Below are 288,358 nucleotides of genomic sequence, written 5' to 3' on the forward strand. Positions count from 1 at the left end.
GTTCACAGAGGTGTTGATGTGGTCTTTGTTGTCCTGTCTTGCAGAGCAGGGTATCTGCACATGTATAGGTAATATTAAAACACAGAATGGATGAAGGATGGTTGAATAAATAAAGTCTTGGGGGTTTGGGGAGGCTGAAATAAAGGTCCCCAGGAGCCCAGGGCAGTTAGCCATTATTAGTTAAGCCAACATTTATCTCGGGTGCCCTTTATTCCTGGCATTTGTGAAACCCCTGGATATAAAGCGAAAAAGCACAATCTCTTCACCTAAAATTCTTTTTGGAACAAATTGTGTCTCTTTTGCTCAGGTTATCAACTCAGGGTAAAATCTAGTGCCTGGTACTTTGAAGCACTTAATTGTTTTTGTTGACTAAAGGAATGGCTAAAAGGAAAAAGTCCCTGCTCTCAACAGGTTCAGTTTAGAGAATGTGTTCCTTTTTCCGGATGTGTATTTAGAATGTAGTCCGGTGGAGATGAGTACTGTATCCAGAATAAGTTCAGTGCAAGATGGAAATACACGAAGAGCATTTACGGAGTAGTGTGTCAAGATTGCTTCTGGGTAATTTTCACTTTTGCTTCCCAATAGAGACATGTTTTTTTGTTTGTTTGTTTGTTGTTTTTTAACCCAATTACTTTTAAATTTCAAGATGTAGTAATGTAAAAAAACCAAATAAAGGAAAATAATGTACCTGTTATTCCCCTATCTCCAAAAGATTAGAAATCTGTGTTTTTTTTGTTTTTGTTTTTTAAAGACTTTATTTATTTATTTGACAGACAGTGATCACAAGCAGACAGAGAGAGAGAGAAAGTGAAGCAGGCTCCCTGCTGAGCAGAGAGCCCGATGCGGGACTCGATCCCAGGACCCGGAGATCATGACCTGAGCCGAAGGCAGTGGCTTAACCCACCGAGCCACCCAGGCTCCCAAAATCTGTGTTTTTAAAAAAGTATAATCAGTAAAAATGAGGGAATGTCCTACAGAGAGAGAAGACAAAGAAATATGGAAGAGGAATTTTGAAACTAAGTGAGAGAAATGAAAACTCTCTAGTGGCTTCGGATGTAGACCAGAAGTGTGGTTTGGTTTGGTTTGGTTTGTTTTTTTGTTTTTTTCAATGGGATGAGGCTCTATAGGGAAGATGATAATAGAGAAGTGGACTTTCCTCCTACCTCTCCCTTCTTGGAGAATGTTAAGCAGAAAACTCAAATCCCTTGGGTCTTGCTTCTATCTGCTCTTGCCTCCTTGAACCCCTTGCTAAATGGTCCTCCCACATGAGTATTTCTGGGAGGATTCACAAGTGTCTTTCACGTGACACAAATCAATCTAGGAGCCCAGTTGTTGACCTTAGCCTCTCTGAAGCAGATCTTTCTATCCAGCATGTTCTTTGCCTTCATAGCTCAGCAGAGAGCTGGCAGTGTTTTTCAGTGGCTCCGTCCTCACCGTGTGATGTGCAGTTAAGGCCTACAGGACCCTTACCTATGACAGGGTTTAGTGAGATGGGTCATCTAGTTTTCACACGCCTTTGTCTCGTTAGCTTGTATACGCGCTGCCAGTGGGCTGAGTCCGTTAGTGTTCAAATATCTGCTACCATTTTGTCCTTAGAATCCGCTTGCTATATAACCTACCCTGTGACCAATATCATCATATACTTTTCCTGGGCACTTAACTAGTTATTTTCTTGAGCTATATTCTTAGAAGTAGAATTGCAGGGTTGGACATTATAAACAGTTTTTCAGCTGTTACCAACTGCTGCCAAATTACCCTTCAGAGCAGATCCACATCTCTCTCCTTGTCTATGGTCTTTGAAAGTTTCCCTTTGCCCTTGTTAACAGCATATTATACTTTTTAATCTGCACCAATGTATTACGTGAGGTAAGTTTTTGGTAATTACATGCATTTATCTTATTATTAATGAAGCTAAATACTTATGTTAATTGACCACTGGCATTTTTTAAACTTAATTTAATTTTTTCATCATGATAAGTGTACTCTTTAACCCCCAACCATCAGTTCTTTTCATAAGCATTGCATGTTTTAACATTTGCATCACTTTTTTTTTCTTATTAATCTCAGAAAGTCTTTCTGTATTAATAACCTAAACTATTTTTCAGGGGAGCTACACTCCCTCCAGTTTGCTGCTTGTTTTTTTTAACTCAGTTCACAAAATATTCTGTTGTTGATTCACAGTTGTTTTAAATTTGTAGGAAGTCAAATTTAGCGATCATTTTCTGGGTACTTTTAAACTTTCAGTGTAAAGCATGGAAATTTCCTGCATTTTCTTTTAGCATATTCATATTTTCCATTTTGCCTTCAAATATTTTTATCATATAGATTTCTGTTTTGATTGATTTTCTTGTTTCTTTTTTTTTAAGATTTTATTTATGAGAGAGAGAGAACACTAAGCAGGGGCAGAGGGCGACTCCCTGCTGAGCTGTGGGGCCAACTCTCAGGGTCTGGGGATCATGACCTGAGCTGAAGCCAGGTGCTTAACCAAATGAGCCACCCAGGTGCTGGCTGCACTGACTGATTTTCTCTTGGCTATGGGTCATGTTTTTTCTCCATCTTTTAATAATATTTGCTAGTATACAAATGCGATGGATACTACATAATTGAGCATCTGGATTTGTTTTCTTCCTTAATAGTGAGTTTTGCTCAGCAGGCAATTAATGTACTTTTGACTCAGTGTGAGTCTTTCCAGTTCTGTGTTTCAGCTTTGTCAGGCCAGGTCTGGAGTAGTCTTTACCCTAGGGCTACATGGGCCACACCTTGAGCATAGCTGTCCTGGGAGTCTCCACCAAATTCCCGGGGTGTTCAGTAAGGTCTTTTTACTCGACTGCTTGAAACTCAAATGTCTCCCAGGCTCATGCAGGCCTTGGTGGTGGTTCTTGTCCTGGACAGTTCTTTCCGGCCCAGACTCATGAAGTCTCATTTTGTACACACACAGTTTAGTACTTACCCAAAGATTCTAGGGGACTCGTATGTAGCGTTTTGGAGCTCCTTGTCTGCACATCTCCCTTTTTTTCTGGTACCTTCTACATATTCCAGCCACCTTAATAGCTACGAGCGTCCGTCTAGTTCCTCGACTCAGTAAGACCACCGTACTTTGTGTGGGCTCCCCAACTGGCTGGGGCTGTGGTCTGAGAGTTTCTCCAGAGCTGGAATGGTCATATGGTTTACTTTGTTTCTCTTTCTCAGTGAGGCCCGTCCTGTTTATTCTGTTGTCCAACATCTGAAAACAGTCATTATACATATTTTTTCTAGTTTGATACTCGTGTATTGGGGGAGGGCTAGACCAGTGGCATTTATTCTCGTGATGGCCAGAAGCAGGTATTTGATATGCATTATGTAGAGTCTGGTTGGTTACCCAATAACCATTTCCAGCCCCCTTTTCCCTTGCCCACCTCCCAGCTGCAGACTAAGAAAGTTAGACACTGGCTTCACGAGCATCCTCTGCAGCAAGGAATGATTCTGGGCCTACTTTAGCCAATGAGACAGAGGAGAAATTCTGGGAGGTTTCTAGAAAGACAGCTTAACTCCATAATAAAAGGAGAGAGACACTAAAGGAGGGCCTGGCCTACTTTTACTTTGGTATGTGACCACTTGATGTCTTGAGTGATGACAGCCATCTTGGATAATGAGGCAACAACAAGCCCAAGGACAAAAGTCAGCTCCCTGAGGTTGTTGAAGAGGAAATATAAAAACAGTCTGAGGACTTAAAAATATCTTTAAGTAGTGAGCCAATCCTGAGACTGCCTCCTTTTGGACTTCACGCTGTATGAACCTCAGCATCCTTATAGGTGAAGTCTCTATTAGTTTTTGTTATTTTGTTATTTGCAGCCAGAGCATTCTGAACTGATGTAGGATTCAAATATTTTGTTTTCCACCAAAGAAGACATCCAGGTGGCTAACAGACACATGAAAGGATGCTCAACATCACTCATCTCAGAGAATTGCAAATCCAAACCACAGTGAGGTATCACCTCACACCTGTCAGAACGACTAAAACAAAAACAAAAGAAACAATTGTTGGTGAGGATGTGGAGGAAAATGAGCTGTTGTGCTGTTGGTAGGAGAGTGGAAAACAGTGTGGAGGTTCCTCAACAAATTAAAAATGGAACTACCTGGTGAACCAGGAATCATACTACTGGGTATTTACCCAAAGAATACAAAAACACTAATTCAAAGGGATACGTGCAATCCTATGTTTAGGGCAGCATTAATTACAAAAGCCAAGATATGGAAGCAGCCCAAGTGTCCATCAATAGATGAATGGATAAAGAAAGGTGGTATGTATGTACAACAGAATATTACTCAGCCACTAGAAAAAGAATGAAATTTTGCCATTTGCAACAACATGGATGGATCTAGAAAGCATAAAGCTACATGAAATAAGATAGTCAGAATAAGACAAATACCATATGATTTCACTCATATGTGGAATTTAAGAAATAAAACAAATGAACAAATGAAAAAACAAACAAAAAAACCCCAAACACTTAACTATAGAGAATAAACTGATGGTTATCAGAGGAAAGGTGGGTGGGGGAATGGGTGAAATAGATGAAGGAGATTAAAATACACTTACCATGATGAGCACTGAGTAATGTATAGAATTGTTGAATCACTATATTGTATACCTAAAACTAATATGACAGTGTATGTTAGCTATATCGGAATTAAAACAAAAAATTAAAAATTAAAAAGTATTTAATGAAAAAAAAAAAGAAGTATTTTGTTTTCCAAATGATTGGGTAATCATAAAACATTCTATTAAAGATGTATTGGGGCTCCTGGGTGGCTCAGTAGCTTGGGCCTCTGCCTTCGGCTCAGGTCATGATCTTGGTGTCCTGGGGTCAAGCCCCGCATCGCATCGGGCTCTCTGCTCAGCAGGGAGCCTGCTCCCCGCCACCTCTGCCTGCCTCTCTGCCTAATGTGATCTCTCTCTCTCTGTCAAATAAATAAATAAAATCTTTAAAAAAAAAGATGTATTGAAATGGCTACTTTCTTATGTACTAAATTCTTATATATGTTTTGGTATCTATATGGACTTTCCTATTTTATTCTATTGGTTTATCTGTATAGTATGGTGACTAAATTTTTAATATCTGGTAGGGTAGAAGTTATTACTGCCCTTAGCTTATGAATTATGATATTTCTTTTCAACTTTATGATACTCTTGGTCCAATTTTTTTGTAATTTAAAAAGTGATTTGGCAGAACAACTTATATCTTTTATGTCTTTAAGTTATAAGACTGGTTAAGAGTTGGGAAAACATGTTGACGTTACCTAAGGTTTTATGGAAAGAAGACGAAGACTCTAGGTAGTTTGGAAGTTTCTTTACAACATAACAGTGTTGCATAGAGATAATAACATCAAGGGCAACGTGATTTTAGAAAAACAAAGCAAAGGAAACATTTACGTCAAAGTTGAACAGCTACTTTCAGTATGGGTTGAGGAAAAAAATGCTTTTGATTTAAAAGTTGAGACCCACAGCTCCAAAAACATTAGCACATGGGGGAATAGAGTTGTACAGCAATAAGAAAAAATAATGCCCTTGTTCCCATTCTGTATGGGTGATAAGCAGTTTTGCTTATTCAGTTTGCTTTATGAGACTGATGGTGTGACAGGAACCTGAGAGAAGCAGGGCCTATGGTTTGCTAAGAGAAAATGTCAGTCAGAAAGGATGTTTTGCTTGACAGTTGATTAAGGGTTAAATGAACTGAAAATATTGGTAATTTTTGTTGCTTTTCCATTTATTGTAGCAGCAATTATCTGCATTTTTTTTTCTTCTGCCAGTTCTAAAGGCTAGATTTAAATAATTATCCATGAAAGAGAAAATGATTTTGAATGGCAAAAGGGCAATGAGGGTTTGAAACCACTAGCTCTTTGAAGTGTATAATTCTTACTTGGAAATTGGTTAACATGGTTGATAAGTCTCGAAAGACGCCTTTAAAAATCTGCTAGAACTACTGCAGTTCTGAAAAAATAATATTGAATACCTGGTTATCTAGCTTTTTCTTAATTATTCAGCCTAACATTACTAATTTTTTCTGAGTCAATTAGTTATATATTTATTGTCCAGTATTTACTGAGTGTCTACTGTCAGGTACTGTTTTAGATGCTAGAGATACAGAAATTAACAAAGCAGATGAAATGTTTAGTCCTTATAGATGTATTTCTTTGAGAAGAAACACCCAGTAAACATAAACCAGGAAGTATTTAGAACTAGATGGTATTTTTTATGGAGAAAAATAAAGCAGTATAGGGGGAGAGAGGATGATGGCATGGGGATGGTGAAAGTTGATATTTAGGTAAGGACCTAAGGATAATGAAAGAATAAGACATAGGCTCCCTGGAGAATGACTGTCAAAGTAGAGTGAAAGAATAACAGGTACAGCAGGTGCAAAGGCCCTGAAGTAGGAGCATATTTTTTTGGCATGTCTGAGGATCAGCAAGGAGACAAGTAGGAATGAATGGCATAAGTCAAAGAGAGAGTGGTGGGTGACAGGGTCAAAGTGGTGGCTGGAGGCCAGACCAAGGAGAGCCTTGTAGAACATGGTAAGTCTTCAGCTTTTCTTTTGAGTGAGATGGAGAACTACTGGAGAATTTTAAGGTGACAAATGACATGATTTACATATTTTAATGTGATCACATTGGCTGCTCTATTAAAAATAAACCAAAAGGGGAGAAGGATCAAAGCATAAAGACCAGATATGAAACTGTTGAATTATCTATGGTAATGACAATAGTGGTGGACCAGGTTGAGGAGCTGTTGAGAGTAATTAGATACTGGATGTATTTCAAAGGTAGAGCTAACTGATACATTGGACTAACTGATGTGTGTGTGTGTGTGTTAGAAATTGTTGACCAGGAAACAACCAGCATGTGGATCAGGAAACAAAAAGAGTAATCAAGGATACATTTGAAGCTTTAGTCTTACTGAGATGGGAGAAAACTGTAGGGACAGCAGGTTGGATGAAGAACGGGATTGGTGCTGAGGAAGAGCAAGGGTTCAGTTTGAGACACACTACACTAGAGATGCCTATTAGACATGCACATGGAAACCCTGGGTAAGTGGTTGGATATATGAGACTAGAGTTCAAGGGTAAGGTCTGGGCTAGAGATAAAATGTTGGAGTCATCAGACCATAAATAGCATTAAAGTCATTAGACAGGATGAGATCACCCAGGATGAGTGTAGAAAGAGAGGAGCCCTGAGGCACTTCAAAATTCTTAGCATCATTATTGAGGTGATTTATACCTTTTGACAAATCCCTTGATCTTTGTATTTCTCTATTTCTAATAAAGTATTGTCCCGCAAGAATGTAATGTGAGCCACAAATGAGAGCCACATATGTAACTAAAAATATTGTAGTAGCCCCTGTAAGAAAAGCTTTAAAAAGTGAAATTAATGATTTTACTATTTATATGGTACAGTGTGATAGGCAGAATAATGGCCCAAAAGAAGTTTGAGATCCCTAAAATGTGAATGTTCCTTACATAGAGAAAGGAGTTTGCAGAAATGATTTAGGTTCAGGATCTTGATCCGAGGAGAGTATGCTGAATTATCCAGGTGTGCCCAATTTAATCATGAGTTCTTGAACCTGGAGTTTTCCTGACTGTGGTCAGAGATGGCTCAGAAGGAGGAAGGGTAAGACAGGCTTTGAAGGTAGAGCTAGAGGGCCACCAGCCAATGAATGTAGGCACCCTCTAATATGCTGGAAGAGGCAAGGATGTGGACTCTCACCTGGGGTCTCCAGAAGAAACAGCCCTACCAAAACATTGTTATAGCCTAATGAGACCCGCGTTGGCCTTCTGAACTACAGAAAAGTAAGATAATAAATTTGTGTTGTTTTAAGCCAATAAGTTGGAATTAATTTGTATGGCAATCATAGGAAAGGAATGTACTCAATATAGCCCCTAAATGATCATCTGCATATGAAATCAATATAAAAAATTACTAATGAGATATTTACATTCTTTTTGTTATACTTAGTCTTGAACTTGGTGTGTATTTTATATGCACAGCGCATCTCAACCTTTACCAGACCCATTTTAAATGCTCAGTATCCGCATGTGGCTAGTACCTATTATTTTGGACATTGTACTCATTGTCCTCACCACTATGGTGAGGACAGGGTAAAGCAGCTTAGTACAAGGAAGACATCTGTGATGGTTAATTTTATGTGTCAGTTTTCTGGGTCAGAGAGCTCAGATATTTGGTCAAACATTACTCTGGGTGTTTCTTTGGAGATGTTTTTTTAGATGAGATTAACCATTAAATGGACTTTGAGTGAAGCCGATTACCCTCCCTAACGTGGATGGGCCTCATCCAATCAGTTGAAGGCCTCAAAAGAACAGAGACTGACCTCTCCCAAGCAAGAAGGAATTCTGCCAGCTGACTGTCTTTGAACTTGGAACTGCAACTCTTTCCTGAGTCTCCACAATCATGTGAGCCATTTCCTTAAAACAAATCTCTCTATATACACACACATCCTCTTAGTTCTGTTTTTCTGGAGAACCCTGACTGAGAGAGCGTGTGTTGGAGACAAAGGACAAAGGAGACAAAAACCCTGTGTAAACCTCCTCCCCTCTCTGTCTCCAGAATCCAGAGTTTTACACAATAGTGATTAGGCTGAGAGTGGGTAAATGAGGTGCTATAGGGCCCTGGTGGTTGAGGGTGGGGAAAGGTGGGGAGGACTGGAAGGGCAGGATCTTTTGGGACAGGCTTTGGAAAGAGCATATTCTGTTCCAAGTAAGAGAGAGGGCTGGGGGTGGTCTGATCTCTGGCCCCGGAAAGGCTGGTTTCACTTGGGTTGAAACATTTTGAGTTCTGTCAAGGGCCAAAGGGATGGGCCCTATATTAGTCGGCCAGGGCTCCCATAACACAATACCACAGAACAGGTGGCTTAAACAACAAAGATTTATTTTCTCCTGTTCTAGGGACTAAAGTCCACAGTCAAAGTGCCAGCAGCGTTGGTCTCCTCTGAAGGCTCTCTCTCCTTGGCTTACAGATGGTTACCTACTTGCTGTCCGCACACTGTCTTCCCTCTGTGTGCACACACATCTGGTGTGCCTTTGTGCAGCCTAATCTTTTTTAAACAAGGACAGCAGTCAGATTGGATTGGGGCCCACCCTCAGGGGCTCATTTTAACTTAACCACCTCTTTCAAGGCCCTATCTCCAAATATAATCACATTTTGAAGTGCTGGGAGCTATGGCTTTAACATGGGAACTTGGGGGAAGCCCATTTTCAGTTCATAAAGTGATCCCAGTTCAGTTTCCCTCGCCGACTCCCAACCAAAGAATTAGCACTTAGTTCAGAGTTAATATTGAATAAATATTTGAAGATGGTGTACATGGGCCAAAGGACCTCTTGGTGAAGTAGGAGGATTTTTTCAAGATAAAAATGCAGGTCTGGGTGCATCTAGGGTCACAGTGGGTTCCAGGAGCCGGGAGGCAAGAGACAGATGGATGGCTTCACCCTGGCGGTGGGGACGCAAGCAGGGAGCGGACTGGCTGGAGGCAATGTGGAAGTCAAGTCCCTCAGCCCAGGAATTACCCTCCCAGGCCTGTCTCATTTGAGTCACTGGGTCTGGGTCCTAGCTGTGAGAAGTCCAGCCGCACATATTTTAGGGCAATGTGAGAAAATGGGGCAATCGTGGTACTGACAAGAAATTAGGCACCTACCTTCCAACTCCTTCTGATAATTTATAAATCATCTGACTATTTCGCCTTTGCTGGAGGAGGAATTGCTTTAATATTCTGAAATGCATTCATTTTCCCCTGAATTTAAAAAAAAATTCTACTTTCTCTCAAGTAAATAAAATTTTTCTTTTTAAGAGTTTATTTATTTTACGGAGATACAGCAAGGGAGGGAACACAAGTAGGGGGAGTGGGAGAGGGAGAAACAGGCTTCCCACAGAATAGGGAGCCCGGTGCAGGACTGAGTCCCAAGATCCTGGGATCAGGACCCGAGCCAAGGGCAGATGCTTAACAACTGAGCCACCCAGCCGCACTCAAATAAATAAAATCTTAAAAAAAAAAAAGAAGAAAAGAAATAGGAAAAAAATTCACCCTACACATCCACTCCTTGCTGTTTCTTCATTTTGGTCCATATACACCCACCTTTTAAACAGTTTTACTCATAGTGTACATACAATTTCAAGGAAAGTGGTGAATCTTTCAAACATTGTTACTTTAAAGAGCACTGTTGTTTGCCTCAGGGTCAGAGAGACGTTTGGGGGTAGAAGGAACCGTGTGTGGGCTAGAAGGACCCAGCAGCAGAGAACTGAGCCTGACACCTTAGGTTGTGCTTCACAGAGAGAGTGACTGTGCTGTGCGTTTGGAAATACATATCACATCCCTCCTTCCCAGACTGCCTGAATCTCTCCACACCCTTCCTTTCCACCTCACTCTCCCAGCTGTAGGACTTTGTCAGGGAATTTCAGGTGGAGGGGACAGCCTAAGTGAAGGCACGGAGACGGGAGAACCCGTGGATGGGGTCAGAGAATTGTGTAGCTAGCATAGGGGGCAGAGCTTGAAGGACGGGGCGGGGGAGGGGGAGTTGGCTCATATGGAGGAGGGGGTCGTTGCATGGGACACAGAAGAATTTAAAGGTTGATCTGTAAAGAAGAGGGAACATGAGAGGCTTTTAAGAGTGATGTAACTTGAATCTAGTCAGCAAATTATATACAGTTGCTTGTTTTTGTATGGCCCATGAGCTACAAAGAGTTTTTACATTTTTGAAGGGTTGGAAAGAAAGGAAGAATGGACAAAGAAGAGAGATTACCCACAAAATCCTGACGATTTACAGTCTGTCTCTTTACACGTAAAGTTTGCCAAATCCAGGCTAGATTGAAAAAAATAATAACTCCCATTTATTAAATGCTTATTTAATGCCAGATTTTAATATCCATTATTTTGAATTTGCAAAATTAAGGGAATTGTCCTGGGTTATTCAGCTAAGTAGGTGAACCAGGACTGGAGCCCAGGCTGCCAGCTGTCCAGCTGGGGCTCTTGCCAGTGAGAGCCGGAGCAGGTGAGGGTGGGCGCAGGGAGGGTTGTGGTGAGGCTCTTCGACCTTGAAGGTGAGAAGGGCTGCAAGTCTGCATGAGGCACACGGTGGGGGAAATAGAGAGCAGGGCCCAAGCGAGGAGGCTCCACGGGGCAGACTTCAGGCTTTGACGTGAAGGTGAGGGGGAGGAAGGAGTCACTTCTGAACACTCGTTGTCCTGGTCCATTCTCTTCTGTAAGGTTCTCTCCTGACACCCTCGCTCCTCAGGCTCTCCACCAAAGGTTTTCTCATGCCACAGATTTTTTAACAAACCAAGCTGCCTGGATTAGTGACAAGGACAGCGATCCCCGAATGGAGAGACTCCTATTCCAGCTCTGGGCCTGTCATTACCTAGACACATGACCCTCCACAACTGCCAGGCATTAAAAGCACGATGCCCACACTTAGGGACACTGTGGGAAAACCCGAAAACATAACACGAATGGCAGTGTCTTTTGATAGAACCTTCCAAGAAACCAAATTGGAAAATTCTGGAGACTTATCTGAAGAAAATATAGAGAAAATCTATTTAATAACAAATATTGATAGAGTAATAGAAAAACAAGATTTCACTAAAGTATTCATGTTATTTATGTAGAAATTCCTTAGTAACAACTCAAATGCCTGGTATTAGGGAAATGGTTGATTAAGGTTTTGTTTATCTGCCTGAAGAAAAGTCAGATGGCCATTAAAAATAGAAGTTGTAGGGGAGCCTGGGTGGCCCAGTCTGTTGAACATCCGACTCTTGGTTTTGGCTTGGGAGGTGATCTTGGGGTCCTGGGATAGAGCCGAGCATGTGCTCAATGCTCAGCGGGGTATCTGCTTGGGACTCTCTCTCCCTCTTCTTCTGCCCTTTCCCCTCCCCTCAAATAAATAAATAAATAAATCTTTAAACAAATAAGAATTGTAAAGACTATGTGACAACATGAAAAAAGGCTTGTTTTTCACATTAAGTGAAAGAAACTGATACTTAATTGTATGTACGCTATGAGTAAAACTATTTATAAAGGTGGGTGTATATGGACCAATATGCAAAAACAACAAGGATATGTAGGGTGATTTTTTTCCTATTTCTTTCTTTTTTTTTTAAGATTTTATTTATTTGAGACAGGAAGAGTGCATGAGCAGGGGGGCGGGGCAGAGGGAGAGGGAGAAGCAGACTCCCCCATGAGCTGGAACCCTGAAGCGGGACTTGATCCCAGGACCCTGACAACATGATCTGAATGGAAGTCAGGTGTTTGAGCCACCCAGGTGCCTGATTTTTTCCTATTTCCCTTTCTTCCTACCCAATTTCTATAATATTATTTGATGAATTCAAGAATCTAAAATCATGTTAATGTCTCAGTGCTTTCAAAAAAAGGCTGCTTGGGGTGCCTGGGTGGCTCAGTCATTAAGTGTCATGATCCGTCCATGATCCCTGATCAGCGGGAGGCTGCTTCTCCCTCTCCCTCTGCCCCTGCTCGTGTTCCCTCTCTCTAAATGTCTCTGTCAAATAAATAAAAAAAAAATCTTAAAATAAAATACTGCTTAAAATATATAGCAGTTGATTGGTTTTCCTGACAATAAATAGCAAGGTGAATAGATGTTTTCAGATAACTGAAAAGTGCTGCATACTTTTAAAATTTTCTTTCCAATAGGTGTGTTATTGTTGTTGTTGTGTTTTAAGTAGGTTCCATGCCCAGCATGGAGCCCAACATGGACCCCAACTCAGGTCAAGACCTGAGCTGAGATAAAGTGAGACGCCTAACTGACTGAGCCACCCAGGCATCTCTCCAATGATGTTTTTGGTCAAAGAGAAGAATGATTAGGCTTTTGCTGTGGCCTGAGTTTATGCCTTCAGTGTCCCTACTCTTAGGGTGGGAGCATATGGGGAGCCAAAGAGTAGATGCCTATTGTTTTTGTCTGTGCAGTATTCACTTTTGTTTCTTGGTAGTAGCATTATGATTACCCTTGGAGGAACTGTCATGCCATGTGGCTCTACGGCTGGGGACAAAACCTAGGTTTGGCTAAAGTGAACACGGCATGATCATTTTAAGGAGGGCATGTGACCCAAGCATGTAAGTTAGGTCTGGGAATTTCGATGATATAATTGTGCAAGCAGCACTCTCTGCAAGCAGGCTAAGCTGGAAGAACAGAAGCTTGGAGCTACTTGGGGCCATCTGCACTGCCACATGGTGACACTGGAGCTTGAAAATGAAATTGATGCAGAGGATAGTAGACTTGGGAGAGGGAGAGAGAGAATGAGAGAGAGGGAGAGGGAGAATGAATGGGGATGATACCATTGTTGGAGGCCCTTGATCGAGCTGTTCCTGAATGTAGTCATACTTTCCTGGTTAGGTGATCCAATAGTTGTTCTCTCTGTCTCTGTTTCTCTCTGTCTTTCTCTCTTTCTCTCCCCATTTCTTCTTTCCCTCTCTCTTTTCTTTAATCTGATTTAAATTGGGTTCCTTCCACAGACAACTCAAACAATCTTGCCTATAAAGGATGTCAACACTTTGCTACACTCCCCTTTGGGAGGCAATAAGAAGACAGAGGGGATGTGGACAGCTGAGAAGGAAGTGACTTGTTTGCTACAAAATGCTTTTTAACCTTTGTGCACCGGGACGGCAGCAAAGACATTTTGCACAGCAGAAAAAGCCTTGCTGGCAGGATGGTTACTGTCAAAGAAAAGGGATGAGTGTGGGAACTTCAGCGATGTGTATTGGTGGGGGAGGGTAAAAAAATCAATATGTCTGAAATGCAGATTTTAAAAATGCAAGTAACTTGGAGCCAGCCTTGGAACTTCGATCACACAAATCATCATCAGGTTTGCATCATGTTTCTATTACTGCTCCCTCTTGATCGTTCCTCCTACATAATTATTACTCTGTATGTTTTGGAAAATTTCTTTATACATTTACTATCAGGCTATTTCTCATTTTTATTTTCTTGATCTTTTACCTTCTTATTCCAAAGTCACTGTCTGACTATTTTGCTGTAAAAATTTGTGTGCAGCTTAAATCAATTGTCAAACATCAAAGAGTCCTGTGCATTGGGAATAAAGATGTTTTGCAGGCTGGGGATAATGGCAATCATGGTTGGAATTTTCAAATCTGTAATAGTAAACTCTCCACATAAATCAAATAAGAATGTGATTCTGATACATCTGTTTCATCAGGGGTGGGATGACTTGTGTGGCTCAGATAGGAACCCCTGAATCCTCTAAAGAAGAAACGAGAGCATTTAGAAAGTGAGTGCAGCTCCTAAAAGGTTTCCTAATGTTATGGACTGAGTGCTTCTGTTTCCCCCATCCCCCACCCCAAATTCTTATGTGGAAATCCTAACCACCATTGCCCCTGTATTAGGAAGTGGGCTCCTTGAGAGGTAAGATTAGGTCATGAGGGTGGACACCTCATGAATGAGATTAGTGCCCTGATTAAAAGAGACCTCAGAGAGCAACCTCGTGGTGACACATGGCAAAGAGCCAGACTCCCAACAGACACTGGATCTGCTGGTGCTTTGGTCTTGGATTTCCCATCCTCCAGAACTGTGAGAAATAAACACATGTTGCTTAAACCATTGTCTATGGTACTGTTGGTATAGCAGCATGAAGGGACTAAGACATTTAGCGTGCGGGTTCGTTTCCTGCTTGTTCTCTGCCCTTGCTCCCACCTTTCTGCGCTCTGCTATGTACTTGGGGGCAGGCTCTAAGACCCAGAAGACTCCTCCCTAAACTTCCTCACCAGCCGACTGGGATTAGGTTTTCCCAGTGAGAAGCCCCAGTTGAACTGGAAGGTAGGGAGAGAAGAGAAAAAATCTTCTTCCTGATTCTAGCTTCTGTTGGCTTTCCTCTAGCCATAGTGGGGCTGCTGCTGGATCAGGATCTTGTGGCACTCCCAGGTTGGCCGGTGTGCGGCCTCTTTTTTGATCCCAGCACCAGCACCTGAAAACCTTTTGTGGTACCTCCCCCAGATTCTAGCCCCTCCTTTAGAGTTCCGAGCTATGGTAACACTGTCTTCTCCATTCTGTTTTGTTTTCCTTTTTTTTTTTTTTTTTAAGATTTTATTTATTTTTCTGAGAGAACACAAGCAGGGGGACAGGCGGGGCAGACGGGGACAAGCAGACTCTCTGCTGAGCAGGGAACCTGACTCGGGGCTCGATCTCAGAACCCTGAGATCATGCCTTGAGCTGAAGTCAGACACTTAACCAACTGAGCCACCCAGGCACCCCTCTATTTTGTTTACCTAGCCTTACCCTGGTGTTTATGGGGAATTGTGCCCCACCCCTCCAAATTCATATGTTGAAGTCCTAACACCCAGTACCTCAGAATATAACTTTTATTTGGAGATAGGGTTCTTAAAGAGGTAGTTAAGTTAAAAAGAGGTCATTAGGGTGGACCCCAATTCAATATGACTCCTGTTCTTATACGAAGGGGAGGTTGGGACCCAGATACACATGGAAGACCATGTGAAGACAATGGGACCAGATGACCATCTTATAAGCCAGAGAGAGGGGCTTCAGAAGAAACCCACCCTGCCGACACCTCGATCTAGGACTTCTGACTTCCAGAACTGTAAGAAAAGAAATTGTTGTTGCTTCGGTCACCAGGTCTGTGGGATTTTGTGAGGGCAGGGCTAGCATACAACTTCAACTACATCGATTCATCTCTGGGTTAACCCACAGTCCGTACTTGGCTTTCTCAGCCCTCTCTATATGGCCAATTTCTTAAATTTCCCCTTTGAAATACCTGGAATAGTTTTGTTGTCATAAAACACCTAATACATATCCTAAGTGTATATATCTCAAACCTAAAAGCCTTTTGGGAAAACAGACATTGACAGAAGTTTGGGGTGATTTTCCTTTTTTTTTTTTTTTTTTGGTAATTAAGAAATATTCTTTAAGTAGTTTTGTACCTAATTTTGAGAGCTCTTTAAGAAAAACAAAATGCTCACTTTTGAAATCAAACTCATATATTTAATGCTTCTTTCTTTTTTGTCTTATTTTGTTTTGTTTTTGCATCTAACCTTAGTGGGCCTTAAATTTCCTTTTCTCACTTTACATTTAGAGCCCTGCCAACTGCTTCCTCAGAGTGTACATAATTAAATGGCCTTTCCCTACCTATCTTAGCAGTTTGGGCTCAGTCCCTATCCTTGTTTTGCTTTGCCTAATAAAAGTTGGCTGAAGGGAGTATGGTGTGGCCAGCCTTGATAATGAGATAAATTTTGCCACAGTCCTGCCCACTCTCTGACTTGGATAACTCCTACCAGTTCCTTTAGTACTTAGCCTCTAAAACTTTTCATGATATCTCCTCTCCTGAACAATGTGTTGTAGGCTAGGATCCTCAGGATACCGATGCTGAGATGAAGGGGTTTTATGGGGAAATGCTCTCGGCAACAACCGCTGTAAAGGAGCGAGGAGAATGGACTGGGGAGAGGGAGAAGGTGAAGGACATTGCAATAGCCTTCCCAACTAACCCTTGGGGCTGGAAACTGAGATATGGCTTCAGAGAGATCCTGCCTGGGCCATGGAATGTGGCCGGGGAGGATGCCTGACCTTAGTGAGGCAGCTTCCTCAGTAGAGGGCAGAGGGATCCAGGTGTGAGCTGCCATCAAGCAAGGCTTCTAGTAGCTGCAGGCTGAGTGCCTGAGAAGGTTCTCAGGAACTCAGGGTGCCATTATTACGTATTGTGATAGTATGTTCAGGTGTCTGTCTGAGCCTATGGGCTCCTTGGGGCCAGGGGTACCTTATTACCTCATTTGTTGTCTCTCCGGCATCCAGTAAACACACGGTATACAAGAGGCATTAATCAGTGTCGAATTTAGTGGAGGAGACATGTTCACTTGTTTTACCCAGTCATGGCAGTGGGCGGGGAATTTAAGGTGGCAAGCTACCCTCCGAGAACGAGAACGGAGTTAAACAAATCTTTTCAGTCCCATTTTGGAGAGGCTTTGTGACTCAAGCTGTAGAATAAGAACCCTGGAGGACACCTTTCGGGCAGAGTGGAAAACCTGAAGGTGTGCGGAGTGAATCGCTGATAAACTGGAAGAGATAAACACGCAGAGAATGCGGAGCGCAGGGCAGCGGCAGCTGCGCTCTGGGCATTGTATTCGCGTCAGCTGCTCTGTATTCACAGGCACGACTTGGGGCGCCGGGCAGTGCAGGCTTTTGTTCCGCCACGCTGCTTCCAGTGGCCCCCCAAGTCCTCTGGCCTCTGACTCAGCAGCAGAGTCAAGGAAGAGAAAGAGTTGAAAGGCGGCAACATCAACAGGAAATAAAACATTTTTATTGAATATCCATGTAATATGTTAAGTCATTTTTAACAACAATCAGAAAACTATTGTGGGGTCACTACACAAAGTGAAACAAAATTTAAACCACTTCATCAAAAACGAAGGTAAATACAGCTAAAGTAGTTGGCTCGCGGGCCACGAGCCATATGGCAGAAGAGAACACCCCAACATTTCTACAAGATACAGAGAAAACCCACACATAGAAACACTCAAGCAGGCAGTAAATATACACAAAGGCAACTAGGATCTTTCTAGAGCATCAGCTTCTAATAGTTTACACAGCTTTGTCAGAAAGGTACATGTGGCGTGTCTGAGGATGAATCTTGGTCTTAAAGCAGGTTCAGTCACTGACTGGTGAAACATGGCATAGTCCCAACTGATTCTATGGTGACAATCCCATGTCTGGCAGTGTTGCAAGAGAATGCATTAGTAGTACTTTAATGTGAGAAATAATGTGTGTTCGGCAGCTTGAACCTGCTTGCCTGAAAGTGTTGTTTCAGTGTGAACAACTTAAAGCTGAATACAGTGAAATTAAATGTCTGTTTCTGATGTTGAAAGAATTTTTAAAAGACAGTCGACTCCCTCTCTTTGGTAGAGTTTGGTCTTTTAAATTGGAAAGATTATCTTTTGACTCTTCTGTTCAAACTGATATGAAATCTCACATCATGACTTGTGCATCTTCTACTATGTTTTTTTTTTGTTTGTTTGTTTTGTTTTGTTTTTTAAAGTATGGACCATCCACAGAAGAGAGAGAGAGAGGTTATACTCCCTTGTCCTTTGTGTCTGGCCCAGTCCTGACGAGTTTGCCTGCGGTGACTGGGCTGAAAGGCCAAGGGCTTGCCTCTTCTTTGATGAGAAAAGAAGAATGACAGGAGTTCTAGTTTTATCAGGAAACAGCCAGGCTGGTGCGTGAAGCCTCCCATCAGCCCTTTTTGAATTCTCTGTAGTTTTTGAAAAACGCGGCATGGTATCCTAAAGTCTGAACACGAGGCTAGTGCTCGGTTTTCCTCCGTCGTGTTTTGGTATTCCTGACGACAAACTTTCACCTCAGCGCGTCACTGCTGTCTGTGGCCTAGGAGCTGCGATGGGCCACGGAAGTGCGTGGATGCAGCGTGAGCTAATCGGCTGCCCTTCCACAAAGCGGTCCTCTACCAGAGTGGGGATAAACATGGAAGATTGCACAGTGCTTGACAAAATGCTGTGTGTTCCACCCCAGTCTATGTATCTTTCTTGTCCTATGCATAGCTTTTCAGTTCTGAATTGGTCCTTTGTAATGAGAACTGTTTGTGCTACACACACCTTGGGCAGTGCAGTAGAAGGGAATGGCAGTATTGTTACAACATCACTACGGAATAAATTGAGTGCTATCCACTGAGGAAACTACGTGTCTAAGCACACACGGCAGTCACAGTGTTACACAGAGCAGTCCTTGAAGACTCTTATGGAATGACTAGTAGCTTCATAATAGTGCCATTTACTACATAATGACATTGAGAACATTAAAAACTCCTCCTAAATCAAGCATCTAGTATACATAAGAGGTTGCTCCAGTTTGCTAGAACTTGTTCTTGGTATTGTTTCACCTTTTTTTTTTTTTTTAAAGGACAAATTAAAACTTATTTAAGTAAAAAGAGCATATAAAAAGATCACTAGCTGTTTTGGCTTAATTGAAGTGCATTCAGAACTATGGCTAATTGTTTATTTTTTCATCTTTTGATGGGATTACAATACTGTCTGTTTACCACAAAGTAATTTTGTGTAATAAGCACAGATTGCTGTGTTAAAAATATTCTGCATTCCTTCTAATATGGTTTCATATAATAAAATATTTTGTTACAAAGTCTAATGTGCAAACCTTTTGGAATTATTATAGGTATGAAATCTGGAACAGAATTCACAGGATGCACATTTGTATAAAGGTGATAACGGAGAGCTACTTTTTTTCTTTTTAAATAGTCAGGCAATATTTCAGAAATGCTGAATTCTCAGCTTCTTCCCACCCACCCCGTCCCCAAACAAATGCACCCATACACCCACACACCCACACCCACACCCCCCACACATACACACACATGGAACACCGTCACGTTGTTACTCTATATGCAGTAATATGAAATCACTGACTCCTGTTCAGTTGCTTCCTTGAATGTAGGAGTGAAGCCCTGGTTTTAGCTTTGTAGATGTGTACAGACAGACGCTGTTCTGCTTTGTGGCTATGCTTCCTGGAGGTCAGTCTGGATGCTGTTCAGATCATGCTAATTTGCCTGTGAAGAAATTCTACAAAATTGGATTCACCCACCAAATATGTGGTGTCAGTGTATCTTGGTTCTCAAATGATCGGTAGAAAGCTCAGGTTTAAGTTGTCCTTTAAGATGTCAGTTTGACTGTACTAGTGCCTTACATGTTGATATTTTTGCTGGAATGCAGACAATACTATATTTACCATATAATATATTATCAGCTCTCCTATATCTCAGTCAATTTACATAATTTAAAATAGAACATCTTATTAAAAACATCTAGATATACACAGATTAGGAAACGCTAACAACATACAAATACACAAACTAGAAATAAATCTTCAGCATACTGGTATATACAACAGTGTGATACAATAAATAATTTCAATCATGCTCTATCTACACATCATATTGCTTAAAAGAAGAGTAGATTTGGAGGGCAGTGGCATGATGAAGGGCTTGGGGGCTCTCTACGTTTAAATTTGTGCAAATTAAAACAGGATTTGAAGTACCACAGAATTGTGTTAGGAATGCATGGCTGAATAGATGAAAGGACCCATATTACTGAGGTATTTACAGATACTGGCTAAAGAGCACTATGTGGGCAAACGCAGAAAGGCTTCTTTCCTTTACTTCTTGACCGCCAGCATGGCGTCAACTTCCTCCTCTACCTGTAGGGTGTGCCACTGGGCAATGGGTCGCCTGGGGTTGGCCAGCATGTCTGACCAGTGTCGCAGCTCTGCCCCGGTGCTATTGTAACCCACAAAGACTTTGCCGATGGCATCGTTCTTGCCAATCTTGTCATAGTCCAAAACAGTTACCACCACTTGCACTTTCTGCAAGAGGACACAAAAGAAACATTAATCACCCCGCCCTCTTACAAAGCTGTCTTGAGATCGAAGCCACTGGAAATAAGACCCAGTCTCAAAATACCAGGCCGAGACTGAAAATGACTCAAATGTGAAAACCTGAGTGCAATCCCTATTTCGACATTACGACATCACTGTCATCACTGTCTTCAGCTTCTCCAAAATACTGAATAAATGTTAAATTTTGTCAGGTAGTTGGCACAATCCTAAGTCTTTTATGTGAACTACTCATTTACTTCTCATAATAGATCCTATTAATATTGCCATTAAACAAAGAAGATGCCGTGAAGTTCCCAGCCTGGGGTCATGCAAGGAACGAGTGGGCTGGTTTTCAGTCTATACCGTAATCCACCATCCCTTCTGTCTTTGTCAACTGTGTCCACCTCTAAGTCCATTTGTTTCAACTGTCTCATCAGCAAGATTTCTGGCATTGGTATTTGGTACAATAATCACATGATTATTGTGAGTATTAAATGTGACAATAGAGTGAAACATCTTTAAAAAGTAATAACTAAAGATAATTTCCCCATTTATACATTTTCTCAATAAACATTTGCTGAATAACTGTTGCGTATCCAGCGCTGATCTCAAATGGAAATAACCTTTTAGCCACACAAGATTTACTTCAGTTGTTCCATTACACTGTGAGAGTTTATTTAATAACTTACTTTTTAGAACTGCCTGAATTGACGAAAGCAAACCCATGCCATTATGATATGAAAGACACACTTTTTGAAAGCACATTTTAGTGCTGCTTCCGAAGTAATGGGTTAGTCAAAATATGTGAAGGCTCTAATCTAGAAACTGAGTGCAGGGATAAAGGAAGAGCTTAGAATAAAGTAGAATGCATAACCTTTTGGTGGCCAGAGTTAAAAGGAACAGAAAATGGAATGATGGAAGCCAGGGCCAAATGAAGGTCCTGCTGAGTTCTGGCCCTTTCATGGACTTTGTACTCTGAGGACTGCATTATTGCCCAGTGTCCTGAGAGATGGCACCCATGGACAGCTTCACAGCAGAGAAAATAACCACTCTTGAAAGTGGAATTTAGAATGTAAAATGTAACACATTGGCAATAAAGGAAACAAACCTTCTTCCCTTATGCAGCCTTGGATTGATTCCATTATCAAGGGCATCATCTATCCACTGGATGGTTTTGGAAAAGAGAACAAAATCACTTTGGTTCTCAGGAAAATTCTCAGAGCTTCTCCCAAGCAAATTCATCAGGAAGAAAGCATATTGCAGGGAATGGGGAGTAGCTTTTGTTCTCAGGAAAATTCTCAGAGCTTCTCCTAAGCAAATTCATTAGGAAGAAAGCATATTGCAGGGAATGGGGAGTAGGAGCTAATTACAGACATTATGCACAAAGGTGAAATGGGCTTTTTGGAGGCTGGAGTGAATGGTTGGAGTGGGTTTTGATTATTTCACCCAGGAATGTACTGATTAAGCATACTCAGGACAGAATATCCTTCTGAAGGTAGTTGGATTAGTTTTTGCAGCTGCATATGTAGTTTATTTATACATTTGGGGGGTATAACATTTACATGTACTTTTGGAAATCAGCATATTTTGCTCATAATGTATTTCATAGGGACAGAGAGAGAAAACAGATAATCTTATAACCTCAGAATAAAGGAAACCCAGACCCCTATTTTAGTACATAAAATGTTAAATTGTTTCTCTAGGGAAAACTAGGAAAGCAAGTCTCCTGGGGAAAACTAAAAAAGAGAAGAGAGGAAGAAGAAAGAAAAGAACAAACTGACAAGAAACAGAGAAAGAGGAGGGATGTAGTTGGAGATGGGCTCATCACTGCCATGCCTAAAAGTACTCTACAATGGGTCCAGGTTCTCTCTGTCCTGACAGAATACTAGCTCCTCTAAAATGCTGCCCCCAGAAACCCAGCATATGGTCTTGTTAATGTGCTTCACTTATTTTTAAGATTTTATTTATTTGAGAGAGAGAGGGTGCTCGTGGGCCACGACCTTCTGGTGTGGGGGTGGGGGGAGGGTGGTGTGCTGGGCAGAGGGAGAAGCCAGCTGGCTCTCTACTGAGCAGGGAGTCTGATGCATGACCTAGTCCAAGTCAGAGGCTTAAGCAACTGAGCCACCCAGGCACCCCCTTCAGTTTTAATATATTTACATTTGCACAATTTATTGTTGCAAAAGGACATTTACTTTTTTTTTTCTTTAACAGGTGTAGAATTGTAACTCAAAGAAAGTTTACAATAAGATTTTTCATCACAATACCCTGTCTTAAATTGTTTTGCAGTATTAAAAAACAAAGCTCAGGGTGCCTGAATGGCTCAGTTGGTTAAGTGTCTGCCTTCAGCTCAGGTCACGATCCCAGAGTCCTGAGATCAAGCCCCACATTGGGTTTCCTGCTTGCCTGGGAACCTTCTCCCTCTCCCTCTGCCTGTCACTCCCCCTGCTTGTGCTCTCTCTCTCTCTGTCAAATAAATAAATAAACTTAAAAAAAAAAAAAAAAAACAAAACTCCAGGAGGTATTAGTTTCCATAGGAGTAAGTTCTTAGAACTCAAAAGAGTTCACTGAACAAATACTGCAAAATAAATTGGAGAAAATTGGGTGTCTTTGGGGGTTGCCAGTTGGTCTAAAGCAGTGCCCTCACTAGTTCTGGCTAGTAAACAGGTGACTGGGGACAGGGAATCAGTGTCCTCTGCAATGTCATTTACTTATATAACAACTGTTGAAGGTAAACATATGTAAATTGCTACCATGTGAAAATGTACACAAGAAAGGTTAAATAAAGACCATTAAGTGATGGTGGATTGCCGGTGATTTTTAAAGAACTGCCCCATACAATACAATAAGTACTCCTGGCAACATGTAGCTATTTAAATTGAAGTAAATTAAAATTAATAAAATTTCTTGATCACATTAGTGGCTGAGGTGCTCATTACCTACTTGCTGTTGACTACTGTATTGGACCACACAGATGATAAAACATTTCCATTGTCACAGAGAGTTCTAGTAGACAGCATTGGTTCATATATTGTTTTAATTTTATTGTTAGATCTATTTTCTAATAAAGTGTTAATTTGAAAAAGACAAAATTAATACTGTGAATAATAATGGTGATGGGAACCATTTACCAAGCATTCACCATTCCAAATGATTTTATATGCATAATCTCTTTGATGTGGATTCTATTATTCCTATTTTATATGTGAGGAGATTCTAAGCCTTGGTTTCCTTATATATAAAATTGGGATAATAACCTCTCTCATAAGGTTATTGTAAAAGACTTAATGAGATTATGTATATAAAGTGCTTAAATTGGGCCCAGACACATAAAAATATACAATAAATGTAGCTATTATGTTAGCTTTCTTCATGGAATAAAGGTGTGATTTGATCATAAGATACTATATTCTAAATTAGATTCTAGATTAAAGTAAAAATATGCAACTAAAGAATATTTGCTGATGTTTTATATTCTGGACCTTTAGAAATTTCCATGGTATAGTTTTAGTGCCTACACTTCATTTCTCCTTCATGTTGTGGGGAAACTTTTATAGGACTGAAAAGATAGACCCATATCAATTATTTAATAAAATGTAAAAATACTGTTGCTTTAAGGCATTTGACTTTCTAATATGCAATATCCATTAAAGATTAGCAAGAAATAGCCAATAGTTATTGGATGTGAACTTTGAGTTCCAATAGTCTCACTATGGATGGAAGTTAAGAGAACCTAAAATTATTTAAAAATTGCTAAGTAATAAAATCATATACTATTATTGTGGCTACATGTAGCATCCTGTTCTGAACATGTTACCCACAGAATCCTTTAATAGAATATTCCCTATTATAACGATTATTATCTAGCAAATTAAGGTTTCATCTTTACAAAAATATCCATCCTTTCCAACTCAGAAACAGGAAGTTAAATTTAAGCTATTAAAATATGATTTAGTCTGATTTTTCTATTGTTAATCAGCATTTAATAATGAAAGAGTAAAGATGATGCATATTTAGCATCAACTAAAATATTTCTTTTATCTCTTTCTCCCTCTCTCTCTCTCTTTTTTTTTTTGCTATAAGGCTGTGATAACTCCATATTGCTATAAGGCTGTGAGAACTCCATATTGTGGCCTGGGAATGAATAGTAAAAGTTCATTTTCTTTTGGCCTTTTAACATTTATGGTACTTTTTGAGTTAGCAGAGTCATTGTGTTGATTTTCTTTTTCCTACTTTATTTCTGCTCAACCGAATGCCAGCTGTTTTTGGCTGACGAGTCAGCACATCTTGTGCTGTATATTTCATCATTTCCTTCTTGATGTAGCTTGATTATCAAGTGTGCATGGGAATAAGAATGGCAAATCTAATGAAGGCATGTGCACTGATAATTTACAAGGTTTGTGTATTTCATTTATGCGGTCTGAAGAAATAAAACTGAATAGGAAGACAAAATTATGTTTGACATTACCTGGATTTGCTCAAAGGGTACTTCAAAGCTGAATGACTCATTGTAGTAGGGGTTAAGTGTGTTCTTTTTAATTGTTGTCTTTTTCTTCTTCAGCCTCTTGCCATTCTGCATCAGATGGATCTTCACATAAGGATCTGAAAAACAGAAACAAAAACTTCAGGAGATCAAAAATACATAGTATAGACTATAATTTAGCTTATTAAAAAAACTCGAGTATTCCCAACAGGAAAATCACTTTATAGCATATATTTAATTTTTTTTTAAATGTAAGCATTCTTTATTGAAATATTTTAAGTAACCTCTGGGCCAGGTTTTTTGCCATGATGTCTCAGTATTTATAGCTGGATTTAGGGGATAAGAGCCATAGTGTACTAACAAACCAGCAATTTGAGGGGTGGGGGGAACAGTCTTGACATGTAACATTTGCCAGTGTCCATGGTAGAAATACTCTCAGCATGGCTAATTTCAAGCTATTAAATAACAACTAGTTTACCAAATCCCTGAAAATACTAATAATTGGCTCTTCTGAGCTGGCAAAGTAGTAGTTGCAGCACCACTGCATGGGAGTAAAACTGCTGACAAAAGGACAAAGGAGCCATTTCATGCATTCATTTATTCATTTACTCAGTCAGTATTAGTTAGGCCTTAGGGATACAGCAGCAAATAAAACTGATCATTGCTGTTTTCATGAGGAAACTTCAGACTCGTGGGGGGAGGGAAACAGTAGGCTTGTAAAGAAATGAAATGCATATGAAATTACAAGTTGAAAAGAGTGCTCTAGAAGAATAGAGCAAGAGTAGAGTTAGGATGGAGAATAGCAAGGATAGTATGATGAGCCTAAGGTAGCAATGGAATTCTTAGATTGCTCAAGTAAGGGCTCTCTGTGGAGGTAACATTTAAACTGAGATTTGAAGGTTAAAAGGAGAGAAGAGGCTGTGTGTGTGTGTGTGTGTGTGTGTGTGTGTGTGGTGTGTGCAGCGATAGGTGGGGTGTAGGTGGCAAGGGCAGAGAGAGAGAAAGAGAGAGAGAGAGATCTATTGATCCAGGACCTGTGCCCGAAAATCCCTAGGTAGAGAGTAAGTCAGTGCACATAGAGGTAATGAGAAAAGGAGCAGGATTCCCTCAGCAGTTTCCCCAAAGCCTCATTAAGTAAAGGTAAAGTAATAAGCAAATCAATGGAGGGGTGTAAGACAATTCTCATTTACAGTTCTCATTACTAATGGATGAACAACGTACCTTCAGGTTACTAAGAACCAACACCCAGCTCTGACAGTAACATCTTTCTACTGTTTTCTTAAGTATTTGTCCAGTTTACATGTGATGCATATTCATTATAGAAAAACATCAGAAAACAATGATAAACAAAGAGAAAAAAAATATCATCCATGATTTTACTCCCTCAAAATAAGCAGTGCTAAGCTTTCTAAAATTGCCTTCCTCTCCTTAGTATGTATTAAGCTTGGAGGAACTTTACAGATAACCTAGTTTAATAGCCACGTATTTTTAGATAACAACATTTTCTGGTCTGTAATTTTTTCAGCACAATAAAATCCTGGTTTATTATTGGAAAACATTGTTTACACATACATCAAACAGGCCAAAACCGGCAGCAACTTCATAGACAAACAAACAAAATTTTAAAAAAAAAGGAAAGAAACCTTTCTTCTTTGGCCTCTTTAATCATCTCATACAAACCAGCTGTTTATAGTACAGCTTAGTGCGTACACAAAAAATGTTACTGGAATTCTCGGAGTAAGACTGTTTTGTTTGTGTGTGTATGCATGTGTGTGTTCAAACACGTTTTCTTTTCTTTTCCCCCTCCTTTGGGATTGTAATGAACGTGGTCACATTACAAGTAGAGTCAGAAGTAGGACGGACAATGCTCCGAAGCCTTGCTAGTTAATTGAAAATTAAAAATGGCTGAAGCCAACAATATGTACAAAACATACAACAAAAATGAAATCACACACACATTTTCCTTTCTAAGTATTCTTTAAAAAATATTTTATTTATTTATTTGACAGCGATCACAAGTAGGCAGAGAGGCAGGCAGAGGCAGGGCGAGCTCCCCCTGGAGCAGAGAGCCTGATGCGAGGCTCCATCCCAGGACCCTGGAGGACCCTGGGATCATGACCTGAGCCGAAGCAGACGCTTTAACCCACTGAGCCACCCAGGCGCCCCTCTTTCTAAGTATTTTTAAGAGAAAAGCAGGGCCTAGGAGATGTTGGTTCTCTTCTTCCCTGCTGCACATTCACGTGGTGGTTTGGGCTGTGTGGGAGCGAGCACGTGTCACTGCGGGGGCGCTGCCAGCCGGCGGGACTCTGCTTGGTGACCCAGTGTAGATTCGGAGACTGTAAGTAGAGGTTAAATTGGTCATGGCGGCCTTTCTGTTCGTTGTTTTAAAGTTTAACTTTTCCTTTTTGGCTGTCTGGTCATCCTCATCCTTCTTCTTCTTGGCGTCCCCATCACCCCTCTCCTCATCTTCAGCAGCCTGTTTGCCTGTAGCCGCCTCGGCCTCAGCTTTCTTTTTTTTTTTTTTTTCTTTTTCTTCCAATTTTTAATTTATTTTCAGGGTAACAGTATTCATAGTTTTTTCACCACATCCAGTGCTCCATGCAATCTGTGCCCTCCCTAATACCCACCACCTGGTTCCCCCACCCTCCCACCCCGCCCCTTCAAAACCCTCAGGTTGTTTTTCAGAGTCCATAGTCTCTCATGGTTCACCTCCCCCTCCAATTTCCCTCAACTCCCTTCTCCTCTCCATCTACCCTTGTCCTCTATATTATTTGTTATGCTCCACCAATAAGTGAAACCATATGATACTTGACTTTCTCTGTTTGACTTATTTCACTCAGCATAATCTCTTCCAGTCCTGTCCATGTTGCTACAAAAGTTGGGTATTCGTCCTTTCTGATGGAGGCATAATACTCCATAGTGTATATGGACCACATCTTCCTTATCCATTCATCCGTTGAAGGGCATCTTGGTTCTTTCCACAGTTTGGCGACCGTGGCCATTGCTGCTATAAACATTGGGGTACAGATGGCCCTTCTTTTCACTACATCTGTATCTTTGGGGTAAATACCCAGCAGTGCAATTGCAGGGTCATAGGGAAGATCTATTTTTAATTTCCTGAGGAATCTCCACACTGTTCTCCAAAGTGGCTGCACCAGTTTGCATTCCCACCAACAGTGTAAGAGGGTTCCCCTTTCTCCACATCCTCTCCAACACACGTTGTTTCCTGTCTTGCTAATTTTGGCCATTCTAACTGGTGTAAGGTGGTATCTCAATGTGGTTTTGATTTGAATCTCCCTGATGGCTAGTGATGATGAACATTTTTTCATGTGTCTGGTAGCCATTTGTATGTCTTCATTGGAGAAGTGTCTGTCCATATCTTCTGCCCATTTTTTAATATGATTATCTGTTTTGTGTGTGTTGAGTTTGAGGAGCCACAGCAACTTCTTTCAAGATATGTCTCCAAAGGCGAAGGAAATAAAGGCAAAGATGAACTTCTGGGACGTCATCAAGATAAAAAGCTTCTGCACAGCAAAAGAAACAGTCATCAAAACAAAGAGGCAACCCACGGAATGGGAGAAGATATTTGCAAATGATAGTACAGATAAAAGGTTGATATCCAGGATCTATAAAGAACTCCTCAGCTTTCTATCTCTACCCTCTTCACCATCGTCTTCCTCTTCTCCATGTACCTCATTGCTGGCTCCCCATTTCCCTCATTCTTCGCTTCGCCGTTAGCAGCGGCGTCTTTCTCATTCCCCGCCTCCTCCGCTACTCCTTCTGTATGCGGAGGTGGTGATCCCGCAGCAGGTGTCTGGCTGAGGGGCGGCTGAGCCCACGCAGCGCCTTACAAACAACGCGAGACTTGGGCACGCTGGTGAGGACGTTGCCGGAGCCCGTGGCTGCCACGGTGGCCATGAGAGGCCGCAGTCAGACGCCAGAACAACGCGAAGGCGACTTTTCTAGAGCAGCCAGTGCGGCCGGAACAGGTTGTTCTTACCTTTCTCTTCCTATCCGCCAGTAGAACGTAACTCCTGTGGGACAGTTACTCTGCCTGCGGTGTTCACTAGTTGAATTTACTAAACAGTGCCTGGCGCCTTTCAGTTTTTGTTGAGTGAGTAAGTGGAGTTTACTTAGGGTCTGGTAATCGGGATCTCCTTACTCTTTGTGCAGTCATCTTCCATTGTCCCAAAGCCCACATCACTTGGGTATGTGTAGCTTGGGGTTTTGGTTTTGGTTTTTAATGCTGCATCCACTCGAGGGGTTTGTAATGAAGATTTTCAACATAAGATTTTCAACCAGACCTAGATGTGAGGAACCAGCTCCCTTAACTAAATAGTAGATCAGTTAAACAATCCACTGTAAATAATTGCAAATGATGGGGGGGGGATGGATTTTTTTTCACCCATAAGCCATTTTGCTTTAAGCAACTAATACTGATTTTTGGTTCAGAGATCTTGTTTGCTTAAGAAGTTCCGTGGCTCCTCTGTCCAAACCCCTTGTATATTTACAAAGATGGGCAAGTCTCCAGCTGCTTTTTGGCACTGACTGAATACCTAAATACTAAATACCCATAAATCAATGTTTATGCCTCCTACGTTCATGTGTTGAAACTTTATCAGCCTAACTGAGGTATAACTTTTCTCAAGAGATGCATGATGACTACATATTTATTCATTGAACACAGTAAATGACAAGAAAATTCCTGTGCACCTGCCATTTGAGTAAGCAAATTAAAAACCCAACAAGATAATTTCAGATTCAGATATAAGTTCTGATGTGATGTGATTAATGCCTTGGGGAGAACAAGATAATTTAGAAAGGGAGCTCAGCAAAGTCTTCATTGAGGAGGTCAGGTTTGAGCTAAGAACAAAATGACAAGAAGGAGCCAGTCACTTGAAGATGTGGTGGAAGCGTGTATCAACCAGAAGGAACAGGACACGCAGAGGCCCTAAAGAGCACATCCTTTTGCATGTTTGTGGAACAAAAGGAAAGCAAGGGGGAGAGAGGTAGCTGGAGAAGTCAGAGAGGTCACTGCTAACCTGTCACTTTCGTAAGCAGAATCTGCCAATTCTGACAGTGATTCAGAAATATTCTATAATGTCATGATACTTACAAGAACGGACAGAGGGCTGGAGGAGGAGCAGGTTTGGGGTTTCCATAAATGGGCAGAGTTAGTTTTTGTCTTTGCAGATTCATCCTAATACAAGTATCAAAGCACTTACTTTGCAGGCAGAATTTCCATCTTAATCACAATCAAGGCTGACAGTAACTCAGAGGTCTTATCCTTCCCGGACCCCCACCAAATTTATTGAGATACAGTTGGCACATAATGCTGTGTAAGTTTAAGGTGTGCAGTGTGATGATTTCTTATACATATGTATTGTGTACTGATCACCACAGTATGTTTCGTTAACACATCCATCTTACATAATTGCAATATTTATAACACACATCTCACATAATTACTATATTTCCTTTGTGGTGAGAACATTTAAGATATACTCTCTTCAGCAGCTTTCAGTTAAACAGTATAGTTTTGCCAGCTATAGTTACCATATTATATATTAGATCTCCCGAACTTATTCATCTTTTAAGTTTGTACCCTTTGATCAACATGTCCTCTTTTCCCTTATCCCCTAGCTTGGCAACCACCATCTTATTCTCTGTTTTCTGTGACTTTGGAATTTATTTTTTATTTTTATTTTTTTTTAAATTTATTTATTTTATTTACTTGAGAGAGAGTAGGAGAGAGCACAGAGGGAGAGGGAGAAAGCACAGAGAGAGGAAGAAGCAGATTTCTTTCTGAGCAGAGAGCCTGATGTGGGGGGTCCATCCCCGGACCCCTAGATCATGACCTCAACCAAAGGCAGACGCTTAACCAACTGAGCAACCCAGGGAGTGCCCCTAAGTGTTTTGAATTAAAAAAAAAAAAAAAAAGATTCCATATATAACTGAGGTAATGCCGAATTTACTTCACTTTGCATAATGCCCTTAAGGTCCATCCATATTGCTGCAAACAATAGGATTTCCTTCTTTTTTATGGCTGAATAATATTTTTAATTTATATATATGTTATATTTTTATTCTAGAATACTATGAATAATAATAATAATTAGTAATATTTAGAATATTTTATTTTTATATGTTTATTGTGTGTATATATATATATATATATATACACTCATACCACATCTTCTTTATCCATTCATCTATCAGACAGGTAGATTATGTCCACATCTTGGCTATTGTGAATAATGTTGCAATGGATATAGGGATACAGATCTCTTTTCAAGATAGTGATTTCATTTCCCTTAGGTTTATGCCCAGAAATGGGATTACTAGATCATAGGGTAGTTCTCTTTTTAATTTTTAAGGAACATCCATGCTGTTTTCCAAAGTGGCTGTACCAGCTTGCATTCCCACCAGTGGTGCAGGAGGGTTCTCTTTTCTTCATATCCTAGCAGGTGCTTGTTATCTCTTGTCTTTTTGATAATAGCCATTCTAAAACATGTGAGGTGATATCTCATTGTGGCTTTGACTTGCATCTCCCTGATGGTTAGTAAAGTTGAGCATCTTTTCAGGCACCTGTTGGCCATTTGTATGTCTTCTCTTGAAAAATGTTTATTTAGATCCTCTGTCCATTTTTAATCATATAATTATTATTTTGTTATTAAGATGTATGAGTTCCTTAAATATTTTGGATATTAGTCCTTATCTAATATAGTTTGCACTATTTTCTCACATTCCATAGGTTGTTAGAGGTCTTATTCTTTAGCACCTTTTGCGCCTGGATAAGTTTTGGCTCTCTAAGCCTGATATGTATTCAAAGTGGACATATTTGAGGGTCTTGGCTCAGCCATCTGAAGTCTTAGATTGCTCTCCAACTTCTCCAGTCTTCTCCATTGTCATTCAACCTTGATTGGCTTAATTGTGTTCTCTGGTTCTTTCATTGTGCAAAGTCTTTTCCTGAATTCTGGTCCTCTTGGAGATGGCCCTAATCTCTTGATTAGCTCATTAGTTTAACTTCTTATGGAATCTAGACCTTGCTCCTGTCTAACTATGGCTGAGTGAGTCTCTTAAATGGAAGACTTTGAGTCATCTAACTATGAGTCACACCCATGCTTTAAGGATGCATGTATTTTTTTTACAGCAAGGATCACCTCTCCTGCAAAGTAAGACTCTTTATAATTAAATTTGTTCTGTTTTAGGGGCTGTTCCACAAAGCAAATCCTTGTCTTTTCACAGTTTCTTGGTGGCTTAGAAGTTCTGGTCATTACACAATGGGACATAATTTTGTGGAAATGATAAAATAGGCTGTAATGAGATTCACTAATATTGCTATTGCTTTTCCTGAGTATAACTGCTCAGGATGCCATGTGTGGCATCCAAACACCCATTAGGTTTTTGTCAACATGTAAATGGCATGGGAAAATATGCCAGCTACAAAGCTGGGCTGCTGTCCTCAGGGACTTCATATTTCTATGGTTGCATCACTTCATTCTGTCTCCCAAACAAGCACTCATGGAAATGCTCATCATCTACATACTGAAAACCTTCCATCAGCACCATTTAGATCATCCCTGTTGCCATGAACACGTGGGCAGGACTTGGGACACTTTGCTTCTTTAATTTATCTTCAAAACAGAGTAGGGCCTTTTTACTTTTCTAACTTTGGTAGAAAGGAAGGTCTCTTTTCTGATGTCTGCTTAGTCTCTAATAGCCTGTGGCTGTAAGCTTGCAGTTCTCGAAAAGGATGTAGTGGGATCAGAAAGAAGGTTCTTCATACCCGTTAATAAACTTCAGGTACAATGAGTGCGATTCATCACCTTGTTTTGGATGATTTTGAGGCTTATCATTTGGTTTTATTATCTATGTGGCATTGTTACCCTTCATTCACTGCTTGTCAGGTTTCCTTTTCATTGGAAATCAGCCTAACTGAACTTTATCTCTTTTTTGTCATAATAGCTGTTATGAGTTAGAGGTTTTTCAGGACACTGTAATGAAATCACTTGCAAACTTTTGTATGTTGACCAGCCTTTTTAATATACAGAACTGTTTTTTTTAAATTCCTAAAGTTCATCATTATGCTAAGCAGTATAATAGTTCCCTCAAAAGATGTCTACACCCTGATCCTCTGAACCAGTGAACATTTACCTTATAGGGCACAAGGGACTTTACAAATGTGATTAAGGTTCAGGATCTTGAGATGAGAAGATTATCCTAGCTGATCCAAGAGGGCCCAGTCTAATCACATGAGTCCTTAGAAACAACTGTTCCTGGCTGCGGTCAGGGAGAGACAATAGAAGAAGGGTCAGAGGTGCACTGCCTTGCTGGCTTTCCAGACGGAGGAGTGGGCACAAGCCATGGGATGCAGCTGGTCTCTAGAAGATGGAAAAGGCAAGGAAATGGATTCTTACCTGGAGCCTCCAGAAAGGAATGCAACCCTATAGGCACCTTGGTCTTAGCCCAGTGAGACCCATGTCAGACCTATAACTTATAGAATTCTAAGATAATAACCACATTTTTTTAAAATGAAGTTTGTTGTAGTTTATCATGGCAGCAATAGAAAACTAATACAACAACCAGAGTTGAAGAGAGGATTCTGTTGTTAATCTAGGGAGGTTTGAGGATGAGACTCAAATTTAAATAAGTCTGGGAAGTGATCAAATTCAAGTAGGTCTGGGAAGTGGAGAAAATTCGTGTTTTTCTCCAAACTTCTAAAAATGATTACTTTGTTCTTCAAAGCAAAAACCTTCAAAAAGTTTAAGTTTTTTAATTAAAAAAAAAATTAACCTAGAGCATACAATCAGCAGATAATAGTTAGGTACAGATGTTTTAGGATCCATGATAAAATTAGTGAAAATGGATGAAATGTTAGCTTTGAATAATTTTTAAAGTAAGATACCTTGCACAGTTTAATATAATAATGTATCATATTTGTAAAGCACTTTAAGATTATATATATCTTTAAAAATCATATCATCTCCTTTAATCCTTATAACCAGCCCAGTGAAGAAACAGGGGCTCCTGAAGGCTGATTTTTTTTTTCCCCCAAGAACTCAAACCAGGGTCTTTCAACTCAGAACCTCTTGCTCTCTGTGATGTATCAATAAACAATTTAGTGTAGTGTTACAGGTACAATCTCTGGAGCCAGACTAACTTGAATCTTGGCTCTGTTACTAGCTGTGTGGTCTTGGACAAGTTATTGAAACTCTTTGTGCCATACTGCCTTCCACGTAAAGTGATGAGAAATGAAACCTAGTTCATAGAGTTCTGGAGATTTAATTGAGTTACTATGTGAAAAATGCTTTGAATATGTGCCTGATGCCTATTATTATTAATTCTTAATCATTATTATACTTTTATGAAAGGGCTGACATCTAAGTCAGCATCTAGGTATTAGACTCTTGCCCAGCTTTGCTTACATGGTGCCCACCATTGCACTACTTGCTGCAAAAGTAAGCCAGGGTGCCCCAAGTCCCAGATTCATTTCTGAAAGCAAGCATACCTACCCTAAGAAGCTGGTTTGTTCATGAAGAATTTAATCATGTATGAGATGAAAAAGACAGGGGGAGTTTCTTTCATTATCACCCAATGAGTTGGTCTTGAGGTGTGAGATGTTTACAGTTTACTCCTACTCCTGAAGTCAGTGGATGAAATTAGTCAGAGCTAAAAAGTTAAATTTGAGAGCTGTACGTGAAGACTTTTTACTAAGGCTTTAGGATGGTGTGAATCAAAACTGATTTATTGAACTTTCATTCCAGTTACTGAGGCCAACTAATGTTGATATACTTGGGCGTATGAAGTATCTATTCTCCTTATGCTGCTTAAAATGAGAAACTAGGCAAAAGGAAGCCCTCAGCCTTGAGATTTGTTGCTGTTGTTGGGCCTGGGGTAATACCTATATGTTGTTGGAGAGAGGTGAAAGCTACAGCTCCTCCCTTTGTTTTTCAGTTCAGCTTCTCTCTACCATGAGAAAATTTTACAAATGCAGCCTATATGGGGTATTTGGGTGGCTCAGTTGTTAAGTGTCTGCCTTTGGCTTAGGTCATGATCCCGGGGTCCTGGCATCGAGCCCTGCATCAGGCTCCTTGCTCAGCAGGAAGCCTGTTTCTCCCTCTCCCTCTGTCCCTGCTTATGTTCCTGCTCTCGTTCTATCTCTCTGTCAAATAAATAAATAAAATATTTTAAAAATGCAGCCTATATACTGTATTACAAGGTCAAAGCTCTTCTCTTATCTTACAGACAGACACCTAACCTACTGAGTTCATTACCTCCTCTAAGCTTGTGCTTGTGCTAGGATTCCAGCCTCCTGTACCAAAAAGTTACCAAATTTGGGGCTGTCTCTGATTCCTTCCTCTCTACTCCCTATGACTAGTTAGCCATCACATCCTGCCAGTTTACCCTCACATTGTCTCTCTGGCTTGTTCCCTCTTTCTGACTTGTCACATCTCAAGATCAGAAATCCAGCCTTTCTTGTGATCTTGTCCTTACTTCCATACTATTCATATAATTGTTAAAACTATATTTGATCACACCATTCCCCTGTTAAAAGTCTTTAGTGGCTTGCCAAATAGAAAAATCCAAACTCTATCATGCCCTTCATAGTCCCATCCTAACTTAGCATTTCCACAAACTCTGTGCTCTACTCATGGTCAACACTCACTATTTCTCACAGAGAATTTAAAATGCCATGTCTTTGAACTGGCTGTCCTTTAGCCCGAAATGCCCTTTCTTTCTTTTCCTATCTTAGGTTTGGTTTAAAAGTCACCTCTTCCCTGAAGATTTTACTGATGATTTTCTCAGTCAGAACCTTCAGACAGACCTTTCTGTGCCCTGCAGCGTTTTCTTTTGTAGTTTTGCAAAGTACATATTTCTTTCTTTTCTGGTAGTGGAGAACTTTTGTGGTCAGCAAATGACACAAAAACAGTATTCCGATGGGAAAAGGTGTCTTGAATTCAGAGCTGTTGGCTTCAAGATGAACTTTGGGGAGACCTGTGACACGGGGGCTGCTTCTGTTGCTATTCCATACTCCACTTTAACACCCTGGCACATTGTCACCCCTGTTTCCCTTAGGCCCTCCTAATGTCAAATTATGCCAACTTGATGCAAATATAATTGCAAAACAGCTGGCTGTGAGCAATGATCCTTTTGTGTGAGATATCAAAGAGCCACTGAAGGCTTTTTGTATTTACAATGGGAACGAGAGAGCCGCAGTTCAAAGCTGGATAATGCAAGATGCCTGCAGTTTTCATTTGGACAATTTTGTGTAATTATACTGTCTTCTTTCCTAACTACCACAGTGCTCGTGGGCCCTGTGACCATGGCCTTTCCATTTCAGCCAAAAACTTCTCTTGATAAGAAATAGCCTCATTTCAGCTGTTTTGTTCAGTCCCTCTGAGCCAGTACCCAGCTTCTGAATAACTATGGGCATTATTCCTTTTATCCTTTTTTCTTTGGGGATAATGTTCACTAAATTTCAACTTCTGGTGTTGGAAGAGGAAAGTAACACTTGTGTCAGTTAGGGTTCTGAATTTCAAGCAACTTAAAACCCATTTCAGAATGGTGTAAATTGTTAAGGTAACTTACTGACTTACATGATGGAAAAGTCCAGAAATAGGGCTGGGTGGCAAAGATTGTTAATTGTCCTCTGAAATCTATTTTCCCCTACTTTTTTAGCAACGGAACTCCTGAAGTTTTATGTGGGCACCAGCTCATCCAGCTGGAAATATTTCTCCCAGACTGTCTTGCAGCTAGTATGGCCAAATGACTAACCTCTGGTCATTGGAAGTAAATGGAAGTGGGGAGTGGGAACTCCACAGCATAACCTTAACCAGCCGTTCTTAACAGGGGGCTGTTTTATCCTCAGCCATTTGGTCATGTCTGGAGACATATTTGATTGTCATAATTTGGAGGGGAGGTGATATGGGCATTGAAAGGGCAGAGGCCAGAGGTTTTATTAAACACCTGCAATGCATAGGACAGCCCTCACCAGTAAAGAGTTATCAGGCCCAAAATGTCAATAGAGCTAACATTGATTAACAGTGCCTTAATATAAGCTTCTTGCCCTCCATTCTTTCTTTTTCTTGCAACTGAGACATGGATAGGATAGGAGGGCAGTGGATCAGCTTTTACCTTGTAATGTGAAAACCATCTTCAAGGGGGCCAGCACAAGATAGGAAGATCCTGGGTTCCTGAAGGAGCCACAGCCCCAAACCACCTACCAGTATTGTCCACTCACCCACATGTGCACATATGGAGGATAAAGAATTTCAAACAAAAATTCTGTTTTTCTGAACCACTGTATATTGGCAGCTTTTTGTTACAGCACTTCAGCCTGTTCCCTGTGTAGCACAGATTCATGAAGACCTGCTCGGTCCCGTTGTTGTATCACTACTCTGTTTTCTGTGGAGTTATCCTCAGATTCCACATGGTGGCCTCCCCAAGACATCCTGGACTCTTCTTTTAAGGATGTATATGACCTTACTAGCTATAAGTCTTGTATCACAGTATACCGTCCAAGGGAAAAGAGAGTCTACATCAGAATTCCCAGGAAAAGTCCCACCTCACTCTGATTGGACTAACAATGAAGAAATGTCTGCTTTATTAATCCCTGGAGTGAAGAGAATGTGATGGGCTATGTTGGCTTAGTCCTGGGTCATGTATCTATCCCTAAACCAACCAGGAGGGCCAGGAGTCCTATCTTGGGAGCTGGGGATAGGCTCAACTCTATACTAAGCACAATGCTAAGAATAGAAGAATCTGGTGGTTCCTCAAACAGGAATTTGAAGGCTCTTACCAAGAGAGTGGGAAGTACAAGTTGGGACGCAACCAACCAATGTTTGTAGAGTTTTTCAACCTAGTGTCTCTTCTCTAGGATCCCATCTCTGTCTAAACTTGGAAAAGTGTATACATTTCTTTGCAGAGAGACATTTTCTTCCCACTTGAGATCAAATTCCTAGGAATGAGCCATTGGGCACTTGTACACATGGTAAAGCAATGGCAGAGACAGCAGAGTTAAACCATGCAGAATTATGAGTCAGTTTCTTTGCGTACTGCAGCTTTTTCTTGTGTGCTTATTGAGTAACCCTATTTTATCAGTAAACCATTTTTTTAAAAAGATTTTATTTATTTATTTGACAGAGAGAGAGAGATCACAAGTAGGCAGAGAGGCAGGCAGAGAGAGAGGGGGAACCAGGCACCCCATTGAGCAGAGAGCCCAGTGTGGGGCTTGATCCCAGGACCCTGAAATCATGACATGAACCAAAGGCAGAGGCTTAACCCACTGAGCCAGCCAGGCACCCCAGTAAGCCAATCATTTAATAGTATACAAATAATTACATAGTAATAGGGTTCATAGAGCAATTTTCGTCAGTGGCAATAACTTGAGGGTGTTTTTATTAATAATTTTCAAGTACTTAGAGAAGACTACACTGAGAAGCTTATGTGTCTTCTAGTTTAAAATGCTCCCTGTAATGTTATGTAAGGATGTAGCATTAAAAGTATATTCTGGGAAAATTTTCTGTGTGAGCACACAATTTAAAAATGAATTTACATTCGTTAAGTGCAGTGTTTGCTAGAAAAAAACAACATTAGATAAGTGACTGCCACAGAGGAAATCAACTTCATTTTAATGAGACAGACCATAAAATAGCAAGGGCTTATTTAGTTCATTAATGGTGGCAAAGTGCTTTGAGGAGACAAAAACATAAATGCAAAATGTTATTATTGTGAATTAAATGGAAAACATTTTTGGTCGTGCTGGAGGAAGCCATTGAATTCCAACAATCATTTCTAACATTGCCAAATAGATTGTACAGGACTGCCAGCCTCTTGATTAAAAATGTAGGGATGCACGTTCCAGAACTGGGAGTGAGGACACATCAAGGAATACTCTCACTGAGGCGTCGCCTTTCCAGGCACGTGCAAGAGCTACGTGAGGGTCTGAGCACCACGCTTGGTAGAAGGAATCAGTCATCCTGGCAAAACCCACGTCTTTTCTCTTTGGTTTCTAAGGTGAAATTCTTTATCTATAATTCACCCTTCTTTTCCCTGTACTTTGGAAAATCTTTCAGGAAGGACAAACATATGAGAGCAGGAGCGGTAGTAACTATGATTGCTTCTTTCTGGATGACTACAGAGTTCGACGGAATGACCAAGTGTAAACTGTTGGTATGAACTGATTAACAAAAAACAGTCAAAGAATTCAGTAAAACAAACTAAACTGCAAATGGTAGATTTGACTTGACTTTTTTGTCTTTTCTGGAGATTTGGGCTTGGCCTCCTATTTATGCCAGATGAAGGGTTATTGGGGAGGTATTTCTTCCTTTTTTCTTTATTTTTTTTCCTTTCTCTCTCTCTCTCTCTCTTTTTTACAGTAGTATTAGACTTTTGTGCTCGATGAGACAGCATTGGTAACATTGTCACTTGGTAACAGTTTTAGGACTTTTAAGCACATGGAATATGACAAATGGATTCAGATTCAACTCCTTCTCCACATAGAGGTTGTTTCCCAGCAATTCACCATGAGGCGAAAATGCAAACAGTGTGAGAACAGGGGTGCTCGTACGCATAATATGACTAAATAGAGTTAGTGCTCTGCAGTGGCGTGTCCTCAGTCTCACTTAGCTCTCAGGTTGGCTTAGCCAGAATCCATTTTACTCTCATTAACTCCCTATCTCTTGCACATACTTGCTTTAAAACGTCTATGTGTCTTCTAAACGTTTTGCTATCTAAGCATTGTAAAGTTTATGGATTGAGACTGCCTTACAATAATTGCGGGAGTGATTTGGAAATGTTTCCAGATGGAGTGAAGGAATCTCTCTCTGTGTCTTCATTTTGACTGTTTGTGTCTTCATTTTGACTGTTTCTAGAACTTGTCAAGTGTCGGGATGTGTTTCCCAAGGAGTGAGGGAACGACCCCTACGTGAAAATGTCTCAGTGCTCTTTCTCTGTTTGAAAAAGAAAGTATGTTAATATTTTCATGAGAGTTTCTTTCCTCTTGCTGTCCTCCTTCCTGTGTTTAAGTGACATTGTTGAGCCTATGATCCTAGAGAGGATTAATGATGCAGCTTTCATTTCCCCTTTAGAAAAAGAGGTAATTATTTTAAGGATCATAATATTGTTGATAACTCCTACTTCCCATCTTTGGTTTGAAATTTTATGGTATGAATAATGCATATCCTTTCAAAAAAAAAAAAAACAAACTTTGAGCACCCGGGTTGGCTTGTTATTAAATTTCTTTATTTGAATGTTGATTTCCCTTAACCTTCAAGAGAGATATTTCATTTTGGCTTATTGATGACCAAATATGGGTCTCTTTCATAAAGCTGTGACACTGTTTCAGATCAGTTGGTGCTCTGTAGGTCAGGAAGATAAGGAGATTTGCAGAAGAGATCCACTTCTGCCTTGGTAATCTGGTTTTCTTACAATATTGTAAAGAGAAAATGAAAATAAGCTATGACTTCAATATTATACTGCATATAGGAAAACAACATGGAGTAATAGAATTCTGTGGTGATTTTACTGCTTTTTTATGAAGCAAATTTGTTTTTAAAGTCAATCACCACATGTCACTATTTCAGATTTCAGTAAAAACTCACAGTAATGTTATTGTGTACACCGATTTCTTTGCTATTGACATTACCTAAGATACTTCCTCCCTAAATCTAGGAAGAGTGGAAGTTGGGGTGTTAGAGTGGGCCAGATTCTTTATATAGAGGATCTGTTGTTGTGAAATGGATTAAGTCTTTCAAGATTTCAGAGGCACACACAACATGGTCACAGAGATAGCCCAGCTGTACAAAGAGGAGGGCTGGTCTTGGGTGCCTGGGTGGCTCAGTGGGTTAAAGCCTCTGCCTTCGGCTCCGGTCATGATCCCAGGGTCCTGGGATCGAGCCCCGTACTTCCTCCTCTCTCTCTCTGCCTGCCTCTCTGCCTACTTGTGATCTCTCTCTCTGTCAAATAAAATAAAATCTTAAAAAAAAAAAATTATTCCAAAGAGGAGGGCTGGTCTTGTTTTTCCCAATTTCTCATTTACTTGAATCACAGATATTCTGTAGGCTGACATCTCCCACCTTGAATACTTTTGTCCTAAGGTAACTTAAGTGGTTATTTCTTGATATTATTCTTTAGCTCTGGGGCACAGAATCCGTTCACTCACTCACTCACTGACTCACGCACTCAGTTACTCACTCACAGAGGCCTGTTATGTGCCGGGTATTTACCTTTCAACCAGCGTCCTGTTCGACGCTGTCCTCTTACTTGACACAGAGCCTGACCCATGATAGGGATGCAGTAAATATTTGCTAAATGTCTGAATGAATCAGCAAAGTACACATATCTGTTGAGCAACTCTTAGGGAAGAGAGTGAGGGGATACAGAAAACTGTAGAAGCCAATTTGTTCTTCAAAGAGCTAATAGTTGAGTTGGGAAGTTGGGAAGAGAAGACATACATTCTGAATATATACATTCAAATGAACCCAGGTAGCTGTGGTAGGAAAGACAACATAAGACAGTGCATGTTTTCTCGCTCAATGATTCGCACAGCAGTGATCGTAAGAGGACTTCACAGCAGACGAATACCCTTCACTCAGTTGGAAATGTTTAGTTTGAATTCAAGGCTGTACCTTTAAGAAGCCCAAAAAATGTCACAAAGAGAGAACTGACCTTTTATTAATACCAAAAAATCATCAGTTCTCATACCTTCTTTTCCCTTCACCTCCACATACAGATGTGTAATTTCATAAAACATCAGTACAGTGATATTTGGATAGTGTTAATGTTTATGTAGGGAGAGAAGGAGGTCACTAGATGGATTGTCTTTCTTTGAACTTGTTTTTTCCTTGGGCCTTTCCCAGTCTTTCTGCGCATAATGGAATTTCATGGTTAACTTAATGTGATTCTCATAAATAGGCAATCCATACATTTTAAGATGGTTTAAATGAAATGGAATTTTGTGTGATATGCAGAATTTTACAAATTAGAGGATTAGGCCTGCCTGTAACATTTTGCAGGGCCCAGGTTAAGACTACAAATGCAAGTCCATGTACTGTATGTCTGAATTGTTAGGAGTTATAGATTAAAATACAAACTTAAAAATATGCATTTTCTGTTCTTATATTTTAACACATACACATTCATAGTGACCAGGAAACCCAGCTTTAAATTGAGAACTCTCAGGCTCCTGGGGATTCTGCTGCAGAAACTGGCAGTGTGGAAGTGTGCTCCCGGGCCTGCCCTGCCCCCCTCCTCATCGGCTCTGAGGTACATTTCACATATGCATATGGGGATGCCCCAGCCTACATGGTCAACCTTTATTCCCCAAAACCTACTTCTTAACCATCCTTCAGCTATGGGGTATGAGCCAGCCTTCAGGTGCTCAGACTTGGGGGACAAGTCTTAAATGAATCAACTTGGGGTCATTTGACAGTGAACGTTGGGTCTCAGGTACTCAGAGCCTGGTCTAGATTGGAGGGTTAGGTGCAACCTCTAGATGAGTAAGTTCTATTGCTCGTGTGGACTCCTCATCCCTTGGAGGTGTAACTAGGGGAGGACCAGAGTGGGGCCCTCTAAACTCTGGGCTCTAGTGCAGGGTCCCATCGAAGGGCTGTACTGTGCGTTCTTTTTTTTTAATTGAAGTATAGTTGATACACCATGTTATATTAGTTTCAGGTGTACAATATAAAGATTTGACAGTGGTATATATTATGTAATGTTCACCACAGTAAGTGTAGTTATCATTTGTCACCACACAATATTATTACAGTATTATTGACTACATTCCCTGCACATTACTTTTCATCCCTGTGAAATATTTATTTTATAACTGGAAGCTTGTACCTTTTTTTTTTTTTAAGTAAACTCTATACCCAATGTCACATTTGAACTCATGATCCCAAGATCAAGAGTCATATGTTCAACTAACTGAGACAGCCAGGTGCCCCAAATCTTGTACGTCTTAATCCCCTTCAGCTATTTCACTCATCCCCCAACCCTCTCTGCTCTGGCAACCATCAGTTTTGTTTTTATGATTCTGTTTCTGTTTCTGTTGTTGTTTGTTTGTTTGTTCCATACTGAATATGCTTTCCATTTTTTAACTCAGTAGGCACTGTACTATTTACTCTCTTTAGTTTATCTCATTTATCCTTCATGGTCTCCCTGAGAGGTAAGCATATTACCTCCACTTTACAGCTGAGGAACCTGAGTCTAATTGGTTCGTGATCACACAATTAATATTAGTTGTCACAGAAGTCCTATGACTTTGAACATTCATCTTAGTTCCACATTCATAAACTTTATCAGTGTTAGACTATATACATTTTTCAAGGAGGGATGATTAAAATATGATATACATCCTTAGATTATTTCTAATCCAGTAATTATACTGTAATTTAAACATTCCCATTTCTTAACCAGAGTACTAGACTCTGAATAATGTGTCTGCTACGTACCTCTCCAGTTTCATCTCTCAGAACACCCCCCCAAGCTGCCCCTGCTCCAGCCACCTCGCCCTTTCAGCTCACTGGGTATGCTGTGTGCCCTTCGCTCTTGGGGCTGCGTGCCTGGAAGGCCTCCTCCTCTTCATACCCCCACCCCACACCTCTTTAATGAAGCTCAGCTCTAATACCACTTCCTAACGGAAACACTTTTACTCTGCATTTTAAAGCAGCTTCTTTTATAATCCTCATGTAGGATCTCTATAACACACTAAAAGGATGATAAACAGGACTCAGTGAAAACAGCTAACTTAAGCCAACGCTTTCCCCGAGTTTCTCATCAGAAACCCTCTAAAATGTACTGCTCTAGACTGAACAGACCTTGACAGAAATTACCAGCTGTAATAATTAAAGTTAGTTAATAAAATGATTTGCTTTGGATTGCTAGGATTGCTAGGACATGAGTTTTCGTAGAGCAGAAGGAGTAAAGCCATGGAAAGTTTTTGGAGAAAAGCTATTCCACATCAGTCTTCAGAAGATTGTGCCCTATTTGTAAAGCAAGTTTATCTAGCAAAAGGCTGTGAAATATGTTTTTTTCCTTGAATAACCGCCTGTGGTATGGATGAGGTTAGAACATTCTGTTCTCATTCTTCCCAGTTTAGCTTCAGGGTGGGAAGGGTTTGCTAGTACTAAATTCTAAACACTGTCATCTCTAGGAGTGAAGATTAGACACAGAGGAATATTCTAAAGCAAGCTCATGATTTGCCTTGAAAAATCCAAGAGAATGCAGAGTGAATTAATTTAGTGGAATTGTGCAGAGTCAGAGGTCTGACATTGAATGTTTTTGGAAATATTCTGGATGATTTAGATTCTAAGTCTAGTTCCAAAAGAGTTAATTCTTACCAAGCAGTGCTAGATGTGAATATACTTCAAACAACTCATAACTTGTTACTTGAGGGCTATTTGAAAGGGACAGTTAAATCTCTTCTTGAATGCATGAATAAGAGGGCAGATGTTATGTTCTAGGAGAAGCTACCATTTATGGACCCTTAATTAAATGGGATAGAAAGCCCTCTGTTTTCAGTGCCTCTTTCAGGAAATGGTATATATACATGAGTCCAAGGCCATATGCCAGTAAGCAATATTAATGCTTTTTTAAGGTAAAACCTTTTCTGTACCCCTATGTTAAATGGAAAGAAGTCAACATTTTGCAAGATCAATTTGGATGTGTTGTGCTGGATTCTTTGAAGTTGAGATTGGGCTAGAAATTAATTAAAAGATCAGTGTGTTTCCCTTTCAAAAATGTTGAAAGAGAAATACATATCATCCATCGTAAATATAACATATTTAGTCAAATGAAAGAAAATTTTCTTACAATGGCATTTTCCAGTATGGCAGTCAGACCAGTGTAAAGAATTCAGTGAGGTAACTCATAGGAATTTGATATTTGTCCTCAGTTCAGAGCAATGTGATTTTCAGGCATAAGGACAGGACTATGGTACTGAAATTGAAAATAGAACCCAAATGAGTTAACTGACAGTGATTCAAGATGCTGTATGGAAAACAGACGTACTGTATATGGTTTTAAGGAAAGAGATTCCTACATAATTTTGCTGCAAGGCCATTGTGAACAGGAACAGATGAACATTGAGTGAAGAAGTTTTGAAAGTCCTTGGAGGGCAAATTACATGAAGAGTCAAGTGTGTTTAATTTTCATTGTATGTCCAGCACTTTGCTGGATGATATGAGAACATGGTGGAAAATATGGACACTTTGCTATTACCTTGAAGGAAGATATAATGAGTGAAAGATGCGAATAGCTAAAGGAGTTCACTTAAAAACCTGAGGACAAACATGAAAATGACATAAAACATAATGTTGTCGAATTAGAAGGAGGAAATTAGGTCTCTTTGTCCTATTTCAGGTAATGCTTGGTAAGGTTGTACCAAAAATTTCTCTAAAAAAGCAAAATGACAAGAAGACAACTGTTGAAGCATCAATGGACAGCGCAATGATTAATGAGAAACATTTAAACATAAAAACTTTAAAACCCAGATCTGCATACAATCACAAGCACAAGTTTCTCAGAAAAATGGGAGATGGGAGACCAACTAGAGGTCATGGTATAGACTTTGTGGCATAATTCTGAGGAAATCAAAATTGCTATCAAATAGTTGCAGTTTTTGTAGGAAAAATTAATGGCCAGTCAATTAGTTTGTAAAAATCCATCTGCACCAATCACCTGCTAGCCAAACTCCAGGACCCCTAAACAAGCTTCAAAAAACAGAGGCTGGGCAAGAAAAAGAAACTGTGCAAACAGAAACCCTGTTAACACTGCTGGAAATCAGTACAAGTATGGCCATGCATGTCAGACTATAGGAAGAAGAAAGCGATCTGGATGCTTATACCTGCTGTGGTTTGTGCTACCATTTTTACTCTTGGAGTGCTTAAGGACAACCATCATTTCACAAAAACCTTTGCAAAAGCTAATTATGAACAAATCTACACCACACACACACACACACACGAGCATGTGTACACACATGCACACACACTACACTATGGTATTCGTCTGTAAAGGCACTTTCAGGGAAAGAGCATCATTCATCTGTCAGGTATTTTCAATGGTTATTTGTTTTCTGGCACTGCAGAAATTCCTCTAAATAGGTCATCATAATACTGATAATCATCTCCACGGTAACCAGCTTTCAAGGCAATTGGCTAAGGATTACAATTCTGGATGGGGGAAATTTCATTGGAATCATGGTTGTAACACAAGAAGATGGAATCTAGCACCATTAATATTTCCCTTATAAGTACAGTATTTATCAAATATCCTTGTAATCTAAATTAAGTATGATCCGTTTGGGAGGCATTTGTGGGTAATGCTGAGTCTTTGTACATGATAAAAGACACAGTGTTTGGTTATTTCTTTCACTCTACGTTAGGCAGATAAATCTAGGAGCTTGGCATTTCTAATGCTGACCCAGAAGCCAATATCTTGGAAGAAGTCTGGGAATCTGCATTGATTCTCATATCTTGTCTCTACCTGCCACTATCTGAATAGGTGTTTGATATATTTGAGGGAGTGTGGATTGTTGTGGGACTGTGCAGAAATAGTCCTGAGCATAAGGTATCATGAAATTGAGGAACTCTTCAGAAGAATTTCTTTCCTAGATATGAGGGAACCCATTTTTCAGTGTCCAGGGATAAGATAAACTGACTTCTTAGAAGTAGTCTGGAGTTTAAGTCCTTGAAATATTTTTTAGTCAAGAGAAGTTGGCATACAACCCAAGCAAACCACTTCAGGTTTATGCTTTTTTGTTTGTATGTTAAAGTATTTGACTAATTCCTAAGGAAAAACTCATGGCAAGCTCATATTTGCAGACCATAGGTAGGACGTTCAATTAGAGTTAAAAGAACTGGTTGAGGTCTTTAGCTGAAGGTGATAGAATGAAAACAGGTTCATAGAATCTTTATCTCTCTATTACAGCTAAAAAAGTGAATGCCAACAACAAGAAACACTTAGCTTCCTCCTCTCCAATAAGAAATCAGCCACCAAATAAGGCAAGATGTGCAACTTAATATTATGGGCACTCAAACAAAACATGAGCACGTACACACACACATACAAATGCTGGCCAAGGAAAGAAGATTCTGGAGTGACAGAGTGCAACTCCTAACCCTGCCTTTCCTTCCTGACCCTCTGAAACTTTACTGCTGAATTGATGAATCTTAAGACTTGACTATTGCCCTCAAATCTAGACCAAACTGAAGTGAATGACTATCTTTATCCATCCCTCCCCGCTTTTGACTGAGGAGTGCTTTGAATGTTTATTAGGCAGAATTTGGCTCCTTCTTTCTGATACTACATTGTGCCAGTAAAGATAGCACAACAAATATAAACTCATAAGAAATTTTCTTGGTCTCATTTGTTCATACAGCTGTATTTCCAGTGCCTTGATTAGAATAGTACCCAGCAGAGAATAGGTACTCAATCAAAATTTGTTGAATGATTGGAACCCCCCACCCTCCTCCAAAATCCCTTTCATTGTAGGTATGAGTCCTGTTTAGAGGGAGGGGTTAACACCTACAAATCCCAGAGGAGAGAGCAGTGCCCAGGAGTTCTATGTCAGACAGATGTCACGTAGCTTCTATAGAGCTTTCCCCTTCTCTTCTTTCCCCCCCTCCATCAATCTACAGTAAAGGAGGTGGTATTCTGTACCAAATTCTCAAACCATAGGCCAGGGGGGAAATATGTTAGAGTCCATGAAAATGGAGTCATGGAGAAGTCCTCTACTCCCAGGTCAGAACAAAGAGAAGATCTGGATAGAGCTATTCAGGTATGAACAAGATGGTGGGGGGAGGGGAGGCGAGGCACTGGCAAATATCTAAATATGCTAAGGGAACACTCCCAAATAAAAGCAAACGAAACCAATCAACCCTTAAAGAGAGGAACACAGCATGCCAAAAGACGATACAACCCCCACTCTTAAAGAAAACATAATCCAAAAAAACAAAACAAAATTCCTCAGAAGTGCTTTGTACTATGAATCAAGTTAATGAGAACATGAACTCAGAAAAATATGAGCTTAAAAATGATAGAACAACAAGAAGGTTTCAGAATTAAGGAAGTTGAGAACAAAAAACAATATTATAGAGCAAATAAATAAGGTAACACAGCAAGGAACAAAATAAAGATGGCTGCAAATAAAATTTTTGAGCTAGAAGAAAGGCTTATAGACATGAGGGGACTGAAAGAATTGGAAGGTAACGGATTTGAGTTCCAAAGCACTTAATGTCAGTAAAATTGATGTCCCTGAAGAAGAGGGTCCAATACATTAAACAGGAAACATATTCACAAATATCATTCAAAGAAATTTCACTAGAGACAAAGAGTAGACATATCTATAGACTGAAAGGGTATACCATGTTCTGGGAAGTATTAATAACAGAATGCTCAATGCTACACACATATTCCCAGTTGAATAATTGAAATTCAAGAAGACAGACATTCCTGAGTCATTGAGGCAGAAAAAAAGTCACAGACAAGGGGAGCAAATATTAGGCTGGCTTAAATATGTCCACAGTAACAGCCCAGGAGCAATGTGTATACCAACCAACATGTCCAGACAGGCATTCTATCATGAAAGAACTGTAGTCAAGGATGCCAAATACATGGGTCTTGTGAATTTGGGGGCTTAATGACTAGGGTGTAGCCAACCTTAGAATATCTCTCTTAGCAGTCTCCAGTGTGACTTTTGAACTCTAATCCTGTCAGGTGTTCCATGAAAAAGGGAACTATGCTTAAATCACTTAGAAACACAGAATCTGTAAAAGTCTTGCCTTAGAGATTTATAGTACACATCAGCATAGAAATGACTCTAAGACATTTTGTGTTAGAGAAACCTGATTTAATTTTCTTTTTTTTTTTAGGAGACAGAGTGCATGCATGCATGTGTGCACGCATGAGCAGGGGGTAGACAGGTGGGGAGGGAAAGAGAATCTTAAGCAGGCTCCACCCCTTAAGCTCAAGGCAGGACTCGATCTCATGATCCTGAGATCCTAACCCGAGCTGAAATCAAGAGTCCGATGCTTAACTGATTGAGCCACCCAGGCGCCTCTGAAATCTGATTTTCTTTTAAAAAAATATGCTTCAACCTAGCATTTCCTCTGAAATGTATTTTCATTTGCCTGACTGGCTTGGTCAGTAGAGCAGGAGTCTCTTGATCTTGGGATCGTGAGTTCAAGCCCCATGTTGGACATAGACTTACTTAAAAAAATAAATAAAAAGGTCTTGCTGAAAGGGTATTTGACAGATTCCATTTGGAGAAAGTTTGACCTATGATATTGGAAGGGGAAAAGATTTAATAACTCAAAATAAGTAACCAATCCAAAAGCAAATCATATGTATTTGTCTACTTTCTGCCTCAAGGACAGTAATAAAATTGTATCCTTCGTTCCTTTGTTCCTTGCTTCCTTCATTTTAAAATCTTAAAACCAGGCTTCAGGAAGGAGGTAGTACTCTAGCAGAGTGGTGGTTGTAGGGCTACTTTGAAAGTCCTAACAGTAAATTCCTTCCTAAAGCAGCCATTTTAAATCCTTAAGCAAAGCTCAGTTTCACCTCTGCTTTGTTGAAAGGAATGCATCTTTGAAGGCTGCCTTCCCACCTGGAACTCTGGATGGGGCAGGACTTCAACACAGTAAAAAAAGAGAGAAATTCGAGGAGGTGTTGAGAAACTGAATACTGTTTTTCTTCCTTAGGGAGCCAGGAGCAGTGTAACTAAGAAGGCAAAGGGGTAAATATCTTCTATTCCAGAAGAAAAACAAAGTGTCGGCTGCTTTGCACTACTTTCCCCTATGTCTCGGTATTTCTCCAATTTACATAAGCACTTTCGGACAGTGTCCAGTATCTCCTAGTTAGGTTACATACCACGGCTTCAGAGTGGTGGAAGACTTTGCTGTCTACTCACGTCTTCTCTTAAGCTACTTTGAACTGGAAAAAGTATTTTTTAAAAAACATTTATTTATTTATTTGAGGGGGCGGGAGAGAATATGCACAAGCAGGGGGAGGGACAGAGGGAGAGAAATAGACTCCCCACTGAGCCTGTCAAAGGGTTCTGTCACAGGAACCTGAGATCATGACCCCGGGATCATGACCTGTGCTGAAATAAGGTTTGGATGTTCAACCAACTGAGCCACCTCAGGCACCTTATTTTAAATCAAGACTAACTTGTCTCTCTTCCCTCTCAACCTGTCAGAAGACAGAAATGTGCCAGCAATGTGGAATCAGAAGCCGGAGGGAGCTTTCAGCTTTCAAATAGTGTTACATTTGTCTGTCCTTGTGAGATACTGCCAGGGAATTGACTGAGGTAAGCGTGGGTCAAGGCGTAGGGCAGGGGATTTCAAGGAGTAAAGAAAGAAGGGACCCAGGAACTGGAACGCGTCCTAAGAAGTAATGCCGGGATATGCTGCCCTCTGCAGGATTTCTAGGGAAAAACACACCCGTTAAAACTGGCTAAACAGCCATGTTGACAAGGATGTGAGCAATAGGAACACTCACATTCTCCTGGGGTGTTTATTAAGGAATGCCCAGAGAAGCTGGAGATGTGCATTCCTTATATCTCAGCAATCTCACACTCATGTGAGTCTCCTGGAGATACTCTTCCATGTTTGCATAGGGAGATTTGTATAGGAGCATTCCTTGTTGCATTGTTTATGACAGCAAGAAATTGGAAACAACCCAAATATCCATCAACAGAAAGCTGTAAACATTGGTTGGGGTATATCCCTACCATGGAATGCCGTACAGCAATTGAAAAGTAACAAGTTTACATTAATCAACATGCATACATCTCAAGAATATAATACGGAGAGACTAGTTGCCTAAAGATACAGAATACGTTATTTATGTAAAGTTTGTAAACACATGAACTACACAGAGTGTAATACCATATACATAACTGAAATGAAACTAAAACTGTATGTACTAAAAGCAAACATAGGAATAATGAACATAAAACATGAAAATAGGCTTGGGAATAGCGTAACATGATAGGGAAGTTCATACAAGATTTTGACTATATATATTGTGTTTGATTCTTTTGTGTATTCATTATATTATACTTATTCACTATGAATATTCATTATACCATATTTATTATAAGGTCTGAAATATTTCATTAAATAAAACTGAGGAGCTCTGATTCAGTTTCAACTAGAATTTATAAAGTTCCTTCCAGGGTGCCTGAGTGGCTCGGTGGGTTAAGCCTCTGCCTTCTGCTCAGGTCATGGTCTCAGGGTCCGGGGATTGAGTCCCGCATCAGGCTCTCTGCTTGGCGGGCAGCCTGCTTCCTCCTCTTTCTCTGCCTGCCTCTTTGCCTACTTGTAATCTCTCTCTGTCAAATAAATAAGTATAAAACCTTTAAAAAATATTAAAAAAAATAAAGTTCCTTCCATGCATCTAGTACAGTGCCTTTCCACATTTGGCAGCATAATAGCTAATTCTAGAGGAGTCTGTGCTCCTAAATGCAATAGAATCCTCTTTTCTTGAAACTTCTGCATTGTAGCTTCAGATCCAGTGAATGTGACCCTACCTGACCTCCTGCCCTATGCTGTGAGCTCGCCACTCTGACCTGTAAACTTGCAGAAGATGGTGTAGGGAGAAGGAGAAGCAAGGCAAGGTAGATTATTAAGACTTATTAAGAAAGGGTACCAGGGGGACACCTGGGTGGCTCAGTGGGTTAAAGCCTCTGCTTTCAGCTCAGGTCATGATCCCAGGGTCCTGGGATTGAGCCGCACATCGCACATCACATCGGGCTCTCTGCTCAGCGGGGAGCCTGCTTCCCTTCCTCTCTCTCTGCCTGCCTCTCTGCCTACTTGTAATCTCTATCTGTCAAATAAATAAATAAATAAAATCTTTAAAAAAAGAAAAAAGAAAGTGTTTCAGGTGGATTTGAAATTTCCTCTTCCAAATGAATTCAACTTCCTTCTTTTTGTGGGTCACATTCTCTCTCAACATACTGATTTCTCAATAGAAGCTGTGTAATGAGAGATGTGGGAACAAATAAATCCTCTGTTATAGAATCATCAGTGCATGCTGCATGAGGAAAAAGGCAAAACATGCCAGGTTGGTCTTATGTGACCTGTAATGGATAAGACTTGGAGGCCAGTTGTTGGGCCCTGAAAGTGAGACTAGATATTCACTTTTGAGGCAAGCTTTAGGGGATTCCAAGCATCCAGTGTGGCGATACCCTATTAGTAGTTGTCAACTCTGGCCTCCCATTATAATCACTGCAGAGTCTTAAAAACTATTGCCTTGCTCCCAGAGATTCTGAATTAGTTGATGTAGGGTAGGGGGGGGCAGGTGTTTACATTTTGTCAGTATCACTTCCTAGGTGATTGTAATGTACATTCAGCACAGAGAATCAATGTGCTGCCATTGTTATCTTCATAACCATTGGTTTACTGTAGTTGGAATGGTTACTTCTGGCCCATCCCATTCTGTTTGTGATAGGATATGATGGAAGAAACACTGGGTAGTTGTTTGTTTCTACTAACTCTCTCTACTCTGACCTGCAAATGTCTTTGATGTGCCATTCTTTCCCCGAGGCTCTGCTGGCAATTACTCATCATGCCTTGACTTTCCTTCATTCTTTTGTGCAAGGCCAAGTGTTTGGAAACAGGCAGGGCTGTGCTGTGCAGCGGAGGTAGAGGAGTCAGGGAGCTAGGAAGTGGGTGGAGACCTCACTGACAAGGCTGCAAAGATCATCACTTTTTTCTACTGTCTAATGGGTCTGGAATCTTCAATGTCTCAGTCAGCCTCTAGATTTACATGCTGGCTAAAAGAATAGAAATCAAGTAGTCCCAGGCCTTCCCTTCTCCATCCCACCTCAAATCCCATTGGAGACAATGGTAGTAACATTAAAAAAAAAAAAAATGCATGAATTTGAGAGCTAAGAATTTAGTTTAACCTTCCAATCCAGCAAAGGCATCTTTGACCATACCTTGTCAGGGAGCCACGCAGACACTGCTTTAAGAGTCTTTGCTAGTTCCTGTTCAAAATACTTCTATAAAATGCCTATACATTTGGCTCTGATGTTAATGTTGGGAATATGACGAAGTATCAGTCACCATTCCAGCCCTTAGATGACCCACAGGAGGTTAGAAGGGCAGACATGTGACCAAGGAATTACAGTAGAGTGTAATGTAGAAGGCAATCTATGCACCCTATACCCAAGCTATACAATTAGGGAAGAGGAAGTTTTGTGCCCATCAGCTCTATAGGGGAGGGGTTTTGCACAAGGCGTGCTGGCACAGTTACGTTTCTGAGGCTCGTCAACGTGCGTTTTGAGCAGCCTCAGCATTCCTGGAAACTTGTTAGAGGTGCAGAACAGAAACTCAGGCCCCATCCTAGACCTGTGGACAGATGGAAGCAGAATCTCCACTTTAGCAAGACCTCTGAGGGAGTCATATGGACATGAAGGCCTGAGAAGCATTTTAGAGGAAGAATTAGGGGTTCTCCAGATTGGATGCTGAGGGACGACACTCGCGAAAGCTTCCATGTGCGAAGTGGTCTGGTGCCATTACAGCTCAAGCACAGGGTAAATAAGGGACAAGCAACGGCTTTGGGAGATGCAGGCCTGGGCCGTGTCAGGAAGGGGCTTGTAGAGTGTCCTCAGGAATTTGGATTTCATCACAAAGGCAGTGAGCAGCTAATTAAAGCCAATTAAAGGTTTAAACAGGAGTATTTTGCGTTAGGAGGATGCCATTGGCAGTAGTGGGTAGGATGGGAGGAAGAAAGTCAAAGCAAGAGCCCAGGGAACCCAGCTTTAGGAGTCTATTGCCATCACTGGGGAAGTGGTAAGGACCTCAACCTGGGTGGGGCCCAGGAAAGGAGGCAGAGGTGGAGACAGGGAACTGTGCAGGAGAGCTGAGCAATAGAACTTACCAGTACCTGACAATTCTCACTTTCTGGAAAATCCTTTTTGAAATAATTGTAGGTGATTGGGAGAAGAAAGACCAACATGCAAGCAAGCAAAAAACCCTAAGCGCTCAGATACCTAATCCTAGATAAAAGTACAGTGTAAAAACAACATGGTTTGGAGGAGAACAGGTATCCAATGACAAACTGTAGAAGTGGGAAAGACTAAATGAAAATGTTTGTCATTCTGTTGTTTCGGTGTGGTCTCAAATCATACCCAGCGGAGACTTGGGATGACTGACAACTGATACAGGCTTTACGATTTAGATAAAGTTAAAAGATACTGCTGTAGTATAATCTCAGAGCACCTGTGAAGAACAGGAAGAATACACACCCACATAAATGCACATATTAGGATTTTTGTTGTATTTGTGCCCTTCATGGCTACAGGGGTTTTCTTACTGATTAACAGAGGAGCTATGTTTTGTATGTCACTGAAAGTGTAATTATATTCTAGAGTATACTGTACCTTTTATTCCCCATTTCTTCATCAATAGTACATGTATAATGAAATTTATTAGTCCCAAACTTTTCTTTAAGAGCAGAAATAAATTTCTAGGACTTTGCTGTTTGAAATATTAACATGGCTGATAATATTTTACTCATTCTCTTAGCAAAAAAAAAAAAAAATTGGACTTTTTCATTCCACCTTAAGATTTGAACCAATAGGGCGCCTGGGTGGCTCAGTGGGTTAAGCCGCTGCCTTCGGCTCAGGTCATGATCTCAGGGTCCTGGGATCGAGTCCCGCATCAGGCTCTCTGCTCGGCAGGGAGCCTGCTTCCCTCTCTCTCCGCCTGCCTCTCTGTCTACTTGTGATCTCTGTCTGTCAAATAAATAAATAAAATCTTTAAAAAAAAAAAAAAAAGATTTGAACCAATAACATAAATTATGTATGAGAAGGCTTAGTGTATTAACTGCATTTTTGAAAGGTATTTGACAAAACCTGAAATCAAAGTACCAGTGCTGTCATTTTTTACGTTGTATTATATATATATATATATATATATATATATACACACATATATATCTATTTTTTTAAAGATTTTGTTTATTTATTTGACAGACAGAGATCACAAGTAGGCAGGGAGGCAGGCAGAGAGAGAGGAGGAAGCAGACTCTCCGTGGAGCAGAGAGCCCCATGCGGGGCTCAATCCCAGGACCCTGGGATCATGACCTGAGCTGAAAGCAGAGGCTTTAACCCACTGAGCCACCCAGGCGCCCCTATTTTTTATATTTTTGAAAATACAATAATCATCTGTTATTTTACCACAGGTGAATATTAGCATGAATACTAACCCAAACTCTGTTTAGAAGAGGACATACACACACACACAAACATCAAAATGGTAACGGAGATGAAATCATGTTTCAGTGAAGCATTTGAACATGAAGTGAAAACAGCAGAAGAGCTCAACTTTTTGTTATAGCCATTCAGCCTTGCTGTGGTCCCCCACTGTTGAGGGGGGTGTGGTTCAGGCAATTATCTAAGGCGCTCCCCCCAGCTCAAAATGGTCCCCTGACGGTCACACAGTTCTTACTCAATTTCCTGAACTCGCCTCTCTGCCTTGTTTCTTTTGGTCTGCTTTCCTGACAGCAGCGGCTCACATTTGGCCTTCACAGCTCCCTCTCTCTGATCAGTTTGCCTTCTCTATAACGTTTCCCCTAGGTTTGCAATGGAGACCCTCTCATAGCTATTTACACTCCAGAAAGCTAAAACAAAAATGCTTCTTAATGTAGATGAGAAGTGCTGTGCCACAGCTTAGCTGCACTACTAACACAAACTATACCGGGGACATCAAAAGCTCAGAGAGAGCTGAACTTGCATGCATGATTGGGATCCTAGATCCAAACAGGTAATTTGGTCTTGAGTCTTAAGCTTGCAGAGCTAGTTCTGTGGCAGCGTAGCTCAGCAGTTTCTACAAGGAAATCCTAGATTATATAGATCGTCTCTCCCATTGACTGTAAATTGGAACAACGTCTTGGGAGAAGGGTTTGGCAACATTTTATCACTCCTTTCCACTCTGGGATTCTACTTGGAGGCATTTTTGCTCAGGTTCTCTTGCCTAAGTATCCAAAGGGGTTCAAAGTAGTGTTGTTTATGAAGACCAAAGCTTACGCACAATCTGTGTATCTACTACTGGGGGAGTAATTAAAAAGTGATGACCCATTCCCACAGTGGAATGGTAGGCACCTGTTTTTGTGCTCTTATGCAAAGATTCCTAAAGGCAAGGAATTGTTTGGTGGGGCTTTAGTGTTTCCTACTTTTCAGCACCCCCCTTTCTTTGGTAAAGACAGTAGATACTCTGCTTTATATTAAGTGTATTACACTAGAGCTTTAAGACACTTTTCTAAAGATTGCCCCCATCAAGTCCCTCCTATATCAACACTCTAGAGCTGTCATTATAGCATAGGTACATAAGATAGTAAAATAGTATAGTATTTATGCACAGTATAGTATCTAGGCATATATAGGCATGAAACATTTCTGGAAGGGTGCACTTGAAACAGTGGATATCTCTGGATGGAAGGGTTGGGCATGGGAGTGGAGAAAAAGACTGGACACTTCTGGTCTTTGCCATGGACACATATTTTATAATTTCAAAAATAAATTTTAAACAATTCTACATAAATAAGTGAAAAAAAAATGAAGATATGGGCCATTGAAAAGGGACAGTTACCTGAGTTTTTTGGGTGCAACTACCGTAACAAGGCCTGCAAAAAGAACAGAGGCCCTTATGTTTTCTGTGGTGGTCCATGAGACAAGATACTTGTCTGTTTTGCCCTTCATTATATCCCCAGGGAAGAGAAGGTTCTCTGGAGTCCTCCTGCCACTTGATCCTTCAGGACCCTGAACATTATGGCTCAAGTCTGGCTACGATAGCAACATCACCTCCACCGAGAAGCCTTCTGTGGTTCTTGTGGCCTTCCTAGGTCTCTGCCTTCTTTCCACTCATATTAGAAGAAATTCACTGCTTTAGAGTCGATGCCTATCTGCCCTTTATTCATACTGATTGTATTCCTTTTATCTCCAGGCAGTGGATGGCACAAGAGGTCTTCTGCTTAATTACAGCTGCTCTCATCACAATGTTCCCTTTGTTAGCCTGCAGCTCTGCTGATTAGGAATCAGGGTTTTACTTCTCTACTAAGATTGCAGGTATAGGGCTTCTTTGTGTGGTAGAAGGGAGGAGGTCACACAGAGTGTGCCAAATTGCATAAAATGGGACATTCCTGGATAGTAGATGAGTAGCTGCAATTCCTCTGGGAGATTCCTACTTTAGGACAAAGTCTCAACTTCTGTGTACAAAGAATGAAGTTTTACATGTGGCCTCACCCTACTAACACACACACACACACAAACACACACACACACACTCAGAATCCTGGGCTGGGGCCATTTCTTGGTACACACCCATATTCCTTGTTTACCAAATCATTTGTCCTCCTGGAATACACAATGCATTTTTATACCACAATAATACTTTATACCCACTATGGCTCAATGGCATGTAAAGTGGAATTAACCCATAATTCATTTCTCCTTCCTTTGTGTTTTGATTTAATGATGCTTGACTCTAACTAAATAGTTTCTCCTACAGAGGGGAAAAAAAGAGACTCTGGCAAGGCGTGGAGGCGGGGCAAACCCCAGTGGTGTCTTAGAAACCTACGGGTTTGTAGTGTTCCATGTTATTGCCCATTGAAGTTTCACTGGAGTGTGCTCCGTGTGCACAAGGCCAGCCTAAATTATAAACAAAAATGCATATTTGGTCTTCCTTACATATAGGGAAAACAATTGTTAGGTTTATAGAGAAAAAGAGATCATTGTGTTCAATGTTTCATTTTTGGTGTTGCTGGTATAGGATGAAATTTATTTTATTCCTCCTGTTTGAGTTGTACCTTAGTATTTAGGCACACGCTTATCTGAAGTTTGTCCTTATGGGCTAAGTGGGATTTATCCTACAGTGTTCAAACTTCTCTTATATTAACTCTTACTTTACTAATTGGCTTTTGGGTCCAAGGAAAGGATTAAAAAGTGCCAGAGGCAAACTACTCCAGAGTGACTTCTGTGAGCCCACTCACAGAGAGCACGTGCCCAAGACATTGGAAGTTCTCTACTCAGCAACATCAGGAAATGAAACAAATAGCTGTTTGCCTGGCATGTTGTGATCTACTTATTGTACATCACCCTGGCTGCAGGTGTGTAATATGTGACACAGCATCAGATCCTTAAAGGCACAGAGTTGTTTTTAGCTCAGTTGCAAAGTTAGACTGGAGCTATCCATCTTGGTATGAAAGCAGTGGAGCAGACAGATCTTGTGGTTCACTGACAACCTGAATTAAAATTGAGCCCCTCTGAATATTTCTGCTTGCCACTCTGCTGTGACACGAGCTTGACAGTCAACTCAAAGGAATAACTGGGATGGGAGAAAACTGGTAAGTGACATAGGAAGCATTGTCCTTCAAACTCAACATAAGTTAAACAAAGATCACGGTGACTTCTTTCTTTTTTTTTTTAATATATATTTTGAAGATTTTTATTTATTCATTTGACAGAGAGAGATCAGAAGTAGGCAGAGAGGCAGAGAGAGAGAGAGAGGAGGAAGCAGGCTCCCTGCCGAGCAGAGAGCCCGATGGGGGACTCGATCCCAGGTCCCTGAGATCATGACCTGAGCCAAAGACAGAGGCTTAACCCACTGACCCACCCAGGCACCCACGGTGACTTCTTTCTTAAATGATGGAAGAACGAATTGGGGCACCTTACTTGAAGTGGTCAGGTTGCATCTTTATTGAGTGCCAAGTGAAATGGAAGAATAACCTGTTCTTCTATGTTGCTGCTCACGAGTTAGCATACATGACTTATCTAACAACCAGGGACTTGTTTCTTTCAGTCTGAAGTTAGTAGTTACAAATTTGAGCCCTTGGAACCTCTTTCTCTCCTGCCATATATTTTAATGATAATAGAGAAGGCTAAATCTAAGGCAGGGGTAAATATTTCAACTTTAATAGTAATCAGAGAAATACAGGGCGCCTGGGTGGCTCCGTGGGTTGAGCCTCTGCCCTTGGCTCAGGTCATGGTCTCAGGGTCCTGGGATTGGGCCCTGGATTGGGCCACGCATCAGGCTCTGCTCAGCGGGGAGCCTGCTTCCCCCTCTCTCTCTGCCTGCCTCTCTGTCTACTTGTGATCTCTGTCAAATAAATAAATAAATAAAATCTTAAAAAAAAAAAAAGAAATACAAAGAAAAACAGGACTCCATGTTTTGGCCTATCAAATTGGGCAAAGACTTAAAATTATATATATATATGACATTGTTGGTCAAAGGATTGTCATATACTTAGATGGGGGAGTAACAATGTAAAATGATAACAATTTTTCTGGAAGGGAGTTTGGCATATCAAAGCTTTAAGATGTGTATATTCCTTCATCAGAAAGTCTACCTTCTAAGAAAGGTAGAGCAAAGATTTAGCAACAAAGATGTTAACCACAGTGTGTTTTATAATACAGTTAAACTTGAATGACTGAAGTGTTCAGCAGTTGTACATTGTTTAATTAATTATGGTATGATCATATAATGCAGTAATCTATAGCCTTTTAAAGTAATGCTGGAAAATTTGATGCAGAAAGATGGTCACAATATTGGGTTGTTACAAAAGCAGGTTAAAGATTAGTGTCTTTTGTACGTTGCAACTTTGTTATGGAAAGTGTATAGATACACTTATGTGCATAAAGATAGGCATTATGATTTAATAAACGATATACCAAAAAATTAAGTTATTTCTGGGTAGCAAATTTTAAGATTGTTTACATTTTTTTCTATTTGCATTTTAAAATTTTCTTTAATTTATACATAATTACATCAGTGAAACAAAACACTAGTTCTAACTTAAATAAGTAAATATGAATAAGCCAAGTCATCCTCTGACCCTGACAATAATAGCAAGTTAAGGAACCTGTGAACCTGACTATGATGGAGAATGTGTGTTTCCTAATATCCAATGTGTTTTTCTAATATCCACTTCTTTGGTTTTAGCACCACAGTTTGTCACTGGACCCATTGCCACCCAGAATAAAAGACTACATTTACCAGCTTCCCTTCCAAGTAAGGTGGTCAAGACTAGATTCTGGCCATTGAGATGCAAGTGGAAATTCTGTGTGGGACTTAAAGAACTTTGACTAAAGAGCACCGGTTTATGCTTATTTTCTTTATTCCTTCTCACTAAACACATTGTGTTTATGGTTGTTGCTAAATGTATCTGTACTGGCAAGTTGAATTTTTTGGATTTCAAGATGAGTCTTTCTTTAGTGAATTTTTTTTTTTTTTTTTTTTAGATGTAGCTGATAAGCCTATATAGACACAACCTCAAATGTTGATATAGCCAATTTGGAGGCAATAGCTTCCAAATGTAATTCTTAATTACATAAAAGTTAAACATAAAATGGATGTTAATGATGATGGAAATAATGGCATTTTAACACAATTGCAAATGTGGCTTATTAAAGTACAGAGCCCTTTAATAAATAAATATATTTAGAGAAAATGAGCTCATTATTGAAGGAGAATTCATCATCTGAGCTGTATTGCTTAAAGAATTTTTACCAAATGAGTATTTCTGTGAACTTAGGACTTTGAGAGAAAAACTATATTAAATTCTGAGACCAATATATGGATTCTTTAGCATTAGTTCATATTGCTACAAAAATTAAGAGGAATAATATAATTCATACCCTGAATAGACAACATTATCTCTTACCCTTTTTGGGGACATGAAGCTCACTTTCTCAGATTTCGTCATTATATGGCTAATTTACAAGGTAGTGTGATTGGGTGCTTCAAGGATTTAAACTTTGATGATGATGAAAAGCTGATTTTGTTCGTGTTGCTTCTATAATAACCCTCAGACATTTTTTAAATGACTTGAAATGGTAAAAAAAAAAAAACAAAAAAAACAAGCAATTAAAAAACACATTAACTCCCCTAATCTCCCAACTGTAAGACATTATTAGAAAGTGGCCAGAGTTTAAAAACAACAACAACAACAACAACAACAACAAAATAAATTTCTTTAGAGAAACATCCCCTTTTTCCTTTCGTTATTTTATTTTTGTCTTTATCAATGCAAATGTTCATGTTTTCATCTCTGTAGGATTCTTTCCTCACTGCATTCCACAAGCCCAGAGAAACTAGCTGGAACTCATACAAAACCCTCTCCTGCTACCATATTAGGAATCAAAATGTGTAGCAGAAACCCACTGCCAAGTAGAGATAATCAACAGGGAATGTCTGTGCCTTCAAGCCAAATGAGTGCAGAAAAATGATCAAGGCAGCAAAATAAATAATAAAACTGAGGACTGGCTTTAGAGTATGGTCTTGTTGTATCTCACTTGCTAATAAAGCTGTGCTGGAAATTTGTATACCTCTTGGCCATTCAGGTACCAGGGCCCAGTTAGGTCTAATTTTACTGTGGATATAATTCACTTAGGGTCACAAGTAGAGCAAAATGAAATAATATATCTCTGTCTTATTAACTACATGAAAAATTTCGTGTGGTTCCATGCTTCATAAATCTTCTATAATACCTAACTGAGACTGTAAAACTTTAAATTTTAGGTGTTTTTTTTTTTTTCCAACTTTTGCAAAGTCTGTAAATGTATGGAAGTTACTAGAAAACTTTCTGGTCATACTGTTTTCACTCCAAGTAAAACTGGTTAACATTAGGTATATTTTTCTTCTACGCTGTACTCGATTCATCATATACTTGACTAGAAATAAATTTTTAATTAATATATGTGACAAACACATCAATGTTTAAAACCACAGCACAGTGGTTCTGGAATCCTAGCAAGGGATAGGCTGGAGATTATATAGTGAAGGCTGAGCAATTATCTAGTGGATTAAACAGACTATTGTGGAACTAACTGCCTGCTTTATTAAGACAGTAATGATGATACCTGAGGATGTAATGCTGTAATGATGAGAAATTTGACCTTGCAGCCACATTTTGTAAGTTTTAAAGGAGGCAGAAGTAAATGAGGAGATCAGAGAACAGAAGCTTTAATAAATCAAGACAACAGATGACAGGAGCCTGGGTGAAAGCATCATTGTAGACCCAGGATGAAACGAAGAATTTAGAGCTGTTACAAAGTAATTTCTGTGCCATAACTCTCTGGGGATTTATAAATACCAGAGAAATAGTAGATCTCATGGTCAAACTGCTTCTAGACATATTACTTGGACCAAAAAAACCCCCAAAAAACAAAACCCAAACCCAAACCCAATCCTGCCCCCGTCCCCCCAAAACCAAATCAAACCACACCAAACCAGAACAAAAAAACCCACAGGGACAAACCAACAAAAATCCTTCCTTGTATGTTTATTGCATGTCATAGTTTACAAAGTTTTCATGGGCATTACTTATCTGGCCCTTTATGAAATTTGTGAGGGAGACTTCCTTACCCTTTTAATCCACATATGGGCATGAGCTGAGTCACTTCTGTTAAATAACTTGCTCAAAGTCTCAGTAAGAACAGTGCACTGGATCTCAAATCCTTGCTTTTTCCAACTATCTCACTAGTGTCAACCTGAGTAGGAGTGTCTGTGCTTTCTGGAGGACTCTTCCTTTCCTTTGAAGTGAGACTTAACAGTAACTTCCCACCTTGTTCATTTGGTTATTTAGTCTTCAATTTGAGCAATTTTTGGTTCTCTGATAGTTGTGGGACTCCACAAGGTCTGGAACTTTGGACGCATTATTTAGCCACCATGGCTTCGGTGAGACTAAACTATGCCCAGAAATGACAGCAGACAGGAAATGCCCTTTTTCGAAGGACTGGGACCAGAGTGACCAAATGCCTTGGCTGCTACTGCCATCTCCTGTTCAGAGTGGCTAATCCCGGAACTACCCTTACATACATCTTAAAATTCAAGTGTAATACCCAGGCCAGATTGCCTCCAGGTGAGTCAGGAATATTGCCCATGCATGTGAGGTTCAATCTGTCTGGAAGCAACGTCTTTTGGCAGTGCCCAGTGTTGGAAGGTGGTACGAACAGGATTGATGGAGGGAAGATTATTGTTTGCAGGAGGAGGTAGCTGGGAAAAACAAGTCTCCATGAAGTGGAGATGTGGCCAGAGGTGGAGGGAAAGAAGCAGTAATGTATGCCTACTCTGAGTATACTGGGTGAAAGACAAACACGTCTACTCTAAGACTAAAATCTCTGCGTGGGCCTCGTACAAGGGAAGTGAAGGAACATAGGCAATCTGATCTTCTGATACCAGGAGGGGGCATCGAAGGAGTTTTGATGGACCTCAGAAGCACAGACTGTGCTATTGATACACCCCATCTACAAGCCGAGGCCAAGAGCTGAGATGGCAGTGGTCCACAGAGATGATTCTGGATCTTCTCAGAACTTAGGATTTGCATTTCTGAGAATGTGAGAATCAGAACTATTCCAGTGGAACAGCAAATGGGCCTAACCATTCCAGGATTCAATCTTTTCTTTCTCGCATGGCTTCCCAACTAATGGAAGGCAGCTAGGTAACTGGGCTGTGGGAAGGGAAGTGGGACAGAAATGGTTATACTACCACCTGGTGCTAAATTGTCATTACTGGTGACATTCTACTACCTCTCCCATAGTCAAGGTCCTTGCCGTATTTGTGGGATGGCCTCCTCTCAAAACCATAGAGGCTACTCTCATGAACCTATTTTCCTTTCAAGATAATTCTTGATGCTAAATTTAAGTTAACTTCACTTATTAATGGGAGAGACCCACACAGTATGATTAGTCACAGGTAATGAACCTCCCCAGGGAGAGCTCTAGTGATAAACCCAGAGAAGAGTGAGTCATAGAGGAGTCAAAAAAGAGTACAGATCACAGTACCTGACTATTGATCTAGAACACTAGCTTCCAGCAATAAGACTGCCCTTATTCTGGTGGCACCAGACCAACATCAACTTCTCAATCAATGACCTGCAGATTGAGTTGCTCAGTGTGAAAATGTTCTCTGTTCTATCTGGACACAGTTAAATACTGCAACTCACAATTAGTCCTTAAGCTTGTTCATATAGGTCTTACCCAAATACATTCAGCTCATAGTTATCATTCTGTGACAGAATGTGACAAAGAGGGTATATGTAGATCTTGGTCCAATCAAAAGGGCCACTTGACAATCTTTTTCTTGATAGCCAATATAAAAATTGAGGCTCCACAAATAATTTTTTCCCCAAGACCTGGGAAATTCTTGTCACCTAAATTACATAAAGACTGATGAGTATCGGGACACCTGCCTGGCTCCATCAGTAGAGCATGAGTCTCTTTATCTCGGGTCATGAGCTCAAGCCCCATGTTGGGGTGTGGAGCCTGCTTAAAAGAAAAAAAAAAAAGTATTATGAGTGTTGGGTCTAGTTGTATTGTGCAGTGTGATTCAGCACCTTATGTTCTGAGAACTATGCTAGACAGGCAGGAAGACTTACTGGACATAGGCTTTACCTTTAGCGGCATGGACCTGACCACTGGATAGCATGTATGTCTCAGATGAAGCCGACTTCTCCGGATAAATGGCATGCATGTCCTTTCTTGTAGATCTGACCAGCCACTGAGGCTTGACAATAACTCACAGGTGAATACAATCTTTCTGTTCCTAACACTGTAGATTCCCAAAGGGCATGGTGACAAACATGGCCAAAGGTTTATTGGCCACTGCATTGGCAGAGGCTGAGTTGTGAGTGTTGAGAATGTGTTTTAGGGCCAGGTGTAGCATAGTGTAAATTTGAACCTTGCTCAAACATGACCATGACCACGTAAGAATTCTATTTCTGGGTTGTTGTTGTTGTTGTTGTTGTTTTTCCAATTTTTAAAGAGAGTAGAATTAATCTTACTAAGTCCAACCATTGTAATTTAATCTGCCATTTATGGGACTTGCATAAAATAATTGAGGTGTCCAACCAGACAGACAGCAATTAGACTGCTCTGGTATTTGATAAATAAGCTCTATTGGGTACCCACAGTTTTGCTTTTACCCTGCGAAATCTGTATTCAGAGGCCAAGTTCCTATGCAGTGTTGTTATCATGCTTATCCTTAGAGCTCTGGCTCCAGTTCCAATTTATAAGAGTAAAATGGATTCCAAGGCTGATTTATAAAATATGACTCAGCCTAATATATTTAAAGAAACCACACAGATCAAATAATATATACTCCCATGTTTGTTGGAAAATTTCTTAGGTGAGATTGTTCTTGTAATCAGGCAACTTCTAAGATAGTTGTTTTCAAACTATGGCCATCATTGGAATTGCTGAAGGGCTTATTAAAAACAAGTTGCTGTGCAAAAGCTTTTTTTTTTTTTTTTTAAATTTTGGTATATTCCCAATAGTTTATATTTGCTTCTGTTTTCCTTGCCTCAGGAGACATATTGGGACCTATGCCAAAATAAATAGCCTTTGCACAGAAAAGGAAACTGTCAACAAAATGGAAAAGTAACCTACTGAATGGGAGAACATATTTGCAAATGATATGTCTAAATCAGGGCTTAATATCAAAAGTATATAAAGAACTTATAAATCTCAGCAGTGAGAAAGCAAATAATCTGATTAAAAAAATGAGTAGAGGACCTGAGTAGACATTTTTCCAAAGAAGACATACAAATGGCCTACAGATATACCTGAGAAGATATTCAACATCACTAATCATCAGGGAAATGCAAATCAAAACCACAGTGGGATAGTCCGAATGGCTAGTGTCAAAATGACAAGAAAAAACAAGTGTTGGTGAGGATGTGGAGAAAAGGGACCCTCACACACTGTTGATAGGAATGTAAATTGGTGCAGCCACTGTGCAAGAGAGTATAGAGGTTCCTCAGAAAACAAAAATAGAAATACCATGTAATTCTACTGGGTATTTATCCGATGAAAACCAAAGCACTAATTTGAAAAGATATATGCACCCCTGTATTTATTATAACATTATTTACAATAGCCCAGATAGGGAAGCCACCCAAGTGTCCGCTGATAGATGAATAGAATGTGGTATGTATATACACAAAGGAATATTCAGCTAGAAAAAGGAATGAAATCTTGTCATTAGTGACATGGGTGGACCTCTAGGTATTATTAGGGCATTATGCTAAGTGAAATAAATCTGACAGAAAAAGACAAATACCATGTGATTTCACTTATATGTGGAATCTAGAAAACAAAACAAACAAGACATGAAACAGATTCATCAGTATGGAGAACAAACGGATGGGTGGTTGTCAGAAGAGAGGGGAAGATGGGTGAAATAGGTGATGGGGATTAGGACATAGAAAGTTCCATTTGTAAAATAAATAGGTAATGGGGATGAAAATAAAGCATAAGGAACATAAATAACATTATAACGTCTTTTATGGTGACAGGTGGTACTATGTTTGTCATTTTGAGCTTTGAGTACTGTACAGAATTACCTAATCATCATGTTTTAGACTGAAACTAATATAACATTGTATATGAACTGTACTTACGTAATGAAAATTTAAAAAGAAATTGCTGTGCCCCGCCCACAGGTGCAGCCGATCTTGGGTGGGGTCTAAGAATTTGCATTTCTAACAGTTTCCTAGGTATTGCTGGGTCTGGAAGCACACTTTGAGAATCACTGCTCCAAGAAGCCCAAGTTTTTACCAGCCTCTCCTTATCTGTCTCTTTTTCTGTTTTGATCTCTAGATTGTTCTAATGCCCGTTCATGTCTGTAGTGGGCTGGACCCTGTCTCCCCAAATTCATATGTTGAAATCCTAAGGCCCAGTACCCCCAGAATGCAGCTATATTTGGAGACAGGGTCTTAAGTAGGTAATTTAAGTTAAAACGAGGAGGGCTGAGTCCAACCAAAGGCCTACTATGAAAAGCCTGACCACTGCTCGGGAAGGGGAAACGCTGCCCCCAGACTGCCTCTGGCCGTGAGTGACAACATCAGTATTTCCTGGGCCTCCAGCCTCTCTGCCTACCCTGCCAGCCTCTACAATTTCGTGAGTCATTGGTTTAAAATCTTTTTTTTTTTTTTTAAACTCACATGTCCATCGCACTGTTTCTGTTTCTCTGGAGGACCCTAATACAAGGTCTCATTCCATTCAGTTTCTGGTTGAAGCCTGAGGATAAACCTTTTCTTATGACTGGTTTCCAATGAGCAGAAAGTACTGGGACAAAGAAACTTACTGGCTTTTCTCATATGCAGCCATCATTTAACGTCTTTTATTATGATTTATTCTGATGGGTTGGATATTCGGGGTATATGGCAAATGCTTTTTGCTCATGAAGAGGACCTAACTGGCGTTCCATTGTGGGACCTTCCTGCTTGGAGTTGCTTTTTAACTAGTTTTGTTTGTGGTCCATGTTCTAACAAAGGCAACTGCCTCCCGGGTATGTAACAGTTCATCTGGACTGGGGTCTACTGAGGAGAGCTAATGTAGGCCTTTGATATGCTGGGGAGTCACGGGAAATTTCTTTGGCATAGTCTGAATGCTTTACAAGTATGTCAGGATGGGTGGACGTGGTGTCTTACTACCTTCATTTTGACTTTTCCCTAAGTCCTGCCTCACACACACGGAGGACTTAATGAGCTTTCACAGAGATTTCTACATTAAAACAGCTCTGGGGGAGCCATGAGCTTTCCTGCGCTTGCTCTCCTTTCATCCTTTGTTGCAGGGTTTCTTCTGCCTCTGGCATTGACGTGATCGAAGGTAGGGGGCTATTTAGGTTTGCAGTGCAAACACCTGTGGAAGTCTGCTTCCCAGGCTGCCCGTCTAAGAGGTATTTCTCAGGCTGCCCTGCTTTAAGTTAACTGGAAGAACAGAAATTAGAGCCTTCAGAATTGATCAATCCTAGATAAGTGTAAAAAAGACTTTATCAACCTCGCAACCCAGGTTTTATCTGCGAGAGCTTGAAATCTGGAACCTGTCCGCAGGCTAGAGTCACACGTGTCGAGATGGCAGCACCTACTGGCCAAGTGTGGTACGGCAGCTCTGGAAAGGCACCTTCATTTCCAGGCAAGAGGGGGGCTAGCCCCACAGGGTTTGTGTGTGGCGTTTCGGTGACTTTTCTCGGGAGAAATTCTTGTTGGAGCTTTTGAGGGTTGGAGTGTAGATTGACTCAAGCTGGAGGGTCCGCTCTAGTGTCAGAAGGTTCTGTGAAGGGCTCTACACTTCTGAAAATGCCGAGGCACTTACTGGGCAAACAGTGTTGTGAGGATACAGCAGGACTAGGAGCATAAACCCCCGGGGACCTTCTGACTTCTTAATCCTTTTTCCTAAAAGGTCTGAGACTTAATTGTTAGTACTTTTTCCAAGTGGTTATCTCCTACTGACAAGTGAAACAAACTGAAAGGAAATTCTTTTCACAGAAATCTGCTAGCCAAGAAAAGCACTCAGAAAAGACATTTATTCCAAAGTGGAAAAACTGGCAATGGAGTTTTGACAAACGCTGCATCATGAGGGGGGGTTTATATTACTAGCTTCATGCGTGCTAAGTGAAAACGTTATGGGTATATTCTGGCACATTCTTGATAAAATGGTATATATGTGAAAGTTGATGATTGACTTGATTCTAGTTAATGTAGTTATTTCAACTTAACCACCAGTATTAAATTTGCCCTTGTTGGACATTTGTACTTCTTGAAGCATTTTGATAGATTCTGTATGCTAATGTGAAGTGGATTAGCCAGCTGACATCTTGTCTTACAGATGAGGTTAGAGACACAAGACTCTGAAGGGGTTTATTCAAGGTCACATTGTTTATTAAAACTGGCACCCAAATGCCCAGTCCCTAACTGCTACCATACCCCTTCTCCTGGGCTGACTACTTGAATCCATCGATCATTGTTCTGTTGTCTAAAAGGGTGAATGAAAGCACAAGACTGATATTTGTTCCACTTTTGGACTAGAGTTTTGGTTCTGCATGGCCTTTAACCAAAGGACTAGCATGTCCTGTGGATATGGCAACACAGGAACAACAGTGAGTTAGAAACGGTGAAAAAGCTAATGCTTGCCTTTCAGCAAGACACCATTAGTCCAGAGCTTACCACCAAGCATTGTGTGGTTGCATCTGTTGAATTTTGTCAGATGGCCTGCTGACCTATAACTAAAACTGTTGAGCCAGAGGTGATTAAAAGGGCCAGAAAACTCTATAGCTCTGATTGCTGGTACTTTGCTTTCTCATAGGCAACCACCTACCTGTCCTCTGGTTTTTCTCTGCCTTCTGGAAAACTGACAACTCTGCCATGTATCTTCTTTCTCCTACTTTCTGCCTGGTACACTCTAGGATATTCAGGGGACGGGGGAGTGTTGCAAAGTGCAGCTGGCAGGGAGAGTAATAAAACGACATGGGGAGGCTGGAAATTCTAGAAGGATGGAAAGGAAATGGGTTCTGCAATCAGGAGAGCTGGCCTCCCATATGCTGGGCATTATGCTTGATTCTATACACCTAGCCTCTCCTTTATTCATCAACAGTAGCCGAGAGAAGGAGGTATTATCTTTGTTTTGACTGGAAAAAACTGTGGCTCTCGCCTCAATCAGCCGTCTGTCCTTGTGCCCGCTTGTTTCTATGTAGTCACACCATGTAAACATACAGGCTAAGTTCAGCATAGAGGTGCGAGAGTGGGGAGCTTGGACTCCACACGGAGGGTGCAGATAAGGTATCTGGAGAAAAAGTAGAGATCCAAGAATAGGAGAAAAGGTGAAACTAGGTGTGTTCTAGTCCTTTTGGCTCTAGAGAGAAGGATGCTCAGATAAACACTCTGCTTTTATTTAAGTCCATTTGGTTTGTCCAGCAGAGCTGCAAGTGAGAGATCTATAATCTTTGTGGTTAAAGATCTATGGGAGCTTTGCTTCAAAGATGCTGTTCTTGTGGATATAAAGGGTTGTCTTAAATTCTTTTCCTCAGGAAAAGTAGGAGATGGAAAACCATCCTGAATTACAGTGGTTCTCAGTACTTCAACACCAACATCCCCTGGGCACTCATGAGAAATACAGATTCTTGAATACCACCCCAGACCTCCCTGAGTGGGCCAGCAGTCTGCCTTGACCTGGACCTCCAAATGATTCTGAAGCATGCCCAAGTTTGAGAGCTGATTCTTTACTCTGTAATATTTACCACATGAGGATTTAATCTCTTTCCCCATTTAAGTATGGGAAAAAAAAAAGCCTTAAAAACCCATCAACAGTCATCATGATAAGACTTAATTTGCTTTCTCCCCTGATATGTTCTGGAAGATGAGATAAATGGAACAATGTCGACTTGTCGACTGTTCCTAATATAAAGAAAGCCAGTACAGGTTTTTTCCTTCTTGGCAATGTACTTGAACAGTTTAATTGATTTCTAGAGAAAATTAAATATAATTTCTAAATAACAGGAACATCACATCTGATTTTTTACTTTATCACAATATTTTCTTCGACATCTGCTGATGACAATGATTGAAATTTTAAGAGGGAAAAATTATTCAAATGACCACAGACGGCTTGTTACAAGGTCCTATAATCATCTGCACTTATAAATAACAATATCAGTAATCTTTTTAAAACTTGGAAAGACCAAGGAGAAGATCAATATTCCTTCTCCTTCCTCCTTTATCCCGATCTCCTAAGAAAAGAAATAGCTTTGAAATAATAGGATTCTAAGATTGCAGAATTTCAAAGGAGACCGGGCTCAACAGTACTGAACTGTGTATTAATGTTGCCTACACTGACAAGGCAGAAGTTGAAATTACATGATTTATTTTCATGGTACTGGTGATTTGTATCATCTTGAGCTGGAGAGTGATGGCAAATAGAAGTTTGGGGAGGGAGCAGCTAGAAAAGCTGTGAAAAAATATTGTTAAATCACCGTTGAAGAGAAAAGAATTGTTTCTGGTTCCTAATATCAAGTTCTCCCTTCTAAAAGTCCCTCATTTCTAAAATCTGCCATTCCATACACCACATCTTTTCTTTTCTTAAATAGTAATGAGTTCTCCCAGAAAACTTTCTTCCTTAATAAGTCCTGTCTGCAAATGTTTGATATGTATCTCTTGTTGACAACATTTTATATATGTTGATTTATGTAAGTAAACATTAATCATATCTTAAAATCTTTTTTTTTTTTTTTGCTTCTGGAGTACTGAGATCATATGCTATAAATGTTTGTTTTGATCAGCAGACCTTTACTGATTTGCTATTGCATATTTTCCACCATAATGGGCATTAAGACACAGGTGCCAAAAGTAAACCCAGGAAAATACAGTTGGCTGATCATGCAAAGCCAGGATAAGTTAAGAATTCAACATAATAATTCAAATATTTTTTTAAAGGTATTGCTTAGAAGCCAAATAAATTTCAGGTGATGGGGGGAGGGAGGTAACTTGGTGATGGGTATTAGGAACGGCACCTGTTGTGATGAGCACTGGGTGTTATACGCCACTAATGATTCATTGAACATTACATCAGAAACTAATGATGTACTATATGTTGGCTAATTGAACATAATAATAAGTGAAATGTGGGTAAAAGCCAAATAAATTATTAAAAACAAGTTAGCAACTGAATAGGAATTTAGCATAGACCCTCATATTCTATCGACCTAAGTGTGAAATTCCCTCAATGGTGTTTGAACAGATTTCCCTGGGAGTTCAGAGGAGCTCAGCTGTGTTGTAGCAGGGGCCCTCCTGCCCCAGTGTTCTCTTGTTCTGTGGATCAGACTGACCTTGCATACTGATCACTCTGTCTGAATTGTAATGAAGGACAAATGGACTATAACTGGTACTAACAAAAAATATATTTTGCCTTTAGAAATTAATTAAGTTAGAAGGCCAACTTTTAGCTTGAAACAACAATTCAGAATCTAATGTTGGTAACAGGAACATAATATAACCTCATCCAGTTACAAGACTAAATTCAAAATGTTCTAAGAAACACGAAACCAGAGATTTCAACTCTACATAGTAATACAGAGTTTAAAGTTGATTATAGAATACATAATGTAAACTTTTCCTAGAATCAGAGCTGTTGGGATTAGAACATCACCTAGACTTAGGAAAAATCTATCAGGATTGTTCCCTTTATGAATCCCATATCTTCCCCTGCCCCCCCCACCCCAAATTTTTAAGTATGGAGTCTTTAACCTAAAATAATGATAATGATGAGAACTTGCTATTTCTGACACTTAGAGGAGCAGTTAGAATCTTCCCTGTACTAAGCCACCATCAACTTTTTACCTCCATTTTGAAACCCTCCCCCCGCCATCTTCTACACAGCAACATTCCAAAGTGCTGCCAGATCTCCTTATTGTCATCTTATTTAAAAACATTTTACCAAAGTGCTGCCGATGCCTTGACGCCCCTACAAGCTGGCTCCTGCCTTACTCTCTGTCCTAATGCCCTGTCCTTGCCCAGTACTGCACTGAGATCTGGACAGCCAGCCTTCTAGGTCTTCCTCAAACTACAAAGTTTTGTCCCATCTCGGGACCTGAAACTCATTTTTCTTGTTCTTGGAACCCTTTCTTCCAGGCTTTCCAGCATCTTCGTTCTCCAGAGTTAAGTCCATCCCCTCGCTCACCCTCTGTGATTCTGCGTGTCTTTTTCAGAGACTTTTCTCCACGTAGCCTTCAATTGTGCCCCTTAGCCTGGGTGTCTAATAAAACTTTCATTCTTTGAGCTCTACTTCTTTATTCTTTTTTTTTTTTTTTTTTAAAGATTTTTATTTATTTATTTGACAGAGATCACAAGTATGCAGGGAGGCAGACAGAGAGAGAGGAAGGGAAGCAGGCTCCCCACTGAGCAGGGAGCCTGATGTGGGGCTCCATCCCAGGACCCTGAGATCATGACCTGAGCCGAAGGCAGAGGCTTTAACCCACTGAGCCACCCAGGCGCCTCTATTTCTTTATTCTTAATCAGAAAAAGAATGATTTCATTTAACCTAGTTTTGTGCTAGATTAGCATTACCTGGGAAACATTAAAAAAAAAAAAATTGTTTCCTGTAATCTTCAACTCTCTCTCTTGAGATAGAGCCTGGGCATCTGTATTTTAAAAATCTGCTAGGGTGACTCTGATGTACTAAGAAGATTCAGAAAGTCTGGACTAATATCCCATTTAATATTTCAATATTTTAATATTAAAACATGCTACAAAATTATCAAATATATTCTCCTAGCATGTATTAAAGTGAAATACAAAGTATCAATTTAGGCAGGAACCACCTCAGGCAATCATCCTGTGGTGGGGCAATCTCAGATGATAATAAGCCTTTCCTTACTGTTGCCTGGAAATCTGTTCATGTACTCTTTGAAGGCTATAAAATGGTTTACATAATAAATACCTCAGTTTCTAAAGTATTAAAACATTTGATTTAGAGATCGATATAGATAATTTCATGTCTGAGCATTAACCAATTAAAAATTATGTGTCTAGGTATAGTAACTGCTGGGCAAAGTATTACTGAGTATTTTGCAGCCATACTAAGACAAAGTCATGATTGTCTCATGGATTATAAGAATGTATTCTTAACTTTATTACAATGATTAACTTAGGAAAATCTGGGTATCTTTTTTTTTCCCCCCTGAGTGTGGTCTGAAGACCTTGTTTACTAGAAATTTACTTTTGATATGCTACACATCAACTTGTTTTTCTTCCCCTTGATATTCCTGTACATTCTCTCCTTTTGTTATATTATCTGAGTAAAATATATACCTTACATAGAATAGGAGAAGAAATATCTTCATTAATCAAAGATTAATAGTAAAGTCTATAAATGCTGAGCTCTCTATTTCACTAATTAATCTACAATGAAATCATTGAGAAGAATTTTTATAGTGCAGACATGATTGATTGATGTCTCTTCTATAACCAATCTTCTTCTCTACCTTTTGTCAAATGAGAGTAAAGAAAATGTGCTTAATGCCTGCTATGTATCAGGTCTTTTAAAAATCACTTGGCATTAAAAAATGGTATAAAATTATATGTATGGTGTATAAAAATTTTTCGAACATTGGGATTCTAATGAGATTCATCTATTTAACCTTAATTTTATTGATAATTATGGAAGTAATTTTATGTAGACAGGCTAATCCATTTAATGACTAAATACTAATGATTAGCAAAACAACTAGAGTGTAGATATGCCATTGGTAAGATTAAATTTATGGTCCAGTTGTTTTAGCATTTCAGTGGTAAGAGGGAAAACCCATCATCTGTTTTTTGAAATGATGCTGTGGAAATCTTTTTTGATGAATTCTAGCTAGGTATTTCAGGTTGTTGATGTGGACTGAAATAAGTTTTCTTTAACATAAAATAAGCCAAATAGATGCGTTCCTATCTCAATAGTCAGGCATCCTTAAGTGTATGAATTTTGAAATGTGTCATCCTCTAAGATGAGATGTGAGAATAAAGGGTAGGACATGTGTCGTCAACTTCTGATTGGTATTGATCTTTATGAGTTTAAATGGGTTCATATTTGGATACTGAATCATCCTGCAGACTGTGTCATATAATGTATAGCAATCTATCTTTATCAGTGTTTATCAATTGCCTACACAGGTTAAACCTGACACACTGTTTGAGCTTCTTCCTGTAATTTTTTTCTAGCTACATTTTCACTGTTTTCAGTTTTTCCTTTCCAGCAAAAGCAATATTATTTCCATTTTGACAACTGCTTCAGTGATATCCTAAATTATATTCATATCTGCTGGTCTATTGCAATTCAAGTTAATACCTGGCTATATACCTCTAGCATTTACCAGGTACTTATCACCCAGCTATCTGGGCTACGTGAACAGTTTATGTATTTGTCTGATTTTAAATAATACATGGGACCAGATGCTAAAGCATTAGAACAGATTGCAGCCAAGTAATGTATTCTCTCTTCCATGCAGTCCCTGCTGTAGCTCTCAAGTTAGTAAGCAACAAGGTATACATTGAAATGGCTGTGGTTGCTGGTCCTCACTTTCCCAAATGGAACAGCAGGGAGATGTTAGGGTTTGGTGGAGGGGTAAATATTGGTAGTGTTTGCTCTTTTTCAAAGAGCCGGGGGAATCAGAGCAGAATGAAGTGGGGGAAGATGGAGGGAGGCTGACAGAAGTCTAAAGAAATATTTTCAGGATTGTCTACCCAGCCATGGTTAGACTACATCTCAGATTTCTTTAACTGAACCAGATCATTGTTAATTAAGCTGAATCATCTCTATATATCTCTCTCTATAAATTATATATATAAACATATAAAAATTTGTCTTCTTAAACTTTGCATTGTCTTAAATTGGTTTACCTCTCAATTCTCTTTCTGTACTTTCTTTGTCCTTTATACTCTAAGTAAGTTTTATGTTACAAGTAGGGAGTAAAGAAGTATCTAACATCTTCCTGTTATCATTTGCTGTATCAAATCATTTTCTATTGTAATTTATGTGTCCGTAATCTGTATTTGCTAGGTTCTTATATACTCTTTGAACTGCTGATGTTACAATCTATAGTAAAACTGTCTACATCATTACTTCTCATATTACATGTAGTTTTTCACAATGGCAAAAAAGTTGATGTGGTTTTGTAGGTACATTAGAAAATAAACATTTCTTAGAAAATGGTTGGTGATTATTAGTATGTTTTAAAATTGTTGTCCAAAGTATATTTCCATAGAAACTTGCCTAGTTAGATATTTCAGACATACATTTTAAAGATTGAAAATATGGCCGTGGAGATACACTCTTAAAACAATATCTAAATTCTTCTTCCTTTGGAGAAACAATGATTAGGATTAGGTTGTTCTATCTCCTGTATTTGTTACCCACTCATCCTTCAAAGAAGATTATTTTTGTAGTGGCACATGCTGTTCATTTGAGTAGATATAGCATATTTGGAGTATGAGTTTAAACTGTGTAGGGATTGGAGAGCTATCAACAGATTGATGTTTTCCATGTAGTTTACAAAATTACTCTATACTGATGACCTCATCATTGTCAGTCATGACCTCTAGTATTCTGTCTACTGTCTTTCAAATCTCAAATGCAGGTTTACACTCCTTGTATTTTAAAATTCCTTGGTTTCTGATCACAACAAATCAGCTATCCTGAATAAAAATCTTATTTTCCTTTCAGTTTCCTGAGGGCTGTAATCATGTGCAATTCTGTCTATCATAACTGTTGAGGGACCAACTAAAGATTCTATTACAGAGATTACAAAGGATAGTGTCATCTTGCCTTTGCTCTTGGCAGCATCTTTGCCACATTCAGAAAACAATGAAAATAGGCCACTTTAGCTCTTGGCCATCTTCTTAATACATACTTTGGAGTTAATGACCTATGGACTATGTCATTCTTCATTAAATTAGTTTTTTTCATTCTTGGGGGCAGGGGGTGGGGTGCATTTCAAAAATCTTAAGCAGTAGGATTCTGGCCTCCCCAGATATGTACATTTCAGAGCCAGAAAGGAATTTTAAAAGCTGCTTTATGGTTTGTTTAAAAAAAAAAAACACAAAAAACCCAAAAAACAAAAACCTTGTTAGCTTTTGTGTTTTGTTGTATATCTTTGAGCTAGTATTTCCCAAAGGGTGATTCTTCAGAACTTTGCATTGAATAACATGGAGTTAGTAATCTGCAGATACCTGGGTCCCTGTCCAAGAGATAATCATGATCACTGTTGAGGGGGTGGTGTCTGAGCACCTGCATTTCAGCCAAGTCATCCAGGAAATTCAGATGCATTCTGTTGATAGGGAACAACCGTATAAGCACTGGGCCCAGTGTCCATGACTACTCTTGAGCATTAGGACTGTTGCTTGCTCCTAGAACATAATTTGCACTGGGTTGCTGGAATGAAGTGCATGAAAGACTTTGAATTCAACGAAAGAGCTTGGACGTGGAATGAAGTATTCTAGGATACTTGCAGTGTTCCTGCGATGGGGTGGAGCATTCTGTGGTGAGCTAGGAGAGGAAGCCTGAATGTCAGTAGGCTGCTAGAGCGTGGTACAGATCAGTGATTCAGAAGCCAGACAAACTTGAGTCCCAGCTCCGCTTCCGAAGTCCTGGACAGTTACGTAAGCTCTTTAAGTTTCAGTTTCCTCCTCTGCAAAATGATAATGACAGTACCTGCCTCCAGGGTTACTCTGAGTATTAGGTGGAATCTTCTCTGTGAGGCACGTAGCACAGTGCCTGATTCATATCAAGCACTTAGCAAATGCAGGATCTTAAGTTATTCCAGTTAATTAAAAATGCTCTTAGTTGTCATTGGCTGTCTTGTAATTTAGGGCTTACAAAGCCTATCAAAGACATGGTACAGGAAAAGTATAGACAGCTCCTACTGGAATTTTTACAGTGCGCTATAGGTTCACTGTCTTTCTGTAAAAACTATGGTTGACATTTGTGTTGCTAAAAGATAAGATTAGTAAGATAGTCCCTAGTCTATTGAGAGTGTGCCTTGAGTCAGAGAACTGATATTTCCAAATTTTTATTTCTTGTCAGCATTTGTTAACCTGAATGAGAATAATGTGATTACATACAATTCCGTAAGCAAGTAGATAGAGTCCTGGAGTGTAATGGCAAGTGGGATCAATCTCCTTCCTAAGCATGTTTTTCTGAATGTTATGGCATAGGCAGGTTTCCGGCACTGTGAATATACATCCTTAATGACATTCAAGGGTGAGTTCCATTGGAGTTCGTTAAATGGCAGGATTTAGGTGTGTCACGGGCTTAGCAAAGGAGGGCTGAAATCATGTATATGTATATCATGTCCTTGAATGATATTTTTAACAACATATTTAGCCCTGGAAACTGGGATTTAAAGTACTGGCTTCTTCCATAAATTTTTCTTGTGAATAGAACATGGAAACTCTTTTTAAAATTTCTACCACTACAAAATTTGTGCTATTTCAAGCCTATAGTTGTTTCCCTGGAACAAGTAGTGTTGTTTTTTGTTTTTGTTTTTGAAAGAAGTAAGACTGTGTGTGTGTGTGTGTGTGTGTATGTGTGTGTGTGTGTGTGTGTGTATAAGAGAAAAAGGATATAGGTAAAGGCAGCAGTGATAAAAGATGGGGTCCGAGGAACTGGAGAATTATTACAAGTGCTCTGTAGATATTTTCTGACCCAACTCAATCTATGACCCCCTATAGCTATATGCATACATTTTCAGATATTTGTACAAGGGATAGAAGAAAATATGCACAGGACATGGAGGCCCTTTTATTTTAATGTAACAATGTGACTTTGTTTATGAGAACTTAATGTCCTTCATAAGATGTCAAAGATTTTGGATTGAATAGATCACTAATTGATATGTTGATAATATGATTATAAGATCTTATAATAAAAACCTACTTTGTAAGAAAAGATCTAAAATGTGTGCACTTAATCTCATGTATTGGTCAAACCATTCTAAAGATTTATTTATTTATTTATTTGACTGAGAGATCACAAGTAGGCAGAGAGGCAGGCAGAGAGAGGGGGGAAGTAGGCTCCTCCCAGGACCTTGAGATCATGACTGAGCCGAAGGCAGAGGCTTTAACTCACTGAGCCACCCAGAAGTCCCTGGTCAAACCATTCTAATTCCCAACAGTTATTTGTATGCCCAGCATGAATAGTCTGTATCTATACATAATTAGATATTAGAGAAATTTCTAAGACCATTTAATAGATACTGTAGCCTCTTTCTTAACAACTATTACTTGGGCATTTCTTAAGCATGTACTGACATTATAAATAACTTTCAAAATAAGCTAAATCTTAATTGGCATCCCCAACAGAATGCATATGAAGAGAATTTTGTGTATCATCCTTAATCAAATGCACATAGAAAGAATAATAGAATAAGAAAATTGTGATCATAACTGGCTAGAAATATTTAAAAAATGTCTGTATAGCAGACATTTAAATAGCTTCATATGTGAGCTTATATGTATATGAAGCTATTTGACTATAATTTTTCTTCTCTACAGTGACTTCGACAGGCCGGCTTATTAAATAAAAAAGTAATAGAATCATTGATTTAAAGATGAAAAGACCTCAGATGTCAAATAGCTTAATTTTTTTCTTTTGAGAGATTGATGTCTGGACAAGCTATGTGACTTGCCCATGGTTATGGTTCTCATTATGGCGTGATTGTGGTGATCTCTTCAAGTAAAAGTGTACGGTATGTCAAATATTTCTCTTATGAAGGATACCGGTGACATAAAATATTCAAAGATGATAAGGTGGGTAAGAGGGTGAAGATCACAGAAATGCTGAAAATGAAGACAAATTGAGATGAGATAGACAGGTTAAGATATTAATGGTGTTGGTGATTTGGAGTGTCTCTGATCTCAAGCTCATTTCCTTGATCCCCTACAGGCAGGTGGCTGGGCAGACTTCATTGTGTCAAATTTGTTCAGAATGACTTTGCAAAATGCCGCGATAGTTACTGTTCCAATAGATCGTCTTTGACGTGTGTAAAGTCCGAGTCATGAGAACAAGCAGGAAGGGCGAGAAGGGCACAGAACTGCGGAAACATAGGCCACGTACAGGATGGCAGGGGAAGCTCGGCCACTGTGGGGCAGGGTGCCCACAGACCCAGCCGGGCAGGGGACTCTGGGCGGGGATGCGTGGAAATGACGAACTTCAGGAAACAGCCCTGAGAATTTTTGTAGATCATTATGAGGTTAGAGATGATGGTTGTGAAGGATACTTAAAAACCTAAACACTAGGGAATTCCAGGCATGCAGTGTAGTTATTAACATTTTATATAAAAGTTTAATGGTCCTGGAAGATAGTCTATGCAGTAGAAAACAAATGGAGAAAATGGGGGAAAAATTCCAAAGACTCGTTTGGGGAAAAGTGTATCTATTTTCAAAAGAATCTTATATTTATGAACTTTTTTGGGTTAGAAATATATCCTTTCTAACTAGATTCTCTATAATAATATATTTTAAATGTTAAGAATCAAATTTCTGCAGAGGGATGTTGTACCTTTCTTTGGGAGTGTTTAAAGCAATCTTATCTAAGAGTAGGGCCAGGGACTGGACAACTCCCGCAGGTTAATTCAGGGCCCAGGATATACAGTGTTGATTTAGAGTAGTTCTAACAGCACAAAGACAAGGTCGGAGACCATGGTAATGACCTTCACATGTACCATCTTCATCTTGAGCTAGCCTGAGTTACCATAACAAATTTTGTTTTCCTTTTAGCTGCAGACTCTAGCTTGTTCACTGACAGGCCAGCTAAGCGACAAATGCTGGAAAAGAAGCAATCTTTGGAGAGCTATGAATCACCATGTACTTTCTCACCTGAGACACCAGAGGCAATTTTATTCATGCCTTTCTTTCTTTCTTTCTTTCTTTCTTTTTTCTTTTCTTTTTTTTTTTTTTTTTTTTAAGATTTCACTTATTTGACAGAGGGAGAGAGATCACAAGTAAGCAGAGAGGCAGGCAGAGAGAGGAGGGGAAGCAGGCTCCCCACTGAGCAGAGAGCCTGGTGCGGGGCTGGATCCCAGGACCCTGGGATCATGACCTGAGCCGAAGGCAGAGGCTTAACCCACTGAGCCACCCAGGTGCCCCCATGCCTTTATTTCTTTCAGGTACTATGCTTATATAAGACATATTTTCCTGAATTAAGAAACAGGTAATGAAATTTATACCTACGGTTGATTGTGCCCCTCAAATTGGTAACTTTGGCCCAATATACCAATTTATTCTAAAGCACATAATATCCTGAATATATGGTCTGGCTTGTAATTTTTCCCTGACACCATTTTGAATTGTAAATCTTGGCACTCTGACATTGGTAATTTGGGTAGCACGACTTTAATTGCGTGGATGACGTTTTGGGGGGATGAGCATGAAGATTCTGGTTATATTTTTAAAGTTAATCAGACTTGAAAAATCAATGAATATACATAAACCTTGATTGAGCACCCACAAATAGAAAAAAATACACAATCCCGAGAATTCATTTCCAATAACTGATTATATAGTCCTTGTCTCTATAGAGTTTAGGGGAAAAATTCTTGATACCTGCTTGTTCCACAGTGTAACCCAATACTCCTCCCATCCCTATTAGCTATTATTACAAATTGCTTGGTGGGAATAACCATTACCGGAAAAGAGTAAATAATCAAACAATAACTCAAAAGATCAGGGAATTAAACACCTATGTATAAACAGATTAGGAACATAATGTCTGTAATTCAGGAGAAAGCCAATTAAACCTATCCTATAATAAGTCATGTTTTCTCACATCTGCCAATGATACTGAGTCAACGTTCATTCTTGTTTGCTGATACACTTCTATTCAAAACCTGAAATGTGGGAACTATTAAATCATCATGGCTCTGAGTATATGGTGCCCCAGATATCCCAGGAGAGACTGTGAGAAATGTTTGTCAAAAGTCCATCTCTGTGCCATAGCATTTTTGTCTCTAACCCATGTGGTCAGGCAATGTAAAGCTACTTAAACATTTTGTCAGTGAATGCAGATTTTACATGTTGATGCTTAAGTGGATGTTAAACACTTTTATATCTCTTTCAGATATGACCACTCTGGTTACAGATCCCTGTTAGATGATACATTTCTGTTTAATACAAAACTGTTCAGTTGGTTTTATCTTTAATACCCATGAGTTAAGAAGACCTGGAAAAGGCTGTCTAGTGATTTTTGGCATACAAATCTGATCATGGAAAATTTGGTTTATACTGTTTATGAAATATGTACTATAAAGACTTTTACACAAACTTGCATATTAGCAATTGCAATGAGCCTATGTATAAGAGGTGGTTAGGGTAAATACTTAAAATCTGCTGGGTATTTTCAAAGCTGGGAACTTTTCACTTGCTCTGTTGCTGGTATAATTCAGCCCTCTGTGAAATATGAGAACATGATGTATATAGAGAATTTGTTTCTACTAAGACTCAATTTTCTTTATTTCTGGAAAAATTGTCTAGATTAAAATGATCACCTCTCAGCATACCCTCAATATTAAGTTCTTCAGAAGAGGGTAAGTACTCTGGTTGAATAACTAGAGCACAAATATGTTCTGTATGATGCTAGTTTTCCTAGAGAATTTCCAGATAAAAGGCATGATCCAGGAAAGGTTATATTTGGGGAGCCAGTTATCACAGTGTCATTTTTAGAGTGTTCTAGAGGTGAATTTATCTTATTAACTCATAAAGAGGAATTTGTGCCTTTTAGAAGGGCACTGCTTTACATGATTAAGAACTGAGAAGTACAAAGTAAAAATTCCTCTCTGTGTTTAGGCTTTATTTTCGTGTGTCTGTAATCTAGGGATTCACTCTTTCATAAGAAGAAAGAATTTAAAAGCTATTGCAACAACAAGTAAACCTAATTAAATTCTGATCATTCCACTGTTTTGTCTAACTGTCACTTCTGCAAGGGACAACAGCAAAATGTTCATAAAGGGTAGTTAGAAAAGCAGAAGGATTTTGTTTTGTTTTGCTTTTTAAGGAAGAACACTTAAAAAATTAGCTTGAACAGCCATCTGTACCATGTGAATTTATTTTGCTATTGTACTCTATTACTTGGGATAAAAATAGTTAGAAAATGGCAATGTCTGTTCTATAAAGCATATTAAGGCCTCTATCAGGCTAACAATATATATTTCAACAGTTGTGTTAAATGTGGATAAATTTCCCTTAGAGCATTCGTAGAAGAGGGCAAGTGACCCTATATTATATGTAGTACCAAATACCACAGACTACCTGAGAGAAAATCTTATATTTTATGAGTAGTCTAGAAAGGCTTGCATTTCTGCAATATCTGAATTTGTTTAGTAATTCAAAAAGGGGACTGTGCTGTGACATTGACATTTCATCAAATCCCATGAATCTCTATTTGGTGTTTGGAGTACAAATCATTGCCGTAGTTTCAAATCTGCTTTTTTCCTCTGAAACCCTATACTCATATTAGTGCTAAGAGGAAAAAATGCTGAAACCATATCATTTTACTAGGCGGGATCATTTCCAGAGGAGTAGCACATGCCTGCATCCTCCATTTTGGAGGAAAGCTTTATTTAGAATTCTTCTACCTCCTCTGATTTCTCTTTCTGTCTTTTTTTTTTTTTTCCCCTTTCCTTTTATAGATTCTTAGTTATTTGAGTAAATAATAAGGGGACAGAATCACTCACCCTTTTTCTCCCTGGCTAAGTCCATTAGGGTGTCAGAAAAGGAGTTTCTCTGGAGAATGTGAAAGGGAGCAAAGCATGTATTTCTGTACTTCTCTAGAGTCCCTGAGGTTAGTGAGCCAGAATTCTGAACATTGTCCAGAATTGTACAGAAATGTGAGTCAGTTAGCAGGGGGTGGGGGAGTGTGGGGGGAGGGGGCGGAGAAGAATGTTTCAGGGAACGTAAGTGTCATAAGGAGTTTAGCGTTCTTGTACTAGGAATAAACTTCAGAGCACTATGGGCACATGTATCTTATTTTCATGAAATGCCTTCCACTTCAACCTGGAACCATCTATTACCATTCAGTCATTTCCCTGAAGTAAACTATTCCCATGACTGAGAGCCCCGGGTCATTTCCCTATAAAACATTTCCTTAGTGAGGGGAGGCAGGGCTGAGGTGGGGGGGGGGTACCTTGACAACCCACTAATGAAAATGGTCTTATGAGCCTGCCTCCTTGTGAGACACCCCCCCCCCCACACACACACACACAACCTTAGTTTCATCAGCAAGCAATGAAATAGGTTTTTACATGAGAATCGAGGACCAGGAGCCTATCTGTCAGAGGTAATTACCTAGTCAGATATCTGTACTTCTGAGGTGAAGCCAGAGATCATTATAATACTCTGTAATTAGTGGCTATTATTTTATCTGTTCATGCCAGAAGTGTGAATAAAGGGCACCTCTCAGCTGGACAGTCCTATCCTAACAAGACATGGAAAACACTAATTGTCGGCGTTTTCTTTGCCATGGCAACTTAAAATCAGCTTGCTTCCAAGTACTTTGTAGCTCAGCTAGGCTCCTAACCTGCACATAGCTAACGTGGCATTTCATCCGGGAGTATCCAAAGCTTTAGCCCGACAACAGGTGTAGGTATTATCTTGACAAAGACCTGCATGAGAAGCTGCTGGTTTTTCTCTATGGGGATAAGAAGTGCATTCTGGACTTGTTTTTGGCAGATGTTATTCTGACAGAAATTCAGAGTTCAAATCCTTCAAGCCCCTTACCCTGCCATGTGTTAAGATGGGAAGAAGTACATAGAGCTGATCCTGCATTTCAAGGCCGAGCTGCTACCTGGACCTTGGCTTTGGCTACTCTGCCCTTTGCAACCATGGTGGTCCACTTACGTTCTTCGAGGAGATCTTTTGGAATTACCTGATTCGATGGGAACTTGAGACGGCCTCAACTACAGGGTTTTGCAAAGTTTAGATATACAGTTTAACGTTTGAACAAAGGGATAGTTTCCTTTGGAGACAGCAAAAGATGCATCTCTAATGCTGTATTAAAAAAAAAAACAACTGTTTTAAAGTAGAAATCAGGGAATTCAGAATCACAGTATTACAGCTTAATATAGGCCATTGATCGTCAATTTTTCAAGAACTAAAAAGTATGGTGCAGTAGCTAGGGTCCTGGACTTCAGATTCCTTAGTTCTTTAAGCCATAGTTATCTTGGCTGCAAAATGTTGATAATGATAGCATATATTTCCTAGAATTATCCCAGGAATAAAATGAGACAAAGATTGTCAAATATTTAGCACCGTGCCAGTGCATGGTAAGGTCTGAATAAGGTAGCTGTTACTTCTGCTCTATCAGACAACGTGGTATGATTACACATTGGTGAAGTCTTTTGTGGGGCTGGCATTCTGGGACACATAGTACATTTCTCTGCCTGACTTGGGGATCCTGCATGGGAGAATGCTTAAGCAGGACCAAGAAATTTGGGGTTTCAAGAAGGCAGAAGGTGCAAGTAGGTATTTCTAGGAGATGGTAAGGTTGAGGGGAGAACCTCTTTTGCAAAGCTGCATTGGGGGTTTGCAAGGACAGCTTCTTCCATTCCTGTGAAACAAGCTGTCTTCACTTTGAGGAAAGCACTTGATTGACCCCCTGCACAGATAGGAGTGATAGATATTTGCTGACTGGCTGACTGAATAAGGTGTAAGTGTGAATGAATATGCTCTGGGAACACATTTCAGATTTTATCTTTGCCAAAGCGTCTCTCTGAACTCCTATCTGTCTTCAGGGTATGCTAATTAGTTCCTGCTGTTAATATTTTCTCAAAAGATCTAAATGACAGGTGCTGTTTTACCTCCTTTTTTAGGGGGAGTTGAAATAGTGTTGAAAGACAGGCCAAGATGAGCGTTAAAATTGTCATCTTAATAGCAAAGGGAATCTTTTTTGGTAAGATGGGTCAATTCTGAAAGTTTTCCAAAGATGTCAAATTGTTTCTGGAAAGGGGGTTTAGGCTCACAAATCAGAAAACCTGCTCTGAGTTAGAAGGTCTGGTGTAGGTTACTGGTTCACTCGTTTACACTCTGAGAACTCGGCAAGACCTTTAACTTCCTCGGTTTTTCCCCCTAGCTTTTCGAGCGGGTAGACACCAGCTGTCTCAGCTCTTCTGTGACTGGAAAATAACATACCCCACGTAAACTAGTAAGCACAGTGAATGGCTGAGAGTAAGCCCTCGATAACGGTTACTGTTGTTTGTGTTCTTGGGTAATCTTCATATTAGTAAACCTGTTTGTCAAGGTTCTGGTTCTATCAGTTGATGTTTTGGTACACAAACAGCTGCGATTACTGTATTGAGAGGCGAAACACACAACAGAGAGGTTTGTTTGAAACCCCAGATGTCCTGGGGTTTGCTACCACACTCGGAAATAAAGATTTCAACCAATCCAAACGCTTGGGCTAAGACTTTCCATAAAACACCAGGAAGCTTTATGTGGATTTAGTGTATTGTTGTGTAGTTTAGACTTCTCTTTGAGGTTTTAAGATGATTAACAAAACCGTTATGTATTTTCAGGGTCCCTAGAGGACTCCTTGGAATGGCATCACAGCTGGCACGTTTTGGTAGCCTTAGAAGGCTAATTTTCTTTATTCCTTGAAAATGTACATGTCATTAACCAGACATTTTTAACTGAGGTTTTAAAAAACAACAGGGTTTCATTTCCTGGTAGTCTTCTTAACCTAATTAAATAATTGACTCATTATTTCAAGCACATCCCATTCTCTTGCCTGCATTTTGGTTAATTTGCTAAAGACTTCTCTGCTGATATGTTTATTGGGTCTGTGGTCCATTTACTAAACTGTAATCTCAGAACTGAAAATGATGATGAAAGTTGTCAGAACCATTATAGGAACACAAGAATTAAATGCATTTCTTTTCTCTAGAGGAAATTAGCCTGTAGGGAGGTGGAAGGTAACAGACCCCTGATCTCCCATTTTGAAAAACATCTTGACACAAGCCCTGTTTTCAAACATACTCTTTCTTTGTTGTTGTTGCTATGCTTTAATTAATACATCTTTTGCACTAACTTTGGGATTTGAGTTTGAAGAAGTTACATGTAAAAATTGGATAGTAATAGTATTTCATGCCTAACAATGTAAATTCAGAAACAGAAAGGCAAGTTTTATAATATCTTCTATAGGCGTTTTCGTTTGTGCTTCCTGGCAAAGTCACAGTGGTACACCCTTAAGTCTCTAAGTTATTATTTTTTTTAATCCTCCGTCTACTTTTTTCCATTTTATTTTTTATCATGGTAAGGGTACTCTTTAATCCACATTCCCTATTTTCCCATATTCCCCACTCACCTCCCCTCTGGTAACCATCCGTTTGTTCTCTATAATTAAGAGTCTATTTCTTTGTTTCTCTCTTTCCCTTTGCTAGTTTGTTTTGTTTCTTAAATTCCAAGTATGATTGAGATTATATGGTATTTGTCTTACCCTGACTAACTTATTTCACTTAGCATTATACTCTCTAGCTATATCCATGTTATTGCAAATGGTAAGTCTCATTCTTTTTATGGCTGAATAATATTCCATTGTATGCTCTTCTTTATCCAGTCATCTATTGATAGACACTTGGGCTGTTTCCATAGTTTGGCTATTGTAAATAATGCTGCAATAAACACAGCAGTGAATGTATCCCTTTGGATTAGTTTTTTTTTTTTTTTTTTTAGTAAATACCCAGTAGTGTGATTGTTGGGTCATAGGATAATTCTGTTTTTAATTTTTTGAGGAAACGTCATACAGCTTTCCACAGTGGCTGCACCAGTTTGCATTCCCACCAACAGTGTGCTAGGATTCCATTTTCTCCATATCTTTGCCAATACCTATTTCTTGGGTTGTTGATTTTAGCTATTCTGCCAGGTGTGAGGGGATATCTTATTATGGTTTCGATTTGCATTTTCTCGATAAGTGATGTTGAGTACCTTTCTTGTGTCTGCTGGCCACCTGTAGGTCTTCTCTGGGGAAATGTCCATTCATATCTTCTGCACATTTTTTAATTGGATGGTTTGTTTTGGGGTATTGAGTTGTATCAGTTCTTTATATGTTTTGGATACTAACCCTTTATCAGGTAGGTTACTTGCAAATACCTTCTCCCATTCCTTGGGTTGTCTTTTAGTTTTGTGGATTGTCTCCTTCACTATGGAGAGGTTTTTTTAATTTTGATGTAGTCCCAATAGTTTATTTTTGCTCTTTTCTCCTTTGCCTCAGGAGAGGTATCTAGAAAAGTATTGCTATGGCCAATGTCCAGGAGATTACTGCCTGTGCTCTCTTCAAGGATTTTTATGGTTTCAGGTCTCACATTTAGGTGTTTAATACATTTTGAGTTTATTTTTGTATATGGTGAAGGAAAGTGGTCCAGTGTCCTCCTTTTGCCCATTGCTGTTCAGTTGTCCCAGCACGATATGTTGAAGAGACGGTCTTTTCCCCATTGTATATTCTTTCCTCCTTTGTGTAAGATTCATTCAACATATAATTGTGGGTTTTTTCCTGGGTTTTCTATTCCATTGATCTATGTATCCATTTTTATGCCAGTACCATATTGTCTTAATTAGTATGGGTTTATAATATACTTAATCTGGAATTCGTATTACTCCTGTTTACTTTTTCAAGATTGCTTTGGTTATTTGAGGCCTTTTGTGGTTCCATACAAATTTTAGGATTGTTTGTTCTAGTTCTGTGAAGAATGCTGGTGGTATTTTATTAGGGATTACATTAAATCTGTAGATTGCTTTGCATAGTATAGATATTTTAACAGTATTTGTTCTTTCAATCCATGAGCATAGAACGTGTTTTCCATTTCTTTATGTCACCTTGAATTTTTCATCAGTGTTTCATAGTTTTCAGAGTACAGGTCTTTCACTTCCTTAGTTCAGTTTATTCCTAAATATTTTATTGTTTTTGGTGCAATTTAAATGGGGTTGTTTTCTTAATTTCACTCTCTGCTGCCTCATTATTGGTGTAGAGAAATATCTGTATCTTGATTTTTGTATTTGATTTTTGACTTTACTTTTTTCCAGTAAAGCCAAACATGTGACTTTACTGAACTTATTAGATCTAGTAATCTTTGGTGTCTTCTTTAGGATTTTATATATATATATATATATATATATATATATATATATATATAATATATGTTTATATATAATATAATATATAAAAACATATATATGTTATATATATATAGTACATATATATTCAGATATATGTATCTATTCAGATATATATATCTATTCATGTCATCTGTATATAGTGAGAGTTTCCTTCTTCCTTGCCAATTTGGGTGCCTTTTATTTCTCTGTTGTCTGTTGTGACTAGGACTTCCAGTACTATGTTGACTAAGAGTGGTAAGAATGGACATCTTTGTCTTGTTCTTGACCTTCAGGGAAAAGCTCTCAATTTCCCACCATTGAGTATGGCAAACATACTCATTTTACTATTGAGTTAAGGAGTCATTGTCCTGATTTTCACAAATCTCTTAAGATCTTTATGCAAGTAATTGATGTATGAGCTTTCCCAGTTTGGGCAATAAATTCATCTACTAGCCATTTTTAGGTATATTTAGTAATTCCCTAAATGAGGAATTTAGTTTGGATCAGTGTGTGGGCAGGCCAGCATGTTCTTCAGGTTAATCACTGCTGATCTGGATTCCAGTATTTAAACTTTGGTTCTTGGAATGAGTTCATGATTTAATGCTAGCATCTCATTAAAGGCATTTGCCCAACTGTGAGTCATGTTTTGTTTTTATAGCCCTTGGGGTCAGTAAATTGTGCTTTTGACCTTCACAAGTGATTCTTACATTAGAATGGTGTGAAAATCACTGACAAATTAGGACTGAGACTTACCTTCCCCCAAACACCCAGTTTTCTTGAGAAGTAAGTGACCTAACACTGTATAAGTTTAAGGCTTGCAGCATGATGGTTTGACTTACATATATTGTGAAATGATGACTACAATAGATTCGGCTGACATTGATTTCTTCCTACAGATAAAAAAGGAAGAAAATGTGCTTGTCTTGAGAATTATTAGAATTGACTACCAACTTCCCTAAATATGCTATAGCAGTATTTGTTACAGTCATCATATTGTGTATAACATCACTAATACTTACTTTATAACTGGAAGTTTGTACCATTTAACCACCCTCCTCCAATTCTCTAACTCCTGGTAACCACAAGTCCGATTTTTTTTTTCTATGATTTTTGTTGTTATTGTCATGGTTGTTGTTGTTTTAAGATTCCATGTAGAAGTGAGATAATCTGTCTATCTGACTTATTTCACTTAGCATAATGCCTTCAGGACCCATGTATGTTGTTGCAAATGGTAAGATTTCCTTGCTTTCTATGGCTGTATAATATTCTGGTGTGTGTGCATGCGTGCACATGTGTGTGTATGCTTGTGTGTGTGTATCTAACAACTTTAACCATTCATCCATACATGGACCCTTAGAACGTTTCCATGTCTTGCTTATTATAAATAATGATGCTATGAATATAGGGGTGCAAATACCTTTTTGAGTTAGTGTTGTATTTCCAGAAGTAGAATTGTTAGATCATATGGTGGTTCTTTTTCTAAGGTTTTGAGGATTCTCCATACTGTTTTCTATAGCGTCTGTGATAATTTACAATTCCACCAATAGCACACAAGGGTTCCCTTTTTTCTACATCTGTATCCGCACATGTTATCTCTTTTTGATGATGGCCATTCAAAAGGCATGGGTTGATACCTCATTGTGCCTTTAGTTCCCATTTCCATAATGACTAGTGTTGTCAACCATCTTTTCATGTACCTGTTGGCCTTGTGTATGTCGTCTTTGGAGAAATATCTATTCAGATCCTTTCCTTACGTCTTAAAAATTTGGGTGGTTTTTTTGATAGAGTTGTAGGAGTTCTTCATGTGTTTTAGATAGTAACACCTTATTAGATATATGGTTGGCAAATATTTATTTTTTCATTCTGTAGATTGTCTTTTTACTTCATTGATGGTTTCTTTTGCTGTATAGAAGCTTTTTAGTTTGATGTAGATCGCTTGTTTTTGATTTTTGTTCGTTGTGCTTTAGGTGTCGTATCAAAAAAAAAATCATTATCAAGATCCATGACAGGGAGCTTTATCCCTATGTTTTGTTCTAGGAGTTTCATGATTTCAGGTCTTATGCCTAAGACTTTAATCTATTTTGAGTTAATTTTTGCAAGTGGTGTAAGCCATGGTGTAAGCCATTCTTTTACATGTGAATATCCAATTATCTCAGCACCATTTTCTCCATAGAGTATTTTGGTTCTCTTGTCAAATATTGGCCATATATACTTTGGTTTATTTCCAGGCTCTTGATTCTGTTCCATTGGTCTATTTTTCTGTTTTTGTGCCATACTGTTTGATGATTACAGCTTTATCACATTGCTTAAAATCAGGTGATGCCTTCTCCTTTTTTTATTTTATTATTATTTTTTTTAAGTTTTTTTTTTTTTTTTTTTTTAGCTATTTGGGGTCTTTTGTGGTTTCATATACATTTTGAGTGTTTTTTTTTTCCTACTTCATTAAAAAATGCCATTCGAGTTTTTATTGAGATTTCATCAAATCTATGGATGGCTTTTGGTAGTTTTGAAATTTTAACAATATTCTTCCCATCCATGAGCATGGTATGACTTTCCATTTGTTTGTCTTCTTTGGTTTCCTTCATCAGTGTCTTGTAGTTTTCAGAGTAGAGATCTTTCACTTCCTTAGGTTTATCCTCTCTCTCTCTCTCCCTCCCTTCCTTCATTTCTTTCTTTCAAGATTTTATTTGTCAGAGAGTGCGCATGAGATTGAGACTGAAGAAGCAGGGAGAGAGGCAGACAGAGGGAGAAATAGGCTCCCAGCTGAGCAGGGAAGTCCAATGCAGGGTTTGATCTCAGGACCTTGGGATCATTACCTGACCTGAAGGCAGATGTTTAATCAACTGAGCCACCCAGGTGTCCCAGTTAGGTTTATTCTTAGGAACTTTGTTTTTGATGGTATTGTAAGTAGAATTGACTTTTTGTCAAAAAATTGGTTAGTATATAGAAATGTTATTAATTTTTGTATGTTAATTTTGTATTCTGTAACTTGATTGAATTCATTAATTTGATTTAGCAGTTTTTTGGTTGAATCTTTAGGATTTTCTATATATGAAATCATGTCTTCTACAAATGCGATTTTATTTCCTTTCCAATTCTGGTAACTTATTTTTTCTTGCTTGATCATCCTAGCTAGGACTTCGAATACTACGTTGAGTAAGAATGGTAAGAGTGGGCACACTTGTCTTGTTTCTGATCTTAGAGGAAAGGCTTTTATCCTTTTACTATTGAATATGATGTTAGCCATGGCCTTGAGTTATGGCTTTTGTTATGCTGAGACCTGTTCCTTCTATGTCTAATGTGATTTTATCATGAATGGATGTTGAAAAATGCTTTTTCTGTGTCTGTTGAGATGATCATATGATTTTCTATTAATGTGGTGTATCAAACTGATTTTGTACATATTGAACCACCTTTGAATCCCGGGGATAAATCCCAATTGATCATGGTGAATGAGCTTTAATGTGTTGTTGAATTTGGTTTGCTGGTATTTTATTGAGAACTTTTAGATCTATATTCATCAGGGATATTAATCTTTTTCTCTTTTCTACTAGTGTCCTCTCAAGTTTTGGTGGTAGGGTGATGCTGGCTTTTTAAATGAGTTTGGGAGTTTTCCCTTCTCTTTGTTTTGGTTTAATTTTGTTTTGGGGAAGATTTGAGAATGATTGCTATTAATGAGACTAACTTTTAATGTAGAAGTCTATGAGGCCACTAAACTAACCTAACCTAAACTAACCTCATTTTTTTTTTTTTTAAAGATTTGTTTATTTGAGAGAGAGTGAGAGAGAAAGAGCAAGTAGAGGGAGGGGCAAAGGGAGAAGTGGAGAGAGAATCCCAAGCAGACTTCCTGCTAATTGTGGAGCCCAAAGGGGGCCTAATCCTACAACCTTGAGATCATGACCTGACCTGAAATCAAGAGTTGGATGTTTAAGCAGCTGAGCCACCCACACCCCCTGATCACCTGATTAAAAAAAAAAATTCTTTACAAATTCATTTCTGTAAGTTGTTCTGTAAATACACTATGTAATCCAGCTTGAGTAAGAAAAACCAAAGCATTGTTTTCCAATAGACAATTTTTCTTGGGAGTATTAAGAGTTTGTATTTATGTGTCAGATTCTATAGCAGAAGATTCTCCAAACTATGTCATTCTTGTGATATTTCTGAAGGTTTCTAGACCTGTCCTAGAGAAAGGCAGGTATCAGTAAATTGGGTTGGGTTGAAAGGATTTCATAAAGGAATTAAGCCTTGAGCATCTTCTAGTTAGGGAAAGATTTGTAAGAGGAAATTTGAGTTTGATAATCTGAGGAGACAAGTATTTTTTGGTTCGATGTGTAGCATAAAGAAGGCATATAAATTTAAGGAGAGGATTAAAAGTGAGGATGAGGGTAAATTCCATGGTTTATATTCTGTGTTTTATATAGTTAAGAATTAGATAACATGAAGAATAAGTGAGGGGAGAAAAAATATAAGCGTGAAAGATACCTTAGCCAATAGCCTTCAAATGTACTTCATAAACACATAAGTCATCATGGTTTAGCTGAAGAAAAAAAAAGTAATTTTCCATGTTAGGTTAAAAAGTTAAACTTTTGGGCGCCTGGATAGCTCATTTGATTGAGCATCCAGCTTCTGGTCTTGGCTCAAGTCATGATCTTAAGGGTGTGACATCAAGCCCTGGATTGGCTCAGTGTAGAGTCTGCTTGAGATTCTCTCTGCCTCCCCGCGACCCTTCCCATTCTCTGCCCCAAGTTTGCTCGCGCTCTCTCTCTCTCAAATAAATCAATCTTAAAAAAAGTTTTTTAATTTTGGTTAACTACATACTGGGTATTTCCATTTGTTTTTCTAATTGGTGTCATAAATAAAACATGTTGCAAAGATAGCTGATACTGTTCATTCTCCCCAAACCTGGCATATTGCAGATTTCCCCGTTTAGCAACTCTGTTCTTGCCATTGTTCAGGCCAAAACTGGTGCACCCACCTTTGGCTCCCCTGCTCTCTTTCATTGTCAGAAGTAAATCCTATTGGTTCTTCAAAATCTGTCCAGAATCTGACCACTTTTCCTAAATGTTCTCTGCTTAATTTTTCTCCTAAACACTTACTATCTAGCACACACTGTATTTTACTCACTTATCTGATTTAGTGTTCTTCTCACTCTCCAGAATATCAGCCTCATGAAGGAGGATTGCTTATTTTATTCACTGCTGTATCCTGAGCCTCCAGAACTGCCTAGTAGATGTGCTATCCCTCTTGAGTTGATGAGCAAATAAAGATATAAAGGAAGGGGAAAGGGCAACAAACATAAATTAAAATTATTCTTAATCGACTCAGCAGCTATTTTTTGTGTACTTACAATGTGCCTTCTTGAATGTTAAGTCTCTAAATTTTGTATATACTGTATATATTTCACCAAAATGCTAATCTGTCCTTAGGATCTTGTATAAAATAACTTTAGAATACATATCCTAGAATACATATATCGTAAACATACTTGAATACTTATACAATACACATATATTCATATACTACATATTTGTCATAAAAAATGAACATGTCCCCTCTTATCTGGGTGAACAAATTAGTAATTTCAAATTAAAATTTAAAAAATCCCGGGGGATCTCATCACATTTGGACAGAGTTTGCTTGGAAAGAACTTTCTTAGAAATATAAGGAAACCATTTTCTTATGCACAATATCTCCTATTTAATTTTGAGACTGGAGTGATGACAAAATATGTGTTGGAATATAATTATAAGCACTCCTTAGAAAATGACAGGGCTTTTCTAAATAACAGATTTGGTATGTTGAGTGAATTGTGTATCATTTTGGCATCCTGGGTATTCTCAATTTATAATCAGTCTTAAAGGATTGTAGGACTCAAAGGGAGAACAGGAACTAAGTTGTTTATAAAACAATGGCAAGATGGCTAACATCTGAATTTTCAAAAGCAATTCTGTCATATGTAAATGTGGTTAGATTTCAAGCTGCAGGTATGATTTCTTGGAAATGAGAAGAATGACAGAAACTGAAGATAGTACCTGAAATTCTTATTTAAATAGTCCTATGAATTTTGCTTCTTAAAATTCATATGATTTAAATAGTCCTATAAAATTTTTCTATTTTATTCCTTCCTTAGAATTGATAGACTTTCTTTACGTAGGACAATATTACCCCTACACACAATATGGAAAATGGGTAAGAGTTAAACTTAGAACATAAAAAACATGTTACATGAATTTCTCTGAAAGGAAAGATTTAAGAGTACATCACAACATAGGTGCTCTTTAAGAATTTATTGAAATGATTTAATGAACTCGAACAGTAAGCAATTCTCTTGCCTCTTGGTTTGCCCTGGAAGAGGAGTCCTAGAAACCTTGTGATTAGACAGTCCATGTATGTACAGTATATAATGCGATATGATATTGGATAGTAATATATGAAGGTCTTTTGGCAATTTACACAGGAAAGAATAGTCATTTGTGGATCATTCATGAAATGGGCTACTTGTCATCCTATGTCTGAGTTTAAGTTATAAAGTTAGCCTGATGAATTTTGCATTAGAAAGATTTTGTTTAACTTCAAGTTTAGTGTCAGATAAACCAGAAATTGCCTATTTAGAGAAATAAAATTTCTTGAGGTGGAAATGCATCACTGGAAGAAAGGGGTGAAATAAACCATGTACCAAAATGTAAAGTGATTATAACTCTTTCAGGAAAATAAACTTATTATGGATAAGATAATTTTATAGAGATAATTTTTCTCTCAATGCTTTTTTTAAAAAAAAAAAAGATCTTATCTATTTATTTGACACAGAGAGAGAGATCACAAGTAGAGAGGTAGGCAGTGGGTGAGGGGGAAGCAGGCTCCCTGCTGAGCAGAGAGCCCGATGAGAGGCTCGATCCCAGGACCTTGAGATCACGACTGGAGCTAAAGGCAGAGGCTCAACCCACTGAGCCACCCAGGCACCCCTCAATGCTTTTGATACAAGTTTTAAGTAAGTGCTACAACATATTTATCTTTGCAAAATGAGAAGCAAGTATGGACGCTGATAGAATGATAAGGCAGGGGAATGTTGGGTTTATCTTTTTCATTTCTTCCTTAACTACCTATGAGTACTGCTCCATCAGACAGCATACGAGGCACTTGATGCTCATTGGGGATGCTTGGGTCCCCCAAATGTGTTTACATTACTGGTGTGATGCTGTGTGTGATAAGGGAAGCGGAGTGTAGTAAGAGGGGATAACAAACGCTAAGGTAAGGATTGTCTTCGGCTTTCAGATGAGGGGACTGAAATCTACAGAGGAAAAGAAACTGGTTTGAGGTCTCATGCCTGAGGAGTGGCAGAATTGGGACCCTAACCCAGGTGGGACTGACTTCACAGGCAGGGCTGGAACTGTGGTTCTGGAGCCCCCTGTGGCTGACCATTCCAGTGAGAGTTTACTGCTTAAAGCTCTCGGTGGCTACTTAGCACATCCAGAGCATAAAGTTCAAGTCCCTTGAGCTGGCCCTGCCCATCTCTGTGACATCCTTGCTTGTCAGTTGTTGCCGTAACGGCATTGCCTGTGGTTCATCTGTATTCCCCGGTCTGTTTCACACAGCTGTGCCTTTGCTTATAGTGTTTGGTCCTGCGGGTCCGTTTTCTTGCATAATCCTTCACCCGGTTCTTTCTCTAGGAAGCATCCATGATAACCCCAGTTGAGGTTACCTACCTTTCCTCTGAGCTCCCGTAAATTCCTATTAATCTTTATCAGGGCTCAGCAGATGACTGTCCACAGAGAGAATCTGGCTGCTGCATGTTTATGTGGGTGTGAGATAAGGTTTTCTGATTTTTAAAGGTCAGGGGAAAAAACAAAAGAATAATCCATGAGATGTGAAACTATATGAAATGCAAATGTCAGAGTCCACAAATAAAGTTTTATTAGAACACAGCCATATTTATTCTTTACATATTGTCTACAGCTGTCTTCATGTTACAAGGGCAGAATTCAGTGGTTGCACGATGTCCTGCTCAGTGAGGAGTCTGCTTGTCCCTCTTCCCTATCCCCACTCTCTGTATCTCTGTCAAATAAATAAAAACTTAAAATATTGAAACAACATGATAGGATTTTCTGTCTGAGGTATGATGAAGATAAATGTAGGATGACCAGCAGATTTTTTATTTTTATTTTTATTATTATTATTATTATTTTTAAGATTTTATTTATTTATCTGACAGAGACACAGTGAGAGAGGGAACATAAGCAGGGGGAGTGGAGAGGGAGAAGCAGGCTTCCCGCCCAGCAGAGAGCCTGATGTGGGGCTCGATCCCAGGACCCTGGGATCATGACCTGAGCCTAAGGCAGATGCTCAATGACTGAGCCACCCAGGCGCCCCAGATTTTTTATTTTTAAACTAGAAATCTTTAGTCTTTTGTGGTCTCCAGTATGGAGTTGGATGCTCCCCATGGGGAAGAAAATAGTAGAATTTCTACTTATTTTCAGAGGAAAAAAAATGAAGACTTAGAGATTAACTAAGATTTGAGGTAGAGAGCCCCATTGCTGCCCTTGTTTGAGCATGACTCATACACTGTATCCAAGGGTTGCTGAAGGAGACATGGGAGCATCACAGTGGAAGTTGGGGTATGTGAGAGACTTAAACTGGTTTATTTGCTTTAAGTGTATGTATTTGCTATACTGATATGTGAACCAAATTATATTGATTTGCAGATTATATTCTTTAATTGTAATCAAACTAATTCCTCATGAAATGAGCATGTTGCTTAAAGTGATTCCTGGAAAACAACTGTGGCTTGAAAACCTGATAATGTAAATTCATTTCACACAAAGTGAAAAATAAGACTATGACAGAGCTGGCATCTGCCCGACTTCGAGAGTGAGCTCTGCGTCAGTCATGACTTGAGGTAAAGTTGATCTATTTTAGGGTAGATCTATTTTAGGCTTCATTATATTTTAATTTTATGTTTTTACTTTTTAAAGATTTTATTTTTAAGTAAACTCTACACCCAACATGGGGCTCTAATTCATATCCCCAAGATCAAAAGTCGCGTGTTCCACTGACTGAGGCAGCCAGGCACCCCTAGGCTTCATTTTAAAGAACTAACCACACTATTACGCCCAAAGATTACCGCTCTTTCTGTGGAAACCTAGTAGATAATCCTAGCATGATGAGTCATTAGAATCACACAACAACGTAGCGAGGTTGTACTAATCAATTTGTCTATAAATATAATCTGGATTACTGTACTGTAACATACTGTTTTAGTGTTCGGTTCAATTTAATTTGTTCTAATTCAGTTCACTTCAGTTCATATGGTAAGTCCAACATAGGGAATAAACTGAAAAGTTTGCATTTTCATTCAATTTCAACCTTACTGGGGCGTACTGTGTGTTAGGCAACGCTGGATGATGGTCCTGCAAAAATGAAGGATCAGATCTCTAGAAACAGGATTTCACAGAGAAAGAGCCCAGATACCTACAGGGTGTGATAAATCACGGCAAGGGATAATGTTAGCGGGCCATGGGAACATAGAGAAAGGAAGAAGTAGGGTGCCCGGCAACCTTGATGATGGAATCCAGTCTCGTGAATGAGAAAAGGCATTTCTAGGATACAATCAAAGAAAGACAAGTCAGTGATCAAGTGGAGTATGTGGGCAGTGCCAAGAGAGCCCAGCCTCATCTTTGTTACTCTTATTCCGGGGAAGTTTCCTAGAGAAGCAAATACTTAAATTGGTTCTACACAGGTTGGTTGGTTTGTTGGTGCTTTTTGCCCAACAGGAAAAGGAAGGGCAAAGAAAAAAAAAATAAGATGCTGTGATGCTTTTTAGTGCATACCTTTGAGGCACAACTTCAGAAATGATTAAAAGTAAATTAAAACTGCCCAGGAACTCACTGGCTGCATATGATTGTCTTCCCACTGGGAGGCCACAGCTCACTGTTTCCTGGCCAGTCTTTTTTGTATTATGTAAACGTGTCAACAGTAACACCGCCCCCCCCCTTAAAAAAAAAATTGGAAAGAAGAGCGATTCCTTTGGGGCATTATTTTTCAGCAGAAATAAGAAACGCAGGAAAAAATATAGAGCAGTTGTGGATTTTTTTTCTTTTTGGTGGTGTTTTGTTTTGTTTTGTTTTGTTTTTTGCTCATTAGGGCATTTGCTGTTGATCCGTGAAGTCAGAGCCGTTTCTTGTGTTGGCATTTGCAGGCACAGTTGGATATTGTTACTTAGTCAAAATAATCTATAGAAGGTATTAATTGTGAGTCAACTGATGATAATTTTGCAGCTTAAAAGCACTTATTATCTTCTACAGTTGAGGTTTCTCTGGTTTGGTGATTATGGCCAATTGAAATTACAGCGTATGCAGTCTAGACAGTGGAATGTATCGGGTAAGCAGACAGGCTTAGGTAACAGACACAGCTGGAGTGGGGAGCTGTGACCTGCCATCTATTCACTCTGTGACCTTGAGCGAGTCACCTAACTCGTCCAAGCCTAATTTTCTCATTTGCATATAGAGATAATATTGGCCTCATGGGATTGTGATTAGGTTTAAACAAGACAAAAGCGTTGACTAGATTATAGTTATTTACCATCATCATTCATCCTTATTTTTTTTTTAAAGGAATAAAAATAAAATAATGGCTCTTAGGGGATGAATTTGTCTTTGTGCTCTCCCCTGGACTCACAGTAGCTTCAAGCTGCACAAGATCTTCTAGAGCTTCATGTGTCACCTAGAATGAGACGGTCTTGGGAGATTGCAGAAATTTATCAGGTTAACCATCCAGCCTGTGGAGCCAAGGAGGGCACCATCCCAACTCCGTAGGTCTGCTGATCTTGCCTCTTGCCTTTGCTTAGCTACTGAAATGGAAAGAACCCAGTATGGACCTCCATTCCTTATTCCCACTGATCCCAGTTCAGATCTTTGTAGTTAACAAGAGTAAATTCAGTTCTTCTCTGACATGTCTACAGGCAGTTATTGTGTCCTCTAAGTTTTTACTTGCTGCCTTAACAGCTCGAATTCCTTGAATGGCTGAGACCGTATCTGCCCTCTGCATGACCCCGATTTCTCTCTGGATTTGCTTCAGAAGGCCAATGTCTATCCTCCAAAGTGTGTTTCCAGAAATGAATGTAATATTCCAGACTTCTCAGGGTTGGATGGAGAAGCTCTGTTGCTGGAGTCTCATCTTTTGAAATTAATAGTCTCAGTTGGTAATAAGATTTCACTGCTCTTCCACATTTCAGATTAAATCATTTTGAAATTTAAGTGGCAATTTAAGCAATGACAAGAACCACCATACCACAGTAGTAGAAATAAAGACACGTCTTTTTGCTAATCATTAACCCACTCAAGATAAAAAAAAAAAATCCTATTTCTGTAGCTTGCTTACAAGCAAATACCACATTCTAGTAGCTTTAATGACTAGTTCCTCTTACAACATGAAAGATGTCTGAACTAATTTAGATTTAAAAAAAATCAAGTAGCAGTTATAGGGATCAAACTCTATACTATAGTTGTCTGCGGGCCAATTGATTTTAAAAGATACATATATGTATTTGATATAAGAATTGATAGAATTTGGCTTGAGGATGGTATTTTTCTCTTTAGCTTTGAGCTACATTTACATAATACTTTTGTTTTGTTGAATCCTATTGCAGGATAACTAAAGATACCTTTATTTAAAAAAAAAGAAAGAAAAGGTAGCCCTGATTGCAATATGTTTGTGAAGTTTCTTTAAGTTGAGGATCAGGCTGGCATGTATTTCCTTGTTGTATCTGACTTAGCATCCTGTGAAGCTCTGACACTTTTATCCCTGGAATTTGGATTATTGATAATCTTCAGGTTCATAACTTCACAGATGTTTCCTAAGCAGTTGGTTTAACTAACCTTGGGTCAGGCTGGCTGGTTGTTGGAGAGAGGCATGGTTCAAAATTCCTGATGTGGGCAAAAGTAGCAATCATTTAAATAACAAGCCAGAGCAACTGTAGAGGAATCTTCTCTGCTGTGGGACTAAAACACCATAGGTTTGTTTGTTTGTTTGTTTTCATTCCTCACCTGGTTCTTTGTAAGTATTTTAAAAGAGTTGCTTTTTGTATTAGCAGTTGGAGCAATTCCTTTGGTTTAAGGTGAAGACTGTGGAGTAGATATATAATCCAGCCCAAGTTTTTTCCATTTTTTAAAATGTCAGGCTGGGCTCAGTTTTGGGGTATGTTTGATACAGAAAAGGAAATTTCAGCTGGAGGAAAACAAGCTGAAAAAGGAGTCAAGCCGAAAACAAGTGTCAAAGGAGTGCAAAGATATGGGAGTTCATGTGGTCATTTCTCTTGTTTTTGGTGTTGATATTATTTGTGAAGATTTGAGAATATGTAGGGCAAGAGGTGGAATTCTTGACCATTCAATTAAAGAACAACAGTGGGCAAGGAACACGGAATCCTGTTGTATCCAAGTAGGTATTCATTAACTGGGGCACCATTATTTGGAAAGAACAGCCGGGGTTGCTTTGGGAACAAGACCCTGCCATTTCTAGTCAAATTAACATAGCAACCATGGGTTATGTCTTACGGTGTTTCATTTTGGAAAGAGGGAGAGTTTGTCAAGCATCCAGGCATTAACTTGATAATTCGGGTGACTAAGGAAGGCTCTTTTGGTCATCTTTATTCCTATTTGTTGACTTGATTAGATGTGTTTGTCTTGGGCCTTTATAAAGAACCATATGGAAGACAACTCTGGTATCTTTGAAAATTTGAAGAAACAACCTAAGGATTTGAAGTTGGTAAAAATATACTATTGGTCTTATTTCTTTTAAAACAAGCCTGGTCTCGTGGCCAAATAACAGGAAGGAGAAGCAGAGTTTGCTGGTTAGCCTTATGATGTTCTCCAGGGATAAGTTAGTCTAAGTAGATGACGGCATCCAAATGAGGGAGATGCAGCCTTAAAAACAAGAAATGTTTATAGTAGCCATACAGGAACATATTTTCTAGGAGCCAGGATATGGTGAGAAACTAGATAAGCCAGAACTGCCTTTTGCTTAGAAATAATCAACACTGCCAACTTAGTTTCCACCTGACATTACTTCATTTGCTAGGCAACAGCATTGCTGTCCTGGATACCCCAACTGCATAGATGAACAGACAGGATCAGAAAGGTGGAGGGCTTGGGATCCAACTTTCCGATGCTGGTTGCTGTTCCCTGTCTGCTGCGTCCTGCTGTCTCACAGGAGAGGGTCTGTTTATGGCTGACTTGCAACTCCACTGGAGGCCAAGCAGGCAAGGACAGATGCTGGCATTTTCAGATAGGTATTTATTATTAGGCTTTGCCCTGTAATAATGGGTAAATCATGCCTTAGGCATGCCTTTTGGCAAGGTCAGGGCACATATAAAGCATTTTTATAAAGTTAAATTCCTTTTGGGAGGCTTTTAAGGTTTTTATATTTTAATGAAGTTATTAAAATGAAAGTTCAGACTTGCATAATTCATAAGCATTCACTGCCTCTTTTAAAATCTCTGCCACTAAACTATTTTTTAAACATTTTAGTGAAATTCTCATATAAAACACGAACACAACTTTCAGTTAAGACCAAAATAGATTTCTAATTATAGTAAATGAAAACTTTGCTGTAATATAATAAGTTCTTTAGGCTAGTTTCATTTATAATGTTTTCACTGCATGCAAAAAAGGTACTATAAAATTAAAGAGTATTTTTTAGAGTATTTTCTAAATATATGCTTTAAATTACAACTTTTAATAGACGTAGCTTTCAAATGTTTAAATAGTTTTTATACAGTGTAGAAATTGAGAAACTCTCTTAAATGTTGTTTTTGACTTTTGTAAAGGTATACATTTTTACTTTCACTTTTAGTGACTCAGGTACTTTCAAGTTGGTATCAAAATAATGCCACTGAATTGAGTGTTTTAATGGATTCAAACTCTTGCAAAGATAGCTGATGAAAATCTGAAAATCTACAAGCTAATGACCTGACTTATTTTTTGTACTCTTTGCAATCAATTGAGGTTGTCTTTTTAAGCAACACATTTTTAGGTTTTGAACTGAGGGTAATTACATCTTACTTTAAAATCCTTTCTTATTTAGAGGCATGATGAGACTGTATAAAAACGTAATGCTGTAGCTTTTGGCAAAGGAGCCAGTAGTAGTAGAAGCAGCAGCAAGAAAATTTCAGGAAAGTTTTTTAAAAAATGGGAAATTTCTCCCATTTTCTCCCCCGTAGGACCTCTTTGCATTACAGTGATATTGATGCCTTATCGCTTTCTTCCAAAAAAGTTACTTGTCCTACCTTCATTTATGGTGTTTGATATTAACTTGGGAGGAACTGACGTCATATTCCTATCCAGGAGCATATTATTCTTCTATTTAAAGTTCTTCACGTCCTTTGAAGTTAAGTTATTTTCCTCATATTATAAGGGAATACTAAGTATACCCTGATCTAGCCAAGCAAAGGGATGCAAAGCAATTAAGAGAAGTAGTGGTACATTTTTACATACTGATCTCAAAGGATCTCTATTCTATACTGTTAGGTGAAAAAATATTACAGAATGTTTGATATAATCCCATTTTTGTAAGATGCACATGTGTTTATGTGAGTTTAATTTATATAAAGCAGAAAAGGAAATCTGGATAAGAAATTTCAAATTGTTTCCTTGAGGAAATTAACTATCTTTGAATGGGAAGGGATTAGAAAGACTAGTTGGTCCTTTAACTCACATATTAAAGTGGTAGGATTATGGGTTATTTTAACTTCTTAAGCTTTTCTTATTTATTTGAGAGAGCTAGAGAGCGAGCATGAGCAGGAGGAAGGGCAGAGAGAGGGAGAAGCAGACTCCCCACTGGGAACAGGGAGCCCAGCTTGATCCCAGGACGCTAGGATCAGGACCTGAGCTAAAGGCAGACGCTTAAGGGATTGAGCCACCCATGTGCTCTTTTCTTCTATAACTTTAAAACTAAAAATCGAGGGAAATACTGTAACAGTACTCTCTGTGAAAGGGTTTGTTTCTTTAATTAGGTTGTGAAAGTTGTTATGAACAAATGGCAGCTATAATATTGGTAGATAACTACGAAATCTCAGTTCCCTATGTATATGTATTCTGCAAGTATGTTGTCACTTAATACGCATTCAGAGCTTTTTGGTTCATGGGGGACAATTACCCTGTCATGTTGTTGGCTGGAGTCAGTTTGAAATCTATGCATTTGTCAGTCAACTGGGTTGCTTTAGTTGTGGGTAAAAGCAGTTACTGAGGATATTAAATACTATTTCATATTTTCAAGTTAAAAACTTAATTCCCTAAATAAACACTTATAATCATTTATTTGTAGAAGAAAAAATTGTAAGAAGCTTCCTGGTTTTCCAGGGAGCACTAAAAATGATGAATAACAAAAGTTAGGTCATTAGCAATGCAAAAAGGCAACCAGTGGCTATGGTTTCTTGACTCCTTTCATAAGGAGTTAGTCTGTGAAGCAATGAACAAGTAAGATGATGAATCATTGTTTTATCTGTTCATGCTGGGCAAAAGATGTGACTAGTGGACCATTTTTGTCTTCACTGGAAAACGCCTTTATGAGTGTCAGTGAGGAATAACTATAGTAATGTGTACATTTTTGGGTCACTCTTCCTTTATTCCCTGGAGATTGTTTGTTTGTTTGTTTCTTTCTTTTTTGGTTAACTAAAGAGGATGAAGGAATGAAGGAGGAAAATGTGAAAATGACAGTTGAGGTAATTTCAAAAATTACATTTTGTTTATTCTGATTTTATTAGCTATTTCTGTTATATGACTCATATGTAAAGCCAAGAGAGTTTCATTAAGTAAAAACAATTAAGCCAGATCAGTTACAAGACGAGGACAAAATAACCTGTTAGATTGGCAGAACTGGCAAGTTCCTAACTGGTTGTGGAGGTGGAGAATACTGAGGTCTGTTCCCCTGACATGAGTGTTAGGGCCTCTGAGAAGGCAAACATTAAGTAGAAGCCATCTCTGCTCTCCCCAAGTAGCTCATCGTACAGCAGGTGGCAAGACTATGGAGGAAAATAGAGTGATAAATTTTTAGTGGAGAGCAGGAACATGGGATTAAGGAATGATGTACGAATAGTATATTATAGTCCCTTCCAGTTCCAAGAGAATCAAGGACAGTATTTTTTAACGGTTGTTCTTGAGGTTTATTTCTTTGAACGTTGTTGCCATTGTTTAAGACTTGATAGTATTTTCCATTTTTGTCACTCGTTGTAGGCCTAAAAAGAATCTTGTAGCCTCATAAAAGAGAAAAATGGCATAGATGTTTGCTATATATTTTTAATAGCCTTATTTGAAAAGCTATATCAGATATAGATAATCAAATCTCTTGAGGGTCACCAAATGTAGCTTTAAAAACAGGAATATTTGGGGGTTTTAATCCTGGTAACACAATTACCTGTTCAAAATCTAACCTTCCCTATTTCTTTCTTTGTATAGTGACTGGAGAGCAGAGGATAGAATGGCCAAATCAAGGATGCAAACGTAGTCATTCTGGGTTGGATTACTGAGATATGCAGCTTTGGGGATCTTTTTCTGATGGTTACCCATGGAAAAGACACCAGAAAATAAAGATTTAGAGATGTCCCCTTTTAAGTCTGTATCTCAAAACATGTATAAAAATGTATAAACATACATTTATCTCAGCCTATTCCATCTCCTAGAGTAACAAGTTTTTACTACCCAACTGCAAAGAAAATTTGACAAAGAATTTTTGAGTAGAAAGGTGCCTTTTAGGTCATTCTGAATGGCCCTCCTTTTATGTATTCTCTTTCAAACATCAAGGTCACTTGCTAATTCTAGTATTGCAGGCTGTGATAACAGGTAGGTATTACCCTAGCTCTACCTGTCATGATTTTCAGACTTTAATCACATGTCTGCTCAGCTTTCCTTTCCCAGACTACAAAGACCCAATCTTCTAAGCCTGTCCTCACACACAGCCCCTTCATCCCTCTGTTTTAGCCACTTCCTCTGGCAGTTGGTCATCTAACACCATCCATATTTTTCCTGAGGTGGGTGTCCATAACTAGGTGTATTCCACACATGGGTGAATTTTAGTCTGGGACAAAGGGCACTTTCCCCCCTCTTGTATTTATAATAATTCCATGACAATGCCACGCCTGTTTGATTGTAGCCATGTACTTGGTGAATGTCTTCAGTAGATGGTTCTATGTGACTTTTTTCTTGTTTTATTATTGACCCTATTATTTTCTACTAATTTGATTCTTTTTGTTCTTTTTCTTTAATGATCTTATTTCTAAGCTTACCCATACTGAAGCTCATCTACCATATTTTGGCTTACTCAGCCTAGCAAGATCTTCTCATTTATCCTCTGAGCTTGGCTTTCAATGACTAGAAAGCTTTCTGTTACCTTCAAAATTGAGAGTTTCAAGGTAACTGGTAAAAATGTCTTGGTACAAACCTCTTTGGAACTTACTATTTCCACTTCTCCATCTGCAGGTTTTTCTTGGTAACATTTTTCATCTGAGCTCTATTTTCCTGGTAAGTTGTCAATTGCAATTCTAATTTCTTTGGGGTTATTTAAAAGTGATTTTTGACTTCCAGACTCCATGGCACTTGACAAGGTGTAGTAAGATTTATATCATAAAATCATATTGCCCCAGTCTCCCAGTAATATTGCACACTGTCTTCCAGAATCAACCCTTGATAAAATCTAAAAAAAACTTGCCTATTTTTCAGTTTTTTCTCCCACCTATGCATTCAACTCCCTTAGACCTTCTTCCATAAAGTCTTAGTAACATCCCTACACTTCTACCAGTGAAATAGTTGAAGCTACCCTGTTTTTTATTTCATCTTCAGTGTGCAAAGACTCAATCACTAAAATAACAGATCTGTACATAAGAAAGAAATGGAGATTGTCCTTTCAACCCAGAAAGCTGTCAATATTTGTTGGCCGATCTTAGGGACTCATCGACCCTGTCTTTGGTGTCCAAGTAACCAAAAACTAATTAGTCAACCAACTCATTTTATATTAGTGGTTTCCATGATGAAATTTTAGTTTGGGTTTCAAGGAACTATTGGAATTGGGTAGAATTCTTGGCCATCCCTCAAAGTGCAGCATGTAGTCAGCCATCTGTTGCCCAGGTTGAATCTGGTGAAAAAGGATAAGAACTTACAAGTCATGTTTTATTCATGGAGTCTGAAGACTGCTTGGGTTGACATCCTAAGTCTGCCAAAAATTAATTCTGTGACCTTGGGAAAATTATTTACCTCTCCAGTTCCATCAACAGAATAACATTAAAAATAGTATCTACCTTTTAGTGTTGTAATGGGGATTTAATCAGTTAAGACATATAAAGTGTTTAGAACAGTGTCCAGCTCACATTGTTCTATGCAAGTGTCCCTGTTATTTTTACTTGTGTAAACAAGGATAAGCATACTGCTTGGCACAGAATGGGTATTGAAATGGTGTTTGTTGAATGATTGGAGATGTACCTGAGGCTAATGGACTTATTTAGGCATTTTTGTGTTAATTGTTCTGAACTAATACATTTCAGCCTATCACTCATTTTTTGATTTCAAATCTAGCCCACACTCCTTATCTGCTCTTATCATTTCATCAAAACCACTGTTAATCCTTCAGACATAGCATCTCTGTCCATTCTGTGGTAACTGTGCCTGCATCTCAACTGGCATCAAGCTTTGATATAACCCTTTTTAATAACTCAATTTCTAAGATGATCCAGTTTAAAGATATGCCATTCTTTTTTCTTTTTAGATCAATTTGTTCACATATAGGGATTCAGATTATTTTATCAATATAACTAAGCATCTTGAAGTGTCATGGAATTTTATAATGTAACAATCAAGCCTAGAATTACGATGAAGACTTCTGACATCACAGCCAACTTATTATGCATATTCCTGTCCTGTTAGCTCAAGATGCTAGTTTATTTGCATATTATTGCTTGACCCTGATATCATGGCCAATTAATTTGTATATGCTTATCTAATCGGCTCAAATAAGTTTTTGCTACTTTATTTCTTGGCTCAGCTCCCAGCCTAATGGCTTTTAGCTCAAATCACTTGAGCTCAGAGTGGTTTCCTTTGTCATGCTTTCAGTACTGATGGAAAGACAGATAAGGATCTTGGTCATGAATGTATAAAGGAACAACCTACTGTTTTTGTCTTTCAGTAGGAGGGACTGAGGAAGACATAATTTAGACATGTGGACAAGGTATTTCTCAAGAAAGAGTATACTGGGTTGACAAAATAAATAGAACTTCTTATTTAAGGAAATTCCATTATATAAGGCAAAGGATGTATTCTACATCACTGACCAAAGAAAAATTCTGACTTGGAATTAAGCTGACCTGGACCTCAGCTAATATTATGATGTAACTTTTAAGCTTCTAAGTAGAGCTCTTTTTAATTTTTTTTCTTGTGATATAGTTGAGATATAACATTGTTAAAGGTATACAATATATTGATTTAATGCACTGGTATACTACAATATGGTTTCCTCCCTGACTTCAGCTAACACTCTATATACCTTCTATAAAGTATTGTTTTCAAATTTAAGATGCGTAAGAATAACATGGGGGACTTTAAAAATATAATTTCTAGGTTCCCACCCCCTTTATATTCAGTTATAGCTTGGTCTGAGGTAGTCCCTGACATCTTAAATTTTACAATGTACAGTGGGGTGATTCTTATGTAGGTAGGATACCCTATCTTTATATGATGTGATATTGTATCTATCTACTACCTGTGCCTGAAATAATAAGCTGCCTCTGCTCATTCATAGTTTTAGGTGGAGTCTAGTGGTTCCCTGAGGTTGAGGAGTTGCTTTTTCCTAGGTGACTTCAAATATTTAAATTGGCTCTGTTTTCCAAATTCTATTTCTAGAACATGATAAATGAGAAGACATAGTTATGAGCAACTTAAAAATCATATCTTAACATTGTGTGTGTGTGTGTGTGTGTATGTATATATATATATGTATTATGTATGGAGGGTTGTGTAGGGTAGGCAGGGTAAATCTTACTAGCTTAGGTCTCAGATGGCTCACCACATCCTGGCAGTCTGCTACATGGGGATGGTAACTTTACCACCATCTCTACCACCACGAGTCTGCTTTTTTCCTTATCTCCCTTAAGTATTGCTGCCATTTGTGAATTTCGTTGTCCCACTCATTTTTTTTTTTTTTTTTTTGGAGGGACATAGATGCTTTTGGATGGCGAGTGCTCCTACAGCCCTACTCTTTGCTTTGGACAGTGTAAATTCTGTAGTGATAGACAGGACTGGGGGTGACCGGGAAGAAGACTAGGGGTGGGGCCTGGGGTAGAAAGTGAAAAGAAGAAAGATGATGAGGTAGAACACTTTCAACTACATTTCAACTACATTTGTTCCAGACATCCCTCAGGACATCTGACCTGATCCCACCTCATGGCTGCCTCTTAGCCCCTTGACTTTCAGGAGACTGCTGGATTAGGTGCTTATGACTTCAGTCCTGCGTATGTATTTTCCCAGCACCTTCTTGTTGGCATGCTTGATGGGCTTTTGTGATTCTCTTCACAACTTAGGTGACTACAACCCAAGTCAAAGAGGCAGGATAGACAAACTTTTTACTCTTGTATATTTGCTATGGTTCCTGGCTGTACAAACCACTTGCAAAAATTTCAAAAGGACTATGTGCCAGCAGCAGGGAAAAAGGGAAATGGAATGGTCTTTGAGACATTCTGCATTCAGAATCTGAATCTGGGCTTTAGTCCCAGCTATACCATCTATAAGCTACTGACTTTGAATATCAGTAATGTCAACAGTAATTGCCAGTATTGAACACCTTCTATGCATCAGGCGTGAAGCAAAATGATTTATACACATTATCTGATGCCTTTAAGCTTCAATTTTCTGAGAATATTATGTTCGGAAATTACCTCACAGGTCTATCATGAGAACTACATGAAAAAACCAAGTTAAAGGATTTCTAAACTAGAAAATGTTCTATAGCCAGATTATAATGACTTAAGAGTTAAAATTTTTCTTTTGAGATTTAGGTTGAAAAGCTTCAACCTAAGTGAAATTTAAAAGCTCTATTCCTGTCCATTTTGCTCAATAAGAAGTTTGGTCGTTTTTTCTTCAAACAGCTCTATCCTTAGGTTAGAAGACCTAAAAAAATTTAATTTGTGATATAAAGCCCAAATGAACTTAGTCTTGAACTTTCTCATTAAAGCTGTACCTAGAAGTCTTAAATTTCTGGTATGACAGACCCCCTCCAAACACACACACACACACACACACACACACACACACACACGCATCCACAGAAAACAAACAAAAACCCGACCAACCAACCAAACAAAAAAGTGAGGAAAGCAGTTGTAACATAAACAGGGACAAGGGATTTAGTTAGAAGCAAGGTATTTACTCTTTGAGAGTAACTTAAAAGTCTGCACAGGTATATATTTGAATGTTATAAAATAAACAGCTCAAAAATACAAGACCAACAACCTCACACCTTTGAGAATCTTCAACTTTTTTAATGTCATCAGTTTCTTAGACTTCTATGCTATAGACTGAATGTTAGCATTCCCCTAAAATTCCCATGTTGAAACCAATCCCTGATATGATGGTATTTGGAGGTGGGACCCTTGGGAGGTGATTAGGTTGTAAGGGTGGAGCCTTTATGAATGGGATTAGTGTCCTTATAAAAAGGGATCCCAGAAAGCTCCCTTGCTTCCTCTGCCTTATAAAGACTCAAAAGTAAGACAGCAGCTATAAACCAAGAAGCAGTTTCTCACTAGACATGGAACCTGCTGGTGCCTTGATCTTAGACTATGAGAAATAAATTTCCATTTAAGACACCCAGTTTATGATAGTGTTATAGTAGCCTAACTGGAGTAAGACATTGTTCTTATTCTTCCCCTGTTTTCACAAAAAGATAATTATTTGAAGAGAAGCTTACTCCAAGCACACAGATGTATAAAAGGCTGTGAAGATACTGAGAAGTGGTTACTAGGCAGACGGCTTGATTTTCTATCCCTCTCTTTCCAAGTATAGGACAAAAAGAAACCCAACTCATTTTCTACTCTACCAACTTATTCCTGAAGGACAGCCTTGAAGCCTGTAAGTTTCAATACAAATAGCTAGATTCAGAAACTCTAGCTGTTGCTCGCAAATACTTGAGAATTGAAATAGTAAGCTTGTAAGTACAAAGGTCTGCTGTAGACATGTGAATGGTCCAGTCAAGTTTGTCCCTATGAGAAGGGTTGGAATTTGTGTGACTTGCTATATGGATAGGTAAGAGAGTCAAATGTTGATGCAATGTATTTTGAATTTACACAGTAGAAAAGAAACCTTGCAATAGAGTAGTAAGAAAAATTAAAGTTTTTTCTTCCATTTTTTCCCCTAATATTTCCTGTTTAATTGAATACTTTGTCTTAATTCACTGTTTGGTCTATGTAAAACATAGGTCTACTGATCTCATTTTTGCCTTAACTGACCAGCCAGTCCTATAAAATGAACCTTTCTTTTTTTCCCATTCAATCAAGAATTGGTTAAACTGTTCATTGGTTGCTTTCACATTTTCCATTTTTAGCCCAAAATTTCATAAAATAACAGAAATGATTACAAGAATATTTAGTGAGCACTTAGGTGTGCCAGACCCTGTGCTTTATTTCTCATAACACATTTATAAAAAAATCCTCTTATTACTTCCACTTCATAGATAATGCAACTAAGACTCAGGAAACTAAATAATTTGTCCAGTGTCAAATTGCTGGTAGTGGTAGAGTGGGATTCCAACCCTAGTAAAACAACCCACTTTGGTTCCAACTAATCCAATTAACTAGCCATTTCCAGCAAATGTAGTTAAACATTTGAATTACCTGGGATGATCTCATTATATAATTTTGGTCTCAGACATAGGTCAAATTACTTTGAGATAGACCATCCAAGTTCTTAAGGTTATTTTAATGGTAAGTAGGTTAAACAAATTTGAAATGCAAGACTTGTTTTTCCAGGCCATAGCTCTTCTGTAAATAATTCATTATTCATTCAGCAGCTATGTTCAGTGCTACCAGTCAGGGCATTGTGGGAGATAGAAATACAGAGCACAGTCTAGTGAGAGAAGCGTGATGTTTGAAGGGTGTAAACAAACTGCTGTTGGCATTTGAAAAGGGAAAAGATGCGTCCTATTGGGATGAATCAGAAAAGACTTCATGAAATCCCTCCACCCAAATGTCCTTTTCTCTAGACAGCCCGAGGCTTGTTGCCTCACCTCTTCCAGGTTGTGGCTCAGATGTTACCTAACCTGGCTTTCTCTGACCACCACACTTAAAACTACTCCCCAGTATTTCTTCTCCTACTTCCCTGCTTTGATTTTTCCATAACACTAGTCATGTATTGGCGCACTGCATGCTTATTTATTGGTTCTGTCTCCCCAAATTAAAATGTAAAGTGTACAAGGTCAGGGCCTTTTGGCTCTTTTGTCCACTGATATAAATCTAGTCTAAGAACAATGCCTAACACAAAGGAGGAAAACACTATATTTTGTTCAACAGATGGAAAAAAATAAGACTTAAGCTTGGCCTGAAGAATGGATAGCATTTAGCTGGGCATTGTTGGAAGGAAGAATTCAAGGTGAAGGAAATGATTTAAACAACAAATGGAAGCAGCAAATTACATAGTCTGTTTGAAGAGCTGTGTGCTGGTTAAATTTGGTTAAAATACGGAATACAATTTGGTTAAAATACAGAAATGTAGTGGGACATAGTCTGGAGGGATCTGTGTTATGTGGACCTGAATGATTGACTTACTTTCACAGGGAGATGGAGCCCTTGAGATTAGGAGTCTTGAAATATCCTTATTTAATATTTAATAATTAAACAAAATCATCCCAGGTAATTCCAATGTAGGGGTAGACCCAGGGTTTGTGGATCCTGAAGCTAATATAACTTTAGACCCTGGTGAAACAGTCCACTTTGGTTCAATTATCTAGCCATTTTAGCAAATGGAGTTTAACATTTGAAAAAAAGCGCATAAGAAAAAAAAACTAGAAAACAATGAGTACTAGAGCATATATGACTTCTGGCCTTGCCCCTTTTATGTCACGGTGCTGAGATAGTGCAGTGGGTGGTAGGAGTCCTCCCAGCAGCCCTTTCCTCCCCTGGTAGCCACCAATAACCCAATTACACATGGAAGTGATTACAAGCTACATAAATTTATTCTGCCAGACCCAGCTTCCTTTAACTAAATCTCAAAAATGCCTGTAGCCACTCAGATGCTGCTGAACAAGAAGAGATGGATGATGGTGGCAAAGTCAGAGACTCAGACTGTGACTGACAAATTGAGGCTGAAATATCAGTGATCATGGGAACCCATTTTTAGGACCTTGGAAGAAGATAGAACAAATGAGGGACCCTGGAGTTTTATTGGCTTCATGGTTAAGCTGCCTCTGGAACTCTGTTAAAGGGAAGACAATGAATTGGAAGGAAGATTAGGGGAGTACTAGATAGAGGTAATGAGGTGATAGTTGGCATGGGAGTTGGGAGAGGAGTATGAGCACCAGAATACAAAGACATTATGACCATTGAACCAAAGGAAAGAAAGGTCAAAGGTGCCTGAAATCCTACCTCAGGATACTAAGTAGTATCTGGGAGTGAACTGTCCTTAAAGCTGAGAATTTATCTGTACATTAAATTATCTTTTGTTTTAGGTTTGAATACTCTGCATTTATTAGATTACCAATGCTCAAGTAATCACATCTTTGGCCAGTGGCTTTCAAGTCTTTTGACAAGACCCTTGTATTCTTTGGTAGCTTCCTTGCTTTCTGGTTAGATGAGATGTTCTAGGCTTGTATACTTCCTGTGCCACACCTGGAACCTACCGTTTCTCTAGTAAGTACCAGGTTCTTTCAGTGAGAAACTGTTTTCAAGCCATATCTAGTGTTAGGGATGCTCAGTGCCACTGTACATGTATATATGTATATATTGTACGGCATATACATATATATACACATATATTTTGCCTCTTATACACATTAGATTTTTTTAATATTTCTGGAGGAAACTGCTCGTTGTTTTAAATTTGCTCTGTCATTCTTTAAGCAATGAAAGCAGTAAGCTTTTAAGTGTGGTCTTTGTGACATGAATTAGTGCAGCTTCCCCAGGCAACTTATTTATAAAGAGAAATAAACTTAAATACCAAGAGAATTTGGTTGACAAATTAGTAGTTTAGCAAGTGGAAACTCACCTTTAGCATTTTTGAGCTGTTATGCTTTAGAATATAAAATGACCAGGTTGCATTAGGGTGACTTTTTGAAGTTTGCAATAGAAAGCACTGAATAACCAGTAATGTGGGTTCTAATTCCACAACCACAAACAATGATAACTGTAGTGTATTCATGATGAACTTGTGGCACATAAAGAAAATTTCTCATGCTTTAATATTTTACTAAAAAATTGAAAATATAAAAACACAGAACAGAAAATTTAAAAATCCTATTCAATTGTGGAAATCCTTCAGTTGACTTTGCTTTTGAGCAAGAGTATACCTTTTTTTTTAAAACTAAGTTTGTGTTACAGAGAACTTAAAATCCAAAAGTCTCCTCCACCCCCAACATAGACTGTAGAAATAAATGCATTGCCTTGAGGAGTCACCCTCAAATAGATTTTGTTTACTTATATTTGAAATGCTGCACCTTTAATAAAACAGTATTACTAAAAACTGTTAGATTATCAAGTACCTAATAAAGAAGTCTTAGTTAAAACTCTGGTTTCATGTCATGGGGGAATTTTGGTTTAAAAAAAAAAACACACACACACACACCCAGAAAAAAGATTCAAAATGGTCATAGGCATTGCCTTTTGCAAGAGAAGCAAAAGAAAAAAAAAATCAGCTTTCAGTGCAGTAGAACTAATGATTGATACTCTGGGTATGAAACAGGAAAATAGATTTCATCTTTTATGCCAGTTCCAATAAATTGAGAGCAGCTTCTGGAGCACTGTGTTGGGATGGATTCGGAGACTGTTTCCAGTCTCCGTGGGAAGGAAGTTGTGATCAATAAGGAATGGGGAGTCACAGCATGTGTGCGATGCATTTGGTATCCACGATGAAAGAGCATTAAAAAAAAAAAACAACCCAGTAAACATCACAGTCTTACCAGATAAGCCACCCACGTCCATCTTCTTCAGGTTCTTTGCCTCCAGAATGACAACAGTCAGCTTGCCGGCAGTCGGTACATAGCGAAGGGAGAAGCAAATATCACCCAATTTCTCTTGCTGTGAAACCAATAAAAGACTATAAGTAACTTTTCGAATAAAAGTGAATATAGTTGGTACACACACATTGCAAATTCTTCACAAGGAGGATTAGGATAATTAGAATGTGAAAGCTCTTAGGTTCATTGGCGTTTACCCAGTGGTCTTTCATTCACTGAGGTATGAAGAGTGATTGTAACCCATTTTGGTTTTAAATAGCTCATCTATACTTTAATCATTCATCAAAATATATCCATAATTCAATAGTTCAGGAAATGAGACCGAGATGACTTTTTTAGAAACTCTACTCTGAATAGCACTGCAATGATCTTGGCAAAATTTCATAACTTTATTAAATAGCTTTGAAAAGAGTCTAACACTCCTTTAGTAGAATCAACCTACCTCAATTTTTGTCTTTTTACATTTCGAATAGGATTACGTCTAATGCTTAGATTTTTTGGGAGAAGGACTTGTATTTGCATTTGACTCAATTTAAAAAAAATTTAAATTTTTAAAATTAAATTTAGCTCTTTTATTTTTATTTTTAAGTAAGCTCTACACCCAGTGTAGGGCTTGAACCCACAACCCTGAGATCAAGAGTCATATGCCCTACCAACTGAGCCCGGTGGGTGCCCCTGGACTGAATTGTTAATGAGAAATTCTGAATTCCTAGTAGCTGAAAGCCAACATAGAGAAGTTTTTGCCATTTCAGTTTTACTCCTTTCAAGTGAGATTCAACTTTTTACCCTTATTCTAATAGTTGTACAAATCAAAGCAGCAGATTGGAAAATTGAAATATACAGGAATATAGCACATGTCCTAGCCCTTCCCATTGTTTTAGGGGTATCCTATCTCAGGTCCTAGGAACATTCACCAACCCTGTATCTCTGGCATTTCTGGACATTTCAGTCAGAGTTTAAAGTGATGGTATAGAGAACTTTGATTTTCTTTTTTTTCCCCAGAAAGAACTATAGGTTATGATACCTTTAAGTGTCTTACTTTTTAGGATGATGAATTAAGAACCATGGTATTCAACATGAGGAGAATTTGAGTTCACATAAGCATGAGAGTAGGCTGGAGGCTGGTGGTATCTACATGGAATTCTGATACAGGGAATTAGGTATATGGCAAATTGGGGTTTATTTCTTAGGACGTGCTCTCCCCCCCCCCGCCCCCGCCGCCCCACCCTGCCCCACAAAGTAAATTCTGATTCCAAAGGTGATGTTTGTATCAGACTTCTGCAGATAGGCTCAATGTAAGAATAAGGTACAGAAGACCTTTTCCTGTTATGCTCTTATTAAAACTGTATTTGGTCTTATCTACAACTTCATGTATGTGTTAAATCAGCCTGAGTCTCCAGTATGGAGGTAATTGCCTAAGATGTAATTTAACAGCTTAAGGAAATACAGTTCCTTTTACTGGGTATTCATTCTATCCATCAAAGAAAAGTGTGTGGGGGACCTGGGTGTTGCGGTGGGTTAAGTGTTTGACTCTGGTTTTGGCTCAGGTTGTGATCTCAGGGTCATGGGGTCCAGACTGGTTCAGGGCTCAGAGCTCAGTGGGGAGTCTCCTTGGCATTCTGTTCCCCTCTCCTTCTGCCCGTCCACTGGCCCATACTTGCACCCATTACCTCTCAAATCTTAAAAAAAGATCTACTTTTTCTGATTTATCCATAGGTGAGAAGTAATCATTCCGTGTGTGTGTTCAGTGGAGAGAGAGGGATAGATTTTCTGCTTAAGTAATGCTTTATTGAAAACATCACCACATGTGTTTTTAACCCCCCAGTTCTTTGATTCCTTGATTCCTTCTAGCATCTTACCCATATATCTCTTATGTCACTCAAGACTGTTTTTGTGTTATTGTGCACATGTCTCCATTTTCCCCCATGACTCCTTGAAGACTGGTCCTTGGCTGATTTATCACTTTTCATGCATTCTCAAAAAATAAGTAAGTGAAAAATTTGGAAAATATCCCTGTTTTGAATTATCTAGGTCCTCTTTCCCTTCCATTAGTTTAGATAATAGTTAAATGTGCTAAATTCACCCAAAGTGTCTACTTACTCCCTAGGACTTTATATGTGAGGAGAATCTAGTAGAATATATTCCTTTTCTTAGTCCTTGTGAAAATTCAGAATGGGAATCAAGATGATAGAAATTAATACAAAGTGTGGACAAATTCATCTGAACCTTATAAATGTAAATGAACAAAATTGTAGTCCAAAAATATTCATTAGGAAGAGGATTCTTTCTGCAGGGTTCTGTCTTTTTGCCACAGTACCTTCCCTGGGGAACGCCGTCTGTTTCAGAACGAGGTTACTCTAACTGTTCTAGTTAGGCATTTTAGATACGACTGTTTTTTTGAATGGCCCCTCTCTATATAGGAGTCTACAATTTAGGACATCTCCTATTTTGAAGAAACAACACGACTTAACTTTTCTTCCAGTGCTTTATCATTCAATCCTGTGATATATAGGGAATTTTTGAGATTTTGCATAATCTCTATCCCTTCTCTAGGAGGGAGGAGTTAGAGTTTGAACCTACCATGTCTCAGGTAGGAGAAATAGGTGAAGTTACTTGTAATTATAAAGCTATGGGATGAGGAAGAATGAGTGTGTGTGTGTGGCAGGAGGGAAGATAGATCAAAATTGGTATTTTAGGAGAAAGAAAAATTTGGAAGACTGCTTATTTTCAGATTTACTTTTAACTCCTTAACTTAGGAACTTGAATATATAAAATTTCATATGCTTATAAAATTATAACTGACAAGCCAAATTAAGCATGTCTTTTTATTCTTATCAACTGAAGTTACTTTACAGTGTTTGAAACACTTCCATTTGAAAGATAGTCACTATTCTGGAATTTGTGTTCTTTACAGCATCAAGCAGATAGAAACTCATTCTCAAGAAAAGGCAATGTCTAATTCATATGAACTATCTCAATAATATATAAATATATGCTTTTTCTAATTCTTTAAAAAACAGCTTTAATAATTTTCTAAAACAAAATTTCAGAATTGGGACTTCTGCTACATGCTGGCTTGAACTCTAGATTAATTGATGTAGAATATTTCCAAATAGGATTGCAATGTGTTTTTCATATGTTGGGGATGAGCTGGGAACCTAAGGTCATGTGAAGCGATATGCATCATGGGGAGGCTGTACTTCAGACATACATGCCTGGCAGAACTCTGCTTCTGCTGACCCGTCCTGAAGATGGGTTCTATTTGGCCACAGCTGAAATAAGACTTAGGTCTGAGGTTTATGTTGTAAGTAAGTGTTGTTACTTTAGAATCTTAGACTGGGGACTCCTATCACTATGAGTTGTAGGAAAGCACGTAGTTTCTTATCCTCTATGAAATCTTGCACTGAACTTCTGTGATTAGATGGAGATGTACTCTTGTTCCTGGAGTCTTGTTCTAGCATATGAAGGTTTTACTCTATCTCTTGTCACTTACACAGAAGAACTGGAATGGTTTGAGTTTTGTGGACAGTTTAACATCAACCTCTTATTTCACAATTTTCACATACCAAGAGTTTTTATGTATTGCTTTAAAGTTCAAGAAACCAAGATTTTCTCCATTTAAAAAAAGATTTCTTTAGTGGAGTTATGGTGATGGGGAAGAGAAGTGGTTCTTGGAAAACTGACATAGAAAGATGACCTTCCAATCTACCTCTCAGCTCCTTACTTCTCCTTGACAATTCACTCTCGTTTTCTCTACAACAGCCCTTGAAGTAGGTACTGTTTTGCCCCTTTTAGACATGAAGAGTTTAAGACTCAGAGGTTACATATAGTTTAAGACTCAGAGGTTACATATGGTTACATAGCCATCTCAGTGTGGACCTCAGCAAGGTCCTTTGACTCAGAATAGTGAGTTTTCTTTACTATCAGACTGCCATCTGGAAAGGCAAAGTGATACTGCAAGTGACAACCCACTTAGATATTCCACTCTCACTTTACAGTCATGCTGTCTAACTAAATGGATGTTCATCACCAGATTTCCCCCTGACCTGTTCTTTCTAACATCCCTTTTGGTTAGTGTCACTAAGTAATCAGTTTCCAGTGACCAGTGTTTCTTCTGTTTTTCTTTAGTCCTTCAGCCCACAAATCTTGACATTTCTTTCTTTGTCAATGTCTCTCAAATGGATTTTAAATTTTACTTAATTTTTCCCTATCCTTATCAACATGACCTCTACCCTCCTCTCTTCTACCTTCAATATGACCTCTATCTCTGCTGTGATATTTGCCACTGTCACCATCTAGTGATGGTCATGATCATCACTGCCGTCCCTTCTGACATCATTCTGTTTGAGATCCAGCTCTGAACATTTCTGTCATCTTTTTCTTGCAGCAGTCTGATGGAAGATCTCATTAGTCATAGTCTCTCCAAAGTCCGGTATAGACTATATACTAATGCCAGGCTAATCTTTCAAAGTCCAAACCCATTTTCCTGACTTTGAAGAAGCTCTGTACTTTGTCTCTGCCCTAACTATTTAAACCTTCTTCTTTTACTTTACTATCTGCTCAACCTTCAGAATATATTTTGAATCTGACCTCAACTCTCTACTTAAAGGCTTTCCCTCTGGTACAGATAGGGAGACCAACCCTCTTGATTTGCAGAAGACTATTGGTTTTAGCCCTAAATGTCCTGTACATACCCTGAGAAACTCCAGCCCCAGGCAAACTGTTATGATTCATGACCTTGAGCCCAAGTTCTTATTGCTGGCTTAGAACTCTACAGTAGCCTCCTAATAACCTGTCTGCTTCCAGTCTTGCTCCTTTCTAGATTCCTTCTCCCCTTCCAGGCAGAAGGATCTTTTAAAATGGAAATCTGATCATGAGGCAGTCCTAGTTACAGCCCTTCCATGTCTTCCCATTGACTTAGAATGATCTGAATTCCTTACACAAAAAGGCCTATTGTCTGATTCCCTACCTCCTACTGTGCTCCTGATTTTCCTCTCCTCAAGACTTGCCAGGCACGCTTCTACCTCAGGACATTTGCCTTGGCTCTTCCTTTTGTCTACAGTATTCTTCCCCCAGATACTACCATGGATTGTCCCATTAGTTTATTTAGCTTTCTTTCTTTTTTTTTTTTTTTTTTTTTTTAAGATTTTATTTATTTGACAGAGATCACAAGTAGGCAGAGAGGCAGGCAAAGAGAAAGGGGGAAGCAGGCTCCCTGCTGAGCAGAGAGCCCAATGTGGGGCTGGATCCCAGGACCCTGGGATCATGACCTGAGCCGAAGGCAGAGGCTTTAACCCACTGAGCCACCCAGGTGCCCCAGTTTATTTAGCTTTCTGCTCATATGTCACTTCTTTAGAGTTTTTATATGGCCATCCTGTCTAAAGCCCCAGCTGCTCCTAAGCATACACACTACCTGTCCCTTTGCTCTGCTTCTTTCTCATTCTAGCACATATCACTTAAAATTCCATTATGTTTGTTTAGGTTTCCCCCACCAGAATATCAGGTCTACAAGAGAAGAGAAATATTTTTCTCATTCTCTATGTTCTAAGCCCTAGAATAGTGGCTGGCACAGAGTCAAAGTCCATATATGCCCCTTGAATGAATACATGTAGATTGTCTTCTATCAAATACAGTCAGATTGGTCCCCACGTTATACTCTATTGCTACAGATCAAGTTCTCCAGGGAAACAGACTCAGATTTGCAAGCAGGAGTGGAGTGTTCTTTGGATCAGCACCTGTGGGAGAGTGCAGGGAGCAGAACTGTATAGGTGGAAAAGTTGGGCTGTGATGTAGTCTTACCAGAGGCCTCAGCCAATCTTATGGGGAGCTCTAGAGCTGGGATAGCTCTTCAGACAGGTTCTGAATTCTTAAAAGAGGTGAAATTTTTATGCTCCTGAATCTACCAGTCATTGGGTGTGGGCTGTCCTCACATCTTAGACCAGCAGTCTCTTCTGCTGAGGGTGGTGCTGAGAAGGACCCCAGTTATGAGCCATCAGCCATCAATGCTCTAGGCAGTCAGATGGTGCAAGATTGGTGTGTGTAGGAGGTAGTTCATCAAAGCATTTATTACTACATTTCCATGAGTTCTATTCCTTTTCACCACCAAATTTTTTCATAATCAGGAAATCCATCTGCAATGTCTTTAGTCCTTTCTGCCTAATAAAATTACTCTGACCTTTAAGCCTTAGTCCAAGTTTATATTGTTAACAAAGTACCCCCTCAGCCAACAGATGAGTACTTTTCTGGTGTGATTATCTCATGAAGGGGCCTTATTACTATTAGGAATTTCAGGTTTATGTATAATTTATTTTAGTCAATTGCCTTGATCACTAGGTGGAAACTGCCAGTTAGTGAAGAAAGTTCCAGCTGTGAGATTCAGAGAAATTAACCCGTGCTTTTAGAATATGGAGCTGACAATCAGAAAGAACCTTTGTTCTGAGCAGTTTGATAATTCTGTTATTTTTTAAAGCAGCCACTGAATAGAGTAGACAAAAATTAATGATTTAATAGACAACTACAGCAATGCTTTTCCTTTTTGAGAAGTATTACATATATATTTTAGAACAGAGGTCATCTCCAATGGATAAATAGAAAGCTTGACTTAAAATGAATATTTATTTGATGGCTTCTATAGCACCATCCATCATTTTATGTGTGAAAAGAGGGGTTCATCTTTTGTGACCTTGCAAATGGAGCTAAGTTCACAAGCTTGTTGGAAATGCTGTACTCTTGAATGAGTTTTAAAAAGGTACCTGAGTTGACTTAATGCTGTGACATTTTACAAGGACATATTCTATTTATGTTAATCCTAAGATTTTTCCATGTGTCAAATTGGTGATAGTTTCTCTGGGTAAAGGGTTTTTCTCTGAGGTTGGGAGTCTATTTAAAGGTTGACAAATTAAAAAATGGCAGCCCCAAAATCTCAAAATGAAAATTCAGATGATTTGCATATTCTTCATTTATAAAAATACTAGGACATTTCCAGTTATAAAAAGGATAATGTCAGGGGCGCCTGGGTGGCTCAGTGGGTTAAAGCCGCTGCCTTCGGCTCAGGTCATGATCCCAGCATCCTGGGATCGAGCCCCGCATCAGGCTCTCTGCTTGGCGGGGAGCCTGCTTCCTCCCTTCTCTCTCTGCCTGCCTCTCTGCCTACTTGTGATCTGTCTGTCAAATAAATAAATAAAATCTTTAAAAAAAAAAAAAAAAAAAAAAAAAAAAAAAAAGGATAATGTCAAGTTTCTCATCTTAATAAGAGTAGCTTTAAATACATCCTTTGGGTGGTAGTAGCTTTCAAATTCATTTTATTCCCACAACTATACTCATACCACTGAATTATCTGCCAAATCAATACTTACATCTAATGGTCCAGATGGTCACAGTATGAAATGGTGGTGTGGATGTATTGAGGCTAAAAAGACTGAACCTGGCCTAGTGTACAAATACACAGTAAATTGTTCAGGTGAATGAGACAGTATGTTATATCTTTGAATATTTACTTTATGAGGATACTATATAACCTATTAACTCTGGATTCATTTAATTATTCATTTCTTATTTACAAAAAAATGGGTTCTACCATAAGACTACTAGTCCAGACTCCAGATACTTAGGTGAATAAGAGGACCTTAAAAGTTCTGAAAGAAGTGGAGTGACAGATTTAGATGGAGAAAAATCGTGCAATCATACCATAGAGATGCCACCAATGCTATGGGAGTAAAGAGAAGGTTGGAATTTCCTAGACCCTAGGAACTAAGGAGGGGAATACTTTAATTGGAGATTTTTATCCCTGATAATCATCATCAATTTCTCTGGCCAGCCAAATGCACATTTTTTGTAAAACTAATGGGCTTGCCATGCAAATCTAGCTTTAAAACAAGTCATCTAGCTCTCCCCTTTCAATCAGAGCCAGTATGTATGTATGGTGTGTGATAAGTAAATGTCCTGGGGTAGCAAGTACCTCAGCTGAGATATGAAGGTCAACAGGAAAAATCTGTGTGAACCATGTGAAGAAGAGGGCAAAAAGGTTCTAGACACAAGGATGTACCTGCAAAGTCCTGTAACCGCTTAAACCAAGTTACAAATGTTACAAACCGCTTAAAACAAGTTACCAGGTTTCTACAAATGTAAAATTCATGCAATTAAATATATCTGCTTTATGATTTAGATCTTCAGAATTTCCTCTTAATATATTTATTGTCAGTTGGAGATGTACTTTACACTTGTACTCCTATTAGATATAACAGAAACAGGTATTTTGACCAGATCAAAATAAGAATGATGAAAGTAGAAAATCAAAATGCCTATTAAAAATAAGTAACAGCAAAGTACATTACAGAAGAGGGAACAGGGCAGTAGACTGAGATGTGGGCCTTTATCTACAGGTACTGTTCATTCAACAGATACTTACGGGACATCTCCTACACAGGTACCAGGACATAGTAAAGCATACAGAAATCAATGGGCAAAATAAACATAGTAAAGTTATGAGTCTCTGGCTCATAAAACAGCAAATACTACTATATTTTAACAACAATCCTATTTCAACCACCTTCTTCTCTAGATAATGCCACATTCCTCTGTTCCTTTTCTGAGCCACATTTCTTGAGTGGATTAGTGACAATCACTGTCCCTATTTATTCATGTTCCACTGGTTTTGCTCTCCATTTTCTTGAAATGGCTGCTGCTAGGGTTTCAGATGACATTCATCATAGCTGTAAATATTTTTTTACCTTGAAGTCTCAGCAGAATTTGACACCCCTCTCCTCCTTGGATTCTGCGATACAATGCTTTCTTGATTTACCTGCCTCTCTGGCCACTCAGTCTTTCTTGAGCCTTAATCCTAACCCATTTTTTTTTTTTTCCCATGAACTAGTAGAGGTATACCTGGAGAGTTTCCGAGTTTGGTTGCAGACTGCCACAATAATGCAAATATCACAATCATGTGAGTCAAATGAATTTTTTGGTTTCCAGTGCATATGGAAGTTTATACTATACTGCAGTCTGTTAAGTGTGCGATAGCATTGTGTCTAAAAAATGTACATACCTTAATTCTTCCCCCCAAAATGCTATCCATCAGCTGAGTGTTTACAACTTGTAATCACTCATCATAGATCACTCATCACAAATATAATGAAAAAGTTTGAAATATTTCAAGAATTATCAAAATGTGACAGAGGCAGAGATTTGTAAGCAAATACTGTTGGAAAAATGGCAGTGATAGACTTGCTTCACAAACCTTCTAGTCGTAAAAAGCTCAGTAAAGTGCAATAAAAGGAATATGCATGTACTCTCCCTGTCTACAGCTTTAATAACAATGTAAAAGTGATTGCCATGTGCCAAGTATGTGTCTTCACTTTACTTTGAGCTCCAGACTCTCTCCAACTGCCTTCTTGTCATTTCCACATTAGAATATTTCACACACATCTTTGACTCAAATTCCAAAAACTGAATTCATGATCTAGTTTCGCAAACCTGGTTCATTCTATTTCAGTAATCGCTATCAGCCTCCAACTAGTTGCTCAAGCCAGAAAACTGGGCATTACCATTGACCACAACTACTTTAGAGTTCAGATTTTATCTGTTAGAAATTTCAGAAGTGGGCTCACTTGTTTTCATCCTTACCCAATAAATCTCACATTCTGTATTAGAATATTCACCACTCTAATTGAGTCGTTGGTCATCTAGGTTATTCCAGAAGTCTTAGTTGGTCCTCTTAAATTTACTCCTGAACTATAGTGGACAGAATTACTTTTTAAATAACAAATCTCGAAATCCTGAGGTAGGTATCCTGTCTCTCTAGGGATAAAGACCGCCATCTTTACCATCAGTTATAACATGGGGTCTGGCTCCTGCTTACTCCTCAGCCTCTTCTCCTGGCACTTGCCCCCTCTGTGCTCCAGCCACATCAGTCGTCTTCATAGGATCAAATATGTCACATTAACAACATACTCAGAACCATCACATAAACTGTTCTTTTGTTTAACTCATTCTGTCCTTTTGTTCTCCCTTATGTTTAGTTAACTTTTTCTCATTTGTCAGACCTTACCTCAATATTTAGAGAGGTGTTTCCTGACTTGCCAGACTAAATAAGGCTCTTCTTATATATTCCTTAGTCGTCCTCCAATACTCTTCCTTGAAATATTGATTATAATAGTCCTATATTATAATCACTTACGGTAACTGTAATCATGGACAGCAATCATGTATTTGTATGGTTATTGCATTGTACCTCACTCCCATGAATTTGATCATCTTTGCATAGTGTCCTTTTATCTATATGCATAGTGATTGGCCCATAGAAGATGGTTAGTACATATTTATTGAGTCAAAGAATGAATATGTTTACCGAATGCTTTACTCTGTCAGAGATTACTAGCTGTTTGTCAGAATCCACTCAGAAGTGGGATTAGTAATCCATTCCACTTTCTGTGATTTGCCTAAAATGAACAACACTTAGTCTTGTACTTGATTCAGTTTACCGAACACCTAATTTATATTTTCAGTATGTCAGTCATGGTGCAAGGTACTGGGAAAAAAAGGCTGACTGAAACTTGTTCTTGTCCTTAAGAGACTTATTCTTGGCCAGGGAGAATAGGCCTAAAACAGAAGTACAACATAAAATGGCAAGTGCCATTATAGAAACATGTTTTAGGAAGAACCACTATAGAGAAGGTAGAGGAATTTGTTGTGGTTAATTTTATATGTGAATTTTGAGTGGAGGGCAGGGGATGTCAACAGAATACAGAATGGAAAGTGAGTCCCAGAAATGTTCTTGTCAAAAGATTTCTCATGCCGTAGTGTGCTGTGATGCCTGAAATACTACCATTCAAACCCTTTTATTAAAGCTTTCGATCTCTAGGAGTCTTTTAAAATGATAAATACCGTTTTGCCCCCTAGTGGATGATATGACAATCCATCATGGTATTAAATTTTAGTGGACAGTTTCTTGGGGGTATGGAAAATTTATCTGAGTGGGAATGGGCAAAAATGGGGAAGATCCTGAGTATGTCTATAATTTGGGATGCTGCTTTACTTAGAAGAGGACATAAGTGGGAATCCAGGTAAATCAATTGTATGAGGACATGTGAAGAAAGGAGATAATGGAAAACAGTTTGGAAGATATCCAAAGATAAACTTTACCAAGTTGCCTTGTCCCATTAATGTTCTCCCTATGTTAACTACATATCCTTGATTTTCTGGGTCAGGCCCGATTTTTAATATTCTATTTTCTTGTACAAATGTGACTGAGGCTCTGGGGTCGAGTGGACTCTTAATACTGGTTTCCATAATTCAAATAGGCATTTTAATCTTCTGTAGTGAAAAGTGAAATGTAGATAGCAAGTACTTTTGAAATAAGGGCAACTTATTTCTAAATAAAAATGTAAAATGACCTCTGCACTTAAAAGGAAGCATTATAAAGAAATATGTGGCAGGTGAGCCATTGATCCTCAGACATTCATTAAACAAACAAACAAACAACAACAAAAAAACAAACTACAAAAAATGCCAGGTAATCACTGGAAGGCATTGTTGGGCACTTTTCACCTTGAGAAGAGTGTTATCTCTTGTGGTGGAGGTAGGCATTTGGATGATTTCTACCTAGGCTTATACTGATAAAGCAGCATTAAATTTTTACTTATCATACTCAACAACTGCAAAGACTTTGCATCCTGACCTTTTGTCACTTGTAGTTATATTTACTGGTGCAGGCTAACTAACTTGAAAGGATACTGTGGGGTAATAAGGTCTTGGCAGAGAAAGCTCAGTAGCCAGGGTGCTGTTTTTATCCAGAGACTACTTTTCTCTTTTTAGTTCCACGATGATGATGACCAAGAGGAAGTCTGGAGGGAATGGTAGTGGCACACAGTTGGGAAACGTCATTGGCTCAGGAAGGTTTTCCTTTTCCTCCTGGTAGAGAGCTGGGTAAAAGATTCGAGATGGCGAATGCTGAGCAGACCCAAGCTGTGCCACTAAACAGCTCTAGGGGGCGCTCTAAGCAAATTCTTCTCTTGCTGTTGAACTAGATAAGGAGCACTTGCTGTATCTTTGAGGCTTACATAAGATTTACATGTGAGCCTGGGGGAACACAAAAATCAAGGAGAGGACCAAAAGGAAGGTGATAAAAAGAACTGTGGTATAGACGGGTGAGTCACAGAGAAGCTGGTGGCAGGGAAAAAAGGTACTTAAAGGCAAGATTAGGGAGGTCAGAGGGGCCAACCCAGCTTCTCCACTCTGGCTTCAGCCAGTAGTGAGTCTGTCCACAGCAAATGGGAGCCTTAAAGACAAGACAAGACAGGGAAGGAAAGCTAATGAGTTGTGGTTGGGGCGCCAAGGCAGCAGGAAAAAATAGAGAAAGGAATAAAAAGGAAAGAAAAAATTTGAAGGAGAGAGCAAAAATGTTTATCTATTTCATCTTCTATTAGAAAGAGGGCAGAAGGAAGAGATGATAAGGAAAATCAAACAACTTGGGAATGGTGAAAAAAGCAGTGGGAGGATTTTGAAAGTTTTTTTTGTGTGGACTCACTTCATAAGAGATGAGACCTGCTGCCTGGCGAGGGACTACGGGGGTGGGACCTTAATTATTAGTTCAACTGGCAAGAACCCAGGAGACGTATTTGCAGCAATTCAAATCCACAGAAATAAAGAATTTGATTTGAACTTTAGATGACAGAGAAGATGGATATAGTCTGTAGACTGTGTCAGAAAGAAATGCACAAAGCACTGAGGTGATTTCCCTGAGCAACGTAAAGCTAAGACTGTTAGTTCTCTTCAGAATTGAAACAAGAGATATAGGTTACAGCAATCTCATTGGTGCAAAAAAAAAATTTCTATGATATTTTGAAGTTCCATTAACAGCAGCAGGGAGATTTGGCATTAGGATAGGGACATAGGAAAGTGTGAAACAGAATGCCATTGAGAAGAACACGGGCACCTAGCTTCTAATTTGCTTTTAATCCAGAACAGAGATGCATTCTGGTGGTGGTTGGAAGAGCAAGAGAAGTTCTTTACATTCGTGTCAACAACTCCTATGAGAAAAAAATAATCTGAAGATAAAAAGTTGTAGATAAGAATAAGGTAGCATGAGGAGTTTAGCAAGAAGGGCATGTGTTCCTGGGTAGGTGGCCCCTAAAAGTTGCTATTGGGTACTTTTCGGGGAGATGTAGAAAACTATTATTGACTGAAAGGAATATATTAATTTTGCAATAAAGCAAGAGGGAAGTTAACACTCCAGAAGGGATTGGTTATGGGGTTGGGAGGGAGGTTGATTCTCCTTAATGGGGGGAAGAACAGCACCTAGAGCAGAGGAATGGATTCTTGGAAAGGGAACGCATGGGTTAGACTTGGGTGTGAATGTGTAATAGGAAAGACAAAAGCTGGAAAAGACGAGCTTTAAGGATGTGCCTGGCTCTCAGAGTCTTTAAGAGGAAGGAGAATGAAGATGGCAGAAATGCAAGAATCCAAGTGAAACACAACTGCCCTTTAGAAAGACTTGTGGAAATGATGGTCTCATTTGAGAACGTGTTTGAAAATAAAAAGGGCATCTATGCAGATAATGCAAAAGTAGAAAATAAAGTCCATGGCCATAAAAAGGAAAAATTATGAAAGTATTGTACAAAGCAGTATTAAAGGAGATACACACTATACAGCAGAGACATTATTACCTGAAATTAATTTCATTGGGATTTGCAAGAAATAGAACAAGAACTATACTTGAATGTTCTTCATCGCCCCAGGTTCTACTGTGCACGCTGTCTTTGAACATGCTGCTTCCTTTGCCTTGTATAAAGTCTCTCCCTTTGTTTTTCTACTGGATTCCTACTTATTTCTCAACTGTTAGTCTTTATGAGTCCTTCCCTGAGTAAGAGTTTGGTCTTTCTCCCATCTTTGTGCTTCCATGACAATTTCCAGACTCTCAGTATAGCACTTGTAATATCACACTCTACATGTCTGTTTACTTATCTGCCTCTTTCGTTAAATAAGTCCGGTGTTTTAGTCAGTTTTGTCTGCCATATGGCTAAAGGTCAGTATAAAAGCTCAGATCAAGAGAGTTTATCTTACTGTAGGAAGGGCATAGGACAGAGAAAAATAGCAATTCTTAGTTTTTGTGCTATGGTAGGAAAAGTTTGAAATTAGTTGGTCAAGACTGAGAGGGGGAAAAATAAAAAGGCTGTTATATACCCTAGTGATTGGGGGTAGGGTAGGGAGGAGGAGGTTATGTCTAGCACCGGGCTGATAAATTTTCTTGAGTTAAGAATCATTTGGATTTCTTATTAGAAGCAAAAAATGGATGTACGATTTTGGGGGGTCAAGCTTTCTAGGAGAGTAGGTATGCCGAAGACAATGGATAAAGATCCTTGGGAAAATAACTTGGCAGGCAAAAATATAGAAAAGGCAAAGAGAAAACAATTGTAATTTGGGAGGACTGCGTAGGCTTTAAAAAATGGTACATGAGTAACATCAGGAATTTCTCTAGTTTGATGTTTGAAGAGAAATTGTAACTAGATTTATATATAATAACATAATTACCTTTGAATGGTGAGAATAAAATGAGATTAAAGATATAAAAGAGCTTCATGAAATGAAGGTATTAACGTTATTTTTCTTGCTAGTTTAATAACAGTAAAATAACATTTTGAAAGTTTCCCCTACTTCTTTGCTTCATTATTGACTTTTTTTAGACATCGAGGAGCTGGATCTCGTAAAGATACAGAAGAATCCTCTGTTTCTCGAAGACGTAATAGCTGAGGTGGAATATTTGAGTTTCTAAGTAGGTATAAAAGTCAATTATGACTATGGCCATTTTGGTCCTCTCCAGGGGAGTGATAACCCTCTATAGATGGAATGCCATGGGAATTGTAAGAAACCCTTTACTCAAGATGAAGTTTTTGTGCTTACAAACATGTTGTACCTACTGGGTAGTTTCTTTCTTTTTCCTTTTCTTTTTTGTTTTGTTTTGTTTTGTTTTTTTTTTTTTAAAGATTTTATTTATTTATTTGACAGAGAGAGAGACAGAGAGCACAAACAGGCAGAGAGGCAGGCAGAGAGAGAGGAGGAAGCAGGCTCCCCGCTGAGCAGAGAGCCCAATGCGGGGCTGGATCCCAGGACCCTGAGATCATGACCTGAGCCGAAGGCAGCGGCTTAACCCACTGAGCCACCCAGGTGCCCCTATCTTTTTTTTTTTTTTTAAGATTTTATTTAATTATTTGACAGAGAGATAGAGAGTACAAGTATGCAGAGCAGCAAGCAGAAGGAGAGGGAGAAGCAGACTCCCCGCTGAGCAGGGAGCCTGATGCGGGGCTCGATTCCAGGACCCTGGGATCATGACCTGGGCCGAAGGCAGTCGCTTAACCAACTGTGCCACCCAGGTGCCCCTACTTGGTAGTTTCTTAAGGTCACTGTGAAAACTGTCATTAGATTGTGGGTAATAGAAAAAATCTTTCTCATGCATAGTCCCTTCAGTTTTTGGATACAGATGAGATTCTGTGGAACAGTGTATATAGACAAATAGACTACGAATTTGAACTTCTTCATCTTGACTATATCTAACTGACTTGAAGCAATGTGAAGTGTACTTAACTTCAGTGACTTCCTTCAGAAAACAGATTAACGTGAACAACTCAGAGGCAATAAATGAACACCCCTGATGACATCTTTCTTAATGTTGTAGTTTCTTAGTGAAGCTGTCTCATCTGCATATTACTCCCCTCCCCCCCTCCAGAGTTTTTGACTTCTATCTCTTCAATGGTGATCTTCTGTTCTCATTCACCTCTGCTTAAAGGTTGCACAGCTAATTAGTGTATTTCTCATGTAGGCCTTAAATGCATTGCATGTTGTTACAGAGGAAGTCAAGATCATCTCTAAGTATATTTGGAATTCAATTTGCAAAGATTTCACAAATTGTTCATTTTGCAGAAACAATTTCGTTTCCATCTGGTTTGTCTAGGGGAAAGTTCATTGGTGTTCATTGTTAAGAAAATCAGAACATCATTAGAGAATTCAGTGGTCTCTTGGATGTCACTAAATCACACAGTGCAAAATATACTTTATCTACAAGAGAGTATGATATGAATTTGAATGGCAGCTACTCTCGTCAGACAAACACATAAGTACATCTTACTTGCTTCATTTTGCATGTATTCAGACTGAAGGTTGGAGCAACCCTGCTGAGATGTCAGATTTTTTTAGTTATGAAAAGTACATCGCAGAATTTTGTGAGCAATGATTACTAAAGGAATTTAAGACCTATGTTATGCAATTGTTAACTCCAGGCATTTTAAACTATGATGATTTTCCTCCTTATTTGCAATGGCATTCTGGCTTTCATCTTTTGAACATATTTTTGTGAAAGAGATCTTCATACGTTTCTAGGAAACATAAACAAAAGACTTGACCCACATATTTCTGATCAATTTCACCAGATGGCTTTTATCATTTTATTAAGATTTTGTTTTATCTGTGTTTTTATCTATTATTATATGATAGCTTATTAAGGGAAATCAATGCTAATTTTTTAAAAAGTACTTTTTCAAATGTGAAATCATGTAAAATCATGTCTACCAACACTGTACCTTTAAATACTTTGTAGATTTCCATGAAATCTACCTCAGAAAAATAATAACCATTGTTCAATAAATTCTGCAAAGGGACAAATTAAGAGCCTGAGGTAATCCTTATTTCCATTGCTTTGAAATGAAAATTAATTCTTGGCAAAAAAAAAATAAAAAAAAAAAAAAGAAAGAAATCACGCAAGTATCACAAGACTCCCCCAAATCTTTCAATTAGGAGAAAGAATATGTGAAATACAAGGGATAGCATTTTGAACTTGAAACTGAAAGGAACAGTATAAAACTGTTACCTGAATAACAAGTGTTGATTAAGATGTGGAGAAAAAGACATTTTTGTACGCAAATGCAAATTGGTGGAGATGCAAATTGGTGCAGCTACTGTGGAAAACGATAAATAACAACAAAAAAATAGAATTACAATATGATCTAGTAATTCCACTGCTGGGTATTTACCCCAAGAAAATGAAAACACTAATTCGAAAAGATATATGCATCCCTATGTAATTGCAGCGGTATTTACAATAGACAAGACACAGAGGCAAGCCAAATGCCCATCCATAGATGAACGGATAAAGATGTGGGGTGTGTCTCTGTGATTTACTATTACTCAGCCATAAAAAAAGAATGGCATCTTGCCATTTGCAATATGGATGGACATAGAGAGGATAATGCTAAGTGAGATAAGTCAATCAGAGACAAATACCATGATGTGATATTTGTGTCTCTTGTGTCACATGATGTGTCACTCAGATGTGGAATTTTAGAAACAAATGAATAAAGAAAAAGACAAAGATACTGAAACACAGTGAACAAATTACTGGTTGCCAGAGGAAAAATGGGTTGGGGGATGGGTAAAATAGATCAGGGGATTAAGAGTATATTTATTGTGATGAGCACTGAAATGTATAGAATTGTTGAATCATTATATTGTACACCTGAAGTTAACATAACACTGTTAATTATATTTAAAGGCCCTTTGCAGATAATGCATTTTTTTTTTTTTTTTAGGTAGTCTGAGTCCTTGAATATTGGAAAGCATTTGGCTGGAGATGGTGAACCATAGAGACATATGACTACTTTTGTGAGAAGTTACAATAGAAGAATCTTGTAGTTTTAAGCTTATGGAGAAAAACAAACAAGTAGAGAATGTATAGTAATACAAAACAGTTAATTTGAAATTTATCCAGAATGAATTAAAGGTAGAGAAATGAACCATTGATGTTGCTTGTAGGTGAGAATGGTACAGAGTTAGGTGGCAAAACTTTCTGAAGGAAGGTGTTTCTATTATAAATTAAGAATACTTCTCCAAGTGTCCATCGATTGATCAATGGATAAAGATGTGTGATATATATATATACAATGGAATATTATTCAGTCATTAAAAAATAAAATCTGGCTATTTGCAACAACATGCATTGGAGCTAGAGAATATAATGTTAAGCAAAATAAGTCAGTCAGAAAAAGACAAATACCATATGATTTCACTCATATGTGGAATTTAAGGAACAAAACAAAAGAGCAAAGGGGGAAAAGGAGAGAGGGAGATAAACCAATAAACAGAGGGTGTGTGTGGGGGTGTGGGGGATGAGTGAAATAGGTGATGGGGAGTAAGGAGGGCACTTGTCATGATGAGCGCTGGGTGATGTACAGAAGTGTTGAATCCCTATATTGTACACTGGAAACTAATGTAACCTTGTATGTTAATTAATCTGAATTAAAATTAGAAACTTAAAAAAAAACTTCAATTGTGTGGGGGTAAAACTTAAAATTGGACAGGTTACAGAAATAAATTGGGGCAGTTTTTCCTGGGGTCTTTGAGAAAGTTTCCTATTCTTAAAATTAAGGTATATCAAGAAAGGAGAATGGACTGGAACCTAAGTCTGTATTCCTATAAGGTGTTAGGGTCACAAAACTTTTGGAGAGAGTTACTGCTGTGGTTATGACTGCAATTAGACTGCTGAGTTCAAATCTTGGCTTCTCACTTACTAGCTGTATGATCGGGGAATATTCTTAACTTCTGTGGAACTTTGTATCCTCACCAGTAAAATATAAATGATAATTAAAAAAAAAAACAAACTCTAATTCAAAGGACTATTGTGAGAATTAAGGACTTACTATATGTGCAGTGCCTACAATAGAACCTGACAGTAAGTGCTCAATATATGTTATTTTTAATTACAAGTCCTCATTTATGGATTTCAGATCTTCCCATGCCACGAAATACAGGGTAGCATTCTCTCTGGTGAGTGAACCAATTGCAGTTCAACCATGTGAAGTAACTAACTTTCCTAAGGGAACATGGCTTTTAGAACTCAGAACACAGGTCTCTTAAGCACCAAAGTCCATGTTCGTCCTTCTGTGTGATGAAACTTCTGAAATTTCGGTTTTCCTTTTATAGTGGATCATTATTCAGTGGTATTCAACTCTATGCCAGTTAGAAACCCTTAGCATAAGGTGTTATACAGGAAAAAAAAAATCACATGCAGGATTTCCCTGGTGTAAGTGTTCACAGCCAGATTCTTCATCTCCAATATTATGCATCATCTGTTAAGCAATTTGTAACTGCTTTCATATCTTCCAGAACGCACAGGAATCAGCAGACTATAGTCTCAAGGTCTTGCACAGCTATCTGCAGACTATTGAGATGAAAATGTTCCTCAGAGGAGCAGAAGCATGTCCAAACACAAGCTCCCCTATTTCCCTTCACATTACTGAGGCTGCCAGAGCTAAATACACTGACTAAAAGGAGATGTATTACACGGCCTTGAGTCAGAAGGGGTAATAAAATGTATTGCCCCTCCTCATCAGGATTTAGTGAGGTCAAAGAAGAAAAAAAGGAAAGGATAGGCTTGCTGCAAAAGAGGGGTAAATGCAAGAAAGGGATTATTTTCAGTAGCGAATTAGAAAAACACAAAAGCAAGGCCCTTTCTCTAAACAAATGATAAGGACAATCTTGGTTCTCCTGTGGCCAAAGGTCAATGGATTGTGTGATTGAAGCACCTACTGGGCTGCATGTAGTGGAGGTTAGAGTTGAAGTCTTGAATCACATAGACCTAGATTTGAAACCCTAGATGAGGGGCGCCTGGGTGCCTCAGTGGGTTAAAGCCTCTGCCTTCGGCTCAGGTCATGATCCCAGGGTCCTGGGATCGAGCCCCGCATCGGGCTCTCTGCTCAGTGGGGAGCCTGCTTCCTCCTCTCTCTCTGCCTGCCTCTCTGCCTACTTGTTATCTGTCTGTCAAATAAATAAATATTTTTTTTTAAAAAAGTTAAAAAAAGAAAGAAACCCTAGATTGCCACAAATGAGCTAGTGACCTAGGCAGATGGTTCCTTCTCCGTGAGCTTCTGTTTCTGACTGTATAAAATGGGGGAAATGATGGTGCTGATCTCAGCTAGTTGTTGAGAGGATTCAATGAGATGAGATAGGTTAAGTGTATAGAGCAGTGTCTAGAACATGGTAAATGCATAATCCCCGCTAGTTATTTTATTCTCCTCAGTAGCATTTCTATCCATAAATAATTAAGGATTTTTAAAAGTGATATTTGATCCATCTTTTTGGGATGACTACTTGGCTAGTGCCTGGTGTAGTGCCTGGCACATAACAGATACTCTTATTTTTGTTGCATTAATAGATGGAAGGACGATGCCATGTGAATGTTTATATAGACACACCACTCTCATCAGGTCTCTTATTAGATTGTTCTTGGATACATAGAAGAGCACATGGACAGTCAGGAAGGGGGCCTGAAAAGAAGTCTATGCAGAGATTTGTATGGTACCACACTTGGATCCTTCCCTAGGTTCTCCTTCTGCAGGAAGACACAGGATCTTCTCACACAGTGGGTCTTTCAAAGTCAAAGTCCACTGAATCCTACTATTGGGTCAAATGTGGGTTGGATTTTGCCTCCCACCTGACTTTTCAGCGGTCCTGAGCTTGGATCAGCACAGAAAGGAGCAGGGGGTTGCAGTGGTTTATTACCCCTGGCTGCTTAGCTGAGAAGAGTTGAAATGGCAATCAAGAAACTCCTGAGGAAGCCTGTAAATATACCAGCTTAGACCACAAGAATGAAGGCCATTTCCTGTTCTTCAGGACATTTTTTCCTATGGAGATTTTTTTTTTTTTTAAATATATGGCTTTTGACTTTAGTATTCTTCTGAATTGCTCACAAATAGACTGGTAAGGAACAGTAGAAAATAAAATGAAGCATGTTAGTTGATTATGGGTATGGTACTGTTTTGGAGATCTTACATACTATCCATAAAGCATTTAAATTAAGCAAGTTATTGGGGGCAGGGAAAGTGTACATATCTTAAATTGAAATCAGCAGTTTTAATCAATGTGTCCAAAATAGAACTTACTGTTTTTCCTTAAAATACTTCATTTATTGCTCTGTTTCTTCACTTCTTAGTCAACCAAGCTAGATTTAGAATCATTTTCAATGGTTCTCTGCCCCTACCTGTCTGATAACAAAGCTCTGTAAGAACATTTTAAAAATATTTTATTTATCTATTTATTTGAGAGGGAGCATGAGCAGCGGTAGGAGCAGAGGGAGAGAGACAAGCTGACTCTGGGCTGAGCATAGGGCCTGATGCAGAGCTTGATCCTATGACCTTGAGATCATGACCTGAGTCAAAATCAAAAGTCGGCCGCTTAACTGACTGAGCCACCCAGGTGTGCTTGTAAATACATTTCTTAAAACATTTTCAGATTAGAGTTTTCTTCACTGCCATATAGTGTTATATACTCTGCAACAATTTCCTAAATGGAGGCCAGAGACCTCAGTTAATCTTTGTATTGCTGAAGAATTAGCTTTCTGAACCACACAACTGATCCAGCGCCTGGCAGCTTTAATATCCTCCTGACTCCCAACTGTGAAACTAAAATGTTACCTCCCACATTCAAGGCCCTAAAATATTACCCTTACTTATTTTTTTGGCTCATCCCTATCCCCCCCATTATTTTCCTGCTCGCACGTACTAGATCCTAGCCAGATCGAGGCATCTTGTTCTTGAAATATTCCAAAAGCTCAGCCAGCATCCTCTGCTTGAAAGACCTTATTCTCAACTTGAATTCCTAGTCATCCTTTATAAACCACTTCCAATTTACTTTCACAGTGTCCCTCTGAACTTTCTCTTCCAGACAGCAATGTCCCTTTCTCATTACCTATGAACTCCTTGAGGGGAGAAACAAGGTCTAATTCATCTCTATAACACCTTGCTTCAACATGGAATGATCTTTAGATGTGTGTTTGCTGAATTACATCATCAGGTTAATGAAAAAAAGTCCTCCACAAAGGAGGCATTTCCTTTGCTGATGTGATTCCATTTGAGATTAAAGGTAGAAGGTATAAAACCTGTAGTTACTTATTTAGGCAATTAGTACACATAATGGACTGATGGCTGGGAAGAAACAAGGCAAGGGTCTTTGTGGAATGTGCCACCTGGAGCCTCGGCTTTGGAGTCAGACTGACCTGAGCTAACATACAAACTCAGTAACTTAATAGTCCTGTGACTTTTGGGGAGTCCCTTCACTATCCCTTTGTAAAGTGGTGGTAGCGATACTTCCCTATTATGTGGGATGGCTGTGGATATCAAACAATATGGACAGCCCAGAATAGAGTGCTCTTAATTTTAGTAGAGAAACTTAGAGAGGCGCCTGGGTGGCTTAGTTGGTTAAGTGTCTGATCTTGATTTTGACTCACGTCATGATTTCAGATCAAGCCCAGCATGGGGCTCTGACCTGGGCATGAAGCCTGCTTAAGATTCTCTCTTTCCCTCTCTACCTCACCCCACACACTCTCTCTTAAAAAAAAAAAAAAAAAAAAGGAACTTTTTTTTTAAACTTAAATAAAAGTTTAAAAATTGGGTGGTATATCAATCGTACTTCTGAACAGACAGAAAAAAACAAGTGCTGGCAGATACATGAAAGAAATGTAGAGGTTTATTATAATAGGATATAGCCTAAATTGTCAAGCTTGGAGTTGTGTCCATAGAACATTCTAGGTAACATATAATAGCTCTGTGTAATGTACAAATGATTATAAAACACCTACCTATAATAACCATTTTATAGGGAAATCTTCATTTTCCTCATAATTGGATTTGTGGTTGCAACACTTGAAATACTACAGCTCAAATGGAAAAGACAAGCTATTATACCAGCCACTTCGGTCATCCGATCCCTGAGTCATTGTAACATATTTTCTTTCTAGGTTCAGCAGCATCTCCTGACTGTGTACAGATGGCATATTTATTGGTGCCATTGGCAGGGTTTTGGGAGGGGGGGGATCTGAAGAAGTCTCTGAAATAAACACAACCATTAGGATTTGAAAAAGCCACTTGACGGTCATCCATTTAAAAGCTATTACCAATCAGCTGCCTCTTGCAGGCAAAGAAAAAAAATCTGTGTTGAAGATACTTGAAATCAGAGATTAGCCAAGAGATGCTCTTTCATTTCTAAATAGAGCCAGGATGTCAAACATCTCTCTAGTTTCTCTAAAGACAAAATCTCTCTTCAGGATTTTTTTTTTTTTTTTAAAGGGACGAAATGAACTAAAGCAACCACCCCTCCCCGCCATAGTTTGCTATAATAATATTGTGCACCTCTCTTCCCGGGTCCCCAGATGCATGCAGCCAGCTGCCCTGCTCTGGTGAGCATGTCTCATTCTGCTTTGCCACTTGGCTCTTCCTCAGTTCCTGCCTGATCATATTTCAAAATGTCATTCATGTTTATGCAGGCCCGTGCACAAAACAAAATTAATTTAACTCACAACGACGTGTTAATATTATTACTTTTGACACCATGGAAAACTTATTAACTATAGCTTGTCACAGGCCTCTCAGACTGAATAGCCCAACGTAGGGCGTGCAGAGGAAATGTAATGTGATCAACCTTGTAAAAAGCCCAAGTAGTTGAGTTTTTTAATAATTATGCTAAAATTAACTCTCCGTGAATGGCAAGAAGAACTCTGTCCCATTTTGTTGGACTGCACTCTCAGGAAATGTTTCATGACACATGATTAAAGCTTTACGTATTTTTTTCCCCTTTATCAGTAAGTAGCATCTTTGTATTTTAAAGAGGTAGTAGGCAATTTAACACAAATAGTTATTGTGTAAATTATAATTGCCCAAGACTGTAAATGAAGGAAAAGAAGAAAAGGGAGCTAGTATTCATTTCATGCTTACTAGTTGTGGGTGTTCTCATGTTCCTGCATCTTATTACCATGGCCTGTGATGAGGTTTTTTTTTTTTTTTAAATTGAGGTATAATTGACATTGTGATAAGGTTTTGTATTCTCCATCTGATGCATAATAAAATTAAAAGCTTAAGAGGCTAGCTGACTTCTGTTGGCACAGTTCACAAATGGGAGAGGCACTTGGAACCCAGGTCTACCTGAGTACAAAGACCCTTCTTCCTATAGGAGCCTTCTGCAGCCACACTAAGTCATAAAGAAAAATGGAAACCATAAGCCTTACATGAAATGGACCATATTTTCTCTGCTTTTCATAAACTCTAGGTTTCTTGGAAATGACTTTATAGACATTTTTCAATTACTCAAAGCTGGCATTTACAAAGAGACCTGAAGTTGGTATGGAAAAGGTAATAACAAGCTCAAAGATCAGTTCTGTTTTTTGGTATGAAATTAGGTGCATAACAGTATTTTTCCTGTTCAGTATCTGATGGTCTGTTTTACTACATCCACCCAGAATGGGATGACAGTTTTTCTTTTTAGCCACCACACAGCTTTTCCCCACCAAGAAGGTGTTCCGTGTTACACTTTGAAACTGTGTTTTACAAAGTGACGCAGTAAATCCTGGGATGCCTCCCTCTGTGAGCTTCTGGTAGGACAGCCCAGAAGCCCAATGTCCTTAGCTACCAGAAATAGGCTAAAATCTTCCAGAAATGCATGAATAATTTGGGTTCACCCAATCCTTGGCTCCCCCTAATACTTAAGGGAGGTTCAGATGTTCTAGGGAAAAACCAAACTGTTGTGGCCAGGAGAAGGGAGGACAGATTTGATGGCTACTTATCCTAGAACTTAGCCGGCATTTTAAATGCAGGTTTTTTAAAATCCACACTTCAGGGAAGTCTTTTAGGTCAATAGGATTTTGTGATGGTATCTCAAAGGCCTTGAAAGCCTTTTAACAATATATTTGCTGCTGCTGTGACCCAAGGTATAAGCCTTCATCTTGTTATTTTGCCCCATTCCTTTGTGGGGCATAGCAAAAATCACCATAGAAACTTCTCTTTGCTGGCCAAGATTTTATTTCAGCCATACAGCTTTTCTTAGCCCTTTCCAGATTTCCTACTTTATGTGTGTGTGTAGGGCATAAGTGATGCTTCCGTGGGGTTTGGGCTCTGCAGTACTACGGGGGTCCTCTGGGTCATATTTTTAAATGTTGGTCTGTTTTTGATCTTCCTGTTTGCTAATGATTTCATAGGGGCAAATACTGAATGCTTTCTTGGAATAATTTATAGGAAAATATCTGGGACAAGCTAATTTGGGACAAGGGAAAGGAAATCATTAGCTGAACATAAGCTAACATGGAAGCCCATTCATGTGTTTATATTGCAGCTGGTATCAAGGTATTTGGAGGTATTTGGAGCAGAAAAGGGAATGGAGGAGGGCTTAGGTGAGTTGATCCCCATTTTCTTACAACTCATGGTAGAGCACTTGAAAACTGTTCTGAAATCAGAATGTACTAGATTGAATTATGAAATGTAATCATTTATTATGTCAAGTGTGTTGCATGTGTGTATTTATACTTATATATGTATGTTAAAAAGGAGAACAAAAATACCTTTGGCATCCTAAGACCATACTCTCACTTACAGAGACCCCCAAATTACCTCTGTCCATATGCAAATATTAAAAAGACCCACAACTAAGGCATATATATAAATTTGATCTTTTGCTTTTTCTGCCTAACATACAAAAGCATTTTTTCCATGTAATTATGTCTAATGGCTATCTACTATTCCACTAAGTGGTAGTTTATACGTAGCCATTTTCTTACTGTTGAAGGCTGAGGGCGTTTTGCCATGTTGAAATAAGTTAGCATAGGACGGCATCCACGAATATGAATATCTACCTAGTTTAGATACGATGGCCAGAGGCTCAGCTTGTTAGTGCTTCTGTCTGCAAGAACTCTTTACTATGTGAAATCTCCCATCTCTGGACAGATTTTTTTTTTTTCCTGCAAGTAACCCTCATTAAACATAAAGAAAAAAAAATATTTTTACCTGGTACCTTTCCTCACAAGGTACCTGGTAGGAAAGTCAACACGACATGACTCCTGTTTTTATTGCATTTGTCTAACCTTCTGTGGAGACTGTGCTGTCCATGGGCATGGGCCCAAGAAAGCAAGCCAGGGGCTGATGTATGGAAACCCAGTTTGCTAAATCAGCTCCCCAAATCTATCACTGTGGTCCAGAGCTTTGGAATCAGTATCTGGCCATTTTTCATTGTCAGAAATTGATAACTTTGAAAGAGACTAAAAACCCAAGTACCAAAACCGTTGTTTGTCAAAGTGATCGTAGAGAGTATGTCCTACTGGGATAGGGCTTACGAAAACGCAGGGAGAGATAGGAAATTAAAAAAAAAAAAAAAAAAAGTCCATGTAAGCCATGATTTAGATTGATGCCATAGCTCTGTTTCTCTCATGCCTTTGCTTTTTAAACACCCTCTTTGATGAATCACCAGACTGCTAGATCCCACGAGAGATCACCTTGTCTGTTCCCTTACTGCGAGCAGAACTACAAACCCATGTCCCAATTCTTATTTTTAAAAACCCTCCAGAGATCTAGGCTCTTTCAGATATCTGTTTCAACACTGAACACTGTAGATAGGGTCCTTCTGGGTTTCCATGTGTCATCTGAATGCCCTTCTTTCACTGGTTTCAGAAGGTCATTCTAAGCTGGCTCAAGTGGATATTTGAAATGGATACGAATTACTCAGTTCCCTCACTCTGAGAAAGAGATTCTGGTCCTTTTATGAGAGCCCAAATCCGATCAGTGACTACCATCGAGGCCAAAGTCCCAAGACGTGAAGGAGGGCAGAATTTGGTTCAGAAGCACAGGGCTGAGTTCCCACAGGCCCTAGCACATATGAAAAAATCATGCAAATGTGAGTTAACATTCATAATAGTCACCATGACACTCAGAAAGAAAGAGATCAATTATCTTAAACTCCTTACTGGCTTAATGATCTACATTTCAGGGGACAAATGTAAATTAAGACAAGTCAAAATATATGGGACATGAAAGATCATCCAAACGGATGCAGCCTTTTAAGTAAGAAAGGAATCTCAGAGCTTCTTAATCGGAAGGATGAGGCATAGAAGATGTCAGTAGCAGTTTCTGTTTGGGGATAGATTAGTCCTTCCCTGTCACAGTCTCAGAATGTGTTTGAATAACTTAGGTCTTAAACTCTTTGAGAGAGTGGAGCTTAACATTTACACAGTCTTGGTTTAGGTTTGCCAGAGCTTGCACTGAGGATATGATTTCCGTGCTCAGTTCTGAAGTCAGGTGCATATGATTTTATCCAGAAAGGCTGCAGCCTGAAGCCTTTTCTTAGAGAATGTTGGCAGGGCTGGACAGGATGGTGCGAGACAGCCGGTCAGCACCTGGGCTGCAGACAGACAGTACTCTGCACTCTTCCCCCATCTGCTCCCGCCTCTGCTTTCCACTTGGCTCCGTGGCAGTATAACTAACGGCTGGGCAAGTGGCTCTGTGCTCCACTCGGAGATCACTCTGTGTCCCAAGCATTGTCTTCCTGTAGAAATTACAGTGACAGGCTGCTTTTTGCTTCCAGTTACTTAAGTTCTAGCCCAAGGCACTGAATTCATTAGATGTGGAACATGAGGATCTGAAAGGAGGCTTGTTTCTTGAGACTGTGTACTGGGTCTTGCCATGAACTCATCCTTGGTGACTTGTAGAACACATCCTGGTGTGAGTACTTCTCTCAGGCTCAAGCCAAATGCCCCAAATAGCAGCTCTGCCCTAGATCAGCCTTGTTAAAAAATTTAGCTACGTATCAGCTCTTTTCTATTTTCAGGTTTATTCCTGTTGTATTTGGACTAACAGTGACTGAGATAAAGAATTTCCTTTTACTTTACCACACCTGGAGTGGACGAACAGGAACTCAGACTTGCATGTAGTTTAAAGAGGCACCATTCTGATACTGATTGCTTCTTTTTAATCCACTTTTTAAAAGATATTTATTTATTTTAGAGAGAGCTTGCATGAGTGGGAGCAAGAACAAGTAGTGGGAGGAACAAAGGGAGAATCTCCAGCAGACTCCAAGCTGAGCATGAGCTCCACGTGGGACTCGATCTCATGATCTGAGCCAAAATCAAGGGTTGGGTGCTTAGCTGACTGAGCCACCCAGGCGCCCCTCATTCCATTTTTTTAAAACAGAAAAGGCCACCAGAGGCATGTGTTGCTGCCTGTGAGTTCATTACCAGCGTCCCTTATACATTCCTCTAATCATCCCTAACTCCCAGTGCTAGGAATTTGATGTGAACTTCTTGCTCTTAAAGAAATTAAAAGTAGAAGAAATAAGAATTAATGTGGACTTTTTGGAGCAAATCAAACCATTGATTTTAATGTCTGGTCACTGCTTCTTTGTTATGTGATTTTTGGACAAGTGTTTTAGCCCCTGTGAGCCTCAGTTTCTTCATTTGCAAATGTGGCTAACTATCACATAGTGTGTGGGATTTCACTGAGCTAATGTACTTACTTGCTTCGCATTTAAATTGAATTTGTAAGTTATTTTTCCTCCCAAGCAAAGTGATGAGCAATTGGAATGCTCATTAGCAAATTAGAGAATTTCTGAAGAGGGAGTACAAGCTAGCAGGGGGAAGTGGCTGGGTTTGGGGGCTTGGGGCTGTGGTGGTGGTAGTGAGAATCAAGGTGTCCAGAAATCACCTGATACAGATGGTGCTAGATCTGGTTTCCTGCACAGGCAGCAACTGATACGGAGCTTTGGAAGTCGTGATTGAAAATGGCACCAGCGACTGCTCATTTCATACAGGCTAGTTACCCCACTAAAATTCAGACCTGACATAAAAAGTGTTTAAAACTTTGGCTAAGTTGTATGTGAAACTCTTTAAAGTAACTCCTATAAAGATGGCATGAAAATCTCCAGGTGGGAATGCTACAATGTCATCTTCAAAATAGGAAATATTTGGATTTGAGGAAAGAAAAAATTGGGTATGGGATGGCATACATTTACTAATCATCTGGTTTTGTAAGATGTAGCTCATGCTTTTTCTGTCCTCCTTTCCCTTTTTCTCATAAGAGTTAGAGTTTTGAAATGGAAATCTAGGAGGGTAGTCAGTCCCACATTTCAAATTGTATTATTTTATAGGGGAAATCATCCATCTTTGGCAGCTTGCTCTTTGAAAATGATTTTAGCAATGACCAAAAATTGTATAATTCTGCAGATCTTGGTATCTGATTTTCCCCATAGGGTGTTAGTAAGGAGCTTCTCCTATTGCTTTATGAATCACAGGGGCTTAGAGAACTTCAAGCATATTAAGTATCTTGTTTTGGAAAAAAAAGTTTCTTACATTCAATTGAATCTAATTAAACATTGTTTGGAGAACATTAAAATGTTTCCTTAATCTTTAGTGTTTTATGCATGATTACAATGTAGGCCATCTAGCTCCCTGTTCATTCTCATACTTGCTATAAGGAAAGGCAGTGAAAGACAGGGAAGCAATGATTTCCTATTTCCAGGAACTTGCAGCATAACAGAATGGAACAAACCAGAGGATGGGATGGGGAGACTTGGGAGCAGAAACCTGGGGATTTTCTGTTGGGTCTTTCCCAGGTCTCTCTGCCACAGACAGACTGACCCAGAAAGTTTGGGAGCATCTCAGAATAAGGAGAGGTGTCGAACTGAGGCAGGCATCGTAGCCTCCCTCACAGAGCATGGTAGTGGCCTGGGAGCTGGAAGGGAGACAAACTGTAGGGCATATGCAGTGTGTTTGTGTGTTCATAGATTAAAATATCCCTATCACAGGCCCTATAACCTCTTTCTCAGAGGCTATCTAGCATAAAGGATGTTTTTGCAGTCAGACAAAAGTCTGGTTTCAGTTATCCCATTAGCTATAGGACCTGGTGTGATTTTTAACTTCTCTGTTTTGGCTTCTTTGTCTATAAATTTGGGATAATAAAAATACCTACTCATAGTGTTGTGGTGAGGAGTAAATGAGCTACCATATTTAGCACAGTGCCTGGCTCATATAAACACTGGAGATGGGAATTTAAATATGGTAAGTGTTGTCCTACCTGATTTTTCTGGGTAATAGAGCTTTGCAAATAGTGTACCAAAGAGAAACATGAATGACTTTTTGCCCCTTAAAATTAGGCAAGTCTACCGTGACACGCAGGTTCTAGAGCCTTCGTGTAATTTTCAAACATGGCCTCAATATAAACAAAATAGCAGTATGATAGTGCTTGGAAAGTCAGTGACCTCAAACAGAGCGTACATCTCTCCTCAGAATCTAAGTTAAACATTGATGTTGATTTTATATTAGGCAAGTATTTCAAAGACTGTCTGCATTCCCTCTTTATGACTTAAGCTGTTGAAAAATGTGTTCTAAAATCAAAACATAGAACTCCAGACTTGACCTATTTTAAATTCTAATCTCAACTTTATTTTTATTTTTTGACCCTGAGATACAATTAAGAACAGACTATTCCTGACATGCTGGTTCCAGAAAGACATTGCCTCCCTCTTCTCTCCTTGAACACTAGCAGAAAGTGAAACTTCAGGGGAGTACATTGTCAGAATATTGATTTATTTATGTAGAAATAACATCTTGAACTGAAGAGTAGTTCATTAACTTTTGGTAAACACAACCTCTCACCACATGCCAAAGTGTCTGAAACTTATAGCCAAGTCTTCTCATTCTCTAAGTATTTAAAAAAAAAAAAAAAAAAATTGTCTGAGGGGCCTTGTGCTTTACTCTGAAATGCTCATCCCTATGCTCTGGTGTTCCCTGAAGTCCAGAAAATTGTCCTTGAGCATAAACTATGTTCCACATGAAAAAAAAATACTGATTTTTGAAGTTACTTTCAGAAAGGATGTTGAAAGCAAGGCTCATTCTAGGATGAAAGGCATCACTTCTAAGAACACCGCCCTCTAAGCATTTTAAAATGCATATGCGGATGGTTTGCTCACGGCTGGATTTGCTGGGGTTTGGGTTCACCTGGTAGCCCAGGCTCTCCTGTTTTCCACGCCAGAATTTGCCTGCTCCTGGAGCCCAGCAGAAAGACACTCCAGTGAGCACTCTGCCGTACATTCCTGGCCATCTCAGGAGACAATAATCGCACATTATTAGTGACTTGAGGGACATTAAAAGTGGAACAAAAAAGTAAACTAAATGGTTTCTTTGTCCCCGGAGTTCCTCTTGTGAAGAGATAAAGAACAGGGAAGAGAGGAGATAAGGGAGCAGGAGACAACAAGTGCCAGGATTGTTCTGTTTGAAGTGGACCCACCGAGAATTCTTCCATCAGCTTTCCCAAAAACTTAGGTGCCATTCCACTTTGCCTGAAGGCACTTGAAATCTGGAAAGGGGGGGGGACAGGAATGGCCCAGCGATACTGAGACTGTCACTGGCCCCACAGTAAGAGGGAAAAAAGTCCCGTAATTGTTAAACAGAACTGCAAAGGATAGATTTTGCCCCATAAAACAAAGTGATTCATTACTCAGTGTATCCATTTACTTTAGGAATTTATTTGGCATTAAACTTTTCTTTTTCTTTCCTTTTTTTTTTTTTTTTTTTGAGAGCGAGAGAAAGAGCACAAGGCAAGTGTGGGCAGGGGATTTGGGGCAGGGAGGAATAGAGGGGGAGGGAAAGAGAGAATCTTAAGGCGACTCCATGCCCAGCACATAGCCTCAGGTGGGGCTTGATCCCACAACCCTGAGATCATGACCTGAGCCAAAATCAGATGCTTATCTGACTAAGCCACCCAGGCGTCCCAACATTAGACTTTTTAAGGCCACATATTACAGGATTACATTGATAGGCAAAGTCTAGAATAGGCAAATGCATAGAGACAGGGAATAGATTAACAGCGGCCTCTGGATGAGGGGTAGGAATGGGAGTGATTGCAAATGGGCATGAAGTTTCTTTTTGGGGCGATGGAAATATCCCAAAATTAGGTTGTTTTAGTGGTTGCATAACTATTTAGTACACACTATTAAAAAAAAACAGTTTTCAAATGTAAAATTACATACTCTATTTTACATTTTTCATAGAAAGAAATGAAGCTTAGAAAGTTGATGGGATTTGGAAGCAGAATTACATCCTCACTTGACACATTCCATGCTTTTTCTTGGGCGCTCACTCTTACGATGTGCCAAAGTATGAAATACTTCCCTTGGAAGGAGCTCATACTCCACCTGCATAGTTAACAAAACAGGCAAACCAGGCATCTTTCCATGTATGAGCGTTATGTGGCTAAGCAGTTACACTTGCAGAACAGGGTTGCATGTAATGAGGTGCCAAGTGCGTGGCATAGCATAGATAATACACTGTCAAGGTCAAGGATGAAAGTGAGCTGAGCATCATCAAGGAGGCTCCTTAAAGTGAGAAGATACTATTGAATCCCAGATAGTAAATATCCCAGTACATTCCTACATGGACTGTTACCCGGCGTGCTGGTCACTTTAGCTTAAGAAAGCACAATACATACTCCTCTGTATGAACTAGCAGTGCTGGGTGAAATGAAAGCATGTGTCCACAGAAAGGTGGGCAAGTACATTGACAGCAGCTCTGTTCATCATAATTCAAAACTGGAAACAACCCCAAAGTCCATCAACACAAAAATGGGTAAATTGTGGTCTCTTCATGCACTAGAACACTAAGTTATAAGGAGAGAACTGTAGCATGCAGCTGTATGAAGGATCCCAGAAACATCTGGACCAAAAGAATGTGGACCCAGAACCGTAGGATTCCATTTATATGTAGTTCAAAACAGGCAAACTAAGCCATGGTGAGAAAAAGCAGAACGAATTACCTCTAGGCGCTGGGGACGTGGGACTTTTTCGGGGGTAAGAAACATTCTGCAGCTTGCCTGCAGTGGTGATTATACTGGTGGACAAAACTGTGAAGACACGCTGAAATGTACATTTCATAGGAGTGTGTTTATTATGTATCATGTATTATGTATCAGTTTCTACCTCAAAAAATGCATAATGTTGCGAGAAAGGGCCCAGAAAAGAGTGACTAAATGACTGCGGGGAATCTGAGAAGCTCTGGTGTACAGACAGACTGTAAAAGGATTAGTCTTCATATTTCAAACAATGTTTATATGTCAGGAGAATTAAGACTAACACTTCCTACCCCGTGGGGTATAGACCAGCAGACAATGGCTTTGGAATCAAACACTGGTGTCTGTATCCTGGGTTCTCCCTGGCTAACCACGTGGCCTGCGCATAGGTCTGCATTCTTTCCAACCCAAGGATGTTAGTGTTGACCTTATATCAAGAGCCATGTGGTGAGGAGCATGATCTTGGAGACAAATGTTATGGTTCAAAGGGAAACCAGAATATTTTGAGGAAACCTCTCTAAACTTTTCAAACCATATCAGGAAAGAACCAACAGTGTATCCGAGTGCTATTTCAAATGGGGCTGTGGATCAACCTCAAACATCAGGCTTCCTTATTTAGGGTTTCAGTGCTTGAAACACTTCTGAAAAAACTGCTTTCCTGAGATAAAATTCACCTAACATAAAGTTCACCCTCTTAAATTGTCTAATTCAGTGGATGTTGGTATCTGCAGAATTGTGTAACCATCACCACTCTCTAATTTCATTACCCCACAAAGAAACCCATACCCATTAGCGGTCATTCTTCATTCCTCCCCTCCCACCCTCCAACTCCCAGCCTTCGGCCCCTGTCAGTCTGCTTTCTGTCTGTGGATTTGGCTCTTCTGTTTCATCTGTATTGTAGCCTGTATCAGTGCTGCATTGCTCTTTGTGTGTGTGGCTGAATAATATTCTGTTATATGCATATAGCATGTTGAATTATTTACCAGCTGAAAGAAGTTTGAGCTCCTTCTGATTTTTGGCTGTTAAAAAACACTGCTGTGAACATTCTCATACAATTTTTTGTTTTTGTTTGTTTTGGTGGTGTGTGTGTGTGTGTGTGTGTGTGTACATGTGCCTCCATTTTTCTTGGGTATACACTTAGGAGGTGAATTACCTCCCCCCCGCCCCATTGTCATTTAGGACCTCTTTTCATACTTCACAGTCTCTCAGACATGGGGTCTAAGCTCAGACCCCATGAGCTTGTTTGTTTGTTTGTTTGCTGACAAGGAAAGAAGGGGACTGGTCTGTGTTTCCAACAATAAGAATAACATTTACTCAGAGTTTATTAGGTGCCAAGAATTGTTCTAAGTACTTCATGTGAATGATCTCATTTAGAGTGTATCAGCTTATGCAGGTGGGTAATAACCCATTTTAAGGAAGGGTTAAGCAACACTGATACTTAAGTGGAGTCATGGTTGGGTCCACATAGGCTGAGTCCAAGGCCAGAGCTTCAATCTCCTCTACAGTGCCATGTCACCATAAAAGTATAACTGTCTAAGCTTAGTGGGTCTTCTTTACCGTTGTATTTCTGAAAACTGGCATCGTCTCTGGCTAATAAAAGGGACTTAATACATACATGCTGAATAAATAAAAATAAATGAATTAAAGTAACTCAAAGCAATTTGGAGACTCTTGTTCATAAAATTCATAAAAAACTTTTAGCCTTGTTTAAAACAAGCAAGTGTGGGTGTGGATGCTCCTTCTTTTTGATCTTTTAGTTATTTAAGCTGGTGTTTCTCAGCGAGTTCTCGTTCTCCTTTTTTCTGTAGTACTCACAGTACAACTCAACTGCTGACATTTCATCTACTTACAGAGTAACAGATTGTAATGGATTACGGATTTCACAACACAAACATTTGGCCTGCTCAGAGTGAGGTAGGAGTGAGACAGAAGGTAAAAACATTTAATTTGAAGAATTCACAAACAAGATAATAAAAAAAAGTTGCAAAACATATGATGAACTCCCCAGAAAGGATTACATTGTAAAGGATCCAAATGTGGGGAAGATGGAGGACACGACAGAGTAAGACATTCTCCTGTATTGATCATGTTGCTTCCCACTCAAGAACCTCTTCACTATTTCAATAATAAACCTGATACAGGCAAGACTGTTCTTACCTATGTCATTTTCCCCATTCTTTTGTTTTCTGTTTGTTCCCCTTTCAACTCCCACTCTTCACTGGTGCTCTACCAATCTATATTCAAAAATCTGTGCTTCTAAACTACTCTACTCTTCTTTACTCAAAATTCAACTGAAAACCCTTATATTGTTTGAGTTAAAAGAAAACCTAACCCTTACATCAGTTGCTATTAAAACAATTGGATTCCTTCATATTATATGTGTCAGAACCTGTATCTCCTAATAATTTTTCCCATAGTGACGCATGTGAGAGACCCCCCAATGATGCTAATACTCGCAACATTTTGGCCAGAGTCAGAATACAAAGCTTACAAGAACATCCATCCTCTTCTTTTACCACAGTAACTAAAATTGCTTTTCTCCATTTGATTATCCATTCCTACAGAACACTAAAGAGTTTACGGCCATTTCAATAAAACGTACCTTGGGAAGACAAAAAGAAGCCACTATTGAGAAAAGAATATACTGTACACTGAGAGAGACTCCTGGAGGGAGAAGATAGAATTCAAAAGATTTTGGGGTACCATATAAGCAGTATGGGACAACTGGGCATCTTTCAAAGATGACTTCCCTGAAGGTGGTATAACTCAGGATGTATGTTTGATAAAATTCTCATCTCATTCTAATTTGTTCAGTTCACTTGGAAATATTTAAGCACTGTGGGTGTTCCAGGTGCAGTGATAGGCTCTGGAGATAAGGTGTGTGAGACCGCATCCATGTACTCCCTGAGCTTTCGTCGGCTGAGTGGCTATATGGCAGAGTAGAGAGAAAGTGGGCTTGTGATTCAGGCAGACCTGCGTCTAAACCTGTGCTCTGTTGTTTGTTTTCTGGGTGGCACTGGGCAAATTATGTTTTCTTTTTTTTAAAAGATTTTATTTATTTATTTGACACAGAGAGAGAAAGATGATCACAAGTAGGCAGAGAGGCAGGCAGAGAGAGTGGGGGAAGCAGGCTCCCTGCTGAGCAGAGAGCCCGATGCGGGACTCGATCCCAGGACCCTGAGACCATGACCCGAGCTGAAGGCAGAGGCTTAATCCTCTGAGCCACCCAGGCACCCAAATTATATTTTCAAATATGTGGAACAGGGAGAAGAAGAGTTACCCCACAGGACTGCCCCAAGAATTACATGAAATAATGTGAGAGAAGCAGTTAGTAGAGTGTTTGGCACAGATGTGGGTCTGGCTTTCCTAGTCCAAGTCTTGTCCTTGGGAAGAACAAGGTTCACTTAATGACCTGAGTCTAGATTCGTCTGTCTGACGTTTAAGAAACACGCTGTCAGCACACTGCATCGTTCACTCTCGTTTATCCAGTTGCAGGGTATCTGTTCAAGCGCGCACTTCACTCTTTGCTGGGCCTGGTGTTGGCAGTCTCAGCTCTGTAAATCTGCTCTTGCTGACCTTTTTTCACTTCTGGAGGGCATTCTCCATTTCTTTCTGCCTATTCCAATTCTCCATTTTAACGGCTGGTTCACTTTTTTTCAGTCTTCAGTGGCGCCTCCCTGTCCATGCCTTTTCTTGTTGCTTAAAACATATGGTACATTTGAATTTATACTTCTTACTCTGCTGTTCCCGAAGCTTTTATTATTTTACCTTATAAAGTTTTGTTACTATTATTGTCACTTCCCATATGTGAGTGGGAATTTTTTGTTTTATATACTTTTGTTTTATAAAAAAACAAAATTTTTTGTTTTATATACTTCATATACTTTATAATATATTTTTATACTAATTGCATAGATACTGTATTTTAGATGAATGGATAGGAATTTATATTCTATTTTTTTTTAAATGCAAAGAGAAATCTCTCTGCCTTCATTAAGTTCATCAGCACTCATGAGTAAATAATAACATGTTTGTATTAATGAGTACTTTGGCATTTGCAGGCTTTGTATCTTGGGCAGGAGTTCATGCTGAGTATTTGAAATATTAAGAAGAAACAAAATGCCAGAGCTGGTTTTTTTTTGTTGTTGCTATGTTACATATATTTGCAATATATTATAATATTGGAGAGGGAAAAATATATATATATGTAAGTTTTAACAATGTGTAAGTTGTCAAAGCAGACCAAATGTTAAAATTCTGAAAAAAATAAGTCAAAGCTGAGAAAAACTAGTTCCCATCCGTTGGTTTTTTGTTATTGTATTTAAATTGAGTTTACAGCTATATTTTGGGGGCTGAAAAGACTGGGAAAGACTGCCTAATGAAGATGATATGGTTAAATAGAAAAAGTGTGGGCTTTAGACCTGTGTTTGAATTTTAGCTCTGCCATCAGTTCTATGAACTTGGACAAATTACTCAGACTTTCCTGGGCTTCAGGTCTTATCCCTTCATTTTGTAAATAGATACAATAATGCCAGTTTTGAAGAGTGTTGTGAGAACTATTTTTGTTGGCGTATAGTAGACTCAGTGAAAGGTAGCTTTTATTATTTGTGTTTATAGCTTAGGTGGAGAAGTTAAAGTAAGTTTTAATAAAGGTGAGTTTTGGAAATGAGAGCAGAGCTGGGAATACAGGCCTCTGGGTGGTGAGAGTTGTGAAGGGGAGGGCAGTGCAGCAGGTTAAAGTATGACAATGCAAGGTCATCAAAGGTATTTTGAAAATACCCAGAGTCGCTCTCCCCCAATTTAATTCTTTAAAGTCTAAATTTAGATTACTTTTCTAGAGAATTCACAATGAAAAATAAAACGATATTAAATTTTCATTTAGAAACTCAGTGAAGTGAGGATTGGTCTCGTCCATTTGTGCATGAAAAGTCTTCTTAACTAGAAAGGCAATCAAGTGCTACTACACACTAGAGGGATATTTCAAGTTATTTTCTTTTTCCTATGATGTTCTTAGAAACCACATCATGGAGCAGACAATGCTTGTTATGCATAGCAATACAGTTATAATTGGAGATTGTAATTCTAACTGAAGACTCAAAATCAAGTAAACCATAGCTATGGCCAAAAACATGCTAAAAAATCAAAGGCAACTCTACTTCTGTAATAGTTGAAATGGAATTATTGTATTCCAAATCCCATAAAATGAACATATATATACTAAATGCACTAAATTATATCATGGTCTTATTATAAGACAACTCAGTACCACTATATCATATCTATTATGTTATAAATCTGAGTAGCGATTAATACTCTATGATAAACTTAGATATTTGTTCGTATTCTTTGAAGTCTCCTTGGAGTTGATTCTTCTCCACTTCTTCCTGGGTAAATTTCCATGTTGCAAGCAGAGACTGACATCATAGCTTTCACTAAGTCTTAACTTTTCAGATAAAGTTAAACTAAGCTAAACCACAAGTCTTTCTGTGCATCATGAAGACAGGGTGACAAGAATGCGGCAGAGAACAACATACTGAATAAGCCTTAACAACCATCATCATCTTAATGACCATCAACAAAAGCAGTAACAACAGTGATTTTGCTAAGCATCTACACTGCCTCTCTTTTAAAAGAAACAGAATGGGGTGCCTGGGTGGCTCAGTCAGTTGAGCATCTGACTCTTGGTTTTGGCTCAGGTCATGATCTCATGGATCATGAGGTAGAGCCCCACTTGGACAAAGTCCACTGAGATTCTGTGTCTCTGCCCCTCTCCCTGCTCATATGTGCTCTCTCTTTCTTTCTCTCAAATAAATAAATAAAATCCTGAAAAAAAGAAAGACCAAAATACCCCAAAAGCTAGTAAACCCTTTTCATTGTTTAATGCTAGTGTATTTTGTTGATGGGCTTTCAGAAGATCCTGGACTTCATTTATAAAATAAGAACAGAATTACTGTTACTGATAGGGACTTTAAAATCGGAGTTCTGAAATATCTCACAGTATAATAAACACCTTCCCCCATTCCGTCAATCAAAAATATTTTTGCACACCTACTATGTGCTTGCCTCTGATATCAAACTTGGTTTCGTAGCAGAGAACAATAGGTATGGCCACAGCTGGGATGGAGCGTATAGTCTTGGGGCTGGGCGGGGGGGAAGAAAGACAATGAACAAGTAAAAAAAATACAAATCAATATAATTTTCTGTAATGTTATGGATCAAAATAGGTGTCTTTGGTGGATTTCTTTAATGTGATGGATTGTAAATGACAAGGAAGGTTCTTATTGGCATCCATGTTTAAATTTCACCAATTAACCTTTGGGAGGATTTCCATTCATGGCATTGATTTGCTGTGCAGAGATTCTCAGAGGGTATGAGTTACCATCTGACTACTAAGTACACTTAGAAATAACATCAGTTCTTTTATGATCTTTGGCCATAAGAGATGTCATAAGGAATAATGACTTTAACTCATTCCAAAGAAACATCAAGTAATTGACCATTGGAGGCAGAACAGTTTTTGCCATTTGACTGAATATGTATTTTCCAAATGCTTTTCTGTGAAGTAAATGTTTTTCTAATTAGGCTTAAAAATGTGAAATTTTGTTGCAAAATTGATTTTCTATTAAGGCAATAAAGTAGTTTCTCTTCCCTTCTGCTTGGGTACTAATTAAATTATGTTCCAACTAGCTTTAATTCAGCAATCAATTTTTTTTCCATTTGCACTGGATTACAGAATCTCATTTAAAAACCACTCTTTAATGAATTCTACACAAAGCAGAGGTGATAGACTTATTCTCTAATGGAGGAAAAAAATTACTTGTTTGAAAGTAAAAAGAAAAAAAGTCTCAGTTTTCTGGCAGTATCTATTTCTTATGTTGTCTTTAGAGATAAGAGGTAGTAGTGGAGGTTAAAATATATAAATTAGGGACAAAATACTAAAAATACATAAAAATTAGGGATAAAATGCAAAAAAACCCCCCCAAAACCCTAAGTGCTTTAAAGATACCTGATGGTGGGGTGCAGAACTGAGACAATTTCTAAAATCATAAATAAAATTTAAGAAGAAAAGAAAAATGGATTATAGCCATTGATTGTAACATTTGAAGTAATTAAGCAGATGTATCACTTTAATGGACTATTGTAAAAGTATGAGGGCTGGGTTCAGGTTTGACCTGTGGGCGGCATCAATATTTTTTGAATGATTAAAAAGAAAATCTCAAAAACGTAGCCTTAGGTTATAATAGTAGAAACCTTTTGCAAATGGGTGATTAAAAAGCCTTTTGTAAAAGGATGATTTTTGAGGCCCTATACTAAAAAAAGGGAAAAAAGAAAAGCCTTATGTTATTGTCTCTCCACTCAGAGGATGTACATTTCTGTTTTAAAGAAACAAAAGTAAGAAAAAGGTCTAGTGGTCTGTAAAGTCAAATTCCATCTTCATCTGTTAGAAGGTGGAAGGGGAGAACTTAAACCAGTAAGGAGGCTTTGACTGTGTCAGAGAAACTTACCAAGTCAGAATGGAAACCTGACCAGAGATGCTTTCCCTAGTGGCTAGAATCTAACAGTGGGAGCCCTGTGCTTGTTAGGACTCTTCCTGGCATAGCATATCTCTTTCACACACCTTTACATTTTCAACATGTGCTTGGTAACTTCCAGATAAGGCTACTTCCCCTTTTTCTCCCCTAAACTGCTTGCACATTTAGCTGATCACTAAAATAACAAATTTTAACTTACATAATTGCTTCACTATCTTATGACTTTTATGATTTTTAACTTTCTGGCAATAAAGCCAAAATCACAGGGTTGGATCTCAGCGGGTTGAATTTAACTTGTTTAAATCCAGGTGCCAACCTGAACCAGACTACTGTGATGAGTGGCTCAGTTTCTAGATTCCAAAGCTGTTTCTTGAATTCCCTTTCCCCTCACTTTCATAAATACCTTTCACTTTTGATATTAAAAACAACACTTAACACTGTTAGATAAAAGGAAAATGAAAATCATGAACAGAATTGTTCATGTAAAACAGACAAACAATATCTTTAAAATTGTGAGAACCAAAGTAAATCTGGACTACAATTTAGTCATACAACTATAATTTTCTGCAGTTAATGGACAGTAGCATGAAATAAATAGAGCACATATCAGTGAGAATAAGTAATTATTCAGGTACAAAAATGTGATTGGAATCTTACTTCATTTATTATGAGAAAGTTTACACCTGGTTGTAGTCATCTGGAGATATTTCATAAGCTAGACATCTGTTTTATGAGGCTTTCTATATCATGATAAAAGGAAATAGTCAAACTAAAAATTGCTATTCCCAAGTAGATATCAAAGAGGAAAGGCTCAAGCGTTTAAAAATGCAGTTGTAGAATTATTTCCCATTAAAAACTTGCAGAGACATTCAGTAAGTAGAATGGTGGTGAGAAAGAGAAGAGAGAAGTAGATTTGGATAGAGGGGAAAGGCCAGAATGAATAGGGAGGTAAAAACAAAGTAAAAGAACACAGAAAAGATTGGCCAAGAAGAAAGAATGGGAGATCTCTTGCTAGTTGCCCACTTACTGCATACCAGGCTCTCTGCTAGGCACTTAATACTCTGTCCTACTTAATCTGTAAGACAAGGGGTAGATAAGGGTAAAACACTTTCTAGATCAACAGACAGAATTTTAGAGAGCTTAAGTGGTGTGTCCAAGTTCTCTGATCTGGTAAATGGACTTGTCAGAATTGAAACCCGAGTGTTTGATTTTCAGACAGGACTTTTTCCTAAAACCAGGGTCCCTGACAATGAGTAATACAAAGATTGGCATGAGGAAGGAAAAGGAGACGACACTATATACCATGAAAGCGGGAGCAGGGGCTACCCATTTCACTTTGTTTAGTACTTACACAGTTCTAGAGATGTAGTACTATATAGTAAATATCCACATAATATTTTTGAATGAGTTGGACTACAAAAGTCATAGATAGGGAGAGAAGACATGGAAGAAGAAAGAAGGAAATAGAAGAGAGAGAAAGAAGAGAGCAAGTAAGGGGGTGAAAAGAAAAATGTGATTCTTTTTGGTTAGTCTATCTACTCTGCTAGAGTCTAGAGCCAAGCCTGTTGGCCTATTGCCAAGTCTAAAACTCTGTTCATATTCAAAGAATTTTCGAAAGAGGAGAACTGCTAGATGGTTTACATTTTCTTTAATTTTTTTCTTAAACATTTTCTTAACTCAGGCAAAAATATTTGTCACCTTTTCAGAAACCCAGGTAAGTATGATCTTGGAATACCATACCACTTGATAGTTATCCGGTGAAGGTGAGCAGTATGAACTCTGGACAGGTAACTATTGTGAAGGATGAGTGGGTCATATTCTGATACCCAACAGGCTAACCACTAACCAGTCAGCTAATAAAAAACCTTTCCGTTAATAAGTATTTGTTATAGTCCCACTGTGCACCCCAACTGCAAGGAATTTATAAAGTAAAACATTTCAACAAAGTATAAAAATTCAATGAAACAGCTCATTACTTTGCTCAATAATTAGAAACATTATGATCAAGTGATTGTTTTCAAACATGTTGGATTTAATATTGATACTAGTGCACTCAAAGAGAAGAACTACTTATAAAAATAACAAAATTTAAAAACTCAATATTATCCTTGCATGGTTTTTGAATAATATCCACAGTGGGGCTAAATTGATTTCAATATCCACGAATCTAATTCTGACTAACATACTTGGTTAAGTTATATATCTTTCTTTCCAAAAGGAAAGCAGAGCTCAGCTCAAATACCTTTTATTCCTTTTTTACAACCACATAATAATTTTAGAGCACTAATAAGATTCGATTGCAGTACAGCAATCAACAAACCTGCTCTAAAACCTCACTGAGTCACATCGGTCATAGAAAATCTCAGGTTGAGAGGACTCCCAGGTAATGGGCTTGGCTGAATTTCTCTGAGGGCTTGGGCCTCTCTTTCATCTCCCTGGTGGCCCCAAAGTGATCACACTTGACACAATCCTAGAAATCCTGAATGAAGGAGGCTGTTGACATTCCCTTGGGCTTATAGTCACCCAAGGGATGGTCAGGACCCCAGAAATGGCTGGAAAAGGAGTTGCTTTAGGAATTCAGAGAAGTTAGAGTTGTTTGCCTTTCTGATATTGGCCTGTTGAAACATTTGCACAGAAAAACGCTAGGCAGGCATAGCATAATCAAATAGAATTGATTATTATGTAGTTTAAATGCACTAAGGATATTGAACTTCCCTTTTTAAATCACAGAAAAACTCTGGGCTGAACTGTTAAAACTGGGGAAAAAACAATGTGAAGAGTACTATAAAAATGTGAGTCACTTAAAAAATGGATTTAATATCAGCCTTTGTGAATTATATTTGATGTTCCACCCATCATACTCCGATATCTGTGGAGAAACAATGAACGGTCTGTGATACGCAGACATAATCGGGGGAAAGTGCTATTTGATTTCTGTTTAATAGCTACATAACCTATGTAGAAAACACAAAACGATTGTGGAAAAATACAAAGAATAAGATGATTTTTCACTGTCCTTTTAAAGAAGAAGATGTGTGCGTGTCTGGCATTTTGGAAGCTTTTTGGAAGCAGATAGTGGGCGTGTGTGTGTGTCCAGGGAATTATCTATAGACACAGCACGCAAATCTTTCTCTTTTCTTTCAAATAAGACCCAGAAGACCTGTGTACTTTTTAATGAGGTTATGCAATCAATCCCTTAACCCTATTTTGCCAGCTGTCAGCAGCTGGAGGCCCACATCATCGTGTGCAAGGGGTTCTTTCAATAGGTTATTATGTGGGGAGCAACTGGCGAGTACAGCTTGTCGTATTAGAAATGCTAATGTTTTCCTTACCTCTTCCTTCTCGGCACTCTGCAGATCACGCCATTCCTCAGTTACGTGACCGAAATCCACTGTGTTCATAGGGACTTTAAATTCCCCAATGATGTCATGCTTAGAGAAACGGTCAAAGTCATACACGGCCATCACCAGGGTCTTGCCACCCAATTCTGAGTAGGGCACCTAAATAAAAAGAGAGGAGGATAAAAATCTGGTCACAAAAATGCTGAAAATGGGTGACTTGTTCATAGTGTTTAATTTGAATACCTAGTTGGATAAATAAAAGTGGGATAATTGTACTTTTTAAAAAATTAATTTGTTTGAATAACTACTTCCAGCTAAATTGGGAGACAATTGGGACTCAACCATAGTCATCACTTTATCCTAAAGTTCTAGAAGCTATTGTAGTATTGATAACGAGTCTTCCTATTAGTCATACTATAACCACCTTAAGATTTAATAGTGTTGGCACACAGTAGGCACTTAAATATTCATCTTTTGAATGATTAGAATGATCAGGTGGGAATTTGATGAAAGAATAAACCAAGCTAATTGCACTTGACTGTGTAAGTTTTACTTGTAGAACATTTTGTTATTGTTATCAGTTATCTTGTCAGGGTATACTTACTTGAGGTGGAAAACTTGTTTCAAAAAATCTATTAACTCTTTCAAGCCATTTGGATGGCACAATTGAATGGAGCAGTGATTTATGAAAAGATCTGCTAGAAGTCAGAAAGGATTGAAATGAAATTCACAAGTTGCCTTACCTACTCCCTAAAATAATTTACTGATTGACGGGAACTGACTAGAAAATGGATGTTTTGAATATCAGAGATGCATTATAATATAGATCTTGAAGTTCATTCTTAGGTATGACACTTTTTAGGATGAGTCGTGGCAAAAGGCCAAGAACTGATGAATTCTCCAGCTGCTCAGATGAATCTGGGACAGATGCTATGGGTTGGGATTTTATTAGTGACATTTTTAATATTCAGGGAGAGTAGTGCCATCTAAGTAAGCTACACTTCAGTAACTGGGTAGAAATGCTTAATTAAGAAATTGTTTAGACTTGTATTGAAGTTTTGATCAATTTTCATTTATTAGTGTAAATGATTGTCTTTGCTCCATCAAACATTTCTCCATGAATTCTGTATATTAAGGGAAGGGAAAGGAAGCATATTTGACCACATATGTTTAAGAATTTACAGTTTTTCAGGAGTTTTTTTTTTTTGTCACTTGTCATCTATTTGGAATCTGATTAAAATACTTTGATTAAAAAAGAGGAACAATACATTTTTCATTTTGGGAGAAAAAAATAAACCCTTTCCAATAGCTGAATTTCAAAGGAAGAGATGAATTTTAGAATAGGGATAACCTCCAGAAATTTCATCTTATTTCAAAAATCACTCTGGACTTTTGTGTGTGTGTGTGTGTGTGTGTGTGTGATTCTTTTGAAATAACATTAGTTGAAAAAACCTGGACTTGGGGTTAGGCAGGCCAGCGCCTAGGTTTTCCCATTTTCCAGCTGAAGGGCCTGGGGCAAGTGAACCAACTTCACACTTTTCATTTACCAAATAGTGATGATAATAGGGCCCACTTCACAGGGCTGTTTGAGGCTGAGTGAATGAATACATGTGAGGCATTTAGCACAGTGCTGACATAGTAGGCCTTCTGTATTTGTTACTTGCATGATTAGTAGTTCCTTTAGCTGGGAGTTTGGAGGAAAAGAAGCAGCATTTAGGTTGGGGATGTCAAGTTCATGTCAAGCGGATTTGAACTCAGTTTTAAAGCCTATCCTCTTAAAACTGTTGTGCTTCTATTCGAACAACTTGTCCATTGGCGTTTTAGGATGCATAATCTATAACATCTACTGGCGAAATTAACCATTCTTGAAACAGCATCATGGTTCTTAAGTGTATCAAAATATATTACACTTTGGATCAATTTTATGGTTTGATTAACATTCCTGAAATAAAATGGAACCTGACAAAATTTTATAGACAATTTAAAATTTTTAATAATTAAACATGCCTCATCAAATTTTAGGAACACATTTTTAAAATTAACATACGGGTAACTCAAAACAGCCCCCCTGGTATTTCAAATAATTTAAGAATCTGCTTCCTAAATCGTTGTTAGAAACTCCTGACCTAAATTAAGATTAAAATATAGTCAAATAGTATGACTGTGATTACCATTTGCAGTATTTTATTTTATTTTCATTTTGTTTTGTGGTGGATTGGCCATAGCGATTAGTTCTTCATAAGCTGAGAAGTTTCAGAATGTTTTTATTGTGACTCTAAACAAACTCTCTGGGCATAGAAAAGTTTAGTTTTTTAAGAGAAGGTTACTGACAAGACATTGGAGACTCTTTTTTTGTCTTAAAACTTCAAATTTCAGAGTGAAGAGAAAGACACTGCTCTTTTGCGAAATTGGAAACAGGGCTTGAGAAAATGACTCATGCCCTCGGTTTCATCCATTTATTTCCTACGCAGTATTTGCCAACATGAGGCACATGCTGTCGCGAAGGCTGGCTGATGGATGGGGGGTTCTGAATCCGCCTGCTGGCATATTCACAGACCTTTCATTTTTCAGAAATGTATTATTTTAAGTAATGCATTTAAATTTTTTCCCCCACATATTAAAGAGAGCCATGAAAGCGCTGTTTTTGTGCATGACTTTGAGGCAAGAGCTATGGGACTGTGTATATGCAGAGATGCCCGAGGCTCACCGAGCACGTTTCCCTGTCCAGTCATTATCATTCGGCCAGAATCTCCCTTGGTTATTGTTTGTCAACTGAGGTGTCTCAACAAGATGAAGACCATTAGGGAAGAGATGACCGTTGAGGGGAAAAAAGGCTAGAAATGCTGAAAAACAAGGGATTCCTATTCTTTTTATTGATAGTTAAGAATGGTTTTGGTGTGCTCAGATTGGCTGTGTATACGTAGAATTTCACGATGAGAGTAAAGCCAATTGCTACCATTTAAACAGTGGAACACAGTTTACTCGGTTCTGTGATAGTGATTTATTTTCAGGAGCTTTGAGACTTAGAGAAAGAATGATTTCATTCTTGCTTGGGCTCTATTTTAGAGAGGGGGATGTGTGCAAGTCTATTGGCTTACCCATAGTCGACCTCCCTTTTAAGACGTGAATGACAGCCTCGTTATCTCCCAGGCTACATTCTGTTCTGAAATGGCTGAGCCAAATCCTACTCTGACCATATCTAAATGCAATATAGAATCCTCACCGGACTGAAGTTAAGAATTTTAAATATTCTGAATAGACTCATCTGTGAGCCTCTGAACAAGGGGCCATGTGCACGTCTATGTATGTGTCAGGATGTGATTGGTCTTGAAAACCACAGAGAAGAAGTCATTAGTAGGTACAAAAAAGAAAGAAAGAAAGAAAGAAATACCTTGAAAGTGAATTGCTCATTGAAGACAGGATTAAGGGTCTTTCGGTGGACTTTTGTCTCAAATTTCTTCTTTTTATCGGGCAGCAGAAACACTTTGACATAGGGATCAGATGTGCCCCCCATGTCTAAGGCAGGCAGCTCAGCAGCTTGGATAATCCCTACCAGCAGCTGAAATGAGAGACCGAATAGAGCAAACACAAGCATTGGTGGACATTTTGGACAAGATTGACTTGTTTGCGATGTTGCATATTATGATCTCTCGCTTTCTCTTCCTCTTTGCTTTTAATAAACTATTTCTCTTATCAATCTAAACACAGAAGGCAAATGAAACAAGCCGTATAGACTTCAGAAACCCAATTATGACAGATACAGGCTCTGGGAAGCCTGGTTTTAAGCCCAAAAGAGGCTTTTAAAAGGTTGCTGATTACAGTTAAATATGGAATTTATATTTGCAAAAGGGCTGCAATCAAATAACTTTTCAGTTGCTAAAAGCCCTCGTGCATTATTTTCCTTTCCAGGGCATGATTTGTAAGTGGAAATAAATTGTTAAACAATAACAAGTCTGTGATTATAAAGTAGGAAATTTTTATTCTGCGCTCAAAGCTTCAGACCAGCAAAATAGGAATTTCTTAGAAATTGGGTAGCATTTTGAGATAAAAATAAGATGAGCAAGTTTCTGTCACATTTGACCTTTATTTATATGCTGCCTATTTCTTATTTTAACTTACAGTAAAATTATTATTTATTCTGAAATTAAATCTGGGACATGGAGTCAAAGAAGTATAATTTCCGCTTCACATAAATGAATGTAAAATTACAGGTACGGTTTGTAATGCTAAGTGACTACGTTTCTGATTTTGTTTTTGTTTTTTTTTTTTCAAATACTGAGATTTTTCCATGTCTGTTTTCTCAGTGATACATTCCTGTTTTAAGACTGTGAGTGTAGGCTGGCATTGTTACTGTTTTGGGGAAGAAAATAAAACGTGTGAGTGGACTCTTCCAGATGTTCTGTCATCAGACGTTTTGTATCAACAGACTGGTTTAGATTCACATGGGAAACGAAAGTAGACGCTTAATCAAGGTTATACAAGATATATACATGTCAGTAAATGTGGTTACATTACAGCTTTTCACATCAGGCTGAAACATTTGAGTCTGTGCCTTTTTAGCCAGATAGAGTAGAAATGCTATTCACTTCCTTTAAAAAAAAAAAAAAGTCACATTCATTTTCTATAAAACTGACCCATCATGTTTGTAAAAAGAGCACTTTGGCTAGTTCAGTTTTTAACCAGGACCAATGCTCTGAATGACTGATGTTTCCATTTTAATGCTCAGTATATTAGTGAGTGTCAGTAAGAGCTCTGGATTGCAGGTATACAAAATACAGATGGTCCAAGAATAGCTAAAATAGATATCAGATTATAAAGACCTGATTAGTAAAGTAAACAGTTTGTTGATTTGCCAAGTTGGTATTTGGCATTTGCCTTTAGATAGCAATGTGAATAAGCAAGATTCTATTTTCTCCTTCTCACTTTTTGAAATGAATGTGCTTTTGGGCAGAGAATGCACTAGTGCTATGACGTAAACTCCTTAAACCTAGATAACTTATATTTTAAAGATTTTTGGATATTTTGTTGATAAGGTGTGTCATTGCTTCTAACCCTCTCCCCCCTCTTCTGCTTGAGCTTTCCCTATGCCATGACAGCTTCTTATTTAGAGCACTTTAGGGTTGACATTCAGTTTCTGTAAGCAAAACATGTATATTTGATTACAGCTTAATGTATAAAATTCCTCAGGCTTTATCTTTTCATGATTCAGAAGAATCAGTTCATAAATTAGATTAGCCGAGAACACTTGGAAAGATCAATGCATACGAACTAAAAAATATTTCATCAGCTAGAATCTTCTAGATCTTCAGAATGAAATACCTTCTTAAAAATTTGGTGTTTGCTAGAAGGGGAACAGCAAAAGCACTTAGTATATTTGAGTAAAAAAAAATCAGTGCTATTTTCTTAAAGATGCTTTATAAAATGATACTAAAAGTACTCCAGCTAACTTAGAAGTTTCAAAATTATGACTAACCACTAGATTTCTACTGGATAATATGAAAGTAGAATAAAATAGTAAAAAAAAAAAAAAAAACTGGATACATATATAAAGTCATGTTAAGTTTCTGGAAAAAATGTTACATGTTAATAATGTTAACCCTCATCTGCATCAGGATATGTAACTATTAGGAAGTTTTGCTCTTGACCAACTCCTGATTGTCAAATTTTGGTAGCTGGGATAGAAGTGATCTCAAATGCCGTATTTAATTAACTATAAATGGTATATTTATAAATGTGTATAAATCCATACCTATAAACTTGTATCTGTAACCCAAACGCAGCTTCCTAGAATGTATTATAAAATAACTAGCCAGGGCTGAAATGAAGCTGATCAAATAATTTTTTTTTTTAGTATGATAGAGCTTATCAGTACATTCTTCATGAGGAACCCTCTGGAAATTCAAAAAGTGAAGACATTATTTAAATTGTTGATTTCTAAATAACACCCAGAATTCTTGCAACTACATAGAACTCTCACAGTGTTACTGACTTTGGACTTTGGTTGTCAGAGCTGAGTATCGGTGTTTTAGGTATTCTTCATTTCTCATCAACATCGTTATTTCAACATCAATGAAATAATTAACACAAGCTGTATTAAAAGTAAATGTATTAACATGTATCACTTTTTCCTCATCCAAAAAGGTGAAACAAAATAGTTAAATTCACTTTGTCAGACAAGGACATTGTCCTAAAGACTCTTAAGAGCCCCATCTCTTATTCAGCTGATTCCACTAATTCTTTTTTTTTTTTTAATTTATTTAAAGATTTTATCTATTGGAGAGAGTGTGCACAAGCGTGCGCAAGTGTACGCACAAACCCGTGTCATGAATGTGGGTGGGGGAAGGGCCCAAGAGGCAGAAGAGAGAGAATCCTCAAGCAGACTCCCACCTTGGAGCACTGAACCTAATGTTGGCAGATCCCAGGACTCTGAGATCATGATCTGAGCCAAAATCGAGAGTCAGACACTCAAATGAATGAGCTACTCAGGTGCCCCTCCACTAATTCTTACCTAGCTTTTTCATTTGACAAATCAGAAGGTAAAGGGACATGGTCAATTTCACGTGTCCTAGAAGGTGTTTTTTTTTTTTAATTATGATTATAATTTTTTTAAATGTAGAGATTTTAAACATTTTCCTTTGAGCTACCTGTATAATGCAGTTAATAAAAGGTAGTAATATTATCATCCATCCAGGTGGCACATCAAAGCTTTTTGAGAAATTGAATGCAGGAGTGTTTTGTTACTGCCTTGAGTTCCTTAACAGTTTTTGGGCAGCCGTCACAGGCACTAGAAATCAAGTTGCTGGTCTTTCTCCTCCCCTCGGTGCTAGGAATTTTACCTAGTATCATGATAAGGCATTCCTGCCTTTAAAATTCATGGGAGGCAGCTAGTTTTTCATCTTTGATTCCTTATCAAACAGGTTTTGTTTTAAAGCTTTCGTTGAATGGTGGTTCACCTCAACAAGATCGAGTTCGGTGAATTCCAAGGGAGATTGCCGTAGCTCAGGCTGATGGGCTGGTGGGAGCTGTCAGAATCGGACTGCTCCTTGCAAGTTCATTTGTATTCTGCCTGCCTGCTGTAAGTGCCATAAGTAGATGTAATCGGTTGAATACCGTGAATTCTAATTATCAGAAGTTAAATTAGCAAGTAGGGGACTGCCTGCACTCCGAAATGATTTCATCAATAGCTTTGATAATTGCATTTTCCCCTCTGAGCAAACGGAATGTTTTAAGAAGTATCTTGCTTCAATTTCTACTTGGTAATTTCAGAAAACGTCATGGAATTAGAAGTCATTTCCCACCCCCGTCAGACCTGGTTATTCTGGAAATCATAATCCAGTGAATATTGAAGTTTTCCCAGTTTCTCCTCTTCTTTGGGTTCTTCTTTTTCTTCCCCATCAGTCAATCCAGTTTCGGCATCATCGTCCTTTAGAGCCTAGGAGCAGGGAAATGAATTATATGTGAATTCAGGTGAATTCATTGAAACCCGTATCAACCTGGGCCTGTGGTTATACTTCCAAGCTGTTAGAAGCAAGCACTAAGATGCTGGAAATCCATTTGTCTGACACACATTCACATTTGCTGCTTATACATTTTTAAAATTCCACTTGTGCACGGAATTTTCTTCCCCAGTCAGCAAGCAATATGGAAGCGATGGAAAAGCCCCTCAGAATGTGGCAAGCGAAAAATGTCAAGTTGGTGCAGAGAAAATGTCAACTTGGATTCATGTTTGGCTTTGGTAAGACTGCTTCTTTCAGAAGTATGATAAACATGCTATTAACCAGGCCAGGTTTCACATTCATGTAGTTTAAAGAGATCTAAGCTCAGCATCGTGTAAAACATCATCGTTACATGCAGTGGAGAACTTAGATGAAATGCGTGGCCTTTTCTTGCTTTGTTTCCTATGAGAAAGATAGCTGAGTAAGTGATTCTCAAAGAATTTTAACTTCCTGTGTTTCACATAGACATTTATAATGGTTATGGAAAAAGTGGAAAAAACATGCCACCAGCAAATGCATGTTCAGAGGAAAATCTACCCCACTTCCAGTTGAAGTTTACCATTTTATTTTTATAGCAGCTCCACAGAAAGCTAGGCTGAATTAAATTGATTTATGGGTCTATTTGAGATCAAAAAAATAAAAGCAGTTACGTTTGCAATTTTGTCAAACTGAAATCAGCATTAAGATTTATTTTGTATCAATGAACAAAAATCTTGGTTCTGAACTCTCAACTCAGTTTGGGCCAACTGAATGTTCTTTATGATCTAAAACTTAAGTGTAATATGAAATGAAATACTAGAAAGCTCATTATTTCATAAAATATATTCAGTGCTCCTCTTTTTTGAAAATGAAAATAGATAATGTATTTTCCCATGAAGTACAAAAACTTGGCTGAAAAAAAATTAGTTATAAAGATTATAAATATTAGGTAAGGTTTGTTTCTAGGGATATACATTCTTAATGCTCTAGAGAATTAGGAAAAATAATTTTAAAAACTGTGTGTAGCTATTCAGAATTAAAAATGATAAGATTACATTTCCCTGACTGCTAGTGAGGTGGAAAAATTTGAAAATCTTTATAATAACCAATTTTATTTATTTGTCTGGGAACTGCTGGTATATATCCTTTGTTAAGTTTTCTTTCACTGTGTTTGGATCTTATTGATTTCTAGAGACTCTTTGTATTTTAGTGGTCTCAACTTTCCTGTTATATATTACAAATTGTCTTCCGTGGTTTTTGGTTATGGCATTTTTATTGCTTTTTGCGCATGCGTGCACACACACACACATGTGTGTGTGTGTGTGTGTGTGTGACTATAGAATCCCACAGAAGTAAAGATAAGGCAGTGTGGTAGACTGCCTTATATCTGTGATAAAAGAATTTTAACTCTTGTCAGAAAGTTAAATCTGAAAATTCTTATAGAACTCAAATGCTGAAGTATAACCAGATTTCAGAGAGGCAAGAGTTGTCAGATTACAGCACCCTCATCCAGCCTCTTCTCATCTTCCAGATTATGTGGTCTTTCTTGTTTGGTTAGAGAAAGCTTTACTGTTCACTCGTTCATTTATACATAGACTCTCTCCGTTGCTTCAAAATGGTACTGAAATTGACAAGATTTCCCAGTTAGGCTCTACTCCGCTAACTCCAGTTTGATCCCCCCAAAAAACTGAGACTTGGTGGCATTATATCAATAGAACTCATTTGGGTAGGAAGAGCATATAAACAGAGTTGAGCTGTAGTTGGAGGTGCCTCCCTTTCTGTGCTTCTTGAAAATAATCAGGAGCCTACAGTGAGTTCGGAAAATCAAAAATTACCATCATTACATCTATGTAGGAAAATTTATACTGAAATGTTTTCCTGAAGAGTAAAATGTTGGTTTCTTGATAACCAAAGGCAGGAAACAATTTAATTACTTAAAAATTTAATCTTTTAACTTGCGTGGAGGGATAGGTCATTACAGGGAACATGCTAGTAAAGTGACCAGAAAAGACGACTGAGTTTAATTAGAGGAGCTGAGGCAGTGAAATCACCTTGCCCTTTCAAAACCTTAGCTGTCTGTTAGTCTTTAACACTCTCATAGATGTGCTTAGAAAATTACAGCCTAGGTAAATTGCCTCCCTGTAAGATTTTAAGTTTTTAAAAATAATAGCAAGCTATTTAGTACATAATTCTGTCTGAAAACTCTGTATGTTACTCTGTCATAATTACAAAAAAATTCATGGATTAAAACACTTTTTCAAAAGTCTCTTTCAGAACTGACAATTTATGTATCATGTTTCAGCCCAGTGCAATTTGAAATAGCTGAGATATTAAATCTCCTTCTTCCTAAGCGGTTTTTGTCCTAATAAAAGGTGCAGGACCATCTCTGTAATTATTCTGTATGAAATAGGGCTAAATTTTTGATAATTTCTCAGTGCCACTGTTCATCACCGAAGTGATTAAGTCTATTCTTGTCCTGAAGGCTGAGCTTAAGCAGGATGTCTTCTGTGCCATCACATTAAATTTAGACCTATTAAATCAGTAGCTATTATAACATCTCAAGAGCAGTATCCCTCTACCTACCCCACACCCCTCAACAAAAAACAGAGGAAAAAGCTTGTAAGCCCAGCAGTTTTGATGGTTTGCTAAACTGTGGGAGTGAAAGCTATGTGCTGGGAACATCAGATCTTGTTTTAAATTTCAAAGATGTAGTATCCATACTTCTGGCTTCCTTCAAAACTCAAAAGGTGATAATTTATAACCATCTGAAGGGGAAGTTCTAAGTGAAATTGTTCAGATTTGGATTGGATAAGGCACACTTACTAAAGGTAGCACAGGGGCTGAATTTTCTTTCTGTGTCCATCAACTAAAAACTTGAGCTTTCTAATACTGTTCTATTTAATCAGTTAGTAATGTTTAAAATGAGAACCCTTTATCTTTAAAAAAAAAAAATCAATTTAGTTCAGCCTCTTGATGTGTGTCAGAATGGTACACCCTGAGCTGTGGAGCCCCAGCTGCCAGGCCACTAAATGTATCCGAGCGTTGACGAGGGTTTCTAAAGAGCAGAGGAAACCTACCGCAAGGGGCGGTCCAGAACAGTCATGAGACATAACACAGATAAGGAGGACATAGAAGGAAGAAATGAAAATTAAAATATCCACACATATTAGTGAAAACCATGGAGAAATGACCTTTCCAGACCTAGGGCTTTGCAAATTGATACTGTCCCTCTGTGTTTTCAGCGTTCTCAAGCTTTCAGGAATTAAAAACGAAAACAAAAACCTTTTTATATAGATCTTACCTTGTATGAATACACTGTTACTAGTTAGTTTGTTGTCATTATGGAATTTTAAAACTCTTTGTTATAAAATTTTAATATAGAGACAGGTAGCCATGATCATTGGAATTTGAATTTCTGTCCATTCTTAAATAGACTGAAATGGTGGAAACCTACTGGCTGCCCTAGAGCCTATGTATCTTAAGAAATCATGTCTAAAATGCCTCTCACATCTGTTTTTTTTTTTTTAATTGAACATTTTTTTTTGTTGTGTTTGTAAATGAGAGGCATAGACTGTGTTTGTTTTCCTCATGCTCACATCAATATACTGTTAAAATATTCTGAAAATGTAATCATTTAGGAATGTTACTGAATTTCAAAACTTATGCTGTTTTAAGGTTGGATGATTGAATGGTCCCCATGAGATGCACATCTTAAAACTGTACAAGCTATTTTGTTTCTTCATCCTTCCTCTTCATGAAACAATAGAACCCATCTTTAGCTACTACTACATGCCTTAAAAGTAGTGTAAGCTACTATGTAACTGTTTACTGATGAGGCTTATTTTTGCTTGTCCAAATTATATTTTATTTTTTATACTTAATTGTTCATAAACTAAGATCTATAAAATCCTACATAGACAAGTAATCTTAAAATGATGAGATCTTTGTGAGTGGTTGAGATCCTAAATAGTTTGTTGTAATAGATCACTCACTATAAACTATCACTGAGTTCCTACTAGTATTTCCTTATTTGACTCATTTTTCTCTTCTCCTCACATCCAAAGGAATAGATGATCACTGAAAAATTAACCACAATCAGTTCTCTGTATGTAGTATTTTGAGATCTTGGTCATTTATCCAGGTTATTATGGGGGGTAATAAATACCACTACTATACTATAAATCACAGTCTTACATCATACGAACAAATTCCACAAGAAAACAAATATCTTATGCTAGAAAAAAAAATGCTGTAGTTATAATTTAACATTATTTAGTGCTTTTAACTGTTAATTCTTAGATATGGGAAAATCACATTCACATTATATTATGGGCACAAAAATGATAAGGCTGTATTTTCAAATGGTTGCACAGATGTATCTGAAATTCACATGCAAATTATTCAGTCCCTGTCCATCTAGCACATTGTTCCTACACCTAATCTCCCAATGAACTGTTGAAAGAAATCTGTCAAGTTCTGCTTGTTATTGAAAATGTTGAAGTAAAGCAAGACATTTTTTCTACTACTATTTATAGTTTTTAATGTAACAAATTAACTGAAGAGAAAAGGCCTTATTAGTCATCCGTGATGGAATGTGGGCACACACCCTTCTGTGGCTGTGATTAGAGACTCAGAAGAATGTAAACCTTGTTGTTCTGAGCTCAGGACAAGTCTCTGAGCATGAGTGCAGGCACGCCCTACATCCTATGTCTCTGAAACCAAATGAAAGTTGAGTGAGGGCAGAAGAGCCTTTGTAAAATCTTTGTCATTAGACATTACAGTATCTTAGAGAAAAAGTGTTTAAATATCAAGCCAGGGAGTGGGGTCGGTGCCCTGAGTGGGTAGTTAACTAGGAAACTACGTAAATGTGCTAAAAATGCCCTCCTTGACTAAACTGTTCTCACGGAGATTTACCTATTTAAGAGTTCCAGTAATAGTGATTAATACTATTAGAAGAATTTACCAAAAAATTGTTAATATGTGTTGCTATTTGAGAATAAATAACACTTGAATTACTTGAAATAAATAGAAACAAATTGAAAGTGTTCTTTCTATGAAAAAGCTCTACATTTACATTATTAAATGTAACATTTAACATTTTCCACTATGAAAATGATTCAAAAAATAATGGAGGCATTTAATAATAACTATTAATAATAAACTTTATTCTGAACCAAATCATCCAGTTAATTTAATTAAAATAAACAATGATGTAAAGAACAACCAAATTGCTTCCTGAGGCTCTGGAACATAACCCAGCTGGATGGGTTCCATAACCTGTGTTGTGGTTTCACTGTCCCTAACTACCAAAACAAGAATTTTGCCTTAAAATTATGCACTGTTCTTGAGGACTAACCTGTAATTCTCTCTTCTAACTCACTGTTTAAGTCACTCTTCCTGAGTGCTCGTTATTGAGGAGGCTAGATCTATAGAAATGGTAATTTTCATCTACTGTCACAAAGGGCCACAAGTATGGGTGATTTAACAGTGATTATGAATAGTGGTAATGTGAGAAAGGTACCATGCCCAAAAGGGAAAGCTTTCAGATACTCTACATTTTGTTTCTCTAACTCTAAATGCGGTTAAGAGTGCCTGAGCAGATGTAATCCAAATACTCAGGCATCATTCCAGTCTGTTGGGCATGTCAAGATGGCCCTACCAGTTATGGATGCCCTTTTCTGGGTCAGATGCTTAGGAGTCTGGAAAACCCTACCAAATGTTTTCATTGCACTTTGGGATGTTGACTAATGACGGAAAGGATCGCAAAGCATTTTTGACAACAGTGACATCTGTCACATAAGTTGTTTACTTCTATACTTATCTGGTATAAAATAAAAAGCCATTTATTAATATTTAATAAAATCATCAAAGAAGTAATATGGAATGAAGACATTACCTGATCTTTCATGGTCTTCCCTAAGTCTTTCACATCTTTCATGTTAATGGCATTCTTCCCTCCCTTCTCTTTTCCCTTCTTCTTGTTTTTCTTTTTGAACAAACATTTCTTACAGATACAAAAGCAGCAGGTCAGGACTAAAAGGACAGCAACTATGGCTATGGCGATTAAGGCCCATGGTGGCACTGAAAGAGAAAAAAATAGAAGGCATTAGTAACAAACATTGCGTGTGCAGAGTCTTTTAACCTAAGGGCTACAAAGGCACTCACTGGTTAATTCATATTTATTGAGCATTCCAGGCACCCTGTTCTGTGTCATAGCACCCATGTCTCCTCTGCCCGGATGGTGGTTTCTGTTTCCACTTCACCCCTGCACATAAGTCAAATATGCTTTTCTCCAAGCTATATGTCCATTCATCCATTCCTTCCTTCATCCAGAGCACAACTCTGGAGTTTGGCCTTGGAGTTGAAATCCTGACTCTACCATTTATTAGCTCTATGACCCTGGGCAAGTCCTCTAACCTCCCTCCACCTCAGTATCCTTATCTCCAAAGTTGGAGGTAAACTGATTGGTATCATAGATTTCTTGAAGATTAAAATAAGATGCATTTCCTGGCACATGGTAAAAGCTTAATAAATACTAGCTGCTATTACTCATCTATTAAATACTAGAGGCTCTATTAATATGTTCTGGGTATAATGGGAGGGACAGGCATCAACTGAATAAGGCAGGCATCAATTGAATAACCAGAGAAAACAAATATCATAATGGTAATAAAGGTGAGGAAGAAGTACTTGGTGCTCTGAAAGTCACCAGCTCTAAAAGTAGGACATTTACTGTCCACAATAGTCAAACTATGGAAAGAGCCTAGATGTCCATCAAGAGGTGAATACATATATATATGTATGTGGTACATACATATATATACTGGAATGTTATGCAGCCATCAAAAAATTGAAATTGTACCATTTGCAATGATATGGATGGAACTAGAGGGTATTATGCTAAGGGAAATAAGTCCATCAGAGAAAGATAATTATTATATGATTTCACTGCTATGAGGAATTTGAGAAACAAGACAGAGGATCATAGGGGAAGGGAGGGAAAAATGAAACAAGATGAAACCAGAGAGGGAGACAAACCATAAGAGACTCTTAATCTCAGGAAACAAACAGAGTTGCTGGAGGGGAGGATGGTGGGAGGGATGAGGTGGCTGGATGATGGACATTGGGGAAGACTGATGAATCACAGACCTGTACCCCTGAAACAAATAATACATCATATGTTAATTAAAAAAATAATAATCCCCCCTGCCCCCAAAAGTAGGACATTTATCTGCTCAAGGTCTGCAGGGGCAGGGCAGGGGTTATGTTCAGTGGCCCTGAAACGAGGCTTTGGTTTGGGCTTGGCCACTTTCAGGCTGTGTGACTCTAGCTAGATTGCTTAACTGTTCTGAATTAGTTTCCTCCTCTATAAGGTGAAGATAATAGTGGTACCTCTTTCATTTCCTTTAAATTAAGGGAGTTAATATACTAAAAAGCTTAGAATGGCATCCAGCACATAGCGGAAACTTGATGTTAGCTATTTATTTCCAAGGAATACCGCTAAGTATTATGGGTAACGTGGAACACTTAAAGTATCTGGGAGGACATAAAACAGGCACAATAATACATACATATTAAAAAAAAAAACAGAAGTTCAGTTGATATGCTAGGGGCAATTGTGAGGTAGGGTGATTTTTTTTTGATGAGAGGCTTCAGATTTATAGTCTCTGTTTAAAACAATAAAGAATATATAAATAAATAAAAACATTTTTTCTGCTACAGTTGTCCATCTACTAAAAGTTATTATCTTATTTGGTATATCCTATTCCATGTGCATATATTATAAAAAAGCTCTAATGGAAATATTTAAGATTTCACTTTGGCCAGAAAGCAATTGTTCAACTGTTAAGACTGATCAGAAATAATTAGATTTGCCTGCTGTAATTAAGAAGAGACACTGGACACTGAAATGGTAAGAAAAAGTACTATTTTCTTCTACCTGCGTAAACATTAGTACCAAGGATTGCTGAACACAAGGCAGGAATATTTTGATAAAGTAGAAGCATTAAACGTCTCCTCAAAACGAGAAAACCCACTCTTTGCTGTCCCTCTGTGTTTAGCTTTATAGTGTCGAACACTTATTATGCCTATTCTAACTTACGATTGGCTAATAAGTGTAAGCCTTAAGATCTATAAAAGCACAACTTCTGAAATTGTGTTTTTAGCCAAAGAAATACCAGAAAGTAATAAATAAGCCCACACCAAACACCGTGTTTTCTTAGGTTTCCTAATCTTATTAAACGATCATATTTTAAAAATGTAGATTAAATTTATGTAACCAATGATATCATTCATAACACCTCATTTAAAACTTTCTACCTCTTGTGATCTAGCTGAAACCCTGCCATGCATGAACGAGAGAGTCTATGTATTCATTGCAGGTCAGACGATATTAATAATGACCCTTCATTTTGAACCTCGTAAATTACTCTTCCAGTCGGACTTGTGTGACAGTCTCTCAGAGAGCTACATAAAAGTCTCCTAAATTACACAGGACAAGACAGAGGTCATTTGACAACTTCACAAAAAGGAAATAGACAGCGAAAGCACAGGAACATTAATCACAAGGAGTTAAAGACATAGGGGCATAGGATTACAGGAGGAAATCTTAAACAGTGCAACTTGAAGGTAAATTATAGCCACTGAGAAAATGTGGTGATTTTTATTTCTTAAAGTGCTACCATATTCTAGGTTTGATCTCCTGAGTAGCTTAATTTCTAACTTCAACTATTCTCTATTGAATATACGAAACTCAAAGAATTTTCCTCACAATCTACTGGCATCTTCAGATAGAATTAAAAAATCTTAAGATTATCCTTTTGTGTACCTCTACCGTCGAAGTCTAACTGAATAGATATTTGGAATACAAACTACCATTTTTAATTGAGTTATTTGAATTGAATTCTCATCTTACATTCTGTGGAGATCAAATACTTAGAATTTGATAAGTTTGGAAAGAAACACCACCTATAGAACTACTCATTCTTATTTATAGAAGTGTTTCAATATGAGTGAAAAAATCTCATATATTTTCTATTAGGCTAAAAATTGGTGGAAGACCTACTTAATATGGGCTAGCACCTGCTACAGTTGTACATACATTATCTCATTTAATACTTATAGCAGTTTTGTTCATTATCCCTTCAATTTTACACAGGAAAAACTTTATACGGAGGAAAAACTATAGATCCAATAGTTTGAGAAATTCAAATATGGCTTTATATTATTAGTTTAAAAATATACATATTTTAAGTGTATATAAAGGAAAAAATCTTTTGCTTTGAAGGCTTTTTAATAAAACATTTTATATTTTAAAAAAACAGTAAAAATAAATAACAGCAGAAGATGCTGCTAAGTGATTTCCGTAATATAAAGTATGGCTTCAATAAAAAATGGGCTCATCAAAATATTGCTATTGGCAGAAAACTATTAGCTTATTGTTATTGCCACCCAACTATCACTAAATGGAAATTTTAATAACAAGAATTTTAACATTTAACTTAAAGACCTTTCAGCAGAAAATAATAGATTAGTGTAAAAGCTTTCCATTAAAAATGTTATTTTCATTTTCCAGTTAATAAATTAATCTCACATTGTTTAACCCAAAGGTAAACTGATGCATAAAAATTAATCAAAGTCAATTCTAACTAGCTTCTAATGTTTTAACTTAAGACTTTGTGGTAGGCAGAATTTGGATTCCTCTGAATGTTCACATGCTGTCCCCTGGGACCCATGAATATGTTACCTTACATGGCAAAAAGGACTTGGCAAATGTGATTTAGGATCTTGAGAATGGGGAGGTTGTCCTGGGTTACATCCAGATAGAACTATGCAATTACTAGAGTCCTTAAAAGTGAAAAACACAGGCAGGAGTTTCAGAATTAGAGATTTGAAGATTCTGTGCTGCTGATTTTGAACATGGAGGAAAGAACCATGAGCCAAGGAATGTAACTGTGTTTAGAAGCTGGAAAAGGCAAGGAAATGGATTCTCCCCTACAGTTTTGTGAAGGCATCAGTTTGTATAGCCATTATGGAAAAGAGTATGGAGGGTCTTCAAAAAGTTAAAAATAGAACTACCATATAATCCAGCAATCTCATTCTGGGTATATACCCCAGGGAAACAACAACAAAAAAAATTACTATTTGCAGTGGTATATTCACCCCTATGTTCACTGCAGTATTATTCATAAAAGTCAAGATAAAGAAACAACCTAAGTGTCTATGAATGGTTCAAGGGATAAAGAAAATGTAGTATATACACACAATTGGAATATTATTCAGCCACAAAAAAGAAGGAAATCCTGCCATTTGTGACAACAAGGATGAATCTTGTGGGCATTATGTTAAGTGAAAAAAGTCTAAAAAAGTCATACACACAAGTCCTATATGATCACATTTAAATGCGAAACCTATAAAAGTGGAGAACTCATGGAAATGAGAAATAAAATGGTGGTTACCGGAGGCTGGGGAGTAGGATCAATGGAAAGAGGTTGGTTAAAGGTAACAGTTCTGGGGATCTAATGTACAGCATGGTGACTAGAGTTAACAATACTGTATTGTATAGTTGAAACTTGCTAGGAAAGTAGACCTTGAAAGTTCTTACTGTACACACCATCATGTGAGTGAAGGCTGTGTTAACTAGCCCAATTGTGGTAATTATTTCATAATTAATGCATGTATCAAATCATTACACTGTACATCTTAAATTTAGACAAGTTATTAATTATATCTCAAAGTTGGGGATTAAAAAAAGGAATCAGCTCTTCTGACAATTTGAATTTAGCTTAGTGAAACCTCTTTTGGACTTCTGACCTCCAGAATGAGAAAATAAGAAATTTGTGTAGTTCTACATTTGTGGTAATTCATCATGGCAGCGATAGAAAACTCAAGAGCTAGAAAGCAGACATCTGGAGGTTTGTGATATGCTGCATATAGATGATTCTACAATTGGAATATTAGTGTGGGCTATTTCCTTATGTTTTATGATCTTGTTCACTGCCTTGACCTATCTCTTCTGCAACTGTTCTCATGACACTAGCATTGTACCCAAGACTTCCTCAAAAATAACCAATGATTTTCCTGTCTGTAGTATGAGAACATCTTGATCATATATTCCTTTTTGAAATTTCCTTCTGTTGCTGTTTCTACTACCCTTACCAGCATCGTCTTCAGTGGGTCTGACATTTTCCCTCTTTCCTTTCCCATTCCCAAATCTTTTTTTTTTTTTAAAGATTTTGTTTATTTATTTGACAGAGAGAGAGAGATCACAAGTAGACAGAGAGGCAGGCAGAGAGAGAGGAGGAATCAGGCTCCCCGCCCAGCAGAGAGCCCGATGTGGGGCTCGATCCCAGGACCCTGAGATCATGACCAGAGCCGAAGGCAGAGGCTTAACCCACTGAGCCACCCAGGCGCCCCCCCCGCAATTCCCAAATCTTTAAATGAAGTTTTTATTCAAAGTTCTCAGTCACTTGTTCGTTTTCACATTCACTCACTGTTGAACGGCTTCTTTCCTCTGCCTTAAACTTTGACATCAGTTATCCATTCTGTCCCCTCTTCTACACGCTGGGACTGTATCTCCCCCTACCTACAGAATGTTTTCTATGAATCCGTCATCTCAAACCTGTTCACCAAACCAGCTCTGTGGTTCCTCTTAGTGCTTCAGTGATTGCCTGCTTGTTGTACCTTGGAACCACATGGAAAATTTTCTCCCAAGCCTGACTGAGGATCGAGTCATGCCATTTCTTGTTCCATATGTTTTATGCTTCCTTTATATCTATTTCTGCTTGTAAGGTGTGGGCTTCAGGTTTCCTCCCATGTCACTGAATCACTCGTTGCTCTTTGCTCAGGTCTATCCCCAGGTCTGGTCTTCCTCAAACATATTCTTTCTTTCTCGAAATGCTATTCTTCTTCTTCAGTCCGTTTAAACATTATTTCTCAAGGCTCAGCAAAAGTGTCTGCATTAACAGGTTTTTAAATAAAAATACTACATACATTTGCTAAAATTTCCCCTCCCACCCAGTGAGAAATATGGACTATGTGGTAGACTACATTGGGTCATTGAGGCTAGTATAAAAAGATGTATTATTTGAAAAATCCAAATCTGTATAAATATATCAAAAGCACTTTAATATAACTCCTTTCTACACATGAAATTCACTTCTTAAAACTCAGCTCTTTGTAGATGATTCATGAAATGAAGTACTGGTATTTGATGAAAACACAAAAAGATATTTTAGAACCATTTAGAAGTAAATTCGCATTAGCAGGTCTTATGTTGGGGGGAGGGGAAACCAACCAACTGTTTCCCCTTATCAGGAGGGGCCATTCCTTCATGAGGAGTGGGGATAAGTTAAGCAGTTTAAAAAATTAAGTATTTAATTAAACACATATTTATTGAACATCTATTTGCCTGGCATTTTTTACAGAGCTGTAATAGAGGGCCAAGCTTAGTTTGTATAATCATGAAGCTTACTATTTATTTCCTATATGTTAAAAACCAGGTCTTATTTACTCTTTCAGAAGTAAATTTCTTAAATTTGCCAAACTCCGTACTTAGAGGATAATAGGGTGTTTTCAGATAGAATCTCCATGGCTTCATGTGCTCTTGTGTACAGATTTGGTGCTCAAAGGGGGACATTTATTGATGAAAGTGATTAGTAAATATTCTTTTTACAATAAAAATGTTATTCTCAGATTGAAAAACATCATTTCTTTTTCTTCAAGGGGGCTTTGGCACTAAGCAAATTTGTAAAAGTTATTCATTTAAGAGGCCCTCATAAACTTTCTTTTTTGAAAAAGCAGACACTCCAAATGTCCTTTTCTTTAATGGAGCCAGTTGTCTCTGAGAACAAGGGTATTGAGGACAGTACTTTTATGAAAGGGAAAATCTTACTATTATTGAGGAGCAGCCCAGGGTGTCCCATTTATGCCCCCCAATCCGAAGTCTGCTCATCACACAGATGAGTCCTACAGAATGAACTGGTCGGGACAGAAGCTTTATAAAATTTACACAAAGTGCCCGATAGCCAAGAGGAGCCCCGTCTATTTTCCTGATTCTAAGTTCTCACTTCCAAATAGACTTTTTTTGTTTGCTTGTTTGTTTTTTCATCTCTAAAATGCCTGACTCAGTCCCCCGCCGGCTTAGTGCTCAGTAAATGTTAGGTGCCTTGAAAGGCCCACACCGCCATGATCTTGGGCCCAAGTACAAGTAGAGAGGGATGGTCTCTGAGGTACAGCACTGTCTCAGGTATGTCTCCTTCAGTCTGCTACTCGGTAGCATTTCCTCAGCTCTGACTCTCCTGCTACATCCCCATTTAGCCAGCTCTAGTGTTTACCTAAGCTGGCAACCTTCTGGTGGATTTACTCATTGGGTTTTAGATAGAATCTAGGGCAAAACTCACTGCTCGATTTCACTTTCAAGGGCAGCTCTGCATTATCTAGAAGGTTCCATTCCCATTCATCATATTAAGAAACAACCTAAAAATCCGTATCTCTTTCACTAGATGGGCTGCACTTTCCTCTCTGAGAAATAGAAGCTCATGCATTTACTTCAGTCTTAGGTATTTCAGCCAAGGGCCTCAGGATGATCTAGGTAATACCGTTGCTATGGCCACTATGAAACTTCGGCAGTGACTCCCAGCCTTTTCTACCTTTGCTGTATCTCTGTTTTGTCCTGAGTGCCTCATCGCTGCACTAACGTCTGTATCATTCATCTTATGAAGAACTTACAGATTTCTTCAATCTTAGGTTCACTGCAGCTTTTTGCCAACTTCCAGGTTTACCCCAAACAATCGGTCTCCCTAGATCATCAGGCATTGATGCAAGAGCGCAGAATAGAGTGTGAAAATAATTTTACTGTTAAATGCTAAGAAAAAAGAATCTATCTCAAAGCTTTACTTTTAGACTGTTGATGGCTAATTTTAAACACACAAGGAAAATTTTTCAAGGATTGGCAAAAAGCCAAATAAGCCTTGCATTTTAAGGCGTTTTCTAAATTGCAGAATGCAAACAGGAATAAATCACTGGAAATATGTGGATTAATATTCTCATGAACCACCTCTGGAGACAGCACATTAAATGTGAGATTTGAAACACTGTATGAAGTCCTACAGAATATGGTTTAAGAATAAACCAGCCAGCCAAAGGTCAGAATGAAGAGTTTCTCATTATAGATGGAAACCGCTTCAAAGACCATGCATTCTTTGCTCCTCAGTATTAAACAAACTTTTTCCTGAGTCTTGATGATAGAGTTCGAAGCCTCTGTTGAATTATATGCCTAGTTTAAAATGTAACGAAATCTATAGTGTCTTCATGGGAAAATAAATATGTGTTCGAGCACAGGGTGAGTGCTGTATATTTAAATTTCTGTACAACCGGGAGTGTGTGGTACCCTGATAGAGATTACAGTTCCTACTCTCAAAGACCGTTGGATTACAAATTAAAAACCCTTTTCCAGAAGCATCAGGGTAAAATTGACCAAGATGAGGGAATTTAAAACAAAAAAACCCCTAATCCTTCATTGGATCATTGGCATTTATTTGTTTCTTTGGCATTCTGCGATGTGCTCATACTGTGCTGGAGATGGTGGGGGGACAAAAAAGGCAGGAGCTTGCAAAGATTACCTTCTAGGAAAAAACTAGAGGGAGATAGTGCAGAGTTAAACATAAAATTCAGCAGAGTAGGTGGGCTCTGAGTAGGTGGCAGGTTAGGGATGGGTAAGGTCGTGGGTCCTAGAGTTCAATGAAAGCTCCAAATAGGAGGTGAGTCTTGAGGAAAGCTCCAAGACTTTGCGTGCTGCACAGTGAAAATAGCCTTTTGGGGACTCCAGTTCTTTTTTTCCCTTCCTTCCTTTCTGACTCCTTCCCCTCTTGTCTATCTTGTCTCTCTCCTTCCTTTTCTTCCTTAATCCTTCCTTCTCCTCTTTCCTTTGGTTTTTAGATTCCTTTTACTCTAACTTCTTAGACTTCAGTGACTACCTTTCTTAAACAAAGCTCTCAGCAAGACACTTAGGAAAGAGACTACATGAGACTTTTTTTTTTTTTTTTGTCACAGTAAGTGAGAAGACAATTCCTTACAGTAAACACATGTAGCCTTCCCTAAATAGCCTTCAGAATTACCCTCTTAACACATCCTTCTCTTATATAGTTCTGTTTAGCTTTTTCAATATGTGCTCCTGACAGAAAGCAAACTGGAAGATATGTCTGTGTAAATAGGTTGTAAAAGTGATCCAAGCCATTGAGTAGAGTTAGCTACTCATTAAGGCAGATGGATTGTGTAAACAGTAATGTAAGAGAGAGGCTCATTCGTTCATTCATTCATTCACTCATCTGAGTGTCTATTGAACACATTAATGCTCAAGACCTTGAAGGAATAACGAACAAGTCTACAGTAATTAAATAGCTTATAGTCCAGCTGGGCAGGTATGATTAATATACATGAAGCAAATTGTGAACAATAAATGCCAAATTAAATAGGGTCTTTGGCTTGACTCTGATTCCATTATGTGGTCACAGCAGTCTTACTTATCAAATGAACACTTATTTAGAATTATTTTTAAAAACCTTAAAACTTAATAACATGGGAAATCTGCCTGTCTTTAAAAAAAAAACTATTAATACATTAAAAAACTGTTAATACATTTTAAAACTTCTGTAAAATATACTGCTTTAAAAAGCACAAAATCACTTAAAAAACTGGTAGTACATTTAAAAAACCTTCAGTAAAATATGTTGCTTTGAAAAGCATGAAATCAAAACCTATACATTGAGAAATTTTTTCTAGAGCCTCTATCTGTTTATGTGATTTTTGGTAGGTACGGGGACAGAACACCGTCGCTGCTGAATAACTTAGTAAGGTTATTGATGTTATTGATGTTTCTTATTGAATGTAATGATGAGTCTTGATAACGAAAGTTTGTTGACTGAAAGCCATTTTATCTGCACAGGTATTAATCAAATAATTAATTTTATAAAATGTCTCTAATAATAGTCTGCTTTCAGTGATAAGGCAAAGTCATCCATATCTTCACAATATTGGAATGTCTGAAATTTGACATGGGAAAATGATGTTGGGTCTTCAGGCAGAGAGATAAGCCCCAGCATGACTTCCAGGGGATTTAGATAAAGTCCCAGTCAGCCCTGGGAGCTTGCTGTCTGCAGGCTCCAGGGAGAAGTGCATTGGTAAACAGGAAGGGATGCCAGGTAGGTTGGCAGAGGCGAAGACGATTCATGGGCTAATCAGTTCGGAAGCCTTTGGAAGTTTGTAACAGTTTTCAATCATGCTGTGGACAACACAATTTCGTGGTTAAAGGGAAATCCATTTATCCTATCACATTTGTAGCATGTCTCTCTTGAGTTCCGATTTCCAAGTTCAAAACCAAAAAGGAGTATGTCTCAGGTATTTTCTTCCCCTAGTGGAAGCTAACTATCTTCTTTTGTACTAAAAGTTTTCAAAATCTTTTGGATTCTGTTTTAGTTGGTATTTGGTTTTCTTTGGACACTTTGAATCTAGTTAACATTGTCTTTAATCTGTTTTCTGTCTTTGGCAGAGAGGCCCAAGAAAAAAAAATCGATTCCAAGGCTTGAATAGGGTACCTGTTGGCAACTTTTGGATATTTCAATATTTGAGTCTCTACTTGCTTCTTTTTTAAGCAATTTCATATTATGATTAAATCCAATTATGGTAAAAGAACATCAGCTGAACGGGCAGATAGATTCCCTGCTTCTTGGGGCTAGTGTACAACTTTAGTCCAGCAGTTAGAAGAAATAAAGAAAGAACAATGCCACCTAACCTTATTGCCTCCTATTTTGGAAGGATTTTTCCACCTGTACTTCCTATTTATTATTCTAGGGGCAAGTGACAAGATTTTTAGAGTTCCCTGTAACTTGGAGCAATTTGACTGTACTGACAGGAACTGTGTGGTTGCTATGCGTGAGCGAAGAAGAGCGGGATGTTTGAGTCTTTCCAGTCATGAAAAGGAAGAGTCAGGCTCATTAATTTCATTACTATACAAAGTGACAGGTAGACAACAGTGAAAACAAAGCCCCTTGCTTGTCTAGCTATTCACAGGACATTTTTCCTTGATTATCCAATGGATTCCTGCTGCTACAGATTGAACTTTTTAATTTGCCTCTCCAATCGCTGTTTTCTCTCTTTCTCTCAGTGTATTTTTCTCCCTGGCAATTTGTAGCATCATTTCTTCTTTTTGTTTTGTGGTTCTTGGATTTGAACTTTCATCTTTATTTTTCTACAGTTCCCATGGTTCTTGATTTATTTTTCTTTCTTGCTTTTGAAGATATATATATATATATATATATATATATATATATATATATATATATAATCTTTTAAATCTTACCCCTTTTTAAATCTTATCTCCCTTTGTTTAGAGTTTGTACTTCAAGCAGTGCAACCGTGAGCATATGACCTCAGGACCCTGTGTGAATCATGCTTATTTTTGTAAATTCGCCCAGATCTCCACTGAGAAAGTACAATTTTCTTGATTCTCTTTTCCTTGTCAAACTTAGTGATTTCCTCCCTTAAAAGACTCCTGGTAGACTTCCTCCACATGTCTGCCTGAGTAATACCACACATGAGCTCTTATATTGTCTCTCACCCACATTTATTTATGCTTTTTCACTGGTATGATCATATATTGATCCTTGTTTTCTAGTAGCTTTGTAATTTGCCTCTTCAACATGGAGGCATTACCTGAGGAGGGATACTGTGACCTTCCTCTCCTTGGATCTTCCATGAATTATAGTTGGGTTGGGAATGTGGGAAGTCATAAACAAATGCTTACTCAAGAAAAAAAGCATAATTAGAGACCAAGAAAGCCTTCTTCCAATATTGTTTAAACATGGAGGGAATGTGGCTCTATTGGACTCCTTTTAAAACTAAAGGGTATACGTTTTAAAAAATACTACAGATCAAATCCTGATAAATTTTCTGGATCATTTAGAAAATATGTGGAACTATTCCTTATTTTTTTCTTCTAGAAGATTATGGAAAAAGCAATAAAATTCATTTTATTCCTGTTACTTTTCCTTATTTTTATGTTGTCTATACCCGAGAAAGATGCTCTTAAAGAATTGTATTAATAATGCTGATATGGCTTTTCCTTTTTTATGGGCAGCACTTGCTGTATTCCCTAATCTAATTTCTCGTTTATATAGTTCTTTCACTTCATGAGCCCCTTTCACATTACCTCAGCCCATTTGACTCTAAAAGACCCAACTGCAGAGAAGCTAAGGTGGTGGTTACCGGAATCTCCATTCTATAGATGAGAACACTGAGGATGTGAAATGTAGCTTCCGTAACGTGATTCTCATTAGAGTAGGGATCAGGCTTAGGTCTTAAGTTTTCATGCTCTTTCCATATATTTTGGCACTCTTTTGTGTCCACACTGAATATTGAGCAAATATTCACTAATTATATTACTGCTCAGAAGAGTTTGGTTTGGCAAATATATTTGTATAGGACTATCAGGCTTCTTCAAACTGCAATAATATTTTATTGTTTATGGCAAATCAGCGAAAATCATTTGTCAAAAAATCTGATGATATTCGTAACATCAGTGGGCCACATCAGGGGGATCAGGAATCTTGACTCCCAAGTTCTGCCACTCAAATTGCCAAATAAATTTGAACCAAGTTATTTAAACTTTTCTGAACCTCAGATTCAACATCTATAATATGAGAGGTGGGTGGAGAGAGGGAAATCTGATATAAACTCTAAGTAATTTGTGACACGTAGATTTGTAACAGGCAAAGTACTCTGTGTGATGGGTAACATGTTTTACATGTTTTACATGTCGGTTATTTTTATTTGCCAGCAAGTCTTAATAAATTTCGTGTTCTGAAAGTGCTTAAAACCTGACTAAGAAAACTCTAAAAATTACATAGATAAAAGATGAAATACAAATTATATGTATACTGAAACTCCCAGCATACTCGACATGCTCTGTGCTAATAAAACAGCAGAATGTTAGGGTAACATACTAAAATAAAGATGGCTGTCAAAAAACTGAGAGACAAAGCATTTTGGCAGTGTTCAAGCTATTCATGGGTAAATAATAGAATAAGTAAATCAAACTTTGGGGGAGAATAAATCACAGTTCTTTAAAATCACAGTGCCTGAACAACTGATTTTTATTCAAATAATGTGAGCTGCATTGGAATAATATTAAATTTTGTACTAATGGAAATAAACATAATATGCACTGCTTTGTATTTTAAATAATTAGCCCAGCTAACGCTACCTGAGGTAAATGTTTTAACACAGCAGTAATAAATATATTGGTGGCAAGAATTTTACTCTTTCTGATGGCAAAATGGTAGGTTTTGCTTGATTACACTCAATTCTGTGGGGCTTAAGCATTAACAACAATATGCTCTTGGATGCTGCTTTTTTTTTTTCCTTCAAAATTGGCCAACTATTTTAAGTGACATAAAAAGCTACCTTAAATTCAGTGTTTTTTATTCAATAATTATTTACATTTTAAAACTATAATGTTTTATTAAGAACCAACTTTGTAATATGTTCCACTGAATAATTTACAACATTGAATTCATTATTTCACTTAAGTACTCTGATCTTCCTTCATAAATGGAAAATTTAAGGTACCGGAAATAACGTGACTGTCCAGAGATCTTCAGAAAAAATCATGGTCCAATCTCAAACTCAACCCTTTGTACCATCAAGCTCTTTCTATTAATCCAAACTCTGATTCTTCCTGTTTCAAATCAGTCAGTGATGATAAGATTTAGATTTACCCAGGATCACAATTTTGGTCCTTTTCTATTTAAACCCTTCCAATGCTGTGTTCATTTAATATGTCTTACTTATTAATTTTGAGTTGTTTCTGCCCATAATTTTCAAGAAAATGGGTTAGGAGCCTATAGCTATACATTACATAATAGTGTGATTTAGTAAAGTAGTGAGATAGAGAATTTCCTTTAAAGATTAGAAACTATGAAACTTACTGGAAGCAATAGCTGTGGGTTTTTGTTTTTCTTCAGTATTTTACTTACATGTAACCATCAAAGTCAAGAATCAGGTCCCTGTGCAAATATTACAGTGTTTATATCCACAGAGAATGACTAGATCCAGATACTGCCTGGAAGAAATATAATAATCTTACTATGCTAGTGGCCTCTTAAGATTCTTGGAAAAACGATAGTGGATACGTTACATAACATATTCAGGCAAATGCCTTTCAGGCAATGTAAAATTTTATGTTTGAAGTTCATCGTAATGCTTTTAAGTTAAAGAATTAAAAAAGAGAATTTAGTGGGCTGATGTAATCTGAGGGTCACACTCTTCTTTCTGAAAAGAATATTTACTTTAAATTATTGATGGACAGAAAGGAAAAAAAATAGCAGAACACTTAACATAAAATAGATCATCAGAAGAAGGATGTTCAGGAAAAAAAACAACGAAGAAAATGGAGAACGTTATCTCCTATTGAAAAGCTTACAGCAGACATCGGAAGTATAGGATGTTGACTTTTAAGTGGCAGCTGATTGCTCTAAATCATTTTTTTTTTTTTAAATCAGGGATTTTTGAACTCTGCCATACATTTGAGACCAATGGCATGAAGCTTCAGGATGCGGTCTATGGGCATTGTGGAAGGGGCAGTAAGTAAGTGTGTGTTCGTGCTAACCTGGCTCAGCTCCCTCCCTGAATACTGTGTTCCAGCCTTCACTCCTGGTCCTTCTCGAAGCACAAGGTGCTGCCTCATGCCTTGGTTTTCTCTTTTCCATTTACCTCCTCTGTGGGCTGCTCTGTGCGTATTTGACATGTGGGGGCGTAAAGAGAGGGAGACTAGAGAGCACAGAGTCTGGGGAAGCTCTTTGGAGCTATTTTGTTCCTTGGCATTTTTTCTGATTGTCCCTGAGCAGCCCTCTAAACGGTGACATGGGGAGGAGAGGCGGTAAATAGGATGAGAAATGCAGTACATTTCCAGAAGAGCTCGAGCCCAGTCTCGGCTGCAGTTTTCAAAAGGTGGCAGAGGAGGAAGCGGCTGACGTCTCCATGTGCCTACATTATGAGAAGGGTGTCATCTGCCTTATTTGAGGGTTGTGTGCATGAGAATTTCAGGTACGGTCTCAGAAATACAAATGCGAAAATGATGAAGATGAACTTGAAGATGTACATTCTTTCAGAAAGTATCAGTAATCTGTGGAGTTGGACATGTGCTATGATTATATAATAGTCAATGTAAAATGTGATCTTGGCTCCAGTCCTCACCCCAGTCCCTACCAATCAAAACCAGATTCTCCAACAGCAGATGCTAACACCTACGGCTGGAAAAATATCAGAGAAGAGTCATGAGGTTGGAGTTAGGTAGGAGAAGTTTCTTCTTCTTCAGAAAGATGAGATAAATTTTGTTTAAGTGATTTTGTAATTTTCTAGGCAAAAGTCCAACTATGCGGGATGCCTGGGTGGCTCAATTGGTTAGACGACTGCCTTCGGCTCAGGTCATGATCCCGGAGTCCCGGGCTCGAGTTCCACATCGGGCTCCCAGCTCCACGGAGAGTCTGCTTCTCCCTCTGACCTTCTCCTCGCTCATGCTCTCTCTCACTGCCTCTCTCTCAATAAATAAATAAAAATCTTAAAAAAAAAAAAAGTCCAACTACGCTATTAAAAAAAAAAATAGGTCCCTTGGGGGGAAAAAAAGCAAGGTATAAAGAGAGAAAGTCTTTTTAACACAACTGATGAGAATCATAATCAATATACAGTAATGGAAAAGAAGTTTCTCGGATGGTTTAAACATGATTATTCTGTTACAAAGCAACACACAAAGGTTTCACTTTTGTAGATCAGAATAGATTTGGACTAATTGACCTCATGGAGTCTTTAAGTTAAAAATGTTTGGGTGAATTTTAATAAATGTGGAATTAAATAACAAAAAGTAAAATCCTAGAAAATCAGTTATAATGTTACCTATTCAACTCATCGTGGTATACTAGAAGGTACTAGAGGTTAGGCGTCAACTGAGTTTATTTTATTTTATTTTTTAAAGATCTTATTTATTTGAAAGAGTGCAAGAGAGCGCACCAGGTGGGAGTGGGGGGCAGAGGGAGAGGGAGAAGCAGACACTCTGCTGAGTAGGGAGCTGGATGCAGGGCTCCATCCCGGGACCCTGGGATCATGCCCCGAGGGGAAGGCAGATGTTTAACTGACTGCACCATCCACGTGCCCCTCAACTCTGAGTTTAAAATTCAGTTAAGTCTTTGTCTTCTTCTTCTACATGAAAAGTGGGGATAATACCACAATACTAATCGTGAGAATTATATGAGATGATACATTTGAATACTTGGCACATAGATGGGGTTTAAAAAATGCCAATTCTTTTTCCCATTTTAAATAGTAAGTAATATATATAAAATTACATTCTAAAATCTAACATTTTTTATTCTAAAAGTATTTTTATTAAAATTTAATTGACATACAATATCCTATTAGTTCCAGGTATATGTCACAGATTTCAATATTTTTGTCTCTTACAAAACTACCCCATGATAAGTCTAGTTACCATCTGTCATAGAAAGATGTTACAGTACTATTTATCGTATTTCCTGTGCTGTACATTATGTCCTCATGATTTACCTGGAAGTTTGTACTTCTTAATCCCCTTCCCCACCCAACCTAGCTGCCTTCTGGTAACTGGCAATTGGTTTCCCTTATCTATGAGTCTGTTTGTTTGGTTTGTCCCTTTGTTTTTCGGGTTCTGCATTTAAGTGAAATCATTTGGTATTTGTTTTCTGTCTCACTTACTTTGCCTACCATAATCCCTCTAGATCCATCCATGTTGTCCCAAATGGCAAGATGAAAGGATTTTTTGGAAACATATTTAAAATGATGAGACCCAGAGAATAAAGCTATAAAACCTGCTGAGTTCCCTCTAAAGACCTTGTTCTATTTGCCTCTCTAAAAATTAAAAGAAAATTGATCCAGTGTAACTTCTATAGCTTGAAAGGAATAGAGACAATTTGGAGTTAATTCTGTATAAAATAAAGAAGGTACTCAAATCTTAGGCTTACATGAGAATTGAGAACAGGTTCTCTATTTTCTGAGAAGGAAAAGTGAGAGGAAATAGAGTATAGCAGAGAGATTGAAAATATTGGAGGCAGAGAAGTAGAAGTCTCTTGACTTAAAGAACTAATGTATATTGAAAGAATTTTAAAAATAGCAGCAAATTTTTAAAAGAGCATAGATGGTTAAGTCTATGAGGCAATGAAGGTTAGCAGGCAGTATTTTTTTTTTTTTTTTTTGTGCCTGGCTATCACTTATAGTGTCTTTACTGGGTTTTAAGTCAGTGGTTTTAAAGTGTACTCATACTGTTGGAGGACCCTGCATAGCAATGTGAGAATATTGAGCACCCTGGCCTTTATAACCCCAGAGAACAATGACAAGTGGGGTCAGGTTGGACTGGAGGGACTGCCAGAGATGTCTCAGGTCCCAATAGTGAGGTGACTTCTGAGCCATGCCTAGCAGTTTGCAATGGGGTTCCAGATAACTCTTTATCTTTGGTCTCATAGTATGGTCATATATTTTTTTTTTTTTTTTTTGTTTAATGGTCAGATATCTTAATGTAATAAAATTATCCCTCTTTGTCTTTAACAGAATGGCTTGAGAGGTCTATGGGAATACAATGATACTTTTTTGTACAAACAGATTATTAATTTTTTTCTTAGGGAAGTATTCTAACATGCAGATAGAAATGGAAGTGTTCTGAATTTCAACTTCTGAAGAGATTTGATCATTGAAGGAGGACTGTGGGTGCAGAGAAACAAAATGAGATTTAGGAGCGGCAAGAACTCAGTCATGTGAGAAGGTTCAGGTCTGGGAAAGCTAAGATCCTCACTGCTTGGCATCATCCTAGGCACAAGATAGAGTTTTAGTTCAGAAAGATGGGATTACCAGAACAGAACAGAATGTTATTTTACAGTTCATTTTAACTGGCCCAGAGTTAATGAAGCATGGGAAGTTGCTGTCACTTGGTGGGTATTAGGATAGATTTGAAAATTCTGGTTATTCCAGTAACTTTGATTTCATAAATCTGAATTCCTTATTAAAGTAGCATTACAGAAAAATGGAACTTTTATGGTATTTGTGGTTCTCTGAGGAAACATCTTGTATCAGTTTCTGAAGGCATTTTGGGGGGGGGGGTGTATGTGAAGTATGCCAGCGATGAAAGTGTCTTCTCAGACAGAATATTTCTGTAACTTGACTGCCTGCAGTATTAGAGCCAAAGCACAACAGCAAACTCTTTAAAGTCCACTTTGAAGTTTAAGGAAATAGCCTTTTTCTCTGATTATTTACTTCAACAAATCACGAGAAGAACGCTGAGTACTTTGCAATTTCGAAGCAACCAAGAAAGCTTGGCTGAAACGGATCAAAATGAAGTAAATGCACCTGAACAACAGTAAATAAATTAGAGGTTCTACTCTGAGTTTTAACAAAACAGTCCTGTATTTGAATTTATCTAAGGCCATGGGAAATAAGGAGCAGTGAAATTAAAACAAAGGAAAATCTTGCAAATGAGATTCAGCAAATTTTTGTTCTCTCTGGCTATGAACGTCTGTAGGAAAAAAAGGTATTTGTGAATCTTCCTCAGCTGTATTTGCCCTTTGCCTTGTATGTCTCTACCTAATCAAGTACCTTTAGAAACAGCTGAGGTTTTTAATGGCATAGTGACTAGGGAAGTGAGAAATGTCTTTAATCATTGTTTTATTTTACATGCCTAATTTAAGCTCTAAGCCTACAGGTGTTAGGCTGTATCAAATTCCCAATAAACAATAAATGGGAAATTCAATATAATATCTGTTATTATTTGTCATATTTAAAAACCATGAATGTGCTTTCACCTTGTTTTAAATTTAGAGCTCTGAATTACATTTTCTTATAGTACGATGAATATTAAGTCTAAATGTGCATACCAAATGAAACGTTTTTCTTTAATTGGAAAAATGGAAAATGATTTGGTGAGTACAGAGAAGAGGAAGAGAAAGCTCAGGTTCAGACTGGTTATAGGGTTGACCCATGAATGGCACTGGTTTGAACCGTGTGGGTCCATTTACATGTGGATTTTTTTTTTTATACTACTGCAAATGTGTTTTCCTTCTGATTTCCTTACCATTTTCTTTTCCTTAGCTTACTTGATTGTAAGAATATAGTAAATAAGACATGTACAAAATATGTTAATTGACTGTTGATGTTACCGGTAAGGCTTAACAGAAAGCTGTTGGTGGTTAGATTTCTGGCGAGTCAAAAGCTATAGATTTCCATCTGTGTGGGAGTAGGGGTTGCCCTTAAGCCCTATGTTGTTTAAGGGTCAGCGGTATACTGAATATTTAAATTGGTTTATACTGAATATTTCCTTCTTTTTATGTGAGAGAAGTTTCAGTTCTTCTCAGGTTATATTTTCCTTTTCTCCATTACCAAACCTTCAAATCACCTCTGATGAACTTCTGTCCAAATGTCCCATACTTTTATCACTATGAACAATTAGTCACTTCTTTACATTTTCCCTTCTTGTCCTCATCTGTTACACGTATGTTTAGAATTGCCTTCACGGCACATGCAATTTCGTATTCAGCTTTTTTATTATTAATTTTCACATTTCGCTACATGGACTTGATGAAGTCTTTCAAAGATTGTTATTAAAACTAAGCAAAAAGGAAAAAAAAGCACGATGTCCATTTACTCCCACACTAAGCTGAAGAACTAAAAGATGATAGGTACTGCTGAGCCACCTCTCACCACCTCTGATTGCATTCTGTTCTCTCTTCCCAAGAGGTAATCTCTGCATGAAATCAAATGTTATTTTATTCCTGCTTATTTCTTCATGCTTTTACATAAGTAGTCTTCTTAGGAACTTTTTCGATTTAACTTTTTTTTTTCTTAGACTTTTCATTCCTAAGAGAACTGCAGCACACATCATAGCAAAAGTCTCAGTAGTTCTTTGCATTTCATGGGTTAGAGTCAAAATAGCCTAACTTCAAAACCACAGCAGTGTAGTAAGTGCACAGGACAGGATTTGTCTTCCAGGTTGCCCAGAGACCTCCCACGTGCCCTGAAGTCCGCGCTAGGCATCTTCTATGTAGTGCCGCAGTCACACTCTGTATCCTTAGGAAGGACCATTACGGTTTATGCCAGTGACACTTTCAGGCAGTCTTCTGCCTCTGTGCCTTGTGTGGTTGGTATTCTCATTTCCTTGGGACTGTTTGAAATGAGGGGTGCTAAGTCAGAAAAACAAACCTAAAACTCTGCCTTCTACCACTGTCACAATCATTTTGAAACCAAATAAATCAGAATCATTATACGTTGGTGTTCTTAAATGTGCAATCCGTAGGGATTCGTAAAATAAAGGTGTACTTGAAGTTGGTCGTCTGCTGAGAATGAGCTATCTTGTTTATTTTTATAGCAACATAAAATAATCTCTTTTCACATTAACTGGTTAATTTGTTTCATCTAAGAAGTTGATCTTTTTCTCCTTTTAGGAGTTTTGCCCTTAGGGAAATAAAATGCTAAGCATCAGAAGAAAAGATGTGGATACTATGTGACACGTCTGAAAACATTTGAGTTAGCTTGTTTCCTGCTTTTTTAACCCACTATGTGCAGTGACGGATTTTCATTTCCAAGGCCATAACTCAATGTATGAGAGGGATATGGATACAAATATCCATTTCTAAAAGTATTTGAGGTTAATAGTCAGATACTTTTCCTTCCTTCCTTCTTGGTTCACTTAACAGTATAGTTCCAGAGGGATGATGATGATAAATTCCTAGTGTCTGTCTGTTCTGCACCCAAAGTGTGACCTCATTGCATTAGCCACTGGCAGGATGATAGATTTAGTTAGTAGTAGCCGTGAAACAAATACGTCATTTAACCTCAGTGCATGATTGCTAATCATCAAAAGCAAACTTCCAGGAATCAAATATGCTGCTTGACACTTTTAAAAGGATAGGGATTGGCTATTTTTCCACATCTCAATTAATGTTTTTGTCTGCAAGTTTGAAAGTAAGTTATTTTCATCTTCAGTGCATTTCCTTTAGCTTTAGGTAAAATTTAGTCTTGATACATGTTGCTAAATATCTGTTGAGGCAAGATTTAACCAAATTGTCTCTATTGCTCTAAATCTTCAAGGTCGTTTATCTTGGCCATGGCCACCCAGGGCTTCTCCTAGCCAGTTGCCAGAAGCTATTTTTGTGAGTAAAATGGTCTCCAATGAGGGTACTAGTTTACAGTCGCAAGCTTTGAGATTTCTTATAGTTAGTCTAATGGTATTTCATGGATATAAACAGGGAAAATATAGTATCCTCATATTTTGTACAAAGTTTTTGTAGTATTACTGCTCAGAATACGATTAAAGTACAGGATAAATGAGAAACATGGATTAATACATTTGAGTGGGCAATATTTTACTTCCACATTAGGGAGAGTAATTAGCATTAACTTTGCGGAAGGATTCCTACTGTTAGTAAACTTTTGAAAAATCACATACTCTTAATAGTAGTGTAGGTCTCTTGGTCAAAAAAAATGGTTTAGGTTTATTGACCCAACCTCTTTTACTTATTTATTTCTAAGATTTTATTTATTTATTTGACAAAGAGTGAGAGCACAACCCGGGAGACAGACAGTCTCTCTATTGAGCAGGGAGCCCAATGTGGGACTACATCCCAGGACCCTGAGATCATGACCTGAGCCAAAGGCAGCTGCGTACCTGACTAAGCCACTCAGGCACCCCAACTTAATGCCTTTTAAAGATTTATTTATTTATTTATTTATTTATGAGAGAGGGAGAGAGAGAGAGAGAGCGTGCAAGCTGGAATAAGGGAGTTGAAGGGGGGAGGGACAGAGGGAGAGAGAGTCTCATGCAAACTCTGCCCTGAGTGTCGTGGAGCCTGACATGGGGCTCAATCCCATGATCCTGACATCAGGCCTGAGCCAAAACCAGGAGTCAGACACTTAACTGACTGCACCATCCAGGAGCCCCAGCCCAACCCCTTTTAAAGATCTTGGAACTATAGCATGAGGAAAATACACATTTTTGTCACTTTGATCAATTGATATTTTGATCTTTGATCAATTGATATTCAGTAAAATTCTTACAATTTTAGCACAAATAACTCAGAAATCATTGTACTTGAGAAGGTAATGGTTTGATAATTTAAATGCCTTTCTAAAGCAAGCAAGCACAATAGCAAAGTTTTTTTGTTTTTTTGTTTTTTTTTTCTCCTCCACTAAATCCTGGATATATTAAAATCAGTCTGTAACTATGGGATTTTGCAGACCAACAAAGCCTGAGATTCCTTTTTGGGCTCCTATTCTCAACACTGAATAGGTTTGCATTCTAATATTCAGAGGCGATTAGATACACCTGTGCTAATAAAAATTGGAATTGCAAATATTAGTAAGTGAAATGTGTGCCAGAAGGTGGAATTTGTTTTGCTGATTTTCTTGTCGTCTGCCTGTTAGGGAAAGACATGGCAGCCATTTGTTTTTAGCCTTTAATTGGAAACCGTGCTTTCAAACAGCAAACTGTGTCATTTTTCAAAGCCATAAGGGGGCTGCAGAGTAGATCATCATCATTCTCTGGCAAACTCTTCTCTTCCTCTATCTCTTACCTTAGAACAAAGTAAGATACAATTCTTTTTTTTTATTCTAAGCATATGTTTTGATTCAAGAACAGATTAACGTTGGGATCATCATAATCTAGGTAATTAATTCATGTAACATTCTCTCTATTAACATAGTTCTGAATACCCTAAATCATGAGGTGTCTAAAAATGTGGCTGAGCAAATCTGTTTGGAAATCCACATTATCCACTGTAATATGCAAGCAGAGAGATTTTGCAGTACACCCCACTGTCTTCTCAGTAGCCTTAAAATCCTCTCCTGGAGCAACTGTACATACGATAAGTACAGTGGGAATCTCATTTTAAAGACGAAAAGAAGTCCTGTAGATGGCCATGACTCTTGTGAACGACCATTAACTACTTGGTTGCTAAGAAAGACCACCATTCTTCCTGACTCTTTCCTAAGAGAACAGTGCTTTTGTTCAGGTATTGCACAGCTCTTAGTATACTCAAGAATAGTGGGCCCTTTTTCCAGAATTTGGATGAATGATTATTGGATTAAGTCAGTTTTGTAATTCTTTTCTTTTTGTCACTGATTGGTCTGAGCTTGGGCATAAAAGCCATGACTACCAATACTCTATAAAGGGAAACCATAGAAGATGACAGGAAAATACTATTTTTCTCCCTGATAAAACGATAGTACTGAAGGGGAGAAAGATTTCTTTTGCCTTTTTCCCCCACCATTGCACTACCCGATTGGACTGCTCTGTATCTGATGTTTGGAGCTGTCCTAGCTCTCCTTTAGTCATGCAGAGGTGGCCAAAGGAAGCTCAGTTGCTGGCTTCAGAGTTACTTAAAGTTACTGACTTGAGCTGTAAACTAGCTCTGGGTCTGCCTGTGCCAAGATTCAATTTTATTTGAAGCCATTAAATGCTTTATTGGCTAAGTTGCCTGTATCAGCCAGGATAAGTTAGGCTCTGCAGCAGCAACAAACAGCCCAAAGTCTCAGGAACTTAAAACTGACAGAGGCTTATTTCTCATTCAGGTTGGAGATCTTGGTGGGTCAGCAGGGTTCTGGTTTTGTTGTTACTCAAAGATCTGGATTGATGGAGCAGATATGTCTCCAAAATTGCTGGATTCAGTTCCAGAAGGAAGAGTGAGCTCTGGATAGTCTCTTATCTGCCATTAAGTGCTCTAGCCCAGTAGTGACACATACCATTTCTAGTCACGACTAACCTCCCAGAACTGGCCACGCAGTAACACCTACGGAGGGTACAGTTATGCCATATGCCCCTAGAGAAGAATAATGAAAAATACCCGCTAAACAGAGCTGATGATGACTGTATCAGCTTAAGTTGAGAATCCTGTGAAGTGCACCAAAGGCGTCCTTAGTGTAAGGATGGTGATTAAAATGTTTGGATATTAGCTGCATATCAGCCATTGTTCTGTGTCTTGACAAATGTTATTGTATTTAATGTGTATAAAAATCTTATAATGTGAGTACTATTATTCTCCTTTTCTGATGAAGAATTGTCTCAGAAGTTTCTTGCTTGGAATCCTTAGTAGGTTAATGTTGGAGTCATGATGTTAACTTAGGCAATTTAGCATAATCTGTATTCTTAACTTCCATGTCATAAGTCTCTAATAGTTTTTCTTTTCGAATACACTTGTACACCCACCCCATCCCCATATCTATGATCCATCATCTAGTTTTCTACTATGTTAAGAAAAAATAAACATGTGCAACTTCCACGACCCTGTCACAAAAGATTAAGATAAAGCTTGATTAGTGTCAGTTACTACCTTGTGAGCTGGCATCAGCACATTAGACAGACAAATTTAGAATCAATCTTCCCAAAGCAGAGGGGGCAGTTTTTCTTCCATGACACAGATGAGCAAAGTAAATTTTATAAATTTTCAAGCCTGAGGCCTCAGTCACTAATAGCATGAGCTCTACTAACCTGGAGTGAAACAAGATTGAACATACCTTTCATCGTCCATGGAAAGAAGGAAGGTACCCATAGCCCAGAACTACTCACTTGGAGGACATTCAAATTCTGCACATAAATAAATCTTATATTCAGATAATGACTGCAGATAGTTATTATTCATAGAAGCATGACTAGATCTAGCTTATTCTTTATTGGAAGATTATTTTCCTACTGGCACTCATTGACTAAATGAGAGTACATCTAGACTTAGGGATTCTCAAATTTATTTTGACTCCGATTTTAATTTTCTCTTGTCTGATCAAGTTCTTCTCATCATTTATAGAGGAGACTTCCTGAATTTGGATTTTGGATTTTGGAGTTTTAATTTAAAAATTCTTCCCCCAGGTTCACAGTTGTTATTTGGTAAAATTCCTCTTTGGGGAAACTACTACTTCCTCATTCTTAATCAAGATGATTTGAGTGTTGCTAATCTTGTCTTCTCAAAGCACAGGTGTGAGTCTCAGTCTGGTGAATGACAACATTCCATCCCCCAGAGCATAATGACTGGTCCATCGGTGGGCACATTATTCAAGCCTGTATAATAGTACTCAGACTTGGACCATTGTGACAAATGCTATATCTAGAAAAGGCAATAGAAGGGCAGAAATTTTCCCATCTTCATGATCTATCTCTGCATTTAGAGCAATGCTGGTACAAAGTAGACACTCAACATATATTTGTTGAATGAATGAAAAAGTCATGTTAGGCTGATGTTGCTACACTGGTTGAACGTTAGCCTTGAGCTGCCAGAAGCCACCATATAAAGATGGCCTGCCTAAGAGGAAAGTGAAAATTGAAGAAATCAAAGCTAAAGGTTGAAAAGAGAAAAACCAAATGCTAATGATATAACTGGAGCTTTAAGACACAGATATGTAGAAGCCAGGGGAGGTGGGTTTTTGTTAGTTCTGAGAACCAGTGAATTCACTTATCACTTAAATAAGCGAGAGTTGGATTTCACCAGAAGAATATTGATGAATGTATCACCATTTTACTGTGTGAAGACTCTTCCAGCTCTGGGCCATTAGAACGGAATGACCAAAACTCTATTACCCTAAGTTGCTGACTTGAATGTTTCACTCATAATTTATTAGAGGCTGACTATATAGCAGCCATAAAACCATCTGCAGAGATAGACCACAGTTGTGCAGGAGAACTACTCTCCAATTTCAAATATTTTAAATGGCTCAAGGGAGTTGATGTATTTGACGATGCTTCAATTTCAGTGAATATTTTGGAGAAGCCCTTGATGGGAGTAGTAATAGGGATATATTTACATACTGCAATTTTATTTATTAACAAAACATTTATGAGAGTAGGAACAAAGAATTCTATCATACCAGGAGTAGTTTATCCTAGAAGGCAGACATACTCAGCAGCAGACTTTTCCTTCCTAGGACTTCTAGAAGGAGTGTTGTTACAAGCTCAGCTCTTGGCCTGAATCTTCCTTTAGCCTTTACAGTGGTATCTTTTTTTAACACACTTAAGAATTTTGTAGTTTCCTGGTTACATACTAGCTGTATAAGTTTGACTTTGTCTTTATGATAGAAATAAAGATAATACCTATATTATAGGTTTATATGAGGATTGTAAGATTCAGGTAAAGTACTTAATAATTACTGGTATTGTTAATTAATGGTAATTATTATTACTATTAAAAGGTTCAGGCTGTAACCTGTCTCTTGTCTGGTAGCTTTAAGAAGTTCTAACTTTCTATGAGCCTTGTTTTGATTTGGAGATACACTACCAGTATGTGGGCTTCAAAATCATCATTTTTTACATTCTAGTCCATTTTCTATAAAGTGGCTTTATTCTTTTAAACTGCTGTTGGGATGAAAAGTCTCAAATTCCAGTTTTTCCACGATTGAAGACTTCATCTTTTTGTTGTTGCTGATCTGTCCAAAGTAGTGAGATCATCTCTATGGTTGGGCTGCTGCTATTAATTGCCACATAACCTGCCTAGATACCTTCAAATTATCAGATGTTAGTTTTCACCTCCTCCCTGGAGGTACTCATTACTTATCTCTGCTCAATGTTTTGCTGGCCGTTTGCCTAAGAAAAATTTACCTGTGATCTCTCTCCAGTCATTTGATTCAGCAGCACCTCCCTCATTATATTGTGTATGTCCCCCAGGATCTGTCTCCTCTGGATGGCCTTGTCTTCTCACCATTTACCCTTTGAACTCTTGGGATAGAAGACTTGTGGGAACATGTGAGGAAAAGCAGGAATATGTCACACAGTGGTTGCCCTGGAACCACTGTGCCTGGAAAAGCCACATAGCTCTAGGTAACATGCTTGAGAGGTGGAAAATAGAATATACACAGAAACATAAAATTAGTTTATTCTGTCAAGGATGTCCTATCCCTAAAACCAGAAAATTAATTGAGTTCATGAATTCTTTCTTGGTTCTTGGATTTTTTATGTAATTGTTTGTGTGTTAGAATCGATCTATCAGCAACCTCCTTGGAGTCTCCAGTTGACTTCAGCTTTTGCCCAGTGGTGTTTCTCGGCATATCGGAGCCTGCATCAAACCTGTTTTGTCTGCCCCTTTGAGCTCAGCCCAGCTGAGCTGCCTTTCAGTATTTGCATTTTGTTAAGCATATTGTTTCATTATTCTTCTACTTTTATTTTTTGGCTAATTTTGCCTTCTCTGTCTTCTTTGCTGCATATTTACATCCTATTTACTGCCAAATTCCTCTTTATGGCATTGTGAGACTTGAGACTTCATCATTTTCCAAACACCATGCTTGTCTATGCCTTTGGTATTTCTATAGCTGAATTGTCAGGATGATTTCTAAGGGAAGAAGCAAGAGAAGTCTTTGACTTTCATACTATTATTCAAATAATTTTTCTTTTCCCAGTTTTTCCTTTCCCTCTTTTAAGGATGTCAGGTACAATGGAGGTTCTCCACCACCTGCCTGATCCAACCATTCCCTCTGTGGAGTCCTTGTTTTTTTATAACATATTTCTCTCTCTCTCTCTTTTTTTTAAAGATTTTATCCACTTATTTGACAGACAGAGATCACAAGTAGGTAGAGAGGCAGGCAGAGAGAGAGAGAGAGAGAGGAGGAAGCAGACTCCCTGCAGAGCAGAGAGCCTGATATGGGGCTCGATCCCAGGACCCTGGGACCATGACCCAAGCCAAAGGCAGAGGCTTTAAACCACTGAGCCACCCAGGCGCCCCTAACATATTTCTCTTTAAAGCAACCTACTCTTGTGTACCTTTCATCTCCTTGCACTTAGAGTTAATCCTACCTTTTGGGTACAGAAACGATGTTCTTAATTCTCCATCAGTGGAGAACTCAACTTCGACTATTTTCTCAGAAATGTCATTAGTCTTGCACCAACCTTGATGTGACAACTGTACTTGCCACAATATGAGGCATTCTGGGTGGAGTTAAAGTGGCCTGTGATACTAACCAGGCCAAATGAGCTTCGTTCTGCCACAGTGAATTTTAAAAACTTGACTTAACCAGCCTGATTAACTTTTTTAACCAGTTCTTCATTGACCTTGATTTTTCAAAAAACCCAATTCAAGATGTACTTTCTCATGGGGAATATTCTCAGCCTCCAAGATGGCTCTTACTACTCTGTGTGCTCCTTTAGAGAAAATTCATAGTTTTTACTGTAGTTTCCTATGCTTTTTGTGATTCCCTGCTCTAGAAGTGTTCTCCAACTCTTGAATGTGTTTTGTTTTTTTCTTTTGTGTAACTGTGAGGCTTTTGAGTATCTAGGTTTGTGTGTTGGAAGCATCTATTGTATTGTAACTACCCCCCTCCCAACTGTCATTGCTGTGTATTCTAGAAGGTCATTTGGCACACAACAGGCACTCATTAAATATTGAGTGATCAGTTGCCAATGTGTAGGTGGTAGCAAAACAATCTACCAAGTGTGAAGGGAGTATATGTTGTTATTTTCTCCAATTGCTAGTGAGATGTTAATAACCCTAGTGTCTTTAATAGTGCCTCATAAATTGTTTCTCTCACAGCAAAGAGCTGTGAATCATTGATTTTGCTTGCTCTACTTTTCATTATAGCTTATATCTCCCAGTAGTATTATGTTAGTTCAATGTAAAAATGTTTAAAAACAATGTTGTAAAGTCTAACTATGTGAAAATCATTCCTACCTCATAAATTACACTTCGTAAGTTGCTAGTTTGCAACTTCAGTATCTTTTCTTTTTTTTTTTTTTAAAGATTTTATTTATTTATTTATTTTTTTTTATTTGACAGACGGAGATCACAAGTAGGCAGAGAAGCAGGCAGAGAGAGAGGAGGAAGCAGGCTCCCTGCTGAGCAGAGAGCCCGATGTGGGGCTCGATCCCAGGACCCTGGGATCATGACCTGAGCCGAAGGCAGAGGCTTTAACCCACTGAGCCACCCAGGTGCCCCTCAGTATCTTTTCAATAGCCGTGAACCAAAAGCGCTAGTAAACAGAAATCATGAACGATATGAAGATGCCTGATAGCCCTTGACTCTGGGGCACCCTCCCTGGTGTCCTAATGTCTTCTCTATAAAAACTGTACATTGGAAGGTCATAGATGATAAGATAATCACTAAATTCAATTATCTTCACTTTCTCTTCCCTCTTATGACACTTGGAGTCAGAGACAGATTTAACATTTTTAAGTTAAAAAAAAAAGTCCCTCCTCCTTTGAAACTCTTGCTTTTATTTGACTTCCCATACATTTCAAGTTCTGTCACTTTATCCGTGTAGCACTCTGAGCAAATGAATACTCTGTCACCTTTATACTGAAATCTTGTTCTAGCCAGTAGGCTGTTTAAGGGTGAAGGAAAGGCATCATCTCAATCTTCTGGGAACTAACAATAGCCAAGATAAGAGGTGAATGTAAATGGTTATGATACAAGATAGAATTAATGATAATTGCTTCAGAGGCAAAGGTAGAAAAGAAATGGAGAAATTCAGAGCAAGAATAGAAGAATCAGGATGGCCTTATGAAGGCCGTGCAGAACCCTCCCCTGCAGAGCTGATGGGGGAATGACACACGGTGTGAACAAAAGGATGGGGGCGAAAATAACTACCAGATTGGAAAAGGGAACAATATCCTTTACTTAGATTTCTGTCTTTGAATATCTATTTCTACTATTCAAGTCAGGCACTTAGTATCTCTTGCCTCGATTATTTGGATCATTTCCTTAGTGATTCCCTTTTTCCAGCCTCTCCCTTCCCCAGTCCATTCTGAAATACACACCCTGAGTAATTGTTTTAAGCTCTGCTCAGGTTATTTCCCTGCTCAAAATACTTCAGTGGTCGCCAGTGAGACCTGGTATTCAAGGTCATCGGTAATTGAGCTCTACTCACTTGAACACTTTTAGCTCCATTTCTTTTCATGAAATATGTGCTCTGAACTTTCTAGTTACCATTGTTCCTCCATTTGCTCAGCTTTCTCTAGGTTTAAATTTTTAATCTTTTCATTTTCATTTCACTGCTGATTTTCATGCTTAAAACAATCACAGTGTCCTAAAACATCTATTGTACCCAATACCCTCGAAAGGACCTTCATCTTTTGGAATTGACAAGTAATACATCTCTTGATCTCTAGAATCTGTTTTAAATAATTTCTGTAGGGGCACCTGGGTGGCTCAGTCGTTAAGCATCTGCCTTTGTCTCAGGTCCTGATCCCAGAGTCCTGGGATTGAGCCCCGCATTGGGCTCTCTGCTCAGTGGGGAGCCTGCTTCTCTCTCTCTCCCACTCTCCCTGCTGTGTTCCCTCTCTTGCTGTGTTTCTCTCTGCCAAATAAATAAATAAAATCTTTAAAGTAAATAAACAAATAAATAATTTCTGTAAAACCACATTTTTGGTGCTATTAGATTCGAGTTTGAGGTTTTCTCCAGAGTTGTTCCTCATAAAAGCTTGTCTTAATATTGGAAAGAATTAACAAAATTGAAAAATTATTTTCATTTTTTCCTTCTTTTTGCCACAATCTTTGCAGTTAGATTTTTCTTCCCGTAAATGTCACCTCTTATAAAATTCTGTACAAAAATATAAGGTTCTGCCTAAAAAGTCAAAACAAGGTTAAATTTGTTTATATTTGAGTTTTGAAGTAAAGAGGAAGATGATACTTTTAAAAGCATGGTTTCTATTCAAAGATAAAACAATTTCAGAGTCATTGGTAGCAACAACAACAACAAAACCTCATTGCTCAGACTGGATTTTGCAGTCATAATAGCTGTCACTCCATAGAAACAATTTCTAGAAATTGCATTTATTTGCTAAGACTGCTGCCTACTTCATCGACTAAGTTTTAGAATAACTTTAAGAATGTTCTTGCCATTTTTACCACATAAGAAACTAAAGAGCAAGACCTCAGTTTACAAAAAAAAAAAAAAAAAAAAGCTCTTCAAAAGTAAAATTAGGTGGCCAGTTTTACGAGCTCAACAAGTATGAAATTGAAATGTGTTAAAACATAGGGCAGAAAGGCTAATAGGTTAATATAGTAGAGATCTCTTTAGTTTTATGACCAAATGTTGGTGTTTTCTGCAGAGGTGTATAGAAAAGGAAGGTTCTATGAGGAGAGAAGAAAGATCGAAAACCCTTGAAGGAAATCACGTGGAAGGTTCTTGAAGAGCAAGGTTACCGAACAGAAAAAGCTTTAGCAAACTGTAAAAATAATGAGGTTGTAGCAATGTGCAAAGTCAGTGATAGTGATGAAGGTGTTCACAGAGACATGTTAATTGTAGGCCTGGAAAAGAGCCGTTTGAAATCCTCCCCAGCAGTACTTTAAAGTGCCCAGAATATAATTAATTAATATGAATTAATCAGTTGTTCCAACACATTTAAAAATGTGGTATGTATCCATTTTGAAACTGGGGTAAGTGGATAACTGATTATTTTACATTATATTAGAGTATAAAGCATTATGCTTTTATGCAATAATATTTATATTAGGTTCCTAAACTTTATGAAGTATGATTTTACTTCCCCTACCACATTCTTTTCTCCTTTCCTCCCTTATTCCTTCTCCATGCTAACTGAATTTGCAGTGTTGGCATCCTCCTACCCTCTTGACGGCCCCATGAACTTTGCTTTGCATTTTTGAGTTAAAGATACTTCGTACATTTAGCATGTAGACTTTGGAGAATTAACATTTCTTTTAAAGTCAACCATTAAAAGCAACAACTTATGCCACTCCAGAGTGATTAACTTGAGACCTCCTGCTTGTGATCCTGGAGTTTAGAAACCGGGAAAAGGGATGAAATTTTCTGTAGTACATCTATAATTTTAGCATCCTTGCTCCTGGGTAAGGGTCTCAAATTCATTCCTGTTGCATTGATTTCATTTTAGAATATTTTAAATAGAAACAGAAGAAGGATCTAACAAGTATTCTTATCTTAATTTACCAACAAAGTTGTATCAATGTGAAAAAAATGCCCTCTGCCTGATGTTTTGCTTGATACTGACATGTGAGAAAGCATGTGGTGATACTTGAGTAATTTAAGAAATTCTCTTTAACACACTAGAGAAAAACACGTCATGGAGAAATGGAGAAATGGGAAAATTGTTCTCTTCAAATTCTGGAGAGACAATTCGAGGAGAAAAGTGTCAAATGTCCTGTCTTAGTCCATTTAGGTTGTTATAACAAAAATGACACAGACTGGGGGACTTAAAACAAGAGAAGTATGTTTTCATAGTTCTGGAGGCAACAGGAAGACACTGGTAGACGTGGTGTTCAGTGAGAACCTACTTCCTGGTTCAAAGATGGCTGTCTTTTTGCCATGTCCTCACATGGCAAAAAAGGGCATGGGGCCCCTCTGGGGCCTCTTCTATCAGGGCACTAATCTCATTCATGAGGGCTCTACCTTCTGGACTTAATCACCTTCCAAAGGCCCCGCCTCCAAATACTATCCCCTTGGGATTAGGTTTCAGCATAGGACTTGCGAGCAAACACTAACATTCAGTCTATAGCACCGTTGTATACAAGATAAGTATTAAATACAACACACAGTCTTACTATGAATGTTTTGGGAGGAGAGGGCATCTTGTAAGAGAGTTGAGAGCCTAGATGGGTTTGGGACCCCCGGGCTTCAGCCGGAATCCTCTGCTGCTGCTTAGTAGTTGAATGGCCTTGGTGACGAACTCTCCTTAACCTTCAGTTCATCATCCATAAAACTGGGAGTAATATTAGGATCAACCTCCTAGGTTTGTCGTAAGGAGTAAGTTAGGTAATGTACGGCACCTGTGGGTTCCTGGGTATGTACTCAGTAAGTGGTAGCTATCAGGATAGTGCATAAAGCTACCTTGCATACAGTCTGTATTACAGTATTCTCTGCAGCCGCAGGGCATAAAGCAGCATCCAGTAAGCTCAGCACTGGGCGAAGTCCCTCTGGGCAAAAGTGCATCTGGTCAAAGTCTTAACTTCTACACCTGATTGAAAGGACACCTAAATGGCCTGAAGGAAGATGAAGTGGATGAAGTCTGGCTTCCTTAGCTTCTTAGGACCTTTCTTCTTGTCAAGTGACACTCTTTCCTGGAAGAGAGGTGATTGGGAATGATGTAGGCAGAGATGGAAAATGATCTGTCATTCACAGAAACCCAGGTGATTCTTGATGTGGGAAACAAAGGCAGAAGAGAAATTGTTACATTTCCTTAATACCTACAGCCTATTGACAAATCCTGGAAACAGGCAGAGTGACTTTCCTCTAGGAATGCAAATGCCTCGATGTTAATACTTTGCTAAGGGCAAAAGGGAATCTTAGCCTGACCCCCAGGATCCTATAAGTCTACTTTAACATATAAAAAACTTCCTTTACCTCTACCCCCTCAAGATCCATGTTGGCAATCATCCCCCAAGCATATGGCCCACTGATATACATCTGAAGGGTCTCATGACTCAGGTTTTATGAGATGGTAAGAAATGACCATTTCCCAACAATAGGTAACCCCCTCGAGGTCCTGGAGACCTTGCTTCCAAATTTACTTAGAGACATATACTGTCTCTAACCTCTTCCCAACTTGAAAGTGTATAATGGGCCACACCTCATGATCCCGGTGCAGCTCTTTCTGCCCATGGGTCTGTCCCCGTGCTTTAATTAAACCACCCTTTTTGCACCTAATGTGTCTCAAGAATTCTTTCTTGGTCATTGGCTTGGAACCCTAACGTCTTTCCTACATCAATTCTCATGTAACTTGGCCATTGCATTAATGTCCTAGAGCTACTGAAACCAATTATCATAGACTGGGTGGCTTAAAATAATAGGCAGTTACTCTTCTCTGGCAAGAAGTTGTTCCAAAATCAAGGTGTTGGCAGGGCCAGGCTCTCTCTTAAGGTTGTGGGAAAGAATCTGTTCTGTATCTTTCTTTTAGTTTCTGGTGTGAGGGCAGTCTTGGTTGTTTCTTGCCTTGTAGACAACATCATTCCAGTCTCTGCTTTCATTGCCACCTGGCTTTTTCCCTGTGTGTCTCTGTCTCCGTGTCTCTTCTTTTAAGGCCATGAGTCACAGATGGTTAAGAGCTACTCTACTCCAGCGTATCATCTTAACTTGATTAGATCTGTAAAGATCTTTCCAAAAAAGTCACATTCATGGGTATTTGGAGTTAGGACTTGAAAATATCTTTTTGTGGCATATAGTTCAGTCCACAATACTACTATATACTTCTGCACTGAAAAATATATTTCTAATTTCTTAATCTGGATATGTATTTTTTTCTACCAACACCCTTTATTTTCTACTTATTTTCTTCTCTTCTTTAAAAAAATACTAAAAAAGTTGTCAATGTGGAAAAAGTCCTCATTAAACAAAGAATTTTTTCTGAAGTCTTTTCTCATAGAATTTTCTTACCATTCTTTTATAATCAGTGCTAGGAAGAAACCAAACTCCTTGTGGAAATGTGATGCATGTAATTGAGATGGCCACTGGGTATCAGTGTATAAACCTCAACTGTTTAGCCAACATTGTTGTGGTTTAGGACTAAACTGGTTTTCACAATCAGTAAACAGGAGTTTTTCTTCTCAGTAGTTCATGGCTAAAACAGTTTTCATTACTGGGATTTTAAAAATAATAAATCTTTTTATAATAAGATTCTGAGTATTTTTGAAAACTCATTTTACCCAGAAAGATGTCAGTTTCAGAAATGCAGAGAGTTTCATCTGCGGTGTGTTTGAAACAGCTTTTGGAATGTGAGATATGCTAAGAATCTAAACCTTAAGCCTTTCGGAGGGCTTTACTGATACAGAAAAATTCTTCCTTTTTTTTTTTAAAAGAATATTCTCCATATTTTTGTTCATATGTGTATTTCTTCTAAAGGAGAGTGTCAGAAGCTTATAACACATAATTATTTTTAAAACATGAATATGTCAAACTTACACTTTCTAATAATCATATTGAGTATAGTTCATAGTAGCTCACAGTAGCTCATAATTTCAACTCCTACATCTGGGTTCATACTAAAAACAGAAACCGTATTTAGTCAATTTCTTAAAGCAAAAGTTTAGAATTGGAACAGCCTCTCCAACTCGGGATCCAGTGGTGTTTTCATAGATACTCTGAAACCTGTTGAAATGAGCTAGTTACCATTACCAAAACAGAACCTTTGAAGGATTTGCTAGACAGGGAGGTATGAATAGCAAACTCTTTCAGCTTTCACACTCTGTCACATTGCTCAGATACCAAAGAACCTGCACCGTAACATCTCACCATTGTAACCTTGCTACTGTGAACGCTGCAGAAATAGACTATGTTAGTGGTTAGAATGAAATGCCACCAAAATGAAGAACAGAATGAGAATAAGTGTGATGCTTTCCAGGTCAAATCCACTTAATTTTATAAAAATAAATAAATAAATCTATCGATCTATCTATCTGTCTAAATGTACATAGTACCAACTGACGTTAGGGAAAAGAAAATCTCCAGTGACTTCTCATGAAGTAAAGATTGTTTTGTTCTTTGCCTTTCCAGATCTTTGGTAAGTAGAATACTGAGATGGTTCCCAAGACCTCTCCCTCCCCTCCCCTCCCCGCTGCTGGTATACACTACCTTTTGTAATCTTCTCCTTGCGTGTGGGTGAGACCTGCAACATATTAGGTTACCTTGTATGACCAAGGTGTAGGGATGTATTTAAGGTTCTAGATCAGTTAATTTTGAATCAAAAGGAAGATCATTCTGGGTGGATCAGACTTAATCAGGTGAACCCCCTTCAAGAGGGACCTGAATCCTTTCTGAGATGAGAGAGAGATGTTCTGCTAACTTTCAGGAAACAAACATGCTATAAACTTGCCTTTGAAAAGGGCACCTCCAGGAAGTGAGGGTCTCAATCCTACGATGGCTAGGAACTGAATTTCTCCTCAAAATCTGAAGAACTTTGGAAGAGGGTCCTAAGTCCTCTAACTGACTTGTTGACTGCAGTCTTATGAGACCCTGAGCAAATGTCCCGGTAAAACTATGCCTGGATTCCTGATCCACATAAATTGGGAAATAAATGTGTATTATTTTAAGTTACTATGTTGTATTATGTTGTAACCTTTTATGCAACATTGGAAAACTAACATTTCTCCCTACAAACCTTTTTTTTTTTTTTTTTTTTGGTATATATTTATAATAGTAAAGCATAGTCTCAAATTTAGTAAGTAATTATTTACTGTCTACTCTATAGGAACTGTATATATGAGAATGTCCATCTCTGCCCCCCAAAGAATTTAGACTAATCTGGAGGAATGAGACAAACAGCTCTAACAAAAGAATAAAATTGGCAAGTGCCATAAGTATGAGACCCTATGGGAAGGGAAGTCCAAGAGAGCCTCTGATCAAGGAAGCAGGAAAAATAGTCCAAATATATTGGCATACGGTCTCAGAAGCATTTTATAGTCAAAGTTCACTAGTCATTTTTAAAAAAGGTATTTATTTATTTGAGAGAGAGAGGGAGAGAAAGAGACTGAGTGGCAGAGGGAGAAAGGGAGAGAGTCTCCAGCAACCTCTACACTCAGCAGGGAACCTTATGGGGGTGGGGGAGGAAGGGACTCTGTCTCCGGACTCTTGAGATCATGACCTGAGCCAAAACCAGGAGTCAGATGCTTAACTGACTGCATCACCCGGGAGCCCCAAAGTACATTAGTTGTTTGAGTGTATTATAGTGTCTAACATTCTAGCTGTCCCTGGACTATCATCTACAGGTTCCCAAGTAACTTCTGTTACAAAAACTATGAGGGATTAGTGATAATACTAGGGGTGTAGGTACATGGTGGTGTTTTAAAAGAAGCCAGGAAAGAGTTAGCTCTGCCTATGGTAATGACAGTGTATTTTGTTTTCTCTTCATTCTAGTCACTGTCTTAACACTTACCCAATTAATCTTTGTTCTGTCAAGTGCATGGGCTATCATTCTGTTTGTCCTTGCAGGAGAGAAGAGATCACACTCATTGCTTTCACTTTCTCACTTCACTTTCTTGCTTCTTAGCTCGTCACCTCACACCCTGCAAGCTGGTTTCTGATTCTGTCTCCCTAATGAAACAAGGCTTTCCAAGGTCAACAAAAAGGTCTAAATCCACTGGCCATTTCTCAGGCATAATCTTCCATGATCTATATGTGGCTTTTGCCATGTCTGGTTGCTTAAATCTCAAATTTTTCTTTCTCATGCTCAAAAACAAAACAAAACAAAACAAAAAACAAAAAAAAAACTCTGTTCCTGAAATCTCATGAAGTCTTAAGGTTTACAGAGTAAATTCTGATGTATCTCATAAAGCCTTATGGTTTACAGAGGAAAGCATTAAGTGGGGTCGCATGCTTTCTCTTCCAATCTCATCATTCAGTGTATCCTATAACCCAATTATACCAACTAAACTGCTAACCATAAAACTGTGATGGTACTCACAACTGGTATTGAACAACTCCTGTGGTTCAGTATGGAATGCCTTTCTGTCACTTTCTTGGTTATGCAAATCACCTCCTCTGGTTTAAGGCACAATTGAAAGGCCACTTCTTTTTTTTTAACTCCTTCTCTTTTATTCCCATAATCTTTCTCCCTCCTTTGTGTCTGGCTTACCTGTACTACTTCATTATGCCCTGGGCTAAAGTATGTTTTGCTTAACATCTTTGAGATTCTTTATCCTCTCATAAAATTGGGATCATAACTATATACCCAGTAGGGTTGTTCTGAGGAATAATTGGTCAAACTGTAATATATTGATGAGGGGTCTGTACTAATTACTCAGCGATTTCTGGTGGCGATGATGATAGTGCTATCTGCTCCTAGTCCCTCTCTGGACTGAAAATAACACCAGGGCAGACTGCATGCTTTAGTCATTTTGTTTCTCCCAAACTTCAAGGAGTAGGTTTAGTAAGTTTTTAATCCAATTGGCTACTGTTTCTCAGAAACTTTTTCCTTCACTTCTCTGACACTGTATTTCTACTTTACGCACTTTTATTTCTTCATTGGTTTCCCTACTCAGCCATGAATTTTATATTTTAATCATTTTTTCACTTTCTCTTTTCCACCCTATGAGACTTTCTTAATAACAGCCATTACCCACTTTCACAACCTAAATTTCTGTGCGGTCAACACCCAGACCATTTCCATTTCCAATGCTGATCCCCCCCCCCCCACCTTTGGCATTCCTGTTCCCTAAAGGGTGTGACCCTCCCAGAGTACCCAGCTTCTCTGGAACTATTCCTTACTTTCTTTGCCTGGACACCCTCACATTCACTTGCAGTGCCTAGCAAATCTGTGCCTTTATTTTCACAGCAGCTAAGGCTTTCTTTATCTGCAGTGTTCCTTCAATTACTTCCTTTCTGCCTCTTCCCTCCTTCCAGCCCTCCCCTTGCAATCTATCCTACCCACATGCTGCCGCCAGATTGATGTTGCTTAAACGAAACTGTAATTGTGTTACTTCCTTGTTTAAATATCTTGAATCGTTCCTGGATCCCCCTTAACTATTAAATAAAGTCTAAACTCCTTAGCCTGATATTGATGGCCCTCTCCAAATGAATTCCAAATGACTTTTCCAGTCTTGTTTTTGATGACGACTCTACAACGTCCCTGAGGTTGCAGCATGCGTCACGTCTTACATCATTACCATTTCCATGCCTATCTTTTCTCTCTGATTAGATTATAAGAATGGTAACTTAAACTGTGTGGTATGTGACCACCAGCCATTCGTCCATGCCGTCTGCATTAGTTGATGGCCTGCTCTCTGTAGGGCATGTCGTATCTAGTCTAGAGAAGGAAAGAATGGGTGGGACTAGGAGGCTATCTTCAATGAACTTAAAGTCCAGGAAGGAATATAAGATATGAGCATAATACTATATTACATGGTAGAAGATAAGCATATTAAAGGAATAATACGGGTGTTTAGTATTATTTAGTGTTTACAGCATTCCTGTAAAGGATTGAGCCTTCATTCTTTAGGATATGGAGGCTTGGATATGCAGAGATGGGAGTAATGGCATTTCAAATGTGGGAACACCATGGACCAAGGCATAAGGGCAGAGAATGTAGGGTTGTAAGTGTGGAACAGTGACTAATTCAATTAAGAGAAGCTGAAAGAAGGCTAGGAAGGTAGGTTGGGGCTGTACTACAGAGAGGGTCTTGGATGACAGTGAGGGAGTTCAAAAGTCAGCAAAGGGGATAAGGTACCTGAGTAAGAGACTTGGGTGTTCAGAGCAGGCATTTTGGAAGAAGCATCTCAAAAGCTTATATGTGATCAGATTGGCAGAAGAGTGGAAAATTGTGGAATGAACTCATAGGAGACTCCAAGGACTATGATATGGATAAGGACCCAAATAGAGCAGTGGCAGTGGGCATGGGAAGGAAAGAGGGGACAGAGAATGAGTTAATAGGACTTGATAAAAAGTTGAACAATGGGGAAAATGTGGCAAATGTCAAAGGTGATGTTCGAGTTCTGAGTTTCAAGATAGAAGAATATATATATTTATGTATCTGTTTTTTGGAGGGCAAAAGTGAGTTTAGTTTGATATATGTAATTTCAATTGCAAATAGCATCTACAGATGTATGGATTTCGCACTTCAAAAATGGAATTCATTGTTGTTTTAATTTCCATTTCCCTAATGACTAAAAATGTTGAACATCTTTACATGAATTTATCAGTCAGATGTATCTTCTTTCATTATTTGTGTTCAAATCTTTTGCTCATTTTTGTATTGGTTTGTAAGAGGTTTTTTCTTTTCCAAACATATTTTGGAAGCATCTTCTTTATTAAATATATTTATTATGGATATTGTCTCCAGTTTGTGACTTGCCTTTTTACTAATGGTACATTTCAGAAAGCAAAAAATCTTTATTTTGGAAGAAGTTGATTTTACTACCTTTTTCTTTATAGTTAATGTGTTTGGGTGTCCTTTTAAGAAAACCCTTGCCAGATAGACAAAGTGGGGACATACTGGCGAAAGGGTAGAAACTTCCAGGATACAGAGCAATTGGAACTCTCCTGTATCACTGGCAAGATGTTAATAACACAACCACTGTAGAAAAAACAGATTGACACTGTGAGAGCTGAAGCCGACTTACTGTAAAACAGCGAAAACAGATCTCTACTGATTAGGCCTGGAAGGCAGCCAGGTAAATTGCATTAGAGTCCCAGTAGCAAATATGGAGTTGAAAGGTAGATGGATGCCAACAGCTGTTGAAAGGGGAGGTGACAGGGCACTGTTCTAGTTAGTGTGGGCAGAAGATGGTGGACAAGGCCATTTCGAGGCACCACTTCAAAATATCTTCATTCTTGTGGCATTGTTGGCACCAAGAGTAGCTGAGAAACTAAACTGCAGTGTTTTGTGTAGCTGATAAGGTGAGACAGAAATTTACCCAAGCAAACCTTACAAAAGTAACCATTTCTGGAAAAGGTGCTGAAACACAACACTTGAAGTTGTCTTTCAACTCTTCACAAAAGCCCAAGAAACTGGGTTGTGTTGCCAAGGAACTGGGTTGTGTTGTGGAGCAATAGTCGTAAGAAAAGAGTCTGTCCTGTTTCTTGGGCATGCCAATACAACATATTATCTTTAAAACTAAAAGACGAAGCTAAAACCCAGATCTCCACTTGAATAAAAATGCTTCTGGAGAGAACCATTTACCCTGAGGACCAACATGGCAGCTGCTTGTATCTTAGCACTGAATGGGACTGGGCTGCCTCCAGGCCAACAGGGAACGTTTTTATTCAGCCCAGGCAAAAGGGATAGAAAACAAAACAGGAAATGACAAAGTTAAAGAAAGATTGAGGAACAAAAGAGAAAAATAAAAAGAGAGGGTGGAAGAGAAAAGGTGAGTGTGTAGTGCCGTGTGGCTGAGGGCAAAACAAAAGGCTATTGCAGGTAACCTATCCTTAATCCAGGGTAATGGTCCATTTTGCCTCTGATGATGGCTGTTGCTCCTTTCCAGTAAGATCCCTTTGGAAGTCCCTCCCTCCCATCCTTCTTTCTTCTTTTCTAAATGGAGGTATAATTGACATAGAACATTAGTATCAGGTGTATGATATAATGACTTGGTATTTGTGTAGCAAAATGATGACCATCATGAAGTCTGGTTAATATCTGTCCCTACACATAGTTATATAGTTACATAGTTACAATTGTAACATAGTTAAAATTGTTTTCCTTGTGATGAAAGCTTTTAAGGTCTACTTTCTTAGCAACTCATGAGTATACAATACAGTATTGACTATAGTCACTGCTCTGTGTTGTAGCTCTAGGACTTACTTATCTTATAACTGGAAGTTTGTACCTTTTGACTCCCTGCCTCCCAATTTCACCCATCCCCGCAACTCCCTGCAGCCGGCAGCCACATCTTCCTTCTGTATGTATGAGTGGAAGTCCTTTACTTGAGAATATGAATATCTAGGATCTTTGGAGCTAGAGGAGAATCATTATTATCCTTATTTTACTTAAAGGTAAAATGATTTGCCCAAGGTCATATAGTAGTAATGCAGAACCACAATTTTGAACCCAGACAGACTAACTCCAGAACTTATACTCTGGCCTTGAATCACAGCAAGCAATGCTGTCCCAACTTGGATTAGTTACTAACACTGGGTCAGAGTCTCTGAGTGATTTGCGTAGTATCCTGGACCAGGTATTAACACTAGAGGGGTTCCGGAGTGTACTAAAGAAATTAGGGAGTAATATTTACAGGGTTATAACAATGTTTCTAATCACCGTAATGGTTTACTGATTTTATAGAATTGGATCCAAATCCTTCTGAAAAGGAAATTATTATAAAATTTACTTTCAAGGCAATGAGCAATATAACTCCGTCAGTTAAGGTTTACTACACAGAGATCCTGGATCTTTTCTAAGTTTCAATGGACAGGTCCACATTACTTTCAGTAAATTCTATATATACTAAGGCAACTATATTTCTATTATTTATAGTCTACCACTGACACACCCCTCACCCAGCTTTTCTTTTTAACTTCTGTGTGTACAAAGAGCTCGAAAAAGAAAAAAAAGGTTTAAGTGGATTTGAAATTCTGTCAGGACAGCAGTTTCATTCAAAGTGTTTGGTGGGGAAAGCTTTAAATGGACAAATAGCATCTTAATTTTTATTTCAAACTTCTCTAAATTCACTTAAAAGGCAGGCTGGGGAGGCATGTGGGATCTGAAGATACCAAGTTTAAATCCTTTATTATAGTTTTCTCCTCCATGAAAATCAGAACAAAAAAATAAAGTCAAGTGTTAAAAATATAATAGTACATCATATATTTTCCTGCTGGTTTCTGCTTCTAAATTCTTTGTCCGATTTAATAGAAACTGGCACAAACCTGTCCATCATGCCATAAAAGATCTACGGAGTCATTCAGAGTAAAGGAGAAAGCCATGGTCTCCCAGCTTCTCTTTCTCTGCTGTTTTCTTAATAGATTTGCATTTGCAATCAGGCTTCCTCTTGTGAAAATGCAACCTGTATTTTGACATGCAAATGCTATGTGGCAAGGGGTAGACATTTAAAGCTATTTTAACATATATTTGTAAAGCATTTCAGCAAGGTAATTCCTGAGCTATTTTTAATGTGTGGCCAAAATATCCACTCCCCTTCTTTGTCCTTAGGTGTATTTACTTAATGTTTTTGAAATGCTAATGGAATATAGCTAAATGAGGTTGAGAAACTTAACTGAGATCTTAATTCACTTGGTGGCTTTATGTGCTCACCGTTACTCTGTGTTACCAGTGCTTTGGAAATTTGTAAAATCCCTCAACACTAGTTCAGTTGAAAGACATGAACTTCTTGGGGGAATTTTCTGCATAATAGGCTTCCAAGAGGGAAACACAGTTCAAGGACACATTTAAACAACTTTCCTGAAATATCAGTAGCATATTCTTTTAATGTTTCCACATCAAAAATAGGCTGTTGATAGAATCATTTTGCAGACTTGTTCTTTAAAAATCCATATTACACACAATGTCCCAATTTACAACAAATAGTTTATAATATTCCTTTTACTCTCCAAGTATAAATAATACAACATGTCTATGTATATAATTTTTACAAATCAAGAAAATGTGGTAAGTATAATAAAAAGGGAAAATAAAACAGTGTAAATGAAATAATTTACATTTCAGTATAAAAATCTTCAGGTGTAACGACACTAGAAGACAATGAAATAATCAAGTGCTTGCACCTGCAAGAAGGGATTTTGGAGTTAGAGAAGACAATCAAGATTTTTAAAAATTAGGAGGAAAATGAAGTCAGAGTTTGGGTGAACATTACACTAAAAGCTAGAATGTTCAGTTTATATTAGAACCATGCAGAAATACAGTATAGCCATGTTTTTATGTCAAATAGTTTAGACAATTATAAACAGTTTTCTTCTAAATGCATGTCTTACGGAAATTTTGAAAATCGTGTGGAATGTGGGAATATTTTTCATTGTGTGAAACTGTCTCACACATTACAAGATTTGTAGGCTCCTAAGCCCATGATCTTTAAATGCCAGTTGCCATTCCTCTTCCCCATTTTTTTTTTTAAAGATTTTTATTTATTTATTTGACAGACAGAGATCACAAGTAGGCAGAGAAGCAGGCAGAGAGCGAGGAAGGAAAGCGGGCTTCCCGCTGAGCAGAGAGCCTGATGCGGGCTCCACCCCAGGACCCTGGGATCATGACCTGAGCTGAAGGCAGAGGCTTTAACCCACTAAGCCACCCAGGTGTCCCCTCTTCCCCATTTTTAAGCACACTAAAACGGCCCAATGAGTATCAGAATATCTAGCCAGAGACAATGCCAACTCTACTAAAAACCAAACAGACTTCACACTAAATGATTACGTTTTTACTAATGGTAGCTCTTAAATATTTCTCTGTCTCTATTCACATATACACGCAGGTATTTTCTATGTTTTGAACCAGAATTAGACTTAAAAAGATGATGAAATAAATTAAGATTTCATGAAAAATGTTTGACTATAAGCACAAATTACTACATTGTGCTGTGATGAATTGCAACCCTTTTATCTCTAAGTGTCCTTGTCCCAAATCAATTCCTTTAGCGTTGCATTGATGAAGTCACTCAGTATTACAAAGGACTTACTTTGCTCTGAAAATAACACTCGTCAGTATTGTAACTTTTTTTCGTAGAGCTATTTCAATTGACTAGAAGCTAACAATGAATAATAACACTTAATATTTTGGCCACTGTTTTTCTGAAGCCTGAGGAAGAACTGAGTCAACAGATGATCACAGAAGCTGAGTCATACACAGAGTTCATTGATACGATGAAACAAAATCTAAGGTTAGTCCTTACGTAGTAGTGAGTTATTAACTTGGCACTGAGTGCAAGAAAAGAAATGCAGAAGCATGAAGTGAACAAGTATCTACTTTAAATCCAATGAGAAACTCTGAATTAGTATTAAATTTGTGTTCCAAATATTCAGTCCTTTAAAACCTATCAAAAGGCAAACATCTCGTATAGGCACACGAGACCCTAATAGTTTTAGTCTTAGTGGTGATAAGGAATGGTGGAGTTGATTTGCAGCCTTGGTGATAGTCTGTTTGTGCAAATTTATAAATTTCGAGATTTTTCCTGACGCTCCCGTACCTACAGCTTGCTCCATGTGTAGCTGCTTTGAACAAATCACTTACCTGACTGAGCCTGAGCTTTCTCATGTGTAAAATGAGGGTCGCCAAGCTGGCGATCACTACAGTAATTACTGCTATTCACATGCCACGGATTCCTGTCTGTTCCTAAGGATTCTCTTCATTTGATCTTGAAATGGTCTTCTGACATTAACGTTACATTCATGACATTAACAGAAAGCAGTGACAGGACCCGCAGCAATGACCTTCTATCCGTTTGGCAGTCAGATGAGGGAAGATGACTGATTGGACTGCATTTTGCATCACCGATAGGCTTATGCCATATTTAACCACCTATCTATCACTACTGGGTGTTGAGTTTCACTGGTGTTGCTGGGAAGGCTGACACGGCTTTCCCTGTTAGTTTTCCAAGTCATGGCTTTCAGAGTTCCCCTCAGCCAGGGGTCTTTGTTGCTGCCCATGGGAGAGAATCTTGGGGGGCGGTGGGTAAGGAAGACACTTTGAACTCACCACAGCAGCTAGATTTGCTTTATTGACATTAGAAATTGAGGCTTCTATAATATTTCATTCAAACAAAGGGATCCTTGGCTAAAATGGTGTGAAAACCATGACTGCCTAGATCAGTTTCTCCAAGCATGGCACAAAGAGCATTAGGTATAATGTTTGGTATAATAGTGTTTGCAACGGGAAACTATCTATACAGTTTCTGGCATGGGGTCAGGCACTTTCAAAGTATGGTAAATATAAGTATGTGGAAGGAATGGTTCTTGTCTCTGAGGAATTTACATTTTCATGAGGAATAGAGGCCCCAGACAAAACCGAATAACCAAGGTAAAGATTTTCATGAAGGGCTTTGGAAGGAGGAAGACTCAAGTAATTCGCCTTGGGAAATGAGGAAACTTCAATTCCAAGTGATAACATCTGAACTGGTTCTTGGAGGATAAAAAATGTGTCTGTGTTAATGGCGGAAGGGAGTCCAGGAAGAGAGAAGAGCATTAGAGAAAACACTGGAATGTGAATGTTGGCTGGGTTGGAGAGGTTTTTCATGAGCACAGTTAACAGTACTGAAATGAGTTGCAGGAACAGGAGTGAAGGTGAACTAGATCAGGGAGACAAGATCGATAGTGAGAGTTCTTATTTGAAAGACCAGGTGAATGAGATCACCCAGAGAGAACATGTTGGAAAAACAAACGAACTAACAAAAAAATGGACCAGGGTTAAAAATGTAATCCTGGATCCTCTGCCTCTTAAGGGGAGAAAAGACAATGAAAGAGGAGGACCGGCCAATGAAAGAGTGTAGGGATGGACAGAAAAGGAAGAGGAGAAAAAGCAGAGTCCTGGAAATCAAGAGTTTCAGATGATGGTGGCTAATAGCGATAATAATACAGAAATATGTGACTGAGTGAAGGTGGATCATAACCTTCATAACATCAAGAAGTAGCTGGTGATTCCAGTGAAAACAACGTCAATGGCGCATGCAGAATGGAAATTAGAATGGAAGGAGTTGAGTTGTTCATGGGAGTTGAAGAAAGAGATATCTGGGTCAAGGTTATGTTTTTCAATAAATTTTGGTGTAGATATGAAGGAAGAAGATATAAAGGTAGCTTGACAGAGGGGTAAAGTAAGGAGAAGAAAAGTTTAGTGCAGGAAAGAAGAAAATGGAACATTTCCTGAGCACTTACTGTGTGTTGAATTTTTGCTAGGCACTTTCAGATAGGAGAACCTTGAGCATGTGCATGGGCCAAAAGGAATGAAGGAGCAAGAAAGTGAAATTATAGAAGTTATTTAAAAAAGAAAAAGGAAAATTGGAGGTGATAATGGGGGAAGGAAACACCATGAGGGAATTCACCTTTGCTAGATCAGACATCATTGGAATGGGTTTAGAGAATTCAATGTGCATATAGTAGGCTGCATAGTTTTTGGTATTTTCATAATTCAGGTTTCTGTCTGACCTGCGTAGATGGCTTTTCTAAATTGGAAATAGATTTGTTAAAGTGACAGCTTGAGTTTAATACTAACTAATATTTGTAGAATGCTTACTCTGTGCCAGATACTCTGTGAAGCCCTTTAAATGCCCTGCTCCCTTTACCCAACAACCCTGTGGTGGAGATACCATCTTTGTCCCTATTTTATACAGGAAGAAACTGATACACAGAAAGTTGAACAGAGCTGGTACACGGTAGAGCTTAGATTTGAACCCATGTAGTCTGCATCCAGAGCTTGTGTTTTTAATCCCTCTGTTAAACTATCGAATGGCATTCCTGCATGAATTATACAATTACCCTTAGTCCACTCTTACTCCGGACTAAGAGACAGGTTCTGGCTCTTTGGTTTTCTGCTGTGCTCAAGGAAAGGGATACTCTACTTGAAGAAGCTCATGAATATCAAAACCTTAATCACAGCTCTTTGGATGACATGAGTTCACGCTTTACAAACCAACTATGGCCCTAGTCATATTAAAATCAAAGTTGCAAAATAAAGAAACGTTCGGAAAAACCTTGTCTGCTTCATTTAGATAACGGTGTGCTGAATGAATTGAAAGATAAAAATGCTCAGCATTTACCATTTCCTTTTCTTCCCTTTTTTAAGCCCCATGGTGTTACGGATGATATCATCAGGCAATTTGGTTTGAATATGTTCCTTGCTGGACCGTGCAGATTACCCAACTAATGACATGCCTACTCCTTGCCATTGTGACACCTCTCTTCTCACAAGTGGGAATTTCAAGTGACAGACTAAAGCTGTTTGCTATCAATTTTGCAAAAAAAACCCACATCTGCCAGATAGCCAAGATTTAGTTCAGAGACTGAAATCAATTAATATTCTAATTTGTTACCTGTCATTAGCGTCACACTGTATTATGCCAAGTCAAAAGTGATAACCTTTATATAACATAGGCTCCTAAAGGAATTTGATTCGCAGGATGTGTTTTATTTGTGCTTAGTGTTGCTCCTGGCGCATAAATCCCATTAGAAATTTCAATTACACAGACAGTAAAAATTGTGGTGGATTAAAACGAAAGAGTAAAATACGCCATTACTCATTTTTAATAAAACTATATGGCTGTGTTTATGGTAAGTTTTTCTAACTCTAATTTAGTGTACTGTTTTAAGATTTGGTTAGTGCACTTGTTTCATTCTATTAAGTCAAGGAGAGATCAAGAAATATGGTATTTTTATAGGTGTTGCCCAGATCCTCTGACATTCTATTACTTTAGGTTGCTGATCAAAAGCAAACCTCCATGGAGGAATAGATGAGACACTTGGTCTCAGGGCCACTATGGAAGAATGGGACAAGGGAATGGAACAGTGCCTTGGGAAGAAATGAAATTAGCCAAGGAAAGAAAGGAACTAAGGGAGCATTTCCTAGTTTTTATTTCCCAGCTGGCTGTTTTCTTGCTGCTAAACTGGAGGAAATATAATGCATATGATGGCTGTCTCTAAGTGGGAAAGGGTAAAACATGGAGGTATCACTGCAAGGATGGAAACAATTTGCTTTTTTCAGTGTGAATGACACAGTCAAGCTCTGAAATGATTCTTAATGTTAAAAATTAAAGATTCTTAATATGCTTTAATTTTTCAGCATCTTCAGGCCTCAAAGTTCAAGAGGGTGGTTCAGGATGTAAGTTAAATAGACATTCAGTCATGCATTCATTCAGGAAGTAGACATGGAGGCCTCATATGTGCCAGGCACTACCTGGGATATAACTGTGCAAAGAACAGACCCAAGTCCTTGTTCTCAGAGAGCTTACATTATTTCGGAGGGATCCAGAGCAATTTAAAAACAATAAGGAACACCATCTGCAGTGCGATGCAAAATTATACGGTGAGAAATAGAGCAAGGGTGAGGACGGGAACTTCCGGCAAAGCTGGGGTGGGATGAATGAGTTATCATTTTAAGCAGCACGGTTGGGGAAGTCCTTAACTAAGAGAATGACATTTGCACAAAGCCTAAAGGAGAAGAGAGAATGAGTTATGTGGAGGCATGCAGAACATTCAGTCCCATAGTTAGTACCAGTGCCATGTCTCTCATGGGGTTTATTCTTCTAGAGGAGGTGGTTTTGCAGATCAAGCAGAATATGCATTTTATTTGATGTTCTTCACTTCTTTCTCTGCTAGCTCATTTCTCATAAAGCAATCATGCTGATAAAATATTCAAGTGAGAGTTTGCCCGCATGACATATGCATTTTGGTTTGTGCCTTGTAATTACAATCTCAAAGTTTTGTCAGTAGCACCGGGATCCTCCATCAACCCTGTAGCAGAGCAGGAAAGAGAACTTGGATTTCCCATCCTAGGGCTCCATCTATTGGTCCATCTCTACCTCCTCTAGATTATGGATCTTCCTGCTGAGAATGATAATTACTGGCCACTATACTGAGTGTCTCTCAGATGAACTTGAATTTGTTAAAAGTAAACCGATCAACAAATTATTAGTCACTAACAGACAAGAAATTGATTCTGTATATATTTTTTTCTCTTGCTTTCTCAATGTCCTTACAGAATAATTTTCTTATAAATTGATAAATCTCTCATCTGGATGACTGCAACATTCTGCTTTATCTTCTGCCCTTGACTTTCTAGAGCCCATTTTCAACACGGTTGCTAGAGTGATCGTTAAAAAAAAACCTGAGTCAGATCATGGGACACCCTTGCTCAAAACTCTACAAAGCAATTTTGTTTCACTCATAGTAAAATCCAAGTTCTTAGACTAATGCCCACGGCCTCACATGATGGGGCCTATGTTACAAGTCCGAATTCACCTTCTGCCATCCTTCACCTCATTCATTCTACTAAAGCTCCCTGGGCTCCTTGCTGTTCCAAACAGATTTTTGCTGAAGGGGCTTTGTCTGGAATTCCCAGAATTAAAATTAAAATTAAAATTAAAATTAAAATTAAAATTTTGGAATTTAAAACTTCCTCCTCCATTCCCTTCAGGGTTCCTTACAAAAGAAACCAGCCCTGATCATCCTAAAAAATAATGTTTTTCCCTCTATGCCCTTCTATATTCCACTTACTCCTCTTTAGTTTTTCTTTAAAAATTATTTTTATTTAACTTCAATTAATTAACATATAGTAGATTATTAGTTACAGAGGTAGAGGTCTGTGATTCATCAGATTTCTATAACACCCGATGCTCATTACATCATGTGCCCTCCTTAATGTCCATCACGCATTGACCCCACCCACCTCTACACCAACCCCCCTCCCCCCCCAGCAACCCTCAGTTTGTTTGCTATGATTCGGAGTCTCTTACGGTTTGTCTTTCTCTCTGACTTCATTGTCTTTAGTTTCTCTTATATCATTTCTTACTGCATGACTTACTGTATATATTTGCATCTTTACTGATTTGTTACTTTTTTCACTAGAATATAAGCCTTGTGAGGCCCAAAACGTATTTTTCCTGCATCTGAAAAACTCTCTAGTTCATCAGAAGTGTTCAAATCTGAATAAACAGACCAACCTATGGTTTCAGATTTAAACGCCGCTGGTAGAACTAGAGCTGCCCTCATACACATGTACTTAGGTACAGGTGGTTGTTTTCCTGAGGAGGACAAAGAAAAACTGTGCAGAAACTTTGAAATATTAATAAATGAAAGGAAACCATGCTTGTGATATCAGGAAGGTACATTTTAGCTATTGCTTAGGAATAATTTTTACAATGGAATAATTTCATAAATATAAATTTAAAACATACGGCACAATCCATTAACATGAATATTCTAGAGAAAAACAGCCATTGAAAAAAAATACCTACCTGCATTAAACACAAGATACAATTTTTTTAATAAACAGGGCTTTGAGGTATCAAGTGTACTTAAAGATTTAAAAAATTCCATTTCCAATATTCCATCTTCTTATTGGAATGCTACCATGCCAATAATTTAAAAAATCAAATGTATGTTTATAGTATGTCAAGAGAAATTCTGCCTTTTCTCCCCTAGTGGGTAAGGCCATTTTCACGCATTTCTTTTGACCCTACCAGCCGACCATATGTAGTAGTACTCACATGGAATTTTATGCAGCTCATTCATAAACTTCTCCTTCAGCTTGGAAAAGGCATCTTCCTTTCCTTCCCCAGGACTGGCTGGCTCTGTGGCATTATGGGGGAGAACGGTTGCAACAGTAGTGACTGGCGGGGCGGCCAGCGCCTCATGATGACTCTCGCTCACCATTTTAGGTGCAGGTGAATCTAAGAGGGGAGGGAAGCAAAATAAATAAATAAATAAAAGAACAATTCAGAGTGGCTTAACTGATCCTACATCAAAGGTACACCAGAGATGAGACACATCAGGGGGTGCACCTGTTCCCTGGGTAACTAGTCCAGCATTAGCATATTACTTTATGTTGGTTCATAAAGTATTTATGGAACCGCCATGGAGAGTCTTTTCCAGAAGGTAAGACCAGGCGCACGTCCTGAAAACCCTCTCCTAACAATAACGTGGGAGCTCTCAAATCTATTAGCTGTTTATTCTGCCAAGTATTTACTGTGCAGATGTGACTTCTAATCCGTATGTTACAGGACTGTGGATGATGAAGAAGTTGCTGAGAACATACAGGCTCTGTGCTCTCAACGTTTGTATCTTGTAAGAGGAAAGAAAGATAAAATATTTATATTGAAAATTTTGATGAACGATAGCATGCATTCAAAATATTAGTGACTTTTTAGATGGTTGTAAGCCACGCTGTTATGACATTGATACTGTAAGATGTCATGAGTGTCAAAGAGAAGTTAGTTCTTGAATTTCGTTTATTGATGGTACATTTCCCTCGCAGTCTTTTTTTTTTTTTTTTTGACATTTACTGTTGACAATACTGTGACCAATAGTTCACTTGCCTTGCTGGGAAAATGTTGGGAGCCACTGTAAATGTGGCAAGATTAACTATATACATCAAGCAACTGATGATGAAGCATACCTTGTCTGTCAAATCATTTCAGTTTATTCAACTTGATTATATTATTGAATTATTCTGATTTTAAGTGTTTGTTTACCTCCAAAGTGTTTAAGAAAAAAAAACCCCAATTAATCCTTAAGGTGACCAATGAAAAAAATCTAAGCCCTTGAATGCAGAAGACCTCAGTTCTAGTCCTCTTCATAGCTAAATGGATTCTGACAAGGCATTTGACCTCTTCATTTATCTGCCTTCCGAAATATGTAGAAGCAACCTGCCCTGCCTAGATTTTTCTCAGTACCTGTGAAGTGTTCTATAAATGTAAAGAAGGTAAAATCTGAAGAGGTAGGCTTGAAGTCCTATTCTCCAACCTAAACATACTCTGGACTTTCATAATTAATTATACTGTATGACTTAAGATTTCAGGCAGTGCTTGTAAGAAAGGGAACAGGATTTGGGGCAGAAATAGATAAATACAAACATGTCTGGGCAAAAGAAACTTCACGGTCTCAGCAGGAAAGTTGATGGACCTATGAAGCTCTTTTGATTTGCAAAGAAATGGAGATAACCAGCAAACAGACAAAGGATTTTTATAGAATTAAAGTTTTTTGTGAGTTAATTATGCATACTTAAAATATTTAGTGGAAGTACACTTGAAAGCAGAATAATCTCAGATGTGTGGAATTATTATTAGAATCTGAATCAAAATCCAAAGATTTCTGGATCTCTTGAAAGGAGATGAGGGCTGAAGCTAATAATACACACATATAATCAATTTTCACTTTATAATATAGTTTCCTTTTAAAACTTTTAATTTTCTGCTAGTAGCTACTAATAAAACCTGAAAGGGGAGAATCAGACAGATGTGGGCTTAAATCTTCTTTGTTCTTTAGTTTCTTCATTTGTAAAGTGAGAGCGATCATACCAAAGACATGAAGTTTTTGAGCATGCAATGAGATAATCTATGCAATGAATTTAGCATTCTATGGGTCGCTCAATTGATTCAATCCTCCCGCCTCTCCTCCTTAGGAATACTTGGCAACCCATAATTTTCCAGGTTGTGGAAAATTGTATTTCTCCAACTCAAGGTCACTTTATAAAAGGTTTTCATGACTTTTTGGATTCTGTTTAGCTTAGGATCTGTCTGCCTGCAAAAAACTGGAGTTCTGTTTGCATAACTTAGGAGAAGCTTCGATACTGATCATACCGTAACTTCTATATTTCTTGCGCGTCAACAGGGCTAAAATTATATACACATACGTACACAAACACATCCATATGTATGAAGTATTAGTATGTATGTATTCAAAAACTGAATTTGGTCCTCTGCTGTGAGAATCACTAGATATGATATGCCTTATTACTTATCTCCACAGGTTGGTTGAGGATATTTGAGGGATCATGGTTTACTGTAGGATTTAAAAGAAAGTATTGCATTAAATACAAATACCTATATACGACAGTGCCATCATTAAATTAAAAGTATGTTGTCTAATTATGTTTCCACTCAATTTTGGTCCTGTTCTGGAAGTGGGACCCTGTTGCTGGTTATCTGGACCTATCAACTACTACCTCAAAATGGCTACACAATTGTTTCTAGCCTTTGTGCCCTGGGATGGTTGGATGCTTTGCCACTCAGGTTGTTAAACATTTTCATGTTCCCTCAGCTTATAATGGAATACAAAAAATTTCGACATACAAGTTGAATGATCTGAAAGGCTATTTAGAAGCCTCAACGTCTAGAAGATGGACTTGAAGTTTACTCAGTACATTTTTTTAAAAAGGCAACAAATGTTTCTGTAATTTCCAAAAACAATCCTCTTTAGTAGAAGGTATGCTTTACAAGTGTTTTATCAAAACAGATAAAAGCTATAAACTTTTAGCTCTTACTAGTCCATAATAGTATTATCTGTATCACTTCTGATATTTTTAAATCAAGGAAAGATTCTAGAGACAGTGCTCCTTTTACTTAATGTATACCACTGTGAAATTAAAGTCTTTCATTAAAGACAAAAATATAATGGGCAATTAAAGATCTAATACACTGACAAAGAAAGACTAATTGTTTACTTAATATTATCTTCTTTGTCCTTCATATTTTGAGAGATGATGCTGTTTGTAAATAGCAAAACTAAGAACAGTGACATGGCCCTTGAATTTGTATTTGTGGGAATAAGATGCTGATTTCTTATTTTCCATCATTTTGTAGATGGAAAAACTATCTAATTTTTTGGTTCTGCCTAATGCGATAACCTTATATTCTTTTATATAACATTGTTTGCTTATTCAGAAAAAATTTATAGTCTACCCAAGTCTTGATAAAATAACAGCCAAAAGTTATTGATACCCGCTAATTGGTTTAGATAAATGAAAACATAGAGTTCCCATGACACTCCCATGAGAGGTATAATTATCACCCATTTAATGGTGAGGAGACTAAGGTCTACAGAGGTTATGATTTGGTTCAAAGTCAGACAGTAGTAATTAGTAGAGTTGGGATTTGAACTTGGATGTCTTAGCTGCTATAGTGTTAGGGACCCACACATTGTGAGACAAGTATCCAATAAAATTGTGGTTTTCGAAGGAGTTTTTGAATATAACCCATAATAAGAACTACATTTTACATGGTGTGCCAGCATACAGGCTCTCACCACCTAGACATTCTAAATGGAACAAAAACTTGATAGAAAAAAATGCTTGTCTTCATTATGTATGAAACTATTCTGATATACTTAACTTTTTTCACTAAAAATTCTAGTTGTACCCCCAAATTGTATACACTGGTCTCACCATCCTCTAATGGTTGAGATCCACAGTTTGGAAAACCACTATAGAAAGGACTTGGGAAGATATAATAAAAATTAATGGGGCTAATGAAAACTAAAGATGCCACTTATTAACCCACTGTGTGCCAAAATACTGTCCTTGGCATAATACTCTCAGTTCTCATCACAACCTTGAAAGGCAACTTAGTCTTATTTTACAGGATAAACTGGGTTGCAGAGAGGTTAAGTGATTTGTCCAACAAAGAATTAGCCTAATTCAAGGTTCTTTCTACCAGTCTTCTCTCATAATAATACTGGTGTATTATTAAACAATTAAATCAGTATTGGAAAGATACGATTTTCTTTTGAATTGATTTACCAGTAAATGGAAAACACAAGTCTTCTTGCCAACAGGAAACAGATTGCTTAATTTTAGAGGTGTAGTCATTGAATTGGTTAAAGTGGAATTTGGCCTCTTGAGGTATGTCAAGAGAAATAATACTGAGTAGAAAAATTCCCCTGTAGAAGAAAGTTTAGTACTAATGAAATGAGCAAGCAATTCTCAAAGAAATATACATCTTCCTGACAGATAAAATGTGTTTAATTGTACAATTTTACAAATAGCCAAAGCCTGAAAGTTAAATTAACAAGGAACTAATATATATTCATTTGTAAATGCAGCTAAATGTAGATATGAAGGGAAGGGTTCAGAAAAGTGAGCAGTGGGAAAGACCATAGAGTAGAAAATACTTTATGGCGGCCAAAGTAATAGAACATGTAAAAAGCTATAGAAAAGCTCATTCTTTTTTCTAGGAATTCACAATAAAGAATTAATCTGAAGTGTATAAACAGTTTACAGATGTTTATTGTAATTTATTTGTCAGAGGAGCAGAAACAGACATTTTAAATAATGGTAATCCATTAAATGAAATTATTAAAATTATCTTAACAGTAAATATTTGCAAACCTAGGAATACATTAGAGTGTTAGATGAAAAAAACGAAGTATGAAACATTAAATAAAGTATGTCCAATTTTTCTAAATAAAAACTCCTGTATAAAAGAGGTTGGAAAGAAACATTTAAAATGTTAAACTTGTGGTAGAATATTCACTTTTCTCCTGTATGTTTACATATTTTAAATTATACAAAGAAAAAACCTTTAACACTGTTTGCTCTTAAGAAAAATGATCTTGCAGAAAGAGTTTAATTTCCTAGTGCCAGATTTTCAAAAACATACTTCAAAATATAGTGTAAAAAGCTAAATTGTAGGAAGTAATGATTTAGTTACACGTTTAGCAAATACAGTGTACAAAATGGCCACCAGTTAAAGTAGAAAAAATATTAAGGTATCATAGAGGTTAATACTTTTGTGGTATAAAATGAGGAAAATCAGGATTTTTGGTTGCCATGACAACTTCCCTTTGTCCCTTATATTCTTCTAGTAGGACTTTAATTATGTCTGTCTCTAGGTCCATAAATTGATATAGATTTCTCAGATTATATAGTGAGCTAGTCTGTCATTCTGCATAAATGTAATGCTTTCAGGAGAAAGTAGCATTTTCATTTCTACTTAAGTATTGTATTTTATAATGACAGCATGCAAAATTGAAAAGTAAACAGGAGGGGGGCGCCTGGGTGGCTCCGTCAGTTAAGCATCCGACTCTTGATTTTGGTTCAGGTCATAATCTCAGGGTTGTGAGATCGAGCCCTGCATTGGGCTCCACACTGGACATAGAGCCTGCTTGAGATTATGTCTCCTTCTTCCCTCCTCACCTGCCCCCACCTCTCAGGGGAAAAAAAAAGGGGGGGGTAAACCAGAGGAAAAGGTCAAAGGTCAAATAGACACTGAAAATATTACTTAAAAAAGTATTCTAATGCAGAAATGTCCTGAACTGAAAGTAACTATTGAAGTAATTATATAAAGAGTCCAGCGGATATCATGGAGTATGTTAGAACATATTTTTGAGATGGAGGGCAGAATGTTAGTGATTTTATCCCGTTAGAATTTGCCTTCTGTAGGTGTAAGTAGAGACCATAAGAGGATGCCATGTGCATCTCTCCTTCCTTTCAGAAAGGGGCCCGTGGTTTCAGAGAGTGCTGCCTAAGGATAGCTCAGAGCTGAGTGTTCTCGCCTAAATAATTGCCCTTGTCTGGGAGGGAACTGCCATGCCCAAGGTTAAACCCACTTCCCCACGGACAACCTACATCCAATGACTGGTGGATACGGGTGTAAGGGCCTGGCCCCTGCCTCAGTGTGATCTCTGAAGGGCCTATAGGATCAGTTAAAGCCTCTGACAAGGCACCTCACTTTAGCAACTCCCTCTGTCCAAACCGGCTTTCTCTACTCCCTCACCAGGAAAGCATTCCCCCAGTAAGCTACATTGGACTCAGAGCAGCTTCCCAGGGAATCCAACCTGTGGCATCCACTATGGAAGATTTTTTTGGGGATAAAAAAGCCCAAACCACTAATCATTTCATTTAAATTTTTCCAAGCCCAGGGATCCATAGGCACTAAGTGAAGTCTAGCAGCATTATCAAAATCCTCCACAAGTTTGCAGACATTTGAATGTCAGGATTAAGGTATATACTGTCTCTAGTTTGAATAAATACTGTCTCTTGAAGGAAGAGAAAACCTGGGGATTCTATGGTTCCTCTTATGGCAATGACAGCTGACTCTGGCGATAGTCCCAGTAAAAGGGTGAGAGATGAAAGGTGGTTTTCCAACCTTGAAGCAGCTGGAGCACAACAGGCCACCTACCTTCAGAAACCATAAAAAGTACATGCTCTTGGATCTTTTTCTTCTTTTTTTCTGAAATAGATCTAGTTACCTCCAGGTTTTACCCATTTAGTCACAAAAGCCTCCTAAGAGGCACAGAGCGAATTTTGCTGAAGAGTGTGGTTCTCAGGCAGTATCTGTCGTAAACACTTTGCACCTTGACTGTAAGTGGGTCTGCTTAGCTGTACTTTGAGAATAGAAGCTGCATCCCACCCCAACCTTAAAATACCACACTACAAACACCAGAAAGGCATGTAGATGTTTACACCGAAGGTATCTGTGGAAGAGCATGAGCGGGAAGGAAATAGTGAACGTTCACTGGCTGCATTTCCTAGGAATCTACTTGTTCATTTACTTGCCTGTTTATTGAGGTTGAGGTGGGACTGACTACAGAGAGAGCTGTACACATTTAATGTATATGACCTAATGCGTTTGGAGTAAGTATCCACCCAAGAAATCAACACCACAATCTCTAGTTCCTGGCTCTATACAAAGGGCTGTAGGTCTTTTCTCTGCCTTCTTGTAAACTGTCTCGGCCACCTACAGCCATCTTGGTTCTCCTTCTTTCTCTATTTTTTCTCTCTCTTCTTCTCTTGGATCAAAATCCTCTGCTCTCCTTATCTTTGCTTTTCTTACTTTTTTCCCTTCAAAGGGGAGAACAGTACTTACTATAGGTTTCATTTATCAGGTACTGGGCGTTCGATGTATGTTGAGTGTCTGCTGAGCCCATGAGTTTCTCCCGGCTCTCTTTCCCGCCATTACAGAAACTCAATAAGCCCGTGATCGTATCTCTTGATGCCAATAGTGGTAAATTGCAACTCACAGTTACCTTCCTGACATAGCGAAACAACTGGAAACATGCCTCGGATTGCCAGGAGACAGATGGAAAAGCAAGAATAAGAAGTAACAAGTAGAACCAGGAATTAGGGAATTTGGATCCAAAGGATAGATGTGATGTGAGGTGCTTCAAACAGTAGAATAGCTTAAAAGGCAAACATTTGTATTAAAAACCAGAGATCAGGCTTTTTAAATGGCTAGCTATTCGTACTAGAGGTTGGAAAATGTGAACTTATCAAAGTTCCACTTTTCATATTTTTAATGTGAACTATTTCTTATCTTTTATTTTTTAATTTTTATATTTTTATCTTTATTTGTTTATTTGTTTTTGATTTTTAAATTGTTCTGTTATGTTAGTCACCATACAGTACACCATTAGTTTTTGATGTAGTGTTCCATGATTTATTTCTTACCTTTTAAAATACAATCTAGTTTTTAAGATTTTTCAGCGTTCATCTCCTTCCATTCTTGTCTCCCGGAGACAAGCAAAAGCAGTTCCTCAAGATCCATCTTCCTTAAAGGCAGGAGGATACTGGGTATAAGAATTCAGTTATCCTCTCATCTCACTCTAGTTTTGAGTGTTTAAAAAAATAATATCCTATGTCAAAAACCGTCATCACTATCAAGGTTTATTTCCAGGTTGGCCCAACTTGTTCAAAATCATTATTTTCTATTTTAAACTTTGTTTTCTCTGGAGAGAGACTGGTGGTCTAACCCTGGATCCCACAGATAGTGGGTGAGAGTCGTACTCGAGATGTGAAGCCTAGTGCTTACCCACTTGTAGCTCCTTTCCAGGGAAATTGTCCTGCTCACAGGCTCTGATAATGGGCGAGAGTCTGGGTAGATTGCATGGCCACCCCTTGCAACAGAGTCACAGTGGATTTCAGGAAGGATGAGTGTCTGACTCAAGGCAGCTCACTTAGAGGTGGGCTTGAGGCCAATGACACTATTTTAAGATTCTCTCCCACAGGGACTGACGCTATGAAGTACTCAGAAGAAACTGAGGCAGAGAGAGGAAACACGCTCCTTGTCACAGAATTAAGTGGTAAAGACAGGCTTCCAAGCCCTGGGACCACAGCACAATGCCGTTCCTTCCGTTTCCTTGCTTCCTTGAGCCCTGCTCGTAGTACACTATAAAACGAATATCGATAGTAATTGGGGTAGCCGAGAAAGCATAATGAGAAGTAAAACCTACCCTTCAGGTTCACTAGGTAGTTTTTTGGGATCTTTAAATTGATAAGCCGGCGGTGGTGATTCTGTGACCAAGTCTCCCTGCATTCATAACTAAATGCGTGTGAAGAATGGTAGAACTGATGATATGTGTTCATCTGTAGGCCTAGACAAAGGCCGTGGAGGCCAACTGAGAATTGAGGATTTGGAACATTCAATTAAATGCACTTTTCCACATTTTTGCACCTCAGAAATGGGGATTTGCCTTCTGTCTGTGGCATCTTACTATCTGGCCAGGCCCAGGGCCTTCTCAATCTGCTTATTACTGCCATCGATGTTCCAGTCAACAAATCCTTGAAAGGCCATTTGAGGAAGGAATCTGCATACCGTTTGTGGTCTGAAAGCTTTCCACTGGAAGCCTACACAGTTAAACCGGCAGAATGAGAGTCAAGTGTCTGGAAAGATTTTGGAAGCATTAGTGGAGCAATATTTAAAGAAAAGCTTTATCTGACACTGATGGTAGCACAAAGGTAAATGGTGTGTAAAAAGAGATGGGCACCATTAACTCTGAATTGAGAACAGGTTTAGAAATTTTAGAACTTAAGCAACCTATTTTGCTTTCAATTTCCTCATTTGTATGTATAAAAGTGACACAAAATAAAATCAAAGTGAATGATTTTTCAGTAAGTACAGTGATAAACCATTTTGACATAGTTGAATTTGTACATTTTTTTCATGTATAAAATAATGGTGCTTCTTGTAATTAATGGTTTCTTACAATACATAAAATATAGATTTCCTACAGAAGAGAAAGCATTAGCATTGTTTACAAATAGTGTGTTATAAAACGATGAACTTGATAAAGTTTTTAAGAGTTTCTCAATCCCAGAAGATCAGTCACCACAATTATGTTTAGCAATTGAAAGCAATATAAATTTCAGAAGAACTAGCTAAAATAAAAATAAATCCATGAACCAAATGGGAACTATATTTAGTACTACAATATTTCCCCCTTCAGACCCATAATACAGAGAATAAGAGAATGGAAACAAGTAAATCACATCCAATTCAAAGCCCAAGTACTAAATTACTATAAAATGATACAGAAAATCTAGGGTTCTTAAAAAGAAAAGAAAACCTCCCACCTCCCACCTACAATAGGGAAATAAATCTTGAAAATTGGGATATGAGAGCAGTTTTAAAAAGCATTTAGTGAACTCACAAACTAAAGATTGTTTTTCTAATTTATTGTGTACCCATTTCTCTACTAATAAAATAATTTATTTTTTAAAAGTTTTAAAAGCTGCCTTTTATTTTAAAAGCACCAGTTAATGGAGAACTTTGATGGCTTGAAAGGTTCTCCTAAGATTTTATTAAGAATGGCAGAGTTGGGGCACCTTCGTGGCTCAGTCAGTTAAACATCTGCCTTCAGATTCTGTCATGATCCCAGGACCCTGGGATAGAACCTTGCATCAGGCTCCCTGCTCAGCGGGAAGCCTGCTTCTCCCACTCCCTGCTCCCCTTCCTTGTACCCTCTCTGTCAAATGAATAAATGAAAAAAAGAAAAAAAGGGGGGAAAAAAAGAATGGCAGAGTCATAATCAAGAAAAGCTAACAAAATAGACTTCCAAGTGCATTGCAAAGATTTCAAATGTATTTCACAGCGTTTTAAAAATTGTATGGTAAGGGTCAAAATCTCTTTTAAAATTCTTTGCTAGAAAAGGTAGACATGAAAACCTAGCGATGAAATTGATCTTGCATGGATCAATTTAACATAGTTTTCAGTGACAATGCTCATTGTGTACGGTATTAATTGAAGTGACCTCTCTTTAACTTCTGCATAGTAAGATGAAACTAGATGCTTTTGGCAGTGATTGAAGAGAAGCAGCTTAGCTGGATCAAGCCAGTTGGCTCTCAAAATGTTTTCTATAGAAGCTGCAGATAGATAATTTGGAATCCCATTCTCCATCGCTTTGCTGAAACTCAGCTCTGAGCTCTTGCTGTTTCTGAGCGGCAGGCACTTGAGAGAAAATCTAAGCTTGCAACTCAAAGCCCTCTTTTATCAAACTGTGTTCAAACTGTCATTGTTTTGTCACACAGTGAAGCAAAGCTTAAAATCGATCCAGGCACAGTTCAGATTGTGGCAAAGATGATGAAAAATTCTACAGTCTACAGTTAGAAATAGTGTATTAATAAATAAAAATAGTAACCCTTTCTAAGCCCATACGATAAGCCAGACATTTTTATAAGAGCTTTAAGCATATAAGCTCATTTAATGTTCATACAATAAACCCTGTGAGTCAGGCAATATAATTATCTCTTCATTATAGATGAAAACATGCCAAATGTTGCACAGCTAGTAAGTGTTGGAGCAAAGATTTAGAGTGAAACAGGCTAGCTCCAGGATCTGTGGAATTCTGCCTCACTAATAAATGAATGGAGAGATGTTGAGTGAATGAATAAATTGGGTGCCTACAATGTGTCTGACATGATACTAGGTGCTTTGGATAAATTTCAAGTAGTTCATTCACCATCTGTATGCTTGGAAATGCATACAGATGGTTAGAATCCAATGTGTTATATATTGTAGTAGAAGTAATTATAGGAGGCTACTGAGAGACGATACCAGACAGAAAACTATTGAGATTTAACATATATGAATGCAGTGGGGTCTGAAGACTTAGTTTATATGCTAGATATAGATCTGTAGGTGTGTATGTATATCAGATATGAAATATAGAAAGTGGTGATTTGGTTATTCTTCTTCCTAAGTGCTATCTTCTATTGTGTGCCAACTAATTAATTTGGGGGCATGAGACCTCAATGGATAATACCCACAATTTACAAAATAATTATAAAGTCACATGTCAACTGCTTACCTAATAGCTATTCACTCTTTCTGATTTAAGATAAGCCCTATTTTTTTTAGGCAACTATTTCCTTATCCTTCACTCATGGATAAACTTCATTTGCATCTCTCTCTCTGTATATGTATCATTCATGGTCATCTCATTGTTTTTGTCTATGGTTGGCTTAGGCAAGGAAGGACAGGTGATCCAGTTCGGGCCTGTTGTGATGGAGAGGAAATCTGTTGGGTGACTTCTGAGGAAGTTTTTTCTAACTCTGAAAAATGGATACACAGAAACCGGTCTCTCTTCTGCCAGTGGCGTCTGGGTTTGTGTGTGGGACTCAGAAGAGCTTGCGGTCATGTTGTGATCATGAGAGAATCTAGCAAAGAAGCCTGATGCTTTACAGATGCTGCTGCTGGGTGTTGACTGTGACCCTGACGCTCATGATGTTGTTGAGCTGCCGTATTAACTACGGCTCTAAGCATCATATCTTGCAACTTCTTGCAATGGGAGATAATACATTTTCCTTATCCTTTAATGCATTTCGTGTTGGGCTTGCTGTTGATTGCAGCCAAAAGTTAGTATCTACAAATACTTTATAATCTAATTTCCCACAATAACACAAATAAAATTTACTTTTTTATAGGCTGTTTTTTTTTTTTAAACTATACTTTGCCAACTTGACTTCTTGTTAATACCCTTTACCGGTGTGTGCCTTTGATCCCTAGTTTTTGGTTATTAATAAGTCTAAGAGGCACTCGTTACATTTTCTTCTATTTAGAAAAGGGCCGTATCTTCCCCACATCCTATGAATTAAGATAAAGATCATTGCCCTACATCCTATGGTGCTTGATAGATGAAACTGAATTAAGTTGATTTGAAATACAAGAAAATTGGTTTTTGTGATTGGTTTCATCTAATTTTGAAGATTTGAAAGGTTTAGGTAAGATTCTAATTTTGCACATTCAGACTAAATGTTCTACCTTCTCTAATGCACCCATCATTAATCAATGTGTGAGAGAGGAGACAGTGAACAACTGTATCTTGATCCACTTGAGAGCAACTAAGAAGTAAATCAGGGGAGTCCGAGGCTTGGAAAGAATATTTGAAAGGGAGATAGCCTATTATGTTCATTATGTAGCATGGTCTCCAAGTGTTTCCCAGTGGGTTCCTCTTCTTTTGCTGCTGCTGCTTCTCCTCCTTTGCTTTTGGCTCTTAATAAGCAATAGCTTATTTTCCATCTCATCATCAAGTCAAGGTTTGATAGAGTTAGACCTGTATCTATGAACAGTTTCATGTCTTTTCTTTCCTCTTGGCAAACCCAGATCATACCACTTTAAGAAAGTGAGGGGCACCTGGGTAGCTCAGTGGGTTAAGCCTCTGCCTTTGGCTCAGGTCATGATCTCAGGGTCCTAGGATCGAGCCCTGCATCGGGCTCTCTGCTCGGGGGGAGCCTGCTTCCCCCTCTCTCTCTGCCTGCTGCTCTGTCTTCTTCTGATCTCTCTCTGTCAAATAAATCAGATCTTTAAGAAAAAAGTGAGCTGAAGAACAGATTACTTAACAAATACTATCAAGTCACCTTCTCACATTTAAGCATCATTGTGAAAAAAATGACTTTGATAAAAATCATTGTCTGTCAATTTCTGTAAACTTTCATTTTGGCCAATAGTTGGATTTAACCATTTCCATCTGAGTGGCTCAGTAATAAGACTGATGAATATACCACAGTTTGCATCTCAGAGCTTCAGTCAAAGAGTTCCGTGTAATGGTTTGCATTGAGAAGCATGATCTGTAAGTACTTCCTCATTTACATCATAAGCAGGCATGCTGGATTCCTGATAGCAATATATGGAGCTAAATTGCCTTTTCATTTTATATTCAGTAATTATAGACACTATAATTTCTTCAAAATAAAGCCATTCTATAGGCAATCCTCTCATGTTTTGGGGCCCTTTTTCCACACTGACTGATCAAAACATATTATGACACACTAAAAGAAAACTGAAAAGTGATCTTAAGTACTTGTCCCGAATGTGAACATTGAAAGGTGTTAGATGACTTTTAATCTCAAAATGCCATATTATCATGACTTATTAGTGTGAAGTAGAAATCATTTCTAGCTCACTATAGAACAACAGATAAGGCCAGATTTGCAACATTCCCTATTGTGTAGGTCAAGATCACTGATGATTAGAATCTCAAGTTTGTTTCATCAGTCTGGTTATAAACTACGGTGATTTTGTTGGGAGAAAATAGGTTTGTATTTAGTCAAGTGGCTTTTTTTGTTGTTGTTTTGTTTTTGTTTTGATTCTGTGCTGTTAATATACCACTGCTTTTCCTTAAAATGGTTAATGTCAACATGTAGAATCTCAAAAAATATCCACCTGGCTAAGCAGACATTTCAGAGTGAGGGCACACTGTTACAAATTCATAACTGGATATTATATTACATATAAACTAACACTTTTGCTAAGATAAAAGTGTACTGATGGCATGAATAAAATATGAGTGTTGATTTTAATCATCCTAGAGTCACTCTGTATCACAGAAGGTGAAATATAGAATAAAAATAGGAGATAGGATTTAATAAAATTCTGCTTGTTTACTGAATATTTCGTTCATAGAAATCACTTGAGGGCTTTTGTAATCAAAGACAAAATCAATGGGAAAAAAAAATCTCTGGAAACAAAAGATGTGTGAAAGCTTTGTGCCTTAAAAACAACAATGATGACAAAAAAGCAGTAGGGACGCTAGCAAAGCATCACTAAAATAAATGGAGCAAAATTATTAAAGTCAGACTGAAATATATGAGATTTTTAGAATGGCAGGTTAATATCAGAGAATTTTCCAGGCTACAAGTAGAAAGAACAGGCCAAATGTAGCTTTACTAGAAAGTTTAAAGCCTCAGTCAGAGAAAAATATATGATTTCGTTCATATGTGGAATTTAAGAAAAAAGAAAAACAGAAGAACATAGGGGAAGGGAAGGAAAAATGAGATAAAAACAGAGACGGAGGGAAACCATAGAGACTCTTAACTGTAGGGAAACAAACAGGGTTGCTGGAGGGGAGCGGGGTGGGGGGAGGGGGTAACTGGGTGATGGACATTAAGGAGGACACAGGATGTAATATGACTGATGAATCACTGAACTCTATCCCTCAAACTAGTAATACGCTATATGTTAACTAACTTGAATTTAAATAAAAAGAAAGTTTAAAGTTGCAAAGATGAAAATAATAACAGCATACCTAATGGAATGCAATTCCAAGTTTTGCATGTTAGAACACATTAAGTTCAATTTGAGGGAGAATCAGTAATTGGGGAGTTGATAGAGCATTTCAATGGTAAAATATGGAGGCCTGCTTCCAACCCAGAGAGAATATAAAACCTACACAATATTGGGCAAGCATTGTTCCTGAATCTTTTCTATCACAAAATGCTGACAAGTGAAGAGCCAGAAGGCAGCTGGTAGGGAGAAAACGGATACAGAGCATTCAGTGCTGAAAAAAGGGGATCATGCAAAATCCTGCTGTTATTCATGATAACAAGTGAGGAAGCAAGCCAGCATTTTGCAGAGGGTGTTGGAGAGAAGAAAAGTCTCAGAAATCAGCTGATGAAGACAGCCCTTTATAGAAGTCCATCATCAAAGACTGAACACAGTCCTGAGGGAGAACATGGCGTTCCAGATGAGGGAGGAATGGCGCGGCACTGAGGAGGGGTCGAAGCACTGAGGCAGCACACACAGTGGGAGTCTCTGCTGTATTTGAGACTCCTCTCTTGGCCAGGCTGGTTAGTGACTAGAAAGACTTTCTCAGTGAGGGATGCCTGGGACTTGATATCGGAATGCCGGCTGATTTCAGACTGTCTGTGTACAAGGTTTGCAGTTCCCAAAACTCATGGAGCCTTCCCCCTTTCTCACAGTGGCCGGTCTCCATGATGTTTGTACATGGACTGTGCTGCATATGTAATTTAGACTGAGTCTTGGGCTATTAACAACCATTTTGAAAATAAAGAGACTTAAATCTTTAAGGATTGTCTTTATGAATAGACCTAAAAAAGCGAAAAGCGGTAACAGGTTCTCCCCATGTGGCCGTTCTGTCATCTTTCACACTTATATCTTCTTTCTTGAAGCTTTTATCTACCTCTCTACTCCCTTGACACTTCTCACCATAGACATTTGTGCTATTGCATAAGACAGGAAACTCCTATAAAATTAATGTTCAACTTGATTTAGGCATGAAATTCTAATATGGTCCAGAGAGGGATCATGCTGCTTCAAAATAATTTTTAGTGTAATTCTACAAATAAAGAAACCATTTATATCAATAAAATACTTGTTTTCTGTGTATTGCATAAAATCAATTTATATTCAAATATTTGGCTACTGCCAGATCAATGCCTTTTAGACGGCTTGGAAATAAAATAACTGTGAAACATTGCGCTCTATGAAGAGCAATAAAACAGAAAATAAAATATTAATGGGATAGCAAAGTAATGCTGACGAGAACACTTTGGTAGCTGTGGGTCACTTCTGAATTAACAATTTTCTACCACTGGTCTTAAAATTGATGGATTTCCCCCCTGGTCTTGATTTACTTATTCATTAACTAAAGGGATTAGTAAAATTAATTAGAGCACAAAAGTTGATATAAGTACTAAACACCACAGACAAGGAGCTGAGAATATCAATTTGCTTTTCCTCATGGTTAAGTCCTAGAATTAAATTACAAAGTGGAATTTTATAAAAAATTTCTACAAGATTTTTACTTAAAGGTGTGGAAAGAGATGAATTCTTTCTTTCTTTGGTCTAGAAGTTTAGAATTTTCTGTTGTTTTTACCTTCTTTGGGGTGGTGGTGGTGGTGTTTGTTTGCCTTATTTCTTGGCTGTTTTATTTGTATCTGTTTTTTAGGCAGGAAATTATACATCAAAGTACAGTGCTACCTTTTAAAAAATATAACTTTTCTCTAAGGGATTGCATTGGAGTAATTCTAGAGCATCACTCTCAGAATGTGTTTGGGTTTTAAATATTATGCACACACACGTTAACTAACATCAGCATTTTATTTCTTCCTTTGCTGACGTCTGGGCAAACTAGCAGATGTGTGAAACTGATCAGGGATTCACATTCTGGGCTGTGGTATCTTTGATAATTATTAAGTCAGGATAGACTAATCTCCAAGCTTAAAACTTGGTAAAATTATGGCTTTAAATTTCTTTTTATCTCTTGCTTTGAAAGAAAGAGAATTAAGGGCGCCTGGGTGGTTCAGTCGGTTGAGCATCGGGCTCTTGATTTGGCTCAGGTCATGATCTCAGGGTCCTGGGATGGAGTCCCGTTGTAGGCTCCGTTCACAGTGGGGAGGCTGCTTAAGGATTCTGTCTCTCCCTCTCTTTTTGGCCCTCTCTCTGCACACAGAGTATGTGCGTACACACACACTCTCTCTCAAAATAAATAAATATTAAAGAAATAGAATTTATATTCATGTTCTTGGCCATCTTGCTTTTTTCACTGCTTAAATGAAATCTTCTTGACCATTTTCTTCCTTTCTTTCTGCTTGCTTATTCCCTGGAGCAGTGGAAGTCTTAGTCTCTCGGCAGGTGTAGACTTCCTGAATATTCTGCATGAGCTAGGACTTTGAGTTCACTTAGAACTAGGCTATTAGTCCACTATGATTTCTATCCCTACCCTGATTTTTACATGACGATAGTGCAACAAAAACAGTCTAGAATTCCATGGGGCCTGAGGATTCCATCAAATTCTATCTCTTCAAGTTGGCTTCATGTATTCTTGGTTGTAGGTTTATCAGCCTCCTGAATCTTAGAATATTTCTACACATTACGTTTTTCTAAATACAAGTTATCAGCTAAACATGGACCCCAAAGAAGACACCAGGTTGCAACTGAACGTTTGTTTCCAACAATCTCAAACCTTAGACCCGTAGAAGGGGAGTTACAGAACTGCATCCTCTAATTAACAATTTTGAGCTTTTCAAGAACACTTCAGCCAAATCATGTCAAAGCTAAAATCAGCAGCTTTCCAAAACCATGAACACAACTTGACTGGTTTTGACAGTCTATTTATTAATTGCTGCCAAACTATAATTATTACTGCATTAACGTCACGGATCTGCAGAAGAGCAGTGTCAACTAAGCATCTGCCTCAAAAACTTGAATATAAATTTATTTCTTTAGGTTTTATCACTGATCCTTCCTGTTCTTAATATTTTCAGGCAATTTCATCTACAACCTCCAATAAATTATAGAAACTGGAACTAATTGTTCCCCTAATTGATTGACTCTCTTACCTCCTGTGGTGTGTACAATGCATGTCATCCTGGCTGTACGGAGCAACGGGAGGGAAAATATTAATCACAGAACAATTAGTTCTGATCTAAATCTCCCCCGCCCCCACCTCTGGAAGGGAAAAATAGCCTTCCCACAGGTTAGAGGGACACATTTCCTCTCTGTAGTTGTTGCTAAAGGAAAATAAATAGAGGTCAGACTGATTGTCTCCCTGCCCCACATATAATTTAAATTCTCATTTAGGGTTCTTTAAGTTTGGCAGGAGCACCCAGACATTATAATTAAGACTAGTGGCCCCTGATCCCTTCACGGTTCCAGGTACCTGTCTCCATCGTCAACACATAGGGCAATGAATTGTTTCTTGGTATGCCTTAGCCACCAGGCTGGACCAGGCATATGTGTTCACAACTGTATTTCCTTTACCTAACACCTGGCACATAGAAGTTGCTGAGTAAGTACCTGCTGAATGAATGGATGAATAGAATTTATAGTCTTCGAATATAAACATGTCAGCAGTTTTAAAGTATTCGTGTTGCTGAAAGGCACTTCTCTATAAGAAATCCATAGATAAGGCAGTTAAACAGAAATATGTGGTTTAACCTTGCCTTCTCTAACTTTACATAACCCTATAAAAGGAAAAAGTAGAAAATCTGATATTTATGTTTGTGTGTTTTCTATCCCAGCTCCTCCCAAATTGAACTACCTGAGAATCGATAGTGTGATGAAAATGTGAGCTGGGCAGGTTTTGATCCGCTACACCCAAATCCTTGCTGCCAGCCTTTTCTTATCCAACTTTGAGCATCCTCTTCCCTCCCCATAATGAATCCCAAGGGCTGATGATGACCATAGGACCACTTTCTTGGATGCCGCATAGTTTCTGTGTTTTTCTAAATTTCTGTATTCTCATTCTTCAACCCCAGCTTACTCATGCTGCATTTTCTCTTCCATGGTTCTCTCTCTTTGAGTTATCCGACATGCAAGGATAACTTTTAACTAAACATCTGGGAGCCTGACTGCACAACTTAACACAATCAATTATATGGCGTTTCTTTTTAAAATAAATATTTAAATAACTATAGGTGTTGTTTTCGTTTTGGTGGAGTGAGAAGTTGAAAATTTTGAAAGCGGTTTGTAGACAAGGATAGGGAACAGTTAGAAAGTTAAGAAAAGGAGACCGCAAACACTTTTTCAAAGGTTTTCATATGTTCTACATATGTAAAAATGTTGCAACCGAGGGTACATCAGCCATCCACATCTGATATAACAAGAGGAAAAAGCAAAATCAAAGACCTAGCAAGTAGAGAACAGATTTCATTGTACAGTCTGACATGTTCTTACAATTTAAAAGGGATAGCAATAAATATGCAAAATGGGCTTAGTTAACAATAGGGATTTCCTCATTTATGGTTCTAATCAGGGCTCCAAGGTTAACAGAATTGGTGTTATTAAAGTTTATCAAAGTAGCTTTATTGAAATGCCAACTTTATATCTAGCCTCCTGGCACTAAATCCAAGCACGAAGGATTTTATTGGCCAATTTGGCCTCAGCATTAAGGCATTCCCTGCAGGTGGGAATTGGTTTTTTGCCAGCTTTGCACATCGAAACAGAAATTTTGCATGGAGGTGATTATACATACTACCAAATAACTAAGAAAGGGCTGATAGATTAAAGAATGTAGTTGGGTTGAATGATGTGCACACATACAGTTATCATTTAAAAAAATTCTCATAACTAAGAATTTAAAAACGTAGTTACTTTGTGTGTGTGTGTGTGTGTGTGTCTGTACACACACAGTCATTTTCAAAGTGAGGTCCCTGGGACAGCAGCAGAAGATGAAATGAAAATTTTCAAGACTCCCTCTCCAGATCTACTGAGGGTAGAATTCTGCAGTCTAGTGTAACAAGCCCTCCAGGTGATTCTGATGCATGTTTATCTTTGAGAACCACTGGAGTAGTTTTATAATTAAACACAAGCAAGAGCAACCATACCCACCTGAGGAAAAAAAAAACCACACAATTAAATTATTTCATATGACATGGCTTCTAACTCAGCGTGATTCTTTCATCTAGATCTCATACTAAGAATAGTGGTCTCTTTCAATGTTGTGCCAGATTTACTGGGACAGGAAAAATTAGCCTACTGATTTTTATGGTAGGCTTGTTTTCAAGGGTTTTTTAGACTATAGATAATTTATGCTTCAGATGCTCACCCCGCATAAAACACTGCTGTTCCAAATGAATTTAAACAAGTTTCAGTGCTTAGCAGGGACTTGAAATTCAGGATTCAACAGAAGTTTGATTATTACCATAATAAGAGTCTATGGATTTTATAGCCAATTACATTTTCAAATTCCAGTTTTTAAACTAATCTGAGCCTCTATAATTCTAATACGCTCCTTGGTAATTATTTATCAGAGCATACTGGGATTTAAAAATACTTAAGTAGTGAAAAATACAACAAAAACAAAATGGATACAAAAAGCAAAAGTGTTCTGAAATTTGAAGAAATGACTAAGAAAGATACTTAAAGTTAGTGTCATCTAGTTTTTAGTTACTACACAAAATGATATATTTTTGGTCATGATGTCTTGATGGATCTTTATAGTAAGTGAAAATATGAAAGTAAGTAATTTAAAGTAAATTCTTTAAGGTATAACACTTTAAAGAGAATTTGAAGTAAATTCTTGGTATGAAACACCACTGAATTTCTACTCTCTTCAGTAATTCACCATCCTGATAGGAGCCCAATTTCCCCCAGTTCTGACATACTTTCTTCTCCAGACTCTGCCTCCACAAAATTCTTGACTACCCTCATCTTTTTAATGCTTCAAGTTCCAAGTCAACCGTTTCCTTCTCCTCTGAGCCAGCCCAGTCAGATTTAATTTACTAATTTATTTTCCTAGTACTATGTATCCTTTATGTCATACTGCCTAGGATATTATTTATTGCTTACACATACTTTTCTTATATTGTGTATTTCTTGAGAGTCTGGTAGTGGCATTGTTGCATCCCCTTAGGTGTAGAATAATCCTTGGTTTAAAAAGGATGCTTAAAAAATCGTTTCTTGGATGTATTTTGTTATGCTATGGGTTTCTCCCGAAGTTTGCTGGAAAGTTACACGGAGTCTTTCAGGCTATTAAGAAATCGTTAGAGATCCGTAGGACAGTCTACCATGGTGTTGTGTGGAGCAGAGCATAGGGTCACTTGAGTAGAACTGATCTTAGTTTGGGTATGATTTGCCAGTTTGAACAGCCACAGTTTTGAAAGGAATCACCTGATCCTAGAGAAATATTTGTGAAAAGCATAGACAGTGATATCAGATTATTAGATAGGGAGGAAGGAAAAACATGTTAACTTTGTATCAGAGATTAATGTGTCTTAATAATTGCATAGATGATAAATGCATTCATATTAATCAGTTCTTCCACCCTGGGGTGATGTTTGGGACAGTCACTTTGTCCTTCCAGGAATGGTGGAGAAACAGTCAACAGGCTGGTCCCTTGAGCAACCCAGAATGATTTCACAAAATACTTCACCTACAAGCAGGATTACTCAGCCTGGGCTGTGGGATAAAGGTTATATTTGCCACCATCAAAACGGTTTTTTTTTTCCTTTTCCTTTGCATCCTTTTCTGTTCACATTAGTAAGCTTCTGGACCATGGACAAATGAAGGACTTATTTCACCCTCATAGCCGTTTCTTGAATGAGCACGTGAAACCTGAATGTTCTATACATGAGATCTGTAGACAGGTTCTCCTCTGATGCTAGTTATGTCAGCTCAGGCACCAAATAAACTAGATGGCCTTGATGGTGCTAGCTGGTGGGTGCCTCCAAGGAAGTGTTAAAGCAGTGACTTTCCCACTTCCCCACTCTTTTATTTTTAACTCATTGGGAATAAGGTCTTGGTTCTCATCTTTCAGACTCTCTTTTCCATGAACACGCAGTCTTCTTCCTTCTCACTCAAAGTCCTTGCTACATACTTTAGATATTTTCTGGCCTTCTATCACTTCCTTTCTTGTGTACACACCCACCTTCATTTCTTATTTTGTCGGCGTATCAATCACCCTTCTCTTGTTTATTTAGCACAAGAATAAGGCTAGTGATATACCTCTAAAGAGAAGAACAAGTCATAGGATCTGGAGTGAAAATGTCTTTTTACCCTCAGGTCTAACCCTAATGTTACCTTTTAAAAGAGTTTTTTTAATAAACTTCTTTTTAAATTTTCTTCTGTATAGCTATTGTTATATATGTGTGTAGATACATACACATATATATGTACTTCATACTTATGGTAGTACACACTCTACTTTGCTTATGGCAGTCATCCTTTTATGTCTGAAGTTGTGGTCATTCAAGTATATGTCCCATCTTCTATATTAGATTAGGAACTACCTCACTAGTTGAGGAGATCTTATGTATGTGTGAAGTTCCTGGGTTGTAGTAATGCCCAGTTCAAGTTTGTTGACAACAAAAAATAGATGACTTATAGATCATTCTTGGAGTTTGGAAAATGTTCTAAAATTCTTCTTAAAATCTCAACAGATATCTCTACCTAACCATCCTGGCGCAGTGAAGCCCATACATCCTCATGTCTATGTGTATCAGGAGGTAGAAGTAGGGAAAAATGTTAATTGCATAGCAACTACAATATCAGATGTCATATTGTAATTACAAATACTCAATTCATAGGAATCATCATTGCAAGGAATTATCTCTTCTTTATTCCACAGGTTCCTGATGTACTAGAATTTACCACTTTGGAAGATTATTTCATGTGTGAGCCATTGAACAGCAAAATAGTTAGATTTCTTGCACGTATTCTTGATAAGTAAAAATTTTTTTTTAAAGATTTTATTTATTTATTTGCCAGAGAGAGAGTATACACAAGCAGGCAGAGAGGCAGGCAGAGGCAGCGAGAGAAGCAGGCTCCCTGCCGAGCAAGGAGCCCGACGTGGGACTCGATCCCAGGACCCTGGGATCATGACCTGAGCCGAAGGCAGCAGCTTAACCAACTGAGCCACCCAGGCGTCCCTTGATAAGTAAAATTTAACAAGGGAAAAAAATCTCTTAAAAATGTATACTTAAAGATCAGTAATATCTATATTCTTACCTACCATCAAGTCATTCCTTATTTTTGTCATTGTCTATGGTAAGACGGTAGTGACTTATGTGGAGACACCCTGCGATTACTTTGAATTTAGCATTAATAACAGCTGCAAGTGTAAACAATAATAGGATACTTGAGAAATGGAGCAAAGAGTTTGCATATATTCAGTGCAAATTAGGTGCCAGTAATATATGTGTTATAGAAGCATCTAAGCTCATGATCCTCTCTGCTCCAAGACTCACATTCTAATTCTCACTGGTAAGTGAAAGGTAAATCTTTCTGTGCATAATTAGCACAAGGAACATGAACCTTTTGGTTTTGTAAGTATCTGCTCTCATTATTAGGGGCATAGACGCATCTCTGTAGTTAGAAACATGTAATAGACTACTGCATCAGAAGAATGTTTGTGGGACACAAAGTCCTGGAAAAAAGGAGCCACTGGGAGTAAATGATCAATTGTTGTAAAAATTAGCCTTGCAAACAGAATTAATGAAAAGTGTGGTTTTTAGAATCAATCCATGATGTTCCAGAATGATGGCTGTGAATGAATGAATATAAACCACTTTCCAAGTGGAGGGCATATCATCTAAAATATTTGAAAGTCATTTCTCTGAAAGAGGAGAATTAATCTGGAGAACGAAACACAGAATTTTCTCAGTGCAGTGGAGTGTTGCACCCTGAGAACCTGGGGATTGAAATGTGTCAGTTTCAGCTGTCATGACTTGCACCATCTGTGGAAAAGAGTGGCATGATAACTCTGGCTGCTTCCACTCGAAATGAAAGGGTGTGTGTGTTTTGATGTAGTCTCCTCTGTTGGGGACTTACAGACCTTTCAACATTAATCTTATCTTCTTTTAGGTGAATGTAGACAAGTCCCTGATCTTCTGGAGAACTCTTATCCTTCATATGTCACATCCAAAGGAAAGGAAGGGGGCTTGGTAACATGTATTTTGAAAACCCTTTTTAATTTGATGGGTGTGCATAGTCAAAAAATGCATACTTAACCATGCTCCAAAGTTCACTGGCAGGTTTGGTAAAGAATTGATGTAAAGCACATAGGGATCATAAAAATGATGCAAGAGATGGAGAGGTGGATTTTTATTAGGCTCTTATTTCTGCATTTATTTGGGTATTAATCATCTAGACTGAAGGCAGAAAACTCTAGAATGGAAACCAGTGTGGCACAGTGATTAAAAGCGTGGCCTCTAGGGAAGAACTGCTTACCACCCCCTCTACTACTTTTTCATTTGTGTCTGTGTGCTTATCTAAGCTTCCGTTTTCTCAAGGGTAAACCAAGGATAATTCTATCTTCTACATTATGTTATTGAGGGGCTTAATTGAGATTACAAATGAAGGACTTAATGCTTGACACATAATAAACACTTGATAAACATAGCTGTTAAAGAAATTCTTAAAATTGTTCACATTTTTCAGTTACACCAACTGTTTAATATATCTGTAATAACTTGAACATAGCCCTTACAATTAAATAATAGCTAAATATTATTTGAAGCTAACTAAGCACTTCCAAAAATTTGATGTAATTCCTTTCATGGTAGGTAGTGCAATGATCTCTATTTTGTAGATGTAGAAGTAGAGGTGGATGACATAGCATGTGTAAGACCACACAGCTAGTAGAATTACAGATTTAAATGAAGACTGCTGTGGAGTTATTTAGAAAATATGCTTGAGCTTTCTAATTTTGGAGGTGGAAAACAACATTCAGAAAGGACCGGTTGCTTCCCAAAGTCAGAGAGCTAGTTCTGGCAAATCAGAGCAGAGTTTGGTTTTTGATTTTCAATGTACACATCTCTTTTATTCAAGTGGATTTTTTCTTTGTTTGTTTGTTTACTCCATTAGCTGTATTAAAATTAGTGGAAGTGGATGAAACCGTCACAGAAGAGAGAAGGAAAAACTTTCAGAGTTTGAGGATCAAAGCTTTTTGTTTTTGTTTTTGTTTTATTTTTTTAGATCATCTATTTTATTATTCCTACAAAGAGTGCTGTTTTAATCATGGTTGAATTCTGAATTTTTTTCATTGTTCCTTTGAAGTTTATTATTCATAAGGGATAGAGAAAGTGAAATTTCTAAGGCAGATGTTGACAGAATTATTTTGCTCCCAAAGTGGCTATACCACGTTATGCTCCCATGAAGAATATACATGGTACTAATTTCACACTCTTTTCAACACTGGATAATATCAGGTATTATTGTTATTTAATTTTAACTTTACAAATGTGATGGGTAAAAATGATATCTTGTTAATATTAATTTGCATTTGCTTTATCAGCAGTGTGGAAAAAAATGTTCATTCACACTGCTGATGAGGATCAAGGTTTTTATTTATTTATTTATTTATTTATTTAATTTATTTTTAAAAGGATTTATTTGACAGAGAGAGACATAGTGAAAGAGGGAACATAAGCAGGGGGAATGGGAGAAGGTGAAGCAAGCTTCCCACTGAGCAGGGAGCCCAAGCGGATCTCCATCTCAGGACCCTGGGATCATGACCTGAACCAAAGGCAGATGCTTAATGACTGAGCCATGCAGGCGCCCCAAGGATCAAGGTTTTTAAAGTAGAGTGAGTGATTTTTGGCTTTTCAGAAGAATAATGAAACAGAATTCTCCCTACTTCTCCTTGCATTTTCATAGACTTGAAAAATTTCCACTTTTCTCTCCTCGACATCTATCTCACACTCACTGGATTTTTACTTGACACTCCACTATTACGGATTCATTCATTTATGTTGATTATTTCCTCTCTTTATTCTTTATGGAGGGTGGGGAGAAAAGCAAATTCTTTGAGTGCTGCTGTAAGATAATAAGAGCCCTTCAAGATAGAAAAAAATAGAATGTTGGCTAGAAAACCGCAGTGGGTTTGTAACAGGAAATGTGGAATGAAAAAGGTGAAACAGGACAAAGGAATGTGAAGCCTTATTTATAGCTTTGCCTAAGGTCAGTCCTTGTAAAAGAGTTGCTATAAGACATACTTTCCTCCTCCATAAGGATGCAATAGGGATGAAGGGTGTCAACGCAAGTAAAAACAATACAAGTTCTTAGAAAAGGGTTCAAAATCCAAATTACACCCTTTCTTTCTCCTTAAAAATCAATTTGGCATGGCCACTTTGAGAAAAGAAGAAACTGCTTTTGAATCATAGATCTGAATTCTAAAATCCAATCAAAAACCTTACACTCAGATGTTCCAGATACATTTTTTATAAGTTTCAAATCCATTTTTCATAAGGCTTAAAATGGAAAAAAAATCTGTCATTTGTAGAATGTCTCCATTCTAAAAATATTTTCTGGTACTTAGGGCTTTTCACTATATTGCATGCTATACATTCTTATAAAAATCTCTGGATGAGTAAGGGAAGTGGAATAGAAAATGCTTTAAAAAAATAGCCCAGTAAGTACAAAGGTTACAAGATATCAATATGGAGTGAATGCATTATTTGCAATTCACAAGAGTAAACTGTTGTTGTATATGTGGGAACTTTTTTTTTTTAAAGATCCATTTCTTTCCCATCTCACTGAAAGAAAAGTGGAAATAATGAAACGTGACAAATTCTTTAAATAATACAAACGAGAAGAATTGGGGGAAAGAGACAAAATGGGAAGATTAGCTGATGCCTTCAGTAGAGGAACAGAGTCATTGCATAGGCTTCTTGGGGTGGGGGGATCAGAATAAGATAGTCTCACATATCACGAAAATTCTTTGTGGACTTGGGAAGTTTCTTTTGTGTTCACTGCCAATTGTGTCTTCTTTGAAGGGAATTCTTGTCTGCCCTCTTAAGGAAAAAAAAAAATCTACTAGGACAGTGAGAAAGCTATTTGTAGGGCTCTTACTAATCTTTCATGAAGCCCCGTCTGCTCTCTCCATTAGAAACTAAAAATAACGCAGGGTGATACATGAATATGCAATGAAATATTAAAGCTGCTCACCCGACCTGGGGCGGGGGCAGGAGAAGCTTCTCACTGTTACAATAGGGAAATTACCAAAATTAATGTGAATTTCTGCTGTCCAGCAGGGATTGAATCCCAGGTGCTTGTCAGCTGTAGAGATGCGAGTGCTAGGCAGGCATAAAAACTATTGGAGAAGGTAGGGGTGCTAAGAGTATTGCTTTCTTAACTGTACCTGCTGCATGGTGATGGGAGAGCTGGCTCTTCCATCCCTCCCCAAGCAGCTGCAGCTATGACCTCCCTGTTATTCCCACTGTGATGCTCAATGACTTTTAAAAAGTTATTTTGGGTGCAGTTCTTGGGCTCCAACCAACACACACATATATATATATATTCTATTCAACACTGGTGTATTGCCACTTGAATGGGCTTAGAGAGTTATGTAAAATAACCAGATGGCAGCCGCTTGGAGCTTGAGATACCTTGTGCTGTGAGGGGGTGTAGAAGAAAAGAGAAACAATAAAAAAGCGAAAGCCAAGTGTAAATAAAATAATGTTTGAAAGAGATGACTATATATTTTCTTGTATATCTAATTAGCAAAAACACTCCTAAAGTTATATATAGAGAAGACAAATGTTAAATAAACTTTTAAATGAGACCAGATTAGATGATCTTTTAAGGAGGAAAATAATAATAATATTTATGTTCATCATCTCCAAGAATTGGTGTGTCATCACAGCTAAAGGGCCCATTAAGTATTTTAACATGACTATTTTTTTTTTGTCTTCTGCATGGATTGAGAAAATATGAAATTGACATTCACTAATTATTCATTTGCAATGAAAATGAATCTCGGGCCTTAATTGTCTACTACTTAGAAGATGACAAATTACATTTTCAGGAGAAATCTGGCAGGAGGAAGTGTATCTCACAGCTAGTATGCGCTGTGGGAAATGAGGGGGCGGGGAGTCCATTTCCGGCTTTAGTACTTATTGGACATTAAATCTTTGAGGAATCAGCCCCTCAGAGATGTTTTTGCTAACTAAAATGGACATCAGGAATACAATTATTTCCTTTTTCTTAAAGAATTCTGAAAGTTTCATTTCTTTTCTAGACCCGAGGGGAGTAAGAAATTAAAGGAACATGAATAAAAACTCTATCCTAGTAAAGGAGTTATAGGAATAGGAATACATTTCGAGTATTCCCATTCTACATCTGAGGAAAGAAGATGCCAAACTGTATAGAACTTAGAACCAAAGTCTCCTACATTCTCTCTACTATTCTGCAAGGTTATTTTTTGCCAAGTGATGGCTGATGTACAACAAACATAAGTAAAATGCAAATGAACCATAGGTATTGTGTACGAATCGACAAAGTTAGAATGTGCAGAACTGATAAAGAAACTGAAAAACTGCCATGTGAGTTACAAGTATTTCACTCTTGTGTAAAATCCACGGGATTCTAGAAAATTTTAGGTGACGAAATAGTAAAGTTTCAGAAAATGTGAATATGAGGGGATTTTTGAACCTCCAAAAAGTCCTATAGTTTCAGGAAAAAGGATATGGAGGAGTTTGTTGAATAAAGAAAAATGATATTAAAAAGAAAACTGTAACAGCAACATGAACTCTCTTTGAGGACGAAAAGATCAGAAGATTAAACACATCAATTGCTGACATGCTGTAGGATTGCCCTTAGATTCTGTCGACCAAACATTTTGAAATCGTTAAAAATAAGAACATGTCTCACATTTTCTAATGGAAATTAATGGAAATATAAGATATCCCTTATAAAAAAGGCATGGATAGTTAACTTTTGCTATAAAATACCTATTTTTATCTGATGATGGTAAGTTACTTGGTTAGGTAAAACTGTACATATTCATGGATATTTTCTAATCAGTTTTTTAAAAAAATACTATTGTTAGACATCTTTAATCCATACTTCTTGTATATAGCTCCTTTACTTTTTGAATGGGTGACACACACTCTCTCTCTCTTTTTTTACATATATTTGTCATTTATCTCCAATGAAGGTGTCAGCTTCTCAAAGAATTGGACCATTCCTTCTATAGTGTAAACCTGTGTAAGAAGATGGAGTGTTGTGACCATTTATGACCTGGGTGCTCTTAAGAAATCTAGCACAGAAGGGATTTTGGAAAAGTGGGATGTTTTTTGTGAACTGTCACACTAGAATCTCTCCAGCATGCTTCCAACCTCAAGCATGCCTGATGGATTCTACCATACTGAGCAGGATTGCCTAGGGAAATGTTCTGGATAAATAAAAATGCAAGTGGTTAGGTGAAGAGTAAATAAAGTGGCATTTGATTTTTATTACGACAGTCCCTCAGGATCTAGTTGTCGTTCAGATAGGTGACTCTTCATCAACATTGGTGATTAAGTTCTTGAGAGCAGAGTTAATTAGAAATGTACAAAAGATAGGAAATGATGTCTGGGGTGTACTCCTGAGTGTTACTAGTGCTCTTGGAGGATCAGTAGCTACTGACCAAAATGGCAGTTCATAGTGGAGAGGACCTGGCTCTCCCTCTATTCTTGACGCTAGGTGACATTTCTGTTTCCTAGTGAAGATGTTCTTTCTCTGTAAGAGCAGAGCCTGTGAAGTTTTATATCAGGAAAGAATAGTAAAGATTTTATTTATTTATTTGACAGACAGAGATCACAGTAGGCAGAGAAGCAGCAGAGAGAGCAGAAGAAGCAGGCTCCCTGCTGAGCAGAAAGCCCCATGCAGGGCTCGATCCCAGGACCCTGAGATCATGACCTGAGCCGAAGGCAGAGGCTTAACCCACTGAGCCACCCAGGTGCCCCAAGAATAGTAATTCTGAGAGAGAATTTTCAGGAAAAAAATTTCAACCATTACTTGTCCAAAGAGAAGTATTCAGTTTCTAATTTATTAATTCTTTCCTCGTGAATCTAAAACAGAGTGTACGTGTTAGGAAAGAGAATGTTTGGAATCTGCAGGGAGCAAATTACGTTTTTCACTCCTGTGTTTCTGTGCCTAGATACAGAGTTAAATTATTTTACTAGGGATAAAGCTGAAACAGAATTTAAAAACCTATTTGATTTTGGCCAATTTAGACATCCTGAATATGGAATAACCTCTCTTAAATACAGTTTGAATATTAAATATTGAGTTGTGTCTGTAGAGCTAGAAGACACATTCAAAGTAACCGTTAGGCAGTGACAGTTGCAAGGTCAAAAATCTTTAATACTCAACTTAATCTCATCTCACTGTAATCTTTTTAAAATTGGGGGGACTTGCTGATGGTAATATTCGAAGAAACTGGTGAGGCTGACTTAAAACCCAGGATTCTCATGCCAGATACTAGCTCAGCCTGTTTACTTAGTGCATTACTAAATCCAAGTCTCGAAAGGTTAAGCGAGTTGTCGCATGTTACGTAGTGGTGAGGTATAAATTCGTCTGGAGCTTAAATGTTGTTAAGTGACAGGTTAGAACCCTTCATACAATTATAGAAGTAGAATTATAACCTAAAAAAGTTTACACGACATTTATATGAAAGGGAAAATAAAAGTGAATTTTGGACTAACAACCGAGACTCCCGTAAGTTTCCTACCATATGATATGTAATATGGATAATGAGCAACAGTCTCACTTCCTCCTTGTATGTATTCATGGTTTAAATAAAAATATTTACTGGCTATTTTATAGCAACATAACCCCTGTATGGGAAAAGTACTGATCCATGGAGGCACAACTGCAGAACGCTGCCTCTCCCTGGGAGGTTTGCTGCTTCTGATATTTTAGGAAGGTGGCTAGAGAAATGGTGGCTGGCAGAGGCTGCGATTTGGCCCTGCTGTGAGCTGCTGAGGGCACAGACACACTGGAAAGGAGTTGTAATTTGTGGATTGCACTTGTGTTTCTTGTTATGAGATTTAAAAAAAAAAAAATGAAGTTGTTTCCTATAATTACACCCAGCAGGCACGGAACCTACTACCTTAGTGCTTGCTTGAAAACTTTTGTAAGCATTGATTGACCCTTGAGAACAGCCCAGAAAACAAATAGAAGGCAGAGCTCTCCACTGAACATTACTTATTTACCCAAGGAACAAAGAAGATGAGAGGAATGAACTTGAAGGGAGCTCTATATGGTCAGTGGTAGGAGAGGCTGTGGGAGAATGTGGTTTATGTTCCTCCTCTAAGAGAGAACCCTGGGCCCTTTTGCCTGTGGCAGGGTTTCTCTGCCTCAGCAGTGCTGACATTTTGGACTGGCTGATTCTTTGTTCAGGAGGCTGTCACGTGCATTGTAAGATGCTGGGCAGCACTTCGGGATGTGAGGAATACGGCAGTTGTGGCAACCAAAGATGTTGCCACATATCACCCCAAATTCCCAAAGGCAAGATCGCCTTGGTTTTGAACCACTGGCCAAGAGGAATAGAGTCTCTTTGTAGAAGACAAGTATCTTATCTGTCCAGCTTAGTGCGTTCAGTAAAAGCTGGTGTAACCTGTCCAGCACCACTCACGGCAGACAGAGAAGGTATAAGCTACCTATGCCTTAAACCAAAGCCAGTCTCATTCAAATGTGTATGCTCCAGGGGCAAAGGTTTGGTCTGGCTTGAATCCTTAACCCCCAGAATAGTGCCTTGCATACAGTTATTGCACAATAAATGGGTGCTATAACCCAGGCAATGGATGTGTGATAATTAATCCCTGAATTCCTGACTAAAGGATAATAACGTTTGGTTTTTATTCTGAATGATTGCTGTACAGACCAGGTTACACCAGAAATTGACCTTCTATGTTAATAGAAGCTGTAACAATATTATTATTGTAGAAAATATTAAATGTTCCCAGTTGTTAGGCCTTTAAAAAGAAAAAAAATAGAGTTTATTTCTAACACATGTAATAGACAATTATTAATGCCATAACCAAGAGCAGCTTTAATGTAGTAATATGATGTAGTTTTCTTTGGCTATTAGATTAAAAGAAAATCTTTTTAGAAGAAATGTTAAAGGAAGAGTTAACATTTATGTTTTTAATTATAGTCTGGACCTCCGCTTTCAGATATCTAAAATCTGTTGCTTTGAGATGTATTGGTAGAAGACTTAGCGGCTTGTAAATATTCTGATACACGATAACCCAAAAATAAAGTCCTAGAACTACATGGCATATAATCTGAACCTACCTATATCTGTTATCAATCTATTATTTGTTAACCAATAAGCAGAACCTATCTGTATCCCTATTTATCCTTGGACTTTATGCAGTGGGCTTCCCCAGGATTCATTATGCCATTTTCACACTCTAGGAGACAGAGCCTCAAGTATGGTCCTCCAACTTCTTCATCTGGTAAACTGCCCAACTAGAGATTATGAAAGAACTTTAAGGAAATACCTGATTCTAGGAGTTGGGACTTACTAGAGAGCGAGAGAGAAGGAACGTTCAGGAGGAAACCTGTGATAGCCAAGTGTCCTGAAAATCACTGAAAGGAGACCATAAGTACGGGCAAAACTCACAGTGAGATTACGGAGGATGGAGACCAGTAAGAGAATATCGGAATTAGGAGGTGATTAGAAAGTTTTAAGAGGACAACTTTAATGAAATGGAAGCCAGATTACAAGGGCTCAACAAGAGAGAAAACAGAGGCTATTATTTTAATGCAGTCACATTCAGAATTTTGTAGTTGAAAGGACAAGGCAAAGCAATAATTCAAGGTAGTAAGGTGAAAGAAGCTGTCTTTAGAATGTGAGAGACCTAAGCATGTGTGTAGACAAAGAGAAATTGCTAGAAAAACTTGTAAACTAAAAAGGAGACGATTTATGGAGCACAAGTCCACAGGAAGAAAGGGGTGTGTATTTGGGGGGTTGGGGCAGGGGAGTGTTAGGAGGTTGGGGAAGTGGACAGTTAGCCTGGAAGAAGAGAAACAAAAAGTTAAAAATAAAGATGTTGTAGGAAAGGGAGGAGAGAATTGGTTGGAAGTCCAATTGAAATATTTTTGGTCTTCACGTGAAGTAAAAACCAAGATCATCAGCTGAGAGAGAAGGTATTGAGGGAAGATTTTTCAGACTCTGGGTCCTGGTGAAGGAGGTACTGCTGGGTGACAGTGAAAGGCCATTGGTTTCACATGAGGGGAGTCTTAAGTGGTTCCAGTCACATGAGTTGGTCTTCCACACTCAGTGGCTTAAGAACAGCAACTGAGGAACAAGACTATGGGATGTTAGGACCTATTTAAATAGAACTAGTAGAAATTTAGACAGGTATAGGGTTAATGTGGAGACTAAAGAGAGCCCTAGGGAAAAAGGAAATTGTATTTTGAGTAGAGAGCAGCGTATTCTAAGAAACAGCGCCATATTGCAAGATATAATGTGATACGCATTCAGTCTTTTTTATATTGTCAGTACTTCACTGATAAATCTCTGAGATTTCTTCCTATTCTAAATTTGCAATGTACGAATTACTTTGTTTTATTTTGTGTTTTTCATTAGTCCACGAGAAAATCATAAATACTATAGTTTCAAAATACTGCTTATCCAGATTTGTTTAAGATTCTAGTCTGGCTTTGTTTCTGTAGTAGTATCTATCATCTATATAATTTGAATTTGAGTTTGGAATCAGGAAGTGGGTGTATAAGAAATTCTTATCTTTACATTTGTTCTAAAAAACTTTTATTGTTTAATATTTAAACAGTTAATATTTTAATATCTTCAGAGACAAATAATGATTTGGTTCTTGTGACAAGTACAATGGGGGAAGTCCAAAATGGCATAATGTCTGTGGAGGGGAATTTGACAATATTTGAAAAATGGTATACATTTTTGGTAATCCCTGCCTCTGCCGTCCCACGTCTAGGAATTTCTCATAAAGATACACATTTAAAAATACAAAATGATTTATAAAAATATAATCATTGTGGCATAATACTGAAAAAAGAAAAACCTGAGTGCTAAATTATAGGTTGGTTGAATAAATCTTGATATATACTTAAAATGAGGTACTATAAACCCATAAGAAAAGGAATAAGGTATCTCTCTAAACTGATATGGAGTGAGTTTCAGGATACATGTTAAGTGAAACACCATAGAGGTACGTAGTCTAAGGCCTTAAAAGAAAAGCTAGAAATACTGAACTTGACATGGCAGTATTGTCAGCACTGTTAATGGTGCAGTAATTCTGAAACTCTGTTTTGTGTGTTGTATGATAGAGCAAATGCTTAGTAAACTGATATTGTTTTTTGTTTTTTTTTTTTTTAAGATTTTACTTATTTATTTGACACAGAGAGAGAGATCACAGGTAGGCAGAGAGGTAGAGGCAGGCAGAGAGAGGGGGAAGAAGATTCCTGCTGAGCAGAGAGCCCGATGCGGGGCTCGATCCCAGGACCCTGAGATTATGACCTGACCTGAAGACAGAGGCTTAACTCACTGAGCCACCCAGGTGCCCCTAAACTGGTATTGTTAAATAGCAATGTCAGCAAAGTGGAAGATGTGAAATATGCCTATGAGATGGATGGAGAAAGGTGAGGAAGAAGCCTGTAGTGTTGGGATTTGATTCAGAAGTAAAGTTTGAATATATATATTTTTAAAATCTAGCCCTGTTCACTAAAAGGATTCTAGAAAATGATATCTAGTAAAAATAAACATATTTTGGTTTCTAAGGACCATTACTCTTAGGGAAAAAAAAGGACTTCTTGTTTCTTTTTTTCCCCCCGTTCCCCCTTTTATTTCTTTTTTAAAGAGGGAGGAAGGTGCTGAGGGAGAGGGAGAGAGAGAATCTTAAGCAGGCTCCATGCCCAGGTGTGGATCCCTGTGTGGGGCTTGATCACACAACCCTGAGATCAGGACCTAAACTGAAATCAAAAGTCGGACTTTCAACTGACTGAGCCACCCAGGTGCCCCAGGACTTCTTATTTCTAAATCTGGGGTAAGGAAGGAACAAGGTAGACCTATACCTTCTTGCGTAAGAAAGCAAAGACATGCTCCAAATTTGCATTGCTTGGAATGTATCAAAAAGACACAAGACTTGGGCTTTCAGGGGCTCCTGCTGGCAAAATTTAGGACAATGAGAGCATGAAAAAGAAAAATGATGGTAATGGGTTATAAAAAAGTTAAATTAAAAAAAAAAAAAAGAAACCATGAACCCAGGGTAATACTATTAAATAAAAGGACTAAAATCTCCTTCCTCACAGTAGAGAGCTATCTCAAAATGTAGAAGTAATAATAAAAGTAGAAAATCACCTTTTTTTTTTTTTTGCAATAGTCAATAAAATAGTGATTCAGGCAAAAATCCATAGATGCAAAAACTATTGTGTTAAAGGGGGACAGGATATTAGTTATAAAGGTAGAAGTATACCTTTTTTTTGTTTGTTTGTTTAAGATTTTATTTATTTGACAGAGAGATCACAAGTAGGCAGAGAGGCAGGCAGAGAGAGAGAGAAGAGGAAGCAGGTTCCCCACCGAACAGAGAGCCCGATGCAAGGCTCGATCCTGGGACCCCGAGACCATGACCTGAGCCAAAGGCAGAGGCTCAGCCCACTGAGCCACCCAGGCACCCATAAGTGTACCTTTACAATGGAGCTGTCCAGGACATTTTTTGGAGATGTGGGGATATTTATATTTAGACATTAATTTGATAATATTATTACACCAATGTTCAATTTTGGGATACCTGAAAATGATGCTGTGGTATGCAGAAGAGTATTCTTGTTTTTATTCCTAAGATACTTACTGAAGTACTTAGGGGTAAGGTGCCTAGGATTTACTTCCATATGGTTTAGCCAAAAAAATAAAAGTATATAGTTATATAGACAAAACAAATGTGGCAAAACATTGCCATTGGGTATAACCAAAGGGTATGGGTATGTTCAACACATTATTCCTTCAACTTTTCTTGTAAGTTTACAGTTTTTCCAAATGTAAAGTTCAAAAACTATAAAAACTCAAAACTATAAAAACTCAACAGCAAGAACAAAACAACCCCCAAATGTATTATTATGTGATTGCATTGGAGTTGAGGTAAAAAATTAGGCTGTATTTATTTAATATTGATAAACAGTATGAGGTACTTAACTGCATGAGTTAAGGTCAAATGTAGTAACTCATGAACAATAAAACATCTCCATTGGGATCATCATCATCATCATCATCATCATCAGTTTTGCCACACGCTCTAGACAGCATTAGATCTCTAGCTCCCACACCCTTGAAAATCGGCAGTCAGGGCCATTGTTTACATCTAACATCACCTTCTTCCCCAAATCCATTCTGTGTTTTCTGAACTGAATTTAAGAAGTCTGAAGACAAATAGTATGAGAATGATCAGTGGCTCCCATCACTTTTAAATTGAAATGATTTTAAATACTGCATCAGTTTGACATAGGCAATGGTAATGAGTCTCTCTCTCTAGATGTTTAGAAACAAACATAGTTATTAATGTATATTTTTCTAGGGTGGCTAGACATGTTTGTGCCTGCCAGTAAAGGGATAAACCAAAAGGCCTTACAAGTTCTCCATGATCAAACTGTTTAGTACTTCCATATATAAGCAGTGATAAAGATTATTAAATTGTCTCTACTCGAGCCTTTGATTCATAGGAAAATAATTAAAGTAGCTACCTCATAAAGCTAATTTGCCATGGAGATTGAAATAATGGATTTCGGTGCCAATGAAGGATTTCATTGCCAAAGGTTTGAATGTCCCAAATGTGATGTTACTAAAATTTACTGTTAAATATATTTTTAAAGATGTGTGCCATAAATTTAAAAGCTGTGCTTTTATAAAAATTTTAAGAAGGGTTCCTTCTAGTAGCATCTTGATTTATCCTCCTTTGTCAGCCGCCAAATTGAAGTCTCCCAGCTAAATTTACCCATGTGACCTTACAGACAAACTGAGACGAAAGGCAAGTCAAGTCAAAGTATGTATTACATTATTACTCTCCTGATGAGCGTATGATGAGGGATAAAACCCAGAGCACCAATAAAATCACGGCAGAAAATATCCATTACTTTCCCATGATCAACCAGGCCTATGTCGCAGATGTTATTTTCCATTGTGTTTCCATTAGGACTAAAATTGAATACAGTGTAAGGCCCATTATTTCATGGTTCCTTATTGCATTAATTTCGATAGAAGACAGGCTAAATCATGTTTCCCAGAGCATAACACATATAGAGGACAAGCTGGATATAACTCCATTAGTTTAGAAGTGGATAGCAAATCAAATCCCTCCTATGTGATTTCTGAGAATACCATAACATGCTTTTCATGGAAACTTGATGAAACTTAGATGGATATGCACTATAATATAAAATATATTCTTGAAGACTGATGGGCAGTAGCTGTAAAAGTAATCAACCTAACCACTGGATGGCGCCATGACTACATTAGATGGTGTGGGCAAGACCACCTATTTGTCTCTAAAAACTCGCATCGTTAGCAGCAAGACCCAGTAGGGGCACATCAATTTCTGTTCCTAATTATAAAGACGTTGAAGGAATATAGTTTTTCAGCATTCCAAAGTGACTTGACAATACCATTCCAAAGGACTGAAAATGATTAAATTATGCCACCTCCTGTTTCCTGGAGCTGGTCTCTCCAACTATTGTTTCTTAATCGTTGTTATTCATGTTTTGCACCCCCTTTCCTTACTTGGACTGCTTTTCTTCCCCAGATCACTTACACTCTGGTCCTTTCCCTTCTCCATGCATTGTGCCGAGCATGTTATCGACTGCCTGCATTTTATCACACCTTGGAATAAATGCTCAAATCTTTCTCCTAAACTCTCCCTTTTATTAACCGAAACCTCATTTTTCCCTGATGACTCCAAGCCTCTTTTCGTATAAGGCCAGGAGAATAGCTGGGCACATTACGGGGCATATTACTACTTCTACACGATTAACCACAAACCCTTATCACTTAGATTTTCTGTACTTAAGTTTATTTAATTCCTCATCAGTGTCACAAGCAGCTTCTGGGATGGGCGTCCATCTTCCTCTACCAGCTTGTACTGAATTCTGTTAACATCCTTGAGTGATTTCAATCCACTGATGAGCTTCTGCATCTTGGCTCTCCAAATTCCTTTATTATTATTATTTTTTAAATTTCCATTTCTAATTATAGTTTAGGTTTCATCTCTGGGCATTGCCCCATTTTCTGTATTACACTTTCCAAAATTATTTCTTTTACTGTGGCCTGCCGTTTTCATCTTTTCCCTGTAAATTTGTTCATTTTCTCATTCTCTGCCTCTCTACTCTGTGACACAGATACTGGTTTTGTTTGTCCAGCAAATGAGCCTGAAGCCTACCATGTCTATTTTAATATGTACTATTTCCACAGAATGTCACATCCACTGAAACATATACCACGTACATGTGCTTGCTAATCTTAAACCCTTTATAATGACTGGCTATTCCTTGCCTTCTAAATATTGATAAAGGACTCAAATCATTGAAAACTCACTTGAGTGTCACCTGGGTCCTCTATGATGCTTGGGAATTCTTCTAGCTTTTTCTTTTGGACTTTGTATCAGGCTCTTCATTGGTAACCCTGTTCTTTCATCAAGCTTAATTTATGTTCTTCTTTTAAGCCTATCCTCTCTGAATTATTTCCTGACCCTCCCACCATCTGGACTCTTCATCCTTTAAATTCCATGCATGTTGTCTCCATTGGAACAAGAACACTTACTTTAACTTTGCATAGTCCCATCCCCTGAAGGGGGAATTTCCACTATACTTCCCAAAGGAAAATTAAGGGAGAGACACTTGCATCTTGTTGGCTCACTTTCTCCATCCTGCTCAGGGGAGGAGTGGCTGGCTGGACTGATGACTTTGGGAGAAGAAATTGAGCACGCTTGGCCTAGGACATCTGACGTTCTCACTACGCATCTGCTTGCCCACAGAGAGGAGTCATGCTGTTGGATATGCAGTGAACTTACAGAGGGGGTACACACTTGCACCTTCGGGGAGCGCTGCAGATTTGAATATTAAGATCAATTCAAAGAACGGCATTGAGGTGGCATGTTTAAGACTCATAATGCAATTAATATACTCCCCAAAGCGATTTTTATCTGTAGCAGCTTAATTCCTCAGTCTACCTCTCCTATGGTTTTGGACTTGGGAGGAAAAAGTAGGGATGCTATTAATCAGTCCCCTAAATTCCAAGACTTTGTATGCCTTTTAGGCCACATCATTTTATTCGTTGGGAATCTTCCTTATTAGATGCAAAACTCCTTTTTCGAGGGCAAGAACTCTCACTAATCTGCATTATGTAGTAGAATCTTGGCACATATTCATTGAACTATGATTCCTGTGTGAAAAAGGCATCTAAAATTTGAGATCGTATTGTTGACAAATGATCATAGTATTTTCAAGGGAAGATACTTCTGCCTTAGGCTTTAGAGAAAATGTCTTACTCTGTAACAATTATAACTGAAGGAAGGGCAGAGTAGATCATGGGAGTTCCAGAATCAAAACTGATTGAAAATGAAGAACTATGAGTCACTAGAAATTGATACGTCCTGACTGGTAGGAATGATGTTTTATAGGTCAAATTTAGTTCAGAGCACTAGCAATGTTATCATTATCAGATTGTCCATGTATAACTAATCCTAGTCTCTAGAATTCTAAGTCTAAGAAGAAAGCAGAACAACAAAAACAACAATAATAACAAAAAAAAAAACCCACAAAAAAAGATCTAACCTTTCCCAATTACGAAGGCCTGCTTTTAAGTAGACATCAAAGCTAACATCGTCACTCAGATAATGGTCTTCATCATTTTTCACAATGATTTTATCATGTTATTCTCAATAGATGTTTTATACTTTAAAAGCACTTAAAAATGAAGTCCTAATATACCCAAAGTTAGATTACTCAGTGTATATACCTTATGTCTGAAAATAATTTAAAATCTGTGAAATTAAGCATTTAGTTCAAAGCATTTACAACCATTTTATAAGAAATCATTGTAAAAGTCCAGTGAATTAAAATGTAAAATTTTTTAAAATGTCTACAACTCTAGTTAGAAATTACTGAGGCACATTTTTAAATTAATTTTTAGTTTTTCAGTTTTGACAGGTTTTTTTTTCTCTATTGTGAAAATCAAGAAGAGAGGTAGAGGTTTGCATGATGATTCAATAAAGATGCCTTAAAAATAACTGATCTCTTTACATTTAGAAATCTTTATTAGCATGTATTGTCTTTATAATATTTAATATTATTTAAGTACTATTTCAATACTCTGTCACTTCATCCTCTCTTTAAAATAAGGAGGGAGACATTAAATTATCCCCGTCTTACAGATGAGGAGACTGAAGTTAGGAGAGACTAAGTAGTTTATCCAAGTCACACAGCTGGCAAGGAGTGTGAGCAGGGTCCCCACCCAGAAGGTGTAGCTTCAGAGCCTGTGTTTCTGATCACTCTGCTAACTTACTATTCTTCTGGAAAAGCATGCAATGGTTTTGTCAGATTAACCCTTAATTGAACGAATAATTGAATTCTGGAGGGAATATATGAAAATAGTGGGAATTACCTTGAAAAATCTAATTTAAATTTGTCAACATGACTAATACAGGAGGTCCAATGATCCTTCCTCTTCTATGGTAATTTAGTAGCAGCAAGAATCCTCTTCCTTAAATACGGATCTCTTCATGCCACACTCCTTCTCAGAAGCATCTATGGTGAATTCCAGAAGTCTCCTTTCAAAGGCAGTTAGCTGCTTCATCTCACCACCACCATTAGGTCAAATATACTTGCAGTTTTTGCAGGTTAATTTCTACCATTTTTGAGCCTTCACTGATTATATCTTCTATCTTAAAGGTTTTTAAACTCTGTTTGCTTATATCTGGGAAATCTCTAAGTCATTCTGCTCACAGATTCATGTGATGATAATAACCAGGTAGCTAAATAAGATTGTATATAATTTTTTCCCTCATAAATTTCTTTTATTCTCCTTAGATTTTAAGACTTTTCTTTTCATACTATTTGTACTTTCGACTTTAAGAAGTCAAGGATGTAAATATTTTGTAGGAGTCCTCCAGTGACTGGTAATATCTTTACCGTTCTTTATACAGCTTAGTAAGTATTGCTGTATACTCTACTTTCTCTGTGTGAGCTTTTAGAGCCATTTTAAAAAGAATAAGAATTACTTAAAAGAATGAGAGACAGACTGGCATTAATGAGTTAATGGCTGTAGAGTTTGAAGGATGGCATTTTTTAGAAAGACATTTGTGAATGCAGAAAAATCACGGACTTCCTGCTGTCCCTTGATTTATCCATAATTTCATTGGGACTCATTTAAAAGTATCTACATTGTTGAAAATCCATTTAATTTCCCATTCACAAAAGCATTCAACTGGCGATTGCTTCAAACAGGGAAAATTGCTGCTCAAGTATTCAAGATGCCCTGAAAAGAACATTGAAAACTTGAAAGATGAGGAAACTCATGACCCAAAAGGATATGAAAAAGTTGTTGAGAAATGTGACTGCTTATTACTGTTGAGGTCTAGCCATGCTAGAAAACGGTATTTGCTTATTAAGGTAAACCTGCAGATAATTAGTTTCTCATCTTAGACATGGTCAATAAACAATAGCTATGACCTCAAGAATCACACCCTGGTTATTCTCAAATAACACAATATACCCAAGCTCAAGTATTTCTGAGGACAAACTCTATTTCTTTCAATTAAAGAGAATTAAGGAAAATGTGTGTTGTTTTCTAATCATAACAAATACTGTCCTTTGCCTTCCTAGTGACTATACTGAAAACATTTAAAATGTGAAATTAAAATGTGAAAAAGACGTCTTTATAAATATTAATGATTCACTGATAAAAACTCACAGTATTCTGTGAGAAGGAGAAAGGGTAATTAAATTTAGTGCAGGATGTCCTATCTTTGCCAAATCAAAATATCATTTGGTGGGTTTATTAAAAATGAAGCTTCTCTACTTACTGAATATTATCACTTACATTTTGAGCTCCACGCATTTGCCTGCTCTAGTTTTAGTCACATTTGTTCATTATAATGCTGAATTTTTTTTAAAAGATTTTTAATTAATTTATTTATTTGACAGAGAGAGAGAGAGATCACAAGTAGGCAGAGAGGCAGGCAGAGAGAGAGGGAAGCAAGCTCCCCGCTGAGCAGAGATCCCAATGTGGGGCTCGATCCCAGGACCCTGGGATCATGACCTGAGCTGAAGGCAGAGGCTTAACCCACTGAGCCACCCAGGTGCCCCGGCCCGTGACATTTTAATCTTTGAATATTATTTTTTGATAACAATAAAGACCAGTGTCTATGTAATGGGATCCATAATTTTTAATAAAACATCCTTAAAAAAGGCATTTGACATTCATTTTATGCTTCCTTATACTATAAAAACCTTATAAGCCATTTCTCTGCCTACTTCACTGAGACAGTGAAATGGTTATTTGATAAGGACTCAATGAAGAACTCACTTCAAATGCCTAACCTTTCTAAATAGATATTTGAATTAAACAATTGTTTTTATTTAGGGAAATAAAAAACAAAATAAAAATAAATTATTAATACAGTTACAAGAAATTAAAAATACATTCTTTCTGTAAAGGAAATGCTCTTCTTTAAAGCTCATTATATTTAATGAATACTCTAATAACACCATGTTGTGCTTCTCTGCTCATAAAGCTCTTCTTTATAGATCTCGTTGTATTTGAGGTGGTTTACAAAACAGTAGTAGAAACTATACTTGTTTCAGATATAGAAAAATGAAACTTGGGGCACCTGGGTGACTCAGTCAGTTAAGTGTCTGCATTAGGCTCAGGTCATGATCTCGGAGTCCTGGGATCAAGACCCACATCAGGGTCCCTGCTCAACGCCAGAGTCTACTTCTCCTTCTCCCTCTACTCCTCTCCCGGGCCCTGCCCCGTTCCTCCCCCTGCTTGTTTTCTATCTTTCTCTCAAATAAATAAATAAGTTATCTTAAAAAAAAAAAGTGAAACTCACAGGAATTAAATTTAAGTGATTTAAGAGAACTCAGATAGTAAATCTAAGGTTTTCCAATACTGAGTCCAAGTGTCCTTCTACAGTGTCAGAGCGGTCTCTAAAAAGCCTTACCCTGGAATCCAACTATCATTTGTAGAGCATCTGTAGTGCTTTCATGTACTTGAGCTCATTTGATCCCCACAAGACCCAGGAAGGTAGGCATTTTTAGACCTATTTTAATGTGCATTGCGTTTCTAAAACTGGAAGGAAAATGTGTTATCACCCAGGATTTAGGACTCTTTGGAATGCTACTGAAGCATTCCCAGAGCATCACAAAAAATAAAATTAAATGAAATTTTGGTCTAAAGATATGACCTACATGGCTATTCAATACCTTATTTTTTTCATCCCTAAAATATGCTTCTTTAGAACATCATCTTTGTCTTCTGGGTAGTCTCTGTAGTGCATACATCAATACAGAACTTGTTCCTCCCTGCATAGACTAGGAAGTGACCACTATTAAGATCAGTTATTGAATTCTATTCTACTCATTGCATTAAACTTTTATGTTCATTATTGATGTATTCTATTAGAATTATTATGGAAGAATTGAATTTAAAAATTACCAATAGTATTTTTTTTAACAGACTCTGACAACTGGTATATGTTTGAAAATTCTAAATTGTTCTCTGAAAAATTGTATCAAGGTGGTGTTCTGCAAAGGCAGGTCTTATGGTACTTAAGTTCCAGATGACATAAACAAAGTAATTTTTTTTCTGTAGGAACTGGCCCATGTTTTGTATAATCAAATCCTGGAACCCCCATTGGATGAATCTGGCATAATATCCAATTTTGATTTTTATCTTCAGTTTGCCATTTCCATCTGAAAAGAAAGGATAATGACTCCCTTTTTAAAAAAAGATTTATTTATTTGACAGAGAGAGACAGCGAGGGAGGGAACACAAGCAGGGGGAGTGGGAGAGGCAGAAGCAGGCTTTCTGCTGAGCAGAGAGCCTGATGAGGGGTCCAATCCCAGGACCCTGGGATCAGGACCTGAGCTGAAGGCAGATGCTTAACCAACTAAGCCACCTAGGCGCCAGGATAATGATTCCTTGTAAATAATATTATGTTTATATTTAAGAAATCAGGCAGTAAAAATGAGAAAAGGTAAGGAAGACTTGATTAATTCAGTGGGTGAATTTTTAGTAAGTAATTAGACTTTAACCTGAAGTGGCTAGAGAAAGTTGCCAGTAATAAAAATGCTTAAAAGAAAATGTGCTTCAGTACTCATCCTATTGTGTATGTTTAATATATATCTTTATAAACAATGGAGAAGGTCAATAATTCAGTTTCCATTTAATATGTACTCATTAACCATAGAATATGCTAGCAAAAGATTGTTGTTACAAGAATTAAAAGCAAGCAGATTAATATTCACTTATTTAGGAATGGGAGTCAGGTCTTCAAATAGCAAATGCTTGATGATAAAAGCTCTTGAGTTATTATAAGGATAAATAATTGTTCCAAATTGCCATCTTCCACTGCAATCAAGATAAATTTCTTAGGCGTCTGCTGAAAGAATAAATTCTCAGTGAAGTACATTTTAATAGAAGAGTCTTCACAGCACAACTATCATATAAAATCAATCATTTTTCCCTTAAAGAATATAGAACAGTAGAAATTGCAGAGTAAGTTCAGTGAACAAAACCTTTCCAACACTGTTCTAAAACCAAGTTGGGATGGTGCCCAGCCCACCAAAAAAAAAAAAAAAAAGTTTTTATTTGTGAAGAATTTTCTCGAGCTAGCTACAAATATGTAATAAATGTCCTATTTAAATATGATGTAGACTATATAATTAACATTTTTTCTAACTGTTCAATTATAATTTTCAACCATAAATGACATATCAAAGTTAAAAATTGCTTCTAGAGATAAATATAGCAAAAATGTCCCCCAGAAAAAACTTCTTTGAATTAGCTCAGGTATTTGTCTAAGGAAGATTTATTTTTAAACAGAAATGAGACATTGTTAAGCAAAATTTTGGGGATGATTAAAAAAAAAAAACACTGTTACTGCTTTTCTCCCACTTCCATAAGGATTCAGATACAAGATTCCTACTCACTATTTACGTTTTATCAAAATGTATGCCCAACTCTTTTACAAAAGGCCAATGATAGCCAAAAGCTTACTGCTTACTTCTATAGATGCTTATCTTTTACTTTGAAATTCTTAGTAAGTAAAAGAGTAAATTTCCATCAACTTAAATGTAGGTATCTGCCAGTATTCTAATCACCATTTCCCTTTGTGCATCTGCCATTTCTCATTTATTACATTGTAAAAACTGACCGTTTCTTGATCCACTTAAAATCTAAATTTAAATCAAATCCATGTACTTTGCAAAGCGAACAGTGTCGGTTGCTGCTTGCCCCTTCTCGTGAGAAGATAATAGTTGGACATATTAAAAAATGGCTAAACTTTGAATTTCCAAAGACAAAACGAGGGGCTCAACAGGGCTTGAAACCTCTGAAAAACGGCATTACCGAGGTTTTCTCTTTACTGTGTGTTTCACTGAGCATGCGCCAAGGCCGGCAAACAAACACGGTTCCTCCCCGTTATTCTCGTCTAGTCTGTGATGGCTAACCCTGAGGTAAATGACTGATTTGTGAGTATTTATTCATACATGCATTTTAAGGGCACGAGGCATTTTTTTTACACATCTGACTGTGACGTTTTTGTAAAACAAGTGGGAAAAAGAGGACCAAAAGGACGGTTTTGTTTAAATGAATTCATAGTTGGTGGAACAATAGAAGGATACCACAGAACAAAACAAAACCAATGACCAAAAAAAGGAAAGGACACACTAGCTTCTCCCTGAACGCTTCCAAATCTAGGGGATCTTCACAGTGCTCTCTAGTTACACCACTAATTCATCACTGATCCTAAAGTACCAGCATTTCCTTATTTACTTTAAAAAAATATATCTGATGTGATGGTGTCCCTGGGATAACATCAGGCTTATTCCCTTTTCTGTGTGTGTGTGTGTGTGTGTGTGTGTGTGTGCGCGCGCGCGCACGCACGTGTGGATCTCTCTCTCTCTCTCTCTCTCTTTTTTTTTTGTGGAAAAGAAGTTGCAAAATTGAGTGAGTGCAGTGGGGATTGTGAATGTGGTACTGGTGGGTGTACTGTCAATCTTCTGTGTCATGGTGGAAAAAAAGCAGAAAATCACACCCCGGAGATAACAGCCCAGCTTTCTCTCTCATTCACTATTTTACCAATAGCTTAGTTTGAAGAAATGAAGGTATGTGCTGGACAGTACATCAGATAACTAACAGATGGTTAAGAAAAGGACTTTAAAATGTTTGAAACAGTTCTCCCTTGGCCTTAAAATGGTTAAAAAGTAGAGGCCTAGGAGTAGATTGCCAGGGCATTCCCACTGGAGGGCTTGGTACACCCCTGCCAAATAAGGCTTGGTCTTTCACAGAACTTGGGCTTGTTATGGGATTGTGGGTGTCATCTTCCAGTTGGTGATTTATTTGACTAAATCAAAAGAGGAAAGTCCAGATGACCTGCCAAGGAATGAGAACCATGACTACGAGCGGGGTTTTCAGTGCAGACAGAACTAGCCAGCAGGTAGACCCAGACCATTACTGACCGTGAAAGGCTATGCAAATTCTTTATGTCTTGGTGACTTGGCTGTTAAGGATTTGTAAGTGCTTTAAGCATTGGTGTTAAGGAACATGGGGGATGACTTAGATAAAATGCACGGTCCAGTGCTTGGCTTATATGGAGAAGCCTTAGGAAGCATGAGCTATCATTGCTCCTCTAGCCTGTATTGTTCACTGAAAGGAAACCATGTGGAATGCATGGCCCCAGTGAGTCAGATCAATTGCTATTCATCGATGTGTCATTTTTCAGGCAGAGGAAAAACACGAGCATGTTCTTTAATTTATTATCAAATGTGTATTTTCAGTTACCAGCAAGGAATTTTTTTTTTAATCAAGACAAATATAGGAGATAATTTATAAGCTAGAATTTTGGATAATGGCGGAAGTCAAACAGCTGAGCTCACTGAAATTTTAACCCTATGTGTAAGCGGGTATGCCAGTGAGTGTCGTATGTCTCAGTGCATTGGGGTAGTTGAGGCAAATGTAAGTAAAATTGTGGTGATTTGTAGGAAATTGTATGTGGGGGATACTTATGAAATAATGTAATATTCCAGTTATGGATTAATTCTGCTTTGGATCTTTCTCGAAATGGTGTACATGTTGGTGGACAAGATTTGAGTCCAAGTATAGCCCCTGGGGTGAGCTGCAGGGTTTTATACTTGGAGCATCAGAAAGAGATAGACGATTGGAAACTCCACCCAAAATTTCAAATAATGGGCCCAGATAAATAAAATTTACTAAGGAAAATATGAAATCTTATCTTGGATTTTAAAATAAAATAGTCACAACTCTACAAGTATTGGATGAGTGAAGCTCAGTCTTGGAAGCTAATATTGAAAAAGTAAGGGTATTTATGGACTAAAACTCCTTTAGGCACAAATGAAATGATGTAAATGTCCTCTAAAAGCTCATGTAACACTAGATAGCACGAGCATACACTGTTCAGCGCAAAGACAGAAACAGTCCCAGAGAAGCTGCATGATTGTTTAGCTCTTGTCATATTTTAAGAGGAACAGTGTTCAAAGGAGAGTAAAGTTGGATACCTCTAGCAACACGATTACTGGAGGGACCTGGGAATATTAAACTTAGAGAACACAAGGCAGGGTGATGTCCTCAGTGTTAAAACGTTGTCATATGGAAACATAGCGTAGTCATAAATTGGTACCATTTTGTATTCATTTTACTCAGAGGCAGGTTTCCTTTAGTCTGAATAGTTTAAAATAATGAGTTCTGTTACAATGTTAGATGAAACCTTGCATTTTAAAAATTTTCCCCTTCCCTTACAAAATCTGAAGATTTGGCAATGCTGGACTTTGAAGGGTTGTCATCTTTTTTTTCTTTTTTTAAAGACTTTATTTTTTTATTTTGGCGAGAGAGAGAGAGAGAGAAAGAGCACGAGTGAGCACACACTAGTAGGGGGAGGGGCAGAGGGAGAAGCAAATTCCTAGTTGAACGAGGGGCCTGACAGAGGGCTCTATTACAGGACTTTTGGATTATGGCAGGAGCCCAAGGCAGATGGTTAACAGACTGAGCTACCCAGGCACACAGACTGTCACCTTTTTGAATCGGGCTATACTCCCCATTTTGCCAGAGTACTCACCATTTCTATTACCCTCAGTACTGAATTCAGATGTCTTTTGTTCTCATCATTATATTACACTGTTGTTTTCTTATGGTAAGGAAACATTTCTTTGTTTCTATGTTTCAATCAAAACTGGGAAAAACAAAAGTGGATATCCACATGTTTTTTTCTTTATTAAGATTTACTTATTTATTTGAGATTGGAGGGGTTGGTGAGGAGCAGAGAGAGAATATCCAAGTGGACTCCCACAGAACGCAAAGCCATCACCCTGAGACTATGACCTGAGCCTAAACCCAGAGTCGGATGCCTGAACGACTGAGCCACCCAGGTGCCCCAGAGGATCATATGTTTTAAGAAAGTCTTTCTTTTATAGGAGTGAAGAATAAACCGTCATAGTCAAAAGAAGGGTGTCATTGTCAAAATACCAGATACCATTAGGGACAGCTCAAGTGTCTTAAACAAATTACTTGTGTGTATCCTTTGCAGGGATTTGGATTTGTTTCATGGGCTCTATCAAGAAGAGCAATGTATGAAATTACGGGAAGAGGGCTTTGTGTAGGTTGGGAGTACGTTATGAAGCACGAGGGCTTTTAAGCAAGGGACTTGCTTTGAAAGACTTTGAATCCCCACTCAGCCACTTGCTGTGTGATCCTAGGAAAGTTACTAGACCTCAGATTTTCCTCATTTGTAAGATGAATATTTGATTATGTCTCACGTAGTTATTTAAAAGTATTACAAATGTCAGGTATAACTGTCTTACACATTAAGATTCAATGAATCATAGTTGTTTAATCTCTTATTAACCAGTATTATTTAGGGTAAGATAGCATTACTTCTTCCACCTAAATATAATGGACTTTAAGGGAATATGATTGTATTATTTCTACTCTACTTTTTTTTTTTTTTTTCTCTTGGAAATCTTTATACCACAGCAGCAACTTTTACTATGAATAGTTGACTTAAATTTTTATCTCTAGATTTGAACCATCTCTAGAAATAAAGACTATATGCAGGTTGTTTTTTTTTTTTAGATTTTTTATTTATTTGACAGGGAGAGAGAGATCACAAGTTGGCAGAGAGGCAAGCAGAGAGAGAGGGGGAAGCAGGCTACCTGCTGAGCAGAGACCACCCCCCCCCCCCAGGACCCTGAGATCATGACCTGAGCCAAAGGCAGAGGCTTAACCCACTGAGCCACCCAGGCACCCCACACAGGCACTTTTAAAACTACATATGGTTGGGGCGCCTGGGTGGCTCAGTGGGTTAAGCCTCTGCCTTCCGCTCAGGTCATGATCTCAGGGTCCTGGGATTGAGCCCCTCATCGGGCTCTCTGCTCAGCAGGGAGCCTGCTTCTTCCTCTCTCTCTCTGCCTCTCTGCCTACTTGTGGTCTCTGTCAAATAAATAAATAAAATCTTAAAAAAAAAAACAAACAGCTACATATGGTTTAAACTACTCTTGGGTCTTTTTCACTTGCATTTCCTGGCAGCACTTTGCAACACAGCATACCTAGAACTGAAATTTTTCTCCTCCCCAACCAAAAGGCAGTACTTCTTAGCTTCCCAAATCACTTAATGGAACCAATTTTCTTCCAACCTTAAGGACCATTGATATCAAGACTGAAATTTTATGTTCACCATGTGTCTTGAAGTCATCTCCTTTCATTTATTCCTAATGCTCTCTCCTGAGCATTAGGTTCAATTAGCTCAAGCAAACATCACCTCTTGGCCAGGCTTCTTGCTGTGGGTGGCTCCATGCACTTCCATGGTTTTACTGACCACATCACCTAGACACTCCCTAAATTAATATTTCTAGCCCTTTCCTCTTTTCTGAGCAGGGCCTGGGCATTTAGTCCAACCACCCATGAACATTCTCACTCGTAAGTTCTACTTTATTTCAACCTCAGCATGTCCCAAGCTACACCTATGATGTCACTACCTACATGCTCTTCTTTTGGGGCTTTTAGTCTTTTTTTTTTTTTTTTTTTTTTAAAGATGTATGTATTTGAGAGAGAGAAAGAATGAGCAGGAGGAGGAGCAGAGGGAGAAGCAGACTTCCCATTGAGCAGGGAGCCAGACATGGGGCTCTATCCCAGGACCCTGAGATCATGACCTGAGCCAAAGACAGAGGCTTAACGGACTGAGCCACCCAGGTGCCCCTGGGCTTTTAGTCTTAAAGACATTGCCTTGTCAGCCATCTTAGACATTTAATGGTTATCCTTGAAGCCCTCTCCCTTACCATGTGCGTTTCGTAAAATGACACAGCTCAACAGTTCTATTATCTAAATATCTTATATTGGTTATCATTTCTTTCCCTCAGTCATTACTGCTATTTATTCTCAACATTCCATTATATATCTTCATGCCTACATTCAGGAAGTATTTGCTCAATTAGTTTATGTTCTAATTTACTCAGTGCCTGGAACCAGTAATGAAATCTACTTTTGCTTGAGGAGTAATATTTTTAAAATTTGAAGTATAGTTGGCATACAATACTACACTAATTTTTGGTGTACAACATAGTGATTTGACAGTTCTATACATTAAAAAATGCTTGCCATGATGGAGGGTTACCAATTGTCACTGTACAAAGTTAGGACAATATCGTTGACTATATTTTCTGTGCTATAATTTTCATCCCCAGGACTTATTTATTTTATAACTAGAAGTTTGTACCTCTTAATCCCCTTCACTTATTTTGCCGATCCCTCTCTCCTCCTCCCCTCTAGCAACCACCAGTTTGTTCTCTGTGTGTGAGCCTGTTTCTGTATTTTTTTTTTTTTTGGTCTAATTAACTTCCACATACAAGTGAAATCATATGGTATTTGTCTTTCTCTGTCTGACTAATTTCCCTTAGCATAATACCTTCTAGGTCCATCAGTGTTGTTGCAAATAAGATTTCATTCTTTTGGGGGCTGAGTAACACTCCGTTGTGTTAACACTCACATCTCCTTTATCTGTTCATCTATCGCTAGACACGTAGGTTACTTCCATATCTTGCTTACTGTAAATAATGCAATAAACATAGGAGTGACTGGGACCAGTAATTAAATCTGTTGCTTGAGTTATTATACCACATTTCATAGATTCTAGGATGTACTGTGAAACATCTGTGAAATTGGAATGTATCTTATGATAGATGGTGTTTAATCGGGAGCATTTTTGTTTCTTAAATTCATGTACTTTAAAAGGAATGGTGCCTTGGATTTGATGAAACATGCTAATGGTTTTCTGACTACTTCCCCAGCCTCTGTGACTTTCTGTTTTCTCTGTCTCATCGATCCCTTGTGACTTTTTTGTGAGCAGTCAGAACAGGTCTTAGAAAATAAAATACTGAATATGAAATGTTTGCATAATCCTTAAGCCTATCTTATTTTCTCATTTTACTTTTTCCATTATTTGGTCAGAATCCAGCAGCCTGTATCTCCTTCAACTTAATGTTTACCTCTTCTTACCTGCCTAGGAACTCTTTGATGTCTATTGTTCGTAGGATAAAAACCTAAACTTCCTTAGCATAACATAAAAGGCCTTTCCCCATCTGATCCTAATGTAATTTCCCTGCCTTTCTTCATTTTTCTTACATACTTTAAGTGTCATTTTCACAAACTTTATCAATGTTTCTTGAACAAACAGTCATGCCTCAGTATATGCTATATGTTTTGCCTTAAAGATTTTTCTATGACTCAATTCAACCTATCTCATAGAGTTTCATTTTTCCTGGATCTCTCAGAAGTCTTTCCTGGATCCTCTGACTCACTCTCCTATTTGTGTATTTCCTAGCAAGGTGGTTGGAAGTGTGGAATCTGGAGTCAGAATGCCTGAGTTTGAGTCGAGCTACAGCATTTACTGGCTCAATAAACTAGTAGTCACTTAATCTCTCTATACGTCATTTTCTCCTTCAGGAAAATGGGGATAATAATAGCAACTTCCTACAAGGTTGTTGAGAGAATTATGTGAGTTAATATGTTCAAATCACTTAGGGGAGTTCTGGGTGCATAATAAAGATACAGTTTTGAGTGTAATGCCTGATAATTGTTTGCCTCATCAATTACAGAGCAAGCCTTTCCTTGATGGCGACAATATCCTGCTTTTCTTTGCATCTTCAAGCCCCAGGCTAGCTCCTGATGCGGACCCATATCCCATAAGCACTTAATAAGGAGTACCATCTGTTAAACATCAAAGAGAAGCACAAATTTGTCATATTTGTTCAAATGGATAAGTTATTTTTGGCAGGTTGTGTGTACAGAGAACGTTAAAAGTGGTGAGGGTTTCATTTAAAGTGGGGGATTTCTTATCATCTCCTGCTTGGAACGGGCAGTATTAAAATAGTGGCGGGATCGAGCTTGTGTCTGAGGGCGCTATTTCGGTTCTCTCACCTCATGTCAGTTTATCTTTTGCAGTTTTTAATTGCCGAGGGAGCGTGACCTGGGTCATAACTCCAACCAGCTGCATCGATGCAAAGGGTGAATGATAGTTATGCCTATAGAATATTGTGCTTTTAAAGGTCACAGCTAAAATGTTACCTTGCAATAAACTGCAAACCGTTCACTTTGTCTTGTAGAACAAGCTTGTCTGACAGTGGAAAGGACAGAGTCCTCAGTGTGGTGGGGCACAGAAATGGCAGAGAAGGAATGACGACTGAGCGCATCTTCCTTTTCTCCCCAGTGTTCTGTGACACTGCTCCCTTTTCTTCCTCTCTCTGTCAGTCTGTCCTTCTCTTCTGCCTGAGCCGGTCCTGGAGGTCTGGATGCTTGGCACCTGTCCTGGTCATGGGTAAGGTGACCTGGAAGTATTTGCTTGTGTCAAAGAGCAGTAATGTTTGCCAAAGAGGACATTTTCGGAGTGATACCACTGACTATAGCTAATTGGGACTTAACACTGTACTAAATTTTCACTTTTTTTGGTATTAAGTAAATGAACAAATGAGTTAAAGAAACTGAACGGTCCGTATTTTTCATGTAGCTTGGGGAAAGCATAGCCTTTGAAGGCAGTCTACCTCAAAGCATTAAATACGTATATTATTAACCTTGTAAGAGGTATGAAGTAGTGTATGAAAGGAGTATTCAGTGATCTTCCCTGATAAAAACGAGGCCAGGGCGCCTGGGTGGCTCAGTGGGTTAAGCCGCTGCCTTCGGCTCAGGTCATGATCTCAGGGTCCTGGGATTGAGTCCTGCATCGGGCTCTCTGCTCAGCAGGGAGCCTGCTTCCCTTTCTCTCTCTCTCTGCCTGCCTCTCTGCCTACTTGTGATCTCTCTCTGTCAAATAAATAAATAAAATCTTAAAAAAAGAAAAGAAAACAACAACAAAAAAAAACCGAGGCCAATATGGCCCCGTGCATTGATCATGGGTTTTATAGTCAAATAGATCTATCTAAATTAGCCTTAAATTCTGCTATATCATTTTGTAAGACCCTACGGAGTCTTGACTTTATTGTTTGTAAAAGGAGTAATGATAGTACTCATCATAGCCAAGGTTAGTATGAAGTCATATATGTAACATACATGGCACATAGTACTTGATGTAGGTGTATAATGACCAACTATAGACTCAAATGAATTTTAATATGTGGTCCTTTAGAATATTGGTTAGAGACTGAGTTTATGATTTAGTAATCTCTACACATACAACAATAGATGATTAGGTGAACAAGTCATATACCCAAAATATGTAATTGTTATCAAATTCCTATTGAATTGTAGTAAAAATACTCAAGTTCTACTTAGTAAGGTGGAGTACTCAAAAGGGTTTTTATTCTTTCTGCAATGGAATCACCAGTAAGTTTGCCAGAGAAAAGTTTGTTCCATTTTAACACCCATTTATTTATTTTTTTTTAAGAGTTTATTTATTTATTTGACAGACAGAGATCACAAGTAGGCAGAGAGTCAGGCAGAGAGATAGAGGGGGAAGCAGGCTCCCTGCTGAGCAGAGAGCCCGATGCGGGGCTCAATCCCAGGACCCTTGGGATCATGACCTGAGCCGAAGGCAGAGGCTTTAACCCACTGAACCACCCAGGTGCCCCTTAACACCCATTTTAAAAGCTAAACTAGATATTTCTAGTTTTTTAAAAGAGTGCAGTAGTGGAATTATAATTCTGATAGGCTCTGTCCTGATGTATAAAGTGCATTTAAAACACAATTTGTATTATTTAGAGACATCGCCCTGTGAATCTAGGACACTACTAAATTATTCATAGGTTTAAACAAAATATATACAGTTGATTTGATGCCTAGATGAAAAGAAAGGAATTTTAAAAGAAGATAATGGCAATAAGGAAATTCAGCCATATTCGGTTTGTTACTGCCTTAGAGACAGTAATTATAGCTGAATATGGATTTTTATATGAAACAGTAGAGTTCCTACATCTAGATGTCTGAATTTTTAATTAATAAAAAAGAATGGCACCGTTTCTGACATTCAGAAATAGAAGCTATGTAATCCCGCCTGGCAGCCTATTCTATTTTATTTTTGATAAAATAACACTTTGTATGAAAATGAGCAATTGGGCTTTATTCCCATCTTTCTTGGATTTGTCTGGTCCTCCATGGCAATGGATATAGTTCTTCAGTATGTCCTTCAATAAGATAGCACATAGTTCAAGTACAGCAATCTAATTTTTTCACTAACTTGATAATAGTATACTTAAAATTTTTAATCAGCATTGAGTCAAATATTTATCTTTTTGTTGTTGTTGTTCATCAGATCCTGAGCCTAGGGCTCAGGGGAGTGGGATTGTGGTGCCAAGGCTATATGCTGTTTTATCTGGGAGTAGAGAAAATTTCCTGGCTCTTGGGGACGTTTCTCTGTAGAAGTCACTCTCAGCATACAATGTATGGCACAGAAGCTGGAATGTCATGTTGATTCCAAGGGCCCAAATCCATATGCTTTTCCTTCTGAATTTGTCTTCATAAGTCCCCAGGTGAAGTTATGAATACATCCAGTGTCCCTTGCTCAAGGCATTCAAAGTCTCTTCCCGTTGTCACTGCGTGGTCACCATTTTGGTATCACATGCTCCAAAGGGAATATTTTCTCAGTGCTTCACTCTACAGAATTTCTCCTGTTTTCTACGAAATTCACTAGACAGAATGTTATGATCTCTCCCCCTCTTCTTGTTACTTCAGAGTGGTGTAGAGTAAGGACTCCGGAGTCAGACTTCCCTTCACAGCCTAGCTCCAAAGTATAACTAGCTGTGTGACCTGATATGTCACTTCTCTACCTCTCAGATTCCTCATTTGTTAAAGAGAGAGAAAAACTGCACCTATGCCATAGGCTTGTTTTGAGGATTAAGTAGTTTTATTTGTTAAATTCCTAGCACAGTGTAGCAAGCACTCAAGAAGTGTTAACTATTATTTCAATGTAACACTGAAGTAATCTAAAATTATAGGGTATTTTGTTTGGTTGGTTGTTGTTTTTTTGTTTTGTTTTGGTAATTTCTCAAACCTTAGCTCTTTCGTGGCTTCTTAACGTCCCTTAGAATATTTTACCTCTGACTTAACATCATAGAAATTTAACCATGAGTCAGGGTAGAATTAACACAAGCTCATAAGTCTCAGGAAAGCTTCATACTAATAATTACTAGAAGGTAGTTAAAGTTCATGTAATACAGTGAGGGCATCACCCGACTTGAAATTTATAAAGTCAGGGGCTCAATTCTCAGATTTGCCAATTAAAATCTGCTTGGCTTTATAAGTTCTTTAATCCTTTTGAACATAATTTGCCATTACTGTAAAATAGAGACAATATTATTAGCATGTAATTTATAGATGGTACCTCATTTATGTTCAATTGATAAACATTCAACTTGACTTCATTGCTGAACCTCAGATGTCTAATTGAGTACGTGGGTAGACCACAGAAAAATAGCACCACCATGGTGACTCATTTTAAGTAAAGACCTCTGACCTTTCAAATTCCCTAAGAAACTGTGATGACAGCTGAATGATTTTTCATGTGCTATAGAACTTATCTGTGAAGTCCACCCAGTGAAGTAAAAGCTTTGAAAATAACAATATTTCGTAAAAGAAAGATTACCAATGCTGCACAGTTTGAATCAACCTGCCCTAAAGCAGGATAATTTGAATGTAAAACACATTATCTTTTCCTGGCTTATATTTATCTTTCTAGTCAAATTAATGTGTCCCTATTGTTCATCAACCGAATTTTAATCATAGCCATTCTAGAACATACATGCACTAGGGTAGTCTATGAACCATTGAAAGGTAGAGCTCCAATTTTCTTTTAGATAGTGAAACGGAACAGAATTTTTCTGAATGTTTCCTGGATCCTCCCCTGCCCATCATTTCTAAGGAAAGGTAGTCAGAGGTGGAGGTTTACGGTTAAGATTGAATCCAGGAGAATTTGGGCTGGTTGGCATCCTGTTAATTGTTGGGATTATAAGGACTGTCTGATTTAAAGTTTCCATTTTCCAGATGACAAAAATTGAGAATCCTGGTAAATTGGTTAATCCTCAGACCCTGGGCTGGAACCTCGTCCCACCTCCCCGGGTCAGGCTTCCTGTGAATTTGCTACTCTGTAATTCATGCGTGGTATTGAGGCATGGATCCAGACTTGGGAATAGGTGTTTGTGGTTTACTGTCCAAAAGTACTTTACCTTGCAGGTCTCGAACTCTCTTATAATGAGGAGAGTCGTAAGCCTGGGGGAAGCTACATGCTACTTCAGTCATTAAAAACCAAACAAAGGAGATTTTTCTTTTATGATTAACAATCCCATGATATTGAGCCACCAAAATACTTCTTTCTCCCTTACGTGGAAACATTTTGATCTATTGGAGCTTCCTTAGTATTTCTAAAATCCCGAGTTTTTCTTTTGGATTTAAGTGAAGTGCAAACTGGAAAGCAGATATCCTTTGGAAATTTGTATTTATAAAATGTGATATTTTACTTTTTAAAAAATACTTTAATATTTTTTCCCCTTTAAAAGGTTTGAAAAATAGGGTGCACTAGATACTTATTGGTAAGGGTAGAGGTGGAGAAAGTAACATTTTATAATTACTGGGAAAAATGAAAAGCAAAAGCAAAAACACAACCTGTAACACAATTTGGGAAACCCATTTCATGCCAGAAATTAAGTGACGCTGTTGCTCAATAGCCAATTTCAGGCAACATGGTTGTTGAGAAAATAATGGCCTAAGATCTTGTATTCAAAAGGCAGGTGATGTCCCATCACCCAGAAGCTTTAGTAAGCTGTTCATGAAATTATTCCTGCATTTGTTAAAACAATGATAGGAGTAAAACTTCCCCAAGAATGTGGGTGTTGAGGTATATCTCCTTTTAAGGACTCAATCATGAGAGTCCACCTGTGAAATTAAGTGTCTAAATACTTAATAACGAGGGTGCTCGAAGCTGCAAACATTTCCAGGTCCTGAAAACTAAACAGGCAGTAGAGATCCAGAGAAAATGATGGATTTAAAAGCTTGTGCTCATGGCTGCCAGGCTCTGCGTGCTCTGCCGATCTTGCAAAAAAAAAAAAGCTCCCTGATAGATCTTTCCGAGGTATGAATGCAGCCCCTTTGTCAAGAGGCAGCTGCAGGGGTTAAGACTTCTGGTATGGCAGGAAGGGTCTGGAATATAGCGCCATCACTGAGCCCCAGGAAACTTCCTTGACCTGTCCGCTGTTGCGTTACCTTGTGTATAAATGGAGGAGAGTAGTATGGCTGGATGAAATCTTAGTTTTCTCCTAGGTCTAAATTTATCTTTCTCCTTTTTACATTTTTTTCCCTGCTTTTTATAATCCACCATCAGTAAATTAACTTCCATAGTTTAGACCCAAAAGGAAAGCTTTTTGCTCTTGGCAGAAATTACTATGTAATCATTCCACTTATCCCCAATCAGCTCCCCCTCCCACTCTGTTATTCAAATGTTTACTATGCTCACTTCCAAACTGTGTCTTCCAAATCGTGTCCTCACTGTCTTCAGACAATTCCTCTCTCATATAATAGAGATTCCTTTATATCATTCCTCACGGAAGAGATGTAATAGATAGATATTTAGATAATATGAGATTACATGAAAATAGATCATTCCACACATAATGGAGTAGTACTCTCTCATCTCTTTTCTCCCAGATAAATAGAGGCAAGCAGGCAGTAATTTCCTTGACATTTTGTACTTTTCAGCCACTTCTTTCTGCTCTACAAAGACATGAAATGATTCTGATTTCATAAAATTCTGACTTCCTTCTCTTCCATGTCTGTCTGCATTTTGCCCCTTTCTGCCTTTTTTTGCAGCCAGAGGACAACATTCCCTTATCTTTTCTTTATTTTCTCTTCAAACTCTTTTCCTCTGCTTTCCCTCCCTACCCTCTACTGTATAAACGGTTCACATTTCCCCCATGAAGCAGCATCACAATGAAGATCGCTCAGCTTTCTTGATCCTAAAGCCCATGTAGAGTCCTTAGGGTCTCTCTTCTTCTGATCAAATTATATAATGTATCTCTAAGATGTCATACACGATATTTTAAAAAATCCATTTTCTTTGCCAAGGTTTTTTTTTTTTTTTCTTGGTGCAAATCTTCCAAAGTTTTTCACAGTCTCTGACAGAGTAGCCATTTCACTCCTTCTTAGAATTTTCCTGCTCATTTTCAGGGTATCATTCTCTGTTGTTCTTCTAGTTTTCTGTTCACTCTTTCTCAGCCACTTCTCTCCCTGAGCACACAGGGTGCCTTCTCAGCCCTTTTGCTCTCCGCACATTTCCTGGGCTATGTCTCATACATATGCCTCAATCTTCAACTCCACCAGTGAGCCCCAATTCCTCTGTTCTGAGCTCTAAATCATTTTCTCCCTTCTCTTGGCAGCGCACCCTCCATATTCTTTTTGTACAAATGATAACATTATATCTCCCTCTGTGTCTCCGCTCTCTTCCCCCACTTCTGCTCCCAGGCCAACCAGAAACCTGGAGACATCCAATCAGGATGATTCTTTATCCTAAATGTTTCTCAAATCATCAGTTCCTTTCTATTCTTAGAATTTTGGGTGCAGCTCATCATCTCTTGATGGCACTATTGCCCATACCTGGTTGACTTCTCATTAGTCTTGTTGCTATCCAATCCAACTATCCACTATTGCTATTATAGTGATGTTTATAAAATTTCTAAACAGATGTCTAATTCCTTTGATTGAAAACCATGGATGGCTGATTCTCTTCAGAGTCAAGTTCAGACTTATTAGCTTGATATATGATGCCCTTAAACAAAGTGGCTCCAACCCAGCTTTCTTTTTTAGGTAGCACATCTGAATCGAAAGGGTCCAAACTTCCAGTTATAAAATAAGTCACAGAGATGAAAAGTACAGTATAGAGAATACAGTAATAAGACTGTAATAACATTGTTTGGTGACAGATGGTGACTACACTTATCGTGAACACTGAGTAATGTATAGAACTGTTCAGTCATTACGCTGTACATCTGAAACCAATACAACACCATATGCTAACTATATTCCAATAAAATATACTTCAAAAAATAAACAATAAGTGCTATTGACTTCTGGCGATTTCTCTTTTCTTCCCTGGAAAGGAAATCCCTCTAGGGCAAGAAATGGTTTACTTACTGGGAGGAAAGTGTTAAGATGAAAATAAAAAATAACATTTCAGCAAACATTCTGCATTGTTACTTCACAACTTCAATGCATGTTCTAGCCATTCCAGATTACTTCCCTTCGATCTTGCCTGCTCTATGCTCTTTCTCACTTCTGTGCCTCTGCATGTGTTACATCTTATTTTCCATGCCCTCCCTCCTCAAGGTCATCTAGACTTCCCTTTATGACTTAGTTCTCAGTTAAAAATGGTCCAGTCTGGGTTAAATGACAGAACACTTATTCATAGCATTCATCCATTCATTCACTCTCATTGATTGATTTATTCAACAAGAATGTATTAAAATAGCCATCAAGTGTCAGAAATGGGGGCAGGCACTAAAGATCCTGTGGTGAACAATAGAGAAGACATGGGTCCTTACACCGTTTATGGTCTAATAGGAAAACAGACCTGAAAGATAATTGCCATAGGATTTTCATCTCTTTGGGATTAAAAAAATGTGTGTTGCAGTGATTCAAGAGAAAGTCTATTTTAGAAAATTATTTTATGCTACTTCAGAGATAATTTGGAAAAAAAATTATCATGAAAGCCTTAAAAGAGCCATAAAAATGGGTCATTTTGCTTATAGAAATTATATGTGGCTAACAAGCCTTAGTAAGAAACTATTTCACTCATAGTTGAATTAAAAACTGACAGAAAAAAGCCATATTTCAGTCATTTTGTTTAAAATTTCTCACCACTATCTTATAAGTAATATTTTAAAATAACAATAAAACCAATAGTCATTTTCAAAGACATAAAAGAAACAGATACATTCTTCTTTCACAATAACTTTTTTTTTTTTTTTAAGATTAGAAGGGGTCTATAACTCCAAAGGTCAAATAGAAAATGTTAATGAAAACAGAATGTAGTCAAGTCAAATAAAATAAGAAAATAAACCAAGATTTTGCTTCAGGCATTGCAAATCTGATTCAAATAGCCTTCTCAGAAGATTAAACCTGCTATTTACTGAAATGTAAAGCAATGTTCTTATACTTATTTACAAATAATTCTCCTTTTTAACATCAGGATGTAACATTCTCCCAAAGATAATAGCCTAAAATGATTTTATGTGTAAGAACTAATTTAAATGATCGTTGGAAAGCTAATTTAAAAAACCTGGATTTAGCAAAATAGGTCAAAAACCTTATGAAATTACTAATTACCAGTATTTAATAAAGAAAGCCAATGGGTAATTTCAATACTTAGTGTCCTAGAATCAAATTATAGACATTTTAATAGTGATTGAACAAGTCTATGATCATTACTGTTTCAAAGCTGTAGGAACTAATTTAAGTTTTTGCAAATACAGATCTAGCACTGCAGGTCTTTGGAAATTGTAAAGCATCATTTATATAGCCAAAGATCTATTTTCCAAGAGTGAGGCCCACTTATGTTCCAAGGTGTGCATTGTTATTCACATAATGATTCTGGCACCCATGATATAACACCAGGGACATTAAAATACTCTTTACTTATGTGAAATGGTGTCATCTCTTTATTAATTACCATGAAGCATGTGCTTATTAAATGATCTGTAGTTGGACAGGTCAAGGATGATTCAGGAAGGACTTTCTCCCTAAATTAAAAGTGTCTATTGCAAAATCAAATAGCAATTTAACAGTGGAATTAATTTTTCACAGTTTTATGGAAAAAAGATTGTCACTGAAAAATATTTCCATTGTCTGTCCTGAATTGATTATTTCTATCTCATGGTCTCCAGGCTTTCATAAAGGTTTTACCAAGAGATTGGAAAGAGTTTGCTGCCCACTCATGATGATGCTTCAAAAAAAAAAAAGGTTCTTCAGAATGGATCAAAGGCTGTAATTTCCATGCCATTTCTGCTCAATTTTCTTTTCTCCTAATGTTTTCATTTTTTGAAATGGCTATGATTGCAATCCAATTTTGCCCACACAGCACTGCATGCCTAAATGAACCATTTATCACAAACTTTTTGTCTTTTTGATGCTTGAGATTTTATTTGCTTAGAAATCTTTTTTTTTTCCTCCCCATTAATGTTTACCACTCAGGCTGCATTACAATTACCTTCAGTAATTACTACCTGTAGTAGCTTATATTATTCTACTCTCCAGATGTGGCACCAAAAGGTCCTATTTCAAACCAATTATATGTTAGTATTGGAATTCATTGCTACTTCACCAAATAAAGATTCCCTTATCCATCCTTGAAATATTTTAAGTTTTATTCTCATCCTGACGAAAAAGTACTCAAACTTTAACACGAAATGTCACTCCTAAGAGTTTTAATCTCAGAGATGTTCAGAACTCCTGAGATTTACCTGTTCCCTTATATCAGTTGACATTAATCATTGTGATGGGACTCTTCAAGCTAAAAATTATAGCTACTAGCGTATGGTGTCGAAACACTTATTTTAAGAAACATAGCTATTAGTTGACCAACTCTTGAATTTAAGGTCTTTTAACATGGTTAATTTCACAAAGCCTACTTAAAATTGTCTAAACCCATGTTATAGTCATTGCAGTAAGCATTATAATAAACCCTTCTCCACTTTCAGTGCTCAAAGATTTAAGAAAAAGGAGTTTAAATTTAGAATAAAACAGGTGTAAACCATGAAGAATACACATTTTAGCTCCTTTCTTTGTCTTTAACTTTCATTAAATTTGCAATCTGGAAATTCAGAAACAGGGGGATACTAAAAGCATATTTGAAAAATGCCTGTGTTTTTATGTGCTTGGAGATTAAAGAAAGTAATTGTTAAGAATCAGTATGATACTAGCTAAGAGATGAGTATGATACTAGTTAAGAATCAGTATGATACTAGCTCTCCTAGCTAAGGAGAGGAACAAATATTAGGGAGCTTAAATAGTAATTTTTGGTAATGATTTTAAAGATTAACTTTATAAATGATAATTACATTCTAGAGACTTATGCATTTTTAAGTAGATATGTGCTATATAGTTTTTATACCATTTTTACCTTGCAGGTTTTTATCACAATTTCTTCAAAAACCCATGTCAGGTCTATAAACTTCTAGAAAATTTTCTGTGATGAATTTCAACAGGCTCTGATTATTCTTCTACCACATCGTTCCACAAAGCCAGATCTTAAAGCTAATTATTTTCCAAAATTGCTAAAGTGGAGACAGGTTTGTTTTTTGTTCTTAGTGTTTCCTTCTGGGTTCTGTGACAAGTCACTTGAGTACATTAGCATTTCACACCACTCAAAACATCATCTTTTCTGCCCTGTGGTGTGGTGGTGTCAAGGGCTTGGACTCAACTTGGTTTAAATTCCAGTTCTTTCATAATCGTCTTTGTGATCCTCCGCAAATCACTGAACTTCCTTAAGCCTCAGTTGTACTTTCTATGAAGGGATGAAGAACACACAAGAGAATATAAGGAAAAGACCTGGTATATGGTTTAAACCCCTAAGTACTGGTTCTGTTCCTTGTAATAAACTGTTTCCTACACAAGGTTAATTTACTTTCTCCTGTAACTTGCTTTGTGCTTTAAAGTGTGTATATGGATGTATGCATAGGGTTGGTTCTGAGTGTGCGAAGATGCAGACTATGTGTGGGAATACATTTGGGACAAGGAGTGTGGTTAATGTATTGGGTTATAAATTCTTTCATTATTAAAAGCTCTTAGAGATCTGAAGTAGTTTTTGTTTTGTTGTAGTTATTTCTTTTTTGCCTTTTTTTTTTTTTTTTGCATTTTCCTTTTCCTTCTTTTCCATTGGACCTAAACTATGATATGTAAAAAGACAGGCAGTTTACATGGCATAATTGTTTAAAGCTTGGGCTCTGGAGTCCAACTGTTTGACTTTAATTCATTCAATCTGTGATGTTGGGGAAGTTACTTAAACCTTTGTGCCTTTCCACACTCATCTGCAAAGTAGGTCTGTTGATAATCATGCCAATCTCCATTGGGCTTTTGCTATGAGAGGAGTGAATTTAATAATAAAAACTGCAAGGTATGATAATGGCATCTTGCATACTGTGAACACATGCACCTGTTAGCTATTACTAATTCCCAAATAACTCAGGTTCAATATGGCTAAATGGTTCTCGGGATGAACAATATTATTTTGCTTAAAAGCACTGAATGAATTAGTTAAAAATAAACATGTAATTTTGATGAGTTAGGTGTATGATCTTTTAAATGTATATATAACAAAACAAGATATACTAAATTGTATGTTTTAAAAAAAGATTATATTCTAAATTAAGTTAGAAAGACAGATTTTTAATGAAAATGGGTCAAAGCTTCATACATTTAGAAAACTGGGTACCATATTATTAGGCACATAGTACATGTTAGGTAATACTAAGTGAATTTGTTACCATCTAAAGCCTTTGAGGTAAGAATGGAAATGAGCAGATAAGGTCTTGAAACTTTTTAGATTGAAGATTGTTCTGTAAAGTCTGAAACCAATAATTAGTAAATTGATGATATAATTATTGAGAAAAGAACAGAGTTTATTAAATACAGTATAGATCCTATCATTAAAACAAATGAAGACATATCAAATTACATAGTAAACATTATGCATGTTTACTAGGTAGTGACTATGACTAGAATTTTCCTATTTAATACAGAAATCTCCTATGAAACATAAAATGTTAGGAATTATATCAGCGTTTCATCCACTGGACATCAACTGATATGATGATGTTTAACCCAAATGACTGATCCTTGACTTAATCGATTTGTTGTTTAATTATTATTATGGGGAAAAGTCTGTCTATTTTTTCTCAATGCAAAGCCCCTTTTCCCTCTATGAAGCACAATTTAACCCACTCCAGCTTCTATTTCCCTGCCCTGTGTGCTTCACCATTAGGAGAATGAAGTTCCCATGGTAGGAATGACTCAGCAAGAAATTCAATAGATTCTTTTCAACCGGTTTTTTGTTAAGGGCAAAATTCATGGGAAATATCACTAGCTCTTCTTTATACATAGACAAACCATAGGTAACTTAGTATTATGTTCCTGGGTAATTCATAACTATACAAGGAGTACTAAGAAATAAAGATATACAAAGGTAAGTTCATCAGCTGCTTAAGGGAGTGGAAATTTACCAGAATAAAATTGTATCCATCCTGTCATCCATTTCTTCACTTGTTCAGTAATTATTTGCTATCTAACTGCTAAATGTGAGGAACTATACTAGACATAGAGGAGTGAGTTAAGATAGAGATATAGTAGTGAACTAAACTCTCTTCATGGAGCCTACAATTTAGAGGAAGACTCAGAACATTAGACAAACAGAAAATTGCATAATTACTTTTGTAATGGATTAAATGAGGAAAAAATACAAGGTCTTATCAGTAGTAAAAGGGATGATATCCATGCAAAGTGATTTAATAGGAGTAATTAGTAACTAGGCATATTTAAAAGTCTAAAATATTCTGGGCTAAAGTCTAAAAAGTCTGGAAGTTGGCAAGGGAGCTTTGCTAAAGAAATATGAAATCAACACTGAATTCCATTGTGCCAGGACACTTGCAAGGGTAATTATGACAAATGATTATAAGAAGGTAGGAAACAGAATGATTAAAAGAAAGGGTAATTGAAATGGAGAAATAAACACTAATAAAAGCATAACCTCTGTGGCCTGGTTTGCAGAAATATTTTTTTCAGATGTGACTAAAATAACTTCTGAGATTTCATGGGGATTCTGGTTGTTTTATTGTTTATAAATGTGTGGCTAGCTTTTATACAGCAGCCTAAAAGTTGAGTTTAATTGAACCTCATTTGTTCATTATCTTACTGATAATTTTTGATTTAAGAAGTTTTTCTCAAATAGTCTTTATATTTTCTTTCTAAATGAGTATAACTTACTATTTAACTTTCCAGCCTTAGGAAAGTGATTGTTTTTATTTCAACTTGCTATGTGAGAAAAAAAATTCATTATAATATTTATGAACTAACTACTATGTACAAAATTCTTAGCTATGTGATTTTAGGCACCAAATAAACTTATATCTCATGGTTTCTACTCCAAAGGAATTTGATACAGTGTGTGGTGTATGTGTACATTTGTGTTCAGGAGTCCTTTTGTACACATCTGTGAGGATCTAAGAGAATATAATTAAGATTGGGAACTATAAAAATAGGTAAGATAATGAGGTGCCAACACAATGAAAAGAATTAGATGAAATTGTCTTTTGAGGCAATCTAATGAAATATAGGAATTGGAAGATCTTATACTAAGAAGCACTAGGGACTGTAAAAATTATATTACAAAAGATGTAAGTAAGCATTGGTTCTTTGCTCAGAAAAGTGAGAGAAAATCTTTAGGAAATCATGAAAAAAAAAATAACAAGGTAGGTTTTCCCTCCAATATATGGGAGTCTGAAAGACAGAACTGCAAAGCTTGGGAATACTCTGGATCATACCTAAAAGTCACAGAATAGAATGAGTAGAAATATAAAATTTGATCTATTAGGAGAGGTCTTTGACAGTAATATATGTTGATGGAGAGTTTTCAAGGGGAATAAATAGAAGCAGTGTCATCATTTGGGACCTTAGAAACAAAGACTGGAAAATGACCTCCAGAGTTGAGGGTAGGCAAACAAAATTGATGACTTGTTAGGCTTTAACATTTTCGGGTTTCTATGACTTTATGCTTTTTCTACATTGTACTTCTTGAATTACTATGGGCATTTCCTGAGGGCGAGTTTGAAAAACACCAATCTAAAAAAAAAAAAAATGAAAAACACCAATCTGGAATTTGAACTAATTTTAGATTTCAAAGTAAAAGATACATGGGTGGTAGTTACGAAGATGACTGAAATGTAAAATAAACTCAAATAAAACTGATCACAATTAGGGATATATTAGTCTAATTTCCTTCTTAACCAGTTGTGCAGATAATGTGATGGTAGACTATCCTCTGTTCAAGAGTATATTCTAGTTACTATGCTATGCACCTTTATATGTATTATTTAGTTTAATACTTATGAATATTCCAATGCTATGGGGTAAGGTTATGCTCTTTAGTTTCTATATCGGGAGACCCAGGCTTGGAGAGTTGCTAATACCAA

At 38.0% G+C, this 288,358-nt stretch overlaps 1 protein-coding gene across 2 annotated transcripts; it reads right to left on the minus strand.

Moving 5' to 3' along the window:
- Positions 1-20,186: 20,186 nt before the first annotated feature.
- On the minus strand, positions 20,187-222,179 carry SYT1 (synaptotagmin 1; the record flags this gene model as incomplete). 2 transcript variants are annotated; one of them, XM_080810141.1, is made up of 8 exons in its annotated part: positions 20,187-20,393; positions 24,871-25,004; positions 114,409-114,526; positions 157,957-158,124; positions 161,357-161,524; positions 165,275-165,397; positions 171,337-171,521; positions 222,005-222,179. In XM_080810141.1, 8 exons carry the CDS (start codon positions 222,168-222,170, stop codon positions 20,187-20,189), a joined length of 1,269 nt encoding a protein of 422 aa, XP_080666267.1. The 2 variants fall into 2 exon arrangements, with proteins under 2 accessions (XP_080666267.1, XP_080666266.1); XM_080810140.1 differs by having other exon boundaries at positions 165,275-165,388; positions 222,005-222,170.
- Positions 222,180-288,358: the final 66,179 nt, after the last annotated feature.

The sequence above is a fragment of the Martes martes genome (assembly GCF_963455335.1).
Source record: "Martes martes genome assembly, chromosome: 8".
Lineage (NCBI taxonomy): Eukaryota > Metazoa > Chordata > Mammalia > Carnivora > Mustelidae > Martes > Martes martes.